The sequence below is a fragment of the Hakea prostrata genome, chromosome 2, assembly GCF_041222555.1.
Source record: "Hakea prostrata isolate BN-2017 chromosome 2, UWA_Hpros_2, whole genome shotgun sequence".
NCBI classification, from domain to species: Eukaryota; Viridiplantae; Streptophyta; class Magnoliopsida; order Proteales; family Proteaceae; genus Hakea; species Hakea prostrata.
The window spans coordinates 1,347,629-1,631,509 of NC_142601.1; the positions used below are offsets into that span (position 1 = coordinate 1,347,629).

A 283,881-nucleotide genomic window follows, 5' to 3' on the forward strand; every position below is an offset into this window, starting at 1 on the left:
AAATTTGCTTAGGGTTAAGGACAAGGCCAACCACGAATAAGAACAAGGCCATTAGGGATAAGGACAAGGACAGGGTCAGGGTCAGGGCCAATTAGGGATAAGGACAAGGACAGGGCCATCAAGGACAAGGATAGGGACATGGCCAATTAGGGATATAGATGGGGCCATCAAGGACAGGCCACCCATCCCGATCCAACCCAATTAGGGACAATTAGAGCTGGAATGGGCTTGGCTTGGCCCATCAAGGCTCAGGATTAGAGACAAGAATCCTAGGCCCTGAATCAGGGTTAAGGCAAGAATGGGCTTAGCTAAGAACATTCAGGGCTGGGACTGAGATTGGAAAAGCCCAGCCCTGCCCTTAGCTAGCTAGTCTCCTAAGTTTTCGTATTCCACACCCCCCCCCCCCAACAAAAAGAAAAAAGGAACAAAGAAGAAGTTTCTGAAAGCCCCTTTCTAGTATAATTTGAGTGATCTGCTGGAGAATAGACACTGAAATCAGAACTTAGCTTTCATAATTTTCCCCAACGATGTTGCTACACTTTTGTCAGGATTGACTCAGCATTAAACCTTCCCCCCACGCCACCCCCGCCAAACCTTAAAAAAAGCCTCAGATAGATCATGCATTCCCCATTGGCTAAATCCAAATTCCTAACTGCCAAAGTTGTTGCCTCCTACCTAAATGGATCAACCAAGCTTCAACAATCTCGTGAGAAATGCCAGTCAAGATTCAAGAAGACCATATGAAACCTCACATGTCACCCCAAATCAAATTCTTCAACTTGGAATCAATTTTAAAGTAAGATTCCTTGTGGATATTGTTATTTTATTTGGAAATTTTAGTGGTCCTTAAGAGAACCCTTTTTTCAAGTTGCTTGTTAGTTGTTGAGCTGCTAGCTAAGTTGTTAAGTGATTCCCAATCCAAATTGGATTCCCTAATCAAAGTCCAAGTTGTTTGTTAGAGTTCAAGTCCAACTGTCTTTCCATCATTATAAAAAAGCTATATAAAGGCCCCACACGTTGTAAGAAATTTAGATTGAATTAATACAATTGAGCATTAAAGGAATTAGAGTTGTGGTTCCAAGAAGGATCCCCACGGCTGAGAGCGCTCAAGATTCTTCTTCTTCAATTTCTCCTTGTGACAGCCTTGTGAGAGATTCTACAGCTGCCTAAGAGTGTACAAGTCCACTGACTCAACAAGTAAGTGAAGACCCTGCCCTGTCCCTACTCCCACTCCCTTGTAAAACCCTGCACAACCATCCCACCCCTCTTTTCCTCTTGCGGCAGCAAGCCCCTAACCCTCCCTCTTGTCCCCCCCCCCCCCAAAAAAAAAAAAAAAAAAACCACCACCCTTTCCCAGCCCATCCCCCTCCCCTTTCTTTTCTTGATCTTGCAGCAGCTTAGGAAGAGAAGAAAAGAAAGAAAACAGAGAGCAGGAAAAGAAAGATCAAGAAAGAAGAGAAGATTCCAAGATTCATTCAAGAATTCAAGATTGACCCAATGGCAAGCTTCCCAACCCCCATCCTAGCTAGAGTGTTATCTGGATATCCCAAAACCATAAACTTCCCAAAAACCCATCCCATATTTGATTTTTTTTTTTTTAACCCAAATTTTCCCTAACTCTTTCTTTCTATACCCAAGATACAATTTTCTAAACTAAACCCAACCCATCTAAGGATCTTTATTAACCTAAATTTTCCCATTTTCTTCACCAAAACCATCCCATCTTAGATATAACTAAAACCCCAACCTTCCAAATTCCCTCCCATACACTATTCTTTTCTCAATTCCATTCCCCGTGGGTTACAAAATTTGAAAGAAACTTCCCGTGGATTGATTATCTGTTAGGTGGTTCATTTGAGAGGATCGTGAAGACTGATCCAAAACTTGGGTTACATCAACATATCATGGTCGGGTTTCACAGTGATGATCCAAATGTCATTCTCATATCATCCTCCTAATGTCTTAGAGCCTTTGCAAAGTATTTGCAGAAATGTACAGTAGAAACTGCATCTCTGTATCAGAGAAGCTTATGATTCCACAGAATTCTACAAATCAAGAAGACAAGCAGCAATAAGAATAGTAAATCATGAAAACTACTCCAGCTCAAGTATGGCAAATTAAGTTGTATATTCCCATTAGATATCGAATTGTTCCAATACTTCCAGTCCACAGATAAATGTTAAAGATTGGATGGCCATATTCAATGACAACTAGAGTACCACTGTCCTGATATGTATTGGCACACGAGTGAAAGGCCCCAAGAGGGGACACAGCCAAAGGAAGGATCTTTGAAGATTACCCAACCAGGACACATGACACCATATAGAAAGAGTATGCTCAAGGATCCTTTTCTGATCATATTCGAACTGTAAGGACTTCATTACCCTTTATGCAGTCACTCTCACATTCCAGTTTGAGCCTCAAGTTGTTTTTGATGATCCTGAGGAATTGGAAATTTCTAAATATGACATTAGGTATCTACAGAGTTCTCAAGAAGCCTCTCTCTTTAAATAATTTTTCCGTTGGTTTTGCTTTACATTAATTTTCAATGCAATCTCACGATTCATCCAAGAAAAAGAAACAGAATACGAAAAAAAGAAGGGGGAAAATAATGAACAAAAAAAAAAAAAAAAGTAGAACCATGTATGATGGATTATCAGTACAAGAAACATCCGAAAAATATAAGACCATGGAAATAATCAGTGCTGCATATGGAATTTAAAGGGAAAGACACTTGCCAAAGCTGATGATACCGCTTTACCTAGGGCAGCTACATTGTTCAACAATAAATTTTTATCTATCTAAAACAGAAAAAGTACCTAGACAAGCTCGATGTAGGCCATGGGTGCATTGTCTCCTCGCCTTGGTAGGGTCCTGATTATCCTCGTATACCCTCCATTCCTCTCGCCGTATCTATCTTGGACTTCCGCAAACAATGCGTGGACGATCTGCTTCTCGTAAATGAAACCCAAAGCCTGCCTCCTCTTATGAAGAGATCCTTCTTTCGCTAAAGTTATCATCTTATCGACATACTTGCGCACGGCACTCGCTCTTGCTCTAGTGGTTTTGATCCTACCATGTTTAAGAAGCTGAGTCGTGAGGCCCCGCAGCAATGCCCGACGCTGGTCTGGAGGCCTGTTGAGTTTGGGCACTCGCCTTCCGTGTCTCATGGCTAAGAATCGACCGCCATTGTCAATAATGGTGAGAGTATGGTCAGAGAGGTAATCTGCAGGAGAGAAAGGAAGAAAAAAATATTAGAGCTCCACCACAGGTTTTCCGGGCAGCGAAGCTAAGTCTTTAGAGGGAAAAATCAGAAGCCCCACGAATCAAGCATCTCTGGACAGTAGCGTAAAAGAAAACAAGACGAGTTTGCTCTACCTTGCCGCGAACCGAAAGAGAGGAGATGACTGTCCAGAGAGAGGCTCGTGAAAGAAGGAAGAGCCTTGATTTTCCGCTGAGAAAAGCGGAGGTGCACAGACGAAGGAAAGGAGGAGGCCGTATGCGGGAATCGGAGGGCAGGACATGGAGTAGAGGCAACGGACGGGAGAGCCGACCTCACAGATGCCATGCTCCACACCTGACCAAGACCAACGCGACAAGAACCGGCATTCGTCTGCATTGTCGCGGTGCAAGAGATCCACGCCATTTTGATGTGAATATGATCACTGCTATTTTCTTTTCCCTCTCTCGGTCTCTTCGACCGTTTCCCTTATCCGCTGCAGCAAATTCTGTTCGCTTTATCCCCTTTTCTGTTTTCTCCCCGATTCTTTACCGCAGGACCACAACCAGGAACGAAATTCACAAACCTTATCCGAAACGTTCTTTAAGAACGTACCAAACGTGCCCTAGTGATTTTCGGTTGTGGCCCAGCAGTTTACATGTACGCCCAATAAGTGAATAACCGGGAAGCGGCAGCAGCGCCGCGCGCCGACGGCCGAGAGCCACGCACAAGAAAAGGCAAGAAAAACGAAAAGAATAATAAAAAAACCGAAAGGGAGAGAGAACAAACCAGCCCGAGCCGGCCGGGGGGGGGGGAAGAGGGGAAGAGAGGGAGAGAGAGAAGCACGGAGACCCGGAAGGGAAGCGAGCCAAGAGGGAGACGGGAGCGGAAAGAAGGACGCCGGAGAGAGCCAGCGAGGCGGGCGGGGAGAGGCGGGAGGAGCGGGAGAGACGGAGGAACAAGGGCGGAAGGAGGCACCCACCGGAAGGGAGGCCAGGAGGGCGGAGAGGGGAGCAACGAGCGATGGGAACACCGAGACGCCCGACGCAGCAACGGGGGGAACCCAGAGCAGGGAGGGGAAGGCGCGACCACAGAGCGGAACGGGGCAGCGAACAGAGGAAGAGAGGGGGGGAACGGAGAGGAGGGAAGGAGGGGGGGGGCCGGGGGCCACGGACAACGGCCCGGGGACGGGGACGAGCGGAGGGGTCAGAATAGTGGCCTCGAACAGAGGAAGGCCGGAACAATAAACGCGGCAGAAGTGCCGGCGGCCGCGGATTCCCGCGGAAAACGGGTTGGTCGGTTAGCAGGGACGAGTTGAATAAACAACCAATGCAAGGAAATTATATTATATAATCTTCAGTTTATCGACCATTAAAGTTTGGGCGTGGCCAGGGGCGGCGCGCGGCCGCGCAAAAATCGAATAACCGGCTAAAGCAAAAACAGCTGCAAGATTATTTTAAACTTTTCAAATTTTAAATTAAACTATAAATTTCAGCCAATTAATTGAACTACTAAATGCCAAATAACCGGTTAGGAAAGCAAAAAAAACTAAAGGCTATTTAGATTTTTAAATTTAAAATCAAGCTTGTTATAAAATAAAGAGAAAATATATAATACAAAGAAGAAAGACAAGATGAGTTCAATCAGAACTAGTCCATTCAGTTGAGTGCATTACATATTTATAGTAGAAGGAATAGTGCACTACATATGGAGGAGTAGTAGGATGGTTAGAAACCTGACTTCTCAGTGGAGAGGTCATGGGTTCAACTCCTACTGGCGTATATGTAATATCCCTATCCCTATATATAAAAAGCGCCTTTGTACCAAAATATATAGAGCAAATCGCATTGGCACCCCAAAATGAAAGCCTAAAAATACTGACACCCCACTTTATGTTTAAAAAACACATAAGTCCTATTATGTTAGAATGGTTATTACTTGGTTAGTCATATTTTTGCAAAGACTATTATACCTTTGACCAAGGAACGAAATCTCGAACGAGATCGGTACGCTACTTTGGCTTCTTGTTCTTCTAGTTCTCCAGTTTCACCCTTCAATGGCAAATAATCCATCATCTTCACTCTTCAGAGTCGCTTGTTAGAGAGAAGCTGGATTTAAGAAGCTTAGAACTAGAGTCGTTTTCTTTGCTCGCTTGCGGTCTCTCTCTCTCTCGTTGTGCGCTGTGGAGAGGTCTCCCTGTTATTCTCATGTGCAGAGATTTCAGCGATTTGAGGTGGAGATGGTGACTGGTGTTGATTTGAGGTGGAGTGCAGTGACGGAGAGGTAGGTGACGACTATGGCAGCGACAAGCGAGATTTCAGCAATTTTTTGTTGATTCACCGGAAAATCATTTCCGGCGATATCCAAGAAAAATCGCTTTCGATCTCCTTTATACATCCCTTTCTTTTCTCACTTTCCCTCACTGCAATTGCAAACCCACAACGTTCATTAGCATTGAAAACAATGAATCAATCTTTTAAGGAATGAAACCCACCGACAAGAGAGAGTTTTCAATTTTTCCCATGCCCTTGCCTTTATAAAATTAATAGATTGATTAGAGCCTTAATAATTCTACCCTCTGATAAATTGCAACTCTTCAAAATTAGGGATTTTAAGAACCTCGGAAGCAAGAACTAAGCTAGTAATGTATTATTGATGGAATCGGGCTTTTCTTCTCTGATTTAGAGCGGATAAAAAAAACCCAACATTTTCCTCTATTCAATCTTCCAATTCATACTCTATTCCACTACTTACAGAGAGCAATTTCAAGTTTACGAAGATGGGTTCTCTAGTTTTGTGGCTATCGTGTTGGTATTGGGTTCGTTGTTGAGTTATTCAATTGCTCAGGCACCGGGGTCTACTCCCAGAATCGCTCCTGAACAGAGATCTCCTTTCTAGATCACCATCTTCATCCTCTTCTCCGAATCCATCGTACAGTGACCCCTCCATTGATGGCCATTTAATGGCTTCGTCATCATCTTGCAACCTAGCTTCCTTTGCTTGAGCTAGAACAGTTACACTAAAACTGAGTAAAATTACGAAAAACCCTAACAGCAGAAACTTTGATGGGGTTGAAGTTGCCATGTATTTCTCTGGTTTGGCACGTAATAATGTTCGTTGGGTTCGTTGGTTAGGCAGCAGCAAGAGAAACGCCAACCAACCACTCCGTCCATGAATTTCGATTTTAGCAAGGGAATTTTTGGAATTAAAAAAAAATTAACGGTGGATTAACAGTTTCACTAACGGAATGGACTAGTGTGTTTATTGAATTGGGGTGTCTGTGTCTTTTAAACATAAAGTGGGGTGTCAGTGCTTTAATGCTTCCATTTTGGGGTGCCAATGCAATTTACTCAAATATATATAACACTCAATTGGAAGTATTGTATATTGGGGATTGATGGATATCCACAATCAATATTATTTATAACATTCCCCCTTGGATGTCCATCAATAGAAGAAAAAAGAGTATACATATCTCATTTGATGTATCATCCCTTCAATTGTGCTATGCATGCAGCATAATCTTCATATAATATTGTTCAAAACCCCTTATTCTAGTAAAAGACTGTATGCTTCCTGAATGTGTTGTATCATTGATCTAAACCAAATATTAAATAGCTAACATTCAATTGTGAATAAATAGTCTGTTTAAGATCTAATTATATATAGATCGTATAAAATTCTTGCATCTGCATAACAAGTAAGTTGATGTCCACATTCATAAAATAATATTATGTCAATAATTAATCGAATATACTGAAATATATGTTTTATAACATTTCAGTGTCTTCGTATTGGAGAAGAGATAAATCTTGCTAACACACTTATAGAAAATGCTACATCTGATTATGTATTATTATAAATATACATTAATGCCCCATTTGCACTTAGATATGGTACTTCAAGACCAATAAGTTCTTAATGTTTTCATGGGGTTGAAATAAATATTTTATTTATGTTAAACGATCTTACAACCATTGGGGTACTCGATGGATATATTTTATCCATGTAAAATCGCTTCAAAATCTTCTCTATAGAAGTTAATTGATGAACGAATATTCTATTCATCAAATGATTAATATTTTGTCTCTCCAAAATCTTTCATTTCAAATTATTTATTCAAATAGTCTATTGCTTTTGGAAGCTCTTCAAGAGTTCCAATGATATTTAAATCATCATCATGTACACTTATTAAAATTAGATCCATATCCTTTAATAAAGACACAATCATAAATTTGATCATTTTTATACTTTTCATTTAGTAAATATCCACTAAGAAGATTATACCATATATGCCATGATCATCTTTAAAGCCTTATTGAACAAACTTCTTAGGAATTTTTATATGCTTCGGTCATTTTGAATCCTTTAGCGATTTTTATATATATTTCACACTCGAGTGAGCCATATAATTAAGCTATAATAATATCCATTAGACGCATGTCAAAATTTTCATATCCTGGCCGATTAATAAGATATCTAAAGGTGATTGCATCCACCACAAAATAACATGTTTTCATGTAATCAATGCCAGGCCTCTGCGAAAATTCTTATGCCATAATTCATGCTTTATATATCACAATTTCATTATTTTTCTCATTCATTTTTTGCACAAAAACTCATTTGTACCCCACTGGCTTTATACCTTCAGATGTTGGACTACAGGTCCAAAAACTTTATTTTTCAAGCGAATTCAATTTTGCATGAATTGCGTCTCTACATTTTGGCCAATCACTTCTTGATTTATATTCATCAACAAATTTATGTTCAAAATCCTCGTCTTGTTTTATTATTTCAACAATAACATAATATGCAAAAATGTTGTTGACAACTTTATCTTTTCGGTTCGATCTTTTTCCTGCAATGACATAACTAATCGAGATTTCTTCATTATTTTTAGGTACCTGAACCTCTTATGGGGTTTTATAGAAAGTTATGTCTTCAGGATCTTCATAATCAATTGTCTCCATATTATGACCATCTTGATCATTTACTCATTTCATTTTTTAAGATTTTATCATTGGAACCGATTGATTTTCCACGTTTTAAATGTGATTTAATTTCGTTTGCACTGATAGATTGTCATGCTGGGACATTAATTCTAATTGGAGCATTTACAGTTAGAATATGAGATTTAGTAACTCTTAACAAGGTCAGCAAATCTGGCAGTTGATTCATAATATTTATTGCATTATCCTTTGAACTTCAAGTCCACAATGCTCAGTGCGATGATCTAATGAGATAATAATAATGCATACAATCAATCTATTTTTTCAACTGTTTATTCTATCCCCCTCATATTGGAAAAACTAATTCATTAAATAAATCTCCTATCATTGATAATATATTGAATTATATAAGAAGATTAATATCCAACATATATTCCCAACTTTATTTGGGAACTCATCTTTGTGCGCTGTGGTGGAGCAATTAGAACATAAGTCGCACATCCAAAAAATTTTAAGATGATAAATATTTTGCTTCTGACCATAAGCCAATTGTAATAGGGATAATTTATGACAACCTTTTGGCCTAATGCATACAAATGATGCTTTGTTCTTATAAACAATGGTTTAGCTATTAATTGGAGACATTTAATAAATAATTTTACCAAACCATTTTTGATATAAACATGAGCAACAAGCTATTCAACTATGATATCAGTTGTTATACAATAATCATAAAGCCTGAGATGTAAATTCACCAGCATAATCAAGACAAACTGTCTTTATCTTATAATCCATAAATTGTGCTATTAATCTCATTATTTGAGCAAACAATCTCGCAAACACCAAATTGCGAGTTCATAATGAACATACATATGACCACTTTATAGATGCATCTATTAAAATCATATATTATCTGAATGGTCCACATGATCGGTGAATGGACCCATATATTTCACCCTCCATACGTTTTAAAAACGTAGAATGTTCAATCTCAACTTTAGCTGGTAAATATCTAATAATATATTTTCTATGAGAACAAACAACACAAGAAAATTCATTTAATTGAAGAATCTTTTGGTTTTTCAATAGATGACAAATGAATCTTCAATATTTTTTTCTCTCTTGCATCATACTTGATCCGGGATGGTCCAACCGATCATGCCAAATAATAAAATTATTGGAATCAATATTCATTTGATTTACCCAAGCATGTTTTTCAACCATGTGATATTCGTGTAGTACAAATTGAGAGAAAATATCTAATACCTTTGTATAGATATTCACTTTTACCATTATTTGTAGTCTCAATCTGATAATTATTTTGGCAAATAGCTTTGAAACTTAATAAGTTTCTTTGAGACTTACTACAAAATAATGAATTATTCATAACCAATTTTATCTCCCAGATAATAATAGATTAGTTCTTCCGGAGCTTCCAATCAATATTGTACTACCGGTTTTTATATGAACATTAGCTTCCGCATCATCAAATAAGAGAAATATGTATATTTTTCTCTCAGTATAATATGCGTCACAGCATATAAGAAAATATTTATATTCTTTATCAAAATTAAACAAAATACATCAAAAGATATATATAAATAAATAAATAAATTAGAAATGAAAAATATTAAATTTAAGATAAACTAACATATGAGATGAGATTTGAAGATAAAAGAATTACAAAGTAACATAATATCAATTTTATTTTTATTTGAACTCCAATAACATAATCAAATCTTCAATTATTACATAGCTTATAGGTTATTTTTAACATTTGTATGTCCAACACATACCTTATCATTAGTGTATTAGTGATACATCAAAAATCTGCTCATCCTTGAGATCTCTAGGGAATGACTTGCAAAACAAGGTTAGATGTGGCCCGACCGTGGGGTCGGGAGGCCACCTCCGAAGGTTAAGTCAGTAATGGAACTAATCAAAAATCATGGACAAGAGTTCTTCAATTTCTGCTCTGCAACTAGCCAGAGCTTTGTGATCAGTTCCATTACTGACTTAACCTTCAGAGGTGGCTTCCTGACCCCACAGTTGGGCCATGTTTAACATTGTTTTGCAGGTACAAATATCTCAAGGCTGAGCAGATTTTGGACGCATCACATAGCATCTCTTTCTCTTATGTGCATATAACACACAATACAGTCATGTAAGTGTGATATAGATGTTATATTCCTCTTAATCTCTTTCTCTTATATGCATATAACGCACAAATATAGTAATGCAAGTGTGATATAGATGTTATATTCCTCTTTTATTACTGACTTAACCTTCGGAGGTGGCCTCCCGACCCCACAGTTGGGTCATGTTTAACATTGTTTTGCAGGTGCAAGTATCTCAATGGCTGAGCAGATTTTGGACGCATCACATATCATCTCTTTCTCTTATATGCATATAACACACAATACAGTCATGTAAGTGTGATATAGATGTTATATTCCTCTTAATCTCTTTCTTTTATATGCATATAACACACAATACAATCATGTAAGTGTGATATAGATGTTATATTCCTCTTAATCTCTTTCTCTTATATGCATATAACACACAAATACAGTCATGCAAGTGTGATATGGATGTTATATTCCTCTTTTATGTACCGGGCAACAAACTTGGATTGCTTTTACTTTGTATCAAGAATAGTAAATTAAATAGTTATCAGAAGTGATTTGTAAGGAAAGGTTTGTGGATTGTAATGCTCATTTGTTTAATTGACTTTAAGAAGAAAATTTGTAAGATATTCATACTAAGAAAAGGCTGCTGAAGTTTTAGCTTCATAGGAAGGGATTTGGCTTGAGTGTACTGTTGAGTTTCTTAAGCAAAATAACATGGTTAGTCATAGATGGATCTTTCCCAAAAGAACGAAAAACTATTACTATGGCACTTCTATTGCTAAGGCAATCAAGTTGGACCACATCATCGTTTATTCTGACTGTCTTCAGATTAACTTCAGGTTAAATGGTTCAGCCTTCAATGTGAATTGGGTGACCTCCACAATTCTGGATTATGTTTTCTTTTTAATTGTTGAGTTTAGATCTATTTTATTTCATTTTTTTTATTAGGTTAAAGAATTCTAAAGCAGATTTTCTAGCATTAGATTATTCACGATTGAAGCTTTCTAGTGTCAGGTGGAGTTTGCTCCCACCTTTTATTGTTGATCCATCAATATATTAGTCTAGGTTGTTCGGGCCTTCTTATTTTGAGTAATGAAATGTTTAATTATACATACCAATAAAAATTTATTAATTAAAAAAAAAAGGAAGAAGAAGAAGAAAAAAATGATTCTTGTTTATGTGTAAAATTTAGAAATGTTTTTCCATAATAGTCATCTTTATTTTTTTTTTAATTTCTATTCATTCTTACTCCTTCGTCAAAAGTTTCACATCTATCCCCGTCACCCAAAAAATTAATTTTTTTGAATAATTGAATTTTTAGATTTTATTTCTCCCTTTTTTCTTGATTTCTTTTCTCTTTTATATGGCCATGTGTAAACGTACATTTGCATGTGTTAGTATATAACTAGTCTATTACAAAAAGTATGTAATCATAATTTTTTTTTTCCGGCCATGTTTATTGCTAGTCATAGTGAATGGGGGGGCCCATAGGTCCGTGTCTAACTAATCTATTACAAAAAGTATATTCTTATCAAAATTTCTTTTTTTTGGGCCATGTTTGCTGCTAATCATAGTGAATGGGGGGCCCATAGGCCCAAAGAGGATGAGATAGGGGAAGGGGAAGGTGTGCAATGAAAAAAGGATTGAACCACGAACCTCCTTGGTCTTTATGCCTTTAAATAGAGGCTGCAACCCAATGTGCTAGAAGCACACTCACCTTATCATAAAGATTTTGGATTAGCACCAAAATTATTATTTAAATCATGCCTCACACACATAGTATGTATATGAAATCAAAATTTCCATTAAGTTAATAAATAACTTGGATTAGTCGGGGAAAAAATTATAATAAATAAATACATAATATTTTCCTTCATTCTAAAAACCCATAAACTTGGTTTTCAGTTATAATGAACTGTTAATCAACATAGCATTGATCTCCAGTTTCCTCCTCCAACTAACCATAACCTCTGCATTTGATCTACTCCGAGGAACTGCCCCTGTCAAGTCCACTAATTGCGACACTTTGACCATAGTTAATTGTTGAAATCACCTGCAAATGAAAGCCTACATGTAGAGTAAGTACTATGTACAAGCAACTGATCAAGGAACTTCGGCATCAACCTATGGAAAATCTTTAACTTTTTTCTAATGAGAATACAACTTAGATTAAAACGAAATTAGTGCTGTAAGCACTTACAAAGGCTACATATTGTACTACTACAATCATCCACCTGAGAGATTCCTATGTCTGCATAATATTCAAAATACAATTGAAGCATTGGGTTGTGGAAATCAAAATATTGCACCTGTTTTGATATCTTAGCCAAGTTCATTAACTTAGGTAATTCCTTGAGAGACCATTTTACTCTTGATGGGCATGGTAAAATCTTCGGAATGAGATGATAGTTTGTCCAAACTTCGTTTATCCTTATCCCCTTTTTTGTCGTTTTGTCCATTCCTATCCGAATGACGTCAAGCATTGTCTCTAGGATTCTATTTGTCTTCTTGTTCCCAAAATTGACAGATTGTAAGTGTCCGTCCCTGCACATCCCAATGCTCCAACCAACTACTCCTAGCTGCTAGTGATGTACCCCTGCACAAAGCAAAATATTTTTATGAGAATGTGAGAAAAAGCTACACCAGTTTGTGTCTGGTTCATTTATCATAACATTATTGATGTGATTTGCATGGGTAATTAGCGATGTGTCATCTCCATTTACTTGCAAGTTCAATTCTTTGATCCAATAATTTGTGCTACTTAACACCGCCAAGGGGTCGGGTGTTTTTTGATTAAACACCCTCTGATTTCTTTCTTTCCAGATGAAATAGCAAGTAATTAGGAACACCGACATGAACCACCGTGCCGTGTTTCTATTCAACTGTGTAAGTATCTCTTGACATTGGCTTAGGAGCAATAAGTTCTGCCAATTTTCAGTATGTAGCCCCAAAGGTCCTGCCGCATGAATTATTTTTCCCCAATCGCATGAAATGAAAATGTGCCAAATTGTTTCTTCTGATTTTCCACATATTACGCACACTGCGTTCATATTGGACCATCGAGCGAGTTTGGCACAGACTGGTACTCCTGCATTTAACACACGCCAAAAGAACACTTTAAAATTTGGATGTATTGGAAGCTTCCACATGTGGTTCCACCAATTTGCAAACTGATGATCATGGGTCCCTATCCTTTGTTTAACTAATTCCTTAAATGCCAGTTTGATTGAGAACTCTCAATTTGGAGAGATTAACGAAGACCAGGAGTCTTCTTGATTTGTCAAAGTGATAGGCATGTTTAATACAGGTGATGAGTTTAGAGATAGCTCCCTGTTATTGTTTTGTAGTGCTTCGCCACCTCCAAGAACGGTCGCCTTTCTTGGCCATCTGTCGAAGTCTTGGTTCGTTGTTATACTTGTGCTTGACTTGGTTCCCACGGGTCGAACCAGAATGAAGTGCTTCGTCCATTCCCTACCTTCCTTGCCACCATTCTCCTTAGCATTGGGATGATATTTGTGATACTATTCCATATCCACGATCCTTTTTTCTTTGAAACCATTGGATCGAAAAGAGTTCAGTCTTTGAAGTATCTTGCTTTATAAACCCTTACCCACAGTGCGTAGGGTTTGTGATTATTCGCCATCCCTGCCTTAGTAGTAGTGTCGAATTTATATCTTCCATTTTCTTGAATCCCATTCCTCCCATCTCTTTTGGTAGACATAATTTGCTCCACGAGATAAGGTTCAATTGTTTACTTTTGTGGGGTTGCCCATTCCATAATCTATGACAAATTGAATCAATTTTGTTGCACGTGATTTTTGGAAATCTCAAACATTGTATTTGATATAGGGCCATTGACTTGATTGAAGCTTGCATAAGCACTCCTCTTCCTGCAAAGGAGATATTAGTTGCCTTCCACATTGCCAATTTCCTCGACATCCTTGTAACCACAGTTTGTAGTGTTTTTGCTTTCGCCCTTCCCGGTGTTAGGCTTGACCCCAAATATGTTACTTCTCCTTTTATTTCTTGAACTTTCATGATAAAAAGAATTGCATGTTTCTCAATTGTAGGAACATTTTTGCTGAAGAACACTCCGCTTTTTTCGAGATTAATCTCCTATCCTGTGAGGTCCAAAAACAATTCTAGGACTGCTTTTATAGCCAATACTTCTTCGGTATCTGCTTGCCAGAACATGAAAGTATCATTTGCAAAAAACAGATGAGAAATTTCCGGTGCCCCCCTTCCCATTTTAATTCCACTTAACAAATTTAGGGATTTGTACTCATCAAGGAGGCGAGATAATACCTCCACAATGAGTAAAAAAAGGTAGGGACTTAGAGAACATCCTTGTCTAAGGCCCCGTGATCCAGAGAACCAGGATTAAGGCGACCCCTTCAATTTGATTGAAAATGTGGGCGAGGAAATTAATTCCTTAATAATCTTGCACCACATTTCATCAAAACCTAAGAACTGGAAAATCTTAATGATAATATCCCTATCAGTTCTATCATAGCCTTTAGACATGTCCAACTTAAGCACGATGAAACCCTTCTTACTATACATATTGCGCATGTAATGAAAAAAAATCTTTATAAATGGAACCGACTAACAGAGTTACAACTCTAGACGTAAGTTCTGATGACCTAAATACATCCAACCACCTCATGCTTCACACACAACTTTTAACTAGATCGGATATAAACTACTGATGTGGGTTTTTATGTTAAGATTAATTTTTATGTGTTAATTATAAATAATATAGCATGAGCAATTACTGTTTAGGTAAATTCTTTTTACAGGAGAAAAAGAACAACAAAAAGGAAAAGAAATTTGAAAGCACTCTTAGGAGTTTGGATCCTCTTCTGGTAGGGTTCTTTCAATGAGCACTCATTGAAAAAAATTCTTTTACGGAGAAGAATCAAATACGTTAGGTTTTGTCACTTACCTAAAAGTTAAGGATGAACAGTGATCTTATCTTTCAAGCAATTTAAACTCGATATGAATTATAAATTACTTGTGGACTATTTTTAGTCTTTGAGACCTTCAGGACTTCCCCTCAAAACACATAGCTATCATAAAAGATTTGCGTCGTCTTTCTCACTCTAATCTAGATGTGTTATCATTTTATTGGATCACGTGTTACCAATGAAGGCATGTACAATTATTATTTAAGCCACTTCGTTTTTTTTTTGTTTTTGGTAAACCATTTAAGCCACTTCAATTAGATTGGATTGGTATGTTGACATGAAATTCCAGATACACTCCCAACGTTCAGGAAAGAAAACAGCTTAACTTGTCCATCTCAACCCAAAAAAATGAAAAAGAAAGAGATGAAATGAGTAGATGCTTCCATGGATATTCTTTATAGTAAGGAAAACAGAGTAGAAAATGCTAAATACAAAACTGATATATTCCAAGAACCAGTCAAAACCCATTATTAGAAACCCATTTGGAGAACTGCGATTGGATTTCGAAAAGAAATGCCATCTACCTAATTAACAAAATCATATTGGTCACTTCATCTAATTCCAAAATTAAACTCCATCACTTTTTGTAATTTTGAATCCCCAATACTAATTTTTAACTATGGAACTGGCAGATAAGTATGCAACTAATTATGCAGAGATGGACATCAGATGTATTTGTTTTGAAAGCTTACACACACTTAAAAAACCAAAAAAAAAAAAAAAAGAAGACACAGAATCAGCAACGATGCCACATTTCCAAACAAGAGAACTTTTATTGTTTCTTTTCGGTGGTTGGAGTTCAAGAACAAGGCACCCGAGTGGACAGGGAAAAAATAAGAAGGGGGGGGGGGGTGTTGGTTGGAGTGGTTGAGGGGAAAAAGAACTAGCGTTCCCACAACCAATAACCACCCCCAATTGATTCACCTTTCTTCTTCATACAGGTACCCATCTACCAGTGTCAAATAAATTTTTTATAAAATTCACTAGCCAGAGATGTGGACGGACACAAAACATACCTCAAGGAGGCATAAAATACTCATGAATTCAAGAACCCGAAAGCTTAATATATATGAAACCATCCACAGTTTCTAATTGCCTCTATCTGTCCTTTGGCCAGGGAGGTGATATGCAATTTCTCTGCAACTCCAGAAAACGATCAACATCAAAATTGTACTTCCTAAACATCTTCCTCTGTCTTGAAAGGAAGAGTCTTTCCATCAGGTCTTGGTATGTCGGGTCCCTAGAAGTGAACAGGAAGTAGGCATAACCGATCACCAGGCCAGTAGCTGTACTGAAAAATGCAATGGGTTCCATGACATCCCATGAGAACTCCCAGAACGTGAGCCGGAAAAACAGCCCCACCTGCACTACTGCAAACCCCAGACCAGAACAAAGGATGCGGAACACCTGCTTGTGGGCCAGCATGTCAATTTCTTCCTTTTTCTTTTGCAGCATTTTCAGTTCATCTCTCCTAGGATCACCTTCAGGCGTGAGAGCAAAAGGTAGTGCACTTCTTACTAGTTCCACAACCTGCAAAGAAAAAAGAAGAAAAGTTGGGGGGGGGGGGGGGGAAATTGGGCAAAAGTTCAAATCAGAAAGCAAATATCCCAGGCTTCCAAGGAGAAGCATAAGAAAAATATGTCCTCCTCAGTAATTGAAGTAATAATATGACAAATTCACAAGACCACATACACTGGGGATCTTTAATTGGTGATAAATATACTTATGTATTTGTCATCCGCAATCATTTACTCTTAAGTAATAGAAGAGAATGACTAACGGAGCATTAAAAGGTTAGACAGGGATCAAATTGTCGATTGTGGAGATCTAAAGCGCACTGCAAAAGCAGCTATAGGTCTTAAGCCAATATCTCAATCCTTTTATCCTTCAGAGAACTGCCTTTCGACAGTTATGCAGATAACCAGGCAGCCAAAATTTATGAACCAATCAATCAGAAAGCTTGATTCACAATAATTTAATTCTTCACTTGGGGAATCAAAAGAGGCCTTTAATTTGGTTCTTACGTGTATCATTACAATGGAAAATTGAATGGAACATGTCTGCAAGAAAGCAGTATTTAGACCAGTAATTATATAATTAAGGGACCATTCTATCTTTATAAATGATAATGTTGAATGAAACATGTTAACAAAACTAATTATCAGATAAACATCTGACTCTGAGAAAGATCCATGCCCTTCCTCCTCCCACAGTTACTTCCTGGCGTAAGCAGCCCCCCAAAAGAACCAGCAACAGTTGGACCAAAACCAAGCCCATTGGCACACCAGGGGCTGACCGAACCCTCAGAAAGGTACTTTGGTCTTTTCCCCACCTCCTTAGACCATAAAAAGTGCCTAGTAGTTTCCTCGATATTTTTATGAGTCCATATCTGCTTTTAGTTTTTCAACTGAGTTAATTGTGAGAGTCCTGGTAAAAGGAGTCCCAGTGAAATCAATTTTAAAGCAAGTTTCATCTGGATAATTATTACTTTTTGCAAGTTGTTTGTCTTTCTAGAAGATTCTTGGGAGGTTTGTTATTAGTCGTTGAGTTGTAAAGACAATACAAGTCTAAAGTGAATTCCCTAGTTGAGTCCAAGTTAGTTTCCTTGTTTAAGTCCAAGCCTATTTTCCAAGTGCAAGGCTATATGAAGCTCCCACCTCCTTGTAAACAAGACAGCTTGAGAATTAATAAGAAATCAAAGACTTGGAGGCGTGGGAACCTTGCCCATAACCTGGGTTGAAGTATTGAGAGAGTTTTGGTACAATTCTGCAAGCATTGTCCTCCTTCATCCTTTCCATTCTTGCAGCAGCCTTGAAGCATCATCCAGCTCATTCCCTTCCAAATAAGTCAGACTGCTACCCCCCTCCCTTGCTCAATACCCCCTCCCTACCACATTGTAAGCCCCATCCTCCCTCCTCTTCTTTCCCACCCAACCCTTTTCCAGCCCATCCCCTCTTCCTTGCCTCTTCTTTCCCTTCTTGATCTTTTGGCAGTTAGGAAATTCAGAAAAGAAGAAACAAGAAATAAAAGAAAGAAAAAAGGTTCCAAGATTCGTTCAAGAATTCAAGAACCCACTCAAGAAAATCACCCCATCTCGAGAACCCCACCCCATAAGCCATCTTCTACCTAGCAAACGGTTTGACTCCCACCTTCACATAGAGCCCCTTTGATCCTTCATTATCCCACAACCCAAATCCCGTAGCCAACCAACCATCCAATACCTCATTCGACATCATCCCATCCGTACACCCCAACTGAGTCACCAAGAATCACTATATTTTTCTACCTTGAACTAGTTCTGTTGTTATTTGGAACTACATCAATCCTCTTGTCCCTGCCCCAGGCCAACAAAACCACACTTTGAGTACATATATATAATGGCAGAGGAAACCATGATTTCTACCTCCAATCCATGCCTTAGAACATAACCGTGGATCTCCCTACCTGGTCTCACATTTGCCAACCGAGCACTAGCTGCCAATACGCTTGCATCTAAAATGGGATCGGCTTTTCTACCTTCCATATGTGTCATTTCCCTGAACAAGAGTAAAGCCTCTTCACATTTTCCGGATTGAACAAATCCAGCAACCAAAGCAGACCAGACAACTAAATCAGGGTGGGATAAAGTACTGAAAACTCTATGAGCTGAATTCTATGAATATAACTTTCTATTTAATTTAATCAATATGAAAATCAAAACCAAGAGAACCTTCAATTTGCAAGGAATGAACATCCAGCAGGACAACCTTTGGTGTATCTTCTCAACGGATAAATGCCAGCGCAGCTGAAATTATTATCTCAAAGCTAGGCCTCTCCCACCCTTCTAGGGTGGTCTTATGATGCATAAAATATTGAAAAAACTGACAGAATCTCCTATGGAAGTACATTACAAGACCAGAGAGCGCTTCCACTGTTCAAAGTTGGCCTTAAGATGCATAAATCATTGAATATACCTACCAGGTTCTCTTATGGAAACAAGCATATCTTGCACTCATGGTGATATAGAATATGATGAATAGGAACGTAAAACAAGATCCCGTTCAAGGCAGCGGCAAAAATGCCTCAGCAAAAATGAATAATCAAACTGGAGATAGGAGCTTAAAATAAGATCCCCAGTCAAGGCAGTAGGACGAACAGAACACTGAAGGCGTTAGGGTTGTAAGAAAATATTTGGGAAAGTGGTGGCTCTTGAGCATAACTCTCTTGACTCTATGGGAAAACAGGTTTACTGGGAAATGAGTGAGAGAACACTACAAGAAAAGGGATCAACAGCGGCACTTCAACAGGTGGTATAACAGCATTTGTCAAAAATGCCACTATATGGGACTGATTCATACACCCATAATTAGATCTCAATTAGTAAATGTAGCCTGCTGCATCGTATATGTTTAAGCTAAAGTCAAAAAGAAAAAGAAAAAATAAAATAAAACTTTAAGAATACATCAGTAGAATGACAGAGAGTGAAAGAATAGGGAAAACTAATATGACGCTTGTGGATGTATACCGTCAATAATAAAGATGTGTCCATAGAACTTGTAGCTCAGACTAATAGAGTGATTCTTACTTCTCTGGAAAAGCATCCACCCAAAAAGAAACGCAAACCCACTGCTAAACACTTAATCCTAACCATGTATGTTCTGTCTCACTTCTTTTCATTTTGCGCCCCGACCTAACCGCCCTCGTTTTCCTTTTATTGTGTGCGGAACTGAATACACACATTGATCACCAGGAGTTATCCCAGGGACCCATTGCATCCCAAATCCCCCATGAAGCAAAAGCGAGCAGAAGACAACTTTAATATGGGCCATCCCCCAAGTTCTTTCACCCAGGAACTCTCCCACTACAAGGGATAAGTGAGGGGGGCGAGGGAACACAGTTCAATTAAATAGTTCCCCATCCAAAACAAGAACAGAGAAAGACCTTGAGGGAAAAGAAAAAGAAAACAGGGAGACTAAATTGAAGAGCTTGGAACATGTTTACCTTATCAGGATAAAGATAGACCTTGTCTCGAAAAATGACCACAACTCCTGCCTCGTCAAGAACTCGGGCGAACACTGCAGCTTCACCGGGCAACCTGGCGACGCCCATGCTTTCACAAGCCTGGAGAAGCTCAGAATAGCTGATCGCCTCCTTCCCTCCCATCACAAGCTTCCTCTTCAATGCTTCCACTTCCACCAATCGTATTAGCTTCCTTGCCTCAGAGAACGATATGGCATCTGCGCCTGTGCTTACGCTTCCTCCTCTCCCATTGCAGCTGTCATCAAAATCAGTCTCCTTCGATGATGCCTCTACGGAGGAAGGTGAAGTTACCGACGAGCAGCCACAACTCTCGGACTCCACACATCTCAGCCCAAACGACTTTCTCGCCGCCGAAGTTAAAAACAGACTCCGTTTTAACAGAGTACCTGAAAATCGCCACATTTGATATGCACTATCCCTCTCAATTAAGTTCTATGAGGCATTCCTTCCCTAAGCAATAATCAGATCGAAAGATCTACCGAAAAAATAAAAAGGAAGAAAAATTAAAAAAAAATCAGATCAAATGAGAGAGAGAATTTGAACCACATGTGGATATGGAAATAAACGCCGAAGAGCTAAAGGGGCGGAGTTTCAGGTTCCGGAATTGTTGTTTTAACGTCGAGCGACGTGCGGTGCGGAACTTGGGCAACAGACCGCAACGCTTGCTTTTAGAGCTTCAACGTGCATTGTATCTCTCCCTCCTTGATTTTCAAAAAGTAATTTCGGACCAAACAAATCATTCATTATTTTCAAGCTACCACGTAAGCGTTAGGACGCAGATTTGACTGGAAGTTGGGGAAATAACTGGTAATAAAATCATTACCAAATTCAACAGGACAAACAAATCCTGCCTTATCCCAAAACTTTTGGGAAAATTAACTGATTAGCTGTTTTTAGGTTTTTTTCTTATGAGAATAGTCACTTAATATTTCACTTTACAAAATTAATCAAAAATGAATTTGTATTTACATAACTAGCTAAAATATTGATTTTTCACATTTTTTGACATTTTTTACTCCTAAAACTAATCACATCCAACGGGAAGATCACTATTTTGTCCAAAAGGGTAAAATCATTATTTTTTCATACCCTTTGGACATTTTCACCCCTATGCCGGTATGGTCAATTTTAAGAGTAAATATGTCCAAAGAGGTGAAAAAACACTATTTTTGCTAGTTTTGTAAATGCAAAATCACTTTTAGCTAGTTTTGTAAAGTGAATGTTTGAGAAGGCATTGGCAACCATATTGGAGTTACCCATACTGGACCTAATTAAACACATCAACAAACATAAAAGACCCAACAGGGGTATAGCTTCAACCAAAAGTGACACCAGATAGACTGGCCACGGTTGAGAAGGTATCGGCAACCAAGATTTGAGATCTTCTAGCTCCATGGTAACATGCTTTGACTTCAGTGAAGATTATCTTACCACACGTATCCCATAAAGAAGACTTAAGAAAGAGAGTCAAGAGGATCCACAAAAGAGCCACCATAGACTTAATGGTCACACAACTCTCCTTAAGTACAAGCGAAAAACACCAAGATGCAGACATTGCCTGACCCCTCACCATCCCTGTAACAAGTAAAACAAAGTCAGCCAAACGAGAGGCCAAAGGGTGGGAGCCAGACCCATACCATTACAAGTTATAGGGGGATCTTAGCCACAGATTCACATCCTCTGTAATTCCTTTTCCTACAATTCCCCCTTAGGATTGTGCCTTGTGGCATTAGGAAATCCAACGGTCACCAGTTCAACTAAAATTTGATTTTATTTAAACCCAGAATAGATATTCCTCTCTCTTCTCTCTTCTCGAAATTCAGAGAAAAACCCTGAATTTTATGCATTTTTTCCATCTCTCACTCTCCCTTCTGTTCACGGCTCTCTCCTCACTCTTGAAACGGCTCTCTCCTCTATGATTTTCTCTCCTAGAGGCTCACGGCTCTCTCCTCTCTCTTACCAAATTCAGAGAGAGGTCTAGAATTGCAGCGATTCATCTCACTCTTCTTCTGTGCTCACGGCGAGCGGTAGAAACTATTCCCAAATAGAGGTTAATGCTTTGATAGATTTCCTGAAGGGGTCTGGCCTTTGGCATGTGCCGCACATAAATGATGCATCAGATTTTGGTGCATCTCTAGAACGGGTGAGGAAGTCTTTTTTTTTTTTTTTGGGTATTGAAATGGGTGAGAAAATCAATAGATTCACTTGCCAATAGCTCGGGATTTTGGGAATGATGGGTCTATGCCAAACTTTATTTATCTATTATTATTATTTTTTAATATAAGTTTAAAAATTCATAGAAAAAAAATATTTTTCTAGACAAATATGCCAAACGTACTTTTTTAGTAACAAAATCTATTTTACCAATTGATTACCAAGCGTTTTTTGTATTTTAACCCACAATATATTTTTTTTACTGATTTCTAAAAAATAGTTAAAAGTAAAAAATGTATTCTACCAAAAAAAAAAAAATGTAAACCATGAAAGCCTTAAAGAGGACCAACATTAATTTATTTCTTAAAAAAAGACCCATGAGTAAACAGGTCAGAGAATTATTGTCATCTAACGCAATTCATTTCATAAATCCTATCGATCATGCCAAAAGTATGAAAATGAAAAATAGTGTCGTCCTCATAGCAAGTACAAGCGAAGTTTAATGATGATATAAAGCAAAGCCCATAATGAAAGTGACCAAGCAGCCCGAAGTTTTTACCCACTCTCGCAGGGAGGGAAATGGGAAATGGGCCACCTCGTTGAACACCAATTACAATCTATCGGTTGAAATATCTTCCAAAATATCATCCCTGTAGGATTTAGGATTGGCTAGATATCAAGCCACTATTAATAGATAGACACCTCTACTATGAAAAGAAACAACGACTGGAAACTCCGTAGACAGTACACGAAGGCTGGTACGATCTGCTTGAGAACCGTTTTTAAGTCAATCACCTGACACGTATGTCTTTCCCTCATAGTATCTACGTTCACTTTCAGCCTTCTTCTCATTGCGCTTCTGCAGATGGAAGAAATGGTTAAACGGAGGGGGGGAACAACTCATACAAACCAGATATACAAAACTAGAAAAAAGTACTGCCCCAATGTCTCAAGACTCTCAACCATTTTCATTCAGATTTTTAAGGAAATAAAATTATTTCAATTCTTTAAAGGACAATAAGCAGACCCATTGACAATTGAAAGATACCAAGTTCTTAAATAGGAAGTTAAAAATATTAGGAAGAATTTCAGGGACATACAAGATAAAATGACAAATATATCAATTTGGCACGCACCCTAGAACTACGTCAAATTGGCAGTCACCCCTGACTTTTGTGCTACAACTGTTAACTGATTAGAGGATTCCACGTATATTTTTATTAGTGTTATGCCCTATTCTATTTCTTCTAATATCGAGACTAATATGCCCTTTATTCAACATAAAAAATCATGACTCGAATTTTCCTCTCTTCCGATTCTTATTCCCATTCAAAAGACGGCAGATCAAGTCAGATCTAGAGAGGCTCAACAACGGCAAGAGAGGGTTGGGGTGGTGGCAGGGCTGGGTGAAGCAACAGGGGGTGGAATCACTTACCCTGTTGCTCACACAGTGCTTCCTCATCCTCTCCATTCAAGCCATATCTGCTGGCAAAGGCACCTAGAATTCCCTACTAGAATGGTGGTGCAAGAATCATCATTCCAATAGTCCATACCAGAAAAAGCACAAGGCAAAATGCAGAAAGGGGAAGCGATGAGCTTTCATTTTAAAATGCAGGAAAGCAATAGACAAAATATAGAAAGATAATTTTCCTGAAAACAAGAATCATCACTGGAACTCATCTGCAGATTTGTTCCTTCCGCTTATTTTTTCCTCCAGCAATCCTTTCATGATTCTTAAGTTATAATCCTAAATTTCCATTTTCAAATTCCAGGAAGACTATACTCAAACCAAAAATACAGCAAAAGATTCAACTTTTTAATGCCATAAATCAATCAGGAAATTTTATATTTTCCATGCGTGATTTAGTTTGGCTGCTTTTGAGTCTAAAATCTAAACAAAAAGAAATTCAAAATGAACATCTTTGGCCTCCATTCTCATCTCATGGTCTTCTTAAAGAACCTCAAGCAGACTCAGGTTATTAGTTAAGTCAAATCAAACACAAATTTTTAAACTTTATTAACCGAAATATTTAGATAATGAGATGGGTTTTGTGAGAAAAGAGAGAGAAGCAGAGGTGCTAGTTTCACCTCTGTCCGAGATGATGAAGTCTGGTGGCACTTTTGAGGTTGGAAAATGAGAACTCAGAGAATGAAGGTCTTGCAACAACAGCAGAGGCATCAGCATCAGCATCAGCGTAGGCAAGTGAATGGGTGTTGGATTCTACTAGGAGTTCAATTAGAGTTTGTATTCATGTAAAATTCTATTTCTTGTTACTCAAGTAAGGGTATTTATGTAATAGTGTACCTTCCCCTTAATTGTAAATAGAGGGCTTGAGATCATTGATCAACAAGCCATTCCACCACAATCGTTTATTTCAACATGGCATCAGAGCCTAAGTTTGATTAGGATCTTCTTCTATTTTTTTCCTTCAAACCCACAAAACCCTTCGCAGATTTTCTTGTTCTTCTACAACTGTAATTCTGCAACCATCGCAGAAATCAATTCTTCTGAATTTTTTCCCTTTTCAAATCCATCACACCGCTGCACTATCATTTCAGTTCAGCCTCGAAAACCAGAAAAAAAAAGAAAGGAAAGAAGATGAGAAGAACAAATACGATTCAGTTATCGGTTCGAATAGGGTATTCGGTTCTGCCGCTGCCGCTGATCCTGAAACTGCCGGAGCTTCTGCAACTTCTGCTGAAAGAGACTCCTGAAGACCAGCTGTTTCAGGAACCTACAGTGAGTTCTTCTCTTGTTTTTTTTCTCTCTCTCGTCCTTCGTCTGAAAGAGAGACTCCTGAAGACCACCTGCTGTATTTATGTTTTCTGTTTCGATCAGCCCAACCAAAATAAAAAGAAAAATAGAAAACGTAAATACAATGTTTGCGGGTTCAGTTTTGTAAATTTACAAACTTTCAGGGACCTAATTGCAAATTTACAATTTTAGGGGTCTATTTGCAAATTTACAATTTTTAGGGGCCTATTTGCAAATGTACACATTTTCAAGGACTTATGTGTAAATTAGCATAGTTTTGAGGCCTAATTGTAAATTCAGATTTTGCAGGGACTTTTTTGTAATTTCCAGGAAAAAAAAAGAGAAAAGAAAGAAGAAGAAAAAGAAAGAAAGAAACATGGTGTTTCTTATATGCATTTTTTGAATTGTGGTTTGGCTATTACATTCTGCGATGTTTCAGTTGAAGGGTGATGACTGAAGAATTGCAACCAATTTTTTTCAACATGGCAACCACCGATAGTACTACTGCTCCCACTAGTTTTGAACATTACCCCACTCTTCATCCTCTTTCGGTAAGATTTGATGGAACAAATTATTTAATTTGGTCTCGCTCTGCTTACTTGACTATTGTCGGAAGAGGACTTGTTGGACACATTACAGGCGCCACTACCACAGGTGTTTTATAGGATAAATGGATCTCGAATGACTCTCTTATTATGTCATTTCTTTTGAATTCCATGATTCCAAATATTGCCCGTGGATATCTATTACTTGATACTACAACCCAATCTGGAAAGTTACTATTGAAACATATGGACAGTTGGGGAATGATGCACAGGTTTATGAGCTACGAAAGAAGCTTCATGAGACTACCCAAAAGGAACTGACTGTGGCCTAAAATTATGCCGCGTTGCGATCTTTTTGGCAAAAGTTGGATCATTATGGGGATTATCACACCCACAAACCCAGCTGATGTGACTACTATAGGAAGCACATTGATAAGATTTAGGTATATGACTTCTTGGGAGGTTTGAATATGGAGTACGATCAGATCAGAGTGCAAGTATTAAGTCGTTCTCCCTCTCCTACACTAAAACAGTCTTATGCTCTTGTTTAGTGTGAGGAAAGTCGTCGATTAGCCATGCTTCATACTCATATTATGGAGGAATCAGCCTTACAGTCTGTTCGCTCTAAATCTGATTCAGCTAAGGAGATTGTCAAGTGTGAGCACTGTCATAAACCATATCATACCAAGGCCAATTGTTAGAAACTGCATGGGAAATCTGCTGATTTTGAGCAAAAAAGAGCACAAAGAAAGGGAAAACCAAAGGCTAATCTTTCTGAGACAGTTTCCACAACACCCTTTGCATACATTGGTTTTTCACAGGAGGAGTTAACTACTTTGCGACGTATTCTGTAGTCTTTTACTGCCGGTATAGTCTCTACTACTGCTTCCTCTACTACCCATACCAACTCCTACCTTGCTACTTCAGGTAACACTTTTACAAGTTTCCAAGTTTTTTTAATTTCTACTCCTTGGATTATTGATATAGGAGCCACAGATCATATGACACGTTTATCCTCATTTTTCTTACACTATTCTCCAACTTCTGGAAAGGATAAAGTTCAAATTGCTAATGGCTCCTATTCTTCCATTGCTGGAAAAGGGACCATTCAGCATTCTACATCACTTTCTTTGTCTAAAGTTTTACATGTTCCCTCTTTCACTACTAACTTGCTCTCTATCAATAGTCTTACACATGACTTGAATTGTAAAGTGATTTTTTCCCATCTTACTGTGTTTTCTAGGATCTGGTCATGGGGAAGGAGATTGGACGTGTGGTAAACTAGACAATGGACTTTATTTGCTCGAGCCAATTAGAGGATCTACTTTCCTGCTCGACTACATCTTTTAATCCGGTCCATTCGGTAATATTAGACCTTCATCATTGGCACTATAGGCTAGGTCACCCCCCTCTAGGAACTCTTATGAAAATATTTCCTGATTTGGTTTCTTGTTGTAATGAGGTTGATTTTTTTTTGTGAAGCCCTGCATTTTTGCGAAGCGGACTCGTTCTACTAATTTACCTTCTCTTCATAGTAGAAAATCTATTCCTTTAATGCTCATTCATATTGGTGTGGGGTCCCTGCCGACGTGTGTCTATTACTGGCCATAGGTAACTTTGTTACTTTTATTAATTATCACTCTCGTTCTACATGGATTTATCTTTAAAAAAAAAAAAAGAAGAGGTTTTGCGATGTTTTTGTGATTTTCATAATATGATTATAACTCAGTTCAATGCCACTATGAAGATCCTTCGCAGTGACAATGGCTCAGAGTATATTGATGGTAACTTTTAGAGATATCTCTCTGACTTTGGCATAATACACCACACCAGTTGTGTTGATACTGCTACCCAAAATGGGGTTGCCGAAAGGAAGAATCGGCATCTTTTAGAGATAGCCCATTCAATTATGATTGCTATGAATGTACTTGACCAATACTGGAGTGATGCTATACTCACTGCTTCTTACCTTATGAATAAGATGCCCAGTAGGATACTTGGTTTTAAATGTCCTAATGAGATTCTCCAGGGAGTCTCTTCTTTTATTATTCCCCCAAAGATTTTTGGATGTGTGTTATGCCAGAATCACAGCCCACTAGAGTAAGCTGGCTCCCTGCGGCCTACGCTGTATATTTTTGGGGTATTCTGCTACTTAGAAAGGGTACAAATGTTATCATCCTCCTTCTAGGAAAACCATTGTATCCATGGATATAATTTTTAATGAGTCTTGCCTTTACTATACGCCTCTCCCCGCAGGTGGAGAAAGGTGACACGTTACCACTTCAGTCTCCTGCTCCAGAATCAGATTCTACTGTTCCCCTTGAAGTATCTTCTTCTGATCTTCCTATTGCTGTTAGAAAAAGAGTCAGATCTTGTACTCAACATCCTATAGCTAAATATGTTTCTTATAACTCTTTGTCTGACTCCTACCGTGCTTTTATATCCTCTCTGTTATCTGTATCTGTTCCTAAAAGTTGTTAGGAAGCCTATGCTGATAAGAGATGGAAGACAGCTATGGTAGAGGAAATGCAGGCAATGAAGAAAAATGACACTTGGGAGCTGGTTACACTTCCTCCAGAAAAAAAAAAACAGTGGGTAGCAAATGGGTGTTTGTGGTTAAACAAAATATGGATGGATTAGTCAACAAGTTGAAAGCTAGACTAGTTGCAAAGGGGTTTACCCAGACCTATGGGATTGATTATCATGAGACTTTTGCCCCTGAAGCGAAACTAAACACTGTCAGAGTTCTGTTGTCTGTAGCTATGAACAAAGACTGGAACTTACACCAACTAGATGTAAAGAATGCCTTACTACATGGGGAGTTAGCAAAAGAAGTCTATATGGAAATCCGACATGGTTTCTCCAATGACAAAACTACAAGGAAAGTTTATCGATTGAAGAGGTCAATTTATGGGTTAAAACAATCTCCTAGATGCTAGTTTGGACGCCTCCGGAAGGCAATGACTTCTATTGGGTACAAGCAAAGCAATGTTGATTATACACTATTTGTCAAGAAGTCGGGTACTAACATCACAGTTCTCATTGTTTATGTAGACGATATTGTCATCACAGGGAATGATGGTGAAGAAATTCAAAAGTTGAAGGACTTTCTTGGCAGAGAGTTTGAGATTAAAGATCTAGAGAAGTTACAATATTTCTTAAGGATTGAGGTGGCTTGATCAAAGAAGGGTATATTCCTATCCTAAAGAAAGTATGTCCTAGATTTATTATCAGAAGTGAGAATGTTGGGGTGTAAAGTAGTTGATACCCCTATTGAAGCTGGAGCTAAATTTAAAGAAAAAGAGGGAGAACCAGTGGACAAAGTAAGATACCAAAGGCTGGTAGGAAGCTTATTGACTTGTCCCACACCAGGCCAGACATCGCTTATGCCGTAGGGATAGTGAGCCAATTTATGCATGATCCATATTTAGCTCATATGAAGGTTGTTACCAGAATACTACAATATCTGAAGGGAACTCCTGGAAAATGAATACTTTTGTCACCCACTGATAATCTAAAAGTAGAAGCATACACTGATGCAGACTGGGCTGGATCTCCAGACAGGAAGTCAATTTCAAGTTATTGTACCTTTGTTGGAGGTAATCTAGTTACTTGGAGAAGTAAGAAACAAAATGTGGTAGCTTTATCCAGTACTGAAGCTAAATATAGAGCTATGGTTCGTGGAGTTTGTAAACTATTATGGTTGAAAGGCTTGCTGCAAGATATTGGAGTCCAAGTTCCAAACCCTATGATGTTATATTGTGACAACAAGGCTCCTATTAGTATTGCTAATAATCCGGTGCAACATGATCGAACCAAGCACATTGAAATTGATAGGTTTTTTGTCAAAGGAAAGCTGGAACAAGGGCTTATCTGCATGCCTTTTGTGAGATTTGGAGATCAAGTAGCAAATGTTTTCACAAAGGGTTTGAAAGAAAGAGATTTCCTTCCTATTATAGGCAAGTTTGGCATGACTAATATCTATGCCTCAACTTGAGGGGGAGTGTTGGATTCTACTAGGAGTTCAATTAGAGTTTGTATTCATGTAAAATTCTATTTCGTGTTACCCAAGTAAGGGTATTTATATAATAGTGTACTTTCCACTTCACTATAAATAGAGGGCATGGGATCATTGATCAACAAGCCATTCTACCACAATCGTTTATTTCAACAATGGGTAAATGATAGATTTGTATTTCTGTGGTTCAATTTCCTGTAATAGATGTTTTTTCAACAACCCATGACTCTTACCTCTTTGCACCACCACCCGTTATTGAGTAATTGGATTGAGCTGCTTTTCAAGAGTTATTGCAATCTCTCTGATGCAGGACAACCAACCAGGAACCTATTTGAACCAGCATTGGAGGCCACCTCAAAACATGAAAAGGGAGGCTGAAATACTGTTCATGTGAACAGTGTTAACCCATTATTTGGTGTATTGGGGACATTCATAGAGGATTTTTGGGGCCCAAGATCAAATTTTATTCTTGGGAGATTTAGGACAGTAGTTCGGACATTTAGGACCTTAGTTTAGCTTCTTCTTCAGTAGTTTCTATTTTAGTTATTCATGCATGTGGCTAAAATATAAAGCCATTTTGATTAGCTTCTATATTTATAAGATTCTATTGTTACTAGTAATTACTCATTACTAGGATATCAGTTTCTATTTTTGGCCTACTAAGTTTTTATTTATTGTAAAGCTTTGCCAAGATATAAATAGGCCCTTACATTACAATAAGAAAAATATGGAATAAAAAAGAAAAAAATTGAAGTAAAGGTTGAGCTTTGTGCGTTTGCACCCCCCCTTTTTTCCTTCTCTTCTCCTCCTTGTGAGTGTTCTTTTCCCTCTTCCCCATCTGAAAGACTAAATCTTCTGAGATTTCCTCTTTTTTCCCCCATCTTCTTTATCCTTCTTTCTTCTCTACTTTGTCCCCCATTAATTTGGTACCCGAGCTCAAACTTGGGTGAATCTCTTCTCTATCTTGCAGTCTGTTCAACCTTCTTGTCTCTCTTCCTTACTTTTCTTCTCATCCCTAAGATCTTTCTATCCCTAATATATTTTCCTCCTCCCTTTTTATTTCCCCTAATTTCTTTCTTAGTGATTGTAACCGAAATGTGCTGCAACCACACATCAAATCCTTATTTTGTGGTGCTGATCATGAGGCAGATTTTTCTATGTAGCTTGAGGATGATTTTTTTTAAGAGATGGAGAATTGATGCAAGACAACCAGCCGGGAACCAATTTGAACCAGCATTAAAGGCCACCTCAAAACATGAAAAAGGGAGGCCAAAATACTGTTCACATGAACAGTGTCACAACCCATTATTTAGTGTATTGGAGACATTCATAGAGGATTTTGTGAGGCCCAAGATCATATGTTATGAAGATTTTATTCTTGGGAGGTTTAGGACCTTAATTTAGTTTCTATTTTATTCAGGGTAATTTTCATCTGGACCCCCTGAAGTTTGGTCCAGGTCACTTTTAGTCCTGTTTAAGTTTTCTTTTGCATATGGTTCCCCTGTGGTTTCAATAAATGATTAAATAAGGACAAACTTAATAGAAACCGTTAGTTTAGTAATTTTTGTGACGAACATACCCTTGTTTTATTTTTATTTTTATTTATTTGTTTTAATTTTTTTTTTCTTTTAAAGAATTTTCTTTCTTTTATTCGTTCTACAAAAACAAAAAACAAAAAACAATTAAAAAAAAAAACCTTTGCAAAAGTGGATATGCAGGTTGAAGCTTCAAAGCCCCACCTCTGCAACATCTCAAAACGAATACAAGGTCTACAAGGCCGAATCCACTAGTGAGACAGCCGGGGACGCTTCTACATAGACCTATGAGAAGAGGAGACAAAAAGGAGCAGTCGGAGAAGAAGAGGAAAAGCATGAAGATGAAGAAAGCGAGAAAGCGAAGCAGCGGAGGCAATTGCTGAAAAGGAACAATTTCAAAATCACACAACTGAGCTAAGAAGAGAAGAGATATATCTCCACCTCCTTACTCCTCCAGCCCAGAAACCCTAGAATCTCTTATCAAAGCGAATCACAGAGAAGGGTTTAACGGATCGGAGAGTATTAGATCTCTAAAGGAAAACAATTTCCCAAGCGGCAGAATGAGGGATTATGCCGTGCTGATGCAGCTGATTTCATGTGGTCATTCACTGTCAAGGATTGCGAAACGATTCTTCCTCGGAAGGGACTAGAAGGAGGAGGAGGAGCGTTGTCGTTGATTTCACGCTACAGGTACCCAGGAAAGCAACCTCCTTCTCCTCGGGAAGTGTTGAAGGAGGTGGTGGGTATGGGCGAAAACCTAGTTTTGCGGGGATTCAACTAGAATACAAAGAGTACTTCACTGGAAGCTTAATCGAGACGAAGAAAGATGAATTTGCAGCTTTAAAGAGATTTTCTTCCTGCAATGCAGATGGGTTGGTGTATCAATCCATTAATTGAATGAAACTGACTTCACCTTTGCTTCGTCAATTTTCCATCTTCCGTATTCTATGTTTCTTTCAGGGTTTTTTGGTAGTAACCTAGTCTCTCTTCTTTCTTATACTCTGCTGCTCTGTTTTCCATTTAAAACTTAAACTGACTTTAGCTAAATGAAAAGCTTTACTGGTACCTGTAATGAGCTGGGCAGTAACCTAGTCTCTCTCTTCTTTCACATTACAGTTTTCCATTTACAGAAAGCCTTCCAAAAATGAAAAGCTAAATGAAGGAGATTGTTGGCGTTTCGCCTTCATTTTGAGATGTTGCAGAAGGTGGGGCTTAGAAGCTTCAACCTGCATATTCATTTTCGTTTTTGAGAGGTTTCAGTTTTGAGAGGGAGTTATTTGATAAAGTTTTTTTTTTAATTATTTTTTTTGTTTTGTAGATTGAATAAAAGAAATAAAATTCTTTAAAAGAAAAATTAAAATAAATAAATAATAAAAAAGGGTATTTTCATCACAAAAATTACTAAACTAACGGTTTCTGTTAAGTTTGTCCTTATTTAATCATTTTTTGAAACCACAGGGGAGCCATATGCAAAAGAAAACTTAAATTAGACTAAAAGTGACCTGGACCAAATCTCAGGTGGTCCAGATGAAAATTACCCTTTTATTTATTCATGCATGTGGCTGAGGTATAAAGCCTAGTAGTGTCTAATTTGGGTAATTTTTATTTGGATCCCCTACAATTTGGCCTAAGTCAATTTTAGTAAAAAAAATAACATCTTGCATTTGCCTCCCTTATGGCATCCAAAAAAATCAATTAATGACACATTGATTTTTTATGACCAAAATGCCCTTATGCATTATTTTTTCAATTACATGACATATATATAATCCAACCCAACGTTCTCAATTAAAAAAATTGAGGTATAGTTGTAAGTATAATTTTTTTTTTCTTCACATTAAAGGGGTTCTTAGATTTTAATTTGCAAAATCAAGCCCTTACCTAAATCCAGATGGAAACCCTTCAATGTGAAAGGAAAAAAAAAAGGGTTATCTTTGTCTCTGATTTTAACACAACCTTGTCAGTAAAGACTAACAAAAAACTAATGACGTTTTAGTAAGAAGATGAATGAACTTTGATGGATCGGTCATTGATCGATTGATGAGGAGAGGATAAAGGTATGATTTGGCTTCTAAGTGACAATAGGACTTAAAATCTGTGAGAGCCAAAGCCCACAAGCATGAGGATAAGGATAATAAACAAGTTTCAATTGTCCTCCTTTAATCACTCCAACGTGTTGTCACAGGTGAAACCTAACCTTTGGAAATGAGTTAGCTTCCAAGCGTTGGAGTCACTAACTTTCTTTAGTGACCAAGCTTTGATTATGGCAACCACAACAAAGGCTATTAAGCAGACAAGAAGGCCGATTACAAGGATGAGTTTTATCGAAGAAGAGAGTGTTCCTTTTTACATGGGTTTGTTGGTGGCCATTGCCAACCCAGATTTGCAAGGCACTGAGTATGGGCCACCAAGTCCTAGGTTGCCAATGAAGGAGTAGAGTTGAAGTAACTAAATTGACCAGTGCTTGGTACCAAGCTAGAGAGATTGTTGTAAGAGAAATCAACAGAAGTTAAACTTTGCACTGTAGTGATTGATGATGGAATGCTTCCAACGAGGTGATTTCTATTTTCTAGAAAGGTTGGTCATTCAAGATCTGCATGCTAGAGACCTCAGATGGGGATTTTTTTTTTTAATTACATTCAAGCATTTCCATCTAGTTTCAATAAATGGCTTGATTTTGCAAATTTAAAATCTAAGAAACTCTGGAATGTTTTAAAAAAAATATTCATAATTACAAGCATACCTTAGTTTCTTTATTAGCATTGTTTGATTGGAATTTGTATATGTTATGCTAATTTGTTGGTTAGTTGTGCAATCGAAAAAAAAATAATAATGTATGAGGGCATTTTGGTCATAAAAAATTGTGTCCTTGATTGGTTTTCTTGGATACCCCAAGAGAGGCAAATGCAAAATGTCAATTTTTTTTTGCACTAATAAGTGAATTGGATCAAACCGCAGGGAGTCAAAATGAAAATTACTCTTCTAATTTTAATTAGTTTATTGTCACTAGTTTCTAGGATATTAGTTTCTTTTCAGCTTACCGAGTTTTCATTTCTTGTAAAGCTTTACCAAGCTATACATGGACCTCTACATTATCGTAAGAAAAAAGACTTCTAGAACAAAAAAAAATGAAGCTTGAGCTTTATGCATTTGCAGCCCCCCTCTTCTTCTTCTTATAAGTGTCTTCTCCCTCTTCCCCTTCTTCAAGACTGTTTAATTCGAGATTTCCCCTATCTTCTTTATCCTTCTATCTTCTCTATTCCATCCCCCATTACTCTCTCCCCTTCCTTGTCTATCCTTCTCACGCCAACATAAGAAACCAAAACCACCCCTTTTCCTCTGTCGTGGACAGGAAATGGCATCCATGGTGGTGGTAGGGGTATGCACACTTGTGGTTGTGGGGAGGGATAAATATAAATGGAGATTCAAGGGCAATAAAGTAATGTCACAATGGCTAAGGGTATTTTGGATATAAAAAAGAAGGATGACTTAACAGAACATATTAAGGGAGTGTACTATTATGCAATTTTAGATGACATTTTGGAGTGTATAATGCCAATTTGGCATACTTCTGGGTTGCCTTTTGACATAGTATATCTTGCAGTGTCTCTGAAACATTCTCGAAATATTAATGCTGTACTATAGCGTCAATTATGACACCCAAGCTTTTCCTTTTATATTATTGCTAAACACCTGTCCGTCCCTTTTACCCATTAAAGAAAGAACACAGTCTAGGACAGCTATCCCTCTTACAATATTGTCTTGCAAAAGCATTAAAAATCATTCTCTTTCTATATTCTTTCTTGGGTAAATCTTATCTTGTATTTTTACAATATAATAAGTTTACACAGATTGCAAGATTCATGTAGAGATCCACTGCGAAATTGAAGATGAAGCTCCTCCGTTCTCCCTCCTTTCTTCCCTGCTCCATTCAACCCCTCTCTAGTAAGTGATATCCCACCATGTCCACCTCCTCCCCTGTCCCACCCCTTTGGCCATCCCCTCATCTTCACCTACTGTGGATCCTGCTTCTTCTCAGCCCAAGGCCTGGAATGCTCTTTTCAAACCCAATCCTTCTCCAGATTGCACTCTCTCCTTCATTCCCCCTGCATCTGATTCCCCTACTCCTTTGGTCAGATGCCCTTCCTCTGCTACTGACCCTGGAATTCTCCACTGGAAACAGGCTGTTCTTGGACAATTCCTTGGCCCTTACCCCCCTATTGGTATCATCAAAGCTTCGCTTGCTAAACAGTGGAACTCGGTTGGCTCCTTGAACACCTTTGTTGTCGATAATGGTATTCTGTTGTTCAAATTTGCCTCTGTCTCCTGTAGAATCAAGGCCATTGAGGGTTCTCTCTTGGTTTTTAGGGAAATCCCCAATATTCACTAAGCCCTAGGAACCCTCCACGCCTCTCTGAGGCTGTGATTTCAACTCGCTGCCCTTGTGGATCTGCCTCCCTGGACTTCCACTGGAATTCATGAATTCCGAGTGCCTCAGTCGCATCGGCTCTACATTAGGCCGCCCCCTTCGCTCTGATTTGAAGACCTCCAAGCTTGAGCGCTTGTCCTACACCTGTATCTGTGTGGATATGCCTGCATCAAAGCCTCTCCCTCCTTGCATCGCCATTGCTGATGATTCGGGACTGCACTTCAATTAGCTTATTGTTTATGACTAGGTTCCTTCCAGATGCACTTCCTGCCTCATGTTCGGCCATGACAGCTCCGAATGCCTTGCACTGAAAGCTTCTTCCTCATCTAGTCATGTTGGCCGACAACAAAGTATTCACGCTGCCCCTGCTGCCCTTGCTGCGACATCACCGATGCAAGCTCTGCTTTCTCCGCCTCTATTGATCGACATTATGTCTCCTGCTCCTCCTAAAATCCCTGGATCTCTAATCGATCAACTGAATCAAATCTCTGTCGATGTTACGACTTACAAGAGACCCTATTCTACCAACCATCGCTTGCACCAAAGCTTCTGACCTCTCTGTGAAGGCTGCCGCTTCTGCCATCAAAATGGCCCATACTCAATCGAGTCCTCCTGCTACTCTTGCTCTGGAAGTTGCTGCTCCAAACGATGCTACTCAGATCGATTTTAAGGCTTCTGAACATTCAGACCCCTCTCCCTTTTCTTCCGCTATCCCCATCACCATCGGCTGCAAATTTCTTCCTCTTCCTCCTTCTATTGGATTACCTAGTTCTCGGTCACCGCCGGTAACCTGTACCTATCGGAGGAATCGTTCCAAACGGAAGTCCGATCAATATGCCGCTATCCCTATCCCTTGCACAGTTCACCTGATTGCAAACTTCTCTGAAAACCCCTGCCATCCACCTGTTGCTTAAACCGCTGCTACCACTATCGAAGTCTGTGAACCTACGCCTTCCACAGTATCCGAGGCTCCTCCTTCCTCTGTTGGTTGCCTCCTCGAGTCGTCGCCCCTCACCCACGCTCTCCGAACTGCTTCTTCCCTCTTCCATGAAAGCCCTGAACCTGAAACATCTGCCGCTCCTCTGCTATCTCACTTCTCTCCTATTTCAGTGAATGGGATAGGACTTATCTCTAATCTCCCTTTTACATCTTCTCTCTCCTACCACAATACCCTTTCTCGCCCCATCTCACCCTCCCCTAACTACCCCTCCTTGGATTCCTCGGCCCATGGGCTGGAGCTATCCAACCCATTTACCATCCTGAACCCATCAAATTGTTCCTTATTGGGCCCTTCGCCCCATAAGCCCATGTCCCTCATTCCATGCTCCACTAGTGATCCTTCACCTTCCACGCTCATCTCGGATCCTCCTCTCTCCTCCCCTTCGAGTGCTCTTGATCGAACTGATTGTAGAAGGAGCAATCGCTTAGCTAAGGGGCACAACCCATTCGGCGAAGACTTTTTGGTATATCTCAAGCCCATCAAAAATAAGAAGAATAGGAAAAAATCTGCAAAATAGTCTCTTTGGCCCCGTTCGGCCCATCTTCTTTGGGCCCTGCCTGTGTTGCATTGTCTGTGCTCTTTTATTTTTGCTTTATTGTGCGATGTTGTAAGTGTGTTGTTTTCTCTTAATACAATTTCTTATTCATCCAAAAAAAAAGTTTACACATCATTGAATCATATTTCACATATATCTATGTCTCAACTTCATGCAAACACACTATGATTTGAATTACCAGAAATCATAAAAACAACTAGTGAGGAGAGTAAAGAACCTGATATGCTTCATGATTTGACACAATCCTTTTTATTATGGTGGTGGTTGTGATATCCAGCGGGCTATCTAACACTTGAAAAATTTCCATACTCATTGGAACAGCATAAGGGTTGCAACTACCCTGGAACATGATCACATTTCAAGTTAGTAATAAAAAAAACTATTCCATCACTCAATATGAGAAACATTCTGTCTCCAAACGCAACACTTGCACTAATAATCTGGCACACTAGGATCTTGGTTTACTAATCCCGGGGATTTATCAGAATGATATCTGCAAATAACTTAAAAAAAATAATTAGGCAGAGATTCCATCTCTCAATAGGAGATGACAGTCTGTGCCAAACCCAGCATTTGCACCAAGAATCAGGCACAAAACATCTCAGAGTAATCTTTTATTGAGTCTAACCAGGGGTTTTATCAGGATGATATCTGCAGTGAATTTAATGGAAAAAGAAAAAAGATACAGATTCTTTATCAATAGACAATAAGTAGAACATCAGAACAGTACAACTAATTTCACCTTTTGGAAATCATTATTTTCTGCAACCGTTCCGTGGACAACCAATGAGATATTAAAGGTTGTAATCTGCAGTCATCACAATCTGAGATGAGTGAAAAATGCATAATTCATGCACTCTGTGAAACAAGAAAATAACATATAAATTATACTTAAAGAATGGAATTGCAAATTGACAAACCCCCTGTGAAAGAGAATGAAAGGAAGAAGGTTGACAAGGAAAGGCATGGCACATTATGGAGTGACAATCATATTTATTAGCAATATTTAATCTATGTCCTGGGTGGATGTAACCAACCATGGTTATAACCGGTAAACTTTAACCCTTCCCCTTCATTATTTTGGATTCCATTTTCAGCGGCAGAATGCGAAATTAGTGATTCTGGTTATCTCGCCAGCAATAGATAAAGGACATCGGATAACTGATGCAGTTAGAGGATACAACCAACTTGATCTAATCTAGGAAACCAGGCTGCAAGTAGCCAGATCCCAATCGGGCTTTGAATTTAGCACGACAGTTCGTGAATTTCAGTTTTATAAGGGGTTACTTTTGTCAAATTTTCTTATTTATTGTTGTCTAGAAGTTGTACTAGTCCAAGTTAGTTCGAATTCCCTCTCTAATTCAGTTTCAGAGGATGATTAGGGGTCAGTTTTATTTTCATTTTCTGAATTAAAATTACTAGTCCAGTTAAGTTAAGGGTAGATAGTTCTTTTGTATTTTAATTAACTATTAGGATTTATTTTTCTATTTACGTTAAGAGTGTCCAAGTTCTGTTTCAGTTAGAAGTCCAAATTCTGTGTGAAGTTTAAGCCCTAGTTTAGTTGGTTCTTAAATCCTATTTTAAGGACTTCAAACATAAAGCTATATACGAATAGCTCCACCAGTCAGGAAGAATATAGATTGAATTTAAGCATTTGATTCAGCTCTGCCTTTTTTCTATTTGAGAATTGTCTGATAAAAAATAGGTTGGACTGGTTTGTTGGCATGTAACATCCAAAGGCCCAGGATCCTTGGCGAGTAACATCCAAGGTGGTTTCTACTATGATTCTTGGTGAGTAGTATCCAGGTTCTTGCTGTGGCTGAGGATTCAGCCTCTGAAACTCCATTCCTGCTCCTCCACGATCAACTACAACTACAAAACACCCCCCCCCCCCAAAAAAAAAAAAAAAAAAAAAAAAAAACAAAGAGAGAGAGAGAGAGAGAGAAAGAAAAAGAAGTAATGGTGGAGATCCAACCCCTAATTAAGACAGATTTGCAAACGTCCCCTTATACCAGCACAAAAAATTCATTTTTTATTTTTCTACTTCCTTCTTTTGGGAGAGTATTTCAGTAATTCTACCCAACTTTAAGTCGAGGACAGCAAGGTCATTTAGGTTCTAGTCTTCTATTTAAATCAACTTATTTCTTGTAGCCGACCCTATTTAGTTGGGAGAAGGCTTCTTCTTGATGTTTACTTTTTTTATTTATTATTTTCTAGATTATTTTCAGATCCATTTTTAACAAAATTTGCAAGTCAGATATGCACCAATCTAACCATTGGAATTGACTCAAAACTTGAAGAACCCTTCCTCCCAATTAGGCATATGTTCCAACAATTCCTTGCAAATCCTCTCGACCCATTAACCATAGGACAGTCATCGGATTTAGCCAATTTACACACCATATCATCGTTCGCACCTGCATACCAATCATAGTTCTCATGGCAACAAGGTGAGGCTAGGCGGTAGAGGGCAACAAAAAGCAAGGCGACAGCAGGCTGGCTTGACCCAAAAATGGGCCTAGTTGCCCAGGCAGTCACCTAGGCAGATGCTTTGACAACCATGATATCAATATCTTAAAGTTTTATCTAAATCCAACCACTGGAATTATTCAAAATAAACCTTTATAGCTTAGTTCAAAAATCTGGTTTTGGGCTGATTTTATTGAAGATCTTAGAAGAACCAGCCCTCATTCAATTGGCGCCACATTACCCCATGCCCCTTTCTCATCACTGTTGTTTATCTTATTTGAATTTTGAACCAAATCCAACCAAACTTCCCTATACTACCTACATTCCTCCACGTTTCAACCCATTCTAACAGCCCTAACCCTATAATCCATCGTCTTTTGACTGAAACCCTAATTCTTAACTTAAAATTCAAGAATTCTCATACATTGTTGACAATCTGGCCAAATTCCCCCAAACTTTGTGAGCATTCAAACTACAATAAACCCTCCATTAGATCCAAGTTTTATTGGATTCCAATACACCCCTAACCTATTTCTCCCTAATTCAAGAAACTCAATGTTAACTTTACCCATTACCCAAGTCTCACCAAGTGAAATAAGTTAATCCCAACACAGAAACCATCAACCCATATCCCATTTGAGACCAGACCAAGAGGCCTCCTTATAAAACATCACCTACCCTACCCAAACCTGACCTATTTGGTCCCATAAATTGGTTACATAAAGATCTTCGAAGAACTGGATCCTGGTTTATCATTTATCAATCTAGGCTACATTAACTAAATTTCCCTTAATCCAACCAATGTATCCATTTTAACTTTAGACCTCATCCCCATATACCCATGCTAATTTTGATCCATATTTCTTGAAAATGCACCCATTGGATCCTTGAAAATTGATAAACAAAATATTCACTCCAAATCCTAACATCCTAAAACCCTTAGTTCCAAAAAATGTATTTCCTAACATCAGATTGGTTTCAAACTTAGAAAAGTCTCTTTTCACCTTCCATAACAAACCGTAAGCCATCAATCAGCTAGGCCTCCCTGGACCCTAGTTCACGATTCCCTTTTTCAGCCCTAATCTCCCTACTTGACTTCTTTGGTTTCTCGTATGATTCTCAATTTTTGAGCCCTAGTTCGCGATTCCCTTTTTCGGCCCTAATCTCCCTACTTGACTTCTCTGGTTTTTCATATGATTCTCAATTTTTGAGTTGGTTATGATTAGAGATCTTGGACTTGGCCCTCAATCCTATTGAAGCCACATTATCCAACACAGTATACCATCACAGTTCTTATTGTTGATGTTGACTGTTGGTTTCAAACCACCTGTGCAGCATGAGCAGATCAAAGAACATGGTTTTGTATTTGCGTTTGGATCGAGTAAAATAAATGAAATTTAGTTAGGAATTGTTTGAGTATACCATAGTGCCGCAAATGTAGCATTTCTCTAGATAATAGCTTTTCCACAATTGAGCAACAAGTGGTTAAATTTCTTTAAATCCTAGAAACTTCAAACAATTACAAATTTGTAGTAGTCCTCCAAACACCAAGCATTTGAGGTTTCAAAGAAAACCTCCAACTAAAAGGTCCCTCATGCTAATAAGAGAGAGTGAGAGAGAGAGAGAGAGAGGAAAGGCAAGACTAAATTGTGTAGCATTCATTTCCTTCCTCTAAAATATTACTGCACTCCTCATTGTAACTATTCATGAAGCATGCCAACAAGGCAACAACTAACATTTGATTAATCACCTTGCCTACAAATTGACACGTCATGCCGTAAACAATAGTAACAGAAACGAACCAAAAAATGACAATAATGGAAACCAATCTGGAATCGTTATAAGAAAAAGAAACAACACAACTGTGTAGGTTAAGCCCAAAAAGAAAAAAAAGAGAGGTAACAAAGCTAACCATGTCTCTTGAAACTTCCCAAGGAGCTCCAATTATCACCTCATCTACATATCGACAAGCCAAAACGCTCAAACTTCTCTCATGAAGATTCATGATAGGGCGATGTACCCCTATATTTGCACTGCAAAAAAGAACCGTAGGAAAACTATAAAATATTACAAAATCATCTTAAATAAAAAGAAAGAAAGAAGAAAAAGAAAAAGAAAAAGGAAATTGAATGTACTGAAACACTAGTATCTAGTTGCAAGTTCCAATCAATGTCCATGAAATTTCCAAGGAAGTGGAAGACTCAATCATAACCTACAATGCACTACAGCCCTTCAACCCTTCAATCAACCTTAATTAAATTAGCCTTTTTTTTTTTTTTTTTTGGCGTTGGGATGAATAATAATTTATTAACCCAAGGCACAGCAGAGAAATTCCCAACATGGACGCCCTAGCTAAATCAGACATCAGCTTTTCAATAAAGCTGGGAATCTTTCTGATAACATATCTTAAAGGTGCACAAAAAAAGAGATCCACTACATAGCTCTCTGTTGACCAAACTCTTTAAGATGCTTTCTGGCATAATTTTCACCATAATAGAAAAAACATGCAAATTCTTGCTCATATGGACATTTACTACCTATCCAGTATCACTAGAAGATTTTTCACCAATTGGTCTGGAACATCTACCTACTTAAGATGATTTTTTTTGGGGGAGATTTTCAGTTCCAGCCCTTGAGTTACCCCCTAAAATTAATTCCACCCCCTGAGTTACCCAATTCATCAGTCCCCCTATTACTAACACTATGAGTCTCAGTTTTTATTTATCTATTTCCAATATTACCCTCATATCCAAAGTTTAAAGACACACTACCCATGAACCAGATCTCCCAAACTTTGTAAGGATTTACGATTTGGAGAGAGAATTTGTAGACGGTAGGGGAAGACAAAGAAACGAGTTGAGCGTAAGGTATTTTTCCTTCATTGATACCTACTCATCATGATTGTACCAGATGTAAATAAGAAAGTGTGGAGGAGAAATTGGGAGATTCTCAAAAAACCGAATCAACAATATGAGAGAGATATCTAGGTTCTACACCTCAGCGCAACCAGAAAGTGTGGTAGCACTAGCTTGATTACAATCAACTAGTGGCTAGTCTTCTAATTCGAGAACTCGCGAGAGAGATATCTTGGTTCCAGATCTCATGCGCAACCAGAAAAGCATGATATCTCGGCCAAGATCTTGATCAAGTCGAGATCTAGGTTTGGGGTCTTGATTTGACCCGATCGAACCTTAGGTATAAATATTCACTGTCTCAAGCGAGATCGAGTAATCTCAACTCGTCTCGATTTGATCTTGAGTCCTTGACAGAACTTGATAGTGCCTTCTTCCCCTCGCTTGTTTTGTGTATTTTACTGGATTTTTTGCCAAAATCTTGGTCAGACCACCACCTAACCTACATAAACAATGTGTATAGAGCATCTACAAAAAAGATACATGTGATTTTGAAGCAGTAACAGACCAGTTTAATCGGTTCCCGTCCAACCTAGAAGAACCAATCTGAAGTTTAGTTCAACAAGAGTTGGATTTAAACAGGTATTTTATTTCAGTTTTATTGTAGTTTTATTTTTAGTCTTCTACTTGTTTTAGTATATTCCTACGTGAGAGGTTTTAGACTTTGCTTTGGATTTTGATTTCAATTAGGAGATTGTATTAAGATACGATTTAAAGGGTGAATAAAATGAATTGAGCCATATTTATGAGAGCCTATGTGGCTCATAGTCGTCACAGCAACGAGGCGATGCAAGGTGGTTTAGGCTAGTTGAGGTAGTGAGGCAATGAGGCACCCGCCGAGGTGCTTTTGAAGTGCCCGCCGGTGGGCGCTTTTAGTAAAATTTTTAGTGTACATCCTAGACATTCCAGTTCATCGTAAATATAACATTCCTTATATAATAAAGAACTAACATTAGGCTACCTTAAGTCATCTAACATACCACATACAAATCAAATCAAATCAAATCATTGTACATCTAGGCAATTAAAGAGCACCGTACAGTTTAAATAACATTGATCCCTAGAGAAGAGAATTGAGAAAGAATCGTCGGGGAGTTGCCGTGCTGCTGCTTCTTTATCTTTCGTAAATCCCTTTCGTGAACTAATTTGGAAATTGGTTTTTAGTGTAGCAGTGGCATACAATCAATGTAATTTGCCACCAATAATATTATTTGGATGAGAATCTAATGAACAACTAAATCAGAGCCCTTGAAATGGTATCAGCATGCTTTAAAAAAGAAACTAAAAGGACGCCTTGGCCTCCAAGGCATCCGAGGTGCCTAAGGTGACGCCTTAGAGGCCAAGGTTACTGCCTTACTGACGTACCATAAGGCAAACATTGCCTTACTCATTGGAAGGGCGTCTGGATCCCTAGGTGATTACTATGGTGTGGCTGCTGTATCTTCTTCCTCTTCCTCCTCTTCTAATTCTTCTAGTGCTCCATCCATTACAGCCCACAATAGCAGCCGTATACCAGGCTGCATAATCTGGTATCCGAGCCAAAGATCCCACCCCATCAAATTCTTCTTTCTCCATTCCCTCTCCTCCTTTAGCCGTGTGATACAGCAGTACAGGTAAAAAGAAAATCTGCTGTCAACTCCAATAGCAGCCCCACATTCCAAATTTCTCCTAAAGAACACTCTGATCACTACTACAATTCGACCATCATTGAAGCCTTCTCTGTTGTTATTTCTTTTATTTCCAAGTTTAACCCTCCTCCCAAAGGTACCATTAAATCAATTCTTTTCTGGTTTTGATTCTCAAATTACAATCTTGCCATCACTTAATAAGTTGCTTTTATTCACAAGTTTGTCATTCATTAGTAGAGTATCACTTATTTACAATTCTGCCATTCTTTTAGAGAGAACCCATCAGCCCATAGAGACCTTCACTATTTACACTTTGCCATCCCCTTCTAGAGTTGCACTTGTTTACAAAATCTTCTATCATTATCATAAACCCACTACATGGAAATGAATCTAGATACTTCATCCCTCCCATTCTGTGAGGAGTTCTCTAAAATGCGAGAAGTGTTTAACATGACAACAGGCCTTTGGGAGCTTGCTGATATTGACAATAATTTCTGTAATACAATGTGACACATGTTACAATCTTTAGAAGAGGAATCAGAAGTAGAAAAAATTGAAGCCCATGAAAGCAACGATCAAATTGATTTACATGGTTTGATCAGAGTCTTTCATTGGATGAATTGGTTGGATCAATTTGGAGAAAAATTGTTTGACGGTCAGATTTGTTGTTAAAGCCCATGAGAAGAGTCCCAATGAAGAGACATCATCCCATAAAGACTATAAGCCGATTAACCCTGATATGCATTGGATCGTTGGCCCACCAAAGTCAATATTTGTAGCCACCAATCATATTGTAATGATACCCTATTTTATAGAACCTGTTGGGAAGTTTTTCTCAATGTCGGGAGAGTTGATGCAATATCAGAGTTTTTTAAATCAGTTCTGGTCCAACCTAGAAGAACCTGTACAATAGAGTTATGATTAGGAAAGCTTGTGTGGCTGGTGTGTGAGTGTGAGCACTTCCTCCCATAGTTGTTAAGGTGTCTCCTGCGTCCGGGCGCTCGTGGAGACCCTGAGTCGAGCATCGCCTCACCTGTAGCCCATAAGGCGATCATCGCCTTGGGCTCTTAGGAGTCGCCTCAAGCTCCTTGGACGCCTTGGACCCCTAGGCGACTGCCTCTGTGTTTTGAAAATCATAATATCTATGATTCCAAATCGAAGGTAGAAAATGATTTGGAAATTAGACTCTGATTGGGAATCAACTAATGGTTGCATGCTTACATAGGTGCTATATGGGATCAAATATTATATTAACCCCCCCCCCCCCCCCCCCCCCAAAAAAAAAAAAAAAAAAAAAAAAAGTGGAGAACTAAACTCGACCGACTCGAGTCAAAACTCAAAAGCCAAAAATCTCCGTCGTAAAGCCCTAAAACCTCTCGACCACTCGCTAGTCCCTTCCTCTCAATTGATGATGACTTGTTGCAATGAGTCAGCACCATTCTCTTTGATCGACGACCGGCGACTTTTTTTCTTCCAAAAAGTCGGGTACAAACCTCCATAGTTGCAATGACCATTCTCAAGCTGCAGCAGCAGCAGCACTCCGGTGGTTCTTTGCATTGCAGCATCTCAGGCGAAGGTTGGGATGTTGTTTATTACTTTCTTCTTCTTTCTTCTACCCTTTTCTTTTTATTTCTAAAATGTCTGGTACAAACTCCATAGTTGCAGCGACCATTTTCAAGTTGCAGCGGCAGCTGCAGCAGCACTGCGATGGTTCTTTGCATTGCAGCATCTCAGGCGAATGTTGGCGATGCTATTTCTTCTTCTTTCTTCTGCTTTTTTGTTTCCTAAACAGTCTAGTACAAATGCTTTTGCAGTTGCAGCGACCATTCTCAAGTTGCACCGGCACTCTAGCAGTTATTTGCATCGCAACATCTCAGGCAAAGGTTGGCGATGTTGTTTCTTCTTCTTTGTTAACAGATTTTGTTAACACTAATAATCAGTAAACTCGGGTGATTTTTGGGTAACGTTCACCATCTTATTAGGCAACGGTATGTTGCCCTCCTTTTTTTTTCCGTGTTTTAACCATGTTATAAGCATAACCGAGACCAGTTTATTAGCTTCTAGTCTTCTACTGGTTATTGTTGGTTAGAAGAAATCTGTAAACTTGTATTTCTCTCTGATCAGTTATTGCTTTCCCTATTTCAGTGTTTTCGTTTTAGTTTTTGCTGAAATCCAACCCAAAAAAAAAGACCTTGTTTGCTGAAGAACAAATTTTTTAATAACTTTTTCTTCTTTTTCAGAATAGAAGCTTGATTATCATCAATTGAGATGATTAGATGAATGCATCAAATTTTAATTGTGGTGTGTGGCCTGGTGCAAAATTTTAAATTATATGGTATCATTATCATTTTTATTATTGTTTTTAGTTTTGGCTGATTAAGTGATTATATGTGTATGTTTCATGTTTTTTATTGTAGATATTTCCTAGTTATTTACAATGGCCTCAAGGCCCTCAACTAATAATCTAGAGGCTGCTGCTATTCCTAGTGGGGGTGAAGCTAATTATGATCCCTCAAAAGACCCAAAGAAAAAGGCCAAGTCAAATGAACCAGGTTGGAAGTATAGTTACTGGCCAGATGTGGCTGATAGGAATACAGTCAAGTGCACTTTGTGCAACAAAGACCTTAAAGGAGGAATTAAAAGATTGAAGCAACATCTAGTGGGTGGATATGGGGATGATGTAAAGTGCACCAAGACCATTACAGCAATTGTCCAAGAGATGAATGCAGTGCTGCTAAAAAATAAAAAGAGGGCAATTGTTATTGATTGGGATAATGAGGAGAATGATGATATTCACAAGTAATTGGAGAAGAACATCCCACTCCTACCTCTACTGAAGGAGGGACATTACCTAGTGTTGGGTCTCAGGTGTGCAAGAAACCAAGCTCTAGGACTGCATCAAAGAGATTGAGAAGTGCCCTCAATAAGGCACTAGTAAGGGGTCCTATGGATATGCATGTTAGACTCACTCCTAAAGAAGTTGTTGATGAAAGGATGGCAAAGGGTGCTACTCAAACAACAATCTTGAATAGAATGAGATCCGTGGAAGAAAAGAAGCGAGTGGATAAGCACATCGTTGATTGGATGTATCAGTGTGGCATTCCATTCAATGCAGTTAAAGCCAAAAGCTTTGAGGTGATGTTCAAGTCTGTTGCACAATATGGTTCTGGGTATAAGCCCAACTTACCATGAAGTCAGGGTGCCTTTATTGAAGAATATGAAAGAAAGAACGATTGAGATGATGAAAAATTATGAAAGGTATTGGAAGATGTATATATGCACATTCATGTCTGATGGGTGGATTGACGAAAAGGGTAGGCATCTCATCAATTTTCTCGTCAATTGTCCAGAGGGAACACTTTTCCTTGGTTTTGTGGATGCATCTAGCCATGTGCAAGATGTAAAAATGCTCTTTCAATTATTGGATGACAAAGTTGAAGAAATTGGGGAAGAGCATATAGTTCAAGTGGTGACTGATAATGCCTCAAATTTACAAAGCAGCAGGGGCATTATTAATGGAGAAGAGGACTACATTATATTGGACTCCCTGTCCAGCCCACTGTCTTGATTTGATGCTAGAGGACATTGGGAATTTGAAACAATATAAGAAGGTGATAATTCAGGGGAAGAGAATAACCACTTTCATTTATAGGCACACAACATTGTTCTAGGCCTTGAGACAGAAGACAAATGGCAGGGATCTTGTGAGGGCTGCAATGCCTAGATTTGCCACTTCATTCTTGACACTGAAAGCTTACTGAAACACAAGGATGACTTAAGGCACTTATTCATTTTTGAGGACTGGACAAAATTCAATTTGTCCAAGATAGAAGTAGGGAAGAGAGTAGTTGAAACAACATTTTCTACAAAATTTTGGCATGGTGTGGAGGATTGCATTAGAGCATCAAAACCTCTTATGATTGTATTAAGGATTGTAGATGCTAATGAAAGACCCACATTGCCTGAAGTTTTTGTAGCCATGCAAGAGGCTAGAGAAGAATAAAAGACAATTTTGGAGGCAAAAAACGACTATGGAAAAAAGTCATACAAATAATTAATAGGCAATGGAAGTGTCAGATGGAGAAACCTATATATGGTGCAGCCTTATTTTTTAATCCTAGGAAGTTCTACAATTTAAATGTAGTAGACGATTGTGAGTTGATTAGTTCTCTCCAAACTTTTTTCAATGAAGTTGTTGGAAGACTAGTGTTTAATATACAAATACAAGATAAGGTATTGCACCAGGCAAGTGAATACAAGCAAGTTAGAGGTCCTTTCTCCACAAGTATGGCTATCAGACAGCGTACAACTATGAGTCTTTGTAAGTTTTTTACTTGTATGTTTTTTTATTTTTAGTTATACTTATTGGTTTATAACTCTAGCTTTTATGTTAATCTTTTTTCTTTTCTTTTTAATTTTTTTTTAATACTATAGTTACATGGGGGGATACACATGGAGGAAATGATTTTGAGCTTAAAATGATTGCATAGAGGATACTAGGCCTTTGTTGTTCCTCCTCTGGTTGTGAACGGAATTGGAGCACATATGAGTTCGTAAATATTAAGTGATTTGAGTATTTAAAATACTTTTAAGTTTAAATTTTGGAAGAATGACTTGGAATTCTATTCAATTGCTTATGAATTCAGATTCACACCAAGAAAAGGAATAGGCTAGAACAAGAGCGGTTAAATGATCTAGTTTTTATATAATACAATCGCTGTTTTCAAGAAAGGTTCAATGAAAAGCAATTGCATAATAGAAATTATGATCCACTACTCGATGAGCTTGACTGGAGTAGTGAATGGATGGGTAGTCGGCCTCATGATTTAGTCCATCATAAGGGTGGTCTTACTTGGAGCACTGTTGATAGAGCTATGGGGGCATCTGCATCACTTGATGGCTAGAATAGACTGAGGAGAGGTCAACCAAGTGAATCAACATCCCCTAGAGTTAATATATGTTACTCACGTTGTAGGTCTTTAGAGAAGGTGGTTGAGGAACATGACTCTGAGTCTAATGGAGACATGGAAAAAGTGGAAGATTTGCATGATGACGAGAACATTGTAAATGATTATGGTTTGAGGTCTAGGACAAGTACCTCTTCGGAGCAACAACAACTTCGAGAAGATCTCCCACTTTCTGTTAATTTTCTTGATGATGATTATAACTAGTTGACTTGTACTCTGCTATTGGGAATTTTGGATTTGGATTGTGGATATGGAATTTTTTTAAAATTTTTTTATATATTTGGGATTCGGACTATAGATTTTAGATATGAGTGGGATTGTTTGCTTAAATATCTAAGACTTTCTATTTATATATTTGGCTATATGCTTTGTTTCATTTTCTTCTTCTACTTATGAGGATATTTGGCTAGAGCTCAACAATGTAGAGGAGGTGGAGTTGTAGGTGGTGTTGGTGTTGGTAACGTTTAATGAAGGTATGTTGTCTACTTATTTTTCTTATGCATCTATGTGTTTACTTTTAGTCCCATTTTATCGTAACTTGATTCTTGAATTCAATTGTTAATGATAGTATGATACTTGGAATTTATTTAGGACCTAATATGTGTGGTTTGTAGTATGTTGGATGACTTGAGGTAGGAAAATATCAATTTTTTTTTTATTATAAAATATATGACACATTTATAATGAATTAGAATGTATGAAATGTAGACTAAAAATTTCACTTAAAACGCCTCGACCGCCTCAAAAGCGTCTCGGAGGGCGCCTCGTCGACGCATTGCCTAAGTGAATTGTAGCTCTAGCCTAACTCAAGTCATCCAACATACACATCCACAAGGGTCCTAAATAAAAGTCGCGGAAGACCCGTGACAACTATGACTTCCGTCAAGAACTTATTCCTCTTCCGATTTTGTTGGTTTTTTTTTTTTTTTTTGAACACAAAAAGCGCCAGAAAAAATCCTCTTAGGTTCAAACAATACTTCAATCGGTCTAATAAGTAATTCAATATATGCCTTCAATTGGCATCCTGTAGGGCGGATGCCTTAGGTATAGGTGAGGCGCCTGTGACGCCCTACCCTAAGGCGGGCCTGCACCAGATTTTAAAGCAAATCTTGAAGTGAAAGTTCTTCCCAAAGTTTTTTTTTTTTGGGGAGAAACTGTGTTGTACACTACTTGTTTGGATGTGGACTAAATATATGTGAACAACTTAGCTTGATCTACACTTTTATGGAAACGCAACACTTTTTTCTTTATTTTTTTGAATGAGTATGAGATGATATTGGTTTCATAAGGAACAAGATGTCCTCCATACTAATAATATAAAATCTTGTCCTCCATTTATAAAAAGAAGGTACAAGTAATGGTTGTGTACTTTATTTTATAAAGCTGCATGTTCATTTCTTTAACACATCAGTTTCAAAGTTAGGGTTGAGTTGGAATTCACATCTATACTTTTTTATTCCGTTATCCCTCACAAATCTAAGGCCACTATTAAGTTTAGAAGGCATACAATAGGGTAAATACCGGTTGAAATACAGATTTAGTAGGCTAACTTCCCATATTTGGGTTGCCTTGTTTAGGGTGGATTTACTAGGATTTTGTTTTCTTGTAAGATTGCCACACTAGGAAGATATGGTTTGCTCTGTATTTGGTAAGTTTTCAGCATAAATAAAGCTCCTGCTATGTCCTTCAAACGCAGGTAAGGATTCATTTAGTTCTTCCAACCATGGAAGAAAATTCGATCGAAATGGTCGAAATTTCGATCGAAATGCCTGCAAAAATCCAAATCAAAACGAAATGAAGTAGTAGGCACGAAATGTATCCATATCGTTTCGTATCGACCGAAATTTCGGTCGATACAAGTCGATATTTCGGCCCGATACCATATCGGGCCGAAACGATACTTGCATAGGCTTTAAAATTTCCAAAATCGAGCTCATTTTCGACCTACCGTCAATTTCGACTGTTTCGAGCGATATCGCCCTGGATATTTTGACCCCTGTTTGAAATTTTTTGTGATTTCTCTTGCTTTCATCCCCTTCTACACCTAATTTCTAGTATTCCATTTCCTTCAAACACTTGATTTGCTCCTCCATTTGTGCATTTTCTCAAATCTTGCAAGGTGAGTAACCAACTTGATTCACTTGATGATGATGGTGATGATGGAGGGGATGAGGAGGGTGTGGGACCTCGTGATCAGGATTCAGCTGATCCTAGGGACAGACCACCACCACCACCACCAACAGTACGTGAGAGTCAAGGGGGGGGGGGGAGGACGACCACCGAGATTCACAAGAGAGAGTCAGTTCACCCACGCGACACAGGATTCAGACCATACTGGAGCTGCATCTCGAGGCAAAAATGTTTCCTCTACATATTCGAGGAAGGGGAAGGGGAAGGGGAGACAACACGGCTGGAGCACAGAGGACACGCCATCATATGGGTCCTACCGTCCATTCGATGCTGAGAGCTTGGTGGGATCTATGAGATCGATGAGCATTGATGATGCTAGAGACTCCTCCACCTCCAGAGGATCTGGATGGCATAGGCCTTCAGAGTCCTCATATGATACTGCTGTGGAGAGTATTGGTTCTACCGAGTCGACTTATGGTTATGGTCCTTATGGACCATATGGTGTCCCTCATGGCTATCAGATTCAGGGTCAGGCCAATCAGCCACGACTGGAGCCTTATGGTTATGGAGCGGCCTATGGAGCTTATGGTGTCCCTCCCACAGTCGATTATCGGAGTCAGCCACTGCGACCTTATCAGTATCCTTATCCTTCTCCTGAGAGCCAGGGGCAGGGTGATCTTCCACACTATTCCACAGCCACAAGGCCCACCACCACCAGTTCCTTTGGAGATTCACAACTTCCCACCGTTAGGGAATCTTATGCATGTGGATGAGGCCACATACAGGGGTGCAATTTTTGACTATGTCCAAAACTATATGGGGCGGGGGCAAACATCATGGGAGTTATATTGTCATTTGTCTGGGGTGTAGATGGAAGAGGGAGACCTTGAGGGAATAGACTTGTAAGTAATAACATTCCAGCTTCTTTTCTGATTCATCATTCATGTACTATATACTTGGAATGTTGGATGTTACATTTTCAGTAGTTTTTTAATAAACTAGTAGTTTTATAGTGTTTATTATGCTTGAAATAGCTAGTATGCAAAAATCCAAATCAATTTGAGTGCATTTGAGGCTCAAAATTGAGTTTTCAAGAATCAGGAAAAAAATATCCAGTTTCGGTCGAAATTTCGACCGAAACCTCGAAATTTCGACCTTTTCCAAGGTCGAAATGTTTATTTCGATTGAAATTTTTACCTTGCTTCCAACATGGTATTAGAGCCAACTCTGATCCATTAGTGAGAACTATCCTCTACGAAAGAGAAAGAGAGAAAGAAGAAAAGGTTATCGCAGAGAACTCATCTCTGCTTCTTCTCTTTCATCGAGAACTCATCTCTACTTATAGCCACCATCACAGCACCATCGCCACCCTTTTTGCCCATTTCTTCAATCTCAGGAATTCTGCAATCTCAGAAAATAAAAACTTAAGATTGCTTCTTCCTCCATCGTAGACCAACAGAAGCGCCACCACCACCTGCAACCTCTTCCGCCACTACTTGCAACCACCAAAAGCCCCCACCTGCAATCGCCACTGCTGTCGTCTTCCCCATCACACCATGCAAATCCCTCTACAACCTGGAAAAACAAGTTGATACCTCATCTAGCCTTCTACCATCCTCTGCTACTTGCAAAAATCCAACGCAGGTCACTTGCCAATGTTTTTGAATCCTCAAAACCTCCCAACAATATGCCAGGAAGACCCAACATCCTTTACAATATTCACGCATGTTTGTTTTTCCCTCTTTTAACATCTCAACCGAACCAAAAGTGCCAACAAACCCAGCAAACCAGATTAACCATCTAACCCATTGAACCATCAAAAAGAACCAAACCCATCGAAGCATCCAACCCGTGGCCTTCTAAACTTTTTTGCCCCCATAACATCCTCATGATTTGTGGTGAGTTTTTCTCAACCAAAAATTATTTTTTCCTCGTATCCACGTACTTTTGGGTTCCTGCGATGGCTGAGACCGTCTCCTCTTCCTCTATGAAGGAGCCTCCAGTTTCTTCTATATCCCAAAATCGTGATTTCTCTCCCTTTTAGTGACCACTCTTAAGCTTAATGAGACAAAATTATCTTTGTTGGTCCTTATTTGTCTTCCTTGCAGTTGGTGCTCGTGGCTTGAGTGGCCATCTCCATAGAACTTCTATCAAGCCATCTTCATCTAGTACAACTCTAGATAAGTGGGAAACGGATGAGTGTTTGGTTCTGGGATTTCTTCTCAATTCCATTGAACCAAGTATTGGGGAGAGTTACCTTCTTCCTGATGCTGCTACTATATGGAGGATTTTCAAATAGACTTATTCCAAGATAGAGAATGATGTATAGTGTTTTGAGATTTGAAGGAAGATTCATCAGTAACAACAAAAAGAGCTTACCCTGTCTCAGTATTACAACACTCTTTAGGGCTATTGCCAAACACTAAACTTCTACAGCCATTTTTCTCCATCCTATGTTGCAGATGTTATGACCTATCAGAAGTGGGAAGACAAGCTCAAAGTGTATAACCTTTTGACAGGGTTGAATATTAAGTAATAAGTATGACCAGATTCCAGAACAAATTCTTTCATGGGAGCCTTTTCCTTCTCTAAAGCAAGCCTATGTTATGGTTGATACTGAGGACAGTCAGAGGACAGCTACAGTACACACTCAGACATCTGACAAGTCTACATTAGTGGCTGGTTCTAGCAGCAATAAATCTTAATTCTGGTGATTCTCACGCTTCAGTGAAATGTGAGTGGAAAAGAGCTAAATATCAAAGATAAGTGTTGGAAGTTCTATGGACGACTAGCAAATTCCCATGGAAGGTAGGAATGGAAATAGGGGCAGTAATCAAGCATCTACAAACCAAGCTAGTTTTGACATCCTAAGTACTCCAGCACCTCTTTCCATAGATGAGCTCCAACACCTACATCAATTGAAATCCAGACTTGACATATCTTCTTTGGTGGCAACTTCTAGTGGAAGTGTAGCTTTTGCCTTGTTCCCTCTATTGATCCACTATTCCCCACAGGTAGTTTCGGTTGTCACAACCAGTGGCGGAGCCACGTTGGGACCGGAGGGGGCCATGGCCCCCCCCCCGGATTTTTTGAAATTGTAACTATCGTTGTTTTTTTTCCTTATTTCTCTATCTTTAATTGTGAAATACCACTATTTGGCCCCCCTCCAAAAATAAAAAATAAAAATTTAAGATAAAAATGATGGGTATAAATGTCATTCATAATCTTTATCTAATGGTTATCATTAAATCCCTAGTTTTAAGGAATAAAATGTTAAATTCTAATTAAAAACTAACTCACGATCCATGAATTTCTCCTTATGTATTCTCTCCTATTTTCATTTCTATTTATTCTCTCATTAATCTCCTATTTTATTTCTATTTTTTCTCTTTTTTTTTTCTCACACGTCTCACAAAATATTGAAATAGTTAGCAAACTTTTGAATTTTCCTAAATCTTCTCCACATCAGGTATTCACTCTCTCTCTCAAATTATTCCTTTCTCTCTCTCACTCACGAATTTTCTATTAATTTACCTAATTTTTAATATAGACTCCACATTAAAATATAATAATATATTATGAGATGGGACCTACAGTGGGTCCCACATTGGCCCACATACATTGCCCCCCCCCCCCCAATGTTCAATCCTGGCTCCGCCCCTGGTCACAACATCAATTCATTCAACTTATCCCTCTAGGATAATCAACTCTGGGCAACCGACCATATGACAGGCTCATCTTCCTTGTTTCATACTTCTCGTCTATTATTTTTGCTTAGGATGTTCACACAACTAATGGGTCTCTCTCTCTCTTATCTTTGGGAGGGATCTATTATTTGTTCGCCCTCTATTACCTATCTAATGTCTTGCATGTTCTTAAGTTTTCGACTGATCTTTTAGCTTTTAGTAGCCTTACTAATGATATGAACTACAAAATAACCTTTTTTTTTCCCTTCTCACTGTGGTTTTCTGGACTAGGAAACAAGGCGTACAATTGGTAGTGGTAGATAAAAAGGGGGGCTCTGCTTATTGGATAAGTCTCCCTCAGCTCTTTCTACGGCCTCTAGCTCCATCTGTCCACCACTTTTTACCTTATTGTAGTGGCATAATCATTTTGGCCACGTTCCTATACCCATTTTGTCTAAATTGTTTCATGATTTCGTTAAAAGGTGTAATTTTGAATGGTTTTCATTGTGATGCTTGCATTTTAGCCAAGCAAACCAAATATGTTTACCTAATCTCTGATAATCGTAGCAATGTTCCTTTTGCTGTTATTCAATCTGATGTGTGGGGTCCTTCTTGTACCGTGTCTATAAATGATAGATGGTTTGTTACCTCTATTAACTATTGCACTAAGACCAAATGGGTTTACATACTTCACCAAAAGAGTGATGTTTTCTCGTATTTCCAAAATTTCCATAATATGGTTAGGACTTAGTTTGGGCCTGTAATCAAAATACTTCATAAAGATAAAGTGATTGAGTACTTCGGTGGAGCATTCCCTTCTTGCATGGCTAACCATGGCATCATACAACAAACCAATTACATTGACACTCCACCTCAAAATGGGGTTGCCAAATGAAATTAATAGACATATACTTGAGGTAGCATGTTCCATTATGTTTACTAAGCATATGCCTTCTTGGTTTTTGGGTGATGTGTTTCAAACTACAGCTTATCTAATTAACCGAATGCCTTGTCGAGTCTTAGACCAGCGCTGCCGCCATAAGGTTCTTTTATAGACAACAACCTTTATAGTACCACCTAAGGTCTTTGGTCGTGTTGCCTTTGTCCGAAACCACCATGTTCATGCCCCCATGGTAAGCTGGATGTTCATGGATTATGATGCATTTTCTTGGGTGACTGGGTCATCCTCCTACATAAAAGGGGGATAAGTATTATCATCTTGGTTCTTGTTGTTTCTTTGTCTCTATGGATGTTGTGTTCCAAGAACACGTTCCTTTCTTTTCCCCTACACCTCTTCAAGGGGAGAGACTTAGTGAAGAGATTCCGATGTTAATTCCTCCTGAGATTCTTGCAGATGATCCTCCTTTGGAAGATGGAGTGACTGAACGGGAACAGCTAATGGATGATGAACAAGGGAGCCTAGACCTCTGAAGACATATCAAAGTAAGTAGCGAGTGACCCTGTGTCAAAATGACTTGTGAAGGTCGGTTAATTCAGAAAAAACAGAATCTTCAAAGAGAAGGTTGTAGAATTTTGAAGAAAAAGAAGAAAGTAGAAGTTTGAAGAAATTATTTTATTTTATTTTATTCGTGTTAGTCGGTTTGCATTCCTTATAAATAGGAATGAACCCCCCCCCCCCAACAATCATAGTGTGTAATTTTTTTTTGAATTTGGAGAGAGAGAAAGAGCAGAGGAAGAAGAGAGAGAGCCATTTAGAAAGGTGTTGTAAAACCATTTTATTAGTGAGGTTTATATTTTGTTTTTTAATCTTTTCTTTTTTAAGTGCAATTAATTCCTTTCTCTTGTGATTATGTGATAACACCACCCCACTAAGCCGAGCCATTTGGAAGCCTCGGTTCCTAGTCTTGAAGAATTTGTTCCTCCAGGTAAGCATGGATCAAGATCTCGCCAAGATATCACGAGACATCTCGCTATTTTGCAAAGGCGAGACAAGATGTGACTCGAGTTGAGGGAGTTCCCACATCTCACCACTAGATCTCACCATCACGAGATCTCACAAGATTCGGTTTGTTTTGGTCCAACCAGCCGGTTCAGGGGCTTTAAAAGGCCTTATCTCGTACAAGAAAGTGCTTCTCTCACCTCTATCTCACCAAGATCGCCAGAAAACACCATATTTGCCGTTTATTTTCTGGGGATTCAGCTGGATTTCAAGTTGCAAAACATCTTTAGCACATGTACAACATCAAGTTGCTATCATTCAAGCCCATTTCAACTAGATCTTCAACAAAAGTAAGATTTTTCCCCAAATTTTAATTTTTTTTTGAAATAACATGTTATACAATAGGTGTGAGTGTAGTAAATATGTTGATCTACTAACTTTGATCCACACTTACATGAAAACAAATTTAATTTTCTGTCATTAATTTATTTTTTGAATTTTTATATTTAAAAAATATAATTTCTAAGATGTTAAAATAAAAACATATTGAAAAATATTTAGGTTATGAATGTGATTCTAACTTATGTTAGACTAAATTGGAAGGGCTACAACCTCATACAGTCATATTTTTGTTTTCGTGTTTGCATCTATTTTTTTTTTAGATTTAATTAATTAAATAAAATAATTACAAAAATAATATTTTAGTGAAAATTTGTCTTCTGTTTTTTTTCTTCAAATGATTCTTATGTTATGTAGTTTATTTTAAAAATACAAACATGTTTGTTTGAGCATGCTATGTATGTTTTCTTAGAACAAAGTATGTGTTTGGTTTTTTCATAAATTATTTATACATGTTTTTAATTATTAAAAAATTACTCTAATGATGTATGGTAATGTGTACGTATGGGATTTGAGTGTTTCAGCCTACATGGCTAGTAGTGGGAGTGGCACTGACACTGGGGTACAAGACATTGCTTGACAACATGGGGAGGCGTTGACCACCAACAAGAAAAAATCCAGATGGTTCAACCAGATTGAAGCAACACTTGACTGGTGCCTACTAAGATGTTGCCAAGTGTGTGAAGGTTCCGTATGAAGTGTTATAGCAACCTTAAAAGGAGGGAGAAAGAAAAAGATGAGGGCACAAAAGCAAAGGGAGTTTGAGAATGCAGTGTTATAGAGACCTTCTATTGATGTTGGTGAGGAATCGGACGACGATAAGGAGATGAGCAAGAATATGGGTGTACAGTCAAGTGACAAATGGTGACAAATGAAGGCTGCAATAAAAGCTAGCAGATAGTCCTTACATTTTGAGAATGTCAGGTAGTATGAGCAGGCTAGGTATTTTTCCTTCATTGATACCTACTCATCATGATTGTACCAGATGTAAATAAGAATTTATATTCCTCCAGTATTTTGACATGACGACATATCGGGCCCACATACAATGATATGAGACATAGTACAGTGACTCCTTGACATTGGAGTCATATGTGGCCACTGTTTAGAATGATATAATGCAAAATGTCGAGTGATACCAACTAGTCAACCAGTCATTAGGTTTCAATATTCAAACTTTATACTTCTACATTGTGTGCAACTATTTCAAATTATTTAATTGTTTCACTTTAGTACTTTGTCATTACCATTGATTGAAATTGAATATGCGGCTATATTTATATTTACAAGCAAAGAGAACAATGATGTTGAGTGGCAATATGACATCCACGTGGACCCACAAGGCCATGGATCACAACAACTCTTGCGGAAGAGCCCTTTATGTAGGGAAACATCGGTTCAAGCAACACTTGGCTGGTGGCTTCTGTGATACACACATGTGCCTTGCTATCCTTACTCGGGAGGAATAAATGGTAGCCCACTTCATGGAGTTGGAGGGCCGACGTGTAGCTGTCGGTATATGTTGTGGTGCTGCTGAGGTTGGTGGACCTGGTCATGAAGCCGATGGAGCTAATGCTAGAGTTGGTGGTGGAGCTGGGTCTCTTGATTGAATTTTTATCTCATTCTATGCTTGTCTTACAAACTTATGACTTACATAAAACTTCTAATGGTTGCATAACTTTGAAGACATTTAAGTTATTGGATGTATTTAAGACATTTGCTTTTTATTTATATGCCTCAAAAGGTTCAATATTACATATTGTATAACCTTGCATTCCCCAATCCTGCAATGTTTTCGGTTTCACACATAAGTTCCACTTAGATGTCATACTTAGGGTTGTTTTCTCATAAATCCAAGGCCACCAGTGTGCTCCAGTTATGTTTCATATCAGTCTTTATCCCCACAATTTCAAAATTTGATTTCTTCTTTGTCCTCTACATCATATCCTAATACTTGGCAGGAAGCATTATCTCACTCAAACAGGAAGACGGCTATGGATGAGGAAATGTGAGCCGTGGAGAAAAACGAAACATGGTAATTAGTGACTTTGTCCGCAGGAAAGCTAACTGTTGGGTGCAAATGGGTGTTCGTGATCAAGCACAAGGCAGATACCAGATGGGACTATTGAGAGGTGCAAGGCAAGATTAGTGGCCAAAGGCTTTACTCAGAATTATGGCATTGACTACCAGGAGAAGTTTGCCCTTGTTGCCAAGATGAACATAGTTTGGACTATTCTTTCATGTGCAATGAATAAAGGGTGGAGTCTACAACAGATAGATGCAAGGAAGAAATTTCGGTTGAAACTAGAATTTTGATCTAGGAAAAGGCCGAAATTTCCAAGTTTCGACAAGAAGTTTAGTTAAAACTCATGATTTTTTTTACTGAAGTTTCGAACTTCAGTTTCGGGCCTCATATGGACTCAAAATGATCTGGATTCTTGCACACTTCCTATTTCAAGCATAATAAACACTATGAAACTACTAGTTTACCAAAAAAAAACCATTGAAAATGTAACATTCAAGTATATATAATATATGAGAAGCAAGAATATTACCAATTACAAGCCTACTCTATTCAATGTCTCCCTCTTCCCTCTCACCCCATACAAATGACAATACAAGCCCCATGATGTTTGCACCATATAGTTGTTGATGTAGTCAGCAACTGCAACTCTGTATGTGGCCTCGTCCATATGCCTAAGATGTCCTGATGGTGGGAAGTTTTTGAACTCCGGATAAGGAACTGGCTCAACTACATATGGAAAGGCTAGTGGCGGTTGTGGTGTAGAGTGGAAGATCTGCTCAACAAATGAAGGTTCACCATGATCATTGGAAGGGGCAAGGACACCATAAGCTCCATACTGACAATAAAGTTCCAAGGGCTGACTTCGACAAGTGACAGTGAGAGGGAACCACAAGCTCCATGACCATAAGGCTCCAGTGGTGGCTGACCCCGAGTTTGATAGCCAGGAGGGACACCATAAGCTCCATAAGTCGACCCAGTAGAACCAATGCTCTCAACAGTAGTATCATATGAGGACTCTGCAAGCCTATGCCATCCGAATCCTCAGGAGGTGGAGTCTCTGGAATCATCTATGCTTATCGATCCCACCAAGCTCTTTGCATTAGCTACACAGTAAGATCTATATGATGGCGTGTCCTCCGTGCTATATCCTTGTTGTCTCCCCTTCCCCTTCCTCGAATATGTCGAGGAAACATTTTGCCTCAAAACGAAGCTCCAGTATGGACTGAATTATGTGTTGCGTGGGTGAGCTAACTCTCGCCTATGAATCTCAATGGTCTTCCTCCCCCTCCCTAACTCTCATGTATTGCTGGTGCTGGTGCTGGTGGTTTGTCCCTAGGATCAGCTGAATCATGATCACAAGGTCCAACAACCTCCTCATCCCCTCCATCATCATCATCATCGTCATCGCTGTGGGCCTGAGTCGCATCATCCAAGGTGTCGGACCAGACAATCAAATCCGTACTCCAGGTGGGTGCACTAGGGTGTGGCATGAAGGGACGGGGGTGCTGTAGGTGCACTCCCCTCCTGGGCCATGAAGTCCTCCACATCAGCCCCCTCCTAAGCAATCTTCTTACTGGGATGACCTCCCTCCTCATCCAGCAAGGGCTCTCCACTATCCTTGATCCAATCAACTACTGGGTTATCATCACCATCCATCTCAAATATGTCGGTCAACTCAATATTGTTACTCTCTTTGTCCATCCTCTGTCTAATATAATCCTCCCATAGTCACATATTATAGTGTAAGTAGACAAGGTCCTCTAGACGTTTCACACCAAATCAGTTCCGCTTCTTTGAGTAGATGAGGCTGAAGGTGCTCCAATTTCGCTCACAACCTATAGGAGAACATGTCTAGAAGAGCACTTTGCTTGTAATCTTACTCAAGTGGGGTGAGTAACGTCTAAATTGCAACCACCATTCGGCTGCAACAAACATAGACTCCAAGTCATTTCAATACTTAAATAACTAAGTTAAAGATAAAATATAATAATTAAATATCTAATGAATTAACTTACCTCTAGGGGCGGATTCCCGTCTTGATATGGCCAAGGAACAACTGAAGCTCCCAGCGGCCTCCCTAAATTTCTTTATCTAATATATAATGAAAAAAAAATGACTACGTTAATACTTAACAACTCAGTATAAAACAATGAATTGAGAATATCAAATCATTTATCTCACCTCTATAAAGATGATTGCTTGTTAATATGGATCTGGTTCCAACCTCTCAACCATAGTTTAGACAACAACAACAACAACAATAAGCCTTTTCCCAACTAAATGGGGTCGGCTACATGGATTCTTGCCCTCCAATCAGTTCTGTTCAAGGCCATGCTAGATACAAGGCCTAAGCTATACATATCCTTTCTCACCACTTCTCCTAAGGTTATCTTAGGTCTACCCCTAGCTCTTCTAGTTCCTTCAATATGGATTATATCACTTCTCCGAACAGGAGCATTTATAGGTCTCCGTTGAACGTGGCCGTGCCACTTCAAACGACTTTCTCTAAGCTTATCACTTATGGGAGCAACTCCCACCAACTCTAATATGATCGCTTATCTTATCCATCCTAGTTTTGCCACTCATCCATCTTAGCATTCTCATTTCTGCTACACCGAGTTTATCGACATGATTCTTAACACCCAACACTCGCACCGTACATCATAGCTGGTCGGACAACGGTCCTATAAAATTTTCCTTTAAGCTTTAATGGAATACGCCGATCACATAAGACCCCGGATGCACCTCTCCACTTCATCCACCCTATTTTAATTCTTTGGGAAACCTCATCTTCTAAATCACCTCTTTACTTATGATTGAACCTAGGTACCTAAAACAATCACTCGACGAATCTCTTTATCGTCAAGTATCACCACTTCATCATCTGCCCGATCATGACTAAAGTTACAAACTAGATATTCGTCTTCGATCTACTAAGTTTAAAGCCTTTGATTCCAAAGCTACTCTCCATGAGTCTAATTTGGTATTAATCCCCACTGGGTCTCATCAATCAACACAATATCATCCGCAAAAGCATACACCAGGGGACCTCATCTTGAATGTCTTTGGTTAATTCATCCATTACAGGCAAATAGATATGGGCTTAAAGTTGACCCTCGATGTAGCCCAACGCTATCGGAATTCCTTACTTTGTCCCCCACTGCTCTAACACTAGTCACCAACCATCATACATATCCTTAACTATATCTACATATTTACTTGCAACACTCTTTCTCTAGTACTGCCAAATTAACGCCTAGGGACTCTATCATAGGCTTTTCTAGGTCAATAAATACCATATGAAGGTCTTCCTACATTTCTATACCTTCCATAAGTCTCCTAATTAAGTAAATAGCCTCCGTTGTAGATCTCCCGCATAAACCCAAATTGGTTCTCCGTAACGTAGTTAAGTGTCTCAACCGGGTTTCAATTATTCTCTCCCATAATTTCATCGTATGGCTCATCAATTTAATGCCTCATAGTTATTACAACTTTGAATATCTCCTTTATTTTTGTAAATTGGAACCACAACACTTCTCCTCCAATCATCCGGCATTTCCCCGTGCTCATAATCTTATTAAACAACTTAGTCAACCAAACTAGTCCAGGTTCCTAAGCTCTTCCATACTCAATTGGGATTTCATCGGACCTTGTGTTTTCCAAGTTTCATCCTCCTTAAAGCTCTACTCGGACATCGAAATTCTACGATATAAGTTCGGACACCAGGCCTTGTGAAAAGTGTAATCGCCCGAGACATAAGTGCTGAAGAATGCTCATTTAGTAAACTAGAGAAATAGGTTTCCCATCTTTCTAATATCCTCCTCACAAACTAATACTTTACCATCTCCATTTTAATACATCTAACATGGTCAAGACTCTACCTCCTACCCTCATCTTAGCTATCTTATAAATAGATTTTTCCCCTCCTTGTGCCCAACTATTTATAACTCTTCATACTTTTTTCTGCAATTTTCTTAGCATCTATCTAACCTATACCTTTAAGATCCTCAACATCCTTAGTTCTTTGCCATTCTTAAAACTAGCCTTTTTATCCTAATGGCAGCTGAACCTCACTATCCCACCACCACGTCTCTCTATAAGAATGGATCTTTCCTTTTGATTCACCTAGAACATCTTTAGCCACCTTCTGAATACACATAGCCATCTCATTCCACATTGCATTGGTATCGCATCTATCAAATCTTACCTGATCCCAAGATTGTCTTTGTAATGGTACTTGGGATTTAAATAGTATATTGTGTAAGAAAAAGCAAAAATAAGAGGAAATAGTCAATACTTAATAGTGCGATAACATAATGAAAATTAAATTGATTCCAAGACTTAACAAAGCACCGGCCTTATACAATGGATGCTACAACATAGAGTCCCATCTAACTTGGATGATGTCTAAGATTTTTTTTATTGTCATGTTGTTAGACCTAAGCAACTTGTTGCCATATCTACTATAGCCCATTTGTTTGGTAGAGTAGATATTCTCTGTTGATCTACCATCCTCAACACATGCACCACAAGCTCAAGCATCTTCACCACTATCCTCAAATTATTCCAAAAATTGTCATCAAGTATGGTCAACTGTGCTCTCCTTCCTACTACGGATGAAGAACCCTCCAAGTTGAACCACTGCTCTGATGCAAACATGCTCCTAAGGCTAGTCTTCCTACACTCAAAGCTTTACAGTGCTATCAAGTTGGTAACAAATCTAGTTATGTCTGGCCTCACTGAGTCACCCTGACACTTGTCCCTCATCATCTTTAATGCATGTGTGGTGATAGATGAAGGTGCTAACTTGTCAGGCTTGCTCCAGAATCTTCTTCACAAGCTTGACCTTTCCTATGTCCATATATATATATATATATATTTAAAAATGAAAATTAGTACCAGCAGTATAAGCATGTTTTGATACTTGGGGTTCGCCTGCATCTTCAACCCAGCTTTCTTGTAGTTGGAGCCATTATCAGTCACAATTTGGATCATATTCTCCACTCCAACCTCCTTAACCACTTGCTTTAACAATTTATAAATGTATTTTGCATCTTTCTCACTAGATGCATCTACTGACTAGAGGAACACTACCCTTCCATCACAATTCAACATGAAATTGATGATGGATTGTCTAGCAGACCAGTCCAACCATCAACCATCACAGTCACTTAATAATAAGCCCATATGGGCTTTAATCCATTTGATATACTCATTCAAATCCTCTTTATGCTTAGGCAAATAGACATTATATATCTCATATGGGGTGGGCCCTTGTACACCACTCCCAGCCTTGCCTATCTCCTCATCACATCCCTATAATTAAGCTCTTAGTCTATATGTGCTGGAATACTATGGTACATAGCCCATTTGGAGAAAACCATCCCCACTTTCTCCTTCACACTCCCCCATAAGTGCTTCAACTTTCTCTGCTTTTGCTTAGGCCTCCTAAATAGGATTAGATCTGTAACATGTGCTGAGGAAGCTCCACCCCTTGTTGGGGCTCGCAAGATAGGAACCTCCTGCCTCACACTCTGACTCCTCCTCATAGGGACTTCGGAGTTGTCTGTGCCTCCCAAACCTGTTGGCTTTCCAGAGGACCTACAACCCATAGCCCTCTATTACATGCTCATGTCATCAACCCTCGCCTACTCCGTACTCATCATCATCGACCTCTTGATCTATTTGGACTTTGAGTCAGGGTCACATCCAAACTCTTTTGGCTCTTCTGGATCAAAGTCCTGCTCTCCTGGCTATGGAAGGTCATCTAGGTATGCATCATTGAACTCCTCCCTTAGTGTTCTCTTCTCTTTCCTCTTTTTCTTTCCCTCAGCCAAGTGTGAGGCCATTGCCTTCTTCACCTCTGAGGGTACCTTTTCATATCCTACTACATCCATGTTTCCCCCAGCTAGATGACCTCTAGGGGTACCTTTTAGCATCCTATTACATCCCTATTACCCTCAGCAAGATGCACCTTCAGTCTAGTGGCCTCACCTCCTATTTGTTTCTTGCAGTAATTACGCTTGCTCTTCTTCCTCTCAGTTGTCAGTGGCCTTCCGTGTTGCCAAGCAATGTCTAACATCTTTGAAAGAGAGTGTCTGATACAAGAAATACACACTGAGTATCCTGAAAATCTCTACAATATGCTCCAAAAATTACATACATGCTTCTAATAATAATCTCCTATTTTTAAATATAAAACACAAATAAATATGTATTTTTTTAATATCTAAATGATTTAAAAAATATAAAAATACATATTAATTACCTTAAAAAGCTCCACAACGTGCTCCAAAAATTGCATACATGCTTCCACTAATACTGTCCTATTTTTAAATTTAAAATAAAATTAATTAGTATTTTTTAATAATTAAATATTTTTAAATTTATTTAAATATATATTAAATATAGTAAGTATAGATAATTAACAGCAAAAAAATTGATTCAACGCCATCACAGCAATATGTTGTCTCACATACATTAATTTGAAGCTCATACATCTACTATACAATTTTACATGTGTATTTGTAACAATATATATAATTTACAAAATAATTTTTAATAACAGAAAAATAAAAAAATGCTAGGAAGAACCAAAAATTATTTTTGAGACCACAAATTCATAAATCAACACTCTAGACTAGACATACTTTAATTTGAAAACAATCTAAGTTGATTTGAGCCGTAAACAAAATAAAAATAAAAAATGGAGAAGTTTGTTAGCTCACCACCTTCTTTGATTCTCAAAACCTCAACAATGGAGGAGCCAGATTGAAGAAGGAATGCAAAGGAGTTGCTAAAATGAGGTGAAAAGAGGGTAGAATGCAAGGAAAATGGGGAAAAGGGGGTTGGTGTCGAAATCTGTAGAGGCGATTTCAGTCGAAACTGGTAGAACCTGCGTAATTTCGCAAGTTCCGCTCGAAACGCTTCATTTTTATAACAAGGACAGTATCATTTTGAATTTCATGTTGTTTCAACCGAAATTATGTATCATTTCAGCCAAAACCTGTAACTTTTTTGCTTTCGTCTTGATTTTCAAACATGCAGGCATTTTGGTCAAAATTTCGATAATTTCGACCGAATTTCTTCTGTGGATAGATGTGACGAATGCTTTTCTACGGAGAACTCCGAGAGGAGGTGTACACGGATGTGCCACTTGGGTATTCTACAGCCAAGACTCATAGGAAAGTGTGCAAGTTAAAGAGGGCATTGTATGGGCTGAAGTAATCTCCAAGAGTGTGGTTCAAAAGACTCCATAAGGCCATGACCTCTAATGGTTGTAAGCAGAGGAATGCAAAACACACCTTGTTCATCAACAGTGGTTCCCACACTACTATACTTTTAGTATATGTAAATGATATTGTGATCATAGGCAGTAGTGAGAGAAATTTCAGCCTTGAAGACTTTTTTGGGGACTGAATTTGAGATAAAGGGTATGGGCAAACTTAGGTATTTCCTCGGGTTCAAGTTTGCGTATTCGGTTAGTGGTGTGTCTTTCTCCCAGAGGAAGTATACTTTGGATTTACTGGAGGAGTCTGGGATGTTAGGTTGTTGCCAACTAAGACTCCTACTAAGCCTAATCTACCCTTGAAGGCAAAAGAAGGAGAACCAATTGATAAGACAAGCAATCAAAAGTTGGTCGGGAAGTTGATCTATTTGCCACACACTTGACCAAATATCACATTTGCAGTCAGTCAGTATATGCATCATACATATTCTTCTCATTTGGATGCAAAATACAGGATCTTGAAATATTTGAAGGCTACTCCATGAAAAGGAATTTTGATTTCAATCCATAGACACCTTAGAGTTAAGGCATATACAAATGCAGATTGGGTAGGATGTCCAAATGATAGAAAGTCTACCTTTGGCTACTGCGCGTATGTAGGAGGCACCTTAGTAGCATGGAGAAGCAAGAAACATGCAGTAGTTGTGTGATCTAGTGCTGAAGCAGAATTTAAGGCTTTACCTCAAGGTACTTGTGAGGTACTATAGTTGAAGGGGCTTCTTTATGAGCTTGGGACAGTTTAGAGGCACCTACACAGCTGTATTCGGACAGCAAGTTAGCTATCAGCATAGCTCATAATCCGGTACAGCATGATAGGATTAAGCATGTGGAGATCGACAAGTACTTCATCAAGGAAAAGGTTGAGACTGAGCAGGTTCAAAATACCTTTGTTACCTCCGATAATTAGTGGGCTGATGTGCTTATTGCTTACAAAAAGCTTACGTGTCAAGATGTTCACTAGTACCATTGGCAAGTTGGGAATGATAAATATCTATACCCCAACTTGAGGGGGGGGGTGTTGAAATACAGATTTACAAAGTTTACTTTCCATATTTGGGGTTGCCTAGTTTAGTTTGGATTTACTAGGATTTTATTTTTCTTGTAAGATTCCTACACTGGGAAGATTGGTTTGTTTTGTATTTGGTAAGTTTTTAATATAAATAAAGCTCCTACTGTGTCCTTCAGACGCAAGTAAGGATTCATTCAGCTCTTCCAAGATCCAAAAATACCAATTTTAGCCCAAACTAAGTCCTAGAACCAACCAAGATGGCCAACAAGTTGGCTCAAGATGAGCTAGCAAAAAATGTACCAACTCAGCTGAGATTTCACAAGATTTCAGTTTTTTGAGCCACTAGTTCCCCATCTAGATTGAGCTTGAGCCATGCTTCAATAATCTCAACTCAAAGGATAGGATTTTGTGTAGTTGATTGGGGACACAAGATTGTAGGTTATAGAGGTTGGATGGGGATAAAACTTGGAGAGAACATAGGTAAAGATACGGGGATGATCCCTAACGTTTGGGACTGCTATGACGGTTGGATTGGTTGTAGATCTACGTTTGAAATTTTGGGTGTTTCGAGAGAACAAAAATTCAGACAAATAGGGATAAAACCTCAGATGTAGGATGGTGATTTGATGTGTAATCTTTATTGGGTAAATGAGATTATATGTATAGACTATAGGATGGATTTCCAATGGATTCTAATGGTTAAATTATACTAGATATAGGGTTTAGTGGCTAGAATTAATGGTAAACGAAGATAGAAAAAAAGTGGAAAAGAAATAATTGAGGATTGGGTTTTAGAGGTTTAGAAGAAATTTCTTGGGGAGGGGGTGATTTAGGGCCTGGGCGGGAGATCAAATCTGGCCGGGGTACCGTGGTGGGCGAGTCATTGCCCTGATCTGAAAAATAGCGAAACTTTGCCTAATCAAATTTTTTAGGAAAAAAAAAAAAAAAAAAAAAAAAAAAAAAAAAAAAAAAAAAAAAAAAAAACAAAAAGCCAGGATTTGAAGCGAAGTTGAAATCTCTAAAATTTTAAAACAAGCTCAAGAACCAAACAGGGCCAAGGAAGGGGGGGGTGAAAAAAAGGAAAGGGGGAGGGGGGAACGACCTTGACCATGTAGAAATTTTTAGCAATAAGATGGAGAAGAAATCGCATTAAGAGAGATAGAGAGAGAATTGCAAGGCTTGCAAGGGGGTGTGGAGGAGATGGTCACATCGACACAACCATGTTATGCCATTGTATCTCACCTGTAGCAATAAACAGAACTCATAATTCAATTCATCAATTAATGGCTCAATTGAGCAATAATATCTAATATTTATAGCCACATTGGCCAACATAGTTTCATACTCAAACTCAGAATCAGATAATGACTCCAAGATAGACTCCTTTACAAAAGGAAAAGGCCTAACCCAATCCTTAACCTATTAGGTAACCTAAACTGGCCAATAAACTGAAATTATAAAGGAACTGGACTTAAAATAGGACTCTACTAAACTAATGAAACCCGATTTCCTACTTTGCTAATTACAAAGTAAACCCATCCAATGAAAAACCAAATACATATATCCTTGACTATTTCAAAGGAAAGAAGTCAAATTTGATGATGAATCTGCATCACATTTGCTTCCTAGCTTAACTTTTCTTATAAGATGCTATGATTTGAAGTGCAAATTGAAAATTATCTGGAAATGAAAACTGAAAGAGGAGGAAGCAGAAGGATTTGAAGATATATTCCCGAAAAGGAGCCAGATTTTCTGGCTGTACACTGCACAGGACAGGAATCTTTCCTGGCTTCCTTCAAATCCTACGGCTTTCAGATCATCAAGGAATGAGAAATTTTCCTGTTACTACTACCGCAGGTTTCCTTTTTAAGATCAATAAGCAATTTCTTTTTACTTTTTAATTGGATAGATTAACCAGCTCTCTTATTCTTGTTACATGTAAACACAATTGATCTTCTTCTCAGCAAGAGATCAACATATCAACAAAAAGCAAATCCCATCTACGCACTTGGAGTGGTAAAGCAATATAAATTTTGGAAGTCAACAAATACCTACAATACTAAAATAACATTTTTAAGAGATCGATCCTTCAACCAAACAATACCAGAAAAATGTCAGCTAAAACTGAAAGTTTACACATCTCATAAATTAGCTTCCCCCAAACACCCCCCCCCCCCCTTCAAAAAAAAAAAAAAGAAGAAGACAGACAGAAAAAAGATAAGCTTATGACCTGACTGTCTGATCAGTGTGAATCCCAACAAGAAGAAAGTCTCCAAGCCCTCGAGCAAGTCTCAGTACCTAAACATGACATGGTAGCAAACCATTAATCAGTACAACTTAAAGTTTTTCTTTCCGGAAGAGACAGAGAGAGAGAGGCTAGGGCGGGGGTGTTAAGAAGGGAATAAACCTACTTGCACATAATATATGGAAAGTCAAAAGTAGCAGCAGCAACATAACAGCAATTGTCATTTAAGAGGACAAACAAATATAAGAAATGAAATGTTTGTCTTGATTTGCTAGGTGTACCCAGTATACCTTAACAAATACCACCAGGGCAACCTTGATAAATGTCATGTCCCACCCTAAAACCATTATAATATTGTATTCACCATGTTGAATTTGTCCCACATAAAAATATTCCCATAACTAAATTAGGAGATTATATGAAGTTTCAGTAATAGCAGCCCAAATATTTGCTGAACCACGGGGTAGATACAAAAAACAAAGCACTGTATCAAAATCCAAAGATAAGGTCAGCTGAAATTAAGGGTTCTCAGACAAGTGAAAGTTAAAAACCTCATGCTGGCTTCAAAATACTGAATTTCAACAGAAGCCACACATTTTGAGAATGACAGCACAATTCCCATGGAAAGCCAAAAGCCTTACTGTCATTGATTTTTTCCACTTTCCAAAACAAACTTCATTAAAATGGTCCTCGTGAATTATCTACAGAAGCTTGTCTACCAGAGGTTTTACCCAACTATGTCCTGAACCTTGTCCCCTAAAGCAAGTGGAGATAAATGTGGCTAAGTGCCATTACCTATTAGTGTGGGCTGTGTGGCATCACAAGGGTTCTCCCGTGCCATACTAAAAACTCTCAAAACGGTATCAGCTAGAGTAAGAATTCGATCAACTCTAAGAATCTGTGAACGGACAGAGTCAAACTCTTCTCCAAGGCCTCCTGGAAAACTCATTACTGCAAGTTGCCTCCTTTCTTGGGCATCACTCTTGTATCAGAGGTCATAGATAGAGTAAAGCTCAGTCTTCATAAATACGCTTAATCAGCAAAATACTGAGTTAAATGTCTTCCCTTTCCATCTACGTGACAAAACTCCTGTGCAATTTATAAATTTTGGACAGATTATTCTCACCAAAATATAAACTCCCGTAAGTCTTTTACTATATCCAAGATTTCAAGTGAGTTACAAGCATAGTAAGACATTTTGCCGGTTTTTCGCCGAAACTTGGCAATATTTCTTTGTTTCAGTAAGTAGTGACACGAAACCCTCTGGGGAAAATCGTCATTCAGTCAATATCTTGCCGATTTATTGCCTATATACCATTTGAGAGTCAAAGTTTTGCCTCATCTAGGCAAAATTTTGACTCTCAAAACCATAGTTGTCAAGGCATAGCGACGCCTTGGCGGTGATAGAGAGGCTGAGGCGAGGACCACCTCAGGGGGAGGCCATAAGGCGGTCACCTCAGGCTCTGAGGCATCGCCGATGAGTCGTAGACGACGCATCGGACGCATTAGACCCCTAGGCGACCGCCTTTTTGGTTTTTAAAAAACCACCATTTTTTTTATTCCAAATCAAAGGCCAAAAATGAATTGGAAATTAGATTCAAATTGGGAATGATATAATGGCTGAATGGTTACATAAATGTTACATGGGATCATTTGTCACATTAATTCATTAACACACCAAAAAAAAAAAAGAGGGAAAAATCGAGAATTTGTCGAGTGAAAACCCGAAATCCCTAATTCCCTAACGTCTCTCTTCTTCCTCTTTGCCTCTCCCTCTGCTACTCTCTTCCAGACAATCGATGACAACCACTAGTGACACCAGCGACAGTCAAAGACATCACTGGCGACAGCAGTACAACTGCTTTTTACTTCTGCGACTGCTAGCGACACCTGCTACTCTGTTATTTCTGCTTCTTTTTTTCCCATCATACAAAAACCACCGTAGTTGCAGCGGCAGCAACCTCCGGCGGCAGCAACTTCCGGCGGCAGCGGAAGACTGTTAGAGCAAGAATTTTTCCTTTGTATACTTCTCGCTTTCGGTCACTCTCGAGTTGGCAGCACTGTATCGGATAGCTAAAGTTTGTAACTTCTCGACACGCCTTCTTTTCCTATTTCTATCTTTGATGAAATCGTAGGATTTTTTCTTTTGTATACGTTCATTTAGCCTATCAAGATGATTGCATTAAAATTTGATGTTTGGGTTTACTTGCTGGTTATTGGCTTGTGTGCTTTTGATCACCCTGTCGTTCTTATTAATTAAGTAGGATTGATCACCATTGCTACTAGTAGGTCCCTGCAAACAGCCACACAAAACCTGCAGTATTTTGGTTTAGACTTGGATCAGTTAGTTGTCTTGATTCAGAATGGGCTTTTTCTCAAGTTAGGGAGCTTTTGCTCTTCTGATTGGGAAATTAGAAATCAAGACAGAACATCTGGATTGATGCAGGGATTTTAGAGTTCAGAATATAAAATCAAGAATGACCAAAATTATTGATTATGAAGTAAACAGTAACAAGATTCAGAAGAACAATGACTCAGTTTAGGAATCAGTTTAGAACGAGATTCAGAAGAAGAATGACTCATGCATCTATGTGTTTACTATTTAGTCACATTTTATCGTATCTTGATTCATGTTAATGATAGTATGATACTTGGAATTTATTTAGGACCTACTATGTGTGGTTTCTAGTATGTTGGATGACTTAAGGTAGGCTAAATGGCTAATATTAGTTTTTTTATTATATAAGATATGATAGGTTTATAATGAATTAGTGTATGAGATATACACTAAAAAGTAAAAATTTCACTTAAAATGCCTCGACCGCCTCAAAAGCGCTTCGAAGGGCGCCTTGTCGACTCATTACCTCAACTAGCTAAAACCGCCTCGCATCACCTCGTCACCGTGACAACTATGCTCAAAACTAGAGCTTCTCTCTCTTCATTAACTTGATTCTTGCACTTTTCTGTGTCGATCTTCAACATATGTGAGTTGTTCTTGCATGATTGTCATAGGCAGTTAAGCCTATTCGGTATCCCTATTCTCATTTCCCACATACATGAATTCTTGAGCCACAGGATGACGATCTACAGTTTGCAACTATCTCAACAACCATCAACAAGGGATGTCATGGGGACAGGATGTACATATTTTAGGGGAGAACATAATATATAGTACGATGAAGCATCAACCGGGGATGGATCCACCAAGACACGATACTTGGTATTGGGAAGATGGGACCACTATGTACTTGCCTACACCTGTATAGTTGTACACTAGACTACTTGTAAACTTGTATAATGAATTTTAGATGTTCTCTTCTTTCTTGCAATTTAATGAAGATCTCTGTGTTCTCTTGCATCACTTGTATACTTAATTACTTATATTGCTTTATATTCATGTTCCAAACTTCCAGTTTCGCCTACATCCATCCGCGCATGTGCCTATCAAGAACACTACTTTAGGTTGGGTTTTTAGGTAAACATAATACTCCCAGTGTATTTATTAGCCTCAAATTAGGCTAGACACCAAAAACTGGCCAAAATGACCTCAAATACCCCCCAGAACTGGAGGTGAAATTCCACCAAAACATTCCCAAAATTATGCGACATATCACCAAAATATCAGGGTTTTGATGGTTTCTCTGGCTGGCGAAACCCAGTGAAATTTTGAGCTAGTGGTTACAAGATCCACAATACGGTCAGCCATAGAATTAAATACTTGTCCTAAGATACGTGCATCAGTAATTTCTCAATTCTCATCACCTACAAGGGCTGATTTAGGTAAGTGGGCTCGATGCCCATGTCTAGTGAGAACCACCTTCACAATAATCTTCCAACAATTGGAGGATGGAAAAATAACCTCACTCATAGCAGTCTTAGGACCATTAGTTAAACATTCTTCTGCTGAATAAAAGTAAATCAATCAATAAACAATAAGGAAATCCCCCTCCAAAAAAAAAAAAATCTTTAAGCAGATTGACAAACCAGCCAAAACAGGTCCGCAAACCAGCTAAAACAAATCTGCACAGCAGCCGGACTTTCTTTTCACAACAGGTCCACAAAATAAAGACTAGCAGAGCCATCTTCAAAAAGAACAATACCTAAATAACTCAGCTTCTGTCCAAGACTTAACAAAGAGATAGAAAAGATACGGATGCCCGGCAGCAACAGTGTACAGAGACAAAAGGATTTCCAATTCCTTGCTTGAATTGAACAGATCAAAAGTTCATACCTTCAGAGAGACGGGGGTAAGAGAACTGGGGAACAGAAATTGTCTTCAACCCCCCCCCCCCCCAAACAAAAGAAAAAGACAATTGCAGTCGCTTCAACCAATAAAAACACAAAAAAAGAGATGAAAGGAGAGCTTACCACAGTCTGGTTGTAGTTGTAGTAACACTTCTCTGATACCATGTGAATTGTAACTATAACAAGACAAAAAGAGAGGAGAGAAGAGGAGAAGAAAGCTCAATTTTGAAGGATAGAACTGGAGAAGCCTTCAAAACCCAGTAGCTTTATTTATGTCTGAACAAGTAGAGAAATCAGAATAAAATAAGGACTTTAGACGTCCTAATACAACTCAAGTTACTCAACAAAGGGCTTCCACTTCCAGCCATATCGAGAAATAGCGCCAGCCTGGTTTGCCTATTTTTCCCTTCTAACAAGTAACAAACCATGATATGATTCATGAACTTTTTACATTCACAAAAAAAGCCAGTACTAAAAGACTTAGGGTAGACATAAGATACCCTTAGGAGAAGTGGTGGAAAAGATACCCATGGCTTAGGCCTTGTATGTGGCAAGGATCCATGTAACCAACCCCATTCAGTTGGGATAAGCCTTGTAGTGTTGTTGTTGTCATAAGAAAACCCAGTACTAAAAGGTTGAAACTTGTACCTACAATCAATAATCTATTTGTTGTTTATGAACTGGCGAAGAGAAGCATTTTTCCCCTCTAGATTTTTTTTGTTATCATTTTTATTGGAAACAAATGGGGGGTATACTTGCTTATTTGTGAACAATAACTTATGTAAATGAATTACAAATACAAAAGCATTTACTTAGTGTCTATCTTAATTTCTACCAGCTATATAGTATCAAACATAGGTCACAAACCACAAGTACCAGTTTGAGTTGTATAATAACGAAAAATAGACATTTGGCTATAAGCTTGTGTTGGAGGGATCATCATAAATGAATTAAGTATGTAGTTCATGGTAAAAAAAAAAAATTCGGCCAGAGCGACTGCGATACAAGGAGCTACTTATTGTAATGCAGCAGGTGAGTTTGCCATTTCGGCTACCACAATAGTGTACTCCATCGCCCCCTTTCCTGGAAAGTAGTCACTACCTGAGCCACAAAAGAAGCTTTTTGACCAATAAAGCCCTGGATTCGACCATGTTTTCAAAATACATATTTGGGTTTTCAGCAGGTTCATACCAGAGATAATCATATCAAACCAGAACCTCTGACGTGCAGCCAAAGTCCAGAAACTGAATGAAAAGAAGCTGAAGAAGAAGACGAAAGAGAAGGGGGGGAAAAAAGACGCTGAAGAGAAGACGCAAGGGGTTAAAGAACAGCATCAGTGGTCTGCATACCCCTAAAGCTTTATTTATAGATGAAGATTACAGCCCTAATCACTTACTAATTCCGAGTACATTCCCAAAAAAAAAAAAGACTCAGATTCTAGAGACAATTTTCAGAAACGAAAGAAAATATAAACTAAAGCTATTAGGAAATAAGTAGCTGTCTAATTCTGTAGTGCACCCAATACTTTCTAAATTTGTAACTACTTTTCCTCCAAGCCAGAACTCTCTATTTTTGAGACTGCTTGGAGTCCAAGATGCCACGACTTGCTCTCCAAGTAGCTATTAGGCTATCACAACACCCCCCACCTCTCAAGCTAGAGAGTATTGATCACTCCTAGCTTGCAGCATCCTTCTACAAAGGCTGGACCAGGCAAAAATTTCGTGAAGATGTCTCAAACTAGATAGTGCCAGTCTAATGGTGACACAGTGTACGTCTTTGCAGCGTAAGTGTCAAAATCAGCCAAATAGTACAGTCCCCCTTTCTCAATTCCTCCACCAATCCTTTTGGTCCAAAGATCCTGTTTGGGCAAGATTGGTGGTGGATGTATTTTGACTCTGCTCTAACTATTGTAGGCATTTCAGGATTCGATTGAGGTCAACACTAGGAGACAAGGAACTTGTAAATGCCACCAAAGCGGATACAGATGAGTTGTTAGTGGAATTCTCTCCACTAGATGCTATCACATTAACATAGTTTTCTGCCCACTCTAGTAGGATATGTTTGTCCCAACAATTTTCTTCTATATGATTTTGCTTGCCACACTAGTAACACACCAGATTTCCTTTGGATAAATTTGGCAGGGGAGTTCGACCTCCTCCCCTTCCTCTTCCTCAACCAATACCCCTTCCACGTGATGGAGATAAGAGCCATGGCGATGGCCTGCAACTATTGCTGAGTTCTCCTTGCTTCCTTGAGTATTCATTTGTCCACTAATACGCAATAACCTGTAGAAAGCATCACTCAAGGTAGGTATAGTTTCAGATGTCAAAATTTGAATTTTACTTGCCAAAAATTCTAGATCCAAACCAGCCAAAAATTTTGACATAGAATTCAGCCTGTTATCTTTAAAGTTTCAAATTGGTAAGAAGGGGCTGATGTTGCGGCAATTTTTCAACTAATCCTTTAAATACATTATAATATTCCATCAACGAGCAACCATTCTGAGAGTAATTGAACATCCGATTATACAAATCATAGACTCGTAAAAAAAAATTTCCTGACCAAAGGAATCACACAAGTCCTCCCATAGCTGCTTAAGGTGTCATAAAACATAATGTTATTTACAATAGGAGAATCAACGCTAGTCCAAATCCATACCTTAACTTCAGCATCTTCAGGAGTCCGGGTTTCATGTGCAGAAACAGTGGTTATATCCTTCGTATCAACCTCAGGACAATCTTCTTTCAACTACTTTGATATTCCTTGAACATGAATAAATGCATACATCGCCTTTGCCCGAAGAAAATATTTTTCAACTTCTTTCAACTTGATACTTGTAATTTGGAATGGCATGCCTTCCTTGGACAGAATTTTCAAAGGAACAGCCATTGTGGAAGCTTAAAACTCTACTACAGATAGTATGAACAGCCATGGACATAGAAGACTTGATTGTCTTCTTAAAATTTCATTCTTGTGAACATTACACCATTGCAGCTTAAGGCTTTTACAGCCTGATAAGCCCCTAATAACCCACGTCTACCAAAGGAAGAATAAGAAGAGAAGCAAGGATCAGCAGCAGCAAAGAGCAGGGAGGCAGACCTATCAGCAAGGGGACAAGTGGCATGATTCTATTGGGCAGCACCCATAACCAAAAGCATGCAGAGGAGCTCCCAGGTGGCAGTGGAGGTTTGTTAGAGCGGTGAGGAATAGGAGAAGGCACGGGGAGCTTGAGAGAAGGAGGGAAAAAAGAGGCAAGCAAGTGCTTGAGGAGAGGGAGACCTCTGGGGAATGGCCTAGCCATGGTATCATGTTCTTATTTATCTGAGTTTTGATTTGGTTTACTTAATTTCAGTAGTCTTTATCAGTCATTAGAATCACACTCTGTAGTCAGCAGCTATTTCCGATCAGAGTTGCCTAATGAAATAGATTGTTACTTCAATATTATCCTGCTGAAATACGATTCTGAGCTCATAGCTTTCTGGTGTTATTTCCTATTTGTCTGTTACAAGTAAAGGATTAATGAACAGAGCTATATTTTGTTGCTGTCTGTATTGAATCTGTAGCCATGAATGATAATATCCATTGCTGTCAATAAGGATTTGGTGGGACTCAGGCCAAGCTCGAGAGGGTTCTATCACAGCCACACACGGTTTACACTCACACACACACACACACACTAAAAAACACCAAATGATGGAACTTAAATGGCCACGACCTCAGTAGAATGGATCTGATACCATATAACAAACCAGAACCTCCACTGAGGTGCAGCCGAAGGCCAGAAACTGAATGAAAAGAAGCTAAAAAAGAAGAAGAAAATAGAAGAAAAGAAGAGGTTGAAGAGAAAACGCAATGATGTATAGACCAGCTCCAATGGTCTACATCTCTACCCCTAAAGCTTTATTCATAGATGAAGATTACAACCCTAATCACTTCTAATTCTGAGTACATTCCAAACATAAAACACTATCTAATATTCTCGAGACAGTTCTCAAAAAAGAAAGAAAATATAAACTAAAGCTATTAGGAAATCAGTAACTTCCTAATTTTGTGGTGCACCCAATACTTTCCAAATTTGCTACTTTTCCTGCAAGCCAAAACTTTCTATTTTTCAGACAGCTTGGACTCCAAGAAGCCACAACTTGCTCTCCAAGTAACTCTTACGCAATCGCAACAATATTGAACCTTGCCTACTTAAGAGAGTTATGAAAAATATATATATAGAGCAAAAATAATCTCTACATGGTCTTCATTGACATTGAAAAAGCATGAGATAAAGTCACAAGATGAACTTCTGACAGATACAAGAGAAGACAATGGTGTCACGTAAACATGTGGACATAATTAATGGTAAGTATGATGGTGTGGTGACTAGCATAAGAACCTTTCTTCTTCTTTTTCCTTTTTCTCTTTTTATCATTTTGGGGTTGTTTTTTTTTTTTTTTTTTTTTTTTTTGGGGGGGGGTGTGGGGGGAGGAATGGTTTGTGGGGTGTCAAGGAGGTGGATACTCAATTGCATTTGGGTTACACCAAAGATCAGCCACGAACCTTTATTGTTTGACCTTGTCATAGATAATTTAACCTAGGGCATACAAGATGAGGTTCCTTGGTGTATGTGTTTTATGATGCTATTATCTTGGTGGATGAGCAGAGTATGAGACAAAAGCAAGGATTGATGCCAAATTGGAGTTGCGGATATCAACCTCAGAACCAGAAGGTCATTAGTAGTACAAAAATGGTATACATGGTGTGTAAGTTTTACCATACTAGGATTGAATGAGGTGATGAATATTGATACAAGGGAGATTCCACAAAGTGATTATCATAGACATCTAACCTGAATGGTAAATAAAGGAGGTGATTGAAAGATTGATGTTACACAACAAGAAGCCTCGTCCCAACTTAATGGGCTTGACTACATGGGTTCTTGCTTTCCAATTAGCCCTATTTGAGGCTAATCTAGATACACTGCCTAAGGCTCTTTTTGGTATCAATTCTCATTCTCTATTATGCTTATTTAAAAGAAATAAGCACAAGAATTCATTATTGGTCAAGAATGAAAAATGATTTGGTGAATTTTGTCAAAAATAAATTATGGAATGAAAAATAAGTTTGATGTCAAAATAAAAACTTGTTTGAAAATGATAGTGAACAAGTGAGAAAAAAGGAAAAAAAGTAAAAATTTATTAAAAAAAAAGTGTAGTGACTATTTTACCCTTAAGTAAACATGCACATAAATGAAGAGAATGAAATTCTCATCATAATCCATAATAAACATTGTCTTTTATGAATTTTGGAGGTTTTTTTATTATTTAAAAAATAATAATAATAAAAAAAAAACTGATAATAGATGCCAAACAATTTAAAATAATGAAAATTTCTCATAATTAAGGCTCTTTTTGGTATCAATTCTCATTCTCTATTATGAGAATTTTTTATTATTTTAAATTGTTTGGCACCTATTATCATTCTCATTTTTATTTAATATAATAGAAAAACCTCTAAAATTTACAATGGACTTTTTATCTATTGTGGTTTATGGGTAAGAATTCATTCTCCTCATTTATGCGGAGGTTTACTTAAAATTTTAAAGTGAAGATGAGGGTACAATAGTAAATAACCATTTTTTTAATAAAAACCACTCCCAAACTCTCTCTCAAACCCTAACGTAAGCTTAAGAACGAACGACTCTTCTCCTTTTCTCACATCTCACTCACGGTGACTCCAACTTGCAATCGCTCGCGGTGGAGTTTCAGCCTGCAATCGCTCGCGGTGGAGTTTCGGCCTGCAATCGCTCGCGGTGGAGTTTCAACCTCCAATCGCTCGTGGTGGAGTTTCAGCCTGCAATCGCTCGCGGTGAACTTCCAGCCTGCAATCACTCGCGGTGGAGTTCTAATTTGCAATCGCTCGCGGTAGAGTTCTAACCTGAAATTGCTTGCGGTGGAGTTTTAACCTGCAATTGATTCTCAAGGTGTACAAGAACGAAACCCTTGCCTGAGAATGAAGCAGAACTCGGAGTCCTCAGGTTTTTTTCCCCTATCTTTTCGCCTGAAATCCCCCATCTAGGGTTCTTGATTCCTCGTCGTTTTCAGGTAAATTCAGAGTTTTTGTCTTTTTTGTCTTTTTTTTGGTAAACACACTGTAAACGAGTGTGATTTTCATTCTGTTGTTTGAGAACCCTATAATCTTTGTGTCGTATTTCATCTGTTATTTGTCAATATTTGTCAACCCGTTTGTTTTTCTAGTACTGGTGGGTCATTAATTTGTGTGTAAATGTGAAGGAATTCATAGATTTTGTGTGTCAAATTAGTTGTGTTTGACATGAGTGGTTCCTCCCTTTCCAATTTCCAACTATCAATTAACGATTCACAAATCGAAGACCATATAGGATGGTTGCTGAACTCCCCCAAATCAGAGCATTTGTTATTTCCTTCTTTCTTCTTAGTAATGAAATTGCCAAACACAATGACCGCCCAGGAAGCAAGGAAAGTGACAAAGAAACAGAGCTTCTTTGATATTTGTGACTGGCTTCAAGTTTTCAATTCTTTATTGCTTAAAATAGTCACTCTCTCCACCTGATTCTGTTGGTATTCACAGAAAACAAGTTTTCCAATTTTACTCTATTCTTCCCAGTAAAAATCAGAAGCTGAAACTGATGTAGAGAAATCAAATACCCTCTTTTTAATTTCCTTACTGGTTTTCTGTATCATAACAGTTTCAGCAACCAACCATTTCTAGCTCAGTTAACAATGTTAGGTTTGTTTGAGAACTACCCACTTCCATGTCTAAGGCCATCAATCCAAATCAAAATACAAAACAAGCCCCACAATAGGATAAATTTAATGGGATTTTAAAGAAATCACTTGGAAGGTTTGTGATTATATAAAAAAATCTGATTCTACACTTTACAAAGCTTTCTTGCAACAAACAATCTTAAAGGAAACACCAAAATCCGACGGAGGGTTTCCTAGTGAATGTGGAAAGCTCTCATCCTCTATAGGTCACTGGCCTACCTATTTGGTATTGGTGCTTATCAAATCCTCCTTGAAGAAACCAGCTGTGATTGCTAGGTTGAACGAGTGAGGAAGCTTCTCTTTATTCACTTATTTCTTTTGTTCATTGGATGAATTTTTTTAGCAGAAATTTCTCTGACATTCAAAACAGAGGCCTTAATGCATTGATACCCCTTTCTAGGTTTCATAAACATCCTAAAGTTGGACTTACATTGGACAAATTAGTGCAGATGATATCATTCATTACTGTTATCCCGTAAATGTCTTAACAACCTAGCTAATGATCACCAAACCATTTTTCCATTTAAAGAAGACAATTTTATTTTGTGAGTTTCCTATAAAATGTCAGATGTCTTTTACAGGCATGTCGCTATTTTGGCTTTGGGTGATGATTCACTCAATGTATTGGATTCGTTGATTCTAAATAGATATGTTGATCTATCAAAAGGGGTAGTGAGGTAGAAAACCCATCTAGTTATTGTTGCCCTTGTACCCTGGTCTTCCCTATATCTTGTGATTTTGGCTAGTTGCATCATTAATTTCTTGTTTGAATCTTCATGATGGTGTCTAAAGTGTGAGATTCTTGCATGTATGTTAACATTTTGGTATGCATAATATTGCTAATCCAAGCATTGGTATGAATTGTTTTCAGAAATCCTAAATTTTTTAGTGATTGATTTTTCCACTTGGCCAACTTTATGAGTGTCTTACACTTAACACTGGATAAACAACCAACTAAGCTTGGTAAAACAACCAATATCATTTGCCATATTCTTACCTCAACTAATCATGGAGAAGGCAGAATTGGGAATTGTGGTTGGAATCTTGGGATTGACCTTAAGAGATATCTTTGACTTATATGCCACTAAGCTTGAGATTCTGATTTCATTGTTTAACCTAGTATTATTTCCATGAATGACACCTTTGTGTTTGTGGTTTGGGTTTCATTTTTAAATGCTCTTTACTTTTGTTCTAGATATAATTTATATATGTGTCAGTATATGTATTTGAAGACATAATTAATGTAGAGTTACAGACAAAGTAAAATTTCACTCAAGAATATCATTGGCTTGTTGCTGGTCTTCATTGTAAAGTGTTCACAATGTTGTCTTCCTTTGTGAAAGCATGATTATTTTTCTTTTCGAACCATTTTATACTTAATTATTTATATTTAAGTTATTTCATGTCCATGCCCCTTGGTGGCAAAAAAGACATTCTTGTAGTCTTTATTACATCTTACTTGATTACTTCAATTTATGGATCTTTAGCTCAATTGGTAGAGCACTTGGAACATGAGCATGTTTCAAGAGGATGGTGGTTCAAATCCACCAAGATTCTTTTGTTTCAATTACTAACATAGATTGTACATGACAAAGATTAGATTGCTTATTACAAGTACCTTTTATGAATTTTAATATGAACCTAAGTACTTATAAAAAATGGGAAAAAACATTCCTTTTTCATGCGAAGCATATAATTTTTCGTATTCTTTCCGTAACAAGAACATTCTTTTTTCTGTGTAACCATACATGATTTTAGCACTTAGAAATAGGAAATTCTTGCCTAGAAACAATAAATCAAAATGGAAACGTTACTGTATAACTCCTTATTTTTCTTATAAATATTTGGTGTAATTTAATTTTAGTAGACATAACACTGGAGTTATAGTGAGTGTTGATGCTTTCTTGCAAGGCTGATATTTTGTGTGGAAACCGTTCACTTGATATTTTGTGAGATGCAATAATCTTATAATTAATAATTTTTTTAATTTTATTTTGATTAATATGGCTTTTTTTTTTTTTATCATTCTTCATTTTTATTTTCTGACAAATTTTCATTTTGACATACCAAACTTATTTTTTATTCCATAATTTATTCTCGACAAAAGTCACCAAACCATTTTTCATTCTTGACCAGTAATGAATTATTGTACTCATTTATTTTAAATAGGCATAATAGAGAATGAGAATTGATACCAAAAAGAGCCTAAGAATGATAATTAATACCAAAAAGAGCCTAAGCTATGCCACTGTTATCAAGGTATCCACCTACGTGTGCCAAGGTGGCTGCCTAGGCAGGTTTTTCACTACCTAGATGTTGAACCGCTTTTTTGACATGCAAGATTTCAGCCGCTTTATTGCCTAGGCACTGCAGCTTTGTCACCTTGTGCGCCATATTGCCGCCTAAGTACTAAAGTAGTCACTTTTTCAACTTTTTGTACCATAAGTTTTTTCTTCTTTTTTATTTTGAAACATCAAATTTTGTTCTCCAAAACCATATCAAATATAATAGTTACTCATTTAACATTTTGGAAACATTAGATAGAGATTATTTAGAATAATGCGATCAATTAATTTATCCATCAAGTTAAAAAAGTGGACATAATAAATTCCGATTCAGATTTGATATTCATTTACTTAAAAAAAATGTCGGGTAAAACAAATCAGATGTTTAAGTTAAGCAACAAGCCAATAATTGCTGCCTCTTTGACATCATATTGTCACAAAGGTAGGTATAGTTACTACTTACGTTTTCATAATTATAGTTTTATATAGTTTATAATCATATGTTATGATGAGTTGAACTTTTTTTTATGTTTATGTTTATCTTTCATATTTATGTTTTTTTTAATATTTATTTAGCTTATAATATAACTATATAAGTTTTGGTATACTATTTGAGCCTCATAAAATAGTTGTACTAAAAAAAATGTGCTTCAATTGCTTTATCGCCATATTGCCGCCTAGGTACCGTTTTATTGCGTAGTAGTGCCCCAACCGACTTGGTCACCTTGTCGCCTTGACCATGCTGGGAGATCTTGCTATCTCACGATAGCGAGACGAGAGGGTCAGCGAGAGTTGAGAGATGGGAGATCTCGGTTCGAGATCTCGCTAACGGTACACTTTTGGCTGCTTTAGAGGCTTTAAAAAGCCCCTATCTCGCTCGAAAGAGGCATATCTCGCCTCTCTCAAGCCTCTCTCTCGCCCTTCTCTCGCTGGAGCTTCCATTTTGGCTGGAATTTGTTGGGGATTCAACATAGCAACATCATCAACTCATCTACAACAACAAATTCAAGCATATTTCAAGTGATTCAAGCCAATTTCAAGTGATCTTCAAGAAATGTAAGATTTTTCCCCAAATTTGAATTTTTTTCAAATAGAATGTTCTATAATGGTTGTATGAGTGTAAATATATGTTGATGATCAAGCTTTGATCAACACTTTCATGGAAAAAAATTTAATTTTCTGTTATTAATTTATTTTTTTTCTTATTTAAAATATATATTATCTAAAAAATTAAAATTAAAAATTATAAATAAATACTTATGATATGAGTGTGATTATTATTTATGTTAAACTACATTTAGAGGGCTAAAATCTCATATATTAATATTTTGATTATCATGCTTGCTGTATTTTTTTTTAATTTTTATTTAAATAATTAAATAAAAAATTATGAAAAATAATATTCTATTAAAAATTTATCTTTTTTTTTTTTTTAATGATGCTTATATTATGTAGTTTATTTTAAAAATACAAACATGTCTGTTTGAGCATTGTATATATGTTACCTTGTAACAAAGTGTGTTTTGTTGTTTTATAAATTATTTTTACATAAAATAGTTTAAAAAAATAATATGTAATTAAAAATTTATCTGTTTTTTTTTTAAAGGATGTTCATATTATGTAGTTTATTTTAAAAATACAAACATGTTTGTTTGAGCTTTGTATATGTGTTATCTTAGAACAAAGTGTGTGTTTTGTTGTTTTATAAATTGTTTTTACATGTTTTTATGTATCTAAAAATTATTCAAATGATTATTTGGGAACATTCATGTATGTATTTCAAACTTTCAGTGATGTACATTGCTTGGCAACATGGGGATCCACTGACTGCTGACAAGAAGAAATCCCGATGCAAGTATTGCCTTAAGACTTTGAATTTTGATGGTTCAACCAAATTAAAGCAACATTTGGCTGGTGGTTACAAAGATGTTTCCAAGTGTCCCAAGGTTCCTTATGAAATGCAAAAAACAATTGTAGCAACTTTAAAGGGAGGGAAACAAAAAAAGGACGAGATGGCACAAAAGCAAAGGGAATTTGAGGATACAGTGCTATCTAGACCTTTTCTTGATGTTGATGAGGAGTCAAGCGACGATGAAGGGAGGAGGAGGGTTATGGGTGTTGAGTCACGGGCCAAGTGGAGACAAATAAAGGATGCAATGGAAGCTAGCAGACAGTCCTTACATGTTGAGAATGTGAGGCAATATGAACAAATAAGGGGAGCAGGTGTTTCGGGGTCAGGGGCATCCATGCCACCTAGACATAGTTTTTAGGGAACTGAGAGGACCGAAAGGAGGAAGACTAGACATTATGATTCCTCATTTGACCAAGACCCTTCCCTCTTCAAGCAACAAGACATCTATCAAAGAAGCATTCCATATATGTTTGCTGGAGGTAGAGAAGGCAGTAGGGAGGAGGAAGCTAGGTTGGCAATCGGCAAATTCATGCTCTACAAAAACATTGCAGCCAATGTAGCCAAAACACCATACTATCAGGGGATGATCAATGCAGTTGCTAGGGCAGGTGTAGCGGTTAAAGGGCCAACAGTTTGGGAAGTAATGAATAAATATTTACCAAAGGTAAAACAGGAGGTGGATGAATACATTGGTTCATTAAAGGAAAAATGGAGTACATATGGTGTTACTGTGATGGTTGATGGATGGATTGGTCCTACTAGACAGTCCATCATTAGTTTCATTGCGAGCTGCAATGGAAAGACATCCTTCCTTAAGTCAGTGGATGCCTTAGATAAAATCAAAGATGTTGATTACCTTTATAAGCTTCTTAGGGAGGTGGTCCTCGAGGTAGAGCCAAAGAATGTTATCCAAATTGTCACAGATAATGGTGCTAACTTCAAAAAAGCTGGTGAAATGTTGATGAGGAAGAAAAGCAGCAAGATCCACCTCTTTTGGACACCATGTGCAGCACATTCAATTGATCTTATATTGAAGGACTTGGGGAAAGAAAAGTCAATCAATAATGTGGTTGTGAGGGCTAAAAGGGTAAGTAATTTTATTTATAACCATGGTTATGTGCTGAAGATGATAAGGAACCACTGTAAGGGTGATCTAGTCAGACCTGGATGGACTAGATTCGCCACCAACTATATAGCTCTAAAAAGCTTCCAAAAGAAAGTGGTGGGTCTACGGCATATGTTTGCAAGTGAGGAGTGGTTTGGTTGGCGTGGATCTAGCCATCCTGATGCAGTACTAGCCCAACAAACCATTGCTGATGATTCCTTTTGGAGGCAGCTGAATAAGACACAGGGCATTATAGGGCCTATTGTGTTTGTTTTAAGGATGGTGGATTCGGAGAAGAAGCCCACAATGCCCCACATATATGCTACCCTCGAGCAAATGAAATTGTTGGTTAGAGCTGCTGCCCCTAGCTCCTTCAAATCCTACGAGAGGATCATCGATAATAGATGGGAGATGCACTTGATGCATCCTTTGCACTTGGCTGGTGAGTCACTTTTAAGTCTTTAAGTTTTTGTTGTATACTTTAATTTACATTCTTAATTTTTTATAAGTTATAACTTATAATTTATAAACAAGTAAACAACCAAATCACTAAGTCACTAACCAAATTTTTTATTTCCACAATGCAAGCTTACTACCTCAACCCAAAGTATCATTACAAGAATGATTTGGGGCTTGATGTAAAGTTGATGAATGCGGTGCAAGACGTGGTGGAGAAGCTTGTGTCAAATCTCGTCATGCAAGGGACAATTAATGGAGAGGTGAGAACTTATTCAATTGTTTCTTCAACTTCTTGCATTAGTGCATTAAGCATATACATAATACAATAATTGAAGAATTGGTGTACAGATCAGGGAGTTCAGGGATGCCTCGGGGAGTTTTGGAAAGCCTTCTGCAGTTGCAACTAGGCAAAAAAATGATCCTGGTAAATAGTCCATTACTCTATAAGTCATTAAGTCTATAACTCTATAACTCTATAAATGATAACTGATAAGTCATATAAATATAAAGATTTACTTGCCTAATGCATTCTTATTTTTGGTTATGTAGCTGACTGATGGGTGCTATATGGAACCAGTGCGCCAAATCTCAGCGACATAGCAATTAAAGTACTCTCATAGACTTGCTCATCCTCTGGTTGCGAGAGGAACTGGAGCACCTTCTCACTCATCCATAGTAAGGTACGGAACAAATTGGGGAGTAAGAGGCTCGAGGACTTAGTGTATGTGCATTACAACATGAGATTGAGAGTAGGGCACATACAAGATGATATAGATGACGACAATCGTGAACCAATTGAGTTGACTAATATATTCCATGAGCCCCCTGCAGAAGATGAGGAAGATGATGTCATATATCAGTGGGTTAGGTATCGAGGTGGCCCAATGCTGGATGGGCCAGGAGGGTAGCTGGATCCTACCATTGCTGCTCCTATGGGCCCAGATGCTGTGGCTGAGCACGTATCTTCTGATGAGGGTTAGGCTGTTGTAGCAGCATCAGAAGGACCAACTGTAACATTTGTGGAGCCACCTCGTCGACTCGAAACAACTGAGGTGACAACTAATAGTGAGGATTCAGATGATGCACCTATCCTATAAACCTAAAAGTTGAATGTCCAGGACAAGTATGAAATAGGTGAATTAATTGGTCTAAATTTATAAGTTCTGACCAACTTAAGTTATATTGGTAGAGTTAGTTTCTTGTTACGTTCTATTCCAGTTTTAGATGTCCAAGAAGTCAGTCTAGAAATAGTTATAGTTCTGATAGGTTTTAGGTTCTATTTCTTTTAGGAGTTTATTTATACCCCCTAGAAAGAAGAATAAACACAGTTCCGATTATTTAATTCTTTTTCTCAAGCTTTGAGTGCTTATTTGTGTTTGTTCATACCGTAACCATTAATACAAGGAGTAAATATGCCAGGATGGCTGTGAGAGTACCCTGGCAGAATGTTCATACAGATCTATCATTAAATTTAGTCAACCAAATCTGAACCCTCTGTTTAATAACCTAAACTTTCTCATTTCTTACTTCCTATCACCGCTTGCCGTTCCTCTTTTCATTAAAGGCTGAAAGAACCTCTGCTTGCTGATTCCTTGTAGGGAGGTAGAGGAAGGGGTAACGTCTCTTCAATCTATTTTGCTTCAAGTTGTAAACCAACTCAGGTGATGCCCATTGCGGCTGTGCCTCCAGGACCTCCACTAACAGATATTCATCTGAAGATTTTTGGGCAGGATCCAAACCCTGGTCAGTCTCAAGTTAACGATAACCTCATTGTAGCGCAGGTAGAGGAGAGGCCTAGGCATGTGTATCCTAACGGAAATAGACTTCCGTTTCCAAATAGCAGGGCCTTCATGGTTTAACTTGGACACCTCTGAAACCAGGGTCAATTGCAGAAGTTTTCAGTCTTAAAACCCTGTAAATAATCAGAGGCAGGGGCTTCAGAAGAGAACTCCACAGAGGTTAGGATGCAACCACCTAAAACACATGGCTATGAATGAGTCAGACCCACGTCCTGCTGTCCTCTTCTCTCCTCTCACTTTTTTCTCCTTTTCTCTTTTCCTTCTAATTCTCTATTTACCTGCAATCTTCAAATATAGAGTGAACATAGTATGTTTTCTTCCACGTCACTTCAATCTTCTTTCTTATGCTTCCTAAGCACACAATACACATATACATCTGAAGTTTACATGGTCTCAGATCCATTCAAGAGTTGCTGCATTTGGTCATCTTGGATGGAAAGTGGATCTAGATTTGGTACTTTTAACTGGACTAATCAACTTCTGAAACTCCCTCCGAGAATCTTATGAGCGGAGGTTTAAACTTTCGGCCGTTAAAATAGCAACTGCTCATAGGAAGTAACAAATAAGTAGGGGGAGAAATTTAGGTTATTTAATGGACAGTTCAGATTTCGGTTGACTAAATTTAATGGTAGATGCTTAAAAACATTCTGCCAAAGGCATTCTCATGGCCATCTAACTACCACCTTCCCTTAATATAAAGTAAACTTTGGTCAGGGAGGTGAACAAGTTTACCATTCCCTCAGGTTTGTTACAGCCCCTAGACATACCTGAGTGGAAGTGGGACTGTGGGAGCATATTACCATGGACTTTGTTACCTCCTTACCAAGAACTCTACAAGGTTATTGTTAAATTGCATTGTGTCGGGTCATAACCCGTACCCAAGTAGAAAGGGTAAGGCGGTGGAAATAAAACCTATAAATTGTGGATCATTGTAAAACCCTAAAATTAATTAAAACAAAAGTAGCCTCCTTTCTCCCATGGACGTAGGCCTCTGGCCGAACCACGTTATCTCCTCTTGTTCTTCCTAAATCTCACATCTTTTTCCTTGATTATACAATTAACATGGTATCAGAGCAATAAAGTGTTTTCTATGGTTCTTCAAGAAAAGCGACAACGCGAATTGCGGATTACTCATTCTGTACCTACTCATCCCGATGACACTGCCCTTGCCGCTACTCGCAATAATTCTAGCCGTGCAAGTCGTTCTTCTGGCACTCATCGATCAAGACCTAAGTGTGATCATTGTGGACGTGAAGGGCACTTGAAGGCTCGTTGTTATAAACTTCATGGTTTTCCTCCTAAAGTGCCAGATTCAGGTTCCTCTTCATCCAGTGTTGCAACTTCTACAGTGGCTCCTAGCTCTAGCCCATCTCTCACAGCTGAGCAATACCAACAGTTTATGCAATTTGTCAATACTGGAAGACCTCAACCTTCTGCTAATCTATCTAGTGAGTCTATTTGTTGTTCCTCAATTTCTTCATCTCATTGGATCATTGATACAGGTGCCACCAATCATATAACCCACTCTTTGCATCTTTTAAATAATGTTTTACCCTATGCTCATTCTAAACCTATTCGTCTACCCAATGGTACATCTGTCCCAGTGACTCACAAAGGGACTGCTCACTTATCTTCTTCTATTCACCTTCATGAAGTGCTTTATGTTCCTGATTTTCATTATAATTTATTGTCTATTAGTCAACTCACCAAATCTATACATTGTGTTGTTATTTTCTTTCCTGATTATTGTGTTTTTCAGGACCTCACCACGAAACGGGTGATTGGGATTGGTGAAAAGCATGCTGGTCTCTACTTTTATTGTGCTCATGGTCGTTTTGCTTCCTTTGTTTCCCACACTTACATAATTTTGACATGTGGCATTGGAGCTTAGGGCATCCGTCTCATTTTCCTCACAATTTTTTATCTCAAAGTGTTTCTGATGTTACCATTTCACCTCGACATTGTGATATTTGTCCTCTTGCTAAACAATCACGTTTACCTTTTCCAGTGCATGTTGAACGGAGCAATTGTCCTTTTTCTCTTTTACATTGTGACATATGGGGTAATTTTTCTATTGCTTCATTTTCTGGTGCTCATTACTTTCTTACCATTGTTGATGATTATTATCGTTGTACTTGGGTTTTTCTTATGCGTCACAAGTCTGAAACTCAATGTCTTCTTAAAAATTTCATTGCCATGATAAAAACACAATTTAATTGCCTTGTCAAGAAATTTCGTAGTGATAATGGTCTTGAGTTTCTCTCTCTCTCTCTTCTTACTTTAATGAGTTGGGCATAATTCATGAACGTAGTTGTGTTGCTACTCCTCAACAAAATGGAGTTGCTGAACATAAACATCGACATATCCTTGAGGTTGCTCGAGCTTTACGTTTTCAAGCACATCTACCTTTAAGTTTTTGGGGGGAATGTGTTCAAACTGTAGTTTATCTCATTAATCGTCTCCCTACCCCCTTGTTAAAGGAGAAAACCCCAAATGAGCTTGTGACTGGTGTTTCACCTAAGTATTCTCATCTTTGTGTTTTTGGTTGTTTATGTTATGCTAAAGAATTTAACTCCTCATCAATCTAAGTTTTCTCCACATGCTATTCCAGCCATTTTTGTTGGGTATCCATATGGGCAAAAGGCATATCGTATTTATAACCCTGTCACTCGTAAGATATTCACTAGAAGGGATGTCATATTTCATGAGACGATATTTCCATACCAGTATGCTTCCTTCCCTCAATCCGTTCCTTCTCCCCACACCTCTTCTCCACTGTCCTTCCTTGTCCTGCAATTGATGATCCAGTATCCCCTCCTCCTCCTACCCCACCCCCCTCTTTGCTAGAATCACACTCTGATGATCCTAGTGTCCCTCTTCGTCGTAGTACTCGTCTTACTCGCCCTCCTCCTTACCTCCACGACTATCAGTGCAATGTTGCTTCTCCTCCTTCTTGCCCTTATCCTCTTAATAATTACCTTTCGTATTCGGCTTTTTCCCCTACTCACCGTGCTTCCTTTCTAGTATTTCTAATGATTCTGAACCTCGTTCCTTTGTTGAGGCTTCCCACAATCCAAAATGGTGTGCTGCAATGGCTGATGAGATTAAGGCTCTTGAGCTAAACCATACTTGGAGCTTGCAACCTCTTCCCCCTAGCAAGGTTGCTATCCAGTGTAAATGGGTATACAAAATTAAATATCGAGCTGATGGTTCTATTGAACGCTACAAAGCTCGCTTGGTTGCCAAAGGCTTTACTCAAATTGAAGGTGTTGACTACCAAGAAACATTTTCCCCTGTTGCAAAATTAGTCAATGTGCGATGCCTCCTTGCTATTGCTTCAATTAAAGGTTGGCCTCTTTATCAAATGGATGTTAACAATGCTTTTCTTCAGGGTGATCTAGATGAGGAAGTTTACATGTCTTTGCCACCTAGTTTTCCCAAACGGGAGAGAATAATCTGGTTTGTTGTCTTCACAAGTCCATATATGGTTTAAAACAAGCTTCTCGCAATTGGTTTTCCAAGTTCACTTCTGCTCTACAACTTGCTGGATTCAAACAATCATTAGCTGATTATTCTTTGTTTGTATCTTCCAGTGGGTCTAGCATCACTATTGTTTTGGTTTATGTAGACGATATAATTATTACTGGAAACGATCAAGTTGCCATCAATGCTTTGAAATTGTTTCTTCATAGTCGCTTTCATATCAAAGACTTGGGCACTCTCAAATTCTTTCTTGGCATTGAGGTTGCTCGGTCAACTAAAGGTATCTTCCTTTCTCAAAGGAAATATACCTTGGAGATGCTTAATGATGCAGGTCTACTTGGATCCAAACCCATCAATTGTCCTACGGAGCTAAACATAAAATTGAACAGTGAAGATGGCGAACTTCTTGCTACTCCAACAGAATATAGAAGACTTGTTGGAAGATTGATTTATCTCACAGTCACTAGACCTGATATTGTCTATGCTATGCAATTTCTCAGTCAATTTATGGAGAAACCTAGAAAACCTCACTTGGATGCTGCATTTCAGATTTTACGCTATCTAAAATCTTGTCCAGGGAAAGGTATTTTGTTATCTTCTACTAGCGACCTACATATCAATGCCTATTGTGACTCAGATTGAGCAAGTTGTGCCACCTCTCGTTGTTTTACTACTGGCTATTGTGTTTTCATTGGATCAAGTCCTATCTCTTGGAAGAGTAAAAAGCAGTCAACTGTTTCCCGATCTTCTGCTGAAGCGGAATATAGATCCATGGCCACGACAACTTGTGAATTGACTTGGCTACACTATTTACTTAAGGATTTAGAAGTTTTGCATCCAGAACCTATGAACCTATTTTGTCACAATAAAGCGGCTATACACATTGCTGCAAATCCAATCTTCCATGAGCGAACAAAGCATATTGAGATCGATTGTCATGTGATTCGTGAAAAACTTCAGGCTCGGCAAATTCAAACAATTTATGTTTCTTCAAAGCATCAAGTGCCAGATATTTTTACTAAAGCTTTAAGTCAAGAACAATATCATTTTCTTCTTAGCAAGTTGGGCATTCATGATGTCCATGCTCCAACTTAAGGGGGAGTGTTAAATTGTATTGGGTCGGGTCATAACCCGTACCCAGGTAGAGAGGGTAAGGCGGTGGAAATAAACCCTATAAATTGTGGATCATTGTAAAACCCTAAAATTAATGAAAACTAAAGTAGCCTCCTTTCTCCCGTGGACGTAGGCCTCTGGCCGAACCACGTTATCTCCTCTTGTTCTTCCTAAATCTCACATCTTTTTCCTTGATTATACAATTAACAATTATAATGCAATTTGGGTAATTGTGGATAGACTAACAAAGTCATCCCATTTTCTACCCATCCAGATTGATTTCTCCCTAGACAAGCTGGCTAAACTATATGTGAAGGAAATTGTGAGGTTACATGGAGTACCCAATTCTATTGTGTCAGATCGTGATCCTAGATTTACTTCCGGATTTTGGAAAAGTTTCCAGAAGGTGTTGGGCACTCAATTGAACTTCAGCACAGCTTTCCATCCTCAAACTGATGGACAATCTGAAAGGGCTATTCAGATATTGGAAGATATGCTTAGGGCTTGTGTGATTGACTTCAAGGGTAGCTGAAGTGATCACTTATATTTAGTGGAGTTTGCCTATAACAACAGCTATCAGTCCACTATCGGGATGGTGCCCTATGAAGCATTGTATGGAAGGAAGTGTAGGTCTCCAATATGTTGGAGTGAAATTGGTGAGAAGCAAGTATTGAGACCAGACCTAGTATAACAAACTTGTGAGAAGATAAAGGTAATACAAAAGAGAATGAAAACTGCTTAAAGTAAATAGAAAAATTATGCAGATGTGAGGAGGAAGCCCTTGGAATTTGAGATAGGCGATAAAGTTTTCCTGAAGATAGCACCAATGAAGGGTGTGGTGAGATTTGGCAAAACCATTTGAGATTCTAGAAAGAATTGGAGCAGTAGCATATAGACTTGCCCTACCTCCAGATTTGTCCAGTATATATGTGTGTTTCATGTATCGATGTCGAAGAAGTATGTGGCAGACTCTGCTCATGTGGTACAATATGAACCATTGGAGTTGAAAGAAGATCTTTCCTATGAAGACCAATTGAGATACTACAACGGAAGGAAAAGAAATTGAGAAACAAGGCGGTACCACTAGTGAAAGTGTTGTGGAACAATCACTCGGGTCAAGAAGCCTCATGGGAGCTTGAATCTAATATAAAGACTCGATATCCCCAACTTTTCAATTGATCAGGTACGCAAATTTCAAAGACGAAATTTATTTGAAGGAGGGGAGGATGTGATGCCCCGCATCTTTTTATATTATTATTTTAATATTGTGTGTGAATGTGTCAGTCTTTAAGATTATTAAAGGATCCTCATGGTTGGTTTGATGGTTTAATTAAATGATTTGAGTGCAATTAAAGAATAACTTAAATAAAACTATATTTCAATTGATATTTTGGTCAAGGTCAGACATTGCTTGTGGGTCCCACAACGGTATAATTAGACTGAACTGAAAACGAGGAAATGATCAGCATAATTTTCTGAACCCGGAGGCAATAATATTTGCACCTCAAAGTGGGCCCCACGTAAGATAATAGAGCGGGCCCACAAGCCCATAAAGACGCCCACACTATTTAATAAAATATATGTGTATATATCATATTATATTATGTATAAAAGTAAATTTTATATATATATATATTATATCATATATATATACACGTAAAGGAATTAAGGAAAGAGAGGAGGGAGGAGACACCTCCCACCTACGTGGTGACTCCATATATGAAATAAATTTGAGATGGCATTTGATAAGAGAAAGAGAAGGAGGAGGTGGCATGTTTTTAGAAGAAATAATATCATGCAAATACCTAAGGTGATATGCGTGGGACAGAAGTGAGTGGAGAAGTATTAAAAGAGATGAGAAGTGGAAAGAGTGTTAAATGGAATGGTTTCTACGTGTAACTGAAGATAACAGAGAGACAGAGAGAAGAAGTGGGGAAATAACATGGGGAAAGAGAAGAAAGTGAAGGAGAAGAGAAACGTGCAGAAAGATAAAAGAGAAGTATAGAAAGAGAAAAACCAGAGAGAGAGCATAAAAGGGCAGCCATTAAAGGCCTTGAGGAGAGAGAGAAGGGAAAAAGAGGAATATCCATGCGGTTGTAGAAACAGTTAAAAGGTATTTTAAGGAGGATAGAGAAGAGAAAAGAGGAGTAAGAGGAGAGATTAAGAGAGAGAATGTGTATCATTGATTGTGTTTGATTGTGCTTGTACGTGCAACAAGAAGATAGAAACAGAAGAAGAAGGTTAAGAAGAGAAGAGAGAGAATGAGTGGAGAGAGGAGTGGAGAGAGAAGAAGAGGAATTAAAAGAGAAGCCATTAAAGGCCTTAGCAGAGAAAGCCTAGAGGAGAGAGAAGGAGTGGGCAAGAGAGGAGAGAGAGGAAGAAGTGGAGAGAGAAGAGAAAGGCAAAAGAGGAGAGAGGAAAACTGTGGGGAGGAGAGAGAAAGAAAAGAGGAGAGGGAAAATAAATAAAAAGTGGAAAATCTCATGTTGGTTCTCTCGTAATCAAAATAGCCGTTAATTGTTCGAGATACAAGAGGGAGAGCGGATTTTAACCAAACTAGTATCAAACACGCACATGGAACAGGAACAGGTAAGTGATATTGATCAACCTATGTATGTTAAGTGGGTGATTCCCTTTAGTAGACATGTAGCATTTACATTATAACATGAAATCTATTTTGTTTATTTGTTGATGCAATTTATGGAAAGTGCATGATATATGTCTTTGTGTATTGAACAAAAAATGCATGGGATTGGATGACAGATTAATGACTTGATTGAACTGTTTGAATTGGAATGTTGGTAGTATTCTTGAACTGTTAATCATGAATTTGAAATGATGCTTATGCATGTTAAATGTAAATTATCATGCTCTCATGTTTAAATGATTGGATTGTATGACTGGGTGTCTAGCTTTATTCAGATGAGACTAAATGATGATTGAAACGAAAAATGTACATCGAAATGGACAGAGCATGGTAATGCAATACTGAAATTGAATGTAAAAAGAATAAAATGTTAATGGCTTCTGTAAGTCCTGGTACTTAACGTACCCAAATGGGAGGGCATGAAGCAGCTTCTGTAAGTCCTGGTACTTAGTATACCCAAATGGGAGGGCATGAAATAAGAGTGAAAAGTGGAAAGATAGAAAGGAAACAATAAAAATAAAGAAAGAAAGAAAATGTAATGGCTTCTGTAAGTCCTGGTACTTATGTACCCAAATGGGAGGGCATGAAGAGAGACTGAAAGTGGAAAGATTTACTAAACTAATGATGGCCTTCTGTAGAGAACACCTAACCTTTTGCCTAAAGACTAAAGAGAATCTCTTCATGAGAACCTCTAAGACTGAGACTGAGACTAATGCCACTTGTGTGGTTTATACTGATGGTGCTCTCTCTACAGGTAGCGCTTAGGTCTGGTTTAACAATGAAAAAGGAAAAGGAAAAGGAAATTGGAATACATGATGTTATATGACAGTGATGTGATGTTTGATACAGGATGAATTGCCTGACTTACTTACATGGTTGTCTATATTGCTTACTGGGCCGCAAAGCTCACTATTGAAAATGTTGACATGTCCTCAAATACGTGATAAGGGCAAGGGTGCTGCCACCTAACAGTACCTTTAAAGTTGAAGATGGAAACCCTTTTCTTTTGTTGCAACTGATGTTGGTTTAACTAAACTGTGAATGTATATATTTCTTTGAGACTATATGTACTTTACTAGACATTGTTGAAAGGTCAAATGTAAACATAACAGGACTTTAGACTATGTACATATGTTTATGAGTCAAACTGTCAAACAAGTTGTTTGTTTGTTCTTAAGAATGTTTAGTTTAGCATTTTGTTTTAGTAGTTATAAACAGGTTGATAAAGGAAGGAACTGTCACATGCCTTTGGGCTTGCTTCCCCCTAGATTAAACCTAGGGATAGGTCATATAGTTGGGCCACTTGTGGTGCAAAACAGTGGCACTACAAAGATACATGAAATTAGTTTAATCTTGGTCCACTTTTAAGTGATTAAGTAGTCATATGACTAAATTTATTCGGCTACTTGTTAGTCCTTTAATTTGAGTCAAGTTAGATTTAAAGAGTTTGTCAAATAATGCAAGCCTGGGATGGTCTGCTATGGTGGGTTCTAAGGGAAGGGGAATTAGAAGAATAGGAAGAGAGAAATTGCATAAGAGGAGGAAGAGGGAAGAGAGTGCTCACACACACACCCGCCACACAAGGTCTCACAAACATAACTCAATCCATTCTATTCAATCTGTGTCTACAATTGGTTTTCAGCATTGGCTGTAAGGGTCTCTGTCATGAGAAGAGGAATTCGATGCTTAAAATTTCAAAGTTGAATAAGGTTGGTGTTTAAGATCTCCGAACTTGTCGGTGGTTCAAATCCCCAGATAAAGGAGAAGAAGAATCCCATTTGTCTTCAACATTGATAAGCATGCATTTATCATTATTTATTGGGTAATTTTCATCTGGACCCCCTGAGGTTTGATCTCTGTCATTTTTAGTCCAAAGAAATGAATACTTTGCATCTGCCTCCCCTGAGGTATCCAATAAAGTTAATTAAGGACAAATTGTGATTTTTATGACCAAAATACCCTTGTATCTATTATACCATAAGATTTGCATCATATCTTCACAATTAAATCCAACGGTGAGAATAAAAAAAAGTATTTGCATCTTATAAATTTATGAATTATTAAATCTTTGAATAAAAAAATATTTTAAATTTTACATTTTAACGATTTAAACTTTCCTAAATTTTCTTCCCAATTCTTAGATCTTCTTCCTCTTCTTTGATCTCTGTTTCTCTCTATTGCCATAGCCTACAGATCTTTAAACCCTAAATGTTTCAGCTTCAACCAATCACCTAGCAGGAGAAATGACAACACCGCCATGAAAACATCCCAGCTTCATCATCATCATTATCAGAACACTAGGGACATGCGTGGTTCCGGCAGTGCTTCTACTAGACGACGCTTACCGGATCCGGCGGAGGGTTTTGGGAGGCAACGCGTCAGTGTTTAGGGCCAAGTCCATTGTCGAAGGTCGTGAGATCACCCAGTCGGATTCCTGCTTTGAGTCCGGAAAATGTAAGGAAACCAGGGGAATCGAAGGTGGATGAAGGGAATTGCAATTGGCCCACGAACGAGTCTCTGGAGAACCCACTTGTCTCCTTTGGAATGCTTTATCTTTCTGCAGAGAAATATCAAAAAAGGAAAATGGGATTGCCCAGATTAACAGTTAATGATGTTAGATCGTTTCCTTCTTTACTTTGTTTATAAAACATTTTCATTTATTTGTGAATCTTGATATCAATGGGATTCAAAGTAGAAGAAATAGTTGCAAGTATGGTTAATTTGTCGGCGAGGATTGATGCTTACTCTGCGCCTAAATGTCTCCGCAATTCAGGCGGAACGATTCTTCACGAAGTTCATTGAGAAAGAGGTGAGCCGATGTGCAAATCCGATTAGACCTAGGGTTTCTGTTGGTGTATTGGTTTCCGTAGAGTTTTTTTCTTTCTCCCATTTAGGGTTTAAAGATCTGTTGGCCATGGCAGAAACAGAGATGAAGATGTAACGATTGGGAAGAAAATTTAAGAAACTTTAAATCGTTAAAATGTAAAATTTAAAATATTTTTTTATTCAAAGATTTAATAATTCATAAATTTATAAGATGCAAATACTTTTTTTAATTCTCACCGTTGGATTTAATTGTGAAGATATGATGCAATCTTACGGTATAATAGATACAAGGGTATTTTGGTCATAAAAATCACAATTTGTCCTTAATTAACATTATTGGATACCTCAAGGGAGGCAGATGCAAAGTATTCATTTCTTTGGACTAAAAATGACAGAGATCAAACCTCAGGGGGTCCATATGAAAATTACCCTTATTTATTTGATTTAATTTCCCATACTTAGTTAATTAAAAGAGAGCTAATTGATTATTTTTGTGTATTTTTCAGGAAAAATGTGATTTTGGTTATTAGAGACAATGTGGAGCAAAGTTGGTAAATATATTAGATATTGGTGGATTTTAAATCATGGCATTCAATCTTACTGCCCAAGAAATCATGAAAAGTGAGATCTTAGCCAAATTGGAAACAGGTGGAGGCCTAAGGAACAAAATTAGTAATAAATCTGAAAATTGTGTAAACAGACCCCCCTTCAGTATTTTGGGCATATCTCTCTCGTATGAGCTTGGATTGCTGTGATTCAAGATGTTATGGAACGATATTGAAAATATCTACAACTTTCCAGTTTTGAGTTTTTCCAAAATCCAAACGAATAAAGGTCGAATTGAAGGGTAAAGAGGGGTGATTCATTGTGTGCGGGGACATAAAAGAGAAGCCAGCCACAGAGAATAGGAGAAGACAGCGAATGCGGATCTTGGCTCTCATCTATCTTATTGCTCAAGAAGAAGACCACATCTCTCTCTCTCTCTCTCTCTCTCTCTCTCTCTCTCTCTCTCTCTCTCTCTCTCTCTCTCTCTCTCTCTCTCTCATCTTTATTTGTCTTATGAACTTTGTAATAATGAGTAACTAGTTCCTTTTCTTTGGGATGTAGATGAACCATGCTTATTTCATTAATTTGATTGTTCTATATCTTCTAGTTGATTGTGTTTGAGTCTGGCCAAAGATGTTCTATAGCTCAACAAACTAAGCGTGCCAAGCTTCAACGAAGGACGATAGTCTTGCGAAGATAGGGCATATCTAGGAAAGACCATCCTTTGCTTTGAAGTGTAGAGTTATATCGGTTAGGGAAAAGCATTGGGATTCGAAATCCCAAAGATCCTCACGTATTCATAGTTAAAGTTTTTCCATTGATTAATAGATTTTATTTAAATTTAGTTTTGTTGAATTCAATCTTAGTAATTTAGCCTTTTAGTTCCCCATAGTTCAACCCTGTACTTTTTGCTAGCTAGATTAGTATAAGATTTTATTTTTGATTGGTTAGCGACATGATCAAACATTCCATCTCCAATTCAAGCTTGAGGTATCAACCTCTCCCTCATCCATATCATTTTCCTTTTTTTTACCCTTAATTTTTGGATTCCCTTGGACACTAAAATCTTCAACTCAGGTCTATGCCAATCTAACCATGGGAACTTACTCAAACTTGGAGGAACCCTTCCTCCCTAATAGGCCAAATTCCAAACCTTCCGCAACCCCCCCCCAAAAAAAAACCTAAAAAACAAAAATACAAAAAATTAAAAAGAAAAGAAGAAGAAAAAACAGACCTTCTTTTAAGTCCTCTAAAGTCTAAACCAATTAACCAAAGGAGTCTTACTAGGATTCAAACTCCTACCATCTACCAAATTTAGGAGACTCAAACCAGCCATCGCATTCAGCCAATTTTCACATAATATCATCCTTAGGAGTTGCAAACCAATCCCTCAAACTTTAATTTAAATCCGACCCCGACCCTAGAAATACCAAAGTAATCCCACACCCCAAAAGAAAAAAAACCAAACAGCCTAGTTCCAATGGGCTAATTGATTACCTGGAAACACTGCTTTGTTAGGACAATCACCAATTATGGCTGCATCAAACAGCTTTCAAGAAGACATTTCCTACACCCAAAAGCTCCACAAGGCTCCCTCGTCCAGGTATGTGGCAGTCCACACCCCATCCCCCTTATCCAATCACCCTTTTTTTTCCCTTGAATTTTTGACTTCCAAAGACACCCAAAATTCAAGGTCAACGCATACCAGTCTAACCATCAGATCTGTCCCAAACTTTAGGCACATCATCCCCTTAACCCTAGTGACTTAGACCTTAGTTTGACCCCATTCTGACCATCCAAATCCATAGGTATCAATATTTTTAAAATTTTTGTACCTGAAAACCCCCCAAAACAAGGAAATCCATATCGTCCAATTTAGCCATCCAGACCCTACCAAACTTGGAGTATACATTTCTCCATATTACCTTCAACTCCCCCATGTTTCAGCCCATCCTCACGTTGTCACACCTATACACCTCAGCTCCCTATCTCAAGGAATTTATCCCCTACCTCCCATACGCCAAGTATCCTTAACACTGTTTGTCATCTAACCCTTCTCCCTAAAAACAAACTTAACAATCCTATGTGTGATTACTAAGACCACCTCCATTAGTAGTAACAAAAAATATCAACAATTAAACTTAAAAGTGCTATCATATGAAATTAGTAGCTAAGATGAGGATATAATGATGGATTTGTGGCAAAAATAGGAAGGACAAAGGCAAGAATTTAGAGATGAGTTCCTAAGCTATGGCATAACCATGTTCAACGTAGGCCTCGGGATGTCCCAACATGGAGGAGCGTGGAAATTGGAAAGACCTGCATAGCTTAGGCCTCAGATCATGTACGGCTAAGAATAGAGCTAATGGAAGAGCAAAGATTCATGTGGATCACCCCATCTAGTTGGGACCTGGGATAAGGCAATGTTGTTGCTGAAGTCCAAGTACTAGATCCTCATCTCTTGCTTACTTAAGCAACAGGCATATTGTTGAAACTTGGGGTCCTGATATTTCTTTTTGGTCCTTAGCCCACCCTTTGAATGGTTGGCAGCTTGTGTAGCTCCTCCCCACCCCCTATCTTTACCCTTCCCCAGTGTGCTTCTCCACCCAACATACCCTCGCCCTATAAAAAAAGTAAAAATAATAAAATAAAATAAAATAAAGGAAAAAAATTTATCCTTTTCCCAATTCAGGAATTTTGGTGATGATGTAAAAGCACAGAATAAATGACATTGAATTAAAAAAACTAGAAGTTAATAAAGATGCATGAGAATATAGGACATGTTTGATGACTCACCAAGTGTTTCTACTTAGAGAAACACCAAAAACAGTTCTAAATGTTTCTGGAAGCAAAAGATTTTTTTTAGGCGTTTAATAAAACTTGCTTCAGAAGCAGAGATAATACCCATAGGCGTTTGATAAAATCTGCTTCTTGAAACAAATATGGAAATTGTAATAAAATTTATAAAAATTTGCCATTGTTATGTTTAAATGGCCAAATTCCATAAATAACTCTTCTAAAACTATTTCACTTAAAGCCAATCGAGAAACAGATCCAACAACAAATAGTTGTTGCATTGAACGTGTCTCTCGAAGCAAAAATTTCCATAATTTTCAACTTATGTTGCAAAATCGTGCAAAACAAAACGGTTTTCTCGAACGGTTTTCAGCCAATTTTTCTGTTTCTCGAAGCAAGAAACACCAAAAATGTTTTTCTGTGGTTATCAAACGTTTCCATAGTTTTTCAATGTAAATCAGGTAATTAATATACCTCTACATGCCCAGCATGAAAAAGATCAAAAGCCCCATCTATGTAAATTATACGTGCATCAGGTCCCGGTCCCTGCAACAATAAACATGAAACATATGATAATATATAACAAAGAAAAATTGTTGGGATCATTATTCAGATTCTGACATAATCTTACTGACTCAAGAACAATGTTGTATTAATGTAACAAGAGAATCTTGTAGTGACCACAAGGGGAGCATAATATCAATTCACATACGTAACAATGAAGCTCTCAATATCAACATAAAAGGCAGGGTGTTGAAAGAGGATAGATTTATCTCTTTATTGGGACCAGCAAAAGCAAAAGATGGCACTGCTATCATTCAAGGACAAAATTACATCTGAACACCAACAATTCCCAAAATGCTATATATTAATGGGGTATTCTGATCACCTAAGGAGTAAAGGTTAAAAAACCTCATGTAGCATTCAAAATCTCGTCTCGTGACTCTCATCTCAATGTCTCGACAAGGTTGAGAAAACCAAGATCATCGAAATCTCAAAACAAAAAACTGAGATTATTGAAATCTCAAAGAAACATGATACAACGATGTACCATCTTTTGTTGGGTTTTAGGTGGTTTTTGGGTTTAATTTTTTGTGTACGGCCTAATTTGAGGGCAATAAACAGAATGACAACGTTATTTTCTCTAAACCTAACATAAATTGGTCCACTTGATTCGTTCATGCGTGGTAGTATGCAGATGAAACTGTGTATTGTCACAAATTCACACATGGATACACAAAAAGCATTGGAATTTCATTAAAATGCAAGAACAAATCCCAAGAAGTAGTCAAATCTCAATTATAGCAACAATATTCTGGACTTATTGGAAACCCATATTAGATTAGAATCTCCTTACCTAAGTGAATTACAGCCACTAATAAAGACTAATTCCAAAAAAAAACAAACTCCTAAAAGATAGGAACTCTTTTTGTAAAGAGTCTAATACAACTGAACTAATGAAACCAACTCAATCATAAATCAAATAAGAAAAAATTTAAATGGAGTGGACTCTACTAATAAAGCTAGAATTCTAAATTAAATTCCAGCAGTGAAATAGGACCTAAAAGGCCCAAAATATCCCTGTACTAGGGTTCAGCCAGCTTGCTTGGGTGGGCCCCAAGGTTTCAGCCAGGGGGAACAATAGGTGTTCACATCATCACTTCTCCACACTGTAGAATTTAAACGCCTCTTTTGAATGTGGTCGTGCCACCTCAATTGACCTTCTCATAGCTTATCATTTATCAGAGCTACTCCAAAACCAGCTCTAATAAAATCATCCCTTACCTTATTCTTCCTAGTTTTACCACACATCCATCTTAACATCCTCATTTCTGTCACATTGAGATTATCTATATGATGCTTCTTAACAGCCCAACACTTTGCGCCATATACAGTAGCTCGTCGTATGACAGCCCTACATTTTTTTCCTTTGAGATCTAAAAGAGTACGTTGATCACACAAAATCCCACATGCACCTCTCTAATTCACCCCCCCCTTAATTCTTAGGAAACACCATCCTCTATATCACCTTATTTACTTATAATTGAGCCCAGGTACCTAAAATAACTGCTTTACCGAACCTCCTACTCACCAAGTTTCACCACCTCGTCATCTGTCCAATTGTGACCAAGGTTACACTCTAGATTTCCATTATTTGTTCTACTTAGCTAAAAAACCTTTTGATTTAGAAAATGTTTCAAAGTTTAAAAAATTATTCCATACACAGCATACCAAAACTATTTTTTATCAACAATGGATTTGACTGATGTCTTTTTATAAGGCCAAAAAAATGAAAGCTTATACCAAAAACACCTAATTATTTCATTTTCACCTTTCATTTATTAGGAAACCATAAAAGGGAAAGCAACCTTGGAACAATTTTGCCTCGGTTATATAGAATATCAGTGAATTTCTTTTACCTTGAGTCCTCGGAATCAGAACAAATTGATCATAAGTGAGTACCTTTCCATTTGAGAACTGAACAATCCTACGAGAAGTTGGTAGGAAATGAGATATTCGAGTCCCACCAGATCCACCATCTTCAAATTTTTGGCTGTGTCCGTGGCTGAATTGCCTTTGCAAGGAAGAATGATTATGGCTATCATTAACTGATCTTTCTCTCACACAAAGAAGCATACGACCTGTTCAAATTGAATTTTCAAAAAATTACAACTTGGTACCAAGTAAGGCTAACAAACTTCAAATCTAACTACAATGATCAAGGCAAGTCTCTTCAAATTTTAAGAGACCAAGAGATTTTCTAACTCGACTTCAGAAACTCCAAAATGTAAAAGCAGAGCTGAAATTATATGATACTCTAAGATTAGCAGCTCCTTGTTCTAAATATTTTCTTCAAATAATTTTATCAGTCCTAGTACCTCAAAATCAGCATCTAAGAAAACCCCAATGCCCAGTCTAATATTCCTCTTTAAAGCATGAACAAAATAAATATGCAAGCAAGCAGGACAGGATTGATACCAACAATGTCAGTGCTGGAGACTCCTTCAGTACGCTTAATCTGCTTATAGCGACCAGCTTTCTTGGCAAGAGCATAGGCATCGGTACCATCAGGAAGAAGGCAAGGATCATCCCCATGAATAATATAATCTATGTTGTATTCATTAAAAAGCTTGTTCATGAAATCCTCAGTGATGGCATAAGGTGCATCTGGAATGACCTCATCCACCCATTTCACAGCACTTACTATAATCATCCTATGAAGAAAGCCAAGTGAAAAATAAAGAAAGAACTTGTTTTAGAAAATTAGAAAGCTTGCATTGAAAAAAACATTTAAAAAAGCAAAACCAAAATCTCCAAATGCACATTTTGCAAACTGTGTTAACTACACTATATACTAGTTCAACTCTTATTATTGCTTAACTGAGCAGTCAAAAAAGCTTTTCCTATAAGTAACCTATCTCCACCAGAAGGCCATCCCGACTAGGATAGATGAGCTATCCTTCACACCATCACAATAAGCAATGTATCAAATTCCACAGCCTACTGTGTATTAGACTGCCTCTGCAAGCAAAATGTTCCACAAGGTTCTTTTCTTTTTCAAACTTTTTGAAAGCTTTATCCCACCACATGGCAACAGGAAATTGTTAAGAGGTATGTCTAAAAGGGTACAACAACAACAACAACAAAAACTAAAACAACAAACTCAACCTTATCCCAACTTAATGGGGTTGGCTACATAGATCCAAACAAAAAAAATAGAGAGAACAGAGTTCTACCTAATAAATAAAGAAAACAAAATAAAAACAAGAAAGGACAAATAAAAGATGGGAAAGATAATAGAGAATGACACTAGGAGGAAAGCAGTGCAACCCAGAATGTCAAGATACAGTCAGCTAGATTCATTCAGCCACTTGGAGCTTTGCCCTCCGATAGGCTCTGTCAGAAAATATACTCAGAAATCAGTAAAACACCTAGACTAGGTACGTGTAAAGTGTATTTCTGCGTAATTTCTGCCAATAACCTGTTAATAGTGACATTAAATCATAATTTTTCCTTTTTCACCTTTACCTCCTTAGAGAAGCCTATGTAATATCTAGCAAAGGTTAATGAATTAAATAGGTGAGAGCACAGAGTAATCTCTCACAATAAATTCTCTCTAAGAATTTCTTATTCTTGTTCCTTGGATCTGAGTTCATTGGATCCCTGGAAGCTTCCACTAGCAGCAACCCACCCTTCATATGACCTCCCTTCAATAATCCCCAAACCCAAGTAGCCCTTGGACAACACCAAGTCACCAACTGTCTGGATTGGTCACACTCTGTGAAGCTATCTTCGCAGAGTAGGGGGAAACTTGGAAACATTACCAGTTCCATCCTGGCACAAGATACCTCAAGTGGGAGACCAAGAACTCCATTGTTACTAATCTCATGACATGACTGATTTTCTCCAGGAAATGTGACATAGTAGATTAATGAGAAAAGAGACTGAAGCATATTTGAGGTAGTGTCTCCAAGACATATGATCACATCGGGTGATTCAGTGAAGATTTATTTAATCCTCTAATAGGTCATCACTATGATTCTATGAAACAGAGGTACCTTTTTCAGAAGCACTTCTGACTATGACAACACTGTCATTAATCTTTAGAGGGACCTTTTCAGAAGCACTTCTGACTATCACAACACTGTCATTAATCTTTGGGAGGAAGATATCTGCTACAGCAACCTTTGGTTGACCAATTGTGCAGATATGGTAAAGAAATAGAGTTCAGAAAGGAAGAAAAGGTGTTAGTGGACTAACCCCTGTTTTTGAGCCATCTGGTACTGAAGGTTTTGGATTGTTCTCCTCCTTGGAGTGTTCTCCTCCCTCATCCTTGGATGAACTGTTTAGCTACCTACAAAGTGAGGATACTAGGAGAATGTCCATGGACACTACCTGCCATGTACACTTAGAGAGATCTGACCCCACCACTAGTTCCCACAGAGATTCACAAAGTTCTTTTTCTTTTTTTTCTTCTGGGTTTTCCTTTTTTTTTTTGGTTCGGGGGGGGAAGGTGGTGTGGAAGGTTAATGACAAAACCATGGTGATTGAGAAAGGTTCAAATATGATCATTGTGGAAAGCCACACACACCAAAGACAAAGGTTGGATTTCTTTGTGGCAAGTCCTTGGTACTAGGTAGGTCAGAGTAGGGAAGCTAAAAGAACATGATGTGGCAAGTGAGTAAACCATCTGGTCTAAAGTCCGATTGTGATTCCTTATCTCAAGAGGATATTGCTGCCCTCAGCCAGATGAAGTCACAACTTGGGCATTCTTCTACTATTCATATAGAGTTCCAGTTTGCAACATGCAGGCCTCAATTCCATGCCATCCACTACTCCTTGGTTCACTGGCTCCGGTACAACTAATCACATGACTGGTACGTCTCCATTTCATACTTCTTACTCCATTTTCCCCGGGCACGGACAAAGTTACCTTTGTTGATGGCGCTTTTTAATCCATCTCTAGTTAGGTTAATGTCAAATTCACCTCCTCCATCTTGATTATGTTCTCCATGTTCCTGACTTTGTTGTTAACTTATTATCTGTTAGTCATCTTAAAAAAATCCTTAAAATGTTGTCGCTTCTATCCCCCCCTTCATATAGCCACCGTAAGAATTTGATATGAAGAGTAATTGGCAACGTGAGGAGGAAGGGCTGTATCTTCTAAAACCTAGGAGACTTGTTTTGCCTTTCTGCTCAGTCATATGTGTCTGGCCAGAGGGATAGTGTTCTATGAATTCTCTGAGGCTTTGGCATCAATTTTTGGGCCATCCTTCCTTTGCTATTACGATGACACAATAGCAGCATTTATTTGCTTCTTCCCATGTATTACAATGTAAATCATGTACTTCACTAAACATTGAAGCTTGTCTTTACCCCCATCACAGTAATATATCCACTATTATTTTCCACACTTTTTTTTTTTTTTTTTTTGGGGGGGGGGGGGGGGGGGGGCGGGTAAAGTCACATTGTTCATTTTGATATATGGGGCCTTGTTCCCGTTACTTCTCTGTCTTGATATCATAATTTTGTTTACCCATCAGACTTTGACTTTTTAATGAAACAAAAAGTGACGCTTAAGATGCTTTGAAGAATAAGTATTAGCTGATAACAACTCAATCTAGTATATGCAAGGTTGTCAAGGCAACAAGGTGAACAAAGTGGTTGAAGAACTGCATAAGTGCCTAGGTGGTAATTCAGCGACCAAAGCAGTTGGTGCACATTTTTTAACATAACTATTTTATGTGGCATAAATAGTATACCAAAACTGATAGTTTTACTATTAACTAAACAAATATCACAGAATCATAATTGTGAAAATTTATCATTAAACAAAAAAAAAAACAATAAGTTAATATCATCATAATATAAATATAAAATAGCAATTAGCATCTTAGTGTAATGAAAATGGAAGTTTGGGGAAAATATCTTTTGTTGTATGAGTAAAAAAATATGCATGATGTGGTCTACAATACATACAATCGTTAGCTTGTTGCTCAACTTAAACATTCGGTTTTTTTCCCCTATTTTTTAAGTAAACGAACAATTCTCAAATCCGAAGTAGAATTTAATTTGCCCATCCACTTATTACTACTTTTTTGCTGAGCCGATAAACTAATCGATCACATTGTTCCAAATAATTTCCCATCTAATTATTCCCAAATCTGAAGCGAATAGCTATCATGTTTGTATGTGGTTTGTTTGAATAAAATTTTATGTTTTAACAGAATCTTATCCTAAAAGAAAAGGTTAAGGTATAAAAAATAAAAAGAAGAAGACTGCTCTAGTGCCAAGGTGGGACCATGGCACACAAAGCAACAAAGCGGCTGAAATCTTGCATGTCAAAAAGTGGCTCATCCCCAGGCCGGTCAAAAAACCTCCTAGGCACTCATGTATAGCAGGTTTCAACAGTTCTTTACAAACAATTGAATCCTTCATCAGGCAGCTTGTGCAGATACTCCCTAACAAAATGGTGGCTAAGCAGAAAACCCACCATTTGCTAAAGTCACTAGGAATCTCCTCTTTAGTATGCAAGCCCTAAGATTTCCATTTTTTTTCCTTTACCTGATCACCTCCTCTCTGCCACCTTTCTAATAAATTAGATGCCGACTCCACTCCTTGGATTCCAATCCCTCTCGACACTCAAATGCACCAAGCTCCTACTTATTCTCTTCATCCTAAACTGTTCGGGTGTGTATTCCATATTACAATTGCACTAAGCTTGACCTTAAAGAGCTAAATGTATCTCTTAGCTTCAACCAAATGGTATAAATGCTAACATTGGGAAATACAAAGAAGTGGATGCAATTGATGTTGACGCTAGTGAAACAAATACAAAAGAAGTGATTGTGTACAAAAAGGATAAATGCATTAAGTGAAAGGAAAATAATACATGCTAAGAGATCCCTTCGGATCCATGTCTTGTTCTTCAAACACCTAAGTCAGGTAATGCCTCCACTCCTCCCTCAGAATTAGTTGTCCCCATTGCGACTCAAAAGGAAAAGAGAACTTGTACTAGTCTCATTGCTAATAAGTTGATTTTATGCATATTATTTTAGACGATTAATTTACTATATTTCCATGCGTTTACAATTGTTTTATATCAATTTACCCTAATATGATATGAAAATAAATATGTTGCACCCTTTCCTTTAATTTTATAATTTTGGTAATTTTATATATTTCCTAACAAATTCTAATTAAGATTTATTACTTTTACATGTAGGAAATTATCAACCAAATCTGCAAGGGTATTATTGAGAAATTCTGCAAAGAGAGTCCTAATGGAACCCAACTAGATTTTATTTCACTCCAGAAAAGAAAGTCTTGTTCATCAAGTTACAGTGCACTCTAGAAGCTTCCTCAAGTAAAAAACATAGAGAGAATGAGTCATTGCATGCTTCTATATTTTATTTCCTGTTTGGTACTTGATCAAAGAAGGAAAAAATAGGAAAACGAATCCTATTCAAAGAAGGAAGACAGAAAAATCCCGTTTTTGAGTGTCTCTGTCCAGTTTTGATCAAGCCCTTCATCGAATGGTCATCTAGTGTCCGATTGAGCAGATTTTTTGAGGAGAGCTTCATGATTTCTTGTTCTTCAAATCCAACGGTGGGATTATGCATTGGAGATCTCTAAGTTAGTTCGATTCATACGTCAAAACACTCATTGGTTAAGTCAGATAGGAACTCTGAGTTTAATTAATCTATAAAAGGAGAGCAAACTCCAGGAAGAGAGAAGGACGTTTTTGGGAGCTTTGGAAGAGCATAGAGAACCTTCTTGGAGCTTTGGAGGATCGTAGAGGACGAATTTTGGAGACGTTGGTTGGCTTTGGAGATCTCAAGCTTGGAGTTCTTCATCTTCTTTCAATGTTCTCGAACTCTTCTGGGATGTTTTTAATTTCTAGTATGAACTAATTTGATTTTTCTAGGGATTAGATGTAGCCTATCTTTGAATTTTCACTCTTGAATTCATCAATATAATTTTGAATATTGTTTTCTTTGATTGAGTTTTTAGTTCCATTTTTCATGCTTTTGATTAATTGGCCACTAATCAACTGATTTGTTAATCGTAATGAACTGAGAGGGAATTTATGTGTTTAGTTCATTGGAGTAAAAGCCATGAATTCCATGTAGGATAAAAATATACTTACATGGCTTGTGTAGTTGTTACATGGGAATCCATAGAATTTAATGATTTCTTAGTTGTTTTAACCCTCATAGAAATATAGTGGGTTAGCAATTGAGAGAATTTTTATTGGTACTTGAGAGAAACTAGTAGATAGCGAAGGGAATCTCGACTATCAATCAGAAAATATTTGTCAAATTATAAAGAGGGATAAAAGGGTGGGAATGCTTAGCTATGGTGAAATTTGACCCCTAGGTTTTTAGCTATTAATAAATCTTAATTTCAATTTCAATTTCAATTTTGCATTATAGTCTAGAATAATTATCTTCCTTATTATTTGTTCGAATAAAATTGGTATAATTAATTTGGTACTTAATCTATAGTCCTCGAGGGAACGATCTTTTATCATTATATTACTTGTTACGATAGCGTACACTTGCGTTGTTATTTTTCACAACAATTGCCATGTTTGTCATTCATGTTGGTTTTTCTTATAGGTATTGCCTTTTCTTTTGCCCTTCACTCCTCTTCTATTCCCCAAAAAAAATGTCAATGAGACTATCAGATCCAAAGTGGAAAAACGCCATAACAGAAGAAATCATGACAATAAAGAAGAACGGTAATTGGTTCTTGCTAATCTTCCAAACAAAAGAGTACCAGTTGGATGCAAATGGGTCTATACAATTAAGCACCAATCTGATGGAATCATGGAACTGTGGAAAGAAGAAAGGCTCACTCAGCAACCAAAGGTTTGAGCAAAGTATATTGTATCGACTATCAACAGACATTTGCTTCAATAGCCAAACAAAAATCAATTAGAGTTCTTCTTGTGGCTGCCAACAGAGAATGGCTTCTATATATATTAGATCTAAACAATACTTTCCTCCGTGGTGACTTTGGACGAAGTCTATATGCAGCCCTCACTTGGCATGGGACCATGAGATGAGACATTGTGATGCCTAGATATACTAGTTGACTTTAGCAGGCTCCTGGCTACTTGATCCTGCTTGGGTAATGCTCGAAGATTTTGCAAGGTTAAAATGGCGTTGGGGTTTTCGGGGTCTCCCTCTAGGGTTTGCATGGTCCGACCAATTTAAGACTCACACAGTCTACATAGATGGGGTAAGACAAAGTTGTATCAAGAGTGAAAGAATTCTACTGAACAAAGATAGGTTTCTTGAAAAATCTTAGGCTTTTGGGGTTTTGAATACATGTTCAAAGTTATATCAAGAACCAAGGATCCAAATATTTCCCACACTGCAGTATTTTTAACCCCAAAGTAAGAAAAAAAGGAGGATCTTGGCCCTAGAGAAGCTTATGCAGTAAACTCACAAGTCTGGAAAGTATGGTAAGAAACCAAGTGGGTAATGGTAAGGAAACCTCTTTCTGGTTTGATCCCTGGTTGCCCAATACAAGAAGTGTTATCAAAGAATATCCCAACACTGAGATTTGGACCCCAAATACTACGGTGGCAGAGATGGTAATCAAATTCAAACCAACAGGAAGTATCTTTCCAACTTTAACCTCTCAAATTCCTTATGTCATCACTTGGTACTTAACAATTCTAAAGATATGTGGGTGTCTTCTTTCAGCAAATGGCGAGTTCTCTGCCAAGTTGGCAGAACATGTGCTGATAAAAAACAAATACCCCACAACTTACAGCACTTTCACACCCTAGTGGAAATTTTTCTAGAAACTACCACTCCATCCGAAATTTAAACATTTCTTTTGGCGTCTAGTGAATGCAGGGTAGCCAGTTAGATCTATTTTATCTCAATGGACAGACGTACACAATATTTGTGAACTCTGAGGAGACAAGGCAGAGACTCTCTGGCATGTATTCATTTCATGCGAATGGGTGGCAGGACTGCTAGGACTCAAAACAAATCTCTTTTCCCAAGAGTCAATCTTGCATCTGTGCAACACTTTTTTCTTTAACTTTGGTCTTGATGGACAAACAACCCAAATGGCTTTTTTTTTGTATTGTCATAACATGCTATTTTATTTGGAGGGAAAGGAACTTGATGATGTTCACCAAACATAAACCCAACCTCCACTTGCTGGTAATTAATATCAATAAATGGCTTGAGGAACTTAACAAAACACCTAGGAAAAACTCATACCCTCATTCCATCTCATGCAGTACAAGAAATATGTTTTTGTAAATTTCAACATTACTTAACCACAAACCACTCACCTTCACTATTATGTGCAGGGGCTTATAACGAACTCATAAATAGTACAGGTTGGAGTGTGGGGCTGATAGAAGATGGAAACGTTGAGTTTATTCTAATAGGTACACTGAATTTTGGCAAGACCTCAGAAGCAATGCTAATGGTTATCTTGGAAGGAGTTCACCAATGCACAAAGAAGAACAAACATCCTCGGGCAATTTGGTGCATAGAACCAGAAGCTACAATCCAATTAACAACTTCATATTGGCCGCTTCATCTAATTCCAACACTAGTGGATCTCAAGACCAAATTATCTTCCATCACTTTTTGTAATTTTGAATCCCCAATTCTCCTTAGTATCTTTACTAATTTTGCTTTAGAAGCAACCTATAAATATGGACATGGTAGGACTCTTAATTGCGTACTCTACTAGTTATGTAGAAATGGACATCCAATGTATTTGTTCTGAATTCTGATAACTATTAATATCTTTTTTATTCCTAACCCAAAAAAAAAAGAAAAAAAGAACCAAGGATCCAAGGGTTACAAGACTAAACATAGGCAGTAGGGTATGGAGGCCATGCTGAAAATCTTAAAGGAATCTGATGGTTAGATTCTTGCAGATCTAGGTTTCTGCATTTGTTTTCTTTATTGAATCGAAATATCAACAAAAAAAGGCTGGGCTTTGAATTTTTTGGGATAAAGGGGCTGGAAAGGAGGATCAAGTGTCTGTCTCAGTGAGGGAAATCTGGAGATAGAATTGGGACAGATTAACTTTTCAGTTGCAGGTCACATTTAGTGGCAGCTCGAGGGAGCCTCTTGGAAATCAAGGGGCAAAAAAATTTTAAACAGGAGGGAGGAAGAGGGGTGTTATGGTTTGCTGGATCTCCATAATTTTCTTGTTGCAGTTCTCACTGGCAACAGCCTGTTATGGCAGATCTCCAATAGCTTGACTGATTCTGATGCAGATCCAGCCTCTACTGGGGCACTTTTTCCCCAAGAATAAGCCTATGATGGCTCCTATGGGGGTTGGTCCCCTTATTCATTGGTTTATTTACTAATGGGCCTTCTCAAATTTTAATGGGCCAAAACAGCAGTACTACAAGGGCACACGAATTTATTTTAATTTCACGTCCAGTTTTAAGTGATTAGGTGGTAAGTTGCTTAGGTCAAATCGGTTGGTTATCAGTCTTTTAATTTGAGTCAACTTAGTTTTAAAGAGTCATAAGTCAAGTTAATGAGAGTGAATTAGGATTTCTCCAACTCTTACACAAGGGAGTCCTCTTCCTTTTCTTATTTCTACTTTTAAGTGTCCTTTTTCATTTTAAATTGCAAGTTGTTAACCTTTATGCCACATTAGACTAGGTTAAAGTAAATTTCAGTTTTCAGCAGTCTCCATCATGTGAAGAGGAATCTGGTGCTTTAGATTCAAGAGCAATCAAGTTGGTGTTTAAAATCCCAGACCTTCTACATTATACATCAAAATTTCTAAGTCAGACACATGCCAATCTGACCATTGGCATTGGCTCAAATTTGATTACGTGAGTCAAGGGTTTTCACATGCAGGGTCAACTTGGGAGAACCCATGGATCTAACCTCAAACCAAGAAATCCACTTAATTATAATTTTTAGCAAAATTCATAATTCCATTTGATTGCTGATTCTGATGCAAATCACTTAAGTAACCAAATAGTTATTAAGAATCAGACTCCTGATTCCACGGATTGGAAATCCATGGAATTACATAGCCAAACACATTCTTAATGTTTCATTAAATCTGACCAATAGAAATACCCATAATACCCTCTAAAGCCTAGTTCGAAAAATATGTTGTTAGGCTGAAGTCGCTGAAGATCTTGGAAGTGAGCAGCTTTGTTAGGACTCCCCCAATCGCGGCTGCATCAGATTCCAGTCCAACAGGAGCTTGGACTTTGAGCATCAAGTACCAACAACAGCTTGGACTTCAAACACCAAGAAGCTTATCAACTTAGACTTTAACCCACTAAACAAGGACCTCACACAGGAAAAAACGCAGCAGCTCCAATACAATCTTCAGCAAAATCCAAATAATCTGGTCTAATACATTCTTCCCAAGATGGAGTGTGTATTAATAGGTTTTAATCAGCCAGTTATGAGTCCTAATCTAGTTAGAAATAGAAAACGACAACTTAAAATGGAACACTACCTCCACCAAGCATGTAGGTGGAAATAGACCCATATACCCTAACTTAAATTAACCCATTAAATCTAACATACTTTCAACTAATACTGAACTGGTTCAACTCTAGAACACAAAAAAAACTATATGATAAGCCTGAAGTAAGTGTATCCTGAAGTCTAATGGTGGAATATTTCTAGAATTGAAGAAACGACACATTAAGTTGGGTTCCTGGGTGTTAAAAAGGGACTCAAGGGGGAACCAAAGGTTCAGATTGGGGGTTTGGCTTCAGCTTAGATCAAGAAACCTAGGGGCTGGGAGTGAAATCCAAAGCTGGTTTGGACAGATTTTGAGGGTTGGTGTAGTCTAGGCAGGTTTTGGACGAAGGAAACTTCACAAGGATTGAATATGCCAACCTTAGAGTTGCTTGAGGAATTCAGTAGAAGGGGAATGTGAATTATAACATCTAAGTCAAAAGGCGACACAATGCAGTCTTGATAGGCAAGCCAAGCAAAGCACTAGTTCTTCCAAGATCAATAAGATTTAATCAAATCTGAATGACCACAGACATGGTCTGTACAGGTTTAAGATGATTTTGAGGTTTCTTAAAAAGTAGGGCATAGTTAAGGGAACCTAGGAACCTTAAGTCAACGGTGCTGGAGAGGGATTTGAAGGCTGAAACTTGGATTGTAGGGGAATACCTACAGGAGGATGCTTCCTCAAAAGGACAACCAAAGTAAGCACTAACAGCTCAAGGAAATCTTGGTTGCAGGTTTACCACAAAAAGATAAATTGAATGGGACAGCATCAACTTTACTTGGATAAAGGAAGAATCACTATGACTTCAAGCACCTATTCCGGATAGACTGTAAACACCATAGCCCATGCGAAGCTGGATTTCAAACACCAGTTCAAGGTCTCAAGATAGGGCTGCAATCTTAGTCAAGCTTAAGACAATGTTTACTAAAACTGATCTGTTCTATTCATCCACAATTGGGAGTTTATATAATGCGGCCTAAGCCTTAAAATTTGAGAAGTAAAAGGAAACAACAACAACGATGACAACAACAATAAGACTTGTCCAAACTAAATGAGGTCAGCTACATGGATTCTTCCCTTCCAATGAGCTCTATTTAAGGTCATACTAGATAAAAGGCCTAAGCTATGCATATCTTTTCTTAGCACTTCTCTTAAGATCATCTTAGGTCTTCCTCTAGCTCTTTAATCTCTTCAATCTAGATTTAATCACTTCTTGTAAAGGGGCATTTACAGGCCTCTGTTGAACATGACCATCCCACCTCAAACGACTTTATCGAAGGTTATCACTTATCTGAGCAACTCCTAGATCAGCTCTAATATGATCATCCTTATCTTATCCTTCCTACTTTTGCCACTCATCCATCTTAACATCCTCATTTCAGCCATACTAAGTTTATCTATACAATGCTTCTTAAAAACCCAACACTCTGCACCATATATCATAGATAGTCATACAACGGCCCTACAGAATTTTCCTTTAAGCTTTAAAAGAATGCATCGATCACACAAAACTCCAGACACACCTCTCCACTTCATCCACCTTATTATAATTTTTTAGGAAACATCATCCTCTAGATTGCCTTTTTTTATTTATGATTGAGCAAAGATACCTAAACAATCGCTTTGAGGAATTCCCTTCTAATCAAATTTCACCACCTCATCATCCACCCCATCAAGACCAAAATTACAAACTAGATATTCTATTTTCGTTCTACTTAGTTTAAAGCCTCTTGATTCTGAAGTTGCTCTCCATGATTCTAACTGGGTATTAATCTCTACTTGTGTCTCATCTATCATGACAATATCATCAACAAAAAACATACACCAAGGAACCTCATCTTGAATGTCTTTGGCTAATCCATCCATTATGAGTGCAAATAAGTATGGGCTTAAAGCTAATTTTTTACATAGTCCGACTGTTTGAGAATTCACCACCTCGTCCTCCCACTATTCTTACACTTGTCATTGAACCATCATATAAATCTTTAACTATGTCTACATATTTACTTGCAACATTTCTTTTCCCTAGTACTTACCAAATTAATGCTCTAGGGACTCTATCATTAGCTTTTTCTAGGTTAATAAGACCATATGAATATCTTTCCTATACTCTCAATACCTTTCCATAAGGCTCCTAATAAGGTAAATAGCTTCCATTGTAGATCTTCCAAATATAAAGCCAAATTAGTTCTCCATAATTGTGGTTACTTACCTCAAATGGGTTTTAGTCTCCTTTATTTTATAAATTGAAACCACGATACTTCTCCTCCATTCATCTGGCATTATCCTTGTATTCATAATCTTATTAAACAACTTGGTTAGCCAAGCTAACATAGGCTCCTAAGATCTTCCATACTTCTATTGGGATTTCATCAGGACATTGTGATTTGCCTACTTTCATCCTCTTTGTAGCTTCTTTTACTTCGGACATCAAAATTCTCCGTATATATATATTCAAAATTGGTACCATGGCGAATGGTGTAATCATCCGAATCACAAATATCTAAATTATGTTCATTTAGCAAACTAGAGAAACAGGCTTCCCATCTCTTCCTGATGTCCTCATCAAGTACTAAAAATACCATCTTCACTTTTAATACATCTAACATGGTCTAGATCACTACTCTTCATGTCCCTTATTTTAGCCATTTTATAAATAGACTTTTTCCCTTCCTTCACATCTATCTTGTTATATAAATCTTCATACTTCTTCTTCCTTGCTTTTCCCACAATTTTCTTAGCTTTATTTCCAGTCAACTTATACCTTTGCAGATCCACTACATCACTAGTCCTTTGTGTCTCTTAAGACTAGCTATCTTATTTTTAATGGCTGCTTGAACCTCACCATCCCACCACCAAGTCTCTCTACAATAATGGAGCTTTTCTTTTGATTCACCTACGATTTCTTTAGCCACCTTCCTAACACACATAGTCATCTCATTCCACATTGTATCAATGTCCCCTCAAATTCCCACTTCCCTTGTTTGAGTACTTCACAGTAAAGGATTTCAAGGTCTCCTTTTAAGTTCCACCATCTTAGCCTAGTGTACTTAACCTCAAACCTTTTATGAGTTTGTGGAAACAGGCACATATGCAAAACCACTAGTCTACATATTGCAGCCAAGCTTTCCCTTGGTATCACTTTGCAATCCTTACACAAAAATCTATGAGACCTTCTATTTGGAAGAAATCTATTTGACTTTTATGATGTCCCCTTTTGAAGGTAATTAAATGCTCCTCTCTCTCTCCGAAACTATATCCTCCATGTACACTTTCATATCCCCTTTGGTCTCAAGCTATATCAATCCTTCTTTTCCTCATAAAATCTATTTATTCTAAACTCTTACCTATTAAAGAAGAATCTAACAAACTCCTATATTAACTCAAACTCAACTAAAACCAATTAGGAGTCCTTCAACAAATCCTGCGTACTCCCAAGCTACCCAGCCCACCTCTTTTTAAGAAAGTAAAAGCAATTAAAACCTACCAATTTTACAGGAAGTGCAAAACAATTAAGTTCCCCACCGCCCACCCCAAAAGAAAGAAAAATAACACTTGCATGGAGGCTAAGCACAACCCAAGCTATCAGAATTTCAAGGGTAAAAATCTCAATACCAGAACTTAACTTGAGCCACTAAATAAAACAAATTGAACCATTACAGAACCTGGTCCAATTGACTTTACTTAAAACACTTGAAATAACTAAGAACGGAGCCTTTTTGGGCCACAATTCTTGGCCTTACTTCCTCTGGGCTTTCTTGTGGATGTGGGCCAATGGGCATAGCAATGCTCAAAATAAAACTTCTTATTCATCGTGGCTGACAAGGAACTCAAAACTCCAACTAGGGTTCGATTTAAAACTAGGATTCACTGCCAGATCCTACTTAGAAATTACCAAATATGACTAGAAATAAATGACTAGTTATAAATTAAATCATCATGAACTATACCTACAACTCGATCGCTGGAGTAGGTGATAAGCATGCATTTACCATTATTTATTTGATTTAATTCCCCATACTTATTTAATTAAAGAGAGCAAATTGAGTATTTTTGTGTATTTTCAGGAATAATGTGATTTTAGTTATTAGAGATAACATGGAGTAAAGTTGGCAAATATTTTAGATATTGGTGGATTTTAAATCATGGCATTCAATCTTGCTGCCCAAGAAATCATGAAAAGTAAGATCTTAGTCAAATTGGAAACTGGTGGAGGTCTAAGGAACAAAATTGGTAATAAATCTGAAAATCGGGTAAACAGACCTACCTTCAGTATTTTGGGCATATCTCTCTCGTATGAGCTTAGATTTCGATGATTCAAGATGCTATGGAACGATATTGAAAATATCTACAACTTTCCAGTTTTGAGTTTTTCCAAAATCCGAAAGAATAAAGGTCAAATTGACGGGTAAAGAGAGGGGATTCATTGTGTGCGGGAGACATAAAAGAGAAGCCAGCCACAGAGAAAAGGAAGACGGCGAACGCGGCTCTCATCTCTCTCATTGTTGAAGAAGAAGACCACATCTTTCTCTCTCTCTCCCTATGTTTCATCTTTATTTTTCTTATAAACTTTGTGAGTAGCTAGTTCCTTTTCTTTGGGATGTAGATGAACCATGCTTATTTCATTAATTTGATTGTTCTATATCTTCTAGTTGATTGTGTATGAGTTTGGCCAAAGATGTTCTATAGCTCAGCAAACTAAGCGTGCCAAGCTTCTGCGAAGGACGATAGTCTTGCGAAGATAGTGCATATCTAGGAAGAACATCCCTAATTTACTTTGAAGTGTAGAGTTATATCGGTTAGGGAAAAGCATTGGGGATTCGAAATCCCAAAGATCTTCACATATTCATAGTTAACGTTTTTGCATTAATTAGTAGATTTAGTTTAAATTTAGTTTTGTTGAATTCAATCTTAGTGACTTAGCCTTTTTAGTTCCCCATAGTTCGACCCCGTACTTTCTGCTTGCTAGATTAGTATAGGATTTTATTTTTGATTGGTTAGCGACACGATCAGTAGGGGACACTACACCTAATGGTAGTGGTGGTTTCAGATAGCCGAACTGCATCAACTCTCCCAATATTAAAAAAACTTTGACGGAATTAAGGTGGCGAAAACAAGATGCTTTGTACTTGTCTTGAAACTGAGGTGGCACATATCTTAACTCTTATAGTAGATGGTTAAACTGCAACTCCATGGTAGTGAAGAGAGACTGATAACTATAGGAGGAGAGAACTATTGTTGCCATCACAAATCCTTCCATGCATGCGCCAACATTAGGAATGTACCCCTCCTTGCTTAAAACTGAGGTGCACATATCTTAACTCTTATACTAGATGGTTAAACTACAACCGTGTGGTAGAGAGAGGCTGATTAATAACTAGAAGAGGAGAGAACTATTGTTGCTATGGAAAATCCTTCCATTCATGCGCCAACATTAGGAATGTACCCCTCCTTACTTGATCTTGAGGGTGATCATAGAGAATACCAACATTTGTTTGCCAAAATCACCACAAAAAAATGTTGTTGTTGGTCGAGTTCTATTAGGAGTTCAATCCTGTTAAGAGTTTTAATTCATGTAATTTTCTATTCTTGTTACCCAGGTAATGGTGTTTATCTAATAGTGTTCTTTCTATTCATTATAAATAAAGGGCTTGGGATTGCACTGATCCATTCAAGCCATTCTATCACAATCAGCTTTCTTTCTCAACATGGTATCAAAGCCAAAAGTCGATTAGAATAGGAAAAGAGGAAGAAGAGAATTCAAATCTACCATTCGATTCTTTCTCTAAGAAAAAAGAGAGAGATAGAGAGAGAAAAAGAAAAAGATAACTCCATTCCCTCTGAACTCTCTGCCACCGTTGTCGCTGCTCCCTAGATCCACCACCGCCACTCTAACCTGCAAATAGGAGAATCATTGATCGCCTCCAACGAAAACCCAGTCCAGAACCGTCGCCCCATTCCGGTAACCAATAGTTGTTTCTCTGTCGAAGGTAAAAGACGGTGTTTCATAATTCCAAAGCAAACCAAACCAACATCCATTGAACCCACATGGACAAGACCAGACCAGAGGTCTATTTGAGAATATGCATATATCCAGGGGTCTCTTTTGTGAATTCGCATATATATTCAAAGGTCTATTTGTGATTTCCAATATATATAAGGTTCCCTTTTGTGAATTCGCATATATCCAGGGGTCTATTTGTGATTTTCGATATATTTAGGGGTCTTTTTTGTATCTTTAAAAAAATGTTGTCCTCTATCCTATGATTCCCTAAATGTATTTGGGTGGTCAAGCCATTCAATTCTGTGGCGTTTCAATGGTTTAAAAAGGGAGAAGACTGAAGAACAGCAGTGAGTTTTTTTGCAACCATTGCAACCATCGATGGTACTACTGCTCCCATTGGCTCCGAATATTATCCTACTCTTCCTCATCTTTCGGTAAGATTTGATGGAACAAATTATTTGATCTAGTCTCGATCTGCATACCTAACCATTGCTAGAAGAGGACTTATTGGACGCATTACAGACACTATTATCAAGCCTACCACCCCAGGTATTTCTCAGGATAAATGGATCTCGAATGACTCTCTTATCATGTCGATCTTTTTGAATTTTATGATTCCAAATATTGTCCGTAGATACCTATTACTTGATACTACACCCTAGATCTAGAAGGTTACTACGAAGCATATAGGCAGTTAGGGAATGATGCACAAGTTTATGGGCTACGGAAGAAGCTTCATGAGACTACCCAAAAGGATTGTGGCCCAGTATTATGTTGAGTTGCGATTTCTTTGGAAGGATTGAATCATTATAGGGATTATCAACCCACTAATCCGGATGACGTGGCTACTTATAAGAAGTATGCTGATAAATTCGGAGATATGACTTTTTGGCAAGTTGGAATGTGGAGTATGATTAGATCAGGGTATAGGTATTGAGTTGTTCTCCCTTTCCTACACTATAACAGTCTTATACCCTTGTTTTGTTGAGGAAAGCCATCGTTTAGCCATGCTTTATGCTCCAATTCTAAAGAAATCATCCCCATAATCTGATTTGACCAAGGAGATTTTCAACTGTGAGCACTGTTACGAACCATATTATACCAATGCCAACTGTTGAAAACTCCATGGGAAGCCTGCTGATTTTGAGCAAAAAAAGGCACAAATAAAAAAGAAAAAAAACCAAAGGCTAATCTTTCTGAGATTGTTTTGACAACACCCTTTACAGACATTGGTTTTTCACAGGAGGAATTAACTACTCTGCGATGTATTTTGCAGTCTTCTACTACTAGTGCAGCCTCTACTATTGTTTCCTCCATTTCCCATACCAACTCCTATCTTGCTACTTCAAGTAAAATTTTATAGGCTCCATGTTTCTTCGGTTTATACTCCTAGGATTATTGATACAGGAGCCATAGATCATATGACAAGTTTATACTCTTTTTTCTTACATTATTCTCCAACTTTCGAGAAAAAGATAAAATTAGAATTGATGATGGCTTTTAATCTTCTATTACTAAAAAAGAGATCATTTAGAATTCTCCATCACTTTTTTTGTCTAAAGTTTTGCATGTTCCTCCCTTCTCTACTAATTTGCTTTCTATTAGTAGTCTTACATATAACTTAAATTGTAAAGTGACATTTTTTCCATCCTACTATGTCTTCCAAGATATGGTAACAGTGAATAAGATTGGACATGGTAAACTAAACAATGGACTTTATCTACTGAAACCGATTGGAGGATCTACCTGCGCTCTGGTTGCATCTTCTCATCAACTCTATTCGGTAATGTCAAACCTTCGTCAGTAGCACCATAGGCTCGATCGCCCCCCTCTAAGAACTCTTAAGAATGTATTTCCTGATTTAGTTTTTTCTTGTACTAAGGACAATTTTTTTTGTAAAGCCTGCATTTATGCGAAGTAAACTCATTCTACTTATTTACCTTCTCTTCATGGTAGAAGATTTATTCCTTTTGTGTAAATTCATACTGATGTATAGGGCCCCTGCCATTGTGTGTATTACTGGTCATAGAAATTTTGTTACTTTTACTGATTCACTCTCGTTTTACGTGGATTTATATTTTAAAACAAAAAAAATGAGGATTTCAGATGTTGTCGTTATTTTTAGAAAATGATTAAAACTCAGTTCAATGCCAATGTGAAAATCCTTCACAGTGAGAATAACACGGAGTATATTGATGGTGAATTTCAAAGATATCTCTGACTCTAGCATAATACACCAAACAAGATGTGTTGATATGGCTGCCCAAAATGAGATTGCCGAAAAGAAGAACCGGCATTTATTACAGATAGTTCATTCCATGGACTAATTTTCGAATCAAATGGTTGAAATTTCGACCGAAATGCTTGCATTTTTTCAAATCAAAACAAAACTTCAGATATTTCGTCGAAATCATATGCTTACCAGAATGTCGCATATTTCAGTTTCGACCTAAATTTCGCAAGTTTCGACATCCAACTTGTTTTTCCTGAGTTTTTGTTGACTTCATCCCATTTTCACAACTCCTTTACCTTCAAACATCTCTTTTATCATCTTTTGCATCCAAACATTTATTAAGCCACAACAGTTACAAAGGAAACTCCGGTAGCAATAAAATGCGAAGCATGAGCCATACCCAATAGTTCCAAACTTCCCATTTTTTTATTTTTGTTTTGTTAATGCCTTAAATTATCTTGTATTGCCATGGAATTAATATATGTTTAGTCCAGAATTATTTTATTATTATTTCCTACTTTTTTATTTTTTTATTTTAATAACTATTTCTTAAATTATGTATTTTGAAAAGATACATATGTATCTATGATATATAGGCTTCAACTTAATATATGTGAGACACCATCACTTAATCTAGTTGGACATTTTATTTTGTTCACTTGTTGTATATGTAACCATTCTATCAAACAATTCACGTATGTTGATGATTCTATGCCTGTATACAATACAATTTATACTTGTCAGACCCAGTCATTTGTTAGTACACTTGAATGATAAATTTATAATGGGTTTTTTTGGTAAAATACTAGTTCCATTGTTTTAATTATACTTTAAATAGGTAGGAGCAGTGTTGTCAAAGCGTCCACCTAGGAGGCAAAGCGGTTTTTCAACCGCCTTGTTTTGAACTGCTTAATTGACGGGCTTCTTTTTTTTACTGCTTTGTCGCCTTGTGTGCCTTATTGCCGCCCAGATGCTAAACCAGCCGCTTTTTTTACATTTTGTACATAATATTTTCTTCTTAACTTTTTTTTTAAATCAAAATTTATTTTACAAAGTCGTATATAAATTTAATAGCTTAGTCATTTCAAAGTCAAGGCCCAAATTGCAAAGGACCCCCGTGCCCGTCAGCAACAGAATGTGAAGCATGAGTCATTCTCAACATTGAGAATCAATGAATCATTAACCGGATAATGACTTGGAAATTGGAATAATGAGATCTATTAATTTATCGTGTTGGCCCTATTAGTACATAATCATGATTATGATGTTTGATGAGATGAACTTATATTTCTGTTCTTTTTTGGATAATTTTTCATAATTATGATTCTTGAATGCTTTATTTTTTGGATGAATGTGACTATTGACCGTTTGTTTAGCTTATTATAGAAAGTAGTTGTATTGAAACTTTTTTACCCAACCGCTTTTGTCGCCTTATTGCCGCCTGAACGATTATTTGTCGCCTAATCGCTTATTTGTCGCCTAATCGCCTAGGCGAAACCCCTAATCGCTTTGGTGTCCTTAACAAGCTTAGGTACAAGAAATTAAATGAAATGGAGGTCATATAAGGCCCAAAACCTATAGTCGAAATTTCAAAAAAAAAAATCACTAGTTTCGACTGAAATTTCAATCAAAACCTAGAGATCTCGCATTTTCCCTAGGTCGAAACTTCAGTTTCAAACGAAATTTGTTCCTTGATTCATTCTATTATAATTGTAATGAATATCCCTGACCAATACTGAGGTAATATTATACTCAGTTTACTCACTGCCTCTTACCTTATGAATAGGATGCCTAATAGGATATTTGGTTTTAAATGTCCTAATGAGATTCTCAAAGGAGACTCTTCCTTTATTATTCCCCTTAAAGTTTTTGGTTGTGTGTATTATGCAAAAATCACAACCCACCAAAGTAATCTAGCTCCCCGTAGCTTATGCTGCACATTTTTGGGGAATTCTACTACTCAGAAGGAGTACAAATATTATCATCCTTCTTCTAGGAAAACCATTGTGTCTATAAACGTAATTTCTAATGATTATTGCCCTTACTATACACCTCTCTAGCAAAGAGTCCTAGAGGAAAGGTGTTCTTTCCAATTCTAGACCTTCCTACCACACATATAAACTCCCATATACCAACGCAGCACAACTTAAAAGCTCAGGAAGAGTTTGACCAGGGGAGACTTCGATCAATATACCGGAGGACTCTAATTCTCCCCCTCTGTTTTCTAAACTATGTAAAAAACCTGGTTAGGGGAAAACCACTCTTGTGAGGCATACTACTAAGGTCTTTCAAAAGAAGATTAACTAGAATAAGGACGTGCAGACTTATCAGAACAATCGGCCAAAGCATGTAAGAAAGGTGACATGTTACCACTTCATAATCAGATTCTACTGTTCCCCTTAAGGTATCTTTTTCTGATCTTCCTATTGCTGTTGGAGAAGGTGTTAGATCTTGTACTCAGCATCCCATAGCCAAATAGGTTTCTTTTGACTCTTTGTCTAACTCTCACCGTGCTTTTATATCCTCTCTATCATCTGTTTCTATTCCTAAAAGTCGACAGGAAGCCTATTCTGTTAAGGGATGGAAAGCAATTATGGTAGAGGACATGCAGGCAATGAAGAAAAATGATACTTCAGAACTGATTACACTTCCTTCAAGGGGGGAAAGAAGAAAAAAACATGTGGGCTGTAAATGGGCATTTATGGTTAAACAAAATATGAATGGACCGGTTAACAAGTTGAAGGCTAAACCAATTGCAAAGGGGTTTACCCAAATCTATAGAATTGATTATCAAGAGACTTTTGTCCCTATTGCGAAACTAAACACTGTCAAAATTCTATTGTCCATGGCTGTGAACAAAGATCGGAACCTACACCAACTAGAAGTAAAGAATGCCTTCTTGCATGCAAAGTTGGAGGAGGAAGTCTATATAAAAATCCCTTATGGTTTCTCTGATGACAGTACTACAGGAAAAGTTTGTCAGTTGAAGAGGTCAATTTATGGGTTGAAATAGTCTCCTAGATGCAGGTTTGAACGCCTCCAAAAGGCAGTGACCTTTATTAGGTATAAGCAAAGCAATGGTGATCATACACTATTTGTCAAAAAGTTAGGTACCAATATCATATTTATCATTGTTTATATGGACGATATTGTCATCACACGGAATGAGCATGAGGAAATACAAAGGTTGAAGGACTTTCTTAACAAAGAGTTTGAAATTAAAGATCTAGGGAAGTTCAGGTACTTCCTAGAATTAAGATGGCTTGATCAAAGAACGGTATATACATATCCCAGTGGAAATATGTTTTAGATTTATAATCAAAAGTGAGAATGTTGGTGTAAAGCAATTGATACTTCTATTGAGGGTGAAGCTAAACTTAAGGAGAAAAAAGAACCAATGGAAAAAGGAAGATATCAAAGGCTGGTAGGAAAGCTTATTTACTTGTCCCACACCAGACCAGACATTGTTTATGTTGTAGGAATAATGAGCTAGCTCATGCATAATCCATATTCAACTTATATGAAGGTTGTTACCAAAATACTGCAGTACTTGAAGGGAATTCCTAGAAAATGAATACTTTTGTCACCTGATAATCTAAGGGGTGGAAGCTTGCACTGATGCAGACTAGGTTGGGTCTCCTGACAGAAAGTCAATTTTAGGTTATTATACCATTGTTAAAGGTAATTTAGTAATTTGGAGGAGTTAGAAACAAAATATGGTAGCTTTATCCAATACAGAAGCTGAATAAAGAGCTATGATCCGTAGAGTTTGTGAGCAACTATGGTTGAAAGGTCTACTAGAAGATATAGGAATTCAAGTTCCAAAGCCCTATGATGTTGTATGGTGACAACAAGGTTGCCATTAGTATTGCCAATAATCCTACGCAATGATCGAACTAAGCACATTGAAATTGACAAATTTTTTGTCAAAGAAAAGGTGGATCAAGGGATGATCTACATGCCTTTTGTGAGATCTAGAGACCAAATGGTAGATACTTTCACTAAGGGTTTGAAAGAAAGAGATTTCCTTCCTATTCTAGGCAAGTTGAGCATGACTAACATCTAGGCCTCAACTTGAGAGGGAGTGTTGTTTGAGTTCTATTAAGAGTTCAATCCAGAGTTTTAGTTCATGTAATTTTCTATTTCTTGTTACCCAGGTAAGGTTATGTAATAGTTTTCTTTCCACTTCATTATAAATAAAGAGCTTGGGACCACACTAATCCATTCGAGCCATTCTACCACAATCGGCTTTCTCAACAGCTGTAATGTTCCAATGAGGTGACAACACAAGGCAAATGGTATTGTGATAGCCCAAATAGTGGATGTTCTTGAACTACTATATTGGCCTCTTCTTGAGCTATAGGACCAAAATCTCACACTTGAATATTCTTAAAGTTGCTTCTCTAGAAAATTAAATGCTCGAACAAAATCAATAAAGATGAAATAGGCTTCAGCCCCAATATCAGCAGTGAGTATAGCTGCAGAACCAATATCGTACAGAAGAAAACCCTTTTGCCTGAAGAGAAAAGCTTTATTAACAAGCCTCTTTGAAAAGGATCCAAGGCTGGCAGGGTGAGCTTCAACTTCATAATTGTCATGAGTATGCTTTTCATCAAACAGTATAAAGTATAAACCTTCATCATCATTGTGGTCTCCTCTGCGACACTGTAGGGACACGACATTTTGGGGCATTTACTGTTGTAAAATCATAATAACCCCTCTCACTATAACTATGGCACACAATGTTTATATTTTTCAGCCAAAAATTGCTCCTATTATACTTGGGCTTCTTTTCTTCTGCTCTAAGGGGCTCAAGCTTCTTTGTTTGCCATCATAGAGGTTTATAAACTAAAGGATCCTTAAGCATGGTCCTCAGATAACCATACTTCTCTTCAAGTATCTTAGCATAAGAAGCTGCCAGATCAATAGACCTAAAATCGATGTCAGTCTGTCTCCTGCAATTGGCATCTTGAAGATAGATTGTAATTCTAGGTCCAGGTATCCACAGCCTTGTAGACTTAGTGGCTCATTTTTGCCAAGATAGACTGCAACCCTATATCTAGGTATCCACAGTTTTGTTGCCTTGGTGGCTCAGACTCACCGAGCCAGCAACATGCATTTAGTATTCAAACGCAAAAGGCAGCATCAAGGCATGAAGGTGTTTTCTGGAGGGCTAGGCAGTCTGTCACTTTATTGCAAGTAGCAAGTTGCACAGCACTGTTATAATGGTGTCAAATCTTATATTGGTCCTTATTTATTCCTAAGATCAGTCTGTATTTCCTCTACTTAAGATTAAGATTTTACTCCCAAATAAGCAAATACCATGTTATCTGGGTCCGATAGAAATAGACAAAATCAAATTCCAAAAAGGGATAAAGAAAACAAACCTAATTCAAGAACAAAAACTAGATTTTTCACTGATAGGTGAAGTTTTCTTTTTTAATGGTTGCCGTAAATCTTAATATGGTAAGACATTGCTAAACAACAGCAGTGCTGTAAGATATATTCCTTACCCAATAGATAGTGCCTCTGGTGCTTAATTTTTATTTTTTTTTAGTATCTATTCCTTACCCAATAGATAGTGCCTCCGGTGCTTAAATTCCTTACCCAATAGGTAGTGCCTCCGATGAATACATCAATTTCTCTCTTCATTTTCTGTGAAGAGGGGGACAGAGAGTGGGATCTAATTCCCAGCGGGGATATTTCTTTTTATTTTTCGAATAAAAACAAATAAGGGAATTTCCATTCCATCAACTAGTACGATTGATGAGGACTATCTATTGGGTAAGGAATTTATCTATAGTAGAAAGGTCCTGACATTATCTGCACTCTCTATAGAAGCCATTGGCATAAAATGATACAACAGATTGTTTCATGAGTATGCCAATGACAAGAACCTCAGTACACCTTATGCAGAGTTGAAACAGGGTGAACAGCAGCCTAAGTATTCAATTCAAGAGGATTACCCATTCATGGATACCAAGTTATCCACACCCGAATCATCTCTTAGGCATCACATCATCAAAGAATTACACAAAGGAAGATCAGGAGTCAGCGAAGACAAGACCATTGCACATGTTATGGAGTACGCACAATACTGGCCTTCTGTTCCACGTTACCAATAACAAAGCAGCCATTGAAAGATTTGAGAATGGACTTTGTTCTAGGCCTTACATCCACCAAGGAAGGGTATTTATCCATAATTGTAGTGGCTGATAAATTACCAACATGTCCCATTTGCTTCGTTGCAGAAAGACCCATGATACTTATCATGTTGTAGAACTATTCTTCAAGGAAAGTCCTAATCCATAGCCTACCCCACCCCATTGTTTCAGATAGGGACATCAAGTTTATGAGCTATTTCTAGGAGACCCTCTGGCTGAGAACCAACACAAAGCTGCTGCCTTCTAGACATGTTGAACTATTCTCCAAGGTGATAGTCCGAATCCATATCCTACACAACACTACTGTTTCAGATAGGGACATGAAGTTTATGAGCTATTTCTGGAAGACCGTCGGGGAAGAACCAACACAAAGATGTTGTTCCTACAGCAGTCCACCTCCAGGACAAATGAGCAAACTGAAGTGATAATAGAAGCCTCAATACTTTAGTTAGTTGCTTGCTTATGAATGACAAGATAGCCCTTTGTATTAGACATGGCAGAATTTGTCCACAACAGTTCTGTCAACAAAACCACTAGAAGAACCCCAAAGAGGCCCTCCTTAGCAGTGCACATCGAAATCAACAAGCTTAAAGGTGGAAATTTTTTTACCAAGTTTCGAAGCCTTCTATTATCTGGTCTCGCTCGAGTTCTGTGAGCGATGCTGCCAACCTAGTTTTGACCTTGTGAGCCCCTTTTTTTTGAGATTTTTGGTGCTTTCAACCCCTTTTTCACCCAATTTCCATCACTCATTTTCCTTCCATCACCCCCCTTTCCTCCTTTGGGATTTCCTCAGATATTTGCAAGGTTTGTTCTAAACTTCACATTTTTATATTTTTTCTTTGTTGATGGCTTATATGGTGTTATATGACTATGATCTATGATTGTGTTTTGTCAGATTTATTTTTCGATTAATATATGTTTAGTCTAGGACTCAATCTACACATTTATGTGATTGAATTGAATCTTTTGTTCATAATTATTTATTTAAATTAGTTGAAAAGTATTAAATATTTTACAAAATTATTTAAAATTTAAAAATACCAATTATTTTCTATTTTATACTTAAAAATATGAGGATTTTAGTAGAAGCATGTACATACTTATTGGAGTTTTTGTAATGGTTTTGAAGATACATAGTGTGTATCTTGTATCAAGCATATCATTTGAAAGATGTCAGACACTGCTTGGTTAACGGGAGGCCACTGACTACAGATAAGAAGTCCGAACGCACCTACTGCAAGAAATGAATAGGAAGAGGAAGGACCACTAGATTAAAGTGGCATCTAGTTGGGTGTGACAAGAATGTCACTGGACATTCCAAAGGTTCTTGTAGAGATCAAAGTGGCTATAGCGGCTATGGCTCAACACTTGAAGGGTGGAAAAGAAAAGAGGAAGGAGAAGAGTACATCAAGAGGAGTTCAAGGATGCTTGCCTAGATGACCTCCCTGACTTGGGGAGAGTAGGACTTCAATCCAGAGGAGCCCGAGGAGTATGGGTTATCCAAGTCAGTGAAGGCATCACAGATGAGGAGAGCCATGTAGATGAGCAGAGAGCAGCAGAGGATCGATGACTTGAGGAGGCAGCAAAGGGCCAAGGGTCCTCTAAAGTGCCAGAGTTTCAGGAAGGCAAAGTGCATCGTATAAGGAGAAGCCAAAGTGTTAGGGAGGAGCCAGATCCCACCCCAACCCCATGGGCCCCATGAGGCAGAGCTTCATCAGCAGCCACAAATCCAGATATACAAATTCTTCTCATAGATCCTATGCTATTTAAGGCCAGAGAACAAGCAGAAAAAGTTAAAGCATATGTGGGGAATGTGAAGGAAAAAGTGGGGCATGCTTTCTCCAAATGGGCTTTCTACCATTTCCATAAATGCAGCCTAGGGGCCTTACCATAATGCGATGTTTGATGAGATTATCAAGGTTGGGAGTGGAGTGTATGGGTCAACCCCATTTGAGATCTACAATATATACCTACCACAGCATTAGAAAAATCTGAAGACATATATTAAGGTTTAAAGCCTACGTAGGCTCATTATGGAGTTACAGTGATGTGTGATAGTTAGACTGGTCCTACTAGACAGTCCATCATCAATTTCAAGTTGAACTACAATTGGAAGACAGTGTTTCTCAAGTAAGTGGAGGCATCAAGGAGAAGAATGATGCAAAATACATATATAAGTTGTTGAAGGAAGTGCAGTGGATCATGTGGTCTAGATTGTCACTAATAATGGGTCCAACTTCAAAAGGCTAGGATAAAGATGATGGAGAATCCCAAGTACAAGCTCTTCAAAAGGCTAGGATAAAGATGATGGAGAATCCCAAGTACAAGCTCTTCTAGACTCCTTGTGTTGTACATTACATTGACCTGATGATGAAGGACATAGGTCAAGTGAAGATTGTGAAAGGAGCGGTGGATCAGGCACGCCAGGTGACCATCTACAACCATGGATTCACACTATAATTGAGGAGGGAGCAATGTGGGGGTGACTTGGTGAGAGGCCAAGGATTTCTAGGTTTGCAACCTTAGATTGCATTATAGAGCTCTGAGAGCAAGGCCGGCCTAAGGTCCATGTTGGCATTAGAAGACTGGTTCAATTGAGAGGGTTCTTCAACCCAGGAGGAAGGGCAGCACAAGCAACCATTTCCAGTGATAGCTTATGGGATAGTGTGAGGATTGTAGTAAAAGTTCTTGATCTGGTTGCGATCATACTGAAGTTGGCAGATCAACAAATGAAACCAACTTTAGAGCACATATGGGCTGCAATTGACAGGATGAAGTAGTAGGTCCAATCGATCTACCCAAGATGCAACAAAAACTTCTTCAACGACATCCAAGGTTGATGAGTTTATACTTTATAGATGGTAGATTATTGTTTATAATTTTCAACTTATTATCTTGTTGTGTTGTGTTTCTCATATTTCCTCTTAGTCCTTGTTAGCATATTATCTAAATCCCAAGTACCATTATAAGCTTATGATTGGGACGAGGCAAGATCTGATAAGTGATTAAGTGCATTCCACATAGTGGAAGGATGGAAATTGATCCTCTTCGACAGGCAATCATCAACTCGGAGAGAAAATTGTCCCATATAACCCATTGGGTACTGATCAGCATGTTGATCCATTTTTGCTCCATCCTAACCCAACCTGATTGTTTTGTTGGCCTTCTTGTTCTTCTAAGTTACATCACTATACTTTGAGAATTCAGAACACTTCCATGCTATCCTATATGTTAGTAAATAGTCATGCTCATGCTCATGCTCATTCACATCTCACCACTTCATACACAATATCAGACTAGCAAACAAATCCTAACCATGGTACCTTGCTTCATTAACCAGTTTTTGTAGCTTGCCTACATCAAAAAGTGAAAAACAGTTTGTCCACGACCTATAGCTAAAACACCTCTTACATGAACCACTAAAGAGGTGCAACTTCACTTATAAATTAATTTGCATTATTTACCCTTTGGAATCGCAATTTGTAGACGATGACAAATTACTTGATCTTCAAGCCTTATCACCAACTATGCCAATTCATCATTGAATCCTCCACTGCAACTTGCATTGTGGGACTTGTATGCTAACACACAACTTCCATAAATTATCAATACACCTCATCCCTGATTTCCTAGTATGTGGACACCAGGTCTGTTCATTTATTCACTTGTTTTGATATCTTCCCCAATCAATAAACTTTGCCTTTTTGCTGATCAAAAACCAAACCACAAAGAGGGAAGAGGAGGGGTTGAAAAGATGGTAAGAATACCAGAGCAAATTTGCGTTATTATAAATTTTTTAAGCAAAACAAAGCGTCTTTTAAGGCTCTCCTAAGTTTAAATTTATGATTATTTGACATATAAACATAAATAGATGTGTATTTATGACAACAGTTTCTCATTAAACTAAATTGATATAAACATAAATGTATAAATAGATCAAGAGCTGTTCATGGTTTATTGGCATAAGCTGTTAATTTTTATTTATGCAGGAGTGAACGTGTGCAGAATTTCTATTTCAGTAGGGATAAAAGTTACAAAAGACTAGAACAAAACACTACTTTCCTCCCTCTCCAACCTCCACCTTGCCTATGTCTCCACTATAATAACATTTTAGGGGTATCAAACTAATCCGAAGCTCCAAACCAATAAAAGTGGACCAAAACCAAAGCCAATATACATATTCAGAAGCTAAACCAAAACCAGCCCGAATCCAAACTGATGATACATAACATACTATTGACCCAACTATACCAAATCTATTTCCTGATAAGATATTCTATTTAGTAGTAACCAAATGATTATAGTCTATTGTCTACCCAAAAAACAATGATTATTGTTTACTACTCATAACCTATTATTATAATTGATTATTCATAAATAGATCATAAACAAAAAGAGAGCCCAAAAAAAAAGAGCATAAGGAAAAAACAAACTTCACGTTATTATGAATTACTTAAAATAAGACCAATTGCCTATTAAGGAAGACCGACCTCTCGTGAAGGGGGGTGACCGGAGGACCTTTGTTGGCGGTAATTTCGGCGTCACTAACAACTCCTACAACCAATTCGTCGCCTAGGGCGCGCGCTTGCCGTAGAGCATTGCAATGACCGTAGTGCATCATGTCGAAGCAACCATCCATGTAAACGCGAACTGGTTTTTTCTTTCTTCTCCTGAATCCAAGATGTGGCAAAGGAAACCTCAAGCAGAGTCCCAAAACCGATGCCCCAAGAACAAGCCCCCCTATCAAGCAGGTAGCCACAAATCTAGAGCTGCTGACATTTTCTGAACGCCCAACATCGAAACCCATATCCCAAACCCAAAGCAATACCCAAAAGAGAAAATACGAACTAAAACAACTAGAAGAGTGCTAAAACAGTAACTAATATTTCCAGTTTTCTTTTTCTTCTCTGTTTTCCGTTCTCTTTCCCTTCCCTGTGTCCCACCAGACGTGTTACTCTTCTTCTAGGGTTTTAATTCTCCGGTGTAAGTCAAGTTATATGGGATTGGGAACGGCGATGATGAACCCAGATTAGATAAACAGAAGATGAATTAGTGATAAAGAGGAAGAGACTGCTTGCAAACGTTTGACAGGAAAAAGGAGGAGCCAAATGGTCGAATCCAGGCCGACGAGATGAAATACCTCGAAGTGTCAACGGCAGTGCGTGGCACAAAGTCACGTGACAACCGTTGTGATTAGTGGGAAATGTGGACTTCAGAAGTGCGTGGCGTACAGTCACGTGACAATCTGTTTGTTTTCTTTGAAAGGTAATAAATAAACTATACTTGAGCACTTGTTTTTCTTTGTGATAAAGAGATTCAGCATTTATATAGTAAAATTGCAAAAAATAAAAATTGTACGAAGCTGGAAAACTTCATGAACTTAAAAAAAATACAGACACATCAAAAGAAATAGAGAAATACAAAAAATAAATGCATGAAAACACAAGGTTCGATTCGAACTAAGGAATATAAATTGACCAAATGTCATACAGGCAATAGACAAGGTCATCCTGACTAAGGAATGGGCCGAGCCCAAGCCCATAGAATAATGGTTGTAACAACCACAACAACAATTAAGCACAAGGATTACGACATACGTATCCTCCATCACAAACGCTCAAAGAGGTGACATGCCACAAAGGCGGACATAAGCACGCTACAATGGCGGAAAGATAACACGCTACAAGGGCGGAAACAACAGCCTCAACAAAAATACACCGACGGCGACCAGCAACACGAGAATCTTGCACCAGCAAAACTTTCAGATCCACGGGAGATACTTCCACTCCGTCATAAAACCTTCAAACCTGCGAAATGCACTACCAAATCTCGCATCTACCGGATTTTATTTTATTTTTCCTTCTCAAATAATCGAAAACCTTCCATCGATTGGGGAAAAGAGGAAACAAAGAGAGACGGAGAGAGTGAGAAACTGAGTGTGGGAGATGGAAGAGATGGAGAGATAGAGAGGCGAAGAGAGGTGGTGAACTGCAGAAGTGGGGAACCAAAAAAGCTAGCCGCAATTTTTTCTTTCCTAAACCGGAACTTCACGAAGAGGCGCGCGAGAGGGAGAGAGGGAGGTAAGCGAGTATACAAATATTATGAGGGTATATATTCTCCCACTTTGTTATTTCTTCTATATACACCCTATAGCGGTGCTATACTAGATACCCATTCAAGTAGAGTTGGAGTCTGGAATTTGGTGATTCCTACATTCCCTACGTTGCCTACCAATTGAAGCAGTCCAAGAGCTGGGTGTCGACGGCTGTGCTTTCGTTGTGGTGATGGTAAGAAGTCGACGATTTGGTGGTTGATGCTCCAAATGTGGCCACTGTTGATATGAAGGAGTTTAGCTTTTTGTAATCCTATATGGAGCCATAAAGTGATGCTTTGAGTGGGTCAATGCAGTCCAAGTGCCCTTGAAAGAGTTTTGTTGATCCTTGATCGAGTATTCCCTTGGTCCATTCTATGCAATTATTTTCCACATGGGCCACTCTGCACACATTAAGACTGTATTATCATATTATGTCAAGTCTAACAACGTTGTACACATATACTATGGTAGGTGTAAAGATTAACTGATCTTTCAATTCCTCATTTGAATTTGGTGGTATTAATTACAAATCCCCAAATTAGGTGAACTCCATGGTTATAGTAAAAGAAGTTCTAGTAAAGGCAGCCCTCCCCGCTTTTGTAATGTCTAGTTTCCTCATCCCCAAGGAGTTAAGTAATAGGCTGACAAAATTTATCAGAAACTTATGGTGGAAGAGTGGGACTGGGAGGGGCATTCATTAGGCTAAGTAGGAAATCATTTGTTTATCAAAGAAGTTGGGAGGCATGGGATTTCGAGATTTGCATAATTTAAATCAAGCTCTTTTAGCAAAGCCATGGTGGAGATTGTTGACACGACCAAACTCTTTATGCACTAGAACGATGTAGGCCAAATACCTTAACAATCAATATTTTTCAATCCCTGGTACCCCAAGGAGATTCTTTATTATTTATTTTTTTGTGTGTGTTAAAGATGGGTCTTTAAGGAAAATGGGTAATGGACTGCATACTAGGATATTTTTGGACCCTTGGATCCCTGGATCTTCCCTTGGTCTATATCCTTCCCTCTATCTTCCTCTCTATCCTCCTCCCCCACACCCCTCTTTGGATGATCAGCTTATTCGATTGGATGTACAACAATGGAATATTCCCCTTTTGAGATATTTGTTTACCTAGAATGAAGTCTAGGCTATTTTAACCCAGTCAATTCTATCACAGACCACTCATGACGAATGGGTTTGACAGCTTACAAAAAATGAGAGATTTATTATTTGTCAAATTGGCTGATTGTGTGTTCATTTTTAACTCCTTAGCACATAGACTGCCCCAGTACACCACATTCGGCTACTTCATGTTTGGCTAAATTGGGAAGATATATACCCTTCCAAAGGTAAAGAGTTTTTTGTGGAAAGTAGGCCATGATGCCCTCCCTACCAATGAAAACTTGTTTGACAAAAATGTTTCATTGACTCCCATGCGTTTTTGTGCATTTCTCATGTAGAGTCAAATTTTCATATATTATTTTTTATTGTGAATATGCAATAAATTCCATTTTGAGCTGCCACTTTGAAGATATTTCAGTAATTCTTATTCGCACACACTTCCTTCGTTTACCTGTTAGCACCACTTTCTCGAACAAACTCCTCCCATTGAATAACGACTTTGAAAAAAAAATAATAATAAATAAATAAAACCTCTCATGAAAATTCAACAAAATGATAGAGATCGTCATTTTCTATCCAAAAATATGCTTCACCTCTAGTTTGTTGCACCTAAAAAGAATAAAAAGAAAAAGGGGAAGAAAAAAAAAAAAACACACAATAATAATAATTCCACAAAACCAAGATAAGAAAATGATGTATACCTTCATAGCGTTAGTTTTTGTAAATCATAGCTCTTGCTAAACCAAAGATAGATTATAGAGCTCTTGCAGAACTCCGAGTAGGACCGGAGAGCAAATGATGGAGAGAGAGAAAAAGAGGAGAGGAGTGGAGGGAGATCCTCTGGTGCCCTAGACAATGATCAAAGAGAAAGAAGATGACAGTGGCGAGATGAGGGGAGTGCCTAAGGAAGAGGAGTGATCATCGCGGAAGGAAAGACGATATCATTTTTTTTATATGATGTTCATCCCGGTCAGCTTGCGCGCACCACGATTTACATCCTCAATGGAGCTTTTTTATATTAATGCCGCCGAGTGGGTGCGAATCCAATACCTCCCCTAGGGAAGTTGGATCTTTAACCGCTTTAACATACTACCTTTGGCAAACAATATCATATTTGAGAGACCATCATGGAAGGGAAGACAATATCACACTTTTGGCCCTTAGAAAACTTAGATCACCAGTTTTTTATACTTATATGAGAAGACATCATAAGGGAGAGATAGGACAATATCAACTTATGAAAAAAATTATATAAAAGGAATGAATGAACAAGTTTATCCTAAAAAACTATTAGAATATGTAAGTTTAAATAAAACTATACTGATACATGCAAATGCACGTGGCCATATACGAGAGAGAAAGAAAATCCAAAAATAAATTTTGTTATTGTAAAAAAGAAAAAATAATTAAAAAACTTCAATGTTTGGGGGCAAAGAGAAAGATATGAAACTGTTGAGAGGGGAGTAAGGATAAATATAGAATGAGTATATGAAAGAGCACTTAGAAAGTAGAAACTAAAACTAAAATTAAAAGAAGATAAAGAAGATTATTATTAAGGAAAACATTTTTAAATTTGCACATAAATAAGAATCTAACCATTTTATTTTTTTTGGGAATATAAAACTTGGAGACAGGTATGTCTAATAGTAATACTTTCTCTCCCCTTTTTAGGAATGATCCATCTATGACCGACCAAGTTATTTTGCTTAAGAAACTCAATAATACACTCAAGACAATTGCCTCCCCATGAAGCCTAAAACTTCAGCAGTCTTTTCATAGTATGAATGTGTTGCAAGTTTCCGTCTTAATCTCAATTAAGCAAATGAATTATAATCCATAACTTAGTCCATTATACTCTATTTGTACTAAAATGATCCCGCTTCTGATAATTATTTAATTTATCATTCTTGATGCAGTGAAAGCAATTTAAATTCGTTGCTTGGTACATAAAAAAGGAATATAACACCTATATGAGATAGAGATGCCATGAATCTAAGGGGTGACCAAAGGTAATACATAAACATTATTAAAAAGCAAAGGAGACAAAAATAGTTACATGACTATGAGCAAAATTAAAACACCCAAAACCCCTTCTATTTCTCTTTCCTTTCCTTTCATCTTCAAGCTCATCCAAAACATCTATATTTTGACCAAAAAAAAAAAAACACATCTATTGACTATTTAAGTGTTTATTTAGAAATGACACAAACCTTTAACAAAATGAAAATTTGAATTAAAGGCACAACAAAGAAAAGACTTCAGAATTGAAAGCTAAAATCCAACAATTGGCTATTGTTTGGACAATTGTGAAATACATCAAAATGGGTAAACAAGTTACATGGTGGGTCATACAAAACATTATATGATTCATTTCTTTCTCCCTTTTTTTTTTTTTTGGGGGGGGGGGGGGGAAGGGGTGGTGGAATTGAGGTTCACTCGACCTAGCTTATGCATACCTTGACTACATCTTTAGAATGATAGATTTTACACATAAATTATATATAAGGTGAGACAAGGCATTGCAAATTGGGGAGGGGTGGTGTTTTATGACCATGAGAGGGGGTTTTGTGGAGGTTTATTGAGAAACCATTTTTCTTGTCTTTTCAAGCCAACTTAAAACGCAATGCTTATCTTCCCAACAAATGTGTCTAACTTCATATCATAAATAAACATCTATCCAGTGTTTGTACTCATCTCACTTTCATCAGAGTTTGTTTTTATTAAGTAACAAAATCTCAATTTTGTAATAGGAGAAAGAACCCTAAAATTTACCATCCTCAATATCTGCCTCTACCTTTAAAAAATCTACAAAACACAATTTTCAAAGCACTGATGATAATTGATAAGGTAGATGTTGGGCAGAAAAACTATTGAAAATAACCCATAAATTATGAGATACACTATACAAAACAAATTCTAACATACCTTGCCACAATCTTGAATTTTAGTAAACAATTAGACCAACACTAATGAACACATTTATGTGTGAAATCTTAGGGCATAAATAATGCATTTTACACACTTATAGTGGAACTACCTTGGGTTTTGTGTTATTTTTGCACATTTTATGACTTTTAAAGATTTAAACAAACATTTGGATTTTTGGGTATGAAACGTGCAATTTTACACGTCAAGAGGTCCGTTCAACTTCTCAAGTATGAAAATGGGCCTAATCTAGAGCATGATGGGCTAGAGATGTGATGATGGACCAACCCCCAAAATATTTTAGAAATAAATAAGTAAATTTTGATCTACAATTGAGATTATAAATTATCAATCAAATCTACAGAGGTGTTATTGAATGAGTCATTGCATACTTCAATATTTTATTTCCTATTTGGGACTTGATCAAATAAAGAAAAAGAGGCAAAATAATTATATTCAGAGACGGAAGAGGCAAAAATCTAGTTTTTGAATGTCTTTGTCCAATTTCGATCAAACCCTTCATTGAATGGTCATATGGAGTCCGATCAAGCTGATTTTTGGAGGAGAGCTTGGCGACTCCTTGATCCTCAAATCCAACGGTGGAATTGTGCATTTGATCTCTCTAAGTCAGTCTGATTAATACGCCAAAACCCTACTTGGTTGAGTTAAATAGGAACTATGAGTTTGATTCAAACTCTATAAAGAATCATATCCCATGTAAACTCTATAAAAAGATATCATATTCCAGCAAAAGATAACGTGTTTTAGAATTTAGGAGAAGCACACTTTCCTTTATCTTTAGTTTATCTTGGCTTTCTCTAATTTAATTTGATTGCTTTCGTGAGATTTTAATTTATAGATTGAATGTTCATGTTTAATTTTTCTATGTAATGCAATTTCAAGTTTGAGGATTCGTTTTTCTCTGAGTCTAGCAATTGCAGATCTAGATCATTTTAGATTTGGTTGTTAGGTTTGGTTGATATTCGAAGCGTTCATTCAATTCTATTTTATTATTTGAAGTTCAAAGATGCAAGTAAGTAACCATCTTCAATAATTTTCTCTCCTCCCTCCATTATCGCTTTTATCTACCCCTCCATATTCTTAATTTAGGATTTACTTTCAACATTTATTTATTGTTCTCCCTTCTCCCCGGGTCATAGATCAACTATGCCTACAGTGTTGCCTCTTTTTGGTTAATGTTTTCATTTTCCTTTTATTGTTTTGATACTTACTTTTTTATTTTTCTCTCATTTATTTATTGTTCTCCTTTACCCCCGGGATCTTCCCTCGGTCATTGATCAGAGATGCCTATAGTTGTGCCTATCTTTAGTTAAGGTTTCCTTTTTTCCTTTTATTGCTTTGATTATTTAATTTCTGTATTTTTTTTTTTGCCTTTAATTTATGCGTTGATTATATTTGTATTATATTTGTATTATATTTAGTATCAATTTGATCGCATTAGCTGTATGGATTAGGATCGCTCGTTTAGTTTAATTAATTAGTTAACAAATTTGAATCATTGCATTTTCACATTATCATTAAGAGGTTAAATTCTAAAGTGGCATATCTTTTTGAGATCGACCTGTTAGTTACACGATACCGTGCGCTTTTAGTTATTTTTATTTTGCAAACAAACACTACAATGTAAGTAAAACTATATAATATAGAACAACCAATATTTAATTCTGTTTTATCCGTCAAGTTGTGGGCTAAAACTTATAGCAAACATTAGGCAAAATAAGTTTTTGTTTCATTCAATTTCAAATAATTAGAACCTACTTTTTGACATCCAAATTGCAACCATTGTCCAAAGAAGGATCATAATATTTGATTTCAACAGGTTTAAGGTGCTAATCCCATGGGAACGTTTACCAAAAAAAAAAAATAAAAAGATCCCATGGGAACGTGAAAATATCTCACTAGCCAAAGCTAAACTGAAGAATTCAGAATATTTTAATATTACATTTCAATTTTTGAGGGGTGAGGATGTTACCAAAATAATTATCATTGGAACGGTAGCAACCATTGAAATGTGATCAATCAAAATTGAGCTAATAGCATCATATTTGGGAGGGGGTGGATACATCAAAACGAGCAGGGACTCTATGGGACAAATATAATAACATCATTCATATTTGTAGAACCCCACAATAACCAATCCAGTTGATCTTGAATCTTAATGCTTAAATGTGAAACCATTAAAATTTGTACTTCATTTACCCAAATTATTAATAGATGTGCATAACAAAGCTCATGAGATGTAACTTTCCATTATAAGAAAGAAATAAAATCAAATGGAAGGTATAAATAAAAATGCACAATGACCAAATAGGGTTACAACAACAAAAGGTAAAAGTAACATTCAGAAAAACATAACTTTAATGACAGTCTACACGAACAATTATTATCAAGCAGGACATATGGAATTACTAAGAGAAAAGAACGTAAAAACAATGTAAATTAATCTTAAGAAACGCTTACGTATAACTAATAGACTTGAACGCAACTTGTGAAATGGCTTCACGTCCTCAGTCAATAGTTGATTGAAATATCACAATAAGACTTACACATGATTATCAAAAATAAACATAACAAAATCATTTAATCAATTTCTAAGTTACTCAACTGCACCAAAAACTATGAGCTTCCTTTACATGAGATTTGCCAACACCGATGCAGCTGCAAGGGCCAACAATGATGCAGTTGCATCTTTAGTTTGAGCCACCATTGCTTCATTACAAGAAAATGTACTAATTGCGACAAAGCTTTTACCACAGACACCGGATACAAAAAATGTACCAATATTTAAAGTACTATATGCCACACAAAAATATGCCGTCGAAAAAAATATCGTAGCAAAAATTCTATATATACTAAGATTGTAATCTCCCGTGGTCATTGATTGATTGACTAAATGCTACGGTATGTGGCAAAATAGTCAATTACAAATTCCTCTAATTTGTGTATTGCAATTAGCAATTAGACTATTTGTTATGGTGATTTCCATATATATTATTGCTCGTACATGTACGGTAATTTAAGTATACATTTTATTCGCGCCAGAAAAACCCCAAGTCTCCGTTCTTCCGCGCGAAGCCGAGAAAAAACCCAAAATCTCTGAGCTCGTCGGTGCTCGTCTTCCATCGGTGATTGCAGCGGTTAGTCTTCGTATTTCTTCATCTTCGTTCCTCTTGCTTGCTCGCTCGTTCGTTATCCTTCCAACCTCGACTCCAAAGAATATGTAACCAATCGCTCGAATCTTTGTTTGGAAGAGTTCCTTTTGATCATCGATCATCTCATCTGCACAGACGAGGTAATCTTTCTGATTCTCCCCTTATTTGGACACCTTGATTTGTTATTCGCTTTACCTTGCTTTCTAATTCGAAGTTGGATTTAGTTTCTCTAGTTGTTCTGCACAATCTGTATGCATGATGTTGTGGTTGTTGTTCCATCCTTTTAGTGTTACTTGATGATTCGGTTCTGGTAATTTGTTGCTTTGTTTATGTACTTCGGTTTAGCGGAGAAAAACGGCTGAAAAAACAAAACGGAAGAGAGAAAAGAGAAAAGAGAAAAAATCTTGCTAGTTTTGGTCTCCTGAGGAAAATTTCCCCGTTTACTAGATGAGTTTTTCCGTGTTTCAAGTAGTTTTTGCTTCTTAAATTATCTAGAACCAGTGTACTATCTTCTCAGATCATATGTGTTAAGTATACTCATCCACAATTGGATTTAACATGTTGCTCACTTTTGTGAACTTGCTACTTGAACCATATTACGATTTACAAGTTCGTGGATTATGAGTGCAAGGTTCTCAGAAATCTGTACTTCTCCAAAAATAAGTAAATAGATAATCAAGAAATGAATAATCTGAATTTTTAAAGGGATTAGTTTCCGTGGGGTGTTGATTTTCTTCTAAAAAATTTTACTTGTGGTTGTTTCAATTAAATGAATTATGACTGACCACTGAAATCTTCAACTAATTGGATAGAAATAAGTTAACTTATTTACTACCAAAAGGTTAGAATGATCTTGATAATCTAATGTTGCTGAGTGTTCGTATTTCTTCAAAATTTCAATGTTCTTCAAGTTCTCTTACAGAAAATGAGGAGAAAAGATGGTTATGGGATTCTATATTCTTAGAGATTTGCAATTCTGAGAATTGTGTTCAACCATGAGTGACATGAGAAGATGAGCTATTGAATGAGGACTTTGGGTCCACCTCTTGGAAACAAGAACAATGATAAGATAATTAGATTATGTAGTGGTCTTGTGCTGGTTGTCTTAAAACTGAATTTGTTGTGTGGAAGGGTCTTCATGCCCCCACCCCCAACCATAATGCAATCTGCTGTGTAAATATAAAATATGTTCTGTGTGGTTGACGTAATTTTTTCTCTGGGCCATTCAAATCATCCATCCATGGTTTGTTGATGGGTGAACTATCCAATTGGGGTAAGTTTGTAGGAATCAATCAGCAGTAACCATATCATTAGTCAAGTGAATGGAATAATCAACCAACTCTACTTCCAAGTTCCAGTCTCCTCTAGTATGGGCTCTGATTCTGACTTCTTCACTCATCTTGTCAAATACTCTCCCTCTTTTTGTTATAGCCTTTTATATGTGTTTTCTCTGTTATTGTCTTATGTTGGTATCATGGCTTTCCGAATTAGCAAATTGGAATTTGAAGGTAGAACAGGGGTTGTGACATCGTTAATGTTCTATATATAACAATATCTTATCTACTATAAAAGAAGAAAGTTATTGTCTGGGTGTGTGATGCTGACCCCTGCCCCTTACAGGTTGCTCCAAATGATCAAAAAATTCTTTGATTTCCAAATTATGTGCATTAGTAATTTGTACTCTCAGAGAATTTTCAGGATGTCCAACAGCCTGGGTTGAGTTCTCATATTCTGTTTTTCAGTTCTCACTTCACGTAAATTTTCAAGGCCTCTGTAATCTTTGATTCGTCCACGGTTGATCTGCATTGCTAGGGATCAAAGACAAAATTTCTGTAACAACATAAAATTGAAGATTTTCTTTTGAAGTTTATAAACAATATTTCTTTGAGTTTCTAAGAAACAGAATCGAAGGCAAGAGTGTTAGTGACTCATGGGTTGAACTCTTGTGTCTGAAGTGGGCAGTGCAGTGCTCACCAGTTGACATCACCTAGTTCATAAAATAACATTTTAATGAAACCATAATGAAACTTATATCTTATTCAAGACAGATCTAAACTGTTGTTGCACAATCCTGCTTGTTCCTTCAGCCAGTTGAACCTGCACAGATGAGCTCAACCGTGGAGGTCGAGTTTTCACCTCCGACGATCTAGTTAGAAATCCGACTAAGGAAGGCAAGAAAGTAATGAACAATAATAATACGAATAGTGATAGTTCTATTCAGCGTACCTTTCTCTTGTGTTCTCATACCTTTTTATAGCTTTTCTCCGTATGAGTTTGAGTGGGACTAAAACCTTAATTAGGTTGCGATTTGAATCTTAGTCCTTGAGTCCTACTTGAACATGAGTAGTAGAGTCCTGACTGAATACTGTTTCTTTGGCTAGAATCTTATTCAGATTTACCTTGTTATTCAGCCTTTGTACTTATTCGACCGACCTTGACTTGGTCGGTCTAACGTGATTCGAGCTGGTCGAACTAGGCTCAAACCGAACTGGTTTGATTCTGATCTGGTCGGACTGGGCTTAAAACGGACTGGTTTAAGTTTATTTATTCTTTCCTTATCATAAGCCCCCCAGTCTCTGAAGTCCGAGCTTTCTCTTGTTCTGGCTTTAGAGATTTGATGGTCGAACATATACTTATTTCCGACTAACTTGACTTGTAATCTTCTGGGAGGTGATTTGTGAGATGTTTATGGCTGACGTCCACCGACAAGCTGCTGCGCCATAAAACGAGAAACGACGGCGCACGACTTTTGGCACGTCCTTCTTTTTGGACACGTGGCACCTTTAATAATGACTTTTTATGATTAAAAAATATGAGAAGATCAACCGTTTGCAAATCAAGATCGTTAGCGCTAGATTGGAATCTTCATGAAGAGATCTTGTACGAGATCGTTAGATGTAGATGCCTTAACAACCATTAGATTAGGACTTTTTATACTTTTCCTTTTTCATCCATTAGATTTGGATGTTTTTAGGAAGTATATAAATCTGTCCTTCCCTCTTCCATTTCACTTTTCATTTTACTTACTGTTGCGTCTGTGGAGAAGACGAAGGCTGCAGAACTTTTACGATCGTATTTCGACCTCCTAGAAGCTTTGTTCTTCGATTCTTCTTACAAGTGAGTTCCTTTTCTCTCCACGAATCTTTTGATGGTCTTTGTTCTTTACTTTGTGCTGTATTCTGAGTATATTTTCTTCTTCCTTTTTCTTGGAATCTGTTTGTCATTTCTTCCATTTATGCTACTGTAACCGTAGCTTAGTGATGGGTGTTAAAAAGAAAGCTGTTAGACCCTCTAAGACTTCTTTTGGTCTTTCACCTTTTGAGCCTGAGACTGTTTGACCTGGGTATGGTGGAGCTTCTTCCTTTGGGTATAGTGATACTGAGAGTGGCACCTCTGTTGATTCGAGCTTATCTCCTGGTACTCGTCCGAACTTTCTTAGTGACGATGAGTTTAGGTCTTTAAGTATTCGAGCTCGGTTCAGTACCAATAGGACAAGATGGTTAAACAATCTTTCTCCATCCGAACTTGCCTTTGAGAGGATTCGACCTAGGACTTCCGAACATGTAGATTTTGATCCTAGCAGTTCTGATCCCAGCTTCTTCCCTTCCGAGCTCACTGAGATTGGTCTGGAACTTGTCCGAGCTAGGTATGCTATTCCTGATAGTTTTGTGATCAGGGTTCCAACTTCTCATAAACGTGCTCACTTACCCCCTCAGGGTGAATACGCTATGTTTGAGGATGCCTTTGTTATTGGTTTTAGGCTTCCCTTGCATCCAGTCTTTGTTGAAACTCTCAATCAGTTTGGGATGTGCCCAGGGATGTTAGCGCCAAATAGTTGGCGTAACATAATCTGTTTTTGGGGCTTCTGTAAACAAAAAGAGGTCGGTGTGACTTCGACCTTAAATTTGTTTCTTCAATTTTTTGTGTATAAGAAACAGGAGCAGGATCGTTGGTTCTATCTTTCCAAACGAACTGCTCTGCAATTTGGATGGGAGGGTAACTTTGTTGGAACAGGAACTCTTCCCTCAAATACTAAGGGTTGGAGGTCTGGATACTTTTTTGTTCGCCCTCTTTCTCCTTCTGATTTTCCAACCTCCTGGCCAAAAAGTCCTAGGGAAGGTTCATGTATGCTTTTGCTTTTTGCTTGATTCATCCTTATTTTGCCAAGTTTTCTTACTCGGGAGATGATGCAGTGTTGCTCGGTGAAGATGATCTTGCCGATGTTGCTGGTGTCATGCTAGAGGTGGAGGCAAAGCATCCGACCAAGCCAAGTAAAATACAGGCTGATCGGGCTTCTCCATCCAAGGATAAGAAGACTGCAGTTAAAGATAAGTCATCTTCCCGTGTTCGGAAAGATAGCCCCTCTGACATTCCTCCCCGACCAACAAAGAAGGTGGCCAGTAAGAAGAGCTCGGACTGTGATCCTCATCCTTCCTTAGGTGAGGATGTTTATGGTCAAGAGCTTCCTGTTGAGTTCAGGGCTTCAGGCTCCACCAATATTCTTCGACTAGACTGGTCATTAGATGGGAACTCTTCGGTATTCAGGGGTGAGTCTCCCTCCATGTCCAGAGTTGCTAATGAATGGCTGGGTGGAGCCATCCTTCCCTCCGACTTTGAATATCTTCAAAGTTTTGGTTGTCTGCAAGCGCACAGTATTACTGTGAGGTATAGATATTTCCTTCTTGTATTGAAAGTTACTTTTCTATATTTTGCTTGTAAACTCATTGTCTCTTTGTATGCAGAATGGCTTGTGCTTTGGTCCAATCCCTGGGTCAAAGCATTGACTCTGCTCGGCAAGACTTCTTTGCTCTTCGGGAAGCCAATCAGCGCAACAAGAAGTTGGAAGATGAGTTGACAGCCCTGAAGTCCAACAACAGTTCTTTGATTGCTCGGGAAGCCGAGCTTCTCAGTGAAGTAGCTGCGTTGAAGGGGAGGAATGAAGCTGTAGAGCTTGAGAAAACTTCTCTTCAGACATCCTTGGAGGAAACGCAAGGATCTTTGGTCGGTAAGAAGCTGAGATTTCTAGTCTTCGAGCTAAGTTAGAGAGCTCGGATCATCAAGTTGCTAAACTGATGAAGGTGGTCGAGGAGAAAGCTCCTTGCGTATTTGAAGATGCCCAAGGTTTAAAGTATCCCACGATACCATACGATACTAGTCGATACGTATCCATATTTGACCCAACCGATATGATACATCTCGATACGTCTCTCCGTTGAATTACACTAAAATACATTAGATAGAGCGATACAATACTTGATACAGGATGATACGTCTCTTAAAATTACCTGACCGATACGATACTCGATATCGATACTTTAAACGTTGGATATCCCCCACCAGCTTCGTATCGAAGTTATAAAAAGGTGGGTCAAGACAGTTGGCTGCAGGAAATTTATGACCAAGGTAGCTGCGCCAGGATATATCTATGCTCGGCGTCATACCTACCAAGGCCTCATTGCAGGTTTCAAGGATTTAGACTTAGAAAGATTTCAGAACTTGATTGATCCTGGAATCTATGACGATCTCAAGATTCCCCGACCTGCTTGGTGTGCTGACCGACCAAGGTTTCCCAAGCCTCAAGAAGTTGAAGTGACTGATTTTCTAGATTACTGGGATCCCTTGCCTGAGGCCGGTAGTTCGGATACCACTTCCTCAAAAGACAAAGCAGCTCTAAAAACAAAAGAGAAGCTTTAGAGCTTTATAACTTTATTTTGTCTGAGTCTTTTTTTGTATGTATGGCTTTTTTGGCCTTCACTTTGTTTTCTGTTTTTCTCCCTTTGTAATCTCTGCTTGTTCGGTAATGAAGCAATTTATTTAAGATTTCTCAGTTTGATAACAGCTTAATTGTTTGTATACTTGGTAAAGAGTTAGATTTTTTTGTGCCTAAGTGACTTAGGGCTTTTCGTGCCTAAGTTACTTAGGGCTTTTTCTTCCCGACCTTAGTAGGCCGGTGGCCTAAGTGACTTAGGTCTTTTTATGCCTAAGTTACTTAGGGCTTTTTCTTCCCGACCTTAGTTGGTCGGTGGCCTAAGTGACTTAGGTCTTTTTGTGCTTAAGTTACTTAGGGCTTTTTGTGCCTAAGTTACTTGGGGCTTTTGGTTTCCAACCTTAGTAGGTCGGTTGCCTACGTTGCTTAGGGCTTTTTGTGCCGCTTAGGGCTTTTTGTGCCTAAGTTACTTAGGGCTTTTTGTGCCTAAGTTGCTTAGGGCTTTTTGTTTCCGACCTTAGTAGGTCGCTGGCCTAAGTGACTTAGGTCTTTTTGTGCCTAAGTTACTTGGGGCTTTTTGTGCTTAAGTTACTTAGGACTTTTTGTGCCAAAGTTACTTAGGGCTTTTTCTTCCCGACCTTAGTAGGTCGGTGGCCTAAGTGACTTAGGTCTTTTTGTGCCGAAGTTACTTAGGGCTTTTTGTGCCGAAGTTACTTAGGGCTTTTTGTGCCTAAGTTACTTAGGACTTTTTGTGCCTAAGTTACTTAGGGCTTTTTCTTCCATACCTTAGTAGGTCGGTGGCCTAAGTGACTTGGGTCTTTTTGTGCCTAAGTTACTTAGGGCTTTTTGTTGCCGACCTTAATAGGTCGGTTGATGATCTTTGCTAGGTATTCGAGCTTAAGCTGTGATGATATGCTGAAACTTCAAAAAACTTTATTCAATGGAAAAGATTCATAATGTCTGAATCAAAGACAATTGCACGAATATCTAAACAATTTAAAGAAAACTGTAAAAAATTCCAAAATTGTTGAGGATTTAATACTATTGATAGTATTTCCTCAAGTTGTTTGAATTCCAGGTCCGAGGTATTAGTTGGCCGGTCTCTGGATCTCGCAGCTTGTATGCTCCCGGGGCGACTTGTTGTACTACAATGTAAGGTCCTTCCCAGTTTGGAGCAAGCTTTCTTTGATTTGTAGGATCAGAAGCAGATGATTTGCGGAGGACTAGATCTCCAGGGAGATACTGTTGTGGTTTTACCCTTGCATTGTAATATGTTGCAATGCGTCTTTGGTACTCCTCCAGGCGATATTGTGCTTTATCTCTGATTTCCTCAATGAAGTCTATATTCGCCTTCATTCCTTAAATGTTTGCTTATTCATTGAATTTCTCTTCTCTGATAGACCCGACCTTAACCTCTACGGGAATCCGAGCTTCGACTCCATAAGCCAGTCGGAATGGAGATTCGCCGGTGGTCGTCCTGGCAGTAGTTCGGTAAGACCACTGAACTTTAGGTAACTCCTCTACCCATCTGCCTTTAGTCTGGTCCAATCTTTTCTTTAATCCTTCCAGCATTGATCTGCTAGTAACTTCCACTTGGCCATTGCTCTGTGGATTTGCTACAGAAGACCAACGGTGCTCTATACCTTGCTCTTTACAGAAACGTTCGAATTCAGCATTTTCGAACTGTTTACCGTGGTCGGTGACGATGATTTTTGGGATACCATATCGATACATGATATTAATGTGTGACGAATTTTTTCATCTGGTCGGTATTGATGGATGCCAGTGCTTTAGCCTCCACCCATTTAGTAAAGTAATCGATTGCCACCACCAGGTACTCTCTGCTTCTTGTGGCCTTTGGTAGTTTTCCTACCAGGTCTATCCCCCATCTAGCGAATGGTATCGGAGAGAGGGTTGATGTCAGAGGCATTGCCGGGGCATGAGGTATGTTGGCGTGCGCCTGGCACTTGTCACATTTGCGAAAATGAGCTTTCGAATCTTCTTGTAGCGTGGGCCAATAATATCCTTGCCTTATTACCTTATCTGCTAAGGCTCTGGCTCCTATATGACCTCCACAGTTTCCTTCATGAATTTCTTTTAGGATGACAGCTGCCTCTGGAGCCCCTACACATTGTAACAATGGTTGGGTTAGAGACTTTTTGTATAGCTTGTCGTTTTCGACTGTGTATCTGACTGCTTTTGCTTCACAGTTGTAGCTTCTTTTGGATCCTCTGGTAGTAACTCACTTTCCAGATAATCGATTATTGGAGCCATCCACCCGTGCTCGGTCTGTATGTGCATTTGGTCGGTCAGACTGATGCTTGGAAATTGTAGCTCTTCCATATATACGACCGGGTCTGCCTTTATTTCATCCGTAGCCAGCCTAGATAGGGCATCTGCTTGCTCATTTTCTACTCTAGGGACTTGTTGGATTTGGATGTCTTTGAAGAGTTGTCTGTATTGGTTGACCATGGTCAGATATTTAGTCATCCTTTTTTCTTTTGCTTCATATAGCCCGTTCACTTGATTCACAATTAATTGTGAGTCGCTTCTAACTTCGATGTTCTGATTATCAAGGGCTTTTGCTATACGAAGACCTGCTATTAATGCTTCATATTCTGCTTCATTGTTTGAGGCCTTGAATTGGAAGCGTAGTGCATACTGTATTTGGAATCCTCCTGAACTTACTAGGAGCAATCCAGCGCCACTCCCCTGTGCGTTGCTAGAACCATCCACGGAAAGTATCCATCTTTTGATACTTTCGGAAATAGCCTCTTCTTCTTGCTCATGTTATGGTTCAAAAGTTTCAAGGATGAAATCAGCAAGGACCTGTGCTTTAATAGTTGGTCTTGGTCGAAACTCTAACTGATGCTCGCTTAGCTCAACCGCCCATGATACCAGTCTTCCGACCAGGTCTGGTCGGTGCAGTATTTTCTTTAAGGGAAAGTTTGTTAATACTGCAATAGGATGTGACTGAAAGTATGGCCTCAGTTTTCTGGCTGCTATGACCAGGGCCAAAGTTTGCTTGTCCACCTCTGGATATCTTGTTTCAGCATCAAGGAGTACGTGGCTCACGTAGTAAACGGGATTTTGTTGTTTTCCTTCATCTTGCACTAGTACTGCGCTAACAGCCAGGGGTGAAGTTGCTAGGTAGATGATTAGTTCCTTTCCTGTGGTCGGTCGTACGAGCAGAGGTGGAGTAGTTAGCTTTTCTTTCAGATGCTCGAAAGCCTGTTGACACTCCTCGCTCCACTCTGGTACTCCTTTTTTGGAAATGCTTTTCAAAGCTTGAAAGAAAGGAGAACATCTTTCTCTTGATCGGGCTATGAACCTGTTTAAAGCTACCACCCGACCAGTGAGACTTTGTATCTCTTTGACGCTTTTGGTGGTTTCATCTCTTGTATGGCTTTTATCTTCTCTGGATTAGCTTCTATTCCTTTTTGGGATTCCATGAACCCCAGAAATTTTCCTGAAGATACTCCAAAAGTGCATTTTTCTGGGTTGAGCTTCATTTTGTATGCTTGGAGTACCTCAAAGACTTCTGCTAGGTCTTTGAGGTGGTCGGATTGTGATGTGACGTATACCTCCATATTTCTGCCTATCGGCTGCTCGAAAATTTTGTTAACCGCTCTCTGGTAGATTGCCCCGGCATTTTTTTAGACCAAAGGGAATTACTTTATAGTAGTAACTATTCCTGTCTGTCATGAATGAAGTGTGTTTCTGGTCGTCTGGATTCATCAAGATTTGGTTATATCCTGAATAGACATCCATGAAACTGAGCATCTCATGACCGGCCGTTGAGTCGATAAGCAGGTCTATCCTTGGTAAAGGATAACAATCCTTTGGACAGGCTTTGTTGAGGTCGGTATAGTCTGTGCACATTCTCCATTTTCCGGTTGCCTTCTTTACCATTACCACATTGGCCAACCAAGTTGGGTGGTCGATGGGTTTAATGAATCCGGACTGCTTCAGCTTTTGAGCCTTTGTTCGGATGGCCTCATGCTTTTCCAAGGAAAAATTTCTTCTTTTTTGTATTACTGGAATTGCCTGAGGGTCAGTACCTGTGCTCGGCTACTTTTCTGTCTATTCCGGGCATATCTTCTGCCGACCATGCAAAGACGTCAGTATTTTCTTGTAGAAATCTGGTTAGACTATTTTTGAACTGTTCTTCTTGTTCTACTCCGATCATAGTTCCCTGATCTTCTTTTGAATTTAGCCTAATCTTTTCCAACTTTTCTATTGGTTCGGCCCTTTGCATGCTTTCTTCATCGCGATCATCTCTGACTTCCACTGCCATGGTAGAGCTTGTTTTTACCCTTTTTCTCATGTAGTTGGCATAGCTCTGGCGGCTCCCTTTTTGATCTGCGGAACATTCTCCTATTCCCTTTTTTGTAGGAAATTTCATCTTCATGTGTAAAGATGAAACTACCGCCTCCAGGGTGCAAAGGGTTGGTCGTCCTAAGATCATATTATAGGCAGACAAATCTCGGACGACCATAAAATTTGCTTGAATAACCCTGTCCCTGGGGTACTTGCCGATTCGGAGATCTAACCTGATGGTGTCCTCTGCTCGGGTTGAGGTTCCTGTGAAGCCGTATAAGTGTGTTCCACAGGGTACCAGCATCTTCTCGTCCAGCTGTAATTTCTTGAAAGCTTCTAGTGATAAGATATCTACTGATGATCCTGTATCTACCAGGACTCTATGGACCTCTTTTCCGGCCAGATTGACTTTGATGATAAGGGCATCGTCGTGGGGAGTGTTTATCCCTTGCTTATCTCTGGATGAGAAAGTGATTGGTTCTGAGATAATCTCCTCACCTGCTTTTTCCAGCTCGGCATTCCCCACATACCGTGCTTTTCTTTTGGCTTGTCTGCTTGACTCCTTAGTTGGGCCACCGAACACTGTAAATATTGGTGGTCGTTTTTGATAATCTCCTCCTTCCCATGGTCGGGACTTGTTTAGGCGTCCTTCTTTGCATGGAGATCTGTACATTTTCCTACCCCCCTCTAGTTGCTTTTGATCAACTCGGGCAGGTCGGAGGTATTTTGTGAGCTGCCCTTGAGAGATGATCCTGTCAATTTCTTCCTTTAGTTGTCAGCAGTCATCCGTCCAGTGTCCGTGATCTTTATGAAACTCGCAAAATTTGCTTTTATCACGATTTCCTGGACGAGAGTGTAGTTTATCTGGCCATTGGAGAATTCCTCGATCTTTAATTTGCATCAGAATTTCTGATCTCTTTATGGCTGGTGACCCTTCCCGTTTAGGCCGACCATTCCTGGTCGGATCTATGGTCGGTCTTCTGATTGGCTGGTATTTATCTTTGTGTGTTCTCGCCTCCATGGTTGGATGCTCCTTCTTTCGAGATTCAATTGTTTCGATATCTCTTGCTTGTTTGTGGCATCATTCTCGGAGATCATCATACGTTTCAGGCATGTCATTCAGGAGTCTCTCAAGTAGGCCTTCATGGCTAAGTCCTTGGTACAAGGCGTGGAAGGCTATTTTTTCATCCAGATTTTCAATCTACATGGTCAGATTATTAAATCTCGCAAGGAGATCTCTAATGGACTCCGTTCGCCCTTGTTTTACAGCGAACAATGTATCTTCTCTCTTTTTGGTCTCTACTCCGCTTTGGAAACGCAATAAGAAAGTCCGACCTAGATGGTTGAAACTCTTTATTGTTCCGCGAGGCAAAGCTTGGTACCAATCTAACGCTGCTCCAGTCAATGATGCTGAAAAACTGCGGCACATAGCTGCTTCATTGTGTCTAGAAGTAGACATGACAGATTTATAATGGGTGATGTGATGCTTAGGACACTTCGATCCGTCGTATGCCTTGAAGGTCGGGCATTTGAAACCTATTGGCATCTCTGCTTCCAAGACACTTTTGATGAAGGGATCCTCTTTTAAGACGGCGTATAGCTCGTCTTTTCCAAGCTTTAATGCTTTTTTGACTGTTTCGTCAAGGTCGGTGATGCGCTTATTCATCTCTTCATCTTGCTTCTTTGAACCATTATGGTTCTTTTTGTCCTTTGAAGCTTTTGCTGGATCTGTGCTGCTTCCTCGATCTCCGTCTTCGTCGACTGGAGGATTCTTTTCTGGAATAACTTCTTTCGAGGTTCGAGATTTTGCCAGCTCTTTTTGAGATTGTTGAGGTATCTGGTCGATCACAGGTGGTCGGTCACGCCTGCTCCCCTCGGGACTTTTTTGTTTTTTCTGAGAATCTGCCTCGGGAGCAATTACGTGTTGCATGACCATCCTGATCAACTCGCTTAGGGATGAGATTGGTTTTCTCATCTCAAATTGTTCCTTCTTGTTCCTTCTGCACTTCGACAATTTGATGCATTGTCGCGTATTGATTTGCTTGAGTGTCTGGAAGAATTGGAGAATCTTGCTGAATCTGGAGTTCGGGAATTTTTTCCATTCCGCCCTGGTCGACCTCCTTTTCTCCGCCAGACACCTCTTCGATTACCAAACCTGATCTCGTCTTCATAATAGCTTTTTGATCAGATTTCCCACAGATGGCGCCAATTGTTGCTGCACAATCCTGCTCGTCCCTTCAGCCGGTTGAATTGCACCAGATGAGCTCGACCGTGGAGGTCGAGTTTTCACCTCCGACGATCTAGTTAGAAATCCGACTAAGGAAGGCAAGAAAGTAATGAACAATAATAATACGAATAGTGATAGTTCTATTCAGCGTACCTTTTCTCTTGTGTTCTCATACCTTTTTATAGATTTTCTCCGTATGAGTTTGAGTGGGACTAAAACCTTAATTAGGTTGCGATTTGAATCTTAGTCCTTGAGTCCTACTTGAACATGAGTAGTAGAGTCCTGACTGAATACTGTTTCTTTGGCTAGAATCTTATTCAGATTTACCTTGTTATTCAGCCTTTGTACTTATTCGACCGTCCTTGACTTGGTCGGTCTAACGTGATTCGAGCTGGTCGAACTAGGCTCAAACCGAACTGGTTTGATTCCGATCTGGTCGGATTGGGCTTAAAACAGACTGGTTTAAGTTTATTTATTCTTTCCTTATCATAAACTAATCCTGCTATTATCAGAATCTCTTCAAAATTAAAGAAAGTATTCAAAAGTCTTGAAGTGGCTGATAAATCCATGCACAGCAGTTTCAAAAACATGCTCTTGCATGTGTAAAGCACAAAATTGTGGAATACAAGATGTTGACACATCAAGGCATCACTTTGCCACCTTGAGTTTACTCTATCCCACTGCCTCTACGTAGGGTATCCATATTATTCAGAAATCAGAGTGCAGAATGAAACCCCAACCAGTTATCTTAGTTCACGTATGCTTACAGAAAAAGTACATGAAGAAGCCATATCTATGTAAATACACCATCCTCACAATAACTGTCATGGTCATCCCTTGCATCAGAATTTCAACTTACAAAATTCCAGTGGAACGAAGGAAAAGCACCGTCAAGCCATAATTGCAGAAAATTTCCGAATCTGCTAATTCCATATATATATATATATATATATATATATATATATATATATATATATAATATCCATATATATATATATATATATATATTTTTGGGGTACAAAGGGGCTACGTTTTTGTTTTTTATTAATGCTGGGGATGGGGATATTAATATGCCTTAGCAAGAGTCGAACCCACGACCTCTTCACTAAGAGGTGTTGGTTTCACCACAAGAACAGCTTTGCGTTGGCTATGTTATTTTAGTTATACTAATTAGAACAAAAGGAAACCAAATGCTAGACAGGAGATAAAATCAAGTACAAATCAGGTGCGAGGAAATGCGCCTCCCCAGTAGTATAATTTCATCAATAAAAACTGAGCAAGGAATAACTTACTACCAGTTGGTCATTTGAACAAGACGTTGTATCCCAGCTCCAACTACATACCATGTGTTGGAATTGTTATCATGAGTGTTGTTCCAAAATCTGCTTGAGTGCAATCTGGTTCACTTCTGGTTTAAACTAGGTTCCTGAAGATCAACGAAAGTGAGAGTAGGCCACTTCTGTTGACGGAAAGCCACCTCCAATAATTAAGTAAGATTAAGGAAAACACAAATCATTGTATTAAGGAGTAAATGCTTCAAGAATGAATGTATTCTTTGAAACTTGCAGGAGAATAAATGCTAGAGGTATTGTAACTGGGCTTATCCCTTTTTGTACTGATGTATCGCTTATATATCAATTTCATACCTCTGATATTGCCAAAATGCATCATCACCGTCCAATCTTCCATATCATAATGAAGGATTGTGATTACTCACGGTGGATTACTTAATCACCAAGTTAAGAACTCAACATTTTTGAAGAAGCTTCAAGCTAGCTGCATCTTATCCTAAACTGATTAGGAGCTTAGAGTCACGTGGGCTCAGATGTGACAGCCATCCCTTAATCTAGCAGACAAAACGTATGGGAACAACACTCGAAAAAACACAAATTAATGAGAAGCTTCTTGATCAGTGTTGGATATTTAATACATCTCAGAGCATTTAATGCTGAATTTAATGCTTTGATTTATGTTTGGATAAAGATGAGCAGAATCCTCTCGCAGCATTACTTTTGTTGGGAAGTAGCATCCCGGGCACCTGGTAAGGTGTTATCCAAGAAGTCCCAACTGCCACGTGGCATTCACTGAGAGACGTTCTTGAAGGCCAACATTCTTCCGAGAAGTGGCATACCGAGAAGTACTAGACAAACCCTTTTAACTGGGTTTAGCCAAATGTTCTCACTTGAATGATTCACACCGGTTTAATGGTTTAAACCACAATGTATATAACAATGAGATATCCCAAATTCATTAATAAATGCACTTCATTGCTTAAGTAGCATGTTAGTGACATGATTGAGGTTTGTAGGACTTACAAACCTGAAAAGGATGATGTTACCAAAGCTTAATCAAAAGGAAATCCGAAAAGTGAAGATAATCTTAAGTTCATTAATGTTATAGGGAGGAACATGAATGAAGCATCACAAAATGCATTTAGGCTGAAACGAGGTTCATGACAGACATGAATCCAACCAATAATGAGCTACCTAGTTACGGCATCAAATTGTCTAAATAAGGAAAAGACATTTTATAGTTTTGCAAAAATTTGATAACAAAAAAGTTTGAAAATTTTAATATGAAGTTCAAAAAATTTAATATAACCATAAATTCCATCCAAAACATAGAATGAATCATTTAAGGGGCTGTTTGGTTACATGAATCTAGAGATTTGAAATCTCTGGACTCATGAATCTGAGAATTATACTCGTTTGGTTGTAAAAATCTCTAGATTCATGAAATCTAGAGATTCTCCTTTTTACACTAAAAACGTGAATTTGTAGATTTATGGGTATGGGGGAAATCCAGAGATTTTAAAAAAGCTATACATTTGCACATTCACAAAAATCACGTCGATCAAATAGTATTTTAGGATGAATCCACTGATTTCATTCCACAACCAAACATTTAATTTTATAAATTATGACTCCATAGATTTGAAATCTCTAGATATTTGAGATCTCCAAACTCATGTAACCAAACAGGCCCTAAAACAATTGATTTTAAAATCTAAAATTCATGATTTTTTGTAACTCACTTGCACACAAATCAAGAATCACATTAGGACTGAAGGACCAGGTAATTCTTCAAAATTAAAGACAACAAAGCAAGTGAAACACACGTAATCTGTAATGCGGAGGGGAAGGAAGACTCACTAATAGAAGAAAGTACCAATAGCCACAACCTTAATTGGTCACAGGAGGAATTTTGAAGGGCGTCGGTCTTCGTGAGGTGAATAACTCCGACGACGGTGATCTATGGCTTGAACTCGACCTCTGAATTCCGATATCTATCCTTCATTACTGCTTTCAACCTCTAAGTCATATCTTCACGCAGTAATGCACGTATCGAATATGAATTTAGAGTTGTGAGATGAAAGGAAGAGGTGGTTATGGAAGAGTTTATCGCATTTGGTAGCAAGAATAGAGGAGTCAGTTAAAAGTAGGGGAGAGATTATCATACAATGAGGAGTGGGCGGGTGGGTTGGTTTAGAAGAGCTTTTTGGACATTTTTGTTTGGGAAAATTAAAGTGTTTTTTTTGGGTAAGAATTAAAGCATTTATTTTTAAATCTCATATGATAAGTCTTTATAGGTCAGAAATAGGATATTATGGATTTATAAAAAATTAAGAACAAAGACAACTAGACATCTTTACCCAAAAGTCTAACTAGGAGTCTAGGATACTTAAATTTAAGGGTAATTTTCTTATGGACCTTCGAGGTTTGATCCATGTCATTTTCAGTCCAAAAAAATGAAAACTTTGCATCTGCCTCCCCTGAGGTATTCAATATGATCAATTAAGGACAATTTGTGATTTTTATGACCAAAATACCCTCACATCTATTCTACCACAAGATTTACATATTTTCTTTACAATTAAATCGAATGATAAAAATCAAAAGACTGGGAGTGTTTACTGAAATTAATCAGAAGAAAACCTGACTTTGATTAAGGAAAGTCGTGAATCGTGACTCATGAAATACATATGAATTGATTGATCGAAGAATGAGAAATCTAAAATTGGGAGAATCACAGAGTGAATTGGAGAGAAGCGAAGGGAAGGGATAGGGAGGGAGACCCAATTCACCAAAGGCTTCTTTCCCTTCCGCTTCGTCGGAATTTTCTTTCCATCTTGTTACTTTAATAACGGCATCTCTGTTACTTTCTTCTCCACCACCTTCTTGACCATCAATTTTTTGTTTGCTTTCTAGGGTTAGGGTTCGGCTCTGTGTTTTTCTAAAACCAGGTATTGCTCTCATTCTACCTTTTCAATGCTCATCTATTTTCTCTCTGAGTTAATGTTGAATGTTTTAATAGATTTCTTTTTGTGTTGTGTTTTGTAAATTTTACCTGTTTGTTCTCATCATCCATTGATCAGTTTTTAGTTTATTCATCCGTTTTGTTATTATCTTAATTTTGATCGCATCTCACTTGATTGGCGATTATGCTCTCCTATCGACGTAAAGCTGGATTAGGATACGGTTATGATCAGTTCACGATTCACCTTTTTTGCTCTTCAACTCCGGCGACAGTTCAATCGATTGGAACACCTTTTTTCCTCTTCATCCTTTGTTTTCCTTGAGGTACTAATGGGGATTCTGCCTGCAAGAACAGCTCTGATGCTGCTGCTGTTGTTTCTGCTAACCGGAACTAGAATTTACACAAGATAGGAATTCTTTTCCAACACCACAACGCAAGGCCGCACACGCAATTTTTTTCTCTCTAAAAAACAGATAAAAAGATCGAAGAATTCCCTTGCCTCCTTTTTGCTACTGGAGAATCAAAACTTAGAGAGAGATTGATTTGGAGTTAAAGAAACAGAGAAGGATTTCAGAATAGAAATCCAAAAAGATTTCAGAATAGAAATCCAAAAAGATTGACAGAGAAAGAGAGATCGATTTTTCAATGTTTGCCCTCTCTCTCTCTCATTCAAGACTGCCGTTGTGGTTGCAGGGCGTAGGGTCACACAGGCACACAACACAACCTCGCAGCCTCAGCTCGAGGAGAGGAGCCTTTCTGCTACTCTTCCAAAGCCATCGCAGACCAAAGGATAGAGCAGGGTAGTGACTGGTAGTGAATGGTTGTGTAGCAGTGGGCATCCGTGAATAAAGACTTAATTCTGCCGGAGTTGAAGAGGGAAAAAAGGCAGAGATGGTAGCTACGCCAGACCAAAGATGGAGACGATGAAGAAGATGAGAGAGAATTGGGGACTTAGAAATGTGTAATTTTTCAGATGGATTTATATTATCCGATTGGAATGATCCACGTGTCTAAAATCTAACGGTCAACTGAATGTAATGGGAGGGTGTCAGTACAGGAGTGGATCCAGTAAACACCCCACTCTTTTGATTTTTCACCGTTCGATTTAATTGTGAAGAAAATATGCAAATCTTACAGTAGAATAGAAGTGAGGGTATTTTGGTCATAAAAATCATAAATTGTCCCACCTATATTAATTATATAAAAGTTCCCCTGAGGATGTAGTTGTGGTGCGCGCAAGCTGGCCCGGACGAACCTTAGATCCAAAAAAATCATAAATTGTCCTTAATTGATCTTATTGAATACCTCAGGGGAGGCAGATGCAAAGTCTATTTTTTTGGATTAAAAATGACATGGACCAAACCTCGGGGGTCCAAGATGAAAATTACCCTAATTTTAAATAATTATATATGAAAAGTCATCTTGACGGGAAAATATGACAATTTTGTGAAAAAAAATTTGATTAAAAGTAGGTAGTTTTTGATAATAGTATGCTATAAGATGTCTTTTTGCTATAAAATTAGGATAATCCCTCGGAGACTAGCTTTAGGCTTGATTTCGTGTTTCTTTCTTCCCCCCACCTGCAACTCAGGGTGTTCTTTATCAGCCCTGTCGGGTATCGAACATTATACGTGATCAATCCTCGTCCAGAACTGCTCTCCGCATGCGCTTCATCAGTTTTGACTTGAAGGTATTTACGCCAATCCGAATTCTCTTCTACCTTTTTCTGTTTTTCTTAAGTCGTTGAATTAGGTATCATGCTGACGGGACTGAGTTTTCTGGAGTTTAATGGAGGTCTGCTAATCGGGAACTTAACAAGAGGGCTTTTAAATAACTTTATTTGGATTTTCCCCCCAAATTATTTGGATTTCATTTCTGAATAAACGTTTGATAAGGAATGATCACCTCTTTTGCTGTGCATCTTGACTATTTCCATGCACATCCTGTGTATCTCCAATATCGTGATCACCTCTTTTGTTGTGCATCTTGACTATTTCCATGCACATCCTGTGTATCTCCAATCCGATATGAAATGATACATCTATTGAAATCACCCTACTGATACAATACAGATGACGATCCAGGCAAATTGCCGTATCTTCATGTGAATCCACTCAACTGTATTTAAACCTTGCTCCTCAACGATCTTTCAGCAGAGAAAGGCACGCCTGATCCTCTCTTAAGTTTCAGATGTGTATAATTCATGGATAGGATGCAGCTGCCCAATTATATTCCATTTTTTCCATTGGATTTTATATGAAGAAATTTCTGCAAGTATCTCTAATGCTCAAAGTTTTAAGAACCATGCATTCCTTCCATTGGTTTCTGTTCTCTGTCCTATTGTCTACCTACAATAAAGTTAACTTTAACCTAATATTTTTAGAAGCTTGATTCCATTCATTTGATTTTTGTATTCCTTAAATCAGATCAGTATTTCTAACTATGGAATGGGGAGACATTTTATTTTTGGAACGAGATTTTAACTTAAAAATTAGAACACCATTCAAAAGCAAACCCCACATACATTTAAAAAAAGTACAATCTAAAAAAAGAAAAAGAAAAAAAGAAAAGTGGTCCAAACTCCAAAGTGCAAACAAACTTTCACTATCTTAATATACAGGCTGCATGCTTGAAAGGCTATACCCAGTGTGCAAGGCTGCTGCTGTCTTTAGCAGGGTCTGGGGAAAGTCAAGTCTGTGCAGCCTTTTCCTGTTTTTATGATTTGAACCTGTGACCAAGGGTTCAGCAACTGAGCACTTGGCCAGTACACACTGGTGATATGAATTGCAGGATGAAACATGTGATCTAGGACCTACCATCTGATTGACTTGATGATATCCTTACTAAACCATGTTTACGGATGCAGATTTTTGCTTGTCAATTCCTTAACCACACAATCTCTCATGGAAGTTGCCGGTGGAGTGCCTTTTTCTGTTCAAACTATTTCACGAGCTGGTATTGTTAATGTTCCATCTCAATACTTACAACCACCTGAAAGCCAACCTGGATCCTGTCATGTAAGTTTAGATTCAAGCATCCCTGTGGTTGATCTCTATAACTTTGAGGCCAGAGAATCTTGCAATGTGCGCAAGGAGCTTTCCTGTGCTTGTGGTGAATGGGGGGCTTTCCAGGTGATTAATCATGGTGTTCCAAAGCATTTGCTTGACTGCATGAGGAGTACAGGACTTTCATTTTTTAAAGAGTTTTCAGAGGAGAAGAGGGTTAAGTACAGATGTGATCCAAACTCTGCTGCTTCGGAGGGTTATGGCAACAAAATGTTGATGAAAGAGGACAGTGTTCTGGACTGGAGGGTTTACTTTGATCACCATACGCTTCCGTTATCTCGACGTAATCCAATACGGTGGCCAGATTCTCACCCTAATTACAGGTTTGGTGGTCATCTCTGTTATTTCTCATACTTTTTTTGCTCGCTCTTGTATCTAAGTGGGAAGGTTAACCGCAAAAGATCCTGTAAAAGCCTGGTCCATAACTGAAGAGAATAGTCATTTTATGAATTATTTGGTTAGTTTTAATTCTGGATTCTCTCTATTGTATGTGATGTTTAATGAATATTGGTGTGGATTTAATGTTGCAGAGAATCTGTAGTGGAGTTTAGTGATCACATGGTGACACTAGCCCATAAACTCTTGAGTTTGATCTCTGAAAGTCTTGGTCTGTCAGCCTCACGTATGGAAGAGGCAGTGGGGGAAATCTACCAGAACATCACGGTCAGCTTTTATCCAAGCTGCCCCCAGCCAGAGCTTACACTAGGTTTGCAGGCCCATTCTGACATGGGTGCCATTACGCTTCTGATACAAGATGATGTTGCTGGTCTTCAGGTATTGAAGGATGGCCAGTGGTTTACTGTACCACCTTTATCTGATGCTGTCGTTGTCCTTTTGGCTGACCAGACAGAGGTATATTCTTTATTTGCTTGACGGGAAGTTTCCATATGGTATCCTATACCCTAATTAACTTAGTTGAGGGTGTCCTTAGTGCAACAATAGATGTTGCTCCATTGAGTTCAAGTGGTTATGCGTTCAGGTCTAAACAGCCTCTCTGTAAAAGCAAGGTAAGACTGCATTCATTAAGACCCTCCCGAACCCCACATTGGCTGGAGCCTTTTGCACTGAGTACGCCCCCTTCTTTATTCTTCTTCTTTTAATATATTTTTGAAAAACTCATATTAACTTTATTACAAATTTTCAAGTTGGTCATTCAAAAGTTAATTACTCAGGATTCTTTCTATGCTGCTAGATAATTGAGGTGTTTATTTGTGCCAAACTAATTGGACAATACATATTCATTTTGTTATTGTGATACCTGCTAATATCATTACATAATGATCTTGAATTGTTTGGTTTAATTTGGCAATACCTTTTGTTGTAGTATGTATTACCTACTTTGATTTGACCTTTGGCACTCTTAGACCATGACTACTAGTCAAATCCTAGCATGAAAATGTTTCCTAGTGCCTTCATATGTAGATGCAGAAACCTTTTTTGTACAACTGACTATGTTTTATCTTATGTAGGGTCTCCCTGTAATATGGGTTTGGTAATTTTGTCATAAGGTATTTCGGTCCTGCGCCTACTTTAGAATGTTCCTAACATTATTATAGGCAAAGAGAGGCTTTGACCTGAGAGTTACAAGCCATTTTCCTGTTTTTCTATTCTCAACATAATATCAGAGTTAGTTATGTAACCTAGGTTTTAGGGTTTGGAGGTGTACAATATTTCCCTAAAACTAGGTGATGTAAGGAGGACCCTCCCTAGCTGAACCAGTCATTTGGGCCCTAGACTCATGCCAAAGTGGCATACCCAGTGGGCTGGCTGAACCCTACTAGGGGTTTTTGGTCTATTTCCCACTTATTTTGATTATTATTTTACTCCATTAAATTTTGTTTTTACTTTTCGGGAGTCCTTACCTAATTTGATTTCTTTAATTGAGTTAGTATTGTGAGTCCCAACTGGAATCTATTTTAAATTAAGATTCTTCTTAGATAATTAGTGGTTATTCTGCAAATTACTTTATTTTATTTGTGGTTCTTATTTATTGAGTTGTAAAGGGGACTCTAGCTTGTAAAGGATTCCTTACTTGAATCAAGTAATGTTTCCAAGATTGGGTCTCATTCTTTTCCCTCCGCTTGTAAGGCTATATATGGTCCACTCTGTCTCATTGTAAGGCACGTTGAATTGGATAAAGAAATCAGAGTTTTGAGGGAAATTAAGTCACGGTCTTGTTGGAGGGCCACGGCAGATTTTGAATTCATCTTCTTTAAGATTCAGCAAGGTCGGTCCATCTCAACAGCAACTCAACAGCAACAGCAGCATCAAAGCCCTAGACCAGTAAGTACAGCCCCGCAGCTCCCCTTCCAACCTTCCCCTCTCTCCCCCAACCCACCACCCCACTCACCACACCTCTCCTCCTATTGCAGCCTACCAAGAACCCTCCCCCACCCGTTGTGGCAACCAAGAAATCCTCCCCCATCCTTGCGGTAACCTTAGAAACTCACCCCCACCCATTCCCAACCCTGCAGCACCCCTTCCCCTTCTCTTTCTCCCCCCTTTTCCCTTTTGGATCTTGTGACAATCGTAGAACAGAAAAGAAAGAAAAGAATGAGAGAAAAGAAAGATCAAGAAGAGAGCCAAGATTCAAGAAACCTTATCAATATCCATCCAAGATTTGTAGAAACCTTCTTTAGAATCCGTTTTCCGACCAAATACCAACCTATAGCTTCCCTCAACCATCCCATACTCAACCGGGGACTTCCCTGGTCATCCTAGGGTAAGTTTGGGTATCACTGAACACATCCCATGCTTCTTGGTTAAAACCCTAATCATCCCAAACTAGCCATGGTGATCTTGTTAAAACCCTATTGTCCCAAAACCATCCCATATATTGTTCAATCCTAAGTTATACCTATGATTTTCGTAGAACCTTAATCTGCCCAAACTTAACCCCATGCCTCAACTCTCAATATGTACCCCGTCGTGAAGAAACTAGTGGAGCTGAGAGGTACAAGAATGAAGTTAAAGGAGAACCCTACCCCCTAAGAGCTTCCAGACACAAGAATGGTCATGCCAGAGACTCAAGGGATCACAACCCTATAGATGATAGGTATGATTTTGAGGAGAGACTGATGGCGACATCACACCACACCCGTCCACTACTTTTTACTACTAGAGGCTGAGGTGACTAAACCTTTGTTTGACTACTAGAAAGGGTCATCTGGATCCTTAGGACTGCGGTGCAGACCACATTTATTTTACATATTAGTATTAGTATTTATTGGGTCATTTTTGTAAGGGTAGTTTTAAGTTTTTTCCCCCCCCCTTCATATCTGGGAGTTGTAGAATTTTAGTCTGTTTTTTTATTTTATTATATTTGGATTATTTTAGGAAGTTGATTTATCTTCTTGTTTTTTTCCCCTTTAAATTGGGAAACCACCAACATTGCATGATTACAAAGAATTAGAGAAAGAAAATGAAAAACCAGCGGCAACTTGAAGAACTTCTGCTAGTCTCTCTTGTCTCTCTGACGTGGAGCCTTCTTCCTTCTTCTTCCACATGTCAGTTCTCTCCTGCTTTGGTTTCTTGTCTAGAAAATTCCTCAATTCTTTCCTCTATCTTGTCCTACTCTTCTTTTCTCAAAAAAGCCTTGTTTTCTTACGTTTGAAAATTTCCTCATCTTCTCCTGAACCTCCTCACGCCTGTTCTGTTTTTTGCAGAAAATTTCTTCTATTGTTTCTTATTTTCCCTTTATTCTCCGACCCTTTGGCAGCCTCTATTTTTTCTGCTGAATAATTTTCTTGCCTCTTCTTTCTTACTCCTGCTTCTTCTCCATAACCTCATGGCAGCCCATTCTTTCTATTGTTAGTTTCTGTTCACCATCTGTTTTATTTCTCTCTTCTTCTCTTTATCCCTATGGCAGTACCCTTTCTGCCAGAGTTTTTCTCCATCCTTTCCATCCTTTTATAGTTACTTCCGCTGCTGCATTTACTTCTTAGACTGCTGCTTTGTTTATTTTCTGTTCTTTAGATCCTGTTTGGTGCTTGGTTACATGTTGGTTTGAGTTTTTCTTTTGTCTTTTTACATTGTGTGAACTTGCACCTATAATAAAGTTGATCACATTACGGTTTGCTGGAATTTTTATTTCTTTGGATGTAATGCCCCTAACCCCCTTGCCCAGTAGCGTGGGTCGATCATATATGGATTCCAAAATTGTTATCTTGAGTCTTTAGATATTTAACATTACTTGTAATCTTGTTTGCAGTGTCCTCTAAGTGTGACGTCAATTATGTGCCGTGCAAACCTCTCCCCTTCTCCCTTATAGTGTCTTAGTTCGCTTAGGATCATTTTTATTGTAGAATACCCTAGTTTCTTGGGCTGAAGAGGTACCCCATTCATTAGAGATGAATGTTTTCAAGAGGGGAGAATTGATGTAAGCAAGCAACCTCCCCCTTGCCGAACCGGTCATTTGGCCCCTAGACCAAGCCAAAGTGGTGCACCTAGTGGGGCTGGCTAAACCCTGCTAGGGGTACTTTGGTCAATTTCCCATTTCTTTTGATTGTTAATTTTGGGAGTCCGTATCTAATTTTATTTCTATAATTAAGTTAGTATTGAGAGTTTCAATTAGAGTTGAAGTCCCAATTGGAATTTATTTTAAATTAAGGTTCCTTTTGGATAATTAGTGGTTATTTTGCATATTACTTTCTTTTATTTGTGGTTGTTTTTATTGAGTTGTAAAGGGGACCTTAGTCTATAAAGGGTTCCCTATTTGAGTTAAGATAAGTTTTAGAGATTGAGTAATTCTTTTCCCTCTAATTGTAAGGCTATATATAGCCCATCCTACCTCATCGTAAGGCACGCTGATTGAGTAATGAAATCAGAGTTTTGAGGGAAACTAAGTTGTAGTCTTCTTGGGAGGGTCTTCTTCAAAAAAATCAAGGTAAATGAATTGAAAAGAAAAACTATTTTGACGATAAAGTTGAATTGAAATTGTTATTTTAAAGAAAAATGAAGTGAGTCACTTGTTTAATACACCATGTTGCTTGCATCGTTGTGCATGTTGCTTATTGGGCAGTTTTTCTTGATAAAGTTGAATTGAAATTGTTATTTTAAAGAAAAATGAAGTGAGTCACTTGTTTAATACACCATGTTGCTTGCATCGTTGTGCATGTTGCTTATTGGGCTTGGGAAGCTCATTAATTTTAATGTCAATAGATGCCCTAGTCCAGGATGAAGGCAATGGAGTCGACAAGAAGGTGGTGATCTCTTGTTTAGTCCAGTTGGATATAAAACTTATCTTTTGATGTATGTGCATATCTGGTTCAAAGGAAAGTATGGGGACAGTCATAATTTAAGCTAGGATTTTTAACACTTGTACATATATGGTGAAAGAGTAGGACATGTGCCATCAGTTAAGTTGCTTTGAATTTCCTCCTGTATGCCCATGTTTCAGTATTGTTATATTAATACTCTGATGATAGGTTTAACTAGTAAAGTGGACGGCCATGTGCCCTGGTAGGGTTCTGGTGATGTGGGCCCCACCTGGCCGTAGAAACTGGGGTTGTCACAGAGGTGGAATAATTTGAACCAGCATTGGAGGCCAACTAGAACCAGCCAGCTGGTCCTGCTAAAAAGCGCTGTTGCCTCACCATTTAGACCAGTCAACTTGGAGTGCTGCAGTAGTAACAAACATGAAGAGGGGAGGCCAAATCATTGTTCAGATGAACAGTTTCATCGCTCATATTTGGCTTAATGGGAAAATTCCTAGAATATCCATGGGTCATCAGATTATGTTAGTATTGTATTCTTGGGAGATTTAGAAGCTATGTTTAGTTTCTATTTTAGTATTAGTTACTTGCTGAATGTGAAGCCTAGTTACTATTTTCATTAGGGTTCTGTTTTTTTTTTGGGAGTCTGGTATTTTCATTAGGTTGTTATTTCTTTAAGTTTCTATTTTCAATTTTAGAAGGTTTCTGTTCCTTGTGAAGCTTGTGCCAAGCTATGAAGAGGCCTTTTCATTGTTATAGACGATTAGACTATTAGAAATACTGAAATAGCATGCCATGTAATATTGCTGATGGAGTGATCAATGTTCAACTGCTGGGATAGTACATTACCCTACACCTTTCTTGAAGTTGAACTTCCCTTGTGCTGCATCTGTGACTAACTTTTACAACATCTAAAAGACTAATTGAAGACCAACACTGCTGGCAATGACATTTGTTGATTACTGATTCCTGAAGCTGCTGAAAGGACCATGTATATGATTCAAAGGTTGCTGCTACCATCCAATCTCAAGCCAAAGCTATGCTACTGCTGCCTAGAAGCTTCATTTACTGCAGTAGCTTCTGACCCTTATACCTCCATCATGCAAGATTATGTTGAGTTGGAAGACTCCAGTTGTTTCAACCATACCTCCCAACCTTCTATTTTCATGCCACTTCGGTAAGTCTCATCAGATTAAAACCAATCTTGCAGCAAGTCTTCATCACTATAGGTGGCACCTTTGATCCATGCATGAGAGCATTCCACTGTTTATTTGGCCTGCAGATCCATAGTAATTTGGGGACCTCTGCCATATCATCTCATTACACCATCAGATGTTGCTGAGATTTTCAGCACCTGTTCTCAATGTACCACCAGAATATGCTGGTGTGGCTAGAATCATAGCCTTTGGATTTCTGAAAATTGTTTCTGTGCCCAAGTTTCCTACTGACATGATGGTGCTTGAACAGCATACTTGGAACTGTTGCCTTGGGTTTGGTGTCTTACATTAAAGCTGTTGGGCTTTGTATCCGTTCCCAGCTGTCCAGCTCTGTTACCGTGTAAATCAGAGACTAAAATAATAACAGGATAGAAGGAGAAAGGAAGAGAAAGATTCATGAACCAGCAGAGGTTTTCTTGTAATAGCTAAGGCCTTCCAAGTGCTCTACCACTTGAGCTTAAAACCCATAAAATAGAGTTGTCAACCATAGAAGTGGTGAGACTACAAGAATGTCTTTGCTACCACCAAGGTGCAATGCATGTTACATGTGCTCTCCGAAAGTAGAAGTGTGTCACCTGATTTACTAATCATGAGACCTTAATGTAAAGAAGAAACTTAGATCTCAAAAACTTCCACTTCTGTCGCTCAGACCTTCAATGAACCCAATCTCTCCTCTAGAGTGACCCTTCCAACCCCTCTCTTGCTGATCAGGAAAAATCCCTCTCCTCTGATATCTCCTCTCTTCTCTCCCTTGAAGAAAGTTTTCTCCGCCAGAAAGCTAGAATCAAGTGGCTTGATCTTGGAGATTCTAACACTTCCTACTTTCACAGATCCCTCAAAGCTCGCAACAATTTCAACTCCATCCTTACCCTTCTCACTGGTAATGGTACTTGGATCTCTGACCCCCCTAGCATCAAGGCTGAGGTCATCTCCTTCTTCCCAATCTTCTTTCCCCTTCTACTCTTCCTCTCTGTTCTCCTCTCCCCCCCAACCTATTAACAAATTCATTGATCCTTCTTCTTTTCCCTCTCTTTGTGCTATCCCTTCCCATGAAGAGATCATCTTAGCCATCCGTTCCCATAAGCCCGATCGTGCCTTTGGCCCGGACGGTTTTAGTATGGGTTTCTTCCTTGCCTCCTGGGATTTTCTTGAGCACGAACTTGTTTATGCCATACGCAATTTCTTTTTTAATCCTTCCCAGCTCTCCTTCATCAATCAAACTTTCATCTGTCTCATTCCTAAGAAGCATTGAGCCTCCTCTCTCTGATTTTTGCCTTATCTCCCTCTGCAATCTCCTCTACAAGTTCATCTCCGAAGTCCTAGCGAATAAGCTCAAAAAGGTCCTTCCCTTGTGAGCCCGAATCAATCTGCTTTCATCTCTGGCCGTAGTATATCGGACAATATCCTTCTCTGTGTGGAAATTGTTTGTGGTTTTGATAGATCCTCTCATTCTCCGGCCGCTCTTTTCAAAATAGATCTCCATAAAGCTTTTGATTCCATTCGCTGGGACTTTATCAGTAATGTCCTCTCCATGGGTTTCCCTCCTCCCTTCATCCACTAGATTGAAACGTGTATCTCCACCCCCCGTTTCTCCATTATCACCAATGGGTCCCTGGTTGGATTCTTCTCCTCTCGTGTTGGTATTTGCCAAGGTTGCCCCCTATCCCCTTATCTCTTCTCCTTGGCTTTGAAGGCCCTCTCTCGCATCCTCCAACCCAACATGGACCAGCTCCTCATTTCTCCCATCCCCAAATGTAAATCTCTAAATCCCACCCATCTCGCTTTTGCTGATGATTTTATGATTTTCTCCAAAGTTGATCACCGGTCTATTTCTTCCATCCTCTCAGCCCCATATAATTAGAGAAAATTAATTAGAGAAATAAATAAAAATCCAATAAAATAAAATCATCTAGAAAATCTATTAAAAAAATAGAAAATTCTAATCTTTGACTACTTGTGGGCCCCATATATTTTTCAATTACAATAAAGAAAAATAAAATAAAAATTCTAATCTAATTTTACAAGATATTTTGGAGTTGGCCCATAATTGGATCTCTAGCCCATCATGCTCCGAATCAGGCCCATTTCCGCACTTGAGAATTTGAACGGACCTCTTGACGTGTAAAATCTCACGTTTCATACCCAAAACTCCAAATATTCGCTCAAGTCCTAAAAAATCATAAAATCTGCAAAACCAGCATAAAACCCAAGGTAGCTCCACTCTAAGTGTGTAAAATGCATGCTTTATGTCCTAAGATTTTACACAGAAATGTGCTCGTCAGGGTACCAGACATTTCCTAATTACCTCTATTTTGTTACTATATAGGGTTTGGGGTGCTAGTAGTCTTTAAGTCTTGACTTCTTTACAAAAGCTTCTTATACATTTACACAGCTACCAATATATTCTATTACTGGTCTTCATTCTGGTGTGGAAGATACTGTCTCTTCTCCGATAGTCTTGCGTTTTAGCAACTAGGACTTTGGTGACTACATGGGCCGCAATGTAATTTCCTTCTGAACCATAGTTGTTGGTTCTTCTGAACTTCATCAGCAATGAGGTTCCCTACTGAGTCATCTTCTGGTCCACCTGTGACAGCACTTACTCTTTTCTTATTGGTCATTTCAAAGTGCCCTTTTTCCCTGCACAGATAGTGTTGGTTGTTTCTGGTCGTGGGGGCTTTTCCTTTGCAGTCAGCCCTGGAAAACCCAAGGTTTTGTGTAGTGTTGTTGGTGGTGGTGGCGGTGGCAGGGGGTCTAGGTTGGTGTAGGTTGTTCTTCTCAAATCAGACCACATTTGTTTGACTGTGATTTCAGCTTTTGGGGCCTTTTCATACGGATCTCTCATTTCATGCACATCTACCACGTGTCTTCTATCTGTTGTGATGTCATTCCTCAGTCCAAGTCTAAATTGGGTCATTAGGTATAGCTCATTTTCATGGATACCTGTTCTGCAAGAAAGGCCATAGAACTTCTGTATATGTGTATTTTACTGTAGTCATGGTTCTTGCTTTAGGGATTGGGGGAGAACCAGGTAGCTTTGGGTTCAAGTGGCATTTCACCCCTAACCACAACTCATCCGCTAATTCTTCAACATTGCTGCTCTTGAATTTGTGTTTTGTAGTGTTTGAGTAAGTACTTTATGCTTATGTCTTCTTTCATCTCAGTTGATGGGTTCCCTGCCATGGTATTACAGGGCTTCTTCTATCTTCATCCCCCCATTCTCTGGCTAGAGCTGTTAGCTTGGTTTAAACAACTTCAGCTTCCTGTCTTTTAGTAAGTCATATCAAATGAAGTAAGCATCAAGGGAGGCAATCCAATTGTAAAATACCTGAGGATCTCTGTCACCGTCAAACTCCTTTGCATCAAGCTTTACTTTGTGGAGTCTGCTTGACCTCTGTAGTTATTGCCACCTGTGAAATAGCTCCTCATGTGTTCTTCAAACCTTTGAGGAAAGGCGGTGTCTCTATTTCAAAAGGTGCCTCTATCTACTTGTTTGTCCCTTGTACCTCTATCACTGTTATCTTTTTCCTGCATAGGGTTGTCAAACTGAAGGTGTATGACATCTCTATCATCTCTATGGGCATTGTACTTGCCATGGGGAGCTGATTCCATTTGCATTCTTCCAAGAATGTGAATTTGTGATGTAATGGAATTCGGCTTTTTTTTGGGTTGGGGGGGGGGAGTTGGTCGTTACCTCTGAAGGATTCTTGCAGTCTCTATATTGTGGTTCTGAGTCCATTGAACTCCAATTGGTTGTTGATTCCTGGGTTGTGATGCTTGCAGCTAGGTTTGAGTCCTCGATGTCAATAATGTCTTCTTGAATTCTTCAGCAAAGTCCTTGAATGTGAAGTCCAGCCATGGCTCTGATACCACTGTCATGCAGCCTTACTCGAAGATGGCTTTTGCTTCCAAGATCTCTAGGGCTAGACTTGTATTCCAGCTACAAACCTAGGGTTTCAGTTAGGGTGGTTTTAATAAGTGGTTCCCCAATTGGTTCCTAATAAACATTTTTGAATTCCCTCAGTTGGGTTTGGTTTGTTTAATGGAACAATTAGTGGTCAAGTTTGGTGTGTTGAGTCTTTGGTTGAGAGGGGGTAGATTTGAGATATTGAATGAGAACTTAGGGAATGGGATAAACTTGAGGAATTTAGAGTTAATTATCTAGGATAATCTCTTCAAGTGTCAATGATTATGGATCAGTGTATTTGGGGTTTTAGGTTTCTTGATTTTGGTGGGATAATAGGGTGATAAAACAAGAATGGGCAGATCTATTGTTTGGCTGGTTTATTTGGCTGAAATTGGGATTGAAGGTGAGAGGTATGATGGTGTGTTTTTGGTTAAATATGGGGCTGAACAAGGGACACGTTAGGGATCTATGGCAGAATTATTAGGGAGCCATTTAGGTGGGAGAAAGAAAGTGTGAACTGGTTCTTGGGGTTTAGATGACCTGGTCCCTAGGGTTTAGAACAGAAAATTAAGCTGTTGCAGAATGGGGTTAATGAGAGCTTCCAGTAATACCTGTTTTAGGACCTTGAATGGAGGTTAGCTGAAGCTGGAATTCTGCTGTGGATGGTGGTTGAAAGCTATCTTCTAAAGCCACTTCCTAGGATCTGAGCTGTACTTTCACTTAGAATCTTCCTAGGGCTTGATCTTCAAACCTATTGATAGAACACGCACAAAGTGCTTCTCATTAGGCAGAATTGGAACTTCTACTACTTGAATCCTCAAACTAATTGAAAGATTCTCTAAAACACACACAAGGTGCTTGAATGGAAGCTTTATTAATCAATATTCAGAACTTCTCTCACCATCGAGGGGTGTATTTATACAACCTAGGAGCTGGGTTTCCTAATTGGATTTGTATTCCCAACCCTATTACTACTTGAACTCAACCACTACTATATCACTTGAACTGAACTATTACTAGGTCTTACTATTTGACCTGTTCAAGGAATGACTTAAAACTCCTAATTAAAAACATGATCTTAAAAGAAATTACATACCAATTGTACCACTCATATGGGCTGAATTTGCAATTCTTCCCCTGACCTATCAAGTAGATTAGAATAGCAATTAAATATTGAAAACAAAGCAATTGGGCAGCAACTCTAGGTGCTAGATAGCAACCCTAGGTGGCTCCCTTGGCCCTCCACTTGGTGTTGGACTTGTTCATGGACTGGGAGGTCTCAGAGACTGTGAAGGAACCTTGGGTTTCTCTTTTGCTTGGAACAAGTCCTCTTAGCCCTTAGTAGATCTGCTGAAGGGGCATACCAGCAGATAGAAGATTCAGATCTGATAATATGAGTTTCAGATCTGTTCCAGTTCACCTCCCATGGCCAAGACCCAAATAATCTACATCCTTCATAGTTCTTGCTAGCTAGAAATCATGAAAGATGAAGCGAAAGCAATAGTTGGACTTCAAGCTTATTAGAGTTGGACAAGAGTTGAAAGAGGGATGACGGAGAGAGTCTAGAGAACCAGAGACTTATGTGAAGTGAGGCTTTGTTATGTTCTGCATGCCCTTAACAACGTGTTTCTTCATTGAAGAAGCACCAACCAATGGGGCTCAAAAGATTGCCACTGCTAGAAGCCTGGTTCGTGCCACCAGAAGCATGCTTTTTGAATATTACCATGCATCACCTAAATAAGCCCTCACATCTAATAGACCCCTCTTGAGACTGCACCTGGTGCTAATCCGACAAAATCCTGAAGCTGGGGTTTCTTAACCCTTTTGCCCTTTATACGTTTTCTCTAAAGATGTTTGGCATAGGTCATTTCATGGATTACATAACTTACATTCGTTTCTTTTTCTTGGTGGAAGAGCATGTCAGTTTGATTCAGTGGGAACAATTCTGGGGAAAAGAAAAAGCTGTCTAGGATTGAGATATTGTAGTATAAAACTTCCCCTACAGACCCCTACATTAAACTCTGTAATGTGAATGTTATTTGGGCATTGCACTAAATTATTGTACTGGTAGGTGTGTATGGAAGATTTACTATCTTCATTATGGGCCAAGGTAATAGTATTTGTGTCTATGGAAGATTTATTTTCGTAATGTTGGTTATCATGCTTGTTCTTGCTAGAAGTGTGCTGAAAACCTTGAATGCCTTTAATTTCTTGATGGTTTCACAGCAGATCTTAAGCAATGGGAGGTATAGAAGCGCTGTACATCGGGCTATCACCAATGCAAAGAATAACCGGCTGTCGGTTGCAACCTTTCATGACCCTGCTAAGACAACTAAGATATCCCCACTTGTGGAGCTTATCAAATCGTCACTCCCTCAATATCGAGAGGTTGTCTATGGAGACTATGTTTCCTCATGGTACACCAGAGGCCCAGATGGCAAACGAAACATTGACGCACTTATAATTCCCCATTAGAAATTCATCTACCACATCCACTCTCTAATAATATGGAAGTTCCATCAGTGTTGGATATTGAATGCATCTACCCTAGGTAGCCTCACTCTCAATCATGTGTTTATGTTCGACTTCAACGCTAGATGAGAATAGCTTTCCTATCTATCTAATTGCAATGGAGATGAAATCAGAAATAATGACAATAACGCATAGTGTTAGTAGGTTTAGGCAATCAAGATGAATCGTTTTGACCTAATTAAGGTAACAATGGTTCCCTACTCTTTTGCCGCCTTTGTTTTTTTTGGGCCTTGTAAGACCGTGACTTTTACGATCTTGATTAACCAGTTGAGTAAGACTCAAAAGATTAGGCTTTCATTAGATTCTTCTGCTATGAAAATGCATTCTAGATATTATAATTAATTGTTTTTTTCTTTGGAACTATTACTTCTTGGTGAAGCTTACCCCGAGTCAAACTTGCCTCTACCCCCCCCCCCTTCTTTTGTTTTTGGTGCACAAACTGCATTTATTCAATTGAGTAATTTAAAACCTCAGAATCCTTGTTACAAGACCAAGAATTCAAGGGTGGTTTACAGGCCACTGGGGGCGTACACTCTAATGACTGGGCTGTACATGCTAGGCTATCAGCAATTTGGTTGAATTGGCTAGAAACAAAAGCAAAATGGCAGTCTACAAAGTATCACGGTAGATGCCTGAAATCGTCAACAATCGGTTTAATCTCCACAGGGATCAGAAAGGTTGATCATGTATAGCCTTGATTAATTTCTGGTTATCTGACTCCACAGTGATTTTTTCATGAATATCAGCCAAGGCTTGAAGCAGTCCACTTTTAATAGCAATCTCCTTCCCTTGTAAAACAGTAGACAAGAAAATAGGATCTGAAAATGCTCCCAGGATTTCAGAGTTGCTACCCTTATTCACAAAACCAATACCAGTCTTAAAAGGTATTCTGTGACTGGTGGAGTGAGGCATCACGATTAAGAGTAACCCAACACAGGAAGGGTATTCCATAGCCCTTGTTCCTCAACTGAGCACTGCTGCTGTTGAGGTACCCTTACTACAGGTTGATTCGCAAACCAAAATTCATGAAAAGCAGCCGAAGCCAACTGAACCACTGTCAATGGACTAGAATGCTTTTGAGCCAGCCTGGACTCATTTCTAGCCCTCCATAGGTAGCAACATATAGGAGGTCTGATTAACCACTTCTCTCCCAAACTCCTTGTCCTTATGCATCAGGCATCTTTGAATCCCTTCAGACATTCAGCCACAGACACCTCTGGGTTGTTAGGAAGATTGACTGAGAGAGGGGAAGCAAGCTAGACAACTCTTGTAAACGGGCATTTTACGAAAATGTGTTCTTCGGTTTCGATCAGATCTCCACAATAAGGATCCATATCCACTCTTCTTCTCATTAGATTAGCACCGGTGGCCCAACCACCTGCACACACCTTCTGCATAATTTTTTTAAAAACTTTTGGTGCAGTATTCCCATTCCAGATTGACTTCCATATCACCCGAGGGATAGTTGCATAAGGAGGAACACCTGAAGTAGTGGCTGCTCCACATTCTAACTCCCTCCGCTGATTACATAGATGATGTTAAGAGCTTAAAAAATACCATTCTTATCCTCCCCCACACCCCCCCTTCTAGACAAGTCTATCTTCCTTAGGAAACAAAGACAACTGTATATGGAGTATGGCCTACACTTCAAATGGGGTGAAGAGCTGTTAGTATAGACTTAATCCACGTCCTAGATTCTGCATCAATCAAGTGATGAACCTTAGTTATCTCACAATCTGCTGGCTTTACTGTCTGAACTTTAAAACCAGGTAAGGAAGCAACCCAATTATCATTCAAGATGTCAATTTGCTTTAGTATTACGATCTTCTTGCTGGAGCCAAGTAACTCGACTCTTTTGGTGCCATGTTATCTCTTGCTTCGCTTCTCTAATTCCTCATCAAGTAGCCTCTTTCTTTTTTTTTTTTTTTTTTTTTTTTTGAAGAATCTGAAGAGTTTATATATAGGGGGAGGGAGGAATATTACTAATATAGGTACCGCCGGATGGGTGCGAACCCAGGACTTCCCCGTGGGAGGTTGGGCTTTTTAACCGCTCTACTAATCCACCATTGGTACCAAAGCGTAAAATACTCCTCATATTACAATCATACTCGTGGTTTATTTGTGGCCGTTGGATCTTAATAAAACATGTGGCATCTTCCTGCGCTCCACGGATGATATTCGCGTAGCCGCCGCAAACAAAATTCCAGCAGAAGACCTTTGTTGGGGGTAAAAGTGCAAAAGCAATTTCTTAACATCCCTCTTAAAGTTATTTAATTCATACGCGACACCTGCTTGTAATGGGAGTTCCAACAAAGAGTTGCTCTACTACAACGAAATACCGATCACTAGCAAGCAGTGGTGCATCCATGATAACAATGATTAATGTTCTAACTGCATTCTCATAAGAGAATTTATATAATTAATAAAGAAAAGGGCTTCGCCCCTCGCCCTGAGGGGATTTGAACTCTGACCTCCTATGTGGAAGCGTTGGTCTTTTACCAACTGAACCACCCTTTGGAGTTAATTGTGATTAATGATTATCCTTTATAGGTGTGTATTCAGGACTTGAACAACCCAGACTGTGAAGGGATCCACATCCTCTGTAATTTATTTCCCTACAATTCCCTATAATTCCCTCATAAGATTGTGCCATGTGGCATTTAAATAATTCAACGGTTACCCAACAAACTAGAGTTTAAATAAAATTCAAATTTATGGTTGGGTTTAAATAAAATTCAAATTTATTTCAAATTGGATAACCGTTAGATTACATAAATGCCACATGGCACAATCCTGTGAGGGAATTACAGAGAATTGTAGGAAAATGAATTACAGAGGATGTGAATCCGACTATGAAGACCCACAAAAAAAGAGAAAATATACAACAAGTAGACAGAATAAGAGAGATGAAACATAAGTGGGTGTAAATCATGATTACTTATGATTGATGAAGTATTTCTTCATATATTTCAAGTTATATGCATAAATGTGTGAATCGACATATTGAGTGATCACATGATACTTTACATTGTAATGCTATAAGATATACTGATAAATATAGGTTTTTTCTATGTTCTTGTTGTATTTTGAATAATAATTCATATTGAATATTTTTTTGCCAAAATTCATAATGATGATGCATATGTAAATTGACTAACTATTATAAAAGCACAAACTAGAGAAAGATGATTATATTTTGTTTCCAAAAATACCCTCAAGAGAGAAACGTGGCTACATTTTCTTTCCAAAAAATACTCTCAACCTCATTAACTAAAAGGATATGATTAACATGTATATAAATGTAGATATAATAATTTCAATAGTTTTATGCACCCAAAAAAAATGTCAGTAGTTTTATTAATATTAATAAATAATGCAAGATACACAAGATCTTGAAATTCCCTTCTTTATTTGAAGATAGATAATATAACTTAGGCCTCCCTTGGGTTATATACAATAATATAACTCAATAAAATATTATTTTTTTACTCAAAAAAACTCAATATAAAGAGGAGATTACATGCAATGTATTTATATGTGTGAGAATCTTCTCCCTTGAGCCTCTTCCTAGACGTAACTAGGCTAGATCAAAAGAAGGCAACTTGGGTCCATTTTAAACTCTGGAAAATGGAAACTAACCCAGCTAATAAATCCACGCACAAATTATTTTACCGCACCTAGATTATGCTACCACAGCTACAACCGCAAGAGTTTTGTGTCCGCCCTTGAGGTGTGTTGTTTGTATTGTCTGTCCGCCCTTGAGGCGTGTTAAGTGTCCGCCTTTGAGGCGTGTATTTTGTTTCCCTATGTGGGTGCCGGTGCTTATTTGGTGTTGTATTTGTTGCAGCATTATTTCTAAGGGTATATTGGGCTTGACCCATCCCTTACTTAGGATGACCCTGTCTATTGCATGTATGACAGTTTGGTCGCTTTTCGCTCCTTGGTTCGGTGTGAACCTTGTGTTTTCATGCAGCTGTGTGTCTGTACTTTTCTTTCTTTAATGAATGAAGTACTGTTTACCAAAAAAAAAACATCCTCCAATAATGTCACAGCATGCCAAGGGCATTTCCAGTCGTTATTCACAATCTGAGCATCTACCAACAACTCTCACATGAGCTAGACCCGACGAATATTCTTCAAATTGCCTGCAACTGATGTTCTGAGCTTGCATAAAATGTCGTTTGATTCTAGAGAACCTCCATGACGGCAAACAACGCCCTCCCTCAATTATTTCAATTGACTCATACCCCTTCTTTACCATATTTGAGAGATGCATCAGGGGCGGACCCAGGATTCAATAGTGGGGGGCCGAAGAATGAAAGCCAAATAACCTTCACATTGGGGAAGCACTAATACTTTTTTGCCACACATATTTGTTGGAATTATAAGACCCATTGAGGGTCCCACCTCTAAATTATTTTATTATATTAAGGAATAAGTATCACACCCTTTGTTAGGTAACATCATTCATCTCTTGTATTGTGGTTGTTCAATTCTAATTTAGGTTGATCAGAATTGATTAAGGGTGCTCTTGTTTCAGGATAATCAAATATTGTAAATGGTACTCTTACGCTATCTAGAACAAAGATTATAACAGGTGCTCTTGCCCTATTTAACATAGATTGTAAGGGTTTGATCTCTGCCCATCGTATTGAAAGAGAATTACTAGCAGAATACTTTCTTAAGACCAAGAGAGGAGTGGACGTAGATTTATAAAGTCGAGCCACTATAAAATCCTTTGTCTTGTGGCGGATTGTAATATTTTAATTTCATTTAAAGTTACAATATATCTTGTATTTGCAACCTATTCACCCCCTGTAGGTTGCTTTGACACTCTTTTTTCGGAGGCTATTTCGGTTCACTCCTCACCGAAATGGCTGAAATTTTGGCGAATTTTGGCCAAAGTTCAGCGAAGTGTTTTTCTATGCATATACCCTTCTAGGTGTAAAAAGACCAAATTACCCTCAGTTAAGCTTTCTTCTCATTTTACTCCCCAGGTGATTGAAGGGAAAATCCCTTCACCCTTCTTCTTTCTTTATCTTGCCAGAAACCCCACCACCGCTTCTCCCCTACCATTGCCAGAAACCGAATCAGAGTTAATGGGCTATTGTTAATGTTACAAATCCATGTATTTTGAGCCCGTCAACACTCTTTTTGGGTTTTTGTTAATTTTGTTTCGACATAAGATTCTTCATCGCTCTTTGTCTCCCAGTTCGATGAGTTAGCCTCCAGAAAACCTTCACAATAGAACACTATAGATTTGCCATATAACTCAAAAGTTCAATTGAAAAATTGGGTGTGGGTTTGCCACAAAGTCTTAAGAAGCTCACAATGGAATACTACAGATTCTTCCTCTCCCTTTTGAGTTCATTGGCAAATCACTTTTGAAAAACCTTCACTGGTGTGAGTTTTTGAGTTCTATGGCTTGAAAATGTTGGGGGTTTTCATTTGGTGATTTGATGAAATATGATTTTGTTCGATGTCTAGTCAATACTAACTATAGATAGGATTATCATGGAGAAAGGAAGAAAAGAAAGTGTGTTTAGGGTTTGAACTGTTAACTTCACAAAGGTGAATGAATTCTAGAAATTGAGAGCCACTAATCTTCAAACCCAAAGAAAGCACCCTCTGAAGTATTTGTTCCTTGCTTTCAATCAAATCAGTGGGAACTTCTTTGCAATCCAAGCATTATAATTACTTGCAGGGAGGATCCTCCTGTTTTATGGTTGATGTATTTACTTGCAGTAGAAATACCGCATGAGATTGGGAATTGCAGAAGTTTTTGCTCAACCAGTTGTAATTTTTGTAGTTTTATTTGAAAATTCAAACAATTTATTTTTCTAAAGGTTGGGTCTTTTCCTAAAAGACACTTAAATGGCCAATATGTGTCTTTTCTAACAAACATGTCTTAAGGGAAGAGGTTTGTTCTTTGAGAGACAACCTTTGGTGGTGTCTCTCACTCTTCTATATAAAGGTGGGAGATGTTTTGTCTATGATTATGCAAAACCTGTTTTGAGAAGCGTTAGTTTCCTTTAAATTGTGTCATAAGAATGGATTGGTGAATGTAGCTATACGGATCCCTTAGTCCATCAATTACGGGGTGCACCGTCTATGATGGAGGGGTTAACTTATCTTGGGGGTGAAAACGCATTTAGACCTATGTGCACTATTTGGGGCGTTTAAATACCTTAAAGAAAGTGCCGTTACTTGCATGTTTCAACTCCGTCACTTTTGTGCATCATTAGATGGATGTATACAACGATGCTTTCAACAAGGAGATCATTCATGCTATTCAAAATAAGATAAGTTTTCATTCTTATGATTGTATGTCTTCATTTGTCTTATACTATTAGGCGTGCTAAGGATGATTTTTCATCCTTTCCCTAATTGTTTCTCATTTGAATTCTTTCAATATTATTCCCTCCTCTCATTTGAATTATTTCCATATTATTTGCTCTTCTCATTTGAATTCTTTCCATTTGAATTCCTTCCATTCATCATTCCTTCAATTCGAATTCTTTCCATACCATCTCATTCCTTCAATTCAAATTCTTTCCATAAATTGTATTTCCATACAAACATTTCCTTGTATTGTATTTCCATCTTTTATATATTTCCTTTATTGTTCATAATTACCTACTAGCATGGGATGTATGTTGTCTATATATTTGAGGTTCCCTCATATGAAATTATTTAACCATTTTCTACTATTGAGGTTGTGTCTTAATATGGTATCAGCCTAAACACGATTCTACATCTTTATTTCACCACGTCTTCTTCTTCCTCATCTTCTACCTCCTCTTCAATGGCTACCAATACTACGTCTGTTGATTTGGATTCCTCTTCTCCATTTTTCTTTCATCACTCGGACAATCCAAGTGCCATTTTGGTCACCCAACCATTGAAGGGTGATAATTATCCGACTTGGCGACGTGCTATGCATATGGCTCTTGAAGCAAAAAACAAACTTCAATTTATTGACTGCTCTCTTTCAAAACCTGTTTTTGATTCAGTTTTGCTTCCTCAATGGATCCGCTGTAATAGTATGGTTCTTTCCTGGCTTGTCAATGCTCTTGTTCCCGATATTGCTCATAGTGTCCTTTAGGCCTCTACTGCTCATGAGGTTTGGGATGACCTTGATGCTCGTTATTCTCAACAAAATGCACCTCGCATTTTTGAAATTCGTCGTGCCATTTCCACCCATCAACAAGGCATGTCTTCATTGGCTTCTTATTATACGGTTCTCAAAGGGCTTTGGGATGAGCTTTCTTCGTATAATGATCTACCACCTTGCACATGTGGTCTTCTAAAGAAGCATTCTGATCTTATTCATAGAGATCAGCTTCTTGAAATTTTTATGGGACTTAATGATTCCTATGGCTCACTTTGTAGCCAATTACTTTTGATGGACCCTTTGCCGACGGTGAATCGTGCTTATTCTCTCTTACTTCAAGAGGAGCGTCATCGCACAATTCATGAGGCCATTGCTCCCGCTCTCATGCACTCTGCCTTGGCTACCACATCTCCTCGGTATAGTTCCAAAACTGGTACCAAGAAACACTATCATTGTGACTTGGATGGCCATTCAGAATCTCGTTGTTTTAAAAAACATGGGTATCCTCCCAAACGTGCTACGAAGTCCACCGCACTGCCATCTCCAACGGTTCACTCTCTTGCTGCAACTGTGGTCCCTTCTATTGTTGCACCATTTTTCACCACATATCAGTATCATAAACTCCTATCTTTATTGGAATCTGGTAACATTACACCCGCGGCAAATGCTGTAGGTAAAGTATCTTCTCTATGGGTTATTGATTCTGGCGCCAATCTTCATATGGTTTCAGATTTATCTTTATTTCATTCGGATAGTCTTGTTCCCCACACCCAATCCATTCGTCTTCCCAATGGTGGTTTTGCTCCCGTTACACATATTGGGAATTGCAGCCCCATACCCACTTTACCTCTCACAAACGTCTTACATGTTCCTTCATTTGGTTTTAATTTGTTATCTGTTACCCAGCTTACCCAACAACTTCATTGTTTCCTAACTTTTTACCCTGATCATTGTATGATACAGGACCTACGCACAAAGGAGAGGATTAGGCTGGGTAAGGCGTAAAATGAACTTTGTTATTTGGAGTTGGATCATCCTGTTGCTGCTGTTATTTTTCCCACAAATGATCTTTGGCATTCTCGTTTGGGCCATCCATCTTTAAAAATTTCCAGTTATCTTGCACGTTTGGATCCAACTATTTCTTTTCATAAAAATTGTGTTTGCTCTATTTGTCCTTTGGCTAAGCAAGCTCGACTTCCTTTTCCATCTAGTACAATTTCTACCACTTCTTTTTTTGAATTGATTCATTGAGACATATGGGGACATTACTCCGTTCCCTCAATTTGTGGTGCGAAGTATTTTTTAACTATTGTGGACAATTTTTCACGATGCACCTGGGTGTTTTTGTTAAATCATAAATCTGATGCTTGGTCCCGCTTAAGGGAATTTTTTGCTATGATCAAAACCCAATTTGGATACCAAATTAAACAACTCCGAAATGATAATGGTCGTGAGTTTTTTAATTCTCATTCAAATGAATTTTTTTCAACCCATGGTATTGTTCACCAACATAGTTGTGTTAATACACCCCAACAAAATGGGATTGTTGAAGGCAAACACCGTCACCTTCTTAATGTGGCTCGTACTCTATCTTTTCAAGCCAGTCTACCTCATAAGTTTTGGGGTCATTGTGTTTTGAGAGCCGCTTACATAATTAATCATTTACCCACCCCGCTGCTACATGGTAAGTCACCACTTCAAGTTTTATGTGGCAAGATCCCTTCATATTCCTATCTTTGAACTTTTGGATGCCTTTGTTATAGTCATAATCATTCATCCATTCGTCATAAATTCAATCCCCGAGCATCTCCAGGTGTATTTGACGTGTCTTTGCCTCGTTGGACAACTACCCCTCTTCCTTGGCATCTACAAGCATTGTACTGCCTCTTGCAAGCTCTGTATGTAGTGTTGCTTTTTCTATGATCACCAATTTGAGCACCGTTTCCCTACCGGCATCTCTATCGCAACCAGGGAACTCCATTTTGGCACCCTTCAACCATCCCTTATGGCTTTTGACCCTACTGCAACCTTGGCCTTCCCCTTTCATCTTCACTACAAACCCACCTTTTTGTCGATGGCCCTCGCCCCATTCCCCCTTTTGACTCCTCGTTTTACTTAACCTTAGGACGTGATATCCCAATACCCTTTCTACCCCTTGCATGAGACTTCCTTAACCACCAGCCCCCCTTGTATTGCATCTTTTAGGCTTTTCCTTCTCCCTTGGCAAGCCATGTTTCACCCTTCCATCCTCTTAGGGCCGCCACCTCCTCAAACAACCACTTACCCACCACTAACCTATTAACCGGCCCCTCCCAACGTTTAAACCAATGCACATTTGAACCAACTCACACATCTTTCAACCTGACCTAACTACCCAAACCATATTGAACAAGCCTCTTTTCAACCCACCTTTGAAACTTCCCACACCCTAACCTCAGCCCTCCCCCTACTTTGTCCCCCCCCCCCCCCCCCTCCCTTGAGTCTATCTCCCCCATAAATCCCAATTTTCTTTGAAACTCCCTCCCTGCTCTCTGACCACTCAAGTGAAGCTCACACCTTGGCTCCCCTTTCTCGGGGAGCTGAATTCTCAATTCTTCCTCCTCTTGATGCCCAGAGCCCTCTCACCTTCATGTGTGAGATGCATGGTTCCCATGTCTGCTAAAGTACCCCCCCCTAATCCTTTCTATGTCTAACCACATTCCCATTTAGAACGTTAGGGGCCTTGGCTCCCTTGCCAAACAAGCAGCCATTCACTCCTCTAAGGCTTCTTTTTGCGCTCTTCTAAAACCCATGTCCGCCAAGACAAAGCCCACTATATCGCCTCTTTAGCCCCCTCTTGGTGCCTCATCACCAGTTACAACCATTACCCCAATTGTTGCATTTGGATTCCTTGGGTTCCCTCCTCCAACTCCTCTTCCCAATTCATCCATCTCCTCGTCTCTCTCTCTTCCTCCACTTCCCCCTTCCATCTCAAAATTGTCTATGCCCTCAATCACCCTCCCAATAGCCTCCCGCTATGGGACGACCTCTCTTCCCTCTCCTCCTCCGTCAGCTCTCTTCCTTGGGGGCATTGGGGGTGACTTCAATGTGGTTAGATATGGCCATAAGAAGCTTGAAGGCAATTCCTTAGATGACGCAGCTGTCAATGCTTTTAATAATTGCCTGGAGGATATCTCCATCACTAACCTGCTTGGTCCGGCAATCTCCTCACTTGGCACAACTGCAGATCCAACTAAAAGTGCATAGCCTTCAGCCCCCTAAGAAGCCTCCCTAGGCTGGGGAGGGGTATTTTGCGCATTTTTTAGCCCTATTTAGTTGCTGAGATTTAATTCGAATTTAGTTCTAGAGTCCGTTTTGGTTAATAAGTCTTGATTTGAGTTAGTAGTTGAGTCCTAAGTTCTTTTAAACTCTAGCACACGTAAATTAGAGTTTTAATCAAACAGAATTCAGCATGTGCTTATTAGAGTTTTAAATTATTTAAACTTTTATTTCAGCTTGTGTCCATTGGGGACCCTTAGATAAATGGTTGTGATTATTGTGGTGGGATCCTAATCTATAATGGAACCCCACTTAGCGTTGAGTTCTTTTTAGTAGGCTATAATTTAAGGCCTTCTCTTTCTTTGTAAGTTAAGTCTGATTACTGAATGAAAAGTTATTGAGGACCATGGTTCCTGTTGAAGGGCCATGGTGGATTTTGGTAAGTTCTTCACAACATTCAGCACCCTCCTTCAAGCTTTTTCAAGTTCTTGCACCTCTCTACAGACTTCAACAATTTCCAGCAGCCACTGATAACCACAGCAGCCTTAACAATTACAACATCCCCACCCCCTGCTCTCACCCTATCGCAAGCCCTAGAAGAGCCCTAACCCCTCGCCTTCCCCTTGCTGCTTTGAATTGGCAACCACCTCCCCCAACCCTAGACATCCAGGCCCCCTCCCTCATCCCTAGAAACATCCTTAACCCCTCCCCTGCCCCTCACCTATTCTGTGCAACCCTAGCAGGCCCTCCCTTGTGCAGCCACAACACAGCAGCAGTCCCCAGCCCCTGTATCCCCTTTCCTTATCTCGTGCAACCCTCCCCAGCCCCTCTCCAGATCTTGCGGCAACCCCTACCCCCTCCTCTCTCTCTCTCTCCCCGATTCTCTTTCCCTCCCCTCTCTGAATTGCGGTAGACCTGAAACAAAAAAGAAAAAGCAGAAAAAGAAGAGAAGAAGAAAGAAAGAAAAAGAACCCACTCCCTCCCCCCCCCCCTAAAAAAAATGAAGAAGAAGAAGAAAGAGGAAAGAAGGATAGATCCAAAGAAGATTTCTCAAGATCCATCCCACATTGATCATTGCCTAATTATTCTCTTTTCCAAGATTTCTCATATTTAGATCTTCATCTTGGTTACCTTTTCCCCATTATTCTGGTCCATCCCACAAAGATTGATAATACCATGCTTTTACCTATTTACCCAATTATCCCAACCCATATCCCTTCTATTAAAACTGTAACCACCCATAGGTTCCTTTTAGAAACCCTAGCCCTGGAATTGGTTCACATCACCTTTCCTCCTTCACATCCCTCCCTCCTCCATTAGCCCTGAGCCTTCCAAATTCTTTGACATGTAGATCTCCAATCTATCCTTTCTACCTCTTTGTCTTGGTTGCTTGGAAGAAGCCGGTTCATTGCCACTCCCTCCCCCTCATTGCCTTTGCTAAGAAGCTTCGTCAGTCCAAGATCGCTCTCAAGGCTTGGAATTCTGCTTCCTTTGGCAACATTTTCCTCCCTTATCTCCTCTTGTTGCTCTAATCTCTCTCGTCTTCAATCTCTAGTTGAAGCCTTCGATCCTGCTGAGGAAGAGGATCCCTTGTTGAAGATGTTGTTTTGAATAAGAAGATTGTTACTCCTTTTTTCTACTACTGAGTAACTAGAAGACATCTTTACCAAGTCACGCTTCGGGCCAGAGTTCAAGGATGGATGTTGCACACTAGGCATGGGAGATTTATATGTCCAGCTTGAGGGGGAGTGCTGACAATATTATCTAAGCATGGCCAAGATTATTGTGGATAATCTTGGCCCTGTGCAATGTAGGAGTTACCTAGTATAGTGCGAGGTGGCTTTCTATTTCGGTTACCTTTTATTACTCTTGTTGCTAGATTGACAAGTAATCTCCCTAGGATAGTTTCCTTTATAGTAGATTTCAGAGATTCTATGCATTATGTATTTTTCCTTTTAGTTGTACTTGAGTTCTATATTATAAATAAAGTACATAAGGGAGAGCCTCTACACACAAGATCTCTCTCCCCCTTTCTCTCCTTCATCTTCTACTCCCTCTCCCCTCTTCGCTTCTCATTATCATTGTCCCTACTGGCCAGATCTTCTAATCATCTGAAGTAGTTATATATATAATAATCCTCCAGGGACTCTGCTTGTGAGCAAGAACATGCACGATTATCTGAACCACATATGAATAGGGCAATGCCAAGACTCCCTTTCTGACTTTCGAGCAAGTAACTAGCGTGTTTGGGTGAAAAAGAAGTTTGTATCTACGCTCTTTGCTCATTTAATAACCCATCCTCCCAAAAAAAAATGACAGAAAACTCCAACCTATAGATCAACCTCAACCATTCTGACTTATTGGTCCTCAGGATTTTTGAATCATTGAAAACTAGCATTTAAAAATATAAACATCCAAAAATACCAAACAACACAATCCAAACGATGAGAACTCACATAAACAATAAGCGAGACCAAAGCAACTTAAGTTATGTTGTTGACTTTTTTCAATCGTAGAATATCAATGACCATTTCTTCCCTTCCCTCCAACCCCCCCCCAGTGGCCAACAACCCGCCCCAAAGAAAAAGGGGAAAAAATCAAATCCAATAAGCAGCTAGAAAAGCATCATTCATAAAGATACCCAAGGAATTCTAAATGGGGGTTGGGTGGGATTTGGGTTCTTGAAGTACCTGCAGACTTTGAAAAGTTCGTGGTAGGATTGCTGGAGCTATCACAGCTTGCAGCTCCTCACTGATTTTAATATTTTGAATAGCTACCTGCCAAACAGAAAATGCAATTGTGCATACCAAGTCCCCAGAAATACCACTACCACTATCACCATATTATTATGCCAACTATTGGAGTTTGTTACATGGAACCAGAGGAGGCTGATTCAGATGGGTGGTATTTTTATATATATATATATTATATTTATATTATATATATTATATATATATATTATATATATATATATATATATATTATATTTTTTTTTTTTTTTTTTTTTTTTTTTGAGGGGGGGTGGGTGTGTGGAAGAGAAAAGTGAAAGAAAGTGTTAGGAACCCGATTACAGCAATGAGGTCTTCTTCTGTGGTTCACACATAATGGTTTTAGATCAGTCAACAACAGTACATAATAGCAACTACATATTAAACCAAGTAAACACCACCCTGGATATGGGAGGCCAACACTCTCTTGCAAGTCTAGTTGCCCAAACCCAATATAACTCTTCGATAACCCTCCCATCCACTCTTCTGGCAACAAAACAATCACCAATAATTGACTCCCAACTGATTCCATAACTGACTGAACATTAACTCCTAATGCCCTTGATTCGGTTCTTCCTGGTGTAGTCTTGAGTAACCAGGGACCTAACAATACCTCCTCCTTTGAGTCTCACCTTGTTCTTCCAAGTTGCTTTTGTGCTTGTAGAAAGGCCGAATGGCCTATAAATGGGGTACAATGGAATTCAGCAAGCAGAGTTGGAATGAGTGTGGATGTCTCAGTTAGGACTAGCCTATTCTTGTAGTACAAAGTCTATTACGTAGGGCTGCAACAGGGCTGGGCTAGGCCAGGCTTTTGCAATCTCAAGCCCAACGCTATATATTCTAATCTAAGCCCATTCCCGCCTTGTCCCCAATTCAGAGCCAAGTTTGAATTCTTGATTACTCCCATGTATTGTTTTTCCTACAAAGTTTATGATTGTGGGGAAGGTCTCATACCATTACCATGACCTTCCCTTGTGTCCTCATGATTGAGGAGTTGATCCCTAATGTTCATTGGACCATTGGAAATCCTTAATAGAGAGATTTTGGGAGGAAACCCTTGGGTAACCCTCATGAGAGAATATCCATTGGGTAACCCTCATGAGAGAGTATCCAATTGGGAACCCTATTATTTCTAATCCTCCCCTATGCCGTTCTTGATATTGAATTACTAATTCTATGTTTCCCTTACCCTCTGTGAACCTACCTTGGGTTATTTTGAGAACCAATCTAGGGGAACCTTCATGAGAGGATATTCAATTGAGAACCCTAATCCTTTATTAATTATTGGATCATCCCCAAAGCTTTCCTTGATGTGGTTTCGTATTCTTTATATTCCCTTTGGTGAATCTTTATTCTCCCTGGCCTTTCCATGAGAGCCATGGTTAGTATATGTTAAGACCCTAAATCTTGCTCAATCAATAACCTATCTTTTGACCATGACTTGATGCTTTGACCTTCTTAGATAGTCTTAAGATGTTCTAGGAAGCTCCCTTTCGAATTTCGGACCAATCGGACTTCAAACGAAGAAGTTAGGATCAAATTAGGGTCTAAAGCCCCGTACTGTCCCATTGGTCGACTACGCCAGTAGACCAACCAATTGACCAACACAGACAGTACCTAAAATGTGCTCTGTTTCTTCCGTTTGACTTCTAATCTTCTAGGTCTTATTCCTAATCATTATTATATGTTTGTTTAGGTTTTAATTGCTAGTCTTGGACCTCTTCCTCATTAATTCTACGGAATCCTTTAAAGACTACTTAAGGTAAGGATGGTTGATCCCTAATAACCCTATATGCATGTCTACTTGTATTTGTTTTAGAATTACATGATCATATCACTACTGTAATTAATTTCTTATAATTTTATATGGTTGTTGCAGTTCTTTAACTACAATAGTACTTGTTCTTATTATTAAATTGTTATTTCAGTTATGAATGATTATATGTTGTATTATCAGTTGTGCTTGTGAACGACTGATTGGGAATGTGATTGCCTATGTTGTGATTTGGGATTGGGGAATGCCAAAAGGGCATATAGATGAATATATCCTCCGGCGCATATCCTCCATCTGTACAGGCTAATATAACATAGAAGAATAAAGGAATGAGTTCTGGTGAACTTAGTAAGAACAACAATAATTCTCATCCATATGTTAACACCATCAGATATGAATATATGATATGTATGAAGTGCAAAAGTAAGAATGCCACTAAGATCTAACTGTGCAAGTCTCTAACAGTTGACATGCTTTAAGATGTACACCAGCCCTCCTCTGGGTAGGTCTAGTCACTCTAATCTCATCAAGAGTATTAAAAAGGTAGGTACTGTAATGAGAGGATCATGAACAACCAAAGAGGAAAACAAATCTACTTTAATCATAGCCGAGGATAGAGAATGAGTGAACAGGGAGTCACTTACCTCAACCAGATCAGCCATAAAAGAAAGGCAAAGTTTCCAGATTACCAGCAGCACTTCACTCATCTTCCAGCACGTCTCCACTACCGCCTAACCACCAAAAACAGTAATCCCGAATATAATATTCGTAAAATAAACGAGGATTGTTATTTATAGAAGTTTGGGGGCAAAATAGGGCAAAACCCCGCAACCAGGACCAGGCGGTCGCGTGGTCCAATCAACCACCACTAGCAACCGCCCCCTAGTATATTGCTATACAAGGGTGCTTTGCTAAGGGGGTTGAAGTCCAAGTACAACCTAACCCTAATCAACACATGAGGGAGGTCTTACCTTCATTCCGCACATCTCTAGACACCACTTGCCTTCTAGATGTCCAACTACCAAGCAAGACAGACTCTTCAACAAGAGAATCCAAATCCATGGGTTCAGGGTATGGATCATGGACTTCTATCCGGACACTCCACAAATTTACCCGGCTAGACCTTCGGGTTCTTGGACTTGCAATACGGATCCCGAGTTAGAAATACAGGGGTTGTTACATTGCATATGTTAGGATTGGGCTCATGGACATCCAAGGAGCGGCCAGGAGTCTTGGGGGGTCATGAGAGCATCCGCCCCAACAATATGTGGATGACCATGGATTAGGGAATGGAGTCCAACAGCGATAGCTAGTTTGTAAGGGTTCTCATTCCTAGGTAGGGAAGGATACTGAACCGAGTTGGTTGGGGTGCCATAAGGGAAGTATCTGAACTATATGTAGGATCTCCTGGGAGAGATTGAGAAAACCAAAAACAAAAGAGGGGTTGGGCTTCAAAGATTCTCAGATCCAAAACAAAGCTCTTCTATGTAAGGTTGCGTGGAGGATTCTCTTGCCGCCCAAAAGTCTTTGGGCCCAGGTAATCAAGAATACATATTTCCCAAAGAATGGTTTCCTTGAAGCAAAGTTGGGTCAGCATCTATCATGGGCTTGGCGCAATGTGATTGAGGGCATAAATCATTTGATGAATGGGATTTGTTATAAAGTAGGCGATGGAACCAGTGTTCGAATATGGGATGATCCATGGATACCTTCAATTCCTGGTTTCAAACCAAATACCTCGAAGCCTCTCAACTGTAATACTCTACTTGTAGCAGAACTGATAGACAAAGAAAACAGCTGCTGGAATTACCAAATCATTTAAGCCCTGTTTGAGGAGAACGATGCAATAGAAATTCGAAAGATCCAGCTTAGCCTATTCAGCAAAGAGGATACTTTTTTTTGGGCTGCAGTTAGGAATGGCAACTTCTTAGTGAGGTCAGCCTACAATTTGATTTTGGGAGAAGAAGAAGAAAAGAAAGAAGAAAAAAAAACAAGTCGTCATCCTCAAAAGTGCACACTTGGGATGAAGTCCCAGATAGTACATGGAAGAGTATTTGCGGCTGTCTGACCTTGCCAAAAATTCAGCAATTCTTATGGTGAGCATGTGCACATGGACTGCCTACAACCCAAGCCTTGCAGCACCGAAATATCCCAGTGGATTTGATTTGTATGAGATGTGGGAAGGGTCCAGAATCAGTTGAACATGTTCTTCTTAAGTGTGAATTTGCTAGAATAGTCTGGTTCGGATCTGAATTAAGCCATAAGGAAAATCAAAAGCAGATGATACATGAGTTCATTGATTTGTGGGGTGTCTTCAAAGAAGAGAGTATAAAGAGTTACAACTGGGTCGCTGGGAAGGCCTCTTTCTTGTTGTGGTACCTTTGGATAGCTAGAAATGACCTCATCTTCAACAACAATACTTGGCAGCCTATTGAAGTAATCACCAATGCAGAGAGAGCTCATAAGTAATTTATGGATGCCCAACCAACCACCACTCTCAGAGAGTCTAATTCTCCCCATCGCAGGAATGAATGGGCAGCACCACAAGTTGGTTGGGTTAAAATCAACTCCGATGCTGCAACCAAAAGGGGCTCGAATTCGGGTGGAATTGGCGTTGTTATTAGAGACCACATGGGTATCTGCAAGCTAGGTGTCTCCCTCCCAACCCAGTTCACCTGTTCCTTTATTGGTGAAGCTTTGGGCCTCATACATGGAGTGCTCCATGCCCTCGGAGAAGGCTATGATGCAGTAGTCGCTGAATCGGATTGTTTGGAGCTCATCACCTGCTTAAGGAACCAAGGAAGAGGCTGTAGAGCTGAAGCTCAAGTGATTATTGATGATTTGTACCTGGCATCTAAGTTCGTTAGGTGCTCTTTCTCTTTTATTTATAGGGAGTTCAACTCAGTTGCGGATTCCCTCGCTAGGAAGGCTATATCTCTCTCGAGCGAGTTGATTTGGCCAATTTCCACTTCTTGGCTCCAAGACGCCAAGCGTCTTGGATGCCTTGCTGTAGCTCACTTTCTGTTTTCATGAATGAATGTTTGGTTCCCCCAAAAAAAAAATACTATTATTTCAATAGAAATATATATATATATATATATATATATATATATATATATATATATGCGATTACAAATTCTACCAATATGCATTCCACAAGTTTAAAATAACAAATAATATAATATAATATATTATTTATATAAGTTTCAAAAACTTTGAAACTACATCTCCCTAATTTTGTTTTAGAACCATAGTCCGACATGTCGCTCCTTGTCGCCGTGTCGGACCGAGGAGACACCGGCGACACAGGCGACATGTCGCCCGACATTTTGCAAGGGTTCGATGAAAAATCGACCCCTTGTTTTGAAGGGTAACTGGAGTCATTTTGACCTTAAATTTGACTTATAGCCTAATTTGATACTAATAAACACACTGGGAACATTATTTTGGCCTGAAACATCACTTAATTTAAAGTTTTTGTTGGCACGTGTCTAACTATATGCGGGCTAAACTGGAAGTTTGGAAAATTCATATAAACTAATGTAAACATGCAAAGAGAACACAAATGCACAACTAGTGAATAGATGTACTAAAGTTTACAATCCATTATACAATTATGTTGAATATGGTTCATGCTTCACATTTTGTTGTTGACGGACACGGGGGTCCCGCTCACTTTGCCCCTGGAGCCTGTAGAGGTCCTACATCACTTTGGCAAAAATTGAACGAAAATCGGTGAAAAACCAAATGAATCGTTATTAAATATGTGAATTGGGCGATATATCGCCGAAATGTCGACTTTTCGGCAATACATTCGCCAAAATGTCGACATTTCGCCGACTTTTTGCAGAATTCGTGTCGTTGGGGGGAGTCGTGTCGCCCCAGCGACTCGGCGATATATCGCCCTGTGTCGGCGACACAATGTACCATGTTTAGAACTCTTATTTGATTCTTACCTCTATAAGACTCGTCTGGATATAAATATTCTCATCCAAGGATTTGACAATTCAGCATTTGTAAAGTAACCTAATTTGCCATATTTGTTTAGTCCCACATCGGATGGTGCTAATGATAATATTGATTGTATATACAGTTTATGAGATTCAATATTAAAAAGAAAAAAATTATTCAGTATTTAGCAAGCATTATTATATATTTAATAAAATAGTAGAATAATAATAATAATAACTCGACATAATAATAATAGTAATAGGGGGTGAGTTCTCAATTTTGCTTCAGTAGTGCCTCATTAATGCGCTTGACCGTGCAGCCAGCCATCCGATCTAGTCTGGATGGTGGCATCATCCTCTCATTAAATTAATGAATTTAATTCAAAACCCACCTCATAAAGCTTGTTTTCTCAGTTCGGTTCGGTCTGATGCAAACCCAGCGGTCCGTCTGGGCAGTTCGAGTGGGTTAGTATAAGATTGATATGTACGTTTTATGAGGTATTATATAACCAAGCCCTATATGTATATACACGAATCTGTAATCGTATAAACAACCATTTTCAAAACATTTTGAAACTACCCAAAACCAAACCCCTGTTCTTCACCCCGCCCATTTCATTTGACGTTTTTGGAGCTCTCAACTAAGATGGAGAAGAAGAACATCAAGAGAAGCTAGCAAGACAGCCATTCAGCTCTTCGTTTTCTTTTCAAGTTGAGACCTGTTGCAGAGGGAGAAGACGAAGACGTTCATCGTTTTCTTCTTTGCAGGGGGAGAAGACGAAGACGAATTTGGGGGTTGCAGCTTGAGACCTGGCGTGCGTTGCAGGTGTACTTACCCTTGAACACGCACTTGCAGAGCAGCTCTACAAAGACATTTTCAATCGATATCTTCTACCCCAACTCTTGTTCTAGGTCAACCTCAAATCCTGTTGTTATAGGCGAACCGAATTATTCAGGTATCCATCATCTCTCCCAATCTCTTTTGTCGATTTTGGCTAACGTTTTCACTGCATTTCCTTGTTTGAGAGTGGATGGTTTGGTTCTAAATCTGATAATGGTTCTAAGTCATTCTGTTTCTTCCATTGTAGAGTACAATATTTTGGGTTTTATAATGATTATTTGGTCCAGTATATGGGAAATAGAAATACTACCCCTCATCTCATGGCGTGAATACACACACAAATTTTTTTTCCTTCTAGAATGCTTAACTTCAAAGATAGCCTATCTTTTTCTCTATATGAGTTTGCCACTCGTACAACTCTCACATTAGTTATATGATTATGGTGGAAAAAGAAGAGCCGAATGGTCCTCTGCTTCTCTTTCTCTTAAATTTGTTTCAAGCTAATTTAAGATCAGATGCGAAGATTTTATTGCAGCATGTGGATAGATTCTATAGCCTTTGGTCTTGTTTTGTTCTATTATCAGTTGTTTTCAAGTATTTTGTAGCAGTTATGGTTGGTGAACATGGTTTTTTTATATAATTTTTTTGTTGGGGGGGGGGGGGAGGGGGATAAATGGCTTGGCATACAGGATTGGTCTCCATAGATTGTCTTTTCTCTTTTTTCTGTTGATTATGAAGTTAGTTTCTGCAATTCCCTTCTCATCATGGAGATGAAGGAAGGTCAACCTGTAAGTAGATCTAATCGAAAATGTCTTGACGTAGTCTAGTACCAGATGATGCGATATTCAATGGGTAGCTGGGGGATTGGAATGGCAAGAATTTGTTGACCATATGTTTAGGCCACCAAGTGAATAGGAGTCCCAGGTCCGTAGTATGAGAATGACCGTCAATCAATTGAGCCACTTTAGGCTCTTTTTGGTATCAATTCTCATTATCTATTATGACTATTTAAAAGAAATAAGTATAAGAATTCATTATTGGTCAAGAATGACAAATGGTTTGGTGACATTTGTCAACAATAAATTATGGAATGAAAAATAAGTTTGGTATGTCAATTGAAAAATTTTTAGAAAATGAAAAAAAAGTCGGACAATAAAATGATTTCCCTTTGATTTCCCCTTCTCCAGTTCGATCTAGTCCTCTGTTTCCCATTCACTACATTATTGGATCTTCGTTCTCATGGTGGTTTTTGTTCACTCAGCTATTGTTGCTAGATTTTAAATTGGGAGAAATAGAACTGGGCTCATAAGTTAAGCATCTGCAGATTCGATCTCTGCTGTCTGTGAGTCAAGAAATTGAAGAACACCCAACTTTGCCTTGTTGGGCAACTGATTTTTTTTTATAGTGAAAATAGAAAACAGAGCTTCCAATACATTTTTTGTACGTAACACATAAGTATATCCACACCAAACTAGTATAACATCAAACACAAAACTAAAACCAAATTCAAAACCCAAATCAAGCTAACAAGGCTTCTAAGCAACAGGGTCACTGGAAGCATAACGGTTGATCAAGGCCAAGGAATTGTTGATGAGTTTTTGGGTTGTGAAGCTTCAGGTAAACTGAATCTGTTCATTACCCAAATAGTTACAAAATAAGATCAACATCGATCAAGGAAACAGAGCTGAACCCAAAAATTCGAAAACCAAAAGAAGAGATTATCCAAAACGTGAATGACATAAATCGAACTTATATCACCATGACCAGACAAAATCAAAAGAAAAGAAGGTAAACCCAGATAGATATCATGCCACCAAAAATCTAAAACTGCTCAACGATTTCTTAACAAGGAGGAAGCATTGACTGAGAGCTTTGTGAAACAGATCGTCCAAAAAGAAATGAAATAAAATTAAAAATAAATCCTTTCAAAACTCCGAAACAATAAAATAGAGAGAACCAGTTGGTAATCTCCTGTAATAAACCCAAGCTTAACCAATCTATGGGCTGAGAAGAGCCAAAGTTGCAATCTGATGACACAAGTAAATTATCAATGTTGAGCTGTAGAACCACTAGCATTCCATTCCTGATTGCTTCAAGTTCCACAGCAAGAGCTGAAGAGCTATAGCAGGAAATGGCCTGCGCAGCCAAGAAGATGTCTTTGTTGTCCCAAATGATATTGCCACGCTCTTCTTTTCTGTTGTGTCTTTCCCAAGCTCCATTTGTGTGCAACTGTTAATGTCTCCATGATTAAAAAAATGTGATGAAGCTCCTGTTGGATTTGCCAAAGGAACCGAATCAGTTTTTTCATGTTTAAATTTCTGCTCTTTGAAAAGAACTCCTGTGCAGAATTTGAGAGATATAAATGGTATTTCTTTTAAAGAGAGCGTTGTTTGTGGCATGCCAGATGCTCCAACATAAGGTACTCCTGTGTACATCTACCATGTTGATATCCACAGAGCCCTTAACTTGTTGTGAATGAAGGATATCCAATCAAAAATTGAAGAGCCATCTAAAAAATTGAACTGCTTCCTTAAACAGACCCAGTTGCGTATAACCTGCAATCATAGATGTCCAACAGACCGCATTTATATCTGTCATTTTATCGAACACCTTCTGAGCATCCTGTATACAACCACATTTGGCATACATATCAATCAGCGATGAACCCACAAAAACATCCTGAACAAACCCATTAACTATAACAAACCCATGAACTTTCCGACCTAAATCTAGGTCTCCAATCCTTGAACAAGCCGTCATGGCACTAACTGCACTTAACTCGTTCGGCCTCTCCGAAATACCCCCAATCATTTCACCAAACAATTCCAGTGCTTCCCCACAAAATTCCCCCTGTAAATACCCTGAAATCATACTGTTCCAGGACACCAAGTCTCGGACCCAATACAGTCTCTGCTTCCACTCGCAAAAAGGAAAAAAAAACAGAAGATCATTCCAGAAATTAGGTCACTCGGTCACTCAGTTGTGTCTAAGCAAGGAGTTTTGGTTGCAATGGTGACTAGCGATGTACTTCCACAGGGTTTCGTACCGGAGATGAATGAGTTCTTCGATTCAGCGTCACCAGATTCTCAAGAATTACATGGCCTAGTCGTTGATGATAGCCTGGGAGAGGATTTTATTTAATTGATGGGTGCTTTGCAACTTTTCTAATAGAGATAAAAGAAAAAGACTGGTAACAGGAATGGCGAATGATCCATGGAAGGTTTAAACTATTGGAGACAAGAAGGAGGGTTTGAGAAGCCGACTGTTAGAATTGAGAAAATTTTTGCAGGAATTGAAAGCTCACGTTAGGGTTTGGGGGGGCTTTTGTAAAATAATGCGTTTTTACCGTTATACCCCCATCTTGATTTTAAAATTTCAAGTTTGCCACCGCATAAATGAAGAGAATGGATTGTCCCCATAATCTACAATGGACTTTTAGTTCATTATGGATTTTTGAAAATTTTCTATTATTTTAAATAAAATTCAAAATGATAATAGATGCCAAATCATTTAAAACAATGAAAAAATCTCACAATAGAGAATGAGAATTGATACCAAAAAGAGCCTTAGAGGGTCCATTCCTTGGTAAGGGATAGCAGCCCAGATCAGGCAAACTGTCAGGAATCCAATTAGAAGTCCAAGGTTTAATTTGTTTGCCATTACTGGTGTGGTGCATGCTTTGGTGGGTGATGTTTTAAATTGGTTGTGCCATGTATGAAAGAAATAAAGAGAATGCTTGGTAATGAAAGATACCTAGGAACTTGGCATATAGAAACTGAGCCAAACTTTGATTGTCCTCATGATAAACTAAACTTTGTCAGCAAATAACAAAATGGATGATCTTGTCATTTGACATCAGACCTCTTTTGTTCATCATGTTGTTGTGTTTGTTGATTCAGTCTTTTCAAGGTTTTGTGGTGCAACATTCAGATTCAGCCGTCCGCCTCAGCAACAGCTCTAGGGCTTTGCTCTCGTCCGGTTACAGGTGCGAATTTATCCCAAACAAGTTCGATTTCCTTCGCTGTTTCAGTGCGAATTTTGCTTCTTCTTACTTATTTTTGTTCATTTGAATTTGTTCCCCTTCCGGCTGCTGTGGTTTCTCGAAACAGAGAAGTGGTTCATTTTGTCTTTATGTTAGTTTCTTAAGTTGTAGAGGTTCTTCTACGTTTCTCGAGTATGATTCCAGATCCGTGTGTTAATAAATTTTTCCTTCATTTTCTTTTATGTGGATTTGAGTTTTTGACCTAAGTTTAAGCAGTTCAGTGTCTTTTGCTTGCGCTTGAATTAGTCTAAAATTTTCCATTCACTCCCACAAAGCCACAATTAGTTAGGACTTTATCCTCCACTCCTATGATGAAATTTGGTGTAATGGAAGTGATGCATTACGTTTGTCTAATCAAGCTAATTGGTATTTGGAAGATTTTATTTTGGCACGTGGGTAGATTCTATAGCCTTTGGTGTCTGTTGTTTTATTCTATTATCGGTTGTTTTGAAGTATTTTGTTTATGTTATGATCATAACACAGGGTTTTCTATTAATTAAATAAAAAAAATTTGGGGTGGGGGGGGGGGGGGAGGAGGGGGATAAATGGCTTGGCATACAGGATTGGTCTCCATAGATCTTCTTTTCTCTTTTGTCAGTTGATTATGAAGTTAGTTTTGTAGTTTCCTTCTCATCATATCAGTTCCTACTTCTGATTCCTTTCCTAGCATGAAATCTTATATTTTCCAACTACGGATTTACTGAAGCTTTAAAAGTAACTGTTCGATTTCAAATCTGCTTCAGTGTTAAATATCTGGTTTCTGTTCTGAACCTTCATGTGGTTTCGCTAATTGGTTTTTGTTTTGATTTATTATAGTCCTATTGTGAGTTTGATGCCATACTTTACTGTTTTAAGATTAGATGCGATTCTGTTGCAACATATTAATCATATATCATTGTTGAAAGTTGTTGGTTTTTGATACTCATAATTGACAATTTTGCTACTATCAATCGCATCAGTGCGGTTGACAGTAGAAAAATTGCTTAATTGCGGGTTTGAATCCCAGTTGAATAATTGGTAATAAATTTATAACTTCTAATAGTTTGATTGAAATAACCGTATTCTTAGTGGAATAACGTATTAACTTTCAGATCAGTCCATTAGATCAAACTCATCTTTTGAAGTGTTGTAGTAGACAACTAAAGTGGCATCAGATCAACTAAAGTGTTCCCGATAAAACACATTGTCCATTATTTCAAATCTAGTCCTAAATCTTTCCTTATGTTATTCAGTTTTTTTTTTTTTAAAGTTTGTTGGTGAACTGAAACTCCATCGAATCATACAATCTGGCTTGCAGATTGGTTAGAGCTTTTACTATGTTCTTCTTCTACTTTTGTCGCATTTAGTGACTTTAAAATGTCATTTCTTTTTTGGTCTGAAAGATGTTTGTTGTCATACTGTTTTTTGTGTTTTGGACTTCCTTTATTATTTGCTTTTGATAGCTGATGATGCTGTGGATGTACTTTAGCCTAGGGTAAGATGAGTGATAGTGCAAATAAAGGTTTTATGACTTAGAAAATCTAGTTATGTACCTTTAGTATACCATTATGGTCAACTAACATGTGGACTGCTGAAGAAGTGGGTCCTCATTCTAAGAAACTCAAATGCAGATGTTGTTCTGCAATTTGTGGATATTTTATCACTTCATTCGTGAATGTTTAGAACTTAAACTACTTCACTTTGATAATTTTTAAATTTTTTGCATGTTTTTTTGTTAATGGTTCGTAGTTGAACTTATTAGGGTTTGTTAATTTGAAGCATTTTGGTTTTAAGATTAGAGGGTTCTTTCCCTCTCTTTGTGACATGTTGAGGTTGGGTGGATGCTTGGCACATGGGTGTGGAAATGTTTGTCTTTAATATGACTTGTTGGGGCTAGTTTTCAATTCAGGCCAATGGTTTGCATCCAATTTTGAATAACTAATGTGTGGACTGAATGTTTTTCATGGTTAGAATGCTTGTCTTCTCTCTTTAATGTTGTGTCATCCGTATAATTATTACTTGTTTTGTTATACTTTAGTTTCATTGTAGTAATATATTGTTTAGCTAATTTGTGCAGCAAAAACCATTATAACGTCTGAGGATGGCGCCTAAGGCAACAACTAAAGGAAAGGCAAAAGCAACAAAAGGCAAGGGAAAGCAACACCAAGTCGACGTTTCAGGTTTAGTGGATGACGATGCCAGAGCCTCATTTACTTTCATAAAAAAGCAATCTATAGAAGAAGGAAGGGATGTAGACATCCCTTCCTTTGAGAGAGGAGGTGTAGCAGAACGGTTTAGAGATATTGGGTGGGAAAACATACTTAAGTTACCTCCGAAATGCTATTACCAACTAGTGAAAGTATTTTATTCTAATTTGAGATTCAAGGAGGAGGAGGGAAAGTTATATGCCCTGTCCAGTGTTAAAGGGGTGGAGATTGCCTTGAATATTGGTGAGCTAGGTCATAGGCTAGGACTCTCAACTGAAGGACAATTATATTTTTTTGGGAGCCTAGGAAGAAGTTTGATCACCTGATTGATGTGGGTCGCACCTATAGTGATATAATGGTTAACTACACGGGTGACACCCACGTGAAGTTGAAGAACCTGAAACCAATTCCTCATGCGATTGCTTACATAGTGCAACACAATATTATCCCACGTAGAGGTCACCGTGAAGGGATCAGTTCTTTTGAAGCCTATGTGACCCATTGCATTCAGTCAAGGATGCGTGTCAACCTGCCGTACATAATTATTCGCATGATGAAGTATGCGAAAGACGCCCACAATCGTGCTCTCTCATATGGTAGACTCCTTACCCGCATCTTTACTAGCTATGGAATTGATCTTGAGGGGGAGGATTGTGAAAGTGGGAAGAATAAGAAGAAGAACAACGATGTTAAAATCCATGGAAGAAAATTCCATCTTGAGATGGCGGATGTAGGAGTGCAACCTGCAGATGTAGGAGCACATGCTGGTGTTGATGCATACATCACTAGAGCTGAACTTGTGGGTTTTCATAAAGAATTATCATGAACCAAGGTGATATGCGGAACATGCGTCGGCGTGTGGACCAAATCGTCAATAAACTGGACCTCCTAGAAATTTCGGAGTCGGCACCACCTTCGTCAGAAGCTGAAGGATCTGCATAAGAATCTGAATAGGTTGACTATTTTTGTTAAATTTAATTTGGATGTTATGTGAATGTGATTATTTGTTTGAATCCTTTGAACAATGCTTATTTAAGAGACAAAGAACAAGTTGTAAGGTTCCCAGTTCCTTTATATTTCTTATATTTTGTTATTTGACTATACTATGTGTGAGATACAATTAGAATATCAGCTATTGGTTTTCCTTGTGTTATCTGAGTATACTATGTGTGAAATACATATTGAATACATGTTTGTTTCAGTTCTGCAAGAATAATGTTCTATTCTCACAATAGCCATTGTTTAAAAGAGCTGATGATCCAGTGGCTTTGGTGAGGGAAGATGTTGAAGGGAGATCAAAATAGTTAGTTCAGTACTTTGTCTTCTGAATTTGCTGATCGTTTCTAATTGATGTACTAGGTGGGAACTCATTGGTTATAATAACCACCATTTGTTAGCCAAATCTTATGTCAATCTCAATCATCAAGTTTGTCACATATTAGGGTATTTAAGCTAGTTTGTCATGTATTAGGGTAGTTAAGCAAATTTGTCACAGATTGGGGGTATTTAACCAAGTTTGTCACAGTTTGGCCAAAAGCACATTTTTAAGTTTATTTATAAAAGAAATGTAATTTTGTGTTTCGACTACATGTTTAGTAATTGTGATGTAGTTCATATCATTATTGTATTGGTCATTTGCTTGTGTCATTAACCAAACATCCTGAAGCTTAAAGTTTTTCTCCTGGGGTTGCACCTGTTTCTTTAATAGGTACACATGCTGCTTCAGACTCACTAGATTTTTCTATTCCTTACGTGTACTATTAATTCAATACTGGTTTCCTTGTTTCTCTAGGATAGGTGGTGCATTTGATGGTGACAGAAAGATAGATGAGTTGAAGCTCCTTTACAGACCTTATGTGGTAGAATCTTTGTGAAAGTGGACAAAAACTCAGCCCTTGTGGTGCACTCTGTGCACAGATACGAATAGGCGTTGAATGAGCACCCCATGAAAGGCACCACTGCTGATGCTTTTATCTAGGAATTTTCTAGTTAGCACTTGAGTTGATGTAGGAAACCTTCTCACTGACTGATTATATTCTTTTATATCCCGGAAGTTACTGTAAATAAATTCTCTTACTTAATATACTCTCTTTCCATCTAACTTATTCAATCCAAAAATAAAAGAAGCTGAGAATCCTTATTTGTTTACTACTTTGGTTGGTTGCGTGGAATTCATCGAATACATCCATATACACACTAAAAATTCCTCTTAACCTAAGATTAAACGTAATGAGATAGGTTGGTTGACATTCTCTCCCCATACGGAATGGAGGAACTAAATTTAAGGAGGTTGGGTTTGTTACAAGTTGAACTGGTGTTTGGAAATTCGTGTGCATGGAAGTGACGAAACTGTGCATTAACATGAGCCTTTGACTACCTCGTATGATTTCATAACAGATCGGGGGAATTTTTCAATTTTATTTGCAATAAAAATCTGATCTCCAAAGAATTTATTCTTTTGCTTAGTCTGATTCACGCAGATTTCTTTCAATGGAAATAAAGCATAAATTCATATTTGAAACCTATTTGACGGATGCGTTGTGTTATTTCTTCATACGCATCAACGCGGAAATGGAATTTAATATAAACTTGTTAACACTAAAATTGTTCCGTTATGAAGCCAATTGAAATGGAACCAACCCGTTTCATCAGTCTGATGACATTGATTAAAATGGTTGGATCCGTTTAAGAAGGAACGAACCCGTTTCGTCTATGTGATCCCTCAGATTAAACGTGTTGGTTCCGTTTAAATATGAACAAACTCGTTTGGTCTCTGTGGTCAGTCAGATCAAACGGGTTGGTTCCATTTAAAAAGGAACGAACCCGTTTAATCTCTGTGATCAGTAAGATAAAACGGGTTATTTCCGTTTAAAAAGGAACTAACCCGTTTAGTCACTTGTGATCCCTCGATTTAACGGGTTGATTCTGTTTAAAAGGGAACGAACCAGATAGAAGTCTCTGTGATCATAGTGATGAAACGGGTTGGTTCCGTTTAAAAAGGAACGAACCCGTTTGATCTCTGTGATCACAGAGATGAGACGGGTTGGTTATGTTTAAAAAGGATCGAACCCATTTGGTCTCTGTGATCCCTTAGATTAAAAGGGTTGGTTCCGTTTAAAAAGGAACGAACCCATTTGGTCTCTGTGATTACAGAGATGAAACGGGTTGGTTCCGTTTTAAAAGGGACTAACCCGTTTCGTCTCTATTCCCAACACCGGGAAACGGGTTGGTTCCGTTTATACATTTGGGTATGCGTGGCTTAATGGTTCTCCTTTCAATTGGTAACTCCTATAGAGATAATGGTTAGTTTTAATTTTTGGAGCTGCTCTTTTGAACGGTGACATTGTATAATGATGTGTGACATTAGATTACAAGAGTGATTGTCAATCTTGAGCTACTTGATATCACACGTTTTTGCAAAAATGGGTAAATGATCATCACTTCCAATTTCACCTATGTTCCCACATAGGAAGACTCGTTCATTCACACCCCATGAAATGCACCATGTCAAACTTCCATGCATTTTGTTGTTAACCCCTGAGTTGATCTAGGAGGCACCCTATGTTCAGGAAACCTTGTCACTGATTGATTATATTATTTTGTATCCCAGAAGTTAGTATAAATAAATTATCTTATTTTATTGAATATACTCCCTCTTTCCATCCAACTTATTCCATCTAAATCGCAATTTTGAAAAAGGCTACAAACACAATCACTTCATTTTCGACTTCGAATGTGCACCCCCCAAGATTCCTCATTTCGTACATAAACTTTAATTTTTCAATTCATTTGGAACTGCTAGCACTACCAACCCTGAAATTAAATGCAGACAACATGTCATTCGAGCTGGAACACCCTCTTACAACATGAGTGGGACATGTAGCACTACCAGTCCCTAATAGTTTGGTTTCTTAGGTTAACAATCCTATCAAATTCGATGACACTCCATCAGTTGTAGCAGAAATGGGCATAACCTAAATCTTCGAATGTCATGCATTAAATCGAAACATGATCATACTCCAAACATAGTCAAAGGAAACATTTAAAATCAAAGAAAACTGAAGGTATTGCAGACAACTTTTGTTTCACGGGATAAAGCTACTTCCTAGGAGGGTCTTCGTTATCATCAAGGCGGAGGGTTGGTTCAACAAACTCACTCTCACTGTCGTCTTCGGGAGTTTCCTTAACCACGGAAGTCTCCCTTTCAGAGGTATCTGCATTACCTAGTTCTTCAACTTCATTAACATAGAGGACAGGGTTGGGCGAGCTCAACAGTTCCATGCAATTAACCCCCTCGAGCAAAGCTTTGTGAAGCTTCTCATATATCCTCCCGTCCAACATCCCAGCTAACATCTTAGGGTTAGGAATATCAATTTGTTTCAAGACCTCAGTAAAAGCATCGTCAAGACCCATACGATATGAACTGAGGGAGAGTTGAGTCTGAAGTCTCTCGAATTGGGGAGTGGCAAAGTACGAAGTAAACATCTCAAAATTCAGGTTTAGGTACTACTATCATCCCAACACAACACAAGTTTAGCCCATAACAAACATTAAAAACACAACAGTAGTTATAGTTAACATTTAGCTAGAAGATGAGAAGATAAGTTTATAAAAATGAAAAAGAACTAAAGCTTCAATGCTTCCACAAGAACTCCAACCTTCTTCTTGCTTCGATCAACTTCTCCCAGCAACCTTCCCTTGCTTCCGCAATGAGTCCAGCTCTGGTTCTTCCTCTCCTTGCTTCAGCCGTGTCCTCTATTCCTTTGTTTAGCCGTGTGTTGCAATGTTCTTCCTCTTTTGCTCCTCTTTTCCTCCTCTCAAGTTTTTGCCTCCTTTGTACCCTTCTTTCCCCCCAAAAGTGCTAGGTTAAAAGTGGCTTGTAGGATTTGAACATTTTCTTTTGACATCAATGGCTAAGATCTTTCATGGAATGACAAGTAGAAAGTCCATTAAGTTAGCCCTTTTTGGTCATTTCCACTTGAATTGGATCTAAGAATATTCTGCTCCGTATTGTTGCAGCAAACTCTACAGCAAAGTTAGAGGACATGCAAATTCTTCTTCTATTATGGATCTTCACCTACATTTTTCAAAAGAAAGAGGATTAATCAAATTCATCCATTAATCTGAAGGGAAATTCATGTAAGAGTGACAATAATGACCTATACAAGATGCAACATGTTAAGACTCAATAAGACAACATCTAATGAATACTAACACTAAAACAAGATAAAATAATCCTCAATCAAGCCATCTCAAGTATAAAGTTACCAATCTTAACTCTATTTCATAGAGTTATCGCAGGCGTAATAAAGAATGTCGAACAACAGTTTAAATATGGGGTTTGGGGTTTGGGGTTTAGGGTTTAGGGTTTGAGTTTTCGGTTCTTGGGTTTTCGTTTGGTATCAAAGCCTGGAGTCTAAGGAACCTTGTACTTCATCTAAGGAACCTTGAGTCCCTAAAGAAGACGCAAGCCGCGGAAAGACACTAGGTGTTTGTTTGGCAACAGTCTTTGCTAGACAAGGACGCTTAGATACCAAACAAGGACGCTAAGGCAATAGCCCAGTAACCAAAGAACGCCCGTTCGAACTCTAACCTATGGCTCATGGAAGAATGGGAGGCTGCCCTGTATGATTGGAAGGCACGACCACACAAACCACACCTACACTACCTGGACCTAGCAACCACATCTCATCCGAACTTCTCTGATCTCAACCATAACTTGGAAGTCGTTTATGACCGATTGAATCTCTTCACCAGCAGACTCTCTATTTCAATCCAAAGGTTAACAGACGCGATTCAACGTTTGTGTGACCAAGTCGCAAGTCTACAGTTCAATGCACAGCACAAGTTGCAAGAAGTACTCCTCCTAGTCAAGGACGTGTAGCCCCCGCAAGATCAGCATATTGCGGAGGTCCTCCAGCTGTTACACCATATCCAGCAACGGATTGGATGAGTGTGTCCAACTCTCCTAGCTACAGGAGAGCGTTAGACGCAGTTGCAGAACTTGATTCGCCAGCCGTAGGCCTGGTTGCACCGTCTACCTTAGAAAACAATACAACAACTTATCAGCACTTGTTAAGCAGAACAACACACTCATTCAGCTCCTTGCCGTAGCCGCTGAAGATATTACTGTCCTACGGTCTCAAGTCGCAGATCTCATACAGAAGGTGCGGGCCTTAGAAGCAGCTAAAGTTCCAAGTGAAGATCCGGTCAAGAAGCTACAACAGCAGTTGCAGAATCTCCACTTAGGTTACCCAAAACCTAAGAAGCCTATCGGACCATACTACGTCTTCAAAGTTCCGGCTAAAATTCTTGCTGAGGAGAAAGCTAAATTACAAAAATGAGCCTCACACGCTCAAGCTCAGCCGCCACTACGCGGGATCTTGTCAGCTCCATGCCCACAGTTGAGGATCAGATCTGCAATTACCGATGGAAACATCGAGTGCAGCACAAATTTCGGGAAGTTATTGGGCGGCCTCTGAAGTATCACCTCAGCCTAGAACAACAGTTAGACCCTGAAAGGGAACTAACGTTCGCTCGGCAGCGACGTGTTAATATGATCCCAGCAGAAGTCCTTTACAGTGCACAACTAGATGAAAGGCAACATAAGGTCTACAAACACAACTCAAAAGAGCGGATCCTCTGCATCGGATCACGAACTCAGGTGATCTTGCCGGTTATCAACACACAGAGTTACCGCACCTTGATAAACTCCAGGTTTCAACATATACACTTAGGGCTGTACATGGTCCAGTTCACAGCCCTGCACCAGAAACAAATAGGAACTCAAGCACTCTTACTCCTGCGAGATACCAAGCCCAAAGGAGGCACTGGTATTATTGGGGCCCTTGAAGTTGATCTTTCAGAAGGTACCCAACTGTGTTACCTCACCCTTGATATGCTTATAAGCATATCTGATTTCTACAACCATATCCAGATCGTAGTTCAGTCCAAAGGATACGAGGAATGGGATAGCTCTGCGGATAGCAACCTTCTGATTACACAGTGCCTAGTCGGACGATTGACCAATACTGGCCATGTAGCTTTTAATCTTCATATTCAGCAAGTTGCTGATTACCGCGCTAGTCATGGCGTCCATATATTGCCTGGGATTCCGAAGGAAGTACTTCCCAGTCGTGAATGGTTGATATCACCACCTGAGCGGCGAACAATTGTCCCCCAGCAATTACAAGTCAGGCAACAAGCAAATGCTTGGCTAAGCATTTCTTTCGGCGATTACCGTGCACAGCAGTCTGCCCCTGACGACGAACTCGCCCTTGTTGCCCTCCTTGAAGATCCCGACGATCTGGCAGATGATGAGGCAGACTCTCCACCGCGTCGTCGGCGCGACCCACTTTGGCTCCGCTATCAGGCCGGCTGTCCCAATGTTGGCCTGTTGCATGATGGCCCCAGTTACAAATTCATCGTTGACTATGGTGCGCACAAGCCCTGCCTAGTTGGGTGTTGCTCACCCACACCCACTCTTATCTCTGCCACACCCGAACCCGATGGCTGGGCTGGCTGGGACTCTGACGCTGATGACAACCTTAAATGGTTGCCCCCTGGCACCCATTTTTCTCCCGACAGAGGGGAGCTGGATTATCCAAAACCTGGTCCAAACCTGCATTTGTTCGCCCTTGAAGACTTCGCCCTCATGGCCATAGCTGAACCAGCATACCCGGCACTTGACCGCATTGAAAACGAACTAGAGCAATTCGTTCTAAGTTCAGTCACTACGGGTACGGCCGCATCTGGCTCCGGGACAACATCTGCCTACCGACCTGCCACAGAACCGCTGTTGGGTCCGAGACAATACCCACCAGCTACACGATCAAGAGCTTCCACCTCAAACGGCCCCACATTCTTCCATCCAATGCCAAATGCAAGGGCACGTTTCAATTATATAACTATGAGTCAGATGGCATGTGGACACTTCCACCTGCTCAGATGCAAACAGGAGCCATTTTGGTCCTACCACAAGAAATTGGGCTTTACAAGGATGTTATCAGCCGTTGGACTGATCTTACTATCAACTTGATCAGTGAACGGGACTTCCCTGACAATAAAACCAAGGTCACGTTCATCACAAATCTCATGGGCGAAGATGAAAAGAAGATCTTCATCCAGTGGCGGATGGCGTACCCATCGGATTATGATGCCTTTGTGAAGATGGCGGATGACCCACAAAACATAACCTCGCAGATCCGACGGATCATTACTCTAGAGAACCAGTACCAAGGCTCCACGGAAGAACAGAACAAAGCCTATCAATATCTTGAATGGTTGTAGTGCATCGATATCAAGCATATTGTCACATTCCTCAACCAGTACAAGACCTTAGCAGCTAAGTCAGGACGGTTGTACTTGGGTACTGAACTCTCCGAAAAACTCTTTTGGAAGATACCATACCCATACAACGCAAAGATCGAAGAAGCATTCAAAGCTTCACCCGCGCATCAAGGGTGTGATGTAGGGGTCATGCCACGGATACACTTCATATATCATTACCTGGAGGGAATGTGCAAAGAAGCGGCCATGATGAGAGAACTTAAAAATCTGGATTTCTGCAGAACTATTCCAATACCAAGAATGCAAACAGGCTCAATTCACAAGTATGGACTGCGGAAAGCAAAGAATTATCAACAAGGGAAGCCATCAAACTCCCATGTCCGCATATTCAAGTCCAAGAATAAAGGGACTGTACGCAGATGCAAGTGCTTCGTATGCGAAGAAGAGGGAGACTTTTCCAGAGATTGTAAGAAGCAAAATGGTAACATTGCACGAGCTGCAGTACTTAATCAGTTGGCCTTACCCGAAGATTGGGACGTGGTGTCTATTGGTCCAGATGAACCAGATAGCGATGCAATCTGTAGCATCAGCGAAGGAGAAGGGAATGCCCAAGAACATTTGGCATCCTTAGCAGCAGTCTCGTATAATGAGGATTTTGTCTCATGGCTACAAAAGAACCAATCCACAACAGTTGGCGTGGGATACCCACATTACCACCAGAGATACGCAACTGCTCACACATTTGGCAGGAAAACCAAGACATCCAAGATATAAGGCCCACCAAATGCAGTTGGTGCATAGTTGATAGCAATCGGAGGAATGAGGATACATTGCCCAAAATGCAAGGCAACCGCATGCCCTATGTGTGCGCAGTATTACATGAAGTTCCGAATCACTCCTATTTTACCAACCAAGCAACAAGAAGCAAGCAGCAATGATGCCGCACTTTAGGAGCAAAATGCGTTCTTACTTGCTGAAATAAGGCAGCTCCTGCAGCTACATGAAGAAATACAAAAACTGCAAAAGATCACATTGCAACAGGCACAGGGCGAGCTAGAGCTAATGCAGCAAGTAAAGGACCAGCAGCTTGAACAAAAGTGGCAAGCTGACAATCATAGGAATTTGGTACTAAAGCTCTCACAGCAGTACCACGAAGAGGAAGCCAAAGCCCAAGAATATGCAGGTATCGTTCAGAAGCTCATTGTTGAAAAGGACCAGTTAGTTGAACAAGTGGATCTTATAACCATGCAGCTACACCAGCTTGAAGAAGAAAAGAAACAACAGGCTTGAGCTTGAGGCTCTAAAGATACACGAGGCCCAAAGCCCAGAAGACTCAGAAGAACTAGTCCAACAAGCAAAACGGTCTTTCAACTCCTCTTGTAGGATTTACATGGTGATTTTAACACTGAGACCGTAGCGATTCCGAGGCATCGACCTCCTTCGCTTTCGGATTTTTATTTGCAGCAGCTGCTGCTCGCTGCTGCCGACGGTGGTGATCGTGCCACCTAATCACAATGTAATCCAATGGTTGAAAATCAATCAGTGGAGGTATATTTGTAAATAAAACATTTTACTTTTACAGTCAAGATTTAATTTTTTTATAAATTCACAAAACCAAGTCCTTGATCTACCCGACCCTAACCCCCATTTCTCAGAAAAAGCAAGCGAAGAAAGAGGACTGCAAACGGTACTCATAGACAAGAGGTAGTGAAGGACTGCAGCTCGAAGGAAGCCTCGGAACCGCACGACGGTGGCGAGGGTGAGGATGAGTTTCTCTGGATTCGAGCAGAGGCTAATGAGGTTCATCAATGGAATCCACATAACTCGTTGTGAGAACAACGAATAGGAGAGCAGAGAGACCAGTAAACCTAAGCCAGGAGTGGAGCGAGCATAGCCGGATTTCAAAGTTGCCAAGTCTTGATTGTAAGTTTGTAACAGGTGTATTTTTTTCACCCAAAGGAGAGAGACCTTGAGAAAGCAGAACATTGCGAACGACGGGTAAAGGAATGAATTGGTAGAAGAAAGACATAGAGGCCAGTGGCTCCGAGAAGAAAGAGAACTGAGGTGGTGAAGATGCAATGGCCATGATTTGGGCACCTGTAAATTAAATTAAACTGTGAATAAATCTCTCAAACATTGGATTCATTCAAAATAGTGAGAAGGGAAATCAAGAGCTGTAGGAAGAAGGCGATTCCCCATCTGTTTATTTTATCCATTCATTTCATATGGAGTGAAGCTCTTTCATGGATAGTCGTGGGGATCTGAGGAGGGGGTTTGGGATCGGGTAAATAGAAGGACTTGTTTTGTAAATTTATAAAAAAATTAAATATTGAGTATAAAAGTAAAAAAGTTTTATTTACAAATATACCCCCATCAATTGATTTTCAAACCATTGAATTAAATTGTGATTAGGTGGCACAATCACCACCGTCGGCAGCAGCCAGCTGCTGCAAATAAAAATCGTTCGCTTTCACGGTAGGGTTAAAAAAATACTTGATCGGGTTTGGTGAATCACTCAGTCATAACCGATCGATCTCGATTTCCTCTAATTTGATACGGTTGGACTTTTTAAGGGCCTCGTTACATGAAACCAAAGATTTCAAATCTTTGAATTCACAAATGGGAGCCTGTTTGATTGTATGAATCTCTAGATTCATGAAATCTATAGATCCACATTTTTACACTAAAAACGTGAATCGTAGATTTATGGTGAGGTGAAATCCAAATATTTCATCTCTACTATAATAACTTTAGGGCCTGTTTGGTTACATGAGTCTGAAGATTTCAAATATCTAGAGATTTCAAATCTATGGAGTCATAATTTATAAAATTAAATGTTTGGTTGTGGAATGAAATCTGTGGATTTATCATTAAAAAAACTATATGATCGACGTGATTTTTGTTAATGTGCAAATGTATAACTTTTTTGAAATCTCTGGATTTCACCCCTTACCCATAAATCTATGGCTTGTTTGTTGAATCTCTAGATTCATGAAATCTAGAGAATTTTAAAAACGTGAATTTGTAGATTTATGGGTGGTGAATCGAAATCGCGAAGATTTGAAGGAATTCAATAAATATTTTTTAGGATAAATTTGATTTATTAAAAAATCTATAGATTCATGAAATCTAGAGATTCAACCTTTTCTACACTAAAAACATGAATAGTAGATTATAAATTGGGGTGGTGGGAATGGGTGAAATCAAATCGAGATTTTGTAAAAAAGTAAAGTTTGTACATTCACAAAAATCACGTCAATCAAATAATTTTTTAGGATGAATCTATAGATTTCATTCAACAACCAAATATTTAATTTTATAAATTATAACTCCATAGATTTGAAATCTCCAGACTCATGTAATCAAACAGACCCCTATAGATTCACGTTTTTAGTGTAAAAAGGTGAATCTCTAGATTTCATGAATCTAGAGATTTTTACAACCAAAGGGGTATAATTCTCAGATTCATGAATCTATAGATTTGAAATCTCCAAACTCATGTAACCAAACAGGCCCTTAACCTTTTTACACTAAAAAAGTGAATATGTAGATTTATGGGCAAGGGGTGAATCCAAAGATTTCAAAAAAAGCTATACATTTGTACATTCACAAAAATCACGTCGATCAAATAGTTTTTTAGGATGAATCCACATATTTCATTCCACAACCAAACATCTAATTTTATAAATTATAACTTCATAAATTTGAAATATCTAGATATTTGAAATCTTCAGACTCATGTAACCAAAAAGGCCCTCAAACATTTGAACAATGATTTCATAAGTATTTTTGGGTAAATATCACTTATCTCCCATTTTGGCTAGATAAATAGCACTTACACCCCCTCTTAGTTGGATAATATCACTTTCCTCCCCTCTTACCTAGCAAATATATCACACCTCCCCTTTTAACTTTCTCAATTAAATTTATTAAATAATTTTTTAAAACTCCAAATTACCCTTGGCTAAAAATATTTTTTATTTTAAACCCTAAATTACCGTAATCACTATAACAGTTAAAATACTAAATTACCCTCAATTAAATTAATTATTAAAAACCAAAACACCATAGTTAAAACCGAAACTATCTTTAATTATTAAAAGCCCAACATACTATTAAAACCCAAATTATCTTTAATTATTAAAAATGCAATTTAAAAAAAAGGGTATGTTGATAAAATTAAACACGTACTGCTATTTTGAATTTAAAAAAAAAAAAAAGGGTATGTTGGGCTTTTAATAATTAAAGATAATTTGGGTTTTAATTATGGTGTTTTGGTTTTTAACAATTATTTTAATTGAAGATAATTTAGTATTTTTACTACTAGGTGATTACGGTAATTTAGGGTTTAAAATAAATAAAATATTTTTAGCCAAGGGTAGTTTCGGATTTTAGAAAAATATTTAACGATAAAAGTTAAATTTAACCGAGAAAGTTAACAAAAGGGAGGTGTTTGATATATTTGCTAGGTAAGAGGGGAGGTAAGTGATATTATCCAATTAAGAGGGGGTGTAAGTGCTATTTGTCCAACTAAGAGGTGAGGTAAGTGATATTTACCCAATATATATATTTTTTATAATTAATATATAAATTTTATTTCAAAGATTTAAAAGCTAACCAAATAGTTAATTTTATAAATAATGATTCCATAAATTTAAAATTTCTACATTTTTGAAATCTCCAGAATAAGTAAGGGCCTGTTTGGTTATATGAGTCTGGAGATTTCAAATATTTAGAGATTTCAAATCTATGGAGTCATAATTTATAAAAGGGTAAATATCACTTACCTCCCCTCTTAGCTGGATAAATAGCACTTACACCCCCTCTTAGTTGGATAATATCACTTACCTCTCCTCTTACCTAACAAATATATCAAACACCTCCCCTCTGTTAACTTTCTCGGTTAAATTTAACTTTTACCGTTAAATATTTTTTTAAAACCCCAATCTACCCTTGGCTAAAAATATATTTTTTTAACCCTAAATTATCGTAATCACCTTAACAGTTGAACTACTAAATTACCTTCAATTAAAATTATTATTAAAAACCAAAACACCATAGTTAAAACTTAAATTATCTTTAATTACTAAAAGCCCAACGTAACAATTTAAAAAACACGTTCTACTATCAAGTAAACTAAAAAATGCAATTAAAAAAAGCAAGGGTATGTTGAAAAAATTAAACACGTGCTACTATGTTGGGTTTTTTTAATTGTTTGATCAATTATTAAAAAAAAAAAAAGGTTATGTTGAGTTTTTAATAATTAAAGATAATTTGGATTTTAACTATAGTGTTTTGGTTTTTTAAGAATTGTTTTAATTGAGGGTGATTGAGTATTTTAACTATTAGGGTGATTACGGTAATTTAGGATTTAAAATAAAAAAATATTTTTAGCCAAGAATAATTTGGGGTTTTAGAAAAATATTAAACGGTAAAAGTTAAATTTAACCGAGAAAGTTAATAGAGGGGAGGTGTTTGATATATTTGTTACGTAAGAGGGGAGGTAAGTGATATTATCCAACTAAGAGGGGGTGTAAGTGCTATTTGTCCAGCTAAGAGGGGAGGTAAGTGATATTATCCAACTAAGAGGGGGTGTAAGTGCTATTTGTCCAGCTAAGAGGGGAGGTAAGTGATATTTACCTTTTATAAAATTAAATGTTTGGTTGTGGAATGAAATATGTGGATTCATTCTAAAAATCTATTTGATTGACGTGACTTTTGTGAATGTGCAAATGTATAGCTTTTTTGAAATCTTTGGATTTCACCCTTTACCCATAAATCTACAGATTCACGTTTTTAGTGTAAAAAGGTGAATCTCTAGATTTCATGAATCTAGAGATTTTTACAACCAAACGGGTATAATTCTCATATTCATGAATCCAGAGATTTGAATGTAACCAAACAGGGCTTAAACTCACACTCGAACCGTAGGGGTGATAGAGGCACCGGTCCGGACCGATTTCGATTACACAATTCCAAATACCGATTCCTTTGTTTGACAAAACCCTATTTCTCAGTTATTTTCTCCTCGTTTTCCGATGTAGCTCTCAGAGCAAAGAGCGATGATGGCTTCCGCGGGCCTCAGGCGCGAACAGCATACAACAGATAACGCCAACAATTCTGGGAAGAACAATGGCACCACAACTTACTTTGACGTGTACGGACCTAACGTACGTCTCCCTCCTCTCTCTGTCTTTCTTTTGTGAAAGAAAAGCTCTTTAAGTATTCGTTCAGACGGAGTCGCTTGGTATTTATTTCTATTTTCCGCCTCCTTTTTTTTTTCATCGTGAAACCAAAACCAGTATGCTGTTGCTGTAGAAAGTGTCATCTCTTCTTCATTTTCTTAGTCATTTTTTCAGATTAGGATGAAAAAATATGGTATTTTTGAAGGCCTTACTACAGACATGCCATGGATTAGTGTTGGAGAATGGAGGAAATCATAGTTTTCTTTTTACCTTCAACATGCCTTGGAAAATGGATAACATTGTCTCTTTGTTTCACGTTAAAAATCAGTTGGCTTAGAACTTAAAAAAAAAACAGGCGGAATTGCTGCCCCGTTATCATCCGGGGTTACTGGAAGCCGAAGAGAGAATTTGAAGAGTAGGGTGCACCATTTACAAACTATCGTACTGTTATTATGTGAATCATAACTTTACTTTGACTCCGGAACTGGAATTTGCTATAGCTGAATCATCTGAGCATTTGTTACCTTAGCTGGGAGAAGTGAAACAATACTTGGCAATGCTGGGAGTTTTTTATATTTTAGTTAGTCAAGGAAGTGACGGTAAGAAGAATTTGAGAGCTTATAGTATAGATGAGGTTGGTGTTCAAATTAGAAGAGCAAGGGTTTGTTTTTTTCATGCCCTTTTCCCTTTTTTGATATGTTTGAAGAGTCATTGGTATTTGGTAATGATTTCACAATCATAATCTGTTTAAAAGTCACATTTAACTAGTTTGCTGTGTTGGGATATGCATAAGGTAGGCTGGACAGCCTCAAATGACTACCTTGTAGCTTATCTAGAATGGGGGCTTCGCTTGAGGCCTTGAGATGCTCCAGTCTGGAGTAGTTTCAACGTGCTAAAAGTGCTAGGAGCAAGGGCTAAAATAACTTTAGGAGAAGTGATGAGGAAAGACATGCACAATTAAGTCTGGTTTCAAGGGTGATCTCAAATAGGGCTACCTATACCGGTCCCCATATAGCTGGTGTTAGGCTGCTGTTGTTGTGTTGTTTCTTTTTACTCTTACTAATTAATGTTTATTCTTTTCCTAGGATTCATGTAGCTAACCCCATTTAGTTGAAATGACCGGATGAGACTGAGTTGTTATATGCATGCATTCCATGTAACATTCTGAAATGTAAAAGAGCACATTTTCTGTAGTCCTAGACCAATGGGCGATTAACCACGAGCCAATAATCAAGATCTGTAATGAGCAAGCAGGTCTCTAATGCGCCAAATTTGACAACTGTGTGTGTGTGTGAACACATTTTCTAGTCCTAGACTGATAGGAGTCAACCACTAGCCAATAGCCAAGATCTTCAAAGAACAAGCAGGTTTGACTTGGAATTTTTTTTTGGGCCGGGGGTTGTCAATTCTAGGGTTAGGGTTTAATGTATTGGTTTTGGAGGGCAGAGGTGGGGGATTTTTCTATTTTTTAATTTTTTATGATGGCTATTTCCATCTCTTCTAATTTTCTTTCTCCTCTTGGAGCTTTGTGGCCTGGAGAAATTTCTGTCTAGATGTGATTTTTCTGCCCTCCCCATTGATGGGACTCTCACATTTATGTAATATTTTATAATGTATATTGATGAACTAGATACTGACCTGGCATTCTGACATGTCTTCACAGGAGAAGGCAGATGTTATTTTTAAAGCTCCTGCTGCTGACTCAACATTAAATCTATTAGTATGTTTTGACTATTTTAGTTTTTTATACTTTCTAATTGAAGTATAATCTCTGAATTGAATCTTCTATTGTGAAACAGGACATCCAGGGGCTTGTCAACTGGGTGCTTGGTGAGGGATTTATGCCATCCTGGGTCTTTATCAAAGTAAATATAATCTTCATTCTCTTGCTTTTTCCGTTTTGGTATTGATAAAGATGGAGGTTTTCTTCAACAAGGTTGTGTCATCGTAGACAACAGTTAATTTTGTCGTCACCAGATAAAATGTGTAGTTAACCTTTCAGGTCTAGAGGCTGTAGAAATGCTTCTTGCTGATTTGAATTGGTGGAGAAATTGTTTGTCCTCTTGACAGTTGACTAGCAGTGGAATGAAATTCCTGTAGCATCTTAGCATCAAATTTTGACATCAGCTGAGTTTTGTAAAGCTACACCACTTTGCGAAACTTTATCCTAAAATGCGGTCAACCAACCATTGATAGTGGATAGCTAATGGATAGTTCCAGTACAATCTTTATAAAATCTTGAAACTTTGCCTTGGTGGAATCAAATGCACAAGTAGAAGACTTAAGAAGACTTAAGAAGACTAAAAAAGTACTACCTAAGATGGTCCTAAATTCCAAAGACTTTTGATCTCTTTAGATTGTCCAATAGATTTATCGAAAGTTCTGCTAATTGAGTGGTTGCATTATTAGATCAAGTTGACTATCTAAGGTCTTCATGCATTTCAGATTGAAAATTCAATTTGTATATAGATTATTTATTTATAGAAGGTTCTATCTTTTTTATAGTGCCAAAGGCACTGTTTGATTAATGATCAAATTAGATAGCCTTGTAGAATAGTGCTTTAGATGGTAGTTGCTCATTCAAAAAAAATATGAACATTTATGACTCTCTTGCAGTTATTAGAAGTTTGTTGTTGAGCTAGTGGTGGTGGTGCACAAGGGACGTAGATGTTATGTAGATGAAGTGGAGAGGTGCATCCGGGGTCTTGTGTGATCGGCGTATTCAATTGAAGCTTAAAGGAAAATTTAATAGGACTGTTGTTCAACCAGCTATAATGTACGGTGCAGAGTGTTGGGTTGTTAAAAAGAGTCATATAGGTAAACTCAGTATAGCAGAAATGAGGATGTTAAAATGAATGAGTGGCAAAACTAGGAAGGATAAGATAAGGAATGATCATTTTAAAGTTAGTTCGAGTGTTGCTCCCATAAGTGATAAGCTTCGAGAAAGTTGTTTGAGGTGTCACGGCCACATTCAACGGAGACCTATAAATGCCCTTGTACGGAGAATAGAAGAGCTAGGGGTAGACCTAAGATAACCTTAAGAGAAGTGGTGAGAAAGGATATGCATAGCTTAGGCCTTGTATCTAGCATGACCTCAAACAAAACTGATTGGAAGGCAATAATCCATGTAGACGACCCCATTTAGTTGGGACAAGGCTTATTGTTGTTGTTGTTGATGATGATGATGCTAGTTTATCACAAATAGAGCTTCTTTTTCTAGGAATGAGCCTTTGGTTGGGTATAATAGCACTGGCCCCTTATTCCCATGGGTTCTTTATGTCATAGGCCTTTTTTTGGGGTTTAAAATATGGGTACTTAGGCTAAGTAGGGATTAGCTTTGTTAATTCGTTTAACTTTTATCTTTTAAGATAAGATTGAACTGGTTGAGCCAATGGTTCAATTTAAGTTAGCATGTGATTAGCACATGACTGATTATTAGAATGTAATTTACCAATTAGGACTATATTTGAGTTTGTTTATTGTTGTAGACAATTTAAGTTATATGGTAGGTTAAGGCCTTACCTTTGTAGTATAGGAGTCTATTTTTGAGCCTTTTATATAAGGTTGAAATAGGTCTATTGTTAAACATGAATTTGATTAATGAAATTGCCGATGCAAGCTGCTGCTTGCGCCTTCATCTCCAGTGTGAGATCTCTCTGTTTGGTGCTTCAAGTTTAGGCTGATTAGCTCATTGGTGTAGAGTGGAATACTTTGCAGACATTGATGTAGGGGGAACCTGATGTGAACAGGTCCAGGACTACCCAAAGAAGGCCTAGGGAGGTTCCCAGTATCCTGCGGCCTAGCCAGCAATCCTGGGAAATTTTACCAGCATGGGGTCATTTTGGTCATTATGAATCTTTGATACCTGTACTCCAACCCGATTTGATATAAGGCCAAATCAGAATCTTGTTAGAGTCCAAGTCTATCTTTATTTCATTACAATCCTTTGTTAAGTTATGAATGAGTCCTGTTCTAGCTAGGAGTCCTAATTAGGGAGGGATCCTCTAGTGGTAGCCCAAATTCTATTACGAAGCTAGTTCAACTTTTGTTTTGAAGTTTAATTTTATTTTGGTCAAGTTATTGAAGAGTCTGAGTCACATTAGGAGTCCCAATTCGAGAGGGATTCCCCTTAGTTGTAGTTCAAGTTGTACAAAGAGTCTGGTCCTGAGACTTCAAAAGGAATAACAACTATGTTGCATAGGAGGAAAGGCCATCTCCATTTTGGAGAGTCACTAGGGTTCTAAGCTTTGAGGGCCACCCTTGATGGTTTCTCCATCATCACAGTGGGTTCCATTTCCTCTTTCTGTTTCTTCTCCTCTATCTGCTAAATGCTTCTCTTCCTCTCCCCTTCTCCCCTTCTCCTTTCTGTTTCTGCAGAGGTTTGGTCGAGCACGATCTCAGATCTAAGATCCGATCTCCTCCATCTGGTTCTCCTCTGTTTCTGCAAAGGATAGGTCGAGCAAAATCTCAGTTCTGAGATCCATTCTCTTCCCTCTGGTTCTCCTTTTCTCATTGCTTCTCCTCCATCCCTATTTCTCTCTCTCTATTTCTGCAGAGGTTAGGTCGAGGGAGATCTCAGATTTGATATCCATTCTCTTCCGTCTGGTTCTCATCTTCCCTTTGCTTCTCATTCTGTTTCAGCAGAGGTTTGGTTGAGTAAGGTCTCAGATTTGAGATCCTAACTCCTTCTGCTCCCAACTTCTCTTCTACTTCTCATCTTCTTCCGCCCTTTTTCCTTGAAAAAAGAAGATTGGGGCCCATTTCAGGGTTCATCTCAATTTGTCGAGGGTTCCAGTCTCGAGTCGGAGGAAGCATGAGGGGTATCGTTGCTGATATCTCCGAATAATTTTGAACTCAGATCTGAATCCATCTCCTCCTCTCTCCCTCCCCCCTTTCTGTTTCAGGCTTCAACTCCAAATCATCAAGGGTTCTATTCCTTGTTGGCATTTTTAGCGTTGGGGAATAAAGCCATAAAGCCATGAGGGCTGTCGTTGTTGATCTCTCCAAATCAGGCTCGAACTCATATCCATAGTCTTCTTCTCCTTGTGTTTCTCCTCTGCCATTACTCATTCCTGTGATGCTTACAACCGTAGCATATGTTGTGCTGCATCAACTTGTCCTACCCTTTGTTACAATGAAGGTTTCTGTCATCAATCGAATTGGAAACTATGTTGGTCTAGCTGGGTCTACTGCCCTTTTGGTCCATTTTGGCTTAGTGTTGTGCTAATGTTGTTTTTCTGGTTTTATTGTAAGGCTATATACCTCTTGTGCTGGTCTTTTGCGCTCATTTTATTGAGCCTGTCTATGGCTTTGTATTTTCCCCTCCCCATTTCTTCCGTTTGGTTAATGAATTTTTTAATTCTCCCCCTCGCCCACTCTCCCCCCCCCCCAAAAAAAAAAAAAAACAAGTCTACTCATGTTTTGTAATTTTAATTATCTTAGGATGAGTTAAGTCAAAATCTTTGTTTGAGTAAGAGTCCGAAGTCTAATAAGAGGTCCTAGTTTAAATCACCTTCTAAGGTTGAGTCCCACTGTGAATTCATTCACATAAGGCTATAAATATAGCCTCTAGCCTCTAGTTTGTGAAGGGGACATATTTTTAATATTTGAATAAACTGAGAATTGGAGGTGAATATTGGAGTTGTGGGTCTCCTGAGGAAGGAAGCATGTGGCTGCAGTGGAGTTCTAATTGCTACTATTATTTGAGTGCTTCTACCATTTTTCTCTCCTACAAGTAAGTGCAAACAAACTGCCACCTCCAGCCCCTATTTTCTCCTTTCTTCTTCTCGTTCGTGGTTCCTCTTCTTTGGATTCCCCCTTGCCTGCAGCAACCCTCAACTGCCCCCCCCAACCCCCCCAAAAAAATAAAAAATAAAATCCCAAACCCCTTTTCCCTGTATGGCGGATACCCCTTCATATCGCAAACCTGCATTCCTGTCCCCCAACCCCTACAGCGGAATCACCCAACCTTCCCCATCCCTATTCTCCCATTCCCCAAATTGAGTTCTTCATTATCAGCCCCTTTTTTTTCCCTTCTCCTCTCTTGTGGCAGCATAGTAATTCCTAGGTTTTCATTCCCTTCCCTAATCCCTAAGCCCTAGTTCTCCCAATTCCCCCACCCTAATCCCTTCCCTCTTTGGCTGCAACATCTCCTCCCCTCCCCTACCCTTTGATCCTAACATCTGCCCCTTTCCCTTCATCCAAAACCCTGGAAAACCCTGTGCTTCATCTTCTTCAGCAAACCTAGAAACCTTAACCTTATTTCACTCATATCTTTTAAACCCTTCATCCAAAACCTATTTCCTTTTAGAATCATCATCCCCTACCCCTTCTTTACCTTCTAGTTTAACCCTAGCCCTAGCCACCCTCTAAAAACCCTAATATTCCTAAACCTTAAGCTTAAAATCCAGTTCTGAATTTTATTTCGTAGCAAGGTTCAGATCTGGAAGTCATTAAACCCTGGACCCTAAGTCTACCCGAATCCTAAAGGCCCTATTCCTCAACCCTAAAATCTCTCAGGACAACTTATGCTTGGAACTGCAGGTTGTAAAACCTAGAAATACTGCTGGTTCACTTGAACAGATCTTGAAAACTAAACCCTGGATTTGGGGTTTACAGATATTGGTGTTAGAGCTAGGATGATTCAGCAGTAGCCAGAGTCATGGGTGAATCTGCATAACACTACAGCGAAGAACTTCAGAACCCTGACGATGAAGAGTATTTCTAATATAACCCTTTAAATGTCATGACCAAGATTCTGATAGCAGAAACAAAAGAAGACGCTGGAGAAATTACATCTTCTACACCAGACTCAGATCAGGAGGAATCCCAGCCAAGGTGTGTGTAAACAATGGTAGCAGTATTAGTGTAGTATCTGAAAGCCTCATCAACAGAGCCCAGCCCAGAACTAAAAAGCATACCCAACTGTATCGAGTTCCTCCTCAATGATGACCAGCTAGAATTTAACTTGAGATGTGTAGTGCCCATCAGTCTCCATTCCTATTTTGAGGAGATCTGGTGTGATGTGGTTTCAATGAGGTTATCTGATGTTATTTTAGTGAGACCATGGCTATATGATATGAATCAGACTTTGGCTTGAAGCTCAGGGCATTCTCAAGCCTGAACTTTAGGACAGCAAGCCTAACCCCTCTCCCAACCTTAACCGAAACCCTGGTTTGCATTTGAATTCAAATTTCAAATCTGTAATTCTTTTTACAATGGGGATTCAGATCGCGAATTTAATTCCAGCAGGCTCTAAAACCCCTGTAGAAACCCTAAAACCCTTCTCTCCTTCTCTGGAACTTCCTGCGCAAACCCTAGGGAATTGATCAAACTATCCCTAACCCTAGCCCTGGTTTACATCAAGTCCCAGTCAAGTTAGGAGTTCCAATTAGAGAGGAAGTCCCCTTAGTTGTCCTTACTTGTAGTTCAGTTCTACAAGGTGTGTACTCATGTATTGTGATTTGAATTATCCAAAGATGAGTTATTTTGTGATTTGAATTATCCAAAGATGAGTTAAGTCGGAATTCTTGTTACAAAGTCCTAGTCTGGATCAATCACCTCCTAATGTTGAGTCCCAGTGTGAGTTCATTTATGTAAGGCTATAAATAATGGCTCTAGCTTGTTAAGAGAACAGATTTTGAATATCTGAATAAACTGAGACTTGGAGGTGAATATTGGAGTCATGGGTTTCCTGAGGAAGGAATTCTGCAGGCTGCAGCTGCTGTGGAGTTCTAATTGCTGCCATTATTTGTGTGCTTCTACCTCTCTTTCTCTCCTACAAATAAATGCAAACAAACCCCCACCCCAACCCTTATCTTTCTTCTCTTTTGCAGCCCCTCTTCTGTTGATTCCTCTTTTGCCTGTGGCAAAGCTCCCCCCACACAAAAAGAGAAAAAAAGAAAAAAAAAAAAAGAAAAAAAATCCTATACCCCTTCTCTGTCTAACCCAGCCCCCCCTTCTCATGGCAAACCTCCATTCCCCTTCCCCAATCCCTGTGGCAGCATCACCTCATCTTCCCCATTCCTATTCTTCCAATCCCCTCCCATTCCCTAACTCCAGTTCTTCATTCTCAGCTGCCTTCTTTTCTCTTTTTTCTCCCTGTCTTCTCTCTTATGGCAGCATAGCATTTCCTAGGTTTTCATTCCCTTCCCCGATCCCTAAACCTGAGTTCTTCCAATTCTCCCACCCTAATCCCTTCCCCTTTTGGCTGCAACATCCCGTCCCCTCCCCTACCCTTCAATCCTAACTTCTCCCCTTCTTCCAAAACCCTTGAAAACTTTACACTTCATCTTCTTCACCGAACCCTAGAAACCCTAACACTCTTTCACTCATATCTTTTAAACCCTTCCAAAACCTATTTCCTTTAGATCATCATCCCTACCCCTCCTTTGTCTTCAATCTTAACCCTAGCCCTAGCCACCCTCTAGAAAACCCTAATTTTCTTAAACCTTAAACTTTTGAATTTTATTTCACAGCCAGGTTCAGATTTGCAAGTCAGTAAACCCTAGAGCTTATGCCTACCTGAATCCTAAAGGCCCTATACCTAAACTCTATAACCCCTCGAGACAGCATTATACTTGAACCTCAGGGCTATGCAAACTTGAAATTACTGCTAAGTTCACTTGAATAGATCCTGAAGACTAAACTCTACATTTGGGGTTTACATCAATGAACCCTACAGACTAGGATCCTACAAGAGCTGGTTAGGCATCCTTTAGGTTGGTTCATATTCTAATCTGAGAATATTAAATAAAGGGGAAATGCAGCTGCAAATAAAAGATAAACATGCTAGTTATATAACATAAACAGGACAGTAGTCATTTTCAGCCTAAACTAATATAGAAGACTAAATGAAACCCAGGTGGGGGATATAGGGGAGGGATCATTGATAATTTGACACCTTAATCCAGTGCACATTTATCAAGATTTCCTAAAGAATAAATATCATCCTAGTCCAGAGATCTATAACTACCAATTAAGACAGCAACTAAAATATGAGAAAATACTATAGTTTTGATGAAGCAAAAGTTAGAATCCCTAGGCAGTAATATGAGCAATGAAATTAGCATAACAAGAAGAGAGATTAGGTAGCAAGATAGGCTAACAAATGTACCTGCTGATTCTGTAATTGGCTGTGAAAGAGCAACTAGAAGCAATAAAATATAACTAAAGAAGAAACTCAAGGGTTACTGTTAGGGAGATACAATAACAAGAGTGGTTGGGGGTGTTTGTAGGGGACTGCTGTCAACAAACAGATGAAAGGAAGTCTGCTGTGGGGGAGATAGGCTAACAAATGTGCCTGCTGATTCTGTAATTGGCTGTGGAAGAGCAACTAGAAGCAATAAAATATAACTAAAGAAGAAACTCAAGGGTTACAGTTAGGGAGATACAATAACTAGAGTGGTTGGGGTGTTTGTAGGGGACTGCTGTCAACAAACAGATGAAAGGAAGTCTGCTGTGGGGGTGGGGTGGGGAGATGAAAGAAAAGCATGAAGAAGAAGGAAAAAAGACAGCGAGTTGTCGAACAGAAAAGAAAGAGAGGGTAGGCAGGAGGTGCCAGGCGGAGAAGGGAAGAAGGGGGTGGGGAACCTGTTACATGCCAAGAAGATAAAAGAAAAAGAAGAAGGGTTAACGAGTGAGAGAAAGAGAGATCACGCCAGAGAGTTTCCTTGCATAGGAAAAAAGAGTCCTTTTTAATTTCGTTCGATACTGCAAATAAATCAAACTTCATTTCCTACAAAAATTCTAATACCGAAGATCAAATTTGGAAATTTAAAGGTACACTTGAGTGAGAATCCATGGGCTGATTATAACACGTGGATTGACCCAAAACCCAATTAACATCAAGTAACCCGAATAAGAATCCAAATTATCCAAATAAAACCCAATAAAAAAGACAAATCAACCCATTAGAAGTCAGCTAAGCTGCACTACAGGTGGTGCTCCTCGTCAGACCAATGGACTCTGGCAATCTGATAGCCTCTAAACTCGTCATCCATCCATATGGGTGCTGCAGTAGGCTGAAGTTGATAAACTTGAAACTATCGTTCCATAGTATTGATGTCCTTGGCAGGCATGTTTGTCTGTTGATTACTTAAAATAGAAGTAAGGAAGGGTCATGTCTAATGGAGACCTATAGAGGCACCAATATGGAAGAGTGACCAGATCCAGTTAGGTGGAGCTAAAAGAGATAGGTGCAGGCCTAAAATGATTACTGGGGAAGTGGTAAGAAAGGATATGCATGTGCTAAGCTTCGATCCTATTATAACTGCCATCCAGGACCTATGCTGCCAACCCTGCATAAGGGGATGTTCCTGGGATACAGAAAAAAGAATGCATGCTTTAAGGATGAGTTCAGTCATGGGCCTTATGGCCATACTAGATTAACTTTAATCTTTACATACTGTGGTCACTATATTTGTTATTTGACTTCAATTATTTGAAAGGTTTTATTCATCAGTTTTTTTTCTCTACTTTCTTTGACTTTTGGTGCATGGAGAGACACTAGTTTGAAAGATGGCATCTTACCATGATTCTAAGTGAGGTACTATTTATGTTGTTTCCATGCTTTTAAGTGAGCTACTGTTTATGTTGTTTGCAGAACAAGCCACTTATTCCGAAGGTGGTCCTGCTTTATGTCCCAGGACTTGATGCTGCATTATACATGTCTCAGTCCAACCTACTTCTTGGACTTAAAGAAAATTGTGGCAATCCAAGGGCAGTTTTAGCTAATAGGTTTGTCTTGAAAACGTAGTAATTTTCTTTTTGTATTTCTGATGCTGTTTATTTTCATATTTAGATAAATTTTAAAATACTATTGAGAAAAACCCCCATAGAAGGGGGGGGGTGTTTGATTGGAGAAACTATTTTTTGATTTATCCATGGTTTAGGTCCATAATAGATAAAGAGTCTCGCTATCTGCTTCTTAAGTTCATCATTTTCATAACATGCAACATGATCAAAAACCTGTGACCTCATCCTTGAATATAATACTTTGTGATTCTTTAATTATTTCAGTTTCCTACCAATTAGGAAAGTTAAAAGACAAGGGGGGGAATAGGGTCTTGCTTTCATCGATGATTTGTATATCCAATAAGAAGGATTGATGTAGAATTGACTCTTTCAGTTGGAAACTCTAGATTCTCTTTCAATTTTCTCATGCAATTGCTGTTATGCATATTTCACTGATACTCTTTCCTCCCTTGTGTGGTGTGCTAGCTGTGTATCAGATGAAATGTTGACAATCAATGAACTTCTTACTTGCAAACTGAAAAGAAAGCGCAAGCAGCTTGGTGCATTTTCAAAGAGTACTGAACAAGGTCTGACATATTTCAATAGGATCTCAAACACTACTAGAATGGCATGTGCATAAATGCTCATATTAGTTTTTATACCAAAGGAGGATGTGGTAGTGATACATTTCTTGAAAGGAGGAGTTTGTGCTCCACGTTATTTAGTTTTGATTTGACATATTTAACCCCTTGCTAGCTAGTGGCCTATTGGTTTGTCTGCATTTTTAATTTTTCAGTACAACAACAACAACAACAACAACAATAAGCCTTGTCCCAACTAAATGGGGTTGGCTACATGGATTCTTGCCCTCCAATCAGTTCTGTTCGAGGCCATGCTAGATACAAGGCCTAAGCTATACATATCCTTTCTCACCACTTCTCCTAAGGTTACCTTAGGTCTACCCCTAGCTCTTCTAGTTCCTTCAATATGGATTATATCACTTCTCCATACAGGGGCATTTATAGGTCTCCGTTGAACGTGGCTGTGCCACTCAAACGACTTTCTCGAAGCTTATCACTTATGGGAGCAACTCTTAGACCAACTCTAATATGATCATTTCTTATCTTATCCATCCTAGTTTTGCCACTCATCCATCTTAACATCCTAATTTCTGCTACACTGTGTTTATTTATGTGATTCTTTTTAATAGCCCAACACTCTGCACCGTACATCATAGCTGGTCAAACAACGGTCCTATAAAATTTTCCTTTAAGCTTTAATGGAATACACCAATCACATAAGACCCTGGACACACCTCTCCACTTCATCCACCCTATTTTAATTCTTTGGGAAACCTCATCCTCTAAATCACCTCTTTTACTTATGATTGATCCTAGGTATCTAAAACAATCACTCTGAGGAATCTCTTTATCGTCAAGTATCACCACCTCATCATCTGCCTAATCATGACTAAAGTTACAAACTAGATATTCTGTCTCCGATCTACTAAGTTTAAAGCCTTTTGATTTCAAAGCTACTCTCCATGATTCTAATTTGGTATTAATCACCACTTGGGTCTCATCAATCAACACAATATCATCCGCAAAAAACATACACCAGGGGACCTCATCTTGAATGTTTTTGGTTAATTCATCCATTACCAGTGCAAATAGATATGGGCTTAAAGTTGACCCTTGATGTAGCCCAACTATTATCGGGAATTCATTACTTTGTCCCCCCACTGTTCTAACTCTAGTCACTGAACCATCATACATATCCTTAACTATATCTACATATTTACTTGCAACACTTCTTTTCTCTAGTACTTGCCAAATTAACGCTCTAGGGGCTCTATCTTAAGCTTTTTCTAGGTCAATAAATACCATATGAAGGTCTTTCCTACATTCTCTATACCTTTCCATAAGTCTCATTTTTTATTTTTCAGTACTATATCAATATGGGTTAGAAATAATAAAAAGACTTTTTTTAGTTTTGAATACAAGGCAAAATTGTAGACCCTTAATAGGCGTCCTTTGACTACAAATGCGCAGCTTGAACTGATTCATTTTTTTCAAAAGAAAAGTAGAAGAAAAGAGAATATGTGTTGTGGATCCTATGATAAAAGAGAGAATTAGAAAAGGAAGAAGAGGATTTATATATTTCTGCCAACTTTCACTATACAAACCCAATGATTCTGCTTTCAACGTCTTATAATTCTCTAACATTAAATGAACTGAAAATACTTCAGTGATAAGAAACCCAGGGGAAAAAAAAGTTAACCTAGCGGTGTGTGTGGTAGGAGATTTCAATCTCGAAGGCAATCTTGAGCTTCCAAAAAAACTAAGATTCGAGAATTTACAATATTGGGGGCTTAACTCGAGTGAACTTGAGGACCCATCTCGGGGGGATTTAATGGCCAAGTTGAGCTAAAACCTAGTATTTAGTTTATTTTAGGCCTTATAAACACACTTGTGCCCTTAGATTCATGAGAAAACAACCCTATGTTTGAGTTCCAACTCGATCCTAAGTTTGAAACAGAATTGCTGCAGGTATAAACATGCAATGTTATACAACATGAAATATAGAACCTTTAAGTGATATAAATAAGATATTAAAAATGTCTATGCCACACTTGAAGACCCACTCTAGAACATAGTATTTGGAAAAAAAATAAAATTTGGGAAAAACTTCACCCTGCTTGAATAACACCTTGAAGTGGCTTTGATTGATGTTGTTTTGTTGATGTAGATGTGCTATAGAGTCCTTAGGAGTGTTGCAGGTGAAGAGATGGTGTGACTCAAGTAAAAAATCCAGCCAAGAATGGTCTTGCACGCTCTTGTTGAGAGAAGAACCGAGAGGGAGTCAAGACGAGATAGGGTGATTTTGACCGAGATCTCTAGTCAAACCGAAATCTTGACTGGATTGAGATGTTGATGTGGATTATTTTCTTGATATCATACTCCATCTTGTCTCGAGCCCATGAAAAAGCGAGATCTCCTAGTATGGCAATATGTGCTCGTACAATTTTACTTTATAATGGAAAATTCAAAGTGCGGTAAATAAAGCAAGTAAACAAGACACATGATTTATAGTGGTTCGATTCAATTGAATCTATGTCCACTCCTTTCTTGCACCTTTAGAAAGATTTCACTAGTATGTACACTTTTAGTATAGTAGGTGGGGACAACACCTTTTTATAGAGCTGTTGCTTTCGGGCAAGAGACCCAATCGAATCCTTGGTTTCGGGCAAGTGCACCCAATCGATTCTTGATTAAAGGCAAGAGTTCCCAATTACAATAAATGTAAATTGAAAATAAAATTAAACACTTACAACCGCATTTTAGGGGTGGCACTTCCGTTAAGAATGAATTCATGCAAGCATGAATGTCCCTCTATCGGTCCAAGTCTACCTTGAGATCTACTCCTAACCTTCTTACTAAAGAGGGATAGGATCTTCAAAAGGGATTTGGGTTAAAGGGACGCTAAAAGGCTATATGAATTACACGATAATGATTGCTTACAAAAGCATTGGGATTTGTGTCAGAGAGTGTTAGAAAGACCTCCATTTGTTGCCAAAAGATTGGTCCAAATATAGTTCCAATGGCTTTAAAACAATCGTATTTTTTAACATCCTATCGATCGATTCAATAGAGCTGCTGGTGACTAGCCATTATAAGCCAGCTGTCAAATCTGGTCTATAGTTGGTTGACCATGCCCTGCGACCGGTTGGGTTTAAGCTATAAGCCGATGGTCCGTTAGGTATCTAGATGTCCCCTGACTTACTATGATGTACCCAGTTGCCTAGGCTTAGGGACAAGCGGATCGACCAATACACAGTCTGGGGGCTAAATCTAGGGTTTCCATAGGCATTTGGGGGAATGATTTATACTTCCATGGACTGAATTAGATTTCCTTTTTGCCCATATGTCTAGTTCCCTAGGATGCTTAATTTCATTTTCCATGATTTCAGACGTGCCACTTTCTATACATAGATACATGGAATTTCAAAGAAGTTTCTACATTAGTCTTGAGTCTTCAAGGTGTGCTTGCAATTGCATGTAGTGAAGACCATTCTTGGTCTTTAATGCCTTTGGTCCTTTTGGAACATCATTTTGTAGCTCGAGGACAGCTTCGGTGCAGTGTATGCTCTTTACTTGGATTGTGTGCATTTGCATAACTATGCCTATCTTATAATCACACAAGTAGAGTGTTAGCACATGGTAATATGTGTTTGTTGTCATCAAAACACTTTATGACTAGATGGGTCGATCCCCAAGTCAACACCTCGGGGTAATTAGGGCAATTCCCCAACAACGTATGTCCTTACTCTATCCTTCCTAGCTTTGCTAGACATCCATCTTAACATTGTCATCTTTGCAACACAGATTTGCTATATTACGCTTCTTAACTGTGATGTGAACCAAGATCTAGGGGTTGACTGAATGATGTAATGCGTTAGATCTAGGTCACATAGGTTCCTCTTCAATAGAATTGGCAGTCAATTAGGGTTTAGAATACCCTATGATAGGAAGCAACTGGTTGGTTTAGTGGTTTAGGGTTTAGAAGAGGTTAGGGTTAGGTTTGGCTACGCTTAGGGGTCTAGGGTTTAAAGAATGAAATCTGAAACCATGCTGTTTTATTAATATCAGAATTGGTTATTTGACTTAAAGTTTGGGAAATTAGGGTTTCTTTAGAATCTATGGTTTTCAGGGCTTGGATTAAGCTAGGGTTAAGGTCGAGTGTCAATTGGGTGTTAGGAAAGCTAAACTTAAACGGCTTCTAGGTTTGGATGAAGAATGAGAGATCTAGGCGTCGTTTGTTTGTTAGATAAAAAGAAGTGGGAATAAACATGTGGGAGCTACATGTTGCAGGGTAAGAAAGGAAATAATTTTGTGAAAAAGTTGAAAATGTGGGCCCTTTATTATATCTCTCACTTTCCCACAAAGTCCCACTAAATATATGTGACTTTTAAAAGGGGTGGGGTGGGAAAATTGGGGTGCCATGTGTAGTTTTCTGCACCGAACTCCTCAGATCTGATTCGATCTGGTTTGCTCCTAGATCGATCAACCTCTCACTCCTGAAAGAAACAAAATACCAGTAAGAAACGGAGCCGATCGTCTTGATCGGCGTCACGTCTCCGACGATCTAATCAGTATAGTAAAGATGGTGTTTCAGAGCTCTCTGGAGCTTCTCAAATGCTTGTAATGGAGTTCAATCAGGGTGAGCTTAGAGTTTGGTTGATTCTAGAGACTTACCTTCATTCGGATCTTTCCTCGCTTTTATATTTGCTTTCCCGCTTATAACACTCTTTTAATCATAACCGTCGGATCACCGCTCCTCTTTGGACGTCGCTGATCATCCTAAGATTGGTTTGACCGGTATGAACCGGCAGTGGATATATTAGTTACAACACCATGTTAGCAGACTAGGCTCATTAATTAAGTTAGATTGTTTGCTGGCTTTACCATCCCCTTGAACCAAATAAACCATGCTTTGGAATTTTGTGGAAAAATTTACTTTTACCACCCCTTTTTTCCCACCCCACTTCAAATCCTTCTAAAAAAATGATACTCTAGGTTTTTGAATTTTTCAAGGGTTAGGGTTTCTAATGAAGAAGATGAATTGCAGAATTTTCTAGGGTTTAGAGGTCAAGGGAGGGGTTGAAACTTAGGGTTGAAGGTAGGGTATAGGAAGGGTAATCTAAGTTCTAACTGGGGTGGGTATAAGTTTAGGGGTTAGGGCAATCTAAGAGTTAGGGTGTGGCTGTGAGTCTGGAATTTTATGAATTCTGGAAGTTCCGGAATTGCCGCAAGGTTGAAGGATGAAGAAGTAGGAAAAAGAAAGGGGAAGGGCTGGAGTTGTTATCCAAGTGTTGGGGGAGGGGATGGATTAGTAGAATAGTGTGGGGGAATCCTAGGGTTGCTGCCGCAGGGTTTAGGGAGGGGGACTGTAATTGCAGAAAATAGGGTTTGGGGGTTAGGGGGGCTTGCGGATGTTAGTGGAGAAGAGGGAAGGGGCTGGGATTAGGATTGGCGGTATAGGACTTACTTGGGAGAATAGGATGGATTCTGAACTTGCAGAAATTCTGCAGAAATCATTGTTCTTGAGGTGCCGCAGGCTTCCCTTAGGAAACCCATGACTTCTCTTGCCTTCAACACTCAATCAATTTTATTAATTCAATTCAACTTGCTGATCATAGAGTATGAACGCTTATTTATAGCCTCTAAAAAGAAAACACAGTAGGCTCAACTTAAGAATCCTACTTGGATTCTAAGTTGCAGTACAATTCTAGTTTAAACTCCTACTTGACTAAAGACTATTACTTATACAAGGATTCTATCATATCTCACTCTAGAAGGATCCGAATTGGAATCTAAGAGTAGATATGGAATCCCTGCAGGGGGACTCCCTTGCAACTTAGGAACCGCAGTCTAGCAAGAATTTTTCAATAATTCAACAAATAATGACTCAGTTTCAAAAATTAAAATGGATCTAAAGTCCCACAAACATGCTAGACCTAATGACACCCTAAGTGAACTCAACTGAAAAGTAGAAAATTATCAAAATACCCCTATGCTTGAACAAAATTGTTTGGGCTGCTGGTAGGGTCATAGTATACTGTTTAGCCCCTTGGGTCCTCATTAGTTGGTCCTAGATATGGTTTGCATCAAACTATCCAAAAGTCTTCCCCATACATTATAGGCTTATAGTAGGTCAAAGTAAACTACAATCCTGTAGAAGTTTCCTTTAGGCACAATTTGTTTGCAAAGGTGGGATTCGGAAAATAAGGTGGAAAAAATAAACATGTGGGCCCCATATGTAATGGGGTGGGGGAGAAGGAAAGGAAATGAAGGGATTTTGTGGAGAAGTGTTAAATGTGGGTCCCGCTTTGTTATTTTCCTCACTTTTTCACAAAATCTCACCTATTTTGTGGGGTTTTAAAGGCATGGGGTGGGAAAGTTAACATGCCACCTTAGCAGACAAGCTTCATAATTTAAGGAAGCTTGTTTGTCAATTTCCCACCCTAGTGAAGCAAACAAGCCACACTATGGGATTTCTTGTAAAATTTGCTTTTTTAAACTTTTCCCCACCCCACCTTTATTCCAGCACTAAAACAATTTTTTGGGGGGTGAATACAACATGGAATCTTTTATAAAAAACTCATGTTGTTTAACCAAATCATCTCAAAATTGATTGGTATATAAAATCAAAACATAATCCTATCTAGTTATTAAGTATCATAATCTAACTCAAACACTAAATTGGATTACTAGTCCTGTGCCTTAGCATTACCCCACATAAATAGGCCCATTACATTAATAAACCCACAAACCAGAAGCTTCATATATAGAGCCCACTGATGGGCCAAATAAAGTATTCTATGAGTAAATTGACCCATTTGCGCATTATTTATCTGCATCAATTGTATTGGATTAGTTATGTTGAATGACCTTTGATCTTGCATCAAATCTAGCTCATGAAGATCTTTATAATGTAGTAAGTGAAGGACAAATGGAGGATTCACCATTTCCAGCTTCCTATTACACTCTTACGGCAAAAGAGCTAGAAGATAATGGGTACCGTTTAACTCAACCAGGTAAGTTACTGCTTTATCTTGGATCTTTTCAGTCGGAAAAAAATTGTTAACTAAATCACCTATATTTTGTTTTTAGTAGACCTTAACTCAACCAACTTGTTGCAGATTTGATCTCCACTCTTCCTTCTCCTTTGGAATCTCTCCCTTATGAAATGCTGGCACTCGATTGTGAGATGGTGAGGTTCTAATTCCTTTTTGTTCGTTGTTAGCATCAAATTTCATGCAATTTCTGAATGAAAAGGAGAAGTTCTGAGAAATAATGCTACTGCTAGCTAAAGGGTATGGCATTTTGTAACACCCATCTAGATAAAGGATAAAAGGATAGGAAAAATAACTAGTACTCCTGTGTACTATGCCTTAGTCTCCTCAAATTTTGAACAGTTACCTAGTACCCCCACTAAGCCTGATAGTGTTGGTTTGCTGTTAGTGGTTGAATTGAGAAGTCCATTTTACCATTTTGGGCTATTCAACTGAAACTTGTGAAATTAAATCTACCAACTTACCCTTTCGTTGTTTTAGCCTACATAATCCAAATTCATTGTAATAGGACTTTCTTGACACTGGCATATCTAAACAATCAGATAGTCCTATGATTCCTGAAGATGCTGGCCCTTGTGCTAATTCTGAACATTTCAGAATTCCCCTTCGACTGGTTCATTTCCTAGTGGATTCAAGAGGTCTCCTGCAAACTCCAGCATGGGTTCAACCCTTTTCAGATCTTCAAGTCACCATTCCCTCCTTCCTCTGCAAAGCACATTGAGACATTGCTTGCTCACAGGCATGGCTTTGTGTAGCTCAATGAAGCGAGTCTGGTACAGATTTAGTGCTAGGTAGTCCTTTTGTTAGGAAATAACATAGGATGTGGGTGGGTCCTCCATTGGATGAGATTATTTTGTAATTGGCCAACTCAATAGGCCTAAAGTATTAGTATAAAGTAGGAAGGCGGGATACACTTGATTAGTTTAGTTGAAGTCCTATTTTGAGTCTATTCTTTTATTATTTCACTTTACTAGTCAGTTTAGGTTCCCTAATAGGTTAAGGATTGGTTGAGCCTTTCCTTTTTAGAGTAGGAGTCTCTTTTTGAGCCTTCTATATAAGTTTCTAATTGGTTATTTATTTGTGAACAAATTTGATTAATAGAATTGCTTATTTCAAGTGCTGCTGTTTTCTTCTCCATTGAGACTTGGTGTTGTAGTCCTAAATTTATGAGGTTCAATTGGGTGAGCATTCCAGGATCTTACCTAAAAAAAGTAAGGGTTTCAGATTTTGGGATGGCTGACTGAGGTACACGAGTATAGGGTATGGTGATTAGGATAATTTTGGAGAGGTTTAGATTTCAGAGTAATGGGGTGTATGGGTGGATGGTGTAGGTTCTTGAGATATGGTAAGAAAAGTTTATTGGAATGGATGAAGATTGGGAAAACTCAGGCATGATCTCTATTTGGAACGGTTCTAATCGTTAGATAGGTGTAATCTATGTTGGAAATTTGGGATTGGGGTGGGGTGGGGGGTATGAGAATACAGTGAAAATAAAAGTGATTTAGATTTGGGGAATTTAGAGATTTGGAAGGGAGAGAGGGGGTGTGATGTAAATCCAATTCTAGGGTTAGGGTTTCTTTGAGAAGATTCCCTAGAATTTGAGGTTGCCTAGAATCTTCTAGCACATAATGGTAAAATATTATGGGATGCCTATGGGTACCTAAGAAAGTCATGGGAAGGAATGATTTGGGTTGTTTTGATTTAGATGGGAATTGGAGGGAAAGATAAGGAAACAAATTGGGATCCTAAGGGTGTTAGGGTTTCAACAAAATCTATATGGGTAGGGTTTTGGGTAAGATTTGATTTTACAAAACTGAATCGATGTAACAAAAACATGATGATCTAAATATGGGATAGATCTTTGAAAATCTTTCTTGAATCTTTCCTTCTCTTCTCTTTTCTTTCTTTTCCTTTTCTTCTTTCTTCTTTCTTTCTTTCTTTCTTTTTCTCTTCTTTGCTTTTCTGTTTCAGGTCTCCTGCAAGGCAGAGAGGGGAGGGAAAGAGAGTCCGAGAGAGAGAGGAGGGGTGGGGACTATCACAGGGGCAGGGGAGGGTGGGGGAATGGCCAGGCAGAGTCGTAGGAGGCTGGGGGAGGGATCTAGGGTCTGTCAGGGGTTGGGGGTGCTGTTAGGGTAGTGACAGGGGGGGGGGGGTTTCTGGGTTGCGCTGTGGAGGAAGTAGAAGAAAGAAGAGAATAAGTGGTGGCAGGGGTTGGGGAGGGGGTTTACTCACTGGTTTGCTGAAAACTCTTGAAGGATACTAGCTGGAGCTGTTGATTAGCTGCTGTAGGTTGTGGAAGCTTGTTATGGCCTGCTGTAGTTCTTGAGGAAGAGTGCTTGAATGCTTGTAGATGCTGGAGTTTGGGATTGATGCTGAATATTGGAGAACTTTTACTAAATCTGCTGAGGTCCCCTCAACAGGAACCCCGGTCGTCAGACTCAATAATTTTTATTCAATAATCACACTTAACGCATTTCAAAGAAACAATTGGCTTATTTATAGCCTAGTAAAAGACTCTAAGTGGGATTCCTTAACCAACTAGGAACCCATCACATAATCTTGACTCTTGAATTGGAATCTAAAAAAAGACATGCTGAAAACAAATTTTTTTATCTCAAAACCATTAAGCACATGCCTGAATTCTATTTTAATTAATACCGTAGTGGCCCATGTGCTAGAGTTTAAAATAACCAGGAACTCAATAACTAACTCAAAACAAACTCTAACCCTCCTAAAACTCAGGGACTCTCTTTGTTAAATAGTCTTATCTTATCCACAACTTAACCAACTCAAATGCAACTCAAATAAAGGAAATTAAGATGGATTGGGACTCTACTAGAATTCTGGAATTAGATTCCAGTAGTAAAATCGGGTCTAAAATACCCAAAATACCCTTGGGTCCCACTTTATGGTTTGGCCAGGGGGGTCACTATGTTCACATTAGGGTGGGGGTGGGGATTTTAGATAGTTGGAAGGGAGACTGGGAGAGTTAGGTTTAATCACATCTACATTAAAACTTGTTTAGTAATGTAAGTTGCCTTGGTAAGTCATATGGAAGGGAGCTTCTTAGCGTGTAAAATCCTAGTTGCTAATTTGATTTGGTGATTGTTCTCTTATTCTCTAAAATTCATAGAGTAAGCTCAATAAGATCATTTTTGTTGATTGCATGATGAATTCCCTTGAAAAACATTGATATACGTGTAAACGAGGTGCTCTACCTAACTGAGCTATAGCCTTTGCATTTGCATTTGTGATAGATAGTTTATCATGTAGAAACTATCTTGTCAAGATAAGTGTTTCATGATTGGATATGATAGCTTTTCGCTCCTTCCTGCTAAGGATTAGCATTGTTTATAAGTAATATTGGATCTATAATCCATCAATGTGATGGTCCCATTTGTTTTCCTTTATGATGATAAATAACCTACTTAAAAAGAAAAAAGTTTTTAGTTACTAGTTAACAACCATACCTTCATTTGGTTTTTCAAAAAAAAAGAAAGGTTATGTAGATGGGATTTGAACCTGTGACCTCAAGATTATGAGCCTTGCAAGCTGCCAAGCTGTTCTACCCGGTGCTGAAGAGAAGAACTAGGGAGGAATGGACAGACGAGAATTGGATGGGCCCCGATGATCGATGATCATAGAGATCAATAGAAAAATGAAGGGATATTTTGATCCCTACCAGCTTGATCTTTCTGCCCCCAGATATGCATGAACCATTTCATGAAGTATGTGTCTTGATAACTTGAAGTTTCGATAATTAGCTCTTGGTCTTCCGATTGAAAAACAACGTCAATGAAGATGTGTATATGCCCTATTACGCAGTGGGGAGTGTGATTTTCCATGAATTTCCCATTTGTCACTCAATGATGCAGCTTTGTTTATTTCCTTGTTTGAGAATTGATGAATCAAATGATATTTCTATTTTTATTTCTGCATCTTCTTCTCCCTCTAAATCAAACTTTTCCTTGCCATAGTGGTTCAGATCCTATTATTGTCAATGATACAAGTTGGATCCTAGATGTAGAAATAGAAGTAGGCCCCTTTCTTCATCGAAAGCAATGAGATTGTCGCGGATACAACAGATTAAAAAAATGAATTAACCAAATTTGCCTGATGTAGAGGCAGTCAAGAAAGCTGCATAAGTAAATATAGACCCTATAGAAAAATGGGCAGGGCAACCAATCTTGCTTGCACAATGGAAAGAGCCACTGGTTTATCTCTCCGTTGAATCAAATTAGCCATGCTAAAGTTTCAATCAATTCCTGCCAATATCCACTGCAGGATATTAAGAATATAAATCCAATAGGCCAAACAAGTTGTCCAAATAGGAACATCCACGCCCAGACCGATAAACTATTCATACCAAAAGGCTTATATCCATTGATAAAGTGTGAAGAGTTTAACCATAGATAATCTCTTAACCATCCCATCAAATAAGTGGAGGATTGTTAAACTGTGAAATGTTACCCTGCCATAATGTGATGTGTTTCCAATGCCAATAAAAAGTAACCCATCCAATGGTATTAAACATCCAGAAAATTGCTAAATAAAATGCGTCCCAAGCTGAAATATCACAAGTACTGCCTCGCCCCGGATTGCTCCTACGGAACCAAGGTCGAAAAGATTGGAAAGAGCATTCATTCACAATCACTGATGAAGGATTCCTTGAAAAGTTAAGGATTAGTAATCCTTTTTAGAAATCGAAAGGATTGGGTCTTATACGTACGCGAGGAAGGTAATCAAAAAAGAAAGAAGACGAGATCTTCATTCTTTTCTCACTTAGGAGCTGTGCGAGATGAAAGTCTCATGCACGGTTTTGAATGAGAGAAAGAAGTGAGGAATCCTCTTTTCGACTCTGACTCTCCCACTCCAGTCGTTGCTTTTCTTTTTGTTACTTCGGAAGTATTGCTTCAGCTTCAGCCACTCGAATTTTCGATATTCATTTTTATTTCTCATCAAATGAATGGCATCTTCTTCTGGAAATCCGAGCTATACTTAGATATTGGGGAATCTCATTGCTATTACTTAAACAAGCATGAAACATACTCTTGCATATTTGTCCATAGGTCTAATCGGATATGTAACTATTGGAATAATTGTTGGAGATTCAAATGATGGATATGCAAGCATGATAACTTATATGTTTTTCTATATCTCCATGAATCTGGGAACTTTGACTGGCATTGTATCATTTGGTCTATGTACCGGAACTGATAACATTCAAGATTATGGAAGATTATACACAAAAGATCCTTTTTGGCTCTCTCTTCAGCCCTATGTCTCTTATACCTAGGATTTCTTCCTCCACTAGCCTCCTAAGTGGGGATTTTAGAGAGTCAGAAGTGAGTGTCAGGTTTAATCACATCTACATTAAAGCTTGTTTAGTAATGTAAGTTGCCTTGGTAAGTCATATCAAAGGGAGCTTCATAGCATGTAAAATCTAGTTGCTAATTTGATTTGGTGATTGATATCCAGATCCTCCAGCCTTCGTCCTTTTCTTCTTTCCCCATTCTTTTGTTTTCTTGAACCTTCGGACTTCCAATAAATCTAAAATTGAAGATTAGGTTTATACATCAATCTGGCTATTAGATCTGTCTCAAACTTTAGTTACATCATTCCCCCCAGCCTTAATGACCTTGGATCTTAGTATGACCCCATTCTTAGTTCTTACGTGCCAGATATAAATATTTTGTTGAATTCTTGTATTCTTTGAAACCCCAAGAAACCCTTTATCTTCCAATTTAGCCATCCAAATCCAACCAAACTTTGGAGGATCATATATGTATATCATTCCCTACATTCCCTCCTATGTGACACATTTAGACGCAATTTCCATATCACAAGAATTTATCCGTCTCTCTCATGGGACGGGCTATGTATCCTTGATATTCGTTGAAACCTAATCCTTTCCCCTGAATCCAAACCCAAAGTTATTGGAGTTTTCACATAAATATATTACATCATTTTCAATTGATTTCATCCCATTACAACTCATACCATGGACCACTCCTCTCCCTCAACCCCCCTCCTTTTTTCCAGCCTTAAGCCAGAAGCGAAATTTCAATATACTGTATCGTGGTCCCATTTAAGTTGGTTATGTTTAAGATCTTGGTATATTTGCCCCTAGTTGATCCTATTCAATCTATGGCTACACATCAATCCCTAAAGAAGTAATTTGAAGCTAGATTGCATAAGAATTTTGGGTTCTTAAAGCAAGTCTCCACAACATATGTTCTTGAAGAGGGATTTTTTTTTTTTGATGAATGAATAATTAAATTAACAAAAGGAAAGAAACAACAAACAACCTCTAAACGGGAGGCTGGAATGAGGAATTGAGACCCCAAGAAACAACAATAAACCTGTTCCTTGGGTCTCGTCAACCGGGGGATATGGGGAAAAGAAGAAACTCTAGCATAAACATCAAAACAAATGGCCTTCCAAATCATGTCAATAGAGCGGGATTTGGAGGTCCATCTTCTAAGATTGTGCTCCCACCATAGATGATGAATAGTAGCACCGAATACTAGCTTACCAATTCGGTCACAAATGCAAGAACCATAAAAGCTTCTCAAAACCCAAGACCAATCCCTAGCAAATCCAAAGGAACGATGCAAACGGGGCCAAATAGAAGCAAAGGATTTTCTCCAAAGGGAGTTGGAGAAAGGGCAAAGGAAAAAATGTGATCAAGGTCCTCATGGTTACACCAACAAAGGGTGCAGTTTGGGTTAATAGGTGACGGCTAATGAGGAAGGCTTGGGTGGGAAGGGCAAGCATGAGGGCTCTCCAAAGTGTAAGAGAATGGCGGGGGATATGACCTTTAAACCAAATCAACGGGGGTCAGGCGAGAAGGGGATGGGGTACGGAGGAGGTCCCACAGTAATATCATGAGGGGAATTTGAAAGAGCTGGGAGAGAATTCCAGACTTGTGTGAGATAGAGGTGAGGGGGAGGGGTCCAAGTGCCATCGGAAATGGAGGAGGAATGGGGGATGGATTTGGGAATGCAAGATTGAAGAGGACTTTAGCTTCCTTTTTCCAGCATTTGCAAATGGCATAGCATGAACAGAAGGGAGAAAATAGAATTCAATGATGAAAGTGAAATGTAGGGGTGTCAATGGTGCGGTTTGGAGCGGTTTCGGGCTGGGCTTAACGGTTTCGGGCTGAAAACCCCCCAGCCCAAACACAGCCCATTTAAAAGATAACGGTTTCGGTGTGGTTTCGGTTTGGTGCGGTTTGGGTTCGGGTTGGTTAGCGGTTTGGGCTAACGGTTTGGATTCGGTTTGGGCTAACGGTTTGGACTAAATTAAAAATCAATATTGAAACTTATTTTTATTTTTCCTCAACTCTTCACACAAAAAACTACGATAGAGAGAGGAAGAAGACTCCAAGTAAATCTAGTGATGGCATTAGCTTGATGCCTTGATCCAAACACCCCCAACCCCAAAAAATAAAAAATTTAGATTCTTCTATCATGTGTAGGTCAACCTTACAATCTTCACCCAATGAAATTAGATTTATATGAAGGCTCAACTTAAAATTACTTGTGATAAGAAATAGATTTGCTAGAGAGTGGTAAAATGTGAAAGTAGCTGAACAAATAAAGTAAAATTGTAAAAGTGAAAATCCTTTATGAAACAGTGAAAGAAATTCTGCAACTAAAAGTGAAACCAGAAAGGCAGAAACGGTAAGGATTAACCGATTAAGGAATTAAGGCATTAGGTTCTTTTTTGTTTTTGGTAGAAAACTAAGGCGGTAGGTTTCTAAAATTAAATGAAATAGCCAAATAGGGTTTGCTACCGTTTTGGTAAAATTTAAAATTAAAATAATGAAAATTTTGAAATTTAAAATTTAAATTCTCAAGAATATGAAACGTGGCGTTTCTAAAATTAAATGAAAACTAAGGCGGTAGGTTTCTAAAATTAAATGAAATAGCCAAATAGGGTTTGCTACCGTTTTGGTAAAATTTAAAAATTAAAATAATGAAAATTTTGAAATTTAAAATTTAAATTCTTAATATGAAACGTGGGGTGGGTTGAAGTTGAACAATGAGTTAATGCGCCATAACCGTAAGGAATAAGGGTTTTTTTTTTTTTTTTAATTTTTTATTTATTCAAACGGGTTAACGGGCTGGGGTTCGGGCCTACCGGTTCGGGCTAGCGGGCCGCACATGGGCTGGCCCAGCCCAGCCCGAAACCGTTCGGGTTGAGGGTCTTCAGCCCAAACACAGCCCATTAAGGTTCGGTTCGGGCCGGTTCGGTCCGGTTTCAATGGTTCGGGTTAAAAATTGACACCCCTAGTGAAATGGTTTGTCGGAAGGTAGTGGGGATTCCCTTCCCCCCTTTCTTTTGAATCACCGAGTAGAATCACTTTCCATTTCTTTAACGTATGAATGTTCTTCCTCTCCTCCAGCATATTCTTCTTCTACTCGAGCATCTGCAAGTTGCTAAAGCACAATGGAAAGGAAAGTATAAAGAAAATTAGTTTTGTCATGGCTGAAGGGTAAACAACCCTCGAAAGGTTTGGTTTTATTTATATATTTTTATATATATATATATATATATATATATATATATATATATCAAATTTAATTTCTAATCTATGACATCATCATCTAATGATGGTGGCAAGAACAGTCTGGGGTGGGTTGTTTTTTACCAGTTGTAAAATGCAGGGGGCATTCAGGTAATTATATCAAAATTGGAGAGAGCAAGCTAGGGCATAGTACATGGGCGTCTGTAAGTGATTATCTGTAAAAGTTAAATAACCCAGTCAGTATGTACCAGTGCAGGTATGTGCTGTGCCCAATCCACTAGAGGAGCATAATATTGATGATGTCAAAGTTAAACCGGCTTGCTAGTTTTCTGATTTCAGCAGCCTGGGATTGGGGGAACTTAGGGGACTAGGCCGAAACTAAAGGAGAGAGAACACATAGAAGAGGGTGATATAAACCCCACATCAGGGGTTGTCTTCAGGATCCATCCAAGTGATCCAGCCATAAAACTACGGTTTTACAACCCTGTGGTTAGGGGGTAGGGCTGCTTTTGATTGGTTCTAGGGTTGGGAATAGGATAAGTAAAAGATGGGTAGGGGATGAAAATCCTATAAAGAACTAGGTTTTGGTTGAAGGGTTTGAAGATCTAAGTGAAAGAAGGCTAGGGTTTCTATGGTTTTGGGAATTCAGGGCAGCAAAAGAATCAGGGTTTAGATTTGGGTTTGGTTGGTCTGATTGGGCTGAAACTGAGAGGAAGGTCACTAGGGTTGGGGGGATGAGGTTCCTAAAGATTGTACAGATCTAACGGTCAGATTGCCATAAATCTGACCTTGAATTTTAGGTCTTTAGAGAAGTCCAATTCCAGAAAATTCTGAAAATAAAAGAAGGATATGTAAATTAGGGTTTAGGGGATAGATAGGACTAAGGTTGGGATCAAGAACTAGGGTAGGGGAGGGGGCGAGGTTTCCTGAAAGGAATGGGGATTTAGGTAAGGGTTTTGTGGGATCTAGGGATTAGGGTTTGAGAAAGAACTAGGGCTGCTGCAAGACTAGGGAGGGGAGGATGAAGGCTGTGATGGGGTGCAGGATTGGATGTAGGAAAAACTAGGTTTTGGGGATGGGGAGGGGTTACCGCAGGCTAGGGGAGAGGAGGAAAAGAGGGGCTGCAAATGGGGAAGGAGTAGAAGATAGGGGCTGGGTGGGAAATGTGTACTTGTTAGGGAGAGAGGGAGTTTAAAACTTGCAGCAAAATCAAGCACAACAGCAGCTGCAGGCTTCCTTCCTCGAGAAACCCGCGACTCCACTAGTTCACCTTCAAATCTCTAGCTTATTCATTAATCAAAATCTGTTGTCTTTACAAGCTAGGGGCTAGATTTATAGCCTTACATGAATAGGCTCATCACATGACTAAACATTAGAAGGTGACTTCTACTTGGACTCAAACTGGAAAGCAAACAAACTAGGAGTCTTAGCTAAATAAAAGTGCATACACAAAGGGACTTCTAATTTAAAAAGGATTCCCTTTTAAGATAGGACTCCTGCTATGAACCTTAACAAAGATGGACTTCTACTTTACTTGGGATTCCCACTCTACTGAGGACTCTCAAATATCTCATCCTAGAAAATGATTCAAATTACAAAACAAGGGTAGGAGTAGACTCCTTAGAGAAATTGGAATACAAACTAAGGGAATCCCTCTCTAATTGTTACCTAACTTGATTGGAATCAAAGACTAGCTCAATATCAAAATAAGCATAGGACTAGAATCCTAATAAGATTCTGGTTCTACTTAAGTTGGATTAGACCAAGGGATCCTGAAAATGACCAAATTGTCCCTATGATGGCCGAATTTCCCTGGTTCAAAGCTTATATACGTAGAATTTCGATGTCCGAAGTAAAAGAAGCTTCAAAGAGGATGAAACTCGGCAAGACACAAGGTCCTGATGAAATCCCAATTGAAGTATGGAAGAGCTTAAGAACCCATGGACTAGTTTGATTGACTAAGTTGTTTAATAAGATTATGAGCACATGGAAAATGCCAGATGAATGGAGGAGAAGCGTCGTGGTTCCAATTTACAAAAATAAAGGAGATATTCAAAGTTGTAATATCTATAGAGGCATTAAATTGATGAGCCATACGATGAAATTATGGGAGAGAATAATTAAAATCCGTTTGAGACACTTAACTACAGTTCCTAATGGAGAGGTATAGAGAATGTAGGAAAGACCTTCATATGGTATTTATTGACCTAGAAAAAACTTATGATAGAGTCCCTAGAGCGTTAATTTGGCAAGTACTAGAGAAAAGAAGTGTTGCAAGTAAATATGTAGATATAGTTAAGGATATGTATGATGGTTCGGTGACTAGTGTTAGAACAGTGGGGGACAAAGTAATGAATTCCCGATAATAGTTGGGCTACATCTAGGGTCAACTTTAAGCCCATATCTATTTGCACTAGTAATGGATGAATTAACTAAAGACATTCAAGATGAGGTCCCCTAGTGTATGCTTTTTGCGAATGATATTGTGTTGATTGATGAGTGATTGTTTTAGGTACCTAGGTTCAATCCTAAGTAAAAGAGGTGATTTAGAGGATGAGGTTTCCCAAAGAATTAAAATAGGGTGGATGAAGTGGAGAGGTGTGTCCGGGGTCTTATGTGATTGGCGTATTCCATTAAAGCTTAAAGAAAAATTTTATAGGACTGTTGTTCGACCAGCTATGATGTACGGTGCAGAGTGTTGGGCTGTTAAAAAGAATCATATAAATAAACTCAATGTAATAGAAATGAGGATGCTAAGATGGATGAGTGACAAAACTAGGATGTATAAGATAAGAAATGATCATATTAGATTTGGTATGGGAGTTGCTCCCTAAGTGATAAGCTTCGAAAAAGTCGTTTGAGGTGGCATGGCCACGTTCAACGGAGACCTATAAATGCCCCTGTACGGAGAAGTGATATAATCCATATTGAAGGAACTAGAAGAGCTAGGGGTAGACCTAAGAAAACCTTAGGAGAAGTGGTGAAAAAGGATATGTATAGCTCAGGCCTTGTATCTAGCATGGCCTCGAACATATTTGATTGGAGGGCAAGAATCCATGTAGCCGACCCCATTTAGTTGGGAGTCTTGGGACAAGGCTTATTGTTGTTGTTGTTGGCCGAATTTCCCTGGGTTGTTGGCAAGGCCATGGGGTACTAGTAACCTCTCTAGGCCTTCTTTGAGTGGTCTTGGATCCAGTTTACATCAGAGGGTGATATCAAAAGAAGAATAAAGAATTCAAATCCGAAATTCTTTGTTAAGTTCCACATGTCAGTCAGGTTTTTGCATGGATTTAAAGATCCACCAAAAAATAAAAGCATCTTATTATCTGACTAATGAAAATCAGAAAACTAATATGGAAACTGCTATCCATGGAGGAGAAAAAGGACCGCAAATAGGGGGACAGCTGATTCAATTATATATTTTCCTCCCTAGAATCATCCCTAAAATTGAAAGTAAACTAGGAAACATAATCTAGCTAACTAGGAATCAGGAAAACAAAACATTAAGGAACTAAAGATTTAAGATAAATAGCACATTGGGCAAACATCCAATTGTGACATCATCTAACACATTGCAACGTGCACAATAATGCAGATCACCGCTTGGCTATGTTTCCAGTGTAGAGATGCTCTCTGTGTTTTCTTGCATAGAGAAGTTCTTTGTAAAATGAAATGCATGGTTTAATGTTTTCCTACGTAGTTCTTTTGTCCTATGTGAATTAGTGTAGGTTTTAATTGAGTATATAGGGACTAGGCAGGATCAATGTGACTAAACTCCATGTAAGAATTGGTGGGCTCTGCTTATCCTGACAAATCAAGGTTAGGATCTTTAAAGACTGATCAAGGTCATCAAATTCATCTGTCAATTCTTAATTGCAATCTGAATGTGGTTATGTTTTTAGTTACACCCAATTTCTTAAGTTTTTCTTATCAAAAAAATTCTTTAGTTCTGAATTGTTATCCTGAGTAGGAGACTTTGGAAAAGTAATTTCTTTCTGCTTTATAATTCATTGCTTTCTTGTTGGGATTATGCTTTCTTTGTCAGTGTGTCACAACCAATGGGTTTGAACTCACAAGGATGACACTAGTAGATGTTGATGGACAGGTACAAACTATCTATTCCACATCCAGTTCTTGCTTTCTGAAGGATTCCATAATTTGCGTCAATTTTACTTTTCTGACATCTAGTTCTTATGACCTGAAACCAGTTCCAGGAACTTTTATTTTTTATGATTTGTTTCATAAGAACTGTTTACTGGGCAATATTAAGTTGTGCTATTGCTACCTGTTAGTTGCATATTCAGAACTTGGAAATAGACTCGGCTGCCAAGCAGGGTGTAGGGCTGCGCATATATTCCATAGCCAGACCCTGTAGTAGCCTCATGCACTGGGACCATGGTTCGATCTTGACCCAAGAGAGAGGAGATGGGGGTCAAAAACAAGACTATTTGGGTGATTAATCTGCATCACCATTCTTCGTTATAAGCTGTATGATTGTGCTATGGAATTTTACATTTAGTTTCAAACGAATGTGTCAATCACACAAAACTTTGGACACATTCCCACTTCCTCCATTCTATATTGATTCTCTGCATGCCAGATATTTTGTTTTTGTTCTACTTTAGCATGAAACCTTTTAATTCCATGGTTGAACTACGCGACTCTAACTTGGCTTTAATCGTAGCTTTGTCACATCTGCCAAAACAATAGCATCAGAAAAAAGCATATATTAAGGAGCCTCATCTTAAATGTCTAGTTAAACCATCTATGATAAGAGCAAACAAATGAGGGCTTAATGCTACTCTGTGATCTAACCCAATTTTGTTCGAGAATTCACTGCCTTGGTCATTGTTCCATCATAATACATCTCTAACTATGTTCACATATCTACTTGAAACATATCTCTTCGGCAGTATTTTCCAAATTTACTATCTAGGACTCTATAGATTTTTTCTACGTCAATAAAGACCATATGGAGATCTTTCTTACAATCTCTAGACCTTTCCACAAGTCTCCAAATTAGGTACATAGATTTCATGCTGGATCTTCCCAGCATAAAAACAAATTGGTTATTCTTATTTTTAGTTTCTTGTCTCAGCTAGAGTGTGATGTAATCCACCACATCTTGTTTGAGCTTGATCTCCATAGATGGACTACCAAATCCCGTGTTTCTCAGGTGATTTGGCAAGCCATCTGTATGGACGTAAACCCAAAACAAACAAACAAACAAACAAAAATCCCCTTACCTTACCCCCAACACCTGTTAGATACCCTAAGGAACAGGCTGATTGTTGTTATTTGGGGTTTAGATCCCTCTGACTTGTTTGCTAGCTTGTGACATCTCTTGATCCAATCCCTCCCTCCCTTTATGTTTTGCCATTCCAGTTTGTTTGGGTTCCTCTCACTATGGAGGCTGCTACTTCAATTTAATTTAATTCCTTATATACCCAAAAAGAAAATCGGGTGTGGTAATAGCCCTGACCGACCGAATGATTATCCAATTAGGTTACCTTACTGGATATGTCTTTTTATTTTTTATAAACCAGTAAAGTTCCATGTACATGCACGCAAGTATTTTTTTAAAGTATAATATTGGAAAAAATGCAATATAAAAGATAAGAAATACTAATTTTAAGAATATATAAGGGTTAACGAAAATGTTAATTTCTTATTGTTTTGGTTTGTTTTTCATTTTCCATCTTTTTTCTGCCCCTTCTTTCCTCCCATGTAATGTTTTTCCTTTTCTGTGTTTATATACCATGTCCCCATTCCTTCTCCCCTCTATTGTAGACATATATTTAATATATATATATATTCCTTTTCCCCTCTTTTGTAGACATTATTGAAGTGTGGGTTTTTTTTGTGGTTGGGGAAGGGTAAGACTTTTTCCCCCAAAAAAAAAAGTAGTCGGGCCAATAGGAGAAGAGAGGTGTTTTGGTTGGGGAAAATTTAATTGTATGGAAGATTGGATAGATTTTTTTCCTATTTCTGTGGGTTTGTGATGGACCCTTGGTTACACGAGTCTATACTTGTGGGGCCAGGCAGGGTGTTTGTTAAACCAGCAGTTGAAGTAATTCTAATAGATGAGAAATAGGAGGAAGCAGTAATAAAGATGAGTAAATGGAACACGTGGAGGCCAAAGGTGGGGGGGGGCATTATGCAATCAGCTAGGGACTGCTGGAAGGCTGATTTAGGAGGAGAGGAAAGGGGATTCAGGCATCAAAGAAGAACAAAGTTGTTTTTGGTAGCAAGCTACTGTGGGGGAGGACTCGACTGTAGGTAATCCAGATATATTTGCTTAAATTTTTTCATTCTAATTTTTCTGCTATTCTGGAAATCTACTGTGCTGCATGAAGATCTTAACAAGTTGGCATCAAAGCATGTTCAATCCCAGGGAAATGGTTAGTTCGAGAATGGATGGAAGGGCGGAGGAATTAAAGAGGGATGTATGGGAATTGCATACGACTGCCCAGGAATTGAGGGGGCAACTTGTGGCCCTTCAATCCAAACTCAGTTCCCTCTTACAAGAGGTTAAAAGATAGGTAACAATACAAATTGCTTATGGAAGAGATGAGGACGTACATGTGAAAAGGAAATCTAGGAAGGCATGGGAGAGAATTACAAATTTCGGACAGGATAGGGAATGGGAAGCAACTCGCTAGCATTAGGACAAAAAACTTTAGTACTAAGGCTCTTAGTAAATATATCGGCTGGTTGATTTTCTTCAAAAAAATAAAAATAATAAGATAAATACAAACAAGATCCGTTTCAATTTTCTCTTCGATGAATTGTTGGTCAATCATTGCATGCTTGTTCTATGATAAACCGGGTTCTGAGCTACGCTGATTTCTAACTTATTATCTGAATATAGCTGCATCTTATGTCTGCACATAGATCCTGAAGCAACCACCCTAATCATAGTAACTCACATATAACTTGGGCCGTTGCTTTGAATTCAGCATCAACAGTAGATTTGGCTACAAACAAGTAACCAAATTTCCACCTACATAGTTACAATAACCAGAAGTAGATCTCCCATGATCCAGACACCTAGCCCAATCTGCTTCTGTGTAGGCTTCAACGGTGTGATGTCCATGGGAAGCATTACTATATTCATCTTGGCTAATGGTGGCCTCCTGATAGTCAACCATAGGTTTGATTAAATCCTTTAGCTGCCAAATTTAGCCTCATGTCTATCTCGCTGTACCATTAGCTTTGGTCTTAACCATGAATATGAAATTGCAACCAGCACTAGCAGTCCTTTTTTTGCTTGTAAAGCAACCAGATCCCACATTTTATTTTTTCTTTCAAAGCTTTCATTTCTTCCCTGCTTCTTTCCAGTGAGATTGAGCTAGTGCTTCCTACCAGTTGTTGTGAATACAAATAAAGGACGAAGAAATAAAAGATTGGAAACCAAATGCTAATGAGTGGTATGTTACAAAATCATCAATAGGATGTTTAGTATATGTTCTTCGTTGTTTACATAGTGCAATTGGTAAATCCAATGAGGGGTTGGAGATAGGAGCAAAAGTAGATCTCACCAGGATTGACAACTATAGGACCTAAAGTTGGTGCTTCCGATTGACCTAGTATAACTGTTGGAGGTGTTTCTTGCTAGGCTTCCTTCTAAGAATGGTATATCTTTGGGGGGGTTGTAAGGTAGGTTGCTTTGCTTACCAAGTTTCTGTCTCTGAAATAATGGCTGTTGTTCTTGTCTAGTTGCCCCTTCAAGATGGGCATCGTCAGTGGGAATCTCCATAGTAGGAATAAGGACCAAAACCTCTTTGCCGGACTCACTCTCCCCTTGAAGAGATGTAAGGGAAAAGTATAAAATGGTTTCTTGAAAGACCACATCCATGGTAACAAACAATTCACAAGAAGGTGGGTGATAGCACTTGTTCCCTCTTTGGGCAGTAGAATATCTAAAACAAATACACCGCTGCTTGTGAGGGGGTCTAGTTTACCGTGGGTATGATGATTCTGAGCAAGACAACAAACCAGAAATTTTATTAAGGAACTGTGAAGCATGCAGAAGCCAAAAGGAGGTCGAGGGGGCAGTGTTGCTGCAATTTTTGTGATGGCATCCGATTAATGAGGTATGCAGCCAAAAGTATTGCATCTCCCCAACAATGAGGGGGAACATTCATAGTGAACATTAATTAACGAGCAACCTCAAGGAGATGGTGGTTTTAGTTTGGCCACCCCATTTTTGGTAGGTGTATCGACACAATCTAGCCTGATGGATGATGCCTTAATGAATCAACTAAAACTGAAATTTGCCTGGTCACCATTTTATGAAAATTTGGCAGCTAGTGAAAATCACTTTTTTTTTATGCAATAAATAAACCCAAGTGGTTTGAGTACAATCATCTATAATAGTAGCAGACTAGCAAAATTCGGAAGAAGACATGAAACTGGAAGGACCCCAAACATTAGAGTCAATAACAAATAAAGGAACATCACTGCAATTGTTAGAAATTGGATAAACATGTTCGTTTTGTTAAAGTGCAAGCATCATAATGGAAGTCATTTAAATACATCTCTTAACTAAGTGAGGAAAAAGTTTAGATAAAGTAGCCAAGGTAGGATGACTGAGACAACGATGCCAATAAAGTGTAGTAAATAAAGCTGGGGTAAAAGAACCAAAATGGTGACCGTACTCAACGCTAAAGGAGAGCAGGCAAGGACGACCCACCATCTCGTTTGCCACTGCCAATCGTACGTCTCATTCTGAGTCCTAATAGACACAATGAGATAGAAAGTTATATTGCAATTTATGTAATGAGTAAGGCTACTAATAGATAGATCATAGAAGATTAGCAGAAAATTTGGGAACATGTAATACAGATAATAACTGTAATAAGGGAGGATAGTTAATAGTTCCCTTTCCAAAAATTGGGAAAGAGAACCATCAACAAATTGTGCAATTATTAGAAACTATAGAGTAGTAATGGAAAAGATTGTGAACTAGTCATGTGATTAGTTTTGCCGGAGTTAATGATCCAAACCAGAAAAAAATACTTGAGGTACAAGAATGCTCAGTAGGGGTAACCATTGTAGAAGAAGCATTAACACCAGACATCGATGTAGAGGAAGACAAGTTGAGCTTGGTCATCAACTAATGTAGGTAGGTGATGGTATTCATCTGAAGAGAGAGGTGCCAGTGCACTAAAAGGGTCATCAATAGTGGCTTGAGAAGCCCCAAGCCTCGTATTTTAGCCCCTTCATGGTAGGCAGCTGGATGGCTATGAAGCTGCATTTTTTTCTTCTTCTTTCTATGTAATGTTCATGACCATAGTAATCACACTTGATGGGAATGCAAGTAGACTTATCAGAGTCAGCACTGCAATACTTACATGCAGGAAAAGACAGACCATAGAAGGACCACCAGAGCTAGCAACAAGAGTCAATCTTTCAATTGCAATAGTATGCATTATTGCACTACATACACAAAGCCTATTCAAGGGTGGGGATGGCTCATGGAAAGCATATGAGCACAAATCTGATTCTACTCCATATGTAGATGAGCTAGAAAATCATAAACACGGAGTTTGTCTTCCCACTTCTGATAAGAAGTAGCATCTATCTTATAGATGGAGTAAATTTCCCATAAAAATCAAGAGTGTGATAGTACCCACGCATAGTATTATAATATTGAGAGAGGTTGAGGGCCTTTTGCTGCAACTAATGGATCTTTCTATGAATATCAAAAGAATGAGCATTATTGCCAACCTCCAAATATTTGCTTTGGCAACTTGCCACATGACTGCAACATTGTTAAGGAGGTAACTCTCAGTGATAGTGGGTTCTCTGGAATTGACCAGATAACGCATCCCTAGACATTCATTAGTTTCACATTTTTTTGAGTCGGGCCAGTAGTCTTAGGTTTCATTGTGGTGCCATGACGATGACGACAAGACCCCGGGATCCCACTGCAAGTGTCAAAGATCTTGGCCTACTTAGATAGTTTATCCCTATTAGCTTGACAGGGTTCATTTGAGAAGAGTGAAAATCCCAATCACGTGTAACTGGAGCCTCTTCCACTTGAACAAACTAGTAGATCGTGTAGACATATTTGCTGATTGGAAAGAATATGGGAAACAAAAGAACCAGGGCTCCTTTGTCACTGAAGGATTTGGACCATCTATGTGTAATAAGGAAAGTGCTCATCACCAGGGGATCTAAACTAACAAGGGAAGCCAGCAACCTAGTAATAGCCGATAAAAAGAAGGCAGAAGAGAGGAGGGTTTGCAAGAGAGAGCCCCAGGAGGACCTGCGGCAAGGTGGCACTAAAGAGGGTTGAGGTAGAAGTGTTTTGGAAGGCTGAGAGATGTGGCGGTGGTTTGGCGGTGATTGGAAGGGAAAGTGGATCGATGGTGGTATGTGATGTTTCTACCAAAAAAGGAAGGGAATATTACGTTAAGGGTAAAATTGTTCTCAACATATGTGATATCTTGTTCGAACATCTTCAACTTTAATACCACGATGAGTATTTAGAAAATCCTGACTTTTATCAAAGAGACATTTTTACACATTATTCATATATGTACATGGTCGGAGATCTCACTCTCAAGCGAGATCTCGGTCGAGATCTACCAAAAATCTGGCGTAATCTCGATGGCCCATTTCGGTGGGTTTTAGGTCCCTGGTTGGGCTGAAACTTGGTATTTAGCCTATTTAAGGCCTTTTGAACACATTGGTGGCTTTAGATTTGTGAGAAAATAACCCTAAGTATGTCTTCTAAGTTGACCCTATGTGTAAAACCGAAATTATGTGAAATGCAAGGTTAGACAACATGTAATGTAAAGATATCAAGTAATTCAAGTTATCAACTATCTAGTGTCAGATACATTAACATTACACATCAAGTATTCAAGTGATCAAACTATCAAAGAACTTAGATGTCTTTAAAATTTTACAACCATAAGAAGTCTTAGACTTAAGAGTAACAAGATTACAATTTACAACTTACAAGACTACAAGACAATAAGACTATAAGAGTGTCACTCAACATTCTGCATCAACTGATTCTGAACGGTGGCCACATATGACTCCCAAGTCAACCCATCACTGTAGTATATCACATATCGGTTTATATGGAACTGATATGTCTCCTTGTCAGAAGACTAGAGGAATAGCACTCTGGGATAACCGTCAATCGTGGAAGGGTGAAAGAGCCATTGATGTTGTTGTTGAATATATGGGTAGGGGTTTCTAAACCACTTAGTAAACAACCCACCTTCACTCCCATATGCATACTCTCCAGGTGTAGGGTCTTGAGGAATAGCATGATCTCCATAAGAAGAACACCCAGTGTAATCTGACCCGGTGCTGTGATCCCTGTATAGGTACCCCGATGACTGCCAACTGGCCAAACTTTGTTGTTGTGAATCACTGTGACCATGATCTAGGCTCATGCTTCCCATGTTCAATTCAAGATCCTGCATGCTCGCATCAACATTCGCTTGCCCTTGGTTTGATCTTCTCTTCCTACTCCTAGTATAAGTCCGAGAGATATAGGAACTGTGGCTCGCGTGTGTCAGATGACTCGAACTTGGTGGAGGTGACTCCCTTTGTTGACCCTGATTTCTACCAGCAACACCACCAGCCTGATTGCCTCCATGATTTGATGGCTGACTTGGGCCACTTGGCCCACTACTAGATGTCACCGCAGTTGTTTCAAGTCGATCAAGTGGCTCCACAAATGGTACAATTGATCCTTCTGATGCTGCTACAACAGCCTGACCCTCATTAGAAGACATGTGCTCAGCAACAACAATGGTAGGATCCGGCTGCCCTCCTGGCCCATCCAGCACTGGGCCACCTTGATCCCTAACCCACTGATATATGACCTCATCTTCTAGGGGGGCTGGTGGAATATATCAGTCAACTCAATTGGTTTGGGATTTTTGTCATCTATATCATCTTGTATGTGCCCTACTTTCATCTCATGTTGTAATGCACATACATTAAGTCCTCGAGCCTCTTACTCCCCAATTTGTTCCGTACCTTACTATAGATGAGCGAGAAGGTGCTCCAGTTCCTCTCGCAGCTAGAGGATGAGCAAGTCTGTGTGAGTACTTTAATTGCTATGTCCCTAAGATTTGGCGCACTAGTTCCATATAGCACCCACCAGTCAGCTGCATAACCAAAAATAAGAATGCATTAGGCAAGTAAATCTTAAAATTTATATAACTTATCAGTTATCATTTATAGACTTATAGTAATGGACTATTTACCAGGATCATTTTTTTGCCTAGTTGCAACCGCAGAAGGCTTTCCGAAACTCCCAGAGGCATCCCTGAACTCCATGATCTGTACACCAATTATTCAATTATTGTATTATGTATATGCTTAATGCACTAATTCAAGAAGTCGAAGAAACAATTGAATAAGTTCTTACCTCTCCATTAATTGTCTCCTGCATGACGGGATTTGACACAAGCTTCTCCACCACGTCTTGCACCGCATTCATCAACCTTACATTAAGCCCCAGATCATTCTTGTAATGGTTACTTTGGGTTAAGGTAGTAAGCTTGTATTCTGGAAATAAAAAATTTGGTTAGTGATTTTGGTTGTTTATAAATTATAAAGGGGTAAATATCACTTACCACCCCTCTTAGCTGAACAAATAACACTTAAGACACCCTCTTAGTTGGATGATGTCACTAACCTCCCCTCTTACCTAGCAAATATATCACCACCTCCCCTTTGTTAACTTTCTCGGCTAAATTTAACTTTTACCATTAAATATTTTTCTAAAACCCCAAACTACCATTGGCTGAATTTTTTTTTTAATTTAAACCCTAAATTACCGTAATCACCCTAGCAGCTAAATTATCCTCAATTGAAATAATCGTTAAAAACCAAAATACTATACTTAACCCAAAGTATCTTTAATTATTAAAACCCCAACATACCCCCCCCCCCTTTTTTTTTTAAATTATCAAACAACTAAAAAAACACGTACTGCTTGATATCAAACTGCAATTTTAATTGGGGTTCTCTCTCTCTCTCTCTCTCTCTCTCTCTCTCTCTCTCTCTCTCTCTCTCTCTCTCTCTCTTTTTAACGTTTAAATTAAAGAATCGAAGTTAATTAAGGGTGTTTTGAAACTTTAAAATGACAACAATTGAGGGTGTTTTGGGCCAAGATGTCTCTATTTAAATTGCATTTTGATATCAAGTAGTACGCGTTTTTTTAATTGTTTGATAGAATACAAAAAAAGAGGTATATTGGGCTTTTAATAATTAAAAATAATTTGGGTTTTAACCATGGTGTTTTGGTTTGTAACAATTATTTTAATCGAGGGTGATTTAGTATTTTAACTGCTAGGATGATAACAATAATTTAGAATTTAAACTAAAAAATATTTTTAGCCAAGGTTAGTTTAGAGTTTTAGAAAAATATTAACGGTAAAAGTTAAATTTAACCGAGAAAGTTAACAGAGGGGATGTGTTTGATATATTTGCTAGGTAAGAGACAGGTAAGTGTTATTATCCGACTAAGAGGGTGTGTAAGTGCTATTTGTTCAGCTAAGAGGGGGGGAGGTAAGTGATATTTACCCAATTATAAATTATAATTTATAACTTATAACAAATTAAGTATGTAAATTAAGTATACAACAAAAACTTAAAGACTTAAAAGTGACTCACCAGCCAAGTGCAATGGATGCATTAAATGCGTCTCCCATCTATCATTGATGATCCTCTTGTAGGATTTGAAGGAGCTAAAGGCAGCAACTCTAACCAATTCTTTCATTTGCTGGAGGGCAGCATATATGTGGGGGCATTGTGGGCTTCTTCTCCGAATCCACCATCCTTAAAACAAACACAATAGGCTCTATGATGCCCACTGTCCTATTCAGTTGCCTCCAAAAGGAATCATTAGCAATGGTTTGTTGGACTAGTACTGCATCAGGATGGCTAGATCCACGCCAATTAAACCACTCCTCACTTGCTAACATATGCCGTAGACCCACCACTTTCTTCTGGAAGCTTTTCAGAGCTACATAGTTGGTGGCAAATTTAATCAATCCAAGTTTGACTAGATCACCCTTACAGTGATTCCTCATCATCTTCAGCACATAACCATGGTTATAAATAAAATTACTTACCCTTTTAGCCCTGTCAACCACAGTATTGATTGACTTTCTTTTCCTCAAGTCCTTCAACATAAGATCAATCGAATGTGCTGCATATGGTGTCCAAAAGAGTTGGATCCTGATGCTCTTCTTCTTCATCAACATTTCACCAGCTTTTTTGAAGTTAGCACTGTTATCTGTGACAATTTGGACAACATTCTTTGGCCCTACCTCGAGGACCACCTCCCTTAAAAGCTTGTAAAGGTAGTCATCATCTTTGATTTTATCTGAGACATCCACTGACTTAAGGAAGGATGTCTTTCCATTGCAGCTCAACATGAAATTAATGATGGATTGTCTTGTAGGACCAGTCCATCCATCAGCCATCACAGTAACACCATATGTAGTCCATTTTTCCTTTAATGAATCAATGTATTCCTCCACCTCCTGCTTTACCTTTGGTAATTATTTATTCATTACTTCCCAAGCTGTTAGGCCTTTAACCCCTACACCTGCCCTAGCAAGTAGCAATTGCATTGATCATCCCCTGATAGTTTGGTATTTTGGCTACATTGGCTGCAATGTTGTTGTAGAGCATGAATTTGCTGATTGCCAACCTAGCTTCCTCCTTCCTACTGCCTTCTTTACCTCCAGCAAACATATATGGAATGCTTCTTTGATAGATGTCTTGATGCTTGAAGAGGGAGGGGTCTTGGTCAAATGTGGCATCATAATGTCTAGTCTTCCTCCTCCTTTCGATCCTATCACTTCGATGGAAACTATGTCTAGGTGGCATGGATGCCCCTGACCCCGAACCACTTGCTCCTCTTGTTTGTTCGTATTGCCTCACATTCTCAAAATTTAAGGATTGTCTGCTAGCTTCCATTGCAGCCTTCATTTGTCTTCACTCGGCCTGTGACTCAACACCCATAACCCTCCTCCTCTCCTCATCGTTGTCTGACTCCTCATCAACATCAACAAAAGGTCTAGCCATCACTATATCCTCAAATTCCCTTTGCTTTTGTGCCATGTCCTCCTTTTTTGTTTTCCTCCCTTTGAAGTTGCTGAAATTGCTTTTTGCACTTTGTAGGGAACCTTGGGACACTTGGAAACATCTTTGTAGCTACCAGACAAATGTTGCTTTAATCTGGTTGGACCACCAGAATTCAAGGTCTTGAGGCAATACTTGCATCAGGATTTTTTTTGTCGACAGTCAGTGGATCCCCATGTTGCCAAGTAATGTCTTGAGTCCCACTACCAGTGCTGTCACTCCCACTAGTTGCCATTTAAGATTCAAGTGTACAACACTGAAACACATACATGAAAATGTTCCCAAATAATCATTAGAATAATTTTTAGATAAATAAAAACATGTATAAACAATGTATAAAACAACAAAACACACTTTGTTCTAAGGTAACATATATACAATGCTCAAATAAACATGTTTATATTTTTAAAATAAACTACATAATATGAGCATCATTAAAAAAGAAAATAGATAATTTTTTTTAATAAAGTATTATTTTTTATAATTATTTTATGTAAAGACAATTTATAAAACAACAAAACACACACTTTGTTCTAAGATAACATATATACCATGCTCAAACAGACATGTTTGTATTTATAAAATAAACTACATAATATAAGCATCATTTAAAAAAAAAACAGATAATTTTTTATAAAATATTATTTTTCATAATTATTTTATTTAATTATTTAAATCAAAAATTAAAAATAAATACAGCAAGCATGATAATCAAAATATGAATACATGGGATTGTAGCCCTCTCAATGTAGTTTAACATAAGTGATAATCACATTCATATCATAAGTATTTTTTTATAATTTATAATTTTAATTTTTTAGATAATATATTTTTTTAAATACGAAAATTAAAAAAAAAATAATAATAACAGAAAATTAAATTTGTTTCAATGAAAGTGTAGATCGAAGCTTGATCATCAACATATATTTATACTACACTCACACGCCCATTGTAGAACCTTTTATTTGAAAAAATTCAAAATTGGGGGAAAATCTTTCCTTTGTTGAAGATCACTTGAAATAGGCTTGAATCTATTGTTGTAGATGTGTTGATGTTTAGAAGTTGAATCCCCAACAAATTCCGGCAAAAATCCACTTTTCTGGGAAAAATGCATTTGTAGCGAGAGAGAGAGGCGAGATATGCCTCTCTCGAGTGAGACAGGGGGTTTTAAAACCCCCTAAAGAGGTGGTTGGACCACCTTTGGTGAGATCTCACCGGGATATTGGCGAGATCTCCCACCATGTATATGTAGATGAGTACAAGAAAATGAAAACTCTCGATGTGGGATACGACAACAATCCTTTTCCTAACTAAATGGGGTCGGCTATATCGATTCTTGCCTTCTAGTCAAGTCTGTCTAAGGCCATACTAGATACAAGGCCTAAGGTATGCTTATCCTTCCTCATCACTTCTTTTAAGGTTATCTTAGGTCTACCCTAGTTCTTCTAATTCTTTCATTATTTTGAGTTAAATCACTTATCCATACAAGGGCATTTACATGCCTCCATTGAACATGGGCATTCCACCTTTGACGGCTTTCTCATAGCTTATCATTTATCGTAGCTACTCCCATATCGGTTCTAATATGATCATTCTTTATTTTGTCCTTCCTAGTTTTACCACTTAACAATCTTAGCATCCTCATTTCTGTTGCATTGAGTTTATCTATATGATGCTACTTAACAGCCTAACACCATGCACCTCACATCATAGTTGGTCAAATGATGGTTCTATAGAATTTTCCTTTGAGCTTTAAAGGAATAACTCCATCAAACAAGACCTGGACCCACCTATTCACTTCATCCACCCTATTTTAATTCTTTGGAAACATCGTCCTCTAAATCACGTCTTTTCTTTATGATTGAGCGAAAGTGCTTAAATAATCACTTTGTGGGATCTCCTCATCAATTTTCACCACCTCATCATCCGCCCAATCACGACCAAAGTTACACACTAGATAATCCATTTTCGTTCTACTTAGTCTAAAGCTTTTGATTCTAAAATTGCTCTCTGTAATTATAATTTGGTATTGATTCCTACTCATGTCTCGTCTAGCAAAGCAATATTATCAGCAAAAAGCTTACACCAAGGAAGCTCGTCTTGAATGTCTTTGGTTGATTCATCCATCATAAATGCGAGTAAATATGGGCTTAAAGTTGATCCTTTATGTAATTCAACTATAATTGGGAATTCACCATATTGTCCCCCCTACCATTCTTACACTTGTCATTGAACCATCCAACCTACCTTTAACTATGTCCCTATATTTACTTGCAACATTCATTTTTTCCAATACTCGCCAAATTAACGCTTTAGGGACTTTATCATAAGCCTTTTCTAGGTCAATAAAGATCATATGAAGATCTTTCCTACACTCTATATACCTTTCTATAGGTCTTCTAATAAGGTAATAGCATCCATTGTAGATCTTCCCAGCATAAAGCCAAATTGGTTCTTTGTAATGGTGGTTACTTGTATCAAATGGGTTTCAATTACTCTCTCCCGTAATTTTATAGTATGGCTCATCAGTTTGATGCCTCTATAGTTATTATAGGTTCGAATATCACTTTTTATTTTGTAAATTGGAACCACAAGGCTTCTCATTCGTTCATCTGGTATTTTTCTTGTGTTCATAATCTTATTAAACAACTTGGTCAGCCGAGATAATAAACGCCCAATGTAGGATATTACAAAATAAATCCTAGAGACAATTCCACTCTTATACCTAATTACAACACAAACTTTGTTACAAGCAAGCATGTGTATATGGATTTATAATCTTTGTTCTGTTATCTTGTAATAGGAGTGCGTATCCTGATGGTTTTAGTCTGCTTTCTTCTTATGGGTTGATGTTTTTGCTCAATACCTAATTAATTTTAGTCTCTTTTTTTTTTCTTCTTCTTCTTCTTCTTCTTCTTCTTTTTTTTTTTTTTTTTTTTTTTTTTTTTTTTTTCAGATTATACAAATTTGAGGAATTGAAACTTTCCTAGCCAGAGTTTTACAGTTTTCTTGTAGCTTCATTCTATGTGTTATCTTTAGATATGCAACTAATTTCTCATCATTGTTCTTCAGGTTGTGTTAGACAAATTGGTTAAACCTTCCAGCGCAATACTTGACTATAATACGAGGTATTTTTAAAAAAGAAAAGGATTGTGCTAGCTACTTATAGGAATTCTTTCTTGAACATCTGCATGACTCACATTCAAGGACAATTATTCTGTAATGTTATTATATTATTTTCCTTGTTGTTGCGGTTCAATTCTTCTGTTATTCACTTGTTATCATTTTTAGGTGCAGATTTGGCATTAGGTCCTCGGTTTTAATGTAGTCTATTCTCGTTGAATGGGCTTCTAATCTTGACTGGAAGTTAACTGATATTCTAGAGGAGTAGCCATTTAAGGATCCGGAGCCTGAAATCAATGTGTGAGTGTTAGCTTTTCAGAGAGAAATTCAGTTGCACTTGCAGTACTCTAAATATTGGTACAATGTGGTTGAAATGGAAAATAAATTTCTAAATCTTGGATAGATAGACAGAAAATAAGTTCCTAATTACCTCTTTTATCCTTCGAAGTAAGGAACTCCCTCAGGCTTATTAATTTTAAAGACTAGACTAAAACTCAGTTGCCTGAAATTTCGAAGGTACTTCCAAGTCATAGATAATTGCAAGACTGGATGACCATGGACATAAACCTATCTGCCTTCTCCCCTCTCATGAAGCATATTTTTCCACCAATAAAATTAAATCCATTGTCTGCATCAAAATCTTTCAAGTTTTATTAAAAGAAAATTCGAGATGGCTTAGAAGAGGATGCGTTCTGGTTGAAGATATGTTTGATGTGGTATGTGTATTTGTTGTACAGATCTTTTAGTTCATTGTTAAGTAGTGATATGTTGCAAAGTAGAGGACCTTAAAGACCTAGGATGCATAGGTTTATTTAGGACTTAGGAGTAAGATATACATGGCCTTCGGTTTATCGCTGTTGAGAATTGAGCAGTCTTGGTGCTCAAGTAATTGAGTTTCTAATTTTAGAGAAGACTCCTTGGTGATGTCAGATTGATAGTTGCTTAGTGTGCAAGAATTTGGAGTTCAGAAGTTTCCTTTTCAGTTGCTTTCTAATTTCAGCTTACTTTCTATTTTGTGTTTCTTTACTTTTTGGACAAATTATCTTGCTTGTTTGGTCTGTCCTTTCTTTGTAACTTTGTTTCTATTTTTGGGAGAAACTTTACTTGTCCTCCAAGCATGTAACTTGAAGATTTTATTATAAATAAGAGGTGCCTATGATTCTTGAGAGGTCTAGTCCCGAATAGCAGGAAATTGCTTCCTTTTACTGGTTCAATGTCTCTTCTTCTTAGTTTCTTCTTCAAGTGTAGTTCTGATTTGATTCTAAGAAGCTGGTCTGTTACATGGTATCAGAGCATTAATCTGATTCCTTGGTTGCTCCTTTTCAATTGCCGCTTTGAGAGTTGTTTAGGTTTCCAGTTTGATGAACGGAACCCTAGTTCAATGAAGATGACAAAATATTCATTGAACTAGGATCTGACATGAAAGAATACACACACACACAAAAAAGTCAGTAGTTCATGTTCAGTTTTCTAAGCTTCGTTTGGAAGTTTTGCTTCGCTTGGAGATTTAGAGCTTCTCGATGGTGTTCTGTTTGAAGTTTTCTTGTTTCCAACATCTTTCCAGTCGTTTATTATTTCTTTACTTTTCTGGTGGTCTATCTTCGTTTCCTTCAGCGATGGCTTCTGGAGATGTTGAGTTACTGTTGTTTGAAAAAAAAAAATTGGTTTGAGATGGGAGAGAGAGACGATTGCATTCATTGTTCTGGATGTTCAACTCTAAACTGTTTCTCCCTGTCTTGAATCACTTCAACTTCTTTGAAGGATTATTCTGATTTTTCAGTGTCTTTGTATGAGAGATTGAACAAAGGAGCTTAAAGCTTTCCAGCTTCTATATCTTTATTTTGAATGGTTAAAGTGCCCAACTCATAATTGGTAAATTCGTAGGTTCAATTCCTGCTGGATGCACGCCAATGGGAACGTTCAATAAGTCTACTGGAATTGGCTCTGTATCAATGAAATCTCATCATTCATACATTATGAATTGGTATGGTATATTCATACCATACCATTTGAACAGTAAGAACTAGAATTCTTATTGATACTGGAATTCATAGGGAAGAAAATGGGTTTTATAGATGGAATCAAATTTGCAGTATTTACAGACAAAGGTATTCAATTATTGGGGAACAATCAATATACTTCTAATGTCGAATCAGGATCCACTAAGACAGAGATTAGAGAGAGAGACGATTGCATTCATTGTTCTGGATGTCTAACTCCAAACTGTTTCTCCCTGTCCCATGAATCACTTCCAACTTCTTCGAAAGGGTTATTCTGATTTTTCAGTGTCTTTGTGAGAGATTGAATTAAGGAGCTTAGAGCTTTCCAGCTTCTATATCTTTATTCTGTTTGTTACTTCCTTTGCACTAGAAATCAGGGAAAGCTTGCTTTGTCCCTTTTCTGCTTACCGAAGTTCAGGCGTCAACTGATCAGTAGCATTGACAACTGCAGATTTTTTGTTCGATTTTCTTATCCCTGTTCTCCAAGGTTCTTAGCTCCTTTTTGTGCGATTTGTCCCTAGAAATCAGGGAAAGCTTGCTTTGTCCCTTTTCTGCTTACCGAAGTTCAGGCGTCAACTGATCAGTAGCATTGACAACTGCAGATTTTTTGTTCGATTTTCTTATCCCTGTTCTCCAAGGTTCTTAGCTCCTTTTTGTGCGATTTGTGCGATCTGCACTCCATGTTTCTTAAATTGGTGCTTTGAAAAAAATACAGATAAGAGTGGAAGAGAAGAGAAAGAAGATCAGGGATGTTGAAGTTCAAGGTGCCGTCTCTTATTGTCTTTGATTTTAAAGTTTCAGTTTTGGGGAAGAAGATGGTTCGGTGGTATGGATTTTTGGTTTAGTTTTGGTTTGCTTTAGCTGGTTTGGTATGCTGGTTTAAGAATAGAAATTGGTTCAGCTTTTGGTTCTAATTCTTATTTACTTATTATTGGGTTTAGTTCTGGTTCAAATCCTTGTTTGTTTTCCAACTCTATTCTATTCTTAATTCTGGTTTCTGGTTTTGTTCCTGATTCTGGTTTCTGATTCAGTTCCCCTGATACCTAAACTTGCTTTAATTTGTGTTTCCATTATCGGAGTGCTTCCTAAAATTTAGGCTTCCAAGTTTACTCGTTGTCTCTTTTTTTTTTTGACCGATAAACACTAAGAGAACTTCACCTAGGAGATAATCTACAGCAACTTAAGTAGACAATCCTCCATGTTAATGTACCATTCAACAACGAGAATAATAGGTGGTGATGAAGATAAGCCATATCCGTAAGTAGTAGCACAATTACATCAAGGGCACTTTCTTTTGATGAAGATGAGCCATGTCCGTAAGAAGCAACAACAATTACATCAAGGGCACTATCCAAATTATGCCAATAGTAGGGAGGAATCTCCACACAAGAAGATAAAATGTACAGCCAAGGTCGCATATAAGCTCTTCGTAATAAGGCAGATAGTAGTTAGAAGTGTGGGTAGGTAAAAGGCAGTATAGGTTATTGCAGACCAAGTAGGTATCTAATTCTGTTCTCTGGTTTTGTTGTTGATTCTGGTTTCTGATTATATTTTCGGATCTCGTCCCTGATTCTGGTTTTTGATTTAGTTCCTTGATTCCTAAACTTGCTTTATTTTGTGTTTCCATTATTGGAGTGCTTCCTTAAATTTAGGCTTCCAAGTTTACTCTCTTTTTTTTGGGTCACTATTTCCTTTTGGGGATTTCTCTAATTACATTCGTGCCATTCCCTTTTCAATTTTGTAATATTTACAGATTTGCCATCCCTTTCCTTGTTTGTCATTCTCGTTCGTTTGGGAATTTTTTGTATTGGATATTGGTTGTCATTAGTTGTCCATGTGTAATGTTACATGTGAGGGGGAAATTGGAGACTCTTTCCATGTCTACTCAAGGTGTGTTGAAGAATATTATTGGTGAAGAATTTTATCCTTCGAAGATGGTTTTCTACAGCAACACCCATACTTACTTTTACCTACATTCTATGTACTTGCGTCCGTAGTAACCTATACTACCTTTTACCTATGTGATCCTAACCTATACTACCATTTACTTACCCACTTGGTCCATAATAACCTGTACTTCCTTTTTACTTACCTACTTGGCCTATAGTAACTAGTACCATTCCTTTTACCTACCCATGCTTTGAAGTTTTATCTACTATTTATCTTCTTGAGAAGAGATTACATGCAACATTGGACTTGGACTTTTTACCTACTTATGTGGACATTGGAGATGCATGTTTTCATTGTTGGATGGTTCATTGACATGAAGATTAAGCTGTTGTTGACTATATCCTGGGTGAAGTACTCTCAGTATTTATTAGCGTCTGTTATTGCTACACGGTTCAAGACTAGTGCTGGCTTTCAAGTTTATTCTTGTTGCGCAAGCTGGAGTTTTCTTTGTGTATAATCCAGCTTGAGGGCGTGCTCAAGTAATTGAGTTTCTATTTTTAGAGAAGACTCCTTGGTGCTGTCAGTTAAAAGTGATGGTTGTTTGGTGTGCAAGAATTTGGAGTTCAGAAGTTTCTTTTTCAGTTACTTTCTAATTTCAGTTCACTTTTTATTTTGTGTTTCTTTCCTTTTTGGACAGATTCTCTTGCTTGTTTGGTCTGTTTTTTCATTGTTACTTTGTTTCTATTTTTGGGAGGAACTTTACTTGTCCTACAAGCATGTGACTTGAAGGTTTTTATTATAAATAAGAGGTGCTTGCGATTCTGAAGAGGTCTAGTCCAGAATAGCAGGGAATTGCTTCCTTTTGCTGGTTCAGTTTCTTCTTCTTCTTCTTCAAGTGTGGTTCTGATTTGATTGTAAGAATCTGGTTTGTTACAATCGTTAAATGCTGTTACTTAGAGTTGATTGGGGAAATAGGATCCATGTAACCAAGGAAAATGCTTGTTTGAGTGGAGTGGAGTTTATTGAAACCCCCTTGATTTTATCACTCACACTTGGATCTCCATATCCTATAGGGCTAGGAGACCTAGATGCCTTTCACCCGATACATTAGGACTATTTAAACTTTTTCCCCCAGTTCATACTCTATTGTAGGCATAGTGCTAAATTTTGGGTTTCACCACATTGAAACCTCAAAATTTTGGTGAAATATCACCGAAATTTAGGAATATTTCAATGAAATTTTGCCCTTAAGTTTCAGGGGTATTTTGGGCTGGTTTTTGGTGTGTAGTCTAATGTGAGGCAAATAAACACAATAGGAGTGTTATTTTTGCCTTAAAACCTAATTTAAAGGGGTGTCCTTAATCAGCACATGTAAGAATTTAAACAAACGTAAATATGCAAATGATGCATGAGAACCTATAGATCTTTATTAAATTGCAAGAAAAAAAGAACTAGTGATTCCATCATCTCAATACCATACAAGTAGTTAAGTATATAGACAATAGTCACCAGTATAAGTATACACGTGTAGGCAAGTATATAGTAATCCCATCATCTCAATACCAAGTACGGTGCCTCGGTGGATCCATCTTCTATGTATGCACCATTGTAGTATGTATTATGTTCTCCTGTTAATGGTTGTTAAGATAGTCAAAAATTGCAGCTTTGCATCGCACGTCATCCACTGCCTCAAGAATCCCTCTCTGAGAGAAATGAGAGTAGGGATATGCAATAAGCTCATCTGGGTGTGGTGGTGTTGGTGGTAGACCCCATCCGAAGACGGACTCCACAATGGACTTTTGCCCCGAGGTCAACGCTTAATCATTGTGACCGCCATGGGAAAGGATACAGGGAAACCATAAGGATTATAATTGTAATTCCCATAAGTAAATCTGGAGCCTCTGGACTCATCCAAGCTCATGAATCCCATTGTGCCTGTCAAGCTCACCAAATCCAAGGATCCATAGGATTCAAGAAAGAATTGTACTCACCGTATGATGTGGTGTCATCCGCATAAGAGCTATGTGTGTGACCATATCTGTGTTGCTTCCTTGTCCCCTTCCCCTTTCAAGCGTAGGTCTTAGCACGACCACGATGTGCCTCCCCACCATGATCCTGATCCTTTGTGGCATATGTGAAGTGACTCTCCCTGGTGTATATTAGGGGGGGCAGCTGCGTCTCTGATAATGGAGGCGATAAACATTGTGCAAGTCCTCCATTATGACTGTCGTGCAAAATCATCACCACTATCGCCTTCAGTCTTATTGTCATCACCATCATCACCTCTAATTGTACTAGGAGTGAGGGTGTCATCTGAATCCTATAGACCGAGCATCGAAGGCACAAACTCATCATCCTCATGCATAGCAGAGGCATCCAACCCTCATCCAGAATACCGGCTGCCTGCTATGCATGTGCCTGGCCCTTAAGGGTATTCGAATAAGAATTTGCCACCCGACCCACCCGGACTTCATGAGTTAGAATTGGTTGGTTCTTCTGGTTCCCTTTCCCCATCAACTTCTTCAACGGACTAAGGTGGTCCAGACTCAGCATCTTTAGCATCTTCAACGGTGCATTTTCCAACGAATGAAAAAAACTGCTGATTCAATAGTTCCTTCATCAAATTTGGGTGCTTTAAAGCGCTGCGAGATGCCATGATAGCATCGACATCAACCCTTGCAGCTCAAGCAACCTGTGGGTCATGCCTCCCTTTAGGCTGGTCCAACACCGGCTCACCCTTGTTCACTAACCACTCAACAGCGGGATCTTGATCCTCTGTTTCTGCCTCGGAGATATTGTCAAGGTCGATGTCCTGCCCCCCCTCCCCCCGGTGTCAACTAATTCCCTGGTGTGTTGCAACTTCAACCTCATATTGTAGTGTTATAAGACTAGACTATTGAGGCATTGACTCCCCAATCTGTTTCTCTAGTTCTTCTCGCACCCAGAAGTGGAGCAAGTCTAGGAGAGGATCCTGATCATTAATCTTTAGAGGTTTGTTGTGTTCCTACTATATAGAACCCACCACTCAGTTGCATTATGACAAAAACATTAAGTTAATAATTAATGTATAATTTACTTATCTGTAAATTGTAGTAATAATCATAGAAGAAATTTCAAAATTGTCGAAATTTCGACAGAAATTCCTGCATTTTTTAAAATCGAAACAAAATTCCAATTATTTCAGAAAAGTTATAGGTTTCGATCGAAACTTCAGAGATTTCAATCATTTCAAAGGTCTCAACCGAAATTTCGACTGTTTCAACATTTCAACTTGTTTTCCTCAATTTTTGTTGATTTCTATCCCATTTTCTCCTAATTTCCACGACTCTTTTGCCTTCAAGCACCTGTTTTGCTCATCTTTTGCCTCCAAACACATCCGGCAGCAATAGAATGTGAAGCATTAGCCATACCCAATAGTTCCCTCTCTTTTTTTGTTGTTGTTTTGTACATGCCTTAAATAATCTTGTATTGCTTTGAAATTAATATTTATTTAGCCTAGGACTATGATTTATGATTGTGTTTTGTTAAAGTTTTTTTTATTTTTTTTTATTTGTTACTATTTTTTTCATTTTCTGATTTTAATAATTTCTTTCTAAATTATGTGAGACACCATTACTTGATCTAGTTGGTTATTTTTCTTTGTTGACTTGTTGTATATGTAACAATTCTATCAAACAATTCATGTATGTTGATGATTTTATGCATGTATGCAATATAGTTTGTACTTGTCAAAACCAGTCATTTGTTAGTATACTTGAATGATAAATTTTCAGTTTTTTTTGCAAAATACTAGTTTTATTGTGTTTATTATGCTTTAAATAGGTAGAAGGCAATAAATCAAATGAAATGGACGTCATATAAGGCCCGAAATATAGGGTTGAAATTTTTAAAAAAATCATATGTTCCGACACCTAAAAATTTCGGCCTTAAATCCTGGTTTTGACCGAATTTTTTCCTTGGTAATAATAATAATAATGCATCTAACATGGATTAGCGTCATCCCATCCCTAATATCATCATCTAAACTGAAGGATCCAAATGCATTCCTAAACAAGTTTATCTACAATCATTTGTTACGATGGTTAGCTAAATTCTTCCAAAAATCAAATGCATGTCCTAAGTTCGAAATCCCTACTATCTCACCTCGTAGTGGCAAAATGATTAAGACCATCAGATCCGGCTCCAACTTTACGATCACATCCATCTTCGCATCAAGCAGTCCATGTCCAACCCCAAATGTTCGTTTTACTGATATTTGGGGTTGAGATTATAAGCTGCACAATCCACAAAGTTACAATTGGATTTAAAATTGAATGAGTTACCACTACCAACAAGGCAACAACCCATGACAGTTACTTACTAGCCTTATTTAGCAGATGCATAAAATGTTGCTTCCATCGTTTATCGATGATGTTCAGGAAACCCTAGCAGCCTCTAGGATTTGCTCTTTGTATGGCAGTCTTCATACATTGAAATGGCTGCATATAGGGGGCATAGTGGGCCCTGTTAAGGAATCCACCATATACTAGACCTTTATAACTGGCTCCATGGTTTATAAGACAATCCCCAAATTTCTCCTGAAATCCTCAGATGAGATGGTGCACTAGGCATCGCACCTGTTTTGGGTCCTGAATTATAATAAACACATTAAGTTAGTACTTAATGTAATAATTTGTAAAATGAAATAATTGTATAAAATTTGCTTATCCAACCTGGATTTAGGCTAATCAAATCACTCCTGGGATGTAAACATCAATCTCAAGTTTGTCTTCTTCTCTTGTATAGTATTGAGGGCAACAAAATTCATCACTGATCTCGTCGGACCAGATCGCACCAACTCTCCATTACATGATTGCTTCATCATGTCGAGAGCCTAGGTATGATTAAGATGAAGTTTATCACCTGTCTAGCCTTCACCATACGCCCTCGAGAATTTTGGTCTTCCCAATATCTTTCAACATGAGATCGATACAATGGCTGCATAAGGTGTCCAAAAAGGATGATACTAAGGTGAACTTATTATCATCTTACCTACCTTCTTGAAGTTGGCGCCATTGTCAATGACGATCTGCACTACATTCTTTGGCCCCACCTCCTCCACCACGTTTTGTAAGAGACCAAGGATATAGGTGTGGTCTCTCACATGACTAGTAGCATCCATAGATCTCAAGAATACAGTCCTTCTATCACAATACATTATTAAGTTGATAATCGACTATTTCGTCAGATTGGTCCATCCATCAGACATAATGGTGCATCTATAAGTATCCTATAAGGGTCTTATATCCTCGATGTATTTTGCAACTCCTCCTATGTAAGGTAGGTGGTCAACAACTCTTTATGGGTGGGACCGACATATCCGGGACCTGCCTCTGCAATAGTGCTAATCATATTCTTGTGGTAAGGGCCCTGTGATGTGTTTGCTGAAATGATGTTGTAGAGCGTCTACTTTGCCACTGAACTTTTATCCTTGCCCATCATATTTTTCCAAGCACCTAAAATCTTGAGTTGCTTGGTCCCCCTCTCCTGAAAACATCAGTATCCTGCTCTAGAATCGGGTCCTGACGGCGTGAATAATCAGATGTTGATGGAGGAGTGACCCTCTGACTCTTTGATTTTTTGAACATGCCATAAATACAAACCCTTCCCCCTGTCCCAGATGCTCCTGTATCTTTAGCTCTGGCCCTCTCCTATTCATGGTGGTGTGATGCGCTACTCTTTGCCCTAGTGCACCTCATCTCCCTCTCCTCTTGCTCTCTACCCACATTAATGGGGTTAGCATCCTCAAAATATAAAACAACCCTGTGTGTTGTAGGTCCTCACACCATGTCATCAAGTGCTCTTTCTGCTCTGTTCTTCTCCTCTTTCTTCTTCCCCTTCCCTTTCTCTGATTCCCTGATTGCCTTCACGACCTTTGCACTAGCCTCTTTGCATGTAGACACATCCTTTGTACTCCTAGTGATGTGTGTTCCTTAGACTTGCTGATGCCACCTGACCCTAACTGCTTCCCACAAAAATTACATCGTCTTGTCTTTGCTTCCATCAATTGTGACACAGTATTGCCATCCAGGGTCAACCTTCCCTTCTAGTCTCTATGGCTGTCCCTATTGTCCACCTTGTGAATCACCTCCCCTGACTCCTACTAGCAGAGATGATCATTGTTGCATATAAAACAATTGCATAAGTCACTGAACAACAAAATAATTTTCTCCAAGCAAAGAAACAATCATATACCCAGATATTAATTTTTTTTTTCCCTTGCCCATGTATTATTTTGTTTTAAATATAAATAAATTTAAAAAAAAAAATCAGCAAGAAAATATGCTGCCCATACCAAAACCGGCGCATATTGGGCCAATGAATGGCTAACACTGCTGCTGTCGATAGCTAAGGGGTACTAGTGCTACGATTGTTTCTTTCATCGGCAACATGTCAGTGCTTCCAACCATCTAAATTGATTATAGATTTGTGGGAAGAGTGATGTGAGAAAGGGATTGAGGAGCATTTTGATCATCCAAAACTTTTCTGGAGACTGGAGAGTATAGTTTACGTGGTTTTAAGTTCTTTTGTTTGTATTTTCTTAAGAGACCAAAGATTGTCTATAGGTTCCAAACCTAGAAGCTATTAACTGAGTCATAAATTTGGGAGGAAGTTACCTGTTGAGAACTTGAGATTAGTAAATACTATTGAAGGTTTTGATTGTTGCTATCCTTTTATGTCATTGTGGCTTTTTGTGGAGTGATTCTGTCTGGATGTTTGTCTGATGGATTTATGTTCCTGTGAACAAAAAGCTTGTCATATATTGAGTGGTGACCGTGATTCTATGTCATGTTTCTTAGTTTCTGAATTCCTGGTCATTGGAGCTTGACAGATATCTACTCTTTATTCACTCTTTACTGAAGGTCTGAAACCAAGATATTTGTTTGAGTCTGTTATCTTCACGCATAAGGTGGACCATCTGATACAGTTTTGTCTGTTGTCATCCCCGTTATTGTTCAATGTTGGTAGCACCTATCGGTTTGGGGCCTCAATTGAGAAGTGGTTAGGAACAGATTATGACATGTTTACAGACACTGGGTGGTGTTGCAACTCCCACATATTTTACAAGCTTTAGATTATTATATTCTTTTTAAAATTTGTCCAAACTCTCTCATCTTGACTCTTCTACCTAGAGCAAAAGAAAAATAGTTCATTTCCTTTTCTAGGGCTGAAAATTAAAAAAGTTCATAAATAGCCGGAAATTTTTTTATTTTTACTTTTGAGTATTTTGTTATTGAAAATGAAGTTACAGTTATGGTATGTTTTAAGGATTCTTATACTGCTTTCTTTAGGTATAGTGGAATAACATGTGAAATGCTGAGTAAGGTGACTACGACACTTAAAGATATGCAGGTGCGTCACTTGGTTTAAGTCCTGGTTCCATGGCATTTTTTTCCACCCTTCTGTGGAAGGCGATGCAAGTTTTCTTGAATGAACTAGTAATCCAGCTTTTTCTTATACTATGTGTCTTTGGCATCAATATAATGTTTAGTTGTTCTTCAGGAAGAGTTTTTGAAGCATGTTTACAAAGATACCATCTTAGTGGGGCATTCCTTGGAGAATGACCTAGCAGCTTTAAAGATCTCTCATGATGTGGTGATTGATACTGCAATATTGTATAAAAATCCTCGTGGTATACGTTATAAAACTGCTTTAAGAGTGCTTGCCCGGAAATTTCTTTCTAGGGAGATACAGACATCTGAAAATGGACATGACAGTGTTGAAGATGCAAGAGCTGCAATGGAATTAGCACTGTTGAAGATTAGACATGGTAAGCATTCAGATGCATTTCTTGGTTCCTTTTATTTTCTGATATTTTGAAAGCTGGCTGATGGGGATGTATCATGCAAATTATTGTTTGTAAATTTTCTGTTAATTGTTTCTAGCAACATATAACTGTGATATGTGGACATAGGTAGGATTTTGTGTTGCTTCAGAGTCGAAGTTAATTATACTACTGTTTGTTTCTTGATGGTTCAAGGAGTTTGAGTAGATATTATACAACCAAAATAAATAAATAAATTTAGCCTTATCTCAAATAGAACAAGATTTTTTTTTTCAAACATAATGTCAACCTAATAATTATTGTTTCTAATTCCATGTTTCTGGTGTTCTTTTTCTCCATATAACTTTACTTTCTTCTTTACCTTTGATGGATTTAGGGATTAACGGTCCTAGGGTGAGTGTTTGGGTGTGTCTGGCAAAACGTTCTTTTGCCCTACCATTTCCCAAAAAGTGCAGCTCTCTCTGGACCTACCTTCTCATGTAGATTGTTGCTCTTTTTAACTTCTTGATTAGAGTTATTATCCAGTGAATGATGGACTATATTTAAATGATATCTTAGTCAAAGCACCTTATTTTTGTCTCTATAGGTCATGTAAAATGATACTTTATTTTTATTTGATGCTTGTTTATCCAATAGCTCATTAACTTTGGTTATAGGACCTGAATTTGGTTCGCCACCATCATTCATGCGTAAGAAATTGGTCACAGTTTTGAATGACTGTGGCAAGACCTGCTCTTTTATTGATGATATTTCCTTGGTGAAGCGGTATGCTACTGCATCATGCCATGCAGTTCCTGTATCATCAGATGATGAAGCACTTGCAAAGACTAGCAAAGAGGTCGGTCTTATAACCACACATTTATCTTTAATGTTATTTCTACTTCTGAATGATAACACTTTTAAATTCTAATGTCCATTTTTTTATTTGTCGGTTTAGGTAAAGAAGGATAATGTACACTTTGTCTGGACTCAATTCTCGGAGTTGAATTCCTATTTCCACAGAGAAGCAAAGGATGTGGACAAACTGAATAGTAAAGTTGCAGAAATGATATCATTGCTTACATGTCGTAAGGCATCTAAAAAAAATAAAGCCATGAACTACTCTTTGAACCCTGAATTGAAGATCATACTAAGTCGTCTGGATGCTCGAACCCGAAACCTCTATGACGCGTTACCAACAAATGCTATGCTTATTGTTTGTACAGGTCATGGAAACACAGCAGTTGTCCAAAGGTATGTCATGAATGCCTTCTGCAACCATTTATGTTCTGATCATATGCTTTTCTGATTAACGTTATTAATATCAACAAAGACATTTACGTTATTAATATCAACAAAGACATTTGCTATGAGTTATGATTTGATATTACAAATAACTGGAATTCTCGGACTGGGGAAAAGGACCAAAGTTCCTATATTTGCTATCTTTTCAATCTATCCACTTGACAGAAAATTAATTTCCTCTGGTTTCCCTTTTAATGAATGCCAGTTATTTTGCCAGATTATACTCACGCATAAAGTTAATGTTACTTAGCTGTATCTTATGTACTATTGGGAATTATCCTATTCTTGCTGCGCTAGAAAAAAGGGCATCTGCATACAGATGTTAACCTTTTGATTTGATGAGAGAGGCTTAGAAACAAACCTATGATCACATGTCCTGTGCTGTCAGGTGTTTTAAAAAGTATTTGCTTGTTACAAGCTTAAAAGCAGATTGGTACTTTATTCTGGTTAATTGCTTTTCTGTCATCTTTTCATTTCATTTCATTTGTGAAGATGCGTCGGTGGGAGTAATGCTCCAGAAAGCCCATATAATTCCCTCATGATCGTTCCCATCATGGAATCATAGTTTAGTTGACTCAGAATGGGTGTAAAGAATCTAAGTAGTAGTGGAATATTTATCAATCCGAGCTCACTTCTCGACAGGTCATCTTTATGGTAATGATCTTTTATTATGTAGTTCTTTTCTGTTCAACAGTCTTAAAAGGGTATCATCCATTTTATCTAAGGTGCAACTTTTTTGTCACCAAAGTAGTGAATTAAGAATTTGAAAAGGAAAAGTAATTAATGTTATAGTTTCTTGGTTCAATTATGACTTTATCTGATCTAAACTTGGTACCCTTTTTTTCTAATTGTCGAGTCTAACAGATTTTCTTGTTTGTTTGTATTTGTGCATCGGGTTTAGGTTGAGGAAAATGATCACACAGGAGGGAGAGACCACAATGTGCCGTGAGAAACTTGTCAAGGCATTGGGAGAGCTCCAGGCCCAAGCTGAAGTAGGTCTATGTTTTGTTACTGTGAAGCAGTGATCTGTTGGTTCGGTTAAGGTTCTTTGCCGTTCTGGCGTTCTCTATTTTGTCTGTATGTGAGGAAAATCAAGCAAATGCCTCTACTTTTTTCGGAGTGTTATGTAGCATGGGTATCATTTCTGCTACTTTCACTTTTCAATTTGTCCATCTCTGTCGTTCTCTGGCATATAGAAATTCAACTCAGAAAACTGGTTACAGACAGATTTATATTGTCATTCCTTACCTAAAGCAACGAGTAGAAGTCAATATTGAAATTGGGAAGTGTGTTTCTCTCACTAAGTAACATTTAAGATTTTCGCCAAAAAGAAAAGTGATAAAATTAACCTTCTACACCAAGGGGGCTCAGTTGGTAAAAAAATCGCACCACTTAGTGAGTGGTTTAACTCTCTCATGGATGTTGAAACATTGTTATTCTTATCATTAAGTAAAAATAAGTAAAAATAAAAAATAGCCTCTGATGTCATGCATCTGATATTCTGTTACTGAGGCCTCATATGTTCACTGTTTGAGTCACCCTTGGGTAAGCATCATCCAGCTTCTGAGAAAGCTGATAGGGCAGGGCGTTACTGAAACATCGGTTGCGGGCCTGCAGTTGCTCTCCCATCTCATTTTTCTTCCCTTGGTGCCAACATTGTACTTAGTACGGGGAAACTACCACCACCTCCTTGGTGGAACAGCGGGTCTTGGTATCACAGTTGGGTTCTTGCGATGCAGCCTCCAAGAAATGAGTTCTGTTCATGCCAACAGTTTTGCTATGTAGACCCCCCCCCCCTTCATTATAGGGAAGTAATGCCGTTTAGGCTGGTTAAGGTGAAATTGTTGACAGTACTATTTTTACCTTTAACCTAATCCAATTCTATTTTCAATGTAAAATCATACAGGTGGGTAAATGGATATTTCACCTCCTCTTCCTTCTGTTCTCCTACTCCCGAACATTTCTCTTAATCCTTAATGGTGATATGTTACCAAGGCTGTCTTTTCCGTTTCTTGCGAATCTTTCAGCTAGTATGGGGGTGGGAAGAAAAGGTTGGTTTGCCTGTTGAACGGTAGGGAATAAACAAAGAAACAATAAACTGCTAGGTGAGTCGTGCTCGTCAATCCAAGGCACGCGTAAATGAATGGTCCAAAGCTCTCTCTCTGTTTTTGCAGTCTGAGGAACCTAAAAGCTTCTTTTTAACGTACTTTTGCGAGAATGTTAGTGGTGGAGAGAATAGTAGAAAACTAAGAACCTTGTAGATCTCTTTAATACTTGAGATCGTGAGGAAGCAAGCATTATTTCAAGAGTACTTGGTTGAATCCAAACTTCTAATATTAACTTAAAGCTGTGTAAACCACTGCGTTCTAGCTGACTATACATCTCAAAGACACATGTCACACTTTAATAGGGAGCTTTTTCATTGGAGTCAGCAGAGGCGTTATGGGGAACAAGTTTGGACCGGAGGAAGAAGGATCTTCCATCTCATCATACTGTTCCTCATCATCCGCCAACCATCTCCAAACAAGAAGGTTAAGTGTCGGGCATTTATGTTTAAAACTTGTGTATTATTTTTGTTGGTGTTGAATCTACAGAGGTTGTAGATTGCGGATCACACCAACGATTTAGTTATGGCTCAAACTGATCAGATCTACGTACACCTGAAAATTCACTAAAAGATACTATTAGAAACAGAGCCGACTTGATCGGCGATCCATCTCCGACGATCAAAGCAGTAGAGAGCTAGATGAGATCAAACTAGAGCTCATGAAAACCTTAGATTTGAAAGAGCTAAGAGCAAGAAAATTGCAAGTCTAGTAAAAATGAAGTGTCATACATTTTTCTTCCACTTACTCCCTATTTATGGATTTTCCTTATTGATTAGGTCTTATTTGGACTGTCGGATGCGCACCTTTAGATTGATGGTTATGATTAGATTCCCATGTAACTGACGGCTCAACCTTGTGTTATACTGAGACCACCGGTTGACTCAGTACAAACTGATAATTAATGGTTTACCATAACATGACCCCCAAGCCTACTGACCAGGTTGACCTCAACTAAGACTCTCATTAGGAGGTTTAAACTCTTCCTATGATCCACATGATTATTCTTCGTCAAATTCATTTGGATATGTTCTCAATCCATCTTTAGTTGTGAGAATTCATCAGTATTTGAGTTCACCTCTGATCATGAGAATTTATTTGGAAACATTGAGCTCATCTTCTGATCAAGAGAGTTCATCGGGGAGTTTTGAGCTTATCTTCTAATGAGGAGAGTCATCAGAGGATAATCCTGAGCTCATCTTTCTAATCAGAAGAGTTCATCAGAGGATGTTAAATTCTTCCCTGGTCAGGAGAGTTCATCAATGAATAATGTATTCATAAAGCCATCATGTTTTCCTTAAGAGTTATTCATCTGACTCAACCTTTATCCCCAAATTTTCTTCCATGGGCCAAATTTGAATCCCCCAACGTTTAGGATTCTTTAAGAGCTGGCTATGAGTCGCGTCTTGATCCGAGATTATCTGTAACTTGATCTCCTCGTCTTGGGAAAACACTCAGCCCCCATTATCATTTCGAAGTTTAAAATGTTCCATTCCTGTCAGCCTTTAGCAATCTTCTCATAAATGCTAGATTTTTCTTATCCAATACATTTGATCCTCCAAGGTACGCTCTGTACCTCTTTCCTAACTAATTTGTTTGTTCCACGTGTCCAATTTTTTCCCTCCAAAATGCGGATGATTCACCTTTTCTTTCTCAAGCGTCGATTCAATTCATTTACATCCGTTGATTCGAAGCATCGTATATTTTCCCTCTGAATTTGGAGAGTTTCCATTTGCATCGTTTCACTTCCTTTATTTACCTTGTTCCTCAGTTATGTCTTTTCTTCTTCATCTTTATCTCTGCTTCACCTTTATAAACCCAAAATATGGTCTGCAATCCAAGTTATTGTGTTAAAACTTTTGAACTTTTTCATCTTTCTCCCTTCATTCTTACCTTAATTTCCTCTATGATTCCTTCCTTTTACTATAAAATTCATTTCATGGACCCAACTAACAACCTTGCTAGCCCCATCCCTGTTCTTGAACTTGAGGCTTCATCGAATCTCTCTTCAAGAAAGGCATGTGCTGAACCTTTTGCTGCTGGACCCAGTAGAGCCCCTAGTGTCGATTAGGATCTTGTTCCTTACGCCCACAATGAAGGCGCCATTCCTTACGAGCTTGTAGAAATCATTGGGAAGAAGAAAAACCCTAAGATTGTTGGTGTGATATCCCTCGGATTTCTAACCCTTTAACCCGTGGTTTCAAGACCGAGAACCCGGGCATTGAGTTGGCGACAACTGTGGGCCATTCAAGTCAAGCCAAAGGTTCAGAAGTGGACCCAATGATTGTGGATGACCCTTGTGATGACTCAACAACTCTCCTAGAGTTTAAGAGGAGAGAGAAGATTAATCATGATGGTGTTAAAAGGGCAATTTTGGCATGTCCGTAGACAAGCGATGGAGTGTCCAATTGATGAGACTAAGGTATCCAAACGTAGATAATTGAAAGACCTTTCATTCAAATCAAAAATCACCAAAATCAGAGCCCATTTGGGGGTCCAACCATGGACCAGTCGGTTGGACCGATTGGGTGACCCAACCCCCATCCCTTTTCTAGTTTCGAGACAGAATCGGGATTCCAAGTTTTTAAACCCTATTTTATGTTTTAACTGTCACGACCCCAATTTTCATAGGGCTTGGTGGGGCCCACATCATGTACATTCCACTAGGGCATGTGACAGCTCCTCTTCATTAACCCCTCTTTATAATAAATAAAAACAAAATGCTAGACAAAACATTTTTCCCCACAAAAGAATATATATCTGCACAGTCTAGTTATACAAATATCAAACGTAATGAAAGGAATATGAGATTACATCTTCAACTTTAAAGGCATTGACAAGTGGCAACACCTTGCCTTTATCATAAATCTGAGTACCTATTAACATTTACAATAATGAGCTTTGCCGACCAGTAAGCAATAAAGGACAACCATGTAAGTAAGTCAGGCAGTTCATTATGCATCAATTATCACATCAAATCATATAACATCATACATTCCAAACTTTCCTTTCATTTTCCTTTTCCTTTATCCCTTTTCATTAAACTAGACCTAAGCGCTACCTGTAGAGAGAGCACCATCAGTCTAAACCACACAAGTGGCATCAGTCTCTTGGCTCAAGGCCAGGTGTTCTCTACAGGAGGCCATCATCAGTCTAGTATATCTTTCCACTTTTCAATCTCACTTCATGCCCTCCCATTTGGGTACATAAGTACCAGGACTTACAGAAGCCATTACATTTTATTCATTTTTCTTTTACTCTTTTCATATGCAATTCCAAAATTGCCTTACCATGCTCTGTCTATTTCCATGTACATTTTTCATTTCAAACATCATTCAGTCTCATCTGAACACAATTCATGCAATTTAATCATTTAAATATGAGAGCATGATATCATTCAATCTCATCTGAACACAGGTCATGACATTCCATCATTTACATATGAGAGCATAATAATTTACATTTAACATGCAAAACATTCTTACAAATTCATGATTAACAGTTCAAGAACACTATCAACATTTCATTCAAGCAATTCAATCAAGTCATTGAGCTGTCATCCAATTCCATGCATTTTGTTCAATACGCAAAGGCACATATATCATGCACTTTCCATAAATTGCATTAATGAATAAATAAAATAGACTTTATGTTATCATGTGCATGTTATATGTCTACTAAAAGGAAAACACCCACTTATCATACATAGGTTGGTCAATATTACTTACTTGTCCTTGTTCCATGTATGTGTGTGTTTTGACCTTGGTTTAGTCAAGAATCCGCTCTCCCTCCTGTACCTCAAACAATTACTGACTATTTCGAATGCGTAGGACGGGAGATTTTCCCCTTTTTTTATTTTTTATTTCCTTTTCTCTCTCCTTTTTCTCTCCCTTCCTTTCTCACTCCTCTTCTTTTCCTCTCTCCTCCCCACGGTCTTCCTCTCTCTCCTCTCTTGTCTTTTCTTCTCTTTTCCCACTTTTCTCCACTCCTTCTCTCTCCTTTCCTCTCCACTCCTTCTCTCTCTTTTCCTATTCATCTTCTCCTTCGTTCTGCAACTCCTCTTTCTCTTTCTTTTCTCTCTCCTCTCTACCTCTCCTCTTACTCTTCCTCTTTCCTCTCCTCCTTAACTATATTCTCATCTTTTCTGTAAATCTGAAATCTTCCCTTCTCTTTCCTCTTTCTCTTCTCCTCCACTTTCTTCTCTCTCTCTTCATAGTTCTGCAAACTGGTACAGATATAACTCGTCTCTCTCTGGAGTTTCTCTTTTACTCTCCATTCTGAAATTCCTTCTCTTAGTTCTTGACTCTTTCTCAACTCCTTCTCTCTCTGTTTCACGCATGCCATCTCTTTTCCCTTTCCTTTCATCCCTTTCTCTTTCTCTCACTTCTATTACCTCCTAGCTTTCTGCAACGAATTCTTCACTCCCCTTTCCTCTTCTCTCTCCTCTCCTCTTCTCACTTACGCCTCCCCTCTAACTCTCTCTCTCTTACCTCTTGACCCTTTTCTTCACTTTTCCATTTTGTTTTTTTCCATTGTCTTCTTCCCTCCACTTTCCTCTTTGTCTTGTTCATTTATTACATTATGTACAATCCAAACATGATATGCATATGCACTACAAGAAAAGGGATCAAGAGCCGCACTTTGAGTAAAGATATAGCGGGGTTGGGCTTCAAAGATTCTCAGATCCAAAACAAAGCTCTCCTATGTAAGGTGGCGTGGAGGATTCTATCGCAGCCCAAAAGTCTTTGGGCCCAGGTAATCAAGAATACATATTTCCCAAAGAATAGTTTCCTTGAAGCAAAGTTGGGTCAGCATCCATCATGGGCTTGGCGCAGTGTGATTGAGGGCAGAAATCATTTGATGAATGGGATTTGCTATAAAATTGGTGATGGAACAAGTGTTCGAATCTGGGATGATCCATGGATACCTTCAATTCCTGGTTTCAAACCAAATACCCCGAAGCCTCTCAACTGTAATACTCTACTTGGAGCAGAACTGATAGACAAAGAAAACAGCTACTGGAACTTCCAAATCATTGAAGTCATGTTTGAGGAGAAAGATGTTATAGAAATTCGGAAGATCTAGCTTAGCCTATTTAGCAAAGAGGATACTTTTTTCTGGGCTGCAGCCAGGAATGGTAACTTCTCAGTGAGGTCAGCCTACAATCTTATTCTGGGAGTAGAAGAAGAAAAGAAAAAAAACAAGCCATCATCCTCAAAAGTGCACACTTGGGATGTTGTCCATGATAGTACATGGAAGAGTATTTGGAGTTGTCCGACTCTACCTAAAATTCAGCAATTCTTATGGCGAGCTTGTGCACGTGGACTGCCTACAACCCAAGACATGCATCACTGAAATATCCCAATGGATTTGATTTGTCTGAGATGTGGGAAGGGTCTAGAATCAGTTGAGCATATTCTTCTTAAGTGTGAATTTGCAAGAATTGTCTGGTTCGGGTCTAAATTAAGCCACAAGGAAAATCAAGAGCAGATGATACATGAGTTCATTGATTCATGGGGCGCCTTCAAAGAAGAGAGTATAGAAAGTTACAACTGGGTCGCTGGAAAGGCGTCTTTCTTGCTGTTGTACCTTTGGATAGCTAGAAATGATCTCATCTTCAACAATAAGACTTGGCAGCCTATTGAAGTAATCACTACTGCAGAGAGAGCTCATAAGGAATTTATGGATGCCCAACCAACCTCCACTCTCAGACACTCTAATCCTCCCCATCGCAGGAATGAATGGGCAGCCCCACAAGAAGGATGGGTTAAAAAATACTCCGATGCTGCAACAAAAAGATGCTCGAATTCAGGTGGAATTGGCGTTGTTATTAGACACCACATGGGTATCTACAAGCTAGGTGTCTCCCTTCCAACCCAGTTCACTTGTTCATTTATTGGTGAAGCTTTGGGCCTCAGACATGGAGTGCTCCACGCCCTCGGAGAAGGCTACGATGCAGTAGTTGCTGAATCGGACTGTTTGGAGCTCATCACATGCCTTAGGAACCAAGGAAGAGGCTGTAGAGCTGAAGCTCAAGTGATTATTGATGATATTTTGTACCTTGCATCTAAGTTCGTTAGGTGCTCTTTCTCTTTTATTTATAGGGAGTCCAAATCAGTTGCGGATTCCCTCGCTAGGAAGGCTATTTCTCTCTCGAGCGAGTTGATTAGGCCGCTTTCCACATCTTGGCTCCAAGACGCTTGTGCCTTGAATGCCCTGTTGTAGCTCGTTTTCTGTTTTCTTGAATGAATGTTTGATTACCAAAAAAAAAAAGAGTAAAGATAGAGCGGCGTTTAAGGAAATGCCGTAGTATGTGAACATATAGCGGCATTTTTATAAAAACGTCGTTGTATGATTATATATAGCGGCGTTTTGCCGTCGTATAATACTTTGTAACGGCGTTTTTTAGAAAACGCCGTCGTCGTATAATACTTTGTAACGACGTTTTTTAAAAAACGCCATTGTATGCTATGTTTTTAATGGTATGAGCAAGGGCACGCCGTCTCATCTGAACACATGCTATGTTGATCGATCAACACATTTTTTTTTTTTTTTGGTAAACTATGGATCAACACATTGTTGCTTTATAAAAATGCCATGTCCCCTTCTTTCTCTCTCTTATTAAATGATACCACTCTCCCCAACTCCCAATGCCACATCCTCATGTCCCACGTATATAGATAATATATATTTATATATATAATATATATATATATATATATATATATATATATATATATATATATATATATATATATATATATATATATATATATATCTTTTTAATGGTATTCTTTATGGGCTTGTGGGCCCGCTCTTTTACTTACATGGGCCCACTTTGAAGTGTGAATATCCATACCTCCAAGTTCAGAAATTTACGCTGATCATTTCCTCGCTTTCAGTTCAGTCTAATTCCACTGTTGTGGGACTCACAAGCGATATTTGACCTCAACCACAATGGCACGCGCACCCACAATAATAAAATACTAATAGAAAAAGATTCGGGGCATTACATTAATTCACCTTTAACGCATTTTTTAATGCTAGAACGAGATTGACGCTTTGGGAAGAGGAGTAACCAAGGAGAAGAGTAGATCCCATCCGATCAAAGGTGCTTGGTGACTTGGATAGTTACGGGAACGTTAAGAAATGTGAAAATTCTTAAACCCTTCTCTTTAAACATAATTGTGTGAGGTTTCTCTTCTCTTCTTTTATGAGATTGTGGTAGTGGAAGCATGTTAGGTTTATTGGATGCTCTTTAATTCTTGTTTTGAAGTTGCTCTTTAACATGAGAGTTGTTGGTGCGAAGCCTAACAAAAGATTTCGCATTTTGACTCTCTGAGACGCCATCTAATGATTAGGAAAGCCAAATTTGGGGTTTTTTTTATTTAGATCGAATTTGATCAAATTCAGTGTACCCATATGATCTTTTTACTTCCAATTAGACTTTACCAAAGTTTCGTTTCAATTCGACTTCAAATCGATGGCGGAATAGTGATTTTTCGCTGAACTAGGCTAAAAACGGTGAGTTTGAAGCTAGTTCTTAGATTGTGTTTTCGTGGGAACATTTTGAAACCCAAATTGACTCTAATTTATGATTATTAATTCTCTTATGAATAGGTTTATTTATCATTTAGTCACCAACTTGTAGAAGTGAATTTTGGGACTTGAACACATTCAAAGTAAAAGGTGAGGAATATACTTAACCTTATATTGCATGTTTAATGATGTTAGTTAATTTTTTCATTATTGATATCTTGCCTTACTTTAGTATTATCTTGTGATTATGTGTGTGTGACTGTTGTAAGGTAAGAAAATATGTTTGCTTCTATTTTTCATTATTCTTTGAATGGTGATATGAGAATGTGTGTGGGATCGGTTTTGAGACTTAGATTTTCTTATATATTTTTACCATCTAGGATTATGGTTTCACCCACTACCCTAGCGAACTTACATGAGTATGCATCTAGATCTAAGTATATGAATGCTAGGTGTCTAAAAGTGTTTGGCTAGGTCACCTCATGAGTACTACTACCCTTCCGGCAGGGATATTGAAGCCGGTTAACCCGTGATGTTAGTGGTTGGGTCCTGACTGTCAAGCAAGCCCACTATC

At 38.4% G+C, this 283,881-nt stretch overlaps 6 protein-coding genes across 8 annotated transcripts; 2 read left to right on the plus strand and 4 right to left on the minus strand.

Moving 5' to 3' along the window:
- Positions 1–2,599: 2,599 nt before the first annotated feature.
- LOC149023188 (Ribosomal protein L17 family protein) lies at positions 2,600–3,751 on the minus strand. The gene is made up of 2 exons (XM_089143744.1): positions 3,379–3,751; positions 2,600–3,226 (listed from the first exon to the last, which is right to left on the minus strand). The coding sequence occupies exons 1-2, from the start codon at positions 3,644–3,646 to the stop codon at positions 2,820–2,822; spliced, it is 675 nt and encodes a 224-aa protein (XP_088999870.1). The 5' UTR covers positions 3,647–3,751; the 3' UTR covers positions 2,600–2,819.
- A 12,213-nt stretch (positions 3,752–15,964) lies between these two features.
- LOC149023189 (calcium uniporter protein 1, mitochondrial-like) lies at positions 15,965–20,950 on the minus strand. The gene is made up of 2 exons (XM_089143745.1): positions 20,246–20,950; positions 15,965–16,795 (listed from the first exon to the last, which is right to left on the minus strand). Exons 1-2 carry the CDS (start codon positions 20,684–20,686, stop codon positions 16,364–16,366), a joined length of 873 nt encoding a protein of 290 aa, XP_088999871.1. The 5' UTR covers positions 20,687–20,950; the 3' UTR covers positions 15,965–16,363.
- Positions 20,951–22,473: 1,523 nt separating this feature from the next.
- On the minus strand, positions 22,474–134,485 carry PECT1 (phosphorylethanolamine cytidylyltransferase 1). The gene is made up of 9 exons (XM_089143746.1): positions 133,833–134,485; positions 104,925–105,160; positions 104,409–104,587; positions 102,420–102,491; positions 69,921–69,988; positions 41,658–41,778; positions 38,019–38,084; positions 37,494–37,616; positions 22,474–23,297 (listed from the first exon to the last, which is right to left on the minus strand). Exons 1-9 carry the CDS (start codon positions 134,147–134,149, stop codon positions 23,226–23,228), a joined length of 1,254 nt encoding a protein of 417 aa, XP_088999872.1. The 5' UTR covers positions 134,150–134,485; the 3' UTR covers positions 22,474–23,225.
- Positions 134,486–142,491: 8,006 nt separating this feature from the next.
- On the plus strand, positions 142,492–175,473 carry LOC149023191 (2-oxoglutarate (2OG) and Fe(II)-dependent oxygenase superfamily protein). 2 transcript variants are annotated; one of them, XM_089143747.1, is made up of 4 exons: positions 142,492–142,794; positions 162,032–162,553; positions 162,761–163,082; positions 174,794–175,473. In XM_089143747.1, exons 2-4 carry the CDS (start codon positions 162,069–162,071, stop codon positions 175,040–175,042), a joined length of 1,056 nt encoding a protein of 351 aa, XP_088999873.1. In that variant the 5' UTR covers positions 142,492–142,794; positions 162,032–162,068; the 3' UTR covers positions 175,043–175,473. The 2 variants fall into 2 exon arrangements, with proteins under 2 accessions (XP_088999873.1, XP_088999874.1); XM_089143748.1 differs by having other exon boundaries at positions 142,496–142,794; positions 174,797–175,471.
- Positions 149,733–150,095, minus strand: LOC149023192 (uncharacterized). The gene has a single exon (XM_089142715.1). The coding sequence runs from the start codon at positions 150,093–150,095 to the stop codon at positions 149,733–149,735; it is 363 nt and encodes a 120-aa protein (XP_088998841.1).
- A 39,834-nt stretch (positions 175,474–215,307) lies between the features above and the next one.
- On the plus strand, positions 215,308–275,094 carry LOC149023193 (Polynucleotidyl transferase, ribonuclease H-like superfamily protein). Of its 2 annotated transcripts, XM_089143749.1 has the most exons (14): positions 215,309–215,491; positions 217,170–217,226; positions 217,306–217,371; positions 226,110–226,243; positions 226,727–226,827; positions 233,739–233,837; positions 233,943–234,013; positions 246,455–246,514; positions 260,614–260,669; positions 271,886–271,946; positions 272,097–272,364; positions 273,036–273,217; positions 273,317–273,612; positions 274,565–275,083. In XM_089143749.1, the coding sequence occupies exons 1-14, from the start codon at positions 215,384–215,386 to the stop codon at positions 274,686–274,688; spliced, it is 1,683 nt and encodes a 560-aa protein (XP_088999875.1). In that variant the 5' UTR covers positions 215,309–215,383; the 3' UTR covers positions 274,689–275,083. The 2 variants fall into 2 exon arrangements, with proteins under 2 accessions (XP_088999877.1, XP_088999875.1); XM_089143751.1 differs by lacking the exon at positions 217,170–217,226 and having other exon boundaries at positions 215,308–215,491; positions 274,565–275,094.
- The last annotated feature ends 8,787 nt before the right edge of the window (positions 275,095–283,881 follow it).

What these genes read in the sequence shown, in the direction of transcription:
- LOC149023191 (XM_089143747.1), top strand. Translation starts at nt 162,069, where the DNA reads ATGGAAGTTGCCGGTGGAGTGCCTTTTTCTGTTCAAACTATTTCACGA. An exon ending in GATTCTCACCCTAATTACAG is followed by an intron (nt 162,554 to 162,760) that starts GTTTGGTGGTCA and finishes TTAATGTTGCAG; the next exon opens with AGAATCTGTAGTGGAGTTTA. An exon ending in TTTTGGCTGACCAGACAGAG is followed by an intron (nt 163,083 to 174,793) that starts GTATATTCTTTA and finishes ATGGTTTCACAG; the next exon opens with CAGATCTTAAGCAATGGGAG.
- LOC149023189 (XM_089143745.1), bottom strand. Translation starts at nt 20,686, where the DNA reads ATGTGGCGATTTTCAGGTACTCTGTTAAAACGGAGTCTGTTTTTAACT. An exon ending in TCTATCTTTATCCTGATAAG is followed by an intron (nt 16,796 to 20,245) that starts GTAAACATGTTC and finishes TTTTCTTTGCAG; the next exon opens with GTTGTGGAACTAGTAAGAAG.
- LOC149023188 (XM_089143744.1), bottom strand. Translation starts at nt 3,646, where the DNA reads ATGGCGTGGATCTCTTGCACCGCGACAATGCAGACGAATGCCGGTTCT. An exon ending in CTCTTTCGGTTCGCGGCAAG is followed by an intron (nt 3,227 to 3,378) that starts GTAGAGCAAACT and finishes TCTCTCCTGCAG; the next exon opens with ATTACCTCTCTGACCATACT.
- LOC149023193 (XM_089143749.1), top strand. Translation starts at nt 215,384, where the DNA reads ATGATGGCTTCCGCGGGCCTCAGGCGCGAACAGCATACAACAGATAAC. An exon ending in ACTGTTGAAGATTAGACATG is followed by an intron (nt 272,365 to 273,035) that starts GTAAGCATTCAG and finishes CTTTGGTTATAG; the next exon opens with GACCTGAATTTGGTTCGCCA. An exon ending in AACACAGCAGTTGTCCAAAG is followed by an intron (nt 273,613 to 274,564) that starts GTATGTCATGAA and finishes CATCGGGTTTAG; the next exon opens with GTTGAGGAAAATGATCACAC.
- LOC149023192 (XM_089142715.1), bottom strand. Translation starts at nt 150,095, where the DNA reads ATGTATCGATATGGTATCCCAAAAATCATCGTCACCGACCACGGTAAA.
- PECT1 (XM_089143746.1), bottom strand. Translation starts at nt 134,149, where the DNA reads ATGGGTTTCGATGTTGGGCGTTCAGAAAATGTCAGCAGCTCTAGATTT. An exon ending in TTCATGCTGGGCATGTAGAG is followed by an intron (nt 69,989 to 102,419) that starts GTATATTAATTA and finishes TGTCATGTTTAG; the next exon opens with GTACTGAGACTTGCTCGAGG. An exon ending in CAAATCATGAAGCATATCAG is followed by an intron (nt 23,298 to 37,493) that starts GTTCTTTACTCT and finishes TTCCATCTGCAG; the next exon opens with AAGCGCAATGAGAAGAAGGC.